The sequence below is a fragment of the Pan paniscus genome, chromosome 13, assembly GCF_029289425.2.
Source record: "Pan paniscus chromosome 13, NHGRI_mPanPan1-v2.0_pri, whole genome shotgun sequence".
Lineage (NCBI taxonomy): Eukaryota > Metazoa > Chordata > Mammalia > Primates > Hominidae > Pan > Pan paniscus.
In genome coordinates, this window is record NC_073262.2 from 124,707,265 (window position 1) to 124,951,057 (window position 243,793).

A 243,793-nucleotide genomic window follows, 5' to 3' on the forward strand; every position below is an offset into this window, starting at 1 on the left:
GATGTGGATCCTGCAGACCCTCCAGCCCCAGCCATTATTAGATGGAGCAGAGAGAGACTACCAAGTGAGCCCTCTATGAATTTCTGCCCCACAAAAGCATGAACAAAATAAGTGGCTGTTTTAAACCTCTAAGTGTTGGTGTAGTTTATTACACAACCGTACGAATGGAAATGAAGAATATTAAAGCAATAACTGAAAATTAAGAATTTGAAAATTCATAGAATGTTGTTTCCTAGGGTAAGACTGACTTCAGAAAAAAAAGGCATAGACATGATTTCAGAAAATGTGATGAAAGTCCTTTTGGGGAAATAGAAACAATGAAAGCAGAATCCTATTTGAAGTCTCACTTTTTTCATTAGCTGCAGTGTAATGGAAAACAGCCACCCTGAATATCCAATTTCCCCCAATACTTTAATTCTTTTCTTAGACTGGAAGTTTTAACAATCCACTGCTTACTAAAAGTTAAAAAAATACATAATGATTTTTAAAGCTTTTCTTATTTCTGGACAGCAGATTTTGAAGGTGAAGCTTTAATCACATGCTAGTCTTATAATCACTGCTGGTTTTCGACTGAAGTATTACAAATTGGGCTTTAGTTCAATTTAAGCTGCATGGGCCAAATCCTACCCTTGGTTATTATAAGCAATTCCCATTGAAATCATTAGTAGTTGTACATGTGTAACAAGGAGATAATTTGGCCACATGTGCTTTAGTCTCCATGTGTATCAAGCGTAGGCACAGAGGCTGGGCTACGCACGGAAAACATCTTGTGCTATTTGGAATAAGTTATCTATTTGCTATAATGAGTTCATGTCAACATGATGAAAAGAAAATGCAAATGTAAGAAGAAGCAGCACTTCCTCCCATAGCTTTCCATGTCCTGGTGGCTCCTGGCAGCGCTGACTCTATAAGCAGTTGCCCCTCCTATTGGTAACAATGGATAGGATCCTCCTCGCCGCCTCCCTGAAGCCCTCCTGGGAGACCTTGCTCCATTTACAACTGGCCGGAGGGGCACTGCCTCCTGGTCAGTTCTTGTTTCCAATTCTTCCAGGGTCAACTATCTTCCCTGGCAAAGGGTTCACTTTTGATCAAACAAATGTTCAATACACCTGCAGCCCAAACCACTGGCCGGAGAACCTTTTCACAGAAAGTCCTGGGGGATATTCACTTTGCTCATTCAATGGTTAGTAAACCTTTCTAAGCATCTTAAACAGTGGTTCTCAGTGTTTGGCCTACTTCAGAATCACTGGCAGTGCTTATTAAAAGACAGAGTGCTGGGCCCCAGCCCTAGAGTTTCTGATACAGTAGGATGGGAAAGATGGCCTGAGAATTTGCATATTTAACAAGTCCCCAAGTGATGCCACTGCTGCTGATTCAGAAACCACACTGTGAAAACCATGGATCTAGAATTCAGGTGACACCACAGACATAGTGTCAAGGAAGATATGGTCGTGAATGTACACAGCTTAGCCTTTAGTGGAGGGGGCATAAAGGCAAATCAACAATTGTGAGATGGTTGGATGAGTGCAATCACAGAGAAAAATATAGGCTTCCTGATGATCCAGGAGTTGATTTAGATAAAGGAGGGGACAGTGTGTAATATTTAGTGATTAAATAAACCAACTATAATCAGCATTTGTTGTTTCTGTGTCATTTTTTCCTCCTGGTATCAAAAGAATTGTTTTCCTTTTTGGAATTGACTGTCCCTGGTTTAATGTAGTCTTGTCAACATTTGTTGTCAATCACATGGTCCCACTGCTCTGTGACTGGGTGAGCATGTGACCCAGGCTGCCCAATTTGAGTTCTTTTCTTGGGATTGACAATAACACTGGGAAAGAGAGTCTTTCTCTTTCTGAGATCTCCAGCAATAAGGATGATGTATGCCTGGAGCTTCTGCTGACCATCTTTGCCATCATATGCATAGAGCCAGGCTGAGAATGAAAGAGTGGCTAATTGTATTTTGCAAATATGTCTCTCATCCCACATGCTCTTCTTTGATATGCCACCTATAAAGATATGAGGCCTATGTTCCCTTCCCTTGAATCTAGGAAATGAAGTAGTGACACTGTGTGATTCTGAGACTAGAACATAAATGGCAACTCAGGTTTACCTGGTTTTTTGGGGAATGCTTGCTCACGAAACCCAGCCACCATGCTGTGAGGAAGCTCAAGCAGCCACATAGAGCAGGAACAGGTTCTGTCCAACAGCTTCTGCTGAAGTCCAAGTGATCCACGAGCAGCAACCGTCATTCCTGTGAGCACATGAGCCTTCAGATTATTCCAGCCCCCAGTCACCATGTAGATTTCGAGCTTTTCCAGGTGAGGCTTCAGACATTGTGTAGCAAAGTAAAACTAACCACACTGTGCCATCTCTGAGTTCCCGACTCACAGAAAACCATGAATGTAGTGGAAAGTTTAGCATGGTTCCTTATGTTGCAACAGTAACTAGACATAAACCAGAAATAAGCAGAACTGAGAGATGGGAAAGAATGACAGTGACAGAGAAGGAGAGAGAGTGACAGCCATGACAGCTTCATTTGAATCCCCTCGTTTAAGCCTTGCCTGAAGATGGATCTATCTCACTTCAGGCATCCCAGTCACATGAACTAATAAATTCCTATTTTTGCCTAAATTATTTTGAATATGAATTTCTGTCACTTCCAGTCTAAACAATCGAAGTACAACAAACTTTAAATATCAGACAGACAAGGGACGTAAAGGAAGAGGAAAGAGACATAAAACAGTAAGACTACCTTAATACCCAATGCCTCTCAGGATGCTGTTAAGGAGACTGTAAATGTAATTAAAAATTTCTCAGAAATCACTCAAACAGAAGAAAAATAAATATTAGAATCAGGAAAACATCAGGTATGTGTGAACATCTAAACCGGCACATCTAGACATGTGCCTGGCCCCTGTACCAGAATGCCTGGTTTCTTATCTCAGACCCACTTTTCATGCCCAAGTCACATTACATACAGTATTTTGTACCTCAGTCAAACTGTTGAATAATCAATAATACAAAAGATAGAGGTGCTGAGAAAGAGCTACAGAAAATCTGGGAAAAAAATGTTTGCAAATTAAAAAGGAGTAGAACAAGAAAATTATTGATTGAATGGATTTAAAAGTAGGATTTTGACAAGTTTTAAACTATTTTATAAATTTTGAAGAGTAATTACTTCCCATTGAGTAATCTGTCTCACTTATTTCACTTTCTTCAAGGACTTTCTGAGCCTTACAAAAAAAAAATTGTAGACTTTTTTTCTGCTGAGTGCGATTATTCATCCTAAGCATATCAACTATGAAAAATTATTCCCAAATAAGAAAAAGGAAGCGTTTTAATTTATTGGAGGTTTCAGAGTATCATTATATCATTCTACAGGTGCCCTGAGAAACAGGCAAGGAAATGATTTTTAAAGTTTACAAATAAAGATAGAAGATTTACAATGATTCTTTTGTTTTATTGAAAACATAAAGTTAAGTCAATCTTCTTAAACATACTGTGTTAATTATCATGATTAGTCAAAGAAAAAATGCTCTGTTACACAGTGAATCAGGCTTAGGGGTGGACGTGGTTCTCTGCAAGTATGCGGTAATCGAAAAAATACTAAACTTGAAGCCATGGTACTTTCACTCAATATTGTTTTGGACAACATGTCAATAGATACATACTTGAAGCCATAGTGACTCCACTCAATAAATATATTGCTTTGCTTAACGTCTGAGGCAAAATGTCTTCATCAACAAAGTTCCTCATCCCATTCATACAGATGCTACGAGTCTCAAAACAACTAATGTGAATGTTCTTTTACTAAATTTTACACATTGTGAAGGGCTATTCAAGTTACACAAACAAACTCAAACATGTTTAGATTAGATGACCTTAATGTTTCCCTTGTCTGTGTAACTGCTAACCTTCATCAAAGGGAGAAGTGCTTTAAGGAAATATTACACAGCTTCACACACCCACAGATCACCCCTAACATAATCCTAACATAAGCACCTGGCAGCATTTGCTTCATGGAGTCCTAACAGCATGGGAAGCACCTGGCCTGGGGTTGGTAAGCGTTGGGACACCTCGTGGGAATATTATTACATGCTAAGAGAACCCAGCAATAGACAATGTAAGCCAGTCTCACCTGCAAACTGTAGATCTGATTGGAAATCTCTCTTTAAGACAAAATGCACACAAGTAGTTAGTACAAATGATGTGATGGAACAATTAGTGGAAGTTAATTAATTGGGCAAGCAGGATCAATATGGAGGGTTCTCCCACAGCAGGTTTGCCTTAGGTAGTTAATAAAGGGACATTCTTTTTTTTAAATTTTATTATTATTATGCTTTAAGTTTTAGGGTACATGTGCACAACGTGCAGGTTTGTTACATATGTATACATGTATCATGTTGGTGTGCTGCACCCATTAACTCGTCATTTAGTGTTAGGTATATCTCCTAATGCTATCCCTCCCCACTCCCCCCACCCCACAACAGTCCCCAGTGTGTGATGTTCCCCTTCCTGTGTCCATGTGTTCTGATTGTTCAATTCCCACCTATGAGTAAGAATATGCGGTGTTTGGTTTTTTGTCCTTGCAATAGTTTGCTGAGAATGAAGGTTTCCAGTTTCATCCATGTCCCTACAAAGGACATGAACTCATAATTTTTTATGGCTGCATAGCATTCCACGGTGTATATGTGCCACATTTTCTTAGTCTAGTCTATTGTTGTTGGACATTTAGGTTGGTTCCAAGTCTTTGCAATTGTGAATAGTGCCGCTATAAACATACGTGTGCATGTGTCTTTATAGCAGCATGATTTATAATCCTTTGGGTATATACCCAGTAATGGGATGGCTGGGTCAAATGGTATTTCTAGTTCCAGATCTCTGAGGAATCGCTACACTGACTTCCACAATGGTTGAACTAGTTTACAGTCAATAAAGGGACATTCTAAGTAGCATTACCGAAGAGCTGGTGTCTCAGCAGCTGGCTGCAGAAGAAAGAACAGGAAGTGAGCTGGGAGCACTGGCTACTTTCCCTTCTTTGAAACTCACAACCAAGAAGCAGTAAGATGTTTCCAAATCCTGACAATCACAACAAGACCCAACTCGCCATGATGGCAATGACATGTCTCATTCACTCTGCAGGTCTGTGACAGCTTTACTGTGCTGCTTTGCTCCTCTGGAGCCACCCAAGGACAGGGTGTATGTGACAAAAAACCTAGGGGACAAAAGTCAAAATGACTATTCCCCAAAAAGAGATTTCTAAAAATTAATTAAATCACTGCCTTAACTCCCCACTTACCTTTCTCAGAATAGCTACAGCACAGAGTACCATTATTTAAGCAACCCAAGACATTTCATAGTATTATTAGCCGCAATAAAACTTCCAAATCTCACACAACCCATCTGTTATGGGCTGAACTATGTCCCCAAAATATTCATTTGCCGAAGTCCTAATGCCCAGTATTTCAGAATGTGACAATATATGTAGATAGGGTTTCTAAAAAGGTAATTAAGCTAAAAGGAGGTCCTTCCTCAGGGTGGGATCTTATCCAATATACCTGGTGTCCTTACGAGGAGAATGGGGTTGGGGGGGAGTTATGCGAAGACACAGGAAGAAGACATCCATCTACACACCAAGGAGAGAGGCCTCAGAAGAAACCAACCCTGCCAACACCTGGACCTCAGACTTCCAGCCTCTGGATCTGTGAAATTTAAAAAAAAGAAAAAAAAATCCTGTTGTTTCAGCCACCCAGTCGATGGCATTTTATTGTGGCAGCCCTAGCAAACTATCCATTTGCATTTAGCCAAACCATGATCTAATGGTGCAGGTGTTTTACATTTCTAGAGTTAGAAATCCTGTGTTATCCCATAGCAAATATGTCTGAGAGCCTGACCCAGTTTCTGTGCCCACATAGACGTGAGTTAGGTGTTTTTTTATTATCATCAAGTTAATATGCTCAAGATAGAAACCAATTATGCTCTTCTACCCCACATCTCACTCCACCATCACCTTTCTTCTTGTTTTCAGCTTGAAAATTATTTTCTGGTGTCCTTTCCAAACAATTAAACTCTGTTTCCCTCTTCTAATTATTTCTTTGTGATCAAAGACTCAAGTAAATTCAAATAAACTCTAAGTACATCAGTATCCATTAAATTTTCTCTAACTGAAAAGATCTTTAAGATGAAGTTCAGTTCCATCTCTTTAGTCTAACACCTGCAAACTAAAACTTAGATTAAACATTGTGCATAAACTATCGAACTACGGAAACTAAGCACATTGCTTCCATTCTGATCTTCAACTTCTTGTTCTATTTGTCCTCAATAGTCAAAGAGTTGAGAAAAAAATGTCTTTCCTTCATTCCTCCAGAGGAGAGAAATTAATTTTCCAGTTATGTAAGTGGACACAAGTTTATGGCTTTCTGATTTATGAGTCACAGATCAGAAAACAGACTAAGGATGTTATAAAGTTATTATTATAGCTGTTGTTTAGATGTCTAGAAAATGGCGTTTAATTTTGTCATTCATCTACTTCCAGCAGGGAAAATCATAAATTATATTTATAATAAAATGATATTTACCTCAGTAGAGTTTATTAGACTGTCATTCAACAAATTTTGATCAGAAATTGCAATTAAATTACCTCCGATTGCAGTCAAGGGCAAGTAACATTTTCTCAGATTTCAGTATCCTGATGGCAGTTGTCTTCAACTCTTGACTATTCCATGGGTGTTAATGATGAACTAGATTAAATTATCGGTAACAGTTCTAAATTTGTTTTATCTTTCCTTGTTGAAGTAAAATCATCAACATATTTTTGTACTCAAATATGAAGCCCTGTGTTTCCTGGCTTACTTTATGGAATGTGGTATTTGTTATTAGCATGCTGTATTTTAAATACTTTGTTCAGCCTTTAGAATATTACAAAGAAAAGGGATGCCTATAACCCATTAAATAATCCATTTCTAAAAACATCACCATTGCATCAAAGAAATTTGCTACATTTGTTTGGATAAGTTCTAACTACAATGCAGTCATCTTTTCTGACAAGAAGTCAGAAAGCATTGATAGTTATAAGCATTGATAGTTATAAAACAAAAGCAGACAGTGAGAGGTCTATGGTGTACTAAGGGAATAATTTTTTCTTTGTGTGTTTTTGTTTATTACTGACCATGGAATAAACGATTCAGTCTTTCTCCACACTGTTGCAGAGTTAATACATACTTATTCTCAGAAAGATAAATCTGTACCTTGTTTAGCTCTAGGTTTAATATATCTGTTGAGAATTAAAAATGTGTTGGCACTCTTTGGGGAGAAACAAAGAAAGAGTGTTTACCGTGACATTTAGCTTCATATTTCCTTTTGCCAATTGCCAACCAGGTCATTCTCTTACTGCATCACCTGGCTAGGATTGAAAGCTTTGTATAAGTACCCCTTGCCTAAGTTAACAGCTCTTACCCTTCCTTTTTTCCCAGCATTTTTTTTAATGCGTATCAATCAAGATTCTTCTTGTCACTGGCTGCTTTCTGGCAGGAGCTACTGCCATATGGTTCCACTTCAATTTGTAAAGGGTAGTTTGAAAGTTCATAAAGTCCTGAAGTCTTCAGAAAGAAAAAGAAGTTGTTAGAATTTTTACTACTATCTTGCACAGCAGCTGCCTCAGTTGAGGAAATTTGTGACTGCAATAGCTTCTACTGTGTTGAAAGGAACCCATAAATGGGTCTTAACTTTACATGATGCCAGACATAGCAGCAATAAAAATTGTGGTAGTCTGTTATCAATACAGCAAGTGTATCACCAAAATTATATCTAAGTTGAAGATAAGCCATTATCTTCATGACCTTAGGAAAATCACTGTTCCTCCATAAACCTCTATGTTTTAATTTCTTTAAAGTTAATTTCCAGCACAGGATGCTAAAATTCTAAGACCTATAGGAGAATTTTAAATTTCTTTATATAAACATCAACGGTGGTATTTTAATTCTGGAATCTATCTTCTTTTTACTTGGAAGGTAGGAGGTGCAAGTAGATCTGATCAAAATTAGTCACTGCCTGGGAACAAAGAAAGAACCAGATGTGTAGCAGGGTCTGCCCTGCCAGAGCTCTTAAACTGAGAATTTATAACCAAAGGCAATCCTTAGAATGGCTCAATGCACATAGCATATGCATAAGGATATAACCAAACTTTACCAAGCATTCAAATTAAGCATATACAACTCATTACAAATCTCTTATACAACCATATGTACAAATAAACTATGTATACGTGAGTTTCATCTAGATTAACCATACTTCCCCCAACTCGGAACTAGAAACAGAGTTGATACAGGTCTTCGTTCAGTTCCCAGCTAAGCTCACAGGAGTCTAGTTCAGTTGAATGTCAGGTTCAGTCACCGCACACTTTATACTTAAGACACAAGCAAAATGTTTCTTTCATCAAGCCATATAACAAATATGTGAGTAAAAAGAATTACAAACAGCAATATAGTGAACATGACCTATCATTCATAAAAATGTTTGGCATTTGAGACATGCACAATACTTATATTTGGAAAACACGGAAAATTCTCATAAACCCAAATTACAGAATCATTTAGAACGGCCTGAACTTTGGTGGGCTACAGCTAAAGCTTTGCATTTTGTAACACCCTTTCTAACTCTGGCTTTCCTTTCAATGCTTTCTATATTCTTCAGTTCTCATCCACAATGGAAAATGCTATTTAATTCCTTTTCAGGAAACCAAGATGTTGCCATTGGTATAAAAAGCTTATCAAAAAAGATAATTTATCCAGGAAATAAATTTTTGGTTACAAGCATTTCCTAATTTTTGGCAACAGTGCCTTCTAATCAGTTATTATTAGAATATTACCAGTTATTATTGAATATTAGGAATTAGTATAACCTGTGCTGGGGGCACAGCTCACCTTGGAAGTCACCTGCAGCTTGCTAGGTACTTCCTGAACATACTAGTGGCTTCTTACCCCAAACACTTGTGTCCTTCTGGGAGAGAGCTTTATCTGATCAAAGGAGAGTACACAAAGCAGGCTAGATATGTCCAGTTAACACCTACTTAGTGCAAACCTCAAACCATGAAGAATGGTTGGTAGATAACTACCCCAACCTTCACATCTCATTACCTGAATGATCTGCAGTCTCTCAGAGGGACCCCCAGGGATTGAATCTCTTTCCCACAGTAGTACCCCAATCATGAACACACTCTTTTTTTTTAATTTCCTCTCTTCCCTGCCTCCCTTCCTAACTCCCTCCCTGTGCTTCCTGAAATCATCTTCCTAATTAACTTTTTGTGCCCAAATACTTGTTTCTGATCTGCTTTGGGGGTAACTCAAGATAAGCAAAGATAAACCTCTAATTGATTATGAACTTATTGAAAGTCAATCTGACAGACAGAAGGAAAAGAAAAGATCTGTTCTAGAAATCCAGCTGCTGAATCAAGACAGGTGAAACTGACCATTGGCGGTAAATGTTTAGGAATGAGCCTGGTCAAGAACACAGATGAGTGCACCAATAAGTGAAAGAGATGGACCTTCCTATCACTTAGTCAGGTGATTGAGGACCAAGACTGAGAGATTAGAAGTAACTGTGGGAGAAGATGGATCAACTAACTGTTAAGAGGGCCAGTTCTGAGCAGATGGCCCAGGCAGAACAATGCTGGAGGCAGGAGCTAATTGAGGCAGATGAATTAACAGACAGGCTTTAAGTCTACATGTCAGAAACTAAAGATACTTCCAAGTAATTACAGTGGAGACTCTGCTAAAAATGGAGCCATGAAACTGATTTCCCCCAGGAAGTCAAGTTGCACCAGAGAAACTTTGTGTCTCATTTTGCTTTTGTCAACAAGATGAAGCCCAGGTTCATGAGTATCTCCCTACTCAATAGGGCATGTTACTTTCAGGCCTGAGTAGACCAAGAATCTAGGTCTCCTGATTTACTGAGTCAAGCATGCTGTTAACTTACCTGAACACCTGGTGCTTTAAAATGAACACACACACACACACACACACACACACCAGTCATATCTTAGGTACCTAGGCACATATCAGATGATTGAATGAAATTAGATAAATTAAAATAATAAAATAAAATTAAAAAGTACAAGACCACAAGTCTGCTTTTTCAAATCTACTTGTTCACATTTTTAAAATTTAGTTTTTGCTGCTGAAAAACTATTTTTACGTTTCTGTTATTGTTCAGTTTAAAAGCTAATAAAATAAAGATCCTAATTCCACAAGGGTGGAATCAACACATCAACTCTGCCGATTACATCATGGGTTTATTCCATCTTCCCAAGGCTTGCATTCTTTCTATTGAGTTTGATGTGCCAGGTCCCAAAATTGGGAATTGCATCAAGACAAATGTTTTTAAAATAAAGTAAGTATTGTTGGTTTCAAATATGATTGTCTCAAATATAAACAACTACACAAATTTGAAACATGTTGGATGAAATGGTAGAAGGAAAACAGAGGAAGAGCCGAAGTAAAAATAGAAGTGATATACATGAGGGCATAATGTACGAAGCAGAGGGTTTATTCTAGAATTATATGAAGCCAGTGAAAAAGAGATCATTTGGAACATAGTATTGTGCAATTCTAGTCAATGTAAGAGGCAATCAAAATGTTTCAAGGGGGCCGAAATGTTTGAAACATGAGGACAAGTATTGGCCCATTCAATACCTTAGAGAAAAGAAAACTATGGGAAAATTTTTTTTTCTGAGAGTATATGCCTGAGCCAAATTCTTCACTCACATACTTATACATGGGACCTAATTCTGCACTTGGATATTTGTGGCAACTCTGCATTCTGCAGTCTTGGTGCTTGTGTGAAACAGGAGTTAAGCATATGGCAAACTTCAGCTTTCATGGAAATGTAGCTTCTGTTAGCATTAAACTGCTCATTAGTATGCAGTGGAACTTTTTAAAAGGAAAACAACAATAGCGACTATAAGCCATTTGTAAGCTATTTTAAAAGTTGGAATTCAAAATAAGATGAACAACATAAACCGAATATGGACAGGATTCCCCCAACAATCCATTTATCAAGTCTTTCTAGTAGAGCAGATAATATAGGCAGCCCAGTTTAACCTAAGAAAGTATAAATCCAGCTTAGCCTCCTGTGATACATTTCTGAGAGGCACACCAGAGACACATGGGAAGACCTAATGACTCATGACTTTATAACATCAGCCATCTTGCAGGGGGAGGGAGTTTCTGTCTGGGTAGGTGGTGTTCTCAGCCTCCCTGCACCTCCCAGGTAGCAAATGCTCTCCAACCATTAGGAAAAGAGCTTGCTCTTCTGCGGCAAATCATGGTTCTTCCTTATGTTTACATGACTGCATTCTTCAAACTACAGTACAGGAAAACAAGCTCTAGCTTTAATATTCAAAAGGCTTTGCAAAGAAAGGAAATCATTTCCATGAACAAAATAGCACTGTGTTTTCAATATTCCAACTTCTTAAATGGGTGGATGTGGTGTTTCAAGCTACTGCACACCCATAATCTCCTTCCTCTTCTTCATGTGTTTTGGTGTACTTGACATTAACCTATAAAAACACATGTATCTGCTTGTGGGAGTTCCTTGGATCTTCCAGGTCTGTTCTTCCTTGGCAAAAATTTGATTTGACAACTATGGAGTATGCACAAGTGCTGAGCGGAAAAGCTTAGAAGAGAAAAGCAATTAGCTTTAGCCCAAGTTCATTTGGGGTTGTATGGGACGTAGTTGTAAAAGACAAGATGGGAGGGAAACAACACTCACTGGAGCCTGTCGGGGGAGCTGGGAGGAGAGCATAGGAAAAAGAGTTAGGGCATGCTGGGTTTAATACCCAGGTGAAGGGTTGATAGGTGCAGCAAACCACCGTGGCACATCTTTACCTATGTAACAAACCTGCACATCCTGCACATGTACCCCGGGACTTAAAAGAAAAAAAAAATTAAATAATTGTTTTAAAAAAGACAAGATGTTAAAAAGGGAGAGATCCACTCCTGAACTTAAAATAAAAGTTAAAAAAAATTAAAAATATATAAATAAAAAAGGAGAGAGAAGCCAGTGGACTTACAATGAAAGCTAAGGAACAATTGAAATAGATTAAGGATCGGGGTCTTCACCTATCTTTGTTTTTTTATTTGTTTGTTGGTTTTTAACAACAAATCATAAGAACATGGGAAAAGATGTCATTTAACAGAAAAAAACCCCATACAGAGTGCAGCATAGGAATCACTTTATTTGGCTGAGACATTGCCTGACTGTACAAGGACAGAATTGCAATCAGAACAGAATTCCAGCTCACTTGAGATGCTTGCAGGAGAGTAGACAGGGAAAGATAATTGCCTGTTGGAGGACAGTAAATAGCACCCCCTTAATTTCAGAAACTAAAGAAGGAAAGCATATATACTAAGAATACGGTCAACACAGCCCCATAGCCAGGGGAAAAAAACTACTGAAGGAGTGCTAAGCTGCTACACAAGCCACAGCAAAGCTAGATTATTTACTCAAGAGAAAGAGCTGAAGAAGGTACACAGAAACAGCAGTGGGAACAAACAAACTCAGTCATTTAACATGCCAAGAGAAATAAGTGGTAGCAACAACATTTTAAAACTCTAATTTACGGGGAAAGAAGAAAATGATTAGTCTCAGCCAAGGAAAATAATAGCTTCCCATATCTTTAGCGAACGAGTTTTTGCATTCTTAAATACATGTCTGTGGTCTGTGATTCCCAAGTTGTTTTGTGAGCATGAAAACTGACCTCCTTAAACTTCTCACTAAGCCATTTTTCTCCTACTGAAATGTGGATGAGGTATTTACTATCCTGACCCAGCTGGTGCTCTCCATAACACAAGAACATCATCATTTACTGTGAGAATCTTAAAAGTCTCTGAGAGCTCAGTGGGCATTTTCCTTATTGCAAATAAGCCTCTCCTGTAGATTCCTAGGAGGGGAAAAAGCATAAGAAAGGGAGTGAATGTTTGTCTGTTCTTTGACCTTAATCATAGCAGATGAAAACCTGGAAATAAAATGAGAGCCCCAAAGGGTATATTTCAATATTGCCTGAAGAGTTTCATTTCAGCTACTAATATTTAAAAAGGACTCTGCAAATTTGATTAAATGTTAGCAAGTTTCAATACTGGATGGTGGAAACACAGATGTTTATGTAAATTATTATTTTTCGTATTTTTCTAAATACTTAAATTTCTTTAAAGAAAAATTTAAAAAATATAAAGTGAGATTAGTAAGAGATGGTATGGTGCTAAGTTTAACAAAAGCATGTTTGTGTTGCATATTATCTAGAATTACAAAATGTAGACAAGAAAGGCATCAAATTTCAGAATTACCTGTTGTGTAATACCAGAGTGTTCCAATCCTAGCTGCAAATTACCATCACGTCAGGCAGTTTTTACAAAATACTAGTCTTGTTTAAGGCTCACCCCTGGCCAATTAAAAGTGACAGTTGATAAGTACAGGTCCCAGGCATCAGTGTTTTGTAGAAGCTTCTCTGATGCTTCCAGTGTTTATGTCCAAAACATACCTCTTGAAATATTGTTCTCTGCTAACATGGCATGAAATCAGAGGACAGGTGTCAACAGAAAGAGCACTGGAGCATAAACCAGGAGACCCAAAGTTCTAGACCCAATTTTATTACAAACTGAGCAACTTTACACAATCTATTTAACTTTTTAGAATCCACTTTTCTTTTCTGGAAAATGAAAGCAATGTAGTAAACAAGTTTTTAAAAGTCGGTTGTTGTTTCCAAAATTTTATTAAAAATAAAAAGAAGGAAACAACTCAGCATGGGTGAATTAACAAGCAGTTTTTTCTACAAGTAGCATTTTCAGTAGAATAATAGAGTATGCACTCCTAATTGCAGTTAACTTATATTTGGCTTGCTTCATTTATCAAAGATTCCTACACGTGGCTAATGCAGGAGGTACTTTTAAACTCACTGTTGAAAGAGGGGATTCCATCTCTTTATTATCATGAACCAGTGGGTTACATCAGCCATGGATAAAGATGCCCAGCTGTGCTTAGCGGAATTGCTTGCCCTCTGTTAGATAAAGACGGATCTTGCATTTTCAAATGAAAATAGTAAAGGGAGAGCCATATAAAAGGGATACCTTTATAAAGTAGTTACTGTCCCAGCAAATGATCTTAGGGAAACACTAAGGCCTTTGGATTTAGCCTTTGACAAACCACCTCCTCCACCTCCCTCACCTCCCAACCTTCTTTCTCCACCCTAAATCTGCATGGAAATGACCAGCTCATCCATATGTGCCCCGTGTGTACCTTAAAATCATGCGGGTAAAGCAGCCTGTGGCAAATTGGTCAGCTGTATTGGATAAAAAGGAAAATGCTCTAATTCACTCATTTTTAAAAAGAAGACTTCAGATGTCATAAGAGGAGCTGTTCTGTGGGTGATTAACTCAAAGGAAAAATATCACCTGAAGATATAAATATATATATATATGTATATATAAATCAAATTATAGTGTCCTGTGACATAATTTGGACAAATGAATTGGCAGCAAGGGGTTGACAAAGAGCAAGAGGGGCCCTGAGAACCAGAACTAGACAATGGAGGTAGGAGAAGGCACACGGCCAGGCCAACAACATGGTTTCTGAAGTAGATGATTGTAGATAACCAGTCTACTACCAAACCCAGCTGGGATCGGAAATAATTATTCCTTCAGTTCTGCAAAATCAAAGAAAGACTCTTGTTCTCCTAGTCCTAGAGAACTGGGAAGAGCATCACAAACAAGATTTGGGCACAAGGAAATGTAACAGGAACTCAGATGCATGTCCCAGAACTACCTAGTAGGACTCAAGAATACAACAGAGAGCATCCCCACTACAAGCCCAGCATTGCAAAGGTAGAGCAGAACTGGCAGCAAGAATGACCACTTGCTGATTCACTTGGGTACAACCACAAAGTTGCCCTCTGACTAACACAAGTACTGGAGCCTAGGACTAAGCTGGCAGTTTTGGCTAAGAAGTCTTTCCCACAGAAATAGGAAAATAGCAGGGCAGCCAACCAACCAGGATAGTACAAAACCCTACTTACACCTTTAGTGATTTTTCCTGTTTTGAGAAGAAGGCAGAAAAATTTAAATTGAGTCAATATATGGCAGAAGTAACTATCATTTCATGCTGTAAGAGTGTGTCATTTAACGGATGTTGAACCAAAGCAATATATTTAGAGAACATAAAAAAGCCAAAGGATTAGAAGGAATGAAAGATATAGAAAGCCACAGGAAAAGAGACAATACTGGAGGAAAAGGAGAAAGAGCAGGAAAGAGAGGGGCCAACAAGTCCCATTTATGCAATTCACGTCCCTGAGACACGACTCTCCCACTTCACAATTTGCTCCTCTGACTTCTGTTTTAATGCCTTTCTTTCTACCTTCCTTGCTGAATGAATAAAACAAGATCTCTTTGGGATAGACCTACTGGAATTTCTCTCCTTGTTAAACTTTTCCACTACATTGCCAGTCAGGAATTCCCATCTATATCTCTAAAACTTGTTTCTACCCTTTAGGGCCACTGGTCCTTCTCCTTCACCCCTCCTCTGCTCCCTCCAGCCAGTTGTAACCCTTTAGTCTATTTGGCTACTGCAGGATTTTATGCATCCCCTGGGCTTTTTCCAGCTTTAGGGCTCCTAGAAGGTCTAAGCTCATCTTTGCAGCCCTGACAGTGGCCACTGCTCTATCACAGCCACCTTGGAAGATGTCTCTGCTGCTGACAATGCACCCCACTCTTTGGAGAAAGGGTTGTGGGAATGCCTGTAACTCAAACAAGATATAGGAAGGACACTTCCTCTACCTACCACTTAAAAACAGCCTGCTGCCAACTGTGCATTTCCATCACTCAGTTACACAGGACACATTTTGCAGTACATTTCTGCCTTTCACATTGGTAAGGACTGCAACCATTCTGGCTTTGAGAGAGCAAAGTCATGTTGTTTTCAACAATAAGATTTGTTGTGGAAACTCTGCTTAAGCTCTCAACGAAAGGTGAAAAAGAGACGGAGCAAGGACTCTTCCACCCCAACCAGATGCAACCTCTCCTCAGCTATCACTGTAAGGATGTATATGTAAACCTGATGGGAGTTGAGGGTGGATGGTTCTTCTGTGACACTTGGTCTTTATAATAGCTTACATAGCCTTCCTGTTTGTTTTTTTTTGTTTTTTTTATTATACTTTAAGTTTTAGGGTACATGTGCACATTGTGCAGGTTAGTTACATATGTATACATGTGCCATGCTGGTGCACTGCACCCACTAACTCGTCATCTAGCATTAGGTATATCTCCCAATGCTATCCCTCCCACCTCCCCCCACCCCACCACAGTCCCCAGAGTGTGATATTCCCCTTCCTGTGTCCATGTGATCTCATTGTTCAATTCCCACCTATGAGTGAGAATATGCGGTGTTTGGTATTTTGTTCTTGCGATAGTTTACTGAGAATGATGGTTTCCAATTTCATCCATGTCCCTACAAAGGACATGAACTCATCATTTTTTATGGCTGCATAGTATCCCATGGTGTATATGTGCCACATTTTCTTAATCCAGTCTATCATTGTTGGACATTTGGGTTGCTTCCAAGTCTTTGCTATTGTGAATAATGCCGCAATAAACATACGTGTGCATGTGTCTTTATAGCAGCATGATTTATAGTCCTTTGCGTATATACCCAGTAATGGGATGGCTGGGTCAAATGGTATTTCTAGTTCTAGATCCCTGAGGAATCGCCACACTGACTTCCACAATGGTTGAACTAGTTTATAGTCCCACCAACAGTGTAAAAGTCTTCCTATTTCTCCACATCCTCTCCAGCACCTGTTGTTTCCTGACTTTTTAATGATTGCCATTCTAACTGGTGTGAGATGATATCTCATAGTGGTTTTGATTTGCATTTCTCTGATGGCCAGTGATGATGAGCATTTTTTCATGTATTTTTTGGCTGCATAAATGTCTTCTTTTGAGAAGTGTCTGTTCATGTCCTTTGCCCACTTTTTGATGGGGTTGTTTGTTTTTTTCTTGTAAATTTGTTTGAGTTCATTGTAGATTCTGGATATTAGCCCTTTGTCAGATGAGTAGGTTGCGAAAATTTTCTCCCATGTTGTAGGTTGCCTGTTCACTCTGATGGTAGTTTCTTTTGCTGTGCAGAAGCTCTTTAGTTTAATTAGATCCCATTTGTCAATTTTGGCTTTTGTTGCCATTGCTTTTGGTGTTTTGGACATGAAGTCCTTGCCCACTCCTATGTCCTGAATGGTAATGCCTAGGTTTTCTTCTAGGGTTTTTATGGTTTTAGGTCTAACGTTTAAGTCTTTAATCCATCTTGAATTGATTTTTGTATAAGGTGTAAGGAAGGGATCCAGTTTCAGCTTTCTACATATGGCTAGCCAGTTTTCCCAGCACCATTTATTAAATAGGGAATCCTTTCCCCATTGCTTGTTTTTCTCAGGTTTGTCAAAGATCAGATAGTTGTAGGTATGCGGCGTTATTTCTGAGGGCTCTGTTCTGTTCCATTGATCTATATCTCTGTTTTGGTACCAGTACCATGCTGTTTTGGTTACTGTAGACTTGTAGTATAGTTTGAAGTCAGGTAGTGTGATGCCTCCAGCTTTGTTCTTTTGGCTTAGGATTGACTTGGCCATGCGGGCTCTTTTTTGGTTCCATATGAACTTTAAAGTAGTTTTTTCCAATTCTGTGAAGAAAGTCATTGGTAGCTTTATGGGGATGGCATTGAATCTGTAAATTACCTTGGGCAGTATGGCCATTTTCACGATATTGATTTTTCCTACCCATGAGCATGGAATGTTCTTCCATTTGTTTGTATCCTCTTTTATTTCCTTGAGCAGTGGTTTGTAGTTCTCCTTGAAGAGGTCCTTCACATCCCTTGTAAGTTGGATTCCTAGGTATTTTATTCTCTTTGAAGCAATTGTGAATGGGAGTTCACTCATGATTTGGCTCTCTGTTTGTCTGTTGTTGGTGTATAAGAATGCTTGTGATTTTTGTACATTGATTTTGTATCCTGAGACTTTGCTGAAGTTGCTTAACAGCTTAAGGAGATTTTGGGCTGAGACGATGGGGTTTTCTAGATAAACAATCATGTCGTCTGCAAACAGGGACAATTTGACTTCCTCTTTTCCTAATTGAATACCCTTTATTTCCTTCTCCTGCCTGATTGCCCTGGCCAGAACTTCCAACACTATGTTTAATAGGAGCGGTGAGAGAGGGCATCCCTGTCTTGTGCCAGTTTTCAAAGGGAATGCTTCCAGTTTTTGCCCATTCAGTATGATATTGGCTGTGGGTTTATCATAGATAGCTCTTATTATTTTGAAATACATCCCATCAATACCTAATTTATTGAGAGTTTTTAGCATGAAGGGTTGTTGAATTTTGTCAAAGGCTTTTTCTGCATCTATTGAGATAATCATGTGGTTTTTGTCTTTGGCTCTGTTTATATGCTGGATTACATTTATTGATTTGCGTATATTGAACCAGCCTTGCATCCCAGGGATGAAGCCCACTTGATCATGGTGGATAAGCTTTTTGATGTGCTGCTGGATTCGTTTTGCCAGTATTTTATTGAGGATTTTTGCATCAATGTTCATCAAGGATATTGGTCTAAAATTCTCTTTTTTGGTTGTGTCTCTGCCCGGCTTTGGTATCAGAATGATGCTGGCCTCATAAAATGAGTTAGGGAGGATTCCCTCTTTTTCTATTGATTGGAATAGTTTCAGAAGGAATGGTACCAGTTCCTCCTTGTACCTCTAGTAGAATTCGGCTGTGAATCCATCTGGTCCTGGACTCTTTTTGGTTGGTAAACTATTGATTATTGCCACAATTTCAGCTCCTGTTATTTGTCTATTCAGAGATTCAACTTCTTCCTGGTTTAGTCTTGGGAGAGTGTATGTGTCGAGGAATTTATCCATTTCTTCTAGATTTTCTAGTTTATTTGTGTAGAGGTGTTTGTAGTATTCTCTGATGGTAGTTTGTATTTCTGTGGGATCAGTGGTGATATCCCCTTTATCATTTTTTACTGTGTCTATTTGATTCTTCTCTCTTTTTTTCTTTATTAGTCTTGCTAGCAGTCTATCAATTTTGTTGATCCTTTCAAAAAACCGGCTCCTGTATTCATTGATTTTTTGAAGGGTTTTTTGTGTCTCTATTTCCTTCAGTTCTGCTCTGATCTTGATTATTTCTTGCCTTCTGCTAGCTTTTGAATGTGTTTGCTCTTGCTTTTCTAGTTCTTTTAATTGTGATGTTAGGGTGTCAATTTTGGATCTTTCCTGCTTTCTCTTGTGGGCATTTAGTGCTATAAATTTCCCTCTACACACTGCTTTGAATGCGTCCCAGAGATTCTGGTATGTTGTGTCCTTGTTCTCGTTGGTTTCAAAGAACATCTTTATTTCTGCCTTCATTTCGTTATGTATCCAGTAGTCATTCAGGAGCAGGTTGTTCAGTTTCCATGTAGTTGAGCGGCTTTGAGTGAGATTCTTAATCCTGAGCTCTAGTTTGATTGCACTGTGGTCTGAGAGATAGTTTCTTATAATTTCTTTTCTTTTACATTTGCTGAGGAGAGCTTTACTTCCAAGTATGTGGTCAATTTTGGAATAGGTGTAGTGTGGTGCTGAAAAAAATGTATATTCTGTTGATTTGGGGTGGAGAGTTCTGTAGATGTGTATTAGGTCCACTTGGTGCAGAGCTGAGTTCAATTCCTGGGTATCCTTGTTGACTTTCTGTCTCGTTGATCTGTCTAATGTTGACAGTGGGGTGTTAAAGTCTCCCATTATTAATGTGTGGGAGTCTAAGTCTCTATGTAGGTCGCTCAGGACTTGCTTTATGAATCTGGGTGCTCCTGTATTGGGTGCATATATATTTAGGATAGTTAGCTCCTCTTGTTGAATTGATCCCTTTACCATTATGTAATGGCCTTCTTTGTCTCTTTTGATCTTTGTTGGTTTAAAGTCTGTTTTATCGGAGACTAGGATTGCAACCCCTGCCTTTTTTTGTTTTCCATTTGCTTGGTAGATCTTCCTCCATCCTTTTATTTTGAGCCTATGTGTGTCTCTGCACGTGAGATGGGTTTCCTGAATACAGCACACTGATTGGTCTTGACTTTTGATCCAACTTGCCAGTCTGTGTCTTTTAATTGGAGAATTTAGTCCATTTACATTTAAAGTTAATATGGTTATGTGTGAATTTGATCCTGTCATTATGATGTTAGCTGGTGATTTTGCTCGTTAGTTGATGCAGTTTCTTCCTAGTCTTGATGGTCTTTACATTTTGGCATGATTTTGCAGTGGCTGGTACCGGTTGTTCCTTTCCATGTTTAGCGCTTCCTTCAGGAGCTCTTTTAGGGCAGGCCTGGTGGTGACAAAATCTCTCAGCATTTGCTTGTCTGTAAAGTATTTTATTTCTCCTTCACTTATGAAGCTTAGTTTGGCTGGATATGAAATTCTGGGTTGAAAATTCTTTTCTTTAAGAATGTTGAATATTGGCCCCCACTCTCTTCTGGCTTGTAGGGTTTCTGCCGAGAGATCCGCTGTTAGTCTGATGGGCTTCCCTTTGAGGGTAACCCGACCTTTCTCTCTGGCTGCCCTTAACATTTTTTACTTCATTTCAACTTTGGTGAATCTGACAATTATGTGTCTTGGAGTTGCTCTTCTCGAGGAGTATCTTTGTGGCGTTCTCTGTATTTCCTGAATCTGAACGTTGGCCTGCCTTGCTAGATTGGGGAAGTTCTCCTGGATAATAGCCTGCAGAGTGTTTTCCAACTTGGTTCCATTCTCCGCATCACTTTCAGGTACACCAATCAGACGTAGATTTGGTCTTTTCACATAGTCCCATATTTCTTGGAGGCTTTGCTCATTTCTTTTTATTCTTTTTTCTCTAAACTTCCCTTCTCGCTTCATTTCATTCATTTCATCTTCCATTGCTGATACCCTTTCTTCTAGTTGATCGCATCAGCTCCTGAGGCTTCTGCATTCTTCACGTAGTTCTCGAGCCTTGGTTTTCAGCTCCATCAGCTCCTTTAAGCACTTCTCTGTATTGGTTATTCTAGTTATACATTCTTCTAAATTTTTTTCAAAGTTTTCAACTTCTTTGCCTTTGGTTTGAATGTCCTCCCGTAGCTCAGAGTAATTTGATCGTCTGAAGCCTTCTTCTCTCAGCTCGTCAAAATCATTCTCCATCCAGCTTTGTTCCGTTGCTGGTGAGGAACTGCGTTCCTTTGGAGGAGGAGAGGCGCTCTGCGTTTTAGAGTTTCCAGTTTTTCTGTTCTGTTTTTCCCCCATCTTTGTGGTTTTATCTACTTTTGGTCTTTGATGATGGTGATGTACAGATGGGTTTTCGGTGTGGATGTCCTTTCTGTTTGTTAGTTTTCCTTCTAACAGACAGGACCCTCAGCTGCAGGTCTGTTGGAATACCCTGCCGTGTGAGGTGTCAGTGTGCCCCTGCTGGGGGGTGCCTCCCAGTTAGGCTGCTTGGGGGTCAGGGGTCAGGGAGCCACTTGAGGAGGCAGTCTGCCCGTTTTCAGATCTCCAGCTGCGTGCTGGGAGAACCACTGCTCTCTTCAAAGCTGTCAGACAGGGACATTTAAGTCTGCAGAGGTTACTGCTGTCTTTTTGTTTGTCTGTGCCCTGCCCCCAGAGGTGGAGCCTACAGAGGCAGGCAGGCCTCCTTGAGCTGTGGTGGGCTCCACCCAGTTCGAGCTTCCCGGCTGCTTTGTTTACCTAAGCAAGCCTGGGCAATGGGGGGCGCCCCTCCCCCAGCCTCGCTGCCGCCTTGCAGTTTGATCTCAGACTGCTGTGCTAGCAATCAGCGGGACTCCGTGGGCGTAGGACCCTCGGAGCCAGGTGTGGGATATAGTCTCGTGGTGCGCCGTTTTTTAAGCCGGTCTGAAAAGCACAATATTCGGGTGGGAGTGACCCGATTTTCCAGGTGCGTCCGTCACCCCTTTCTTTGACTCGGAAAGGGAACTCCCTGACCCCTTGCGCTTCCCAGGTGAGGCAATGCCTCGCCCTGCTTCGGCTCGCGCACGGTGCACGCACCCACTGACCTGCGCCCACTGTCTGGCACTCCCTAGTGAGATGAACCCAGTACCTCAGATGGAAATGCAGAAATCTCCGGTCTTCTGTGTCGCTCACGCTGGGAGCTGTAGACCGGAGCTGTTCCTATTCGGCCATCTTGGCTCCTCCCTCGGAATTTGTGTTTTTTAAATGAAGTCTAATTAGGCAATGGAGCACGTGCTGGTTTCTTGGAGCCTTAGTCCACAGGAGGGCCTATCTCCTGCCACTTCCCTGGGGAGGATCAGCCTTCCTCTTTGGTTCAGCACCCTAGCATGTCTCACCAATTCTTTCATCAACCCCAGAATCAATTACAGAAAGATAATTGAATCTCCATATTTCTTTATTATTTACATCGATGTTAACATAATGTAGTGACTTTTAGTAGTAAGAAATGTTGTATGATGGTAGTTGGAACACGTTTAAACTTTGTACATTAATTCCTTTTTTTTTTTTTTTTTTTTTGTGGTGGAGTCTCTGTTGCCCAGGCTGGAGTGCAGTGGTGCAATCTCAGCTCACTGCAACCTCTGCCTCCCAGATTCAAGCAATTCTCCTGCCTCAGCCTCCCGAGTAGCTGGGATTACAGGCACTCACCACCATGGCCAGGTAATTTTTGTATTTTTAGTAGAAACAGAGTTTCACCATGTTGGCCAGGCTGGTCTCAAACTCCTGACCTCAGGTGATCTGCTCGCCTTGGCCTCCCAAAGTGCTGGGATTACATGCGTGAGCCACCAAGTCTGGTCTATATTAATTCTTATGGGAGGAAAATCCAAGTGCATAAGTCTACTCACTATAAGCTATATTTTCCTGGAATGTGAACTGGGGGTATGACAAAGACCCCTTCACCCTGAATAATGGTGCTGTCCTTCCTTTCTGCTTCTCTGTGAACAAGCCATTCTTCCTCAAGAGAACGCTGTGAAAATTTCCTCAACTCTAGATGGCATCTTTCCTGACCGCTCCTTAGTAAAGATTAAGCATGTTAACCTTTAAGCTCAAGTCTTTTCTCCCCAGAACGGAGGAGTACTCTTTCATAGAAGACAAGAAGCATCCCTTCCTTACCAAAGGAAGTCTTGGGCATCAGCATGCCCAAGAGCAGGTGAGTATTTTCATTGTGCATCTCCCTGGTTGTTTACCTCTAGAACTTTATCTTACAAAAATGAAATAAAATTGGCATTTCCAAGGACACTTCATTTTAGAAAAAATGAAGAGTCCAGATAGAATTGAACTGCCTTCAAATTCAGTTTTAAATTTCTTAGCTCTAAAAACTTTCTAGCATTTCATAAGATTCAGAAGACATACAGAAAAAAATTAAAACATCAGAAAAATAAATATGTATGTGTTTGTAGGTATGTACATAAATAGAGAGTACAAAAGACAAATGATAAACAGAGAAAGACAAGATTTCTAATCATATACATAGGCCTTTAACGAATCAATAAGAAAAGAATGAATAGCCTAATAGAAAAATGAGCAAATACTATCAGTGGGTAGTTCACAGAAAACGAAATACAAAGAGCTAATAAATAAATGAAAAGATGCTCAATTTTACACATAATTAAATGCATGCAAATCAGAACAATGAGATTATTTTGCTTTTTCAATTATATAATAATTTGTTTTAAATATTGAAAAGTTTCATTAAAATGTGATGTGTCTAAATGGTGTTGCAGAAGCAGGTTTTTTCATTGACTGTTGAACATGTAAAATGGAAGCAACATTTTTGGAAGCTAATTTGGCAAAATCATTCAAAATTTTAAATATACAATTATTTTGCCCAACAAATACAATGGATATGGTCTTCTAAATAAGCAGATGTATATACAACAAAAACTAGAAACATTATTAATTCATATCAAGAAATTATGATACCTCCATATAGTAGACTATTGTACAGCTGTTAAAGAGACGAACTAAATTTTATATGTTGTTTTGGAACAATCTTCTAGATTAGGGGAGAGAAAAGCAAGGCATGAGAGATATTTATTTTATAATCCCATTTGTGGAAATGAAGAAAAGAATAAGTATAGAGAAAAATATAGATACATACATAGATATAATTATAGATATTCACATGTGTTTTCATAAGCCTTTTCTGCAAGGATAGGCAAGAAACAGTTAAAGTTACAGGGCTCTTTCCACTTAAGCCACTGGATTTTCCTTTTGCATCTGGCAAGTTTTGAGTAAAGGAAGTTTTCCCTGGCTTTTCTAGTTGAGTTTGTCATTCCGTGAGCCCAGAGATGCTTAGAGGTTTGCTAGAAATTCTCCCCACACTTTTGTCATTTCTGCTCATTGCCCAGAAAAAAACCACTGTAGTTTACTCAAGGTGATTTCTGATGGTCCCTTTATGAGGCTCATTTACATTGATTGTGACCAACTCTTCATAGGCCACAAAAAGCCCATATATCAGTGTCATCCACTAAGCCTCAGACACTGCAGCAGCTACTGTTGTAGTGAGGGTGGGGGAAAATGTCTCCGGTGACTTAGAATTTGACAGCACAGAAGAGGTAGCGGTATGACCAGCCATCACGGAAATGACCTTGTCAGGCCTGTACAGGGGCACAGAAGCATAAGAAGGGCCTGTCACTAGATGTGATTACTCTCTAGCATAAATCACTTTTAAATCCCAGCCTCTGAGAGTAGGGGCTAAAGGCAGACAGGCCAGAGAAGCTCCATTTCATGAACATTTCAAAACTCTTTCTACAAATGTGAGTTATTTCCTTTGTCCTAACTGGTTAGCCATTTTTCATTCATTGCTTTCTGCCCCATTCCACTTTCCTCACCTCACGATCCTACTTTTTATTGTAGGATGAGTGCTCTTTCTTTGTCTGTATCAGTAGATGAAGGCTCACTGGTATGTGGATGACTTTAATGAATTTCCAGTTATAGTACTTGATGCAATTGCTGTGGTCGTTTTCTTGGAAAAGTAGGTTTATATTGTATTACGTCATTTTTTCAACCCTGGACTCTGTTAATTTTCCATTCAGTGGTGTGGGAAAACAAATGAGTTGTAATATGCATTTTAATTTATGCCATATATAAATACTCATAGATAAAAGATTCTCCAAACTGGAATGGTGATGACTAAGTCAGATGTTTTTAAAGGAGGATTGTTTTCCAAAGAGTTTACAGGGAAACATTCCTGAAAAGACTGAGGATTTTGCACAGCATTAATTTCATTGCACAAAGTTATTTTGGGTACACATTGTCAACAGATCCCAGTGGCTAGTTTATTTCAAATGCAGAGTTAGCATACTTCACATACTAGGAAATAATGCCAAGAGAAATCATAACCAAGCTCATGGCCTCCAGTCTTGGTACCCAGGACTTGAAGAAGTCAAATTAGAATGCAAATGCAGCATGGTAGGGTTGAACACACATGATTTTAAAAGTCTGGAATTCCAGGCTATAGTCTCAACTTTTCCTGTAACTACTGGTGAGACCATGCACGACCCAGTTAAACACTCCAGGCCTCATCTAGACAATAAAAGAAATGGGCTTGATGACCTTGGAGTTGCCTCCCAGCCATCCAGTTTTGTGAAGGTGGGCAGGGATGTGCTTACTAAAACACCACTTTCCAATCAGAAAGCTGTCATTTCCTCCTCAGGCAGTTAAATTCATTTTACCTGAAAGTCAGTTTCAAGGTTAGTTTTTGTGCATAGAAACAGTACACCTAACTGTTTCAAACATCTCCTACTACAGCAGGATCTCAGACTGATCTCCACCTTAAATGTGCAGAGAATAACATTCCCGTTTTTCTCTGATTGGTTTTCATTATGAATTTTCATCAATCTGGTTTGTGAAGACATTTTATTTTAGTTTGATCCAATAAGTTCAGTCTGATTCAGTCATTTAAACATTCTCTTCAGGTAACTCTTCAGCCTCCTTCAGGTATAGCATGAATCCTGGTGTGATTTTGCCCCCTTCCCAGAATCTCTCTAAAAGAATTGTTGCAGAATGACTGAGCAGAGCTGTTTTCTGAAGTTGTGGATGCTGAGATGCAACTGGTACTACTGGCTTTTTAGTTGGCACACTGGCACACACCATGGGATCCACAGTCCTGACCACTTCCCCAAGGTGTCATAGTCCAGGGACAGTCCCACTTAGCTGATGCCAGGGCTCTGGCCATCCTCTGGCTACTCAGCACTTTGCATCCCCTTACCACACACCCTCTGGTCCTTCCCATGGATTCTACCGGCCAACACCCTGGGACTGTGAAAGTGGATCTTTCAAGAAAGATGCGCTAGACCCATTAGTCTCAGGCTCTTTCCATATGTAACTGGGTACTTCCAAAGTCCATCTCATTTAAGGGTAAGCCCCAAGTGGGGGTCTTTGAGGAAAAGCATGTGATTGGCTGAGACCTTTGGGATCTGTCCTACTCATCTACCTCTGCGTTCCTTCTCACTATAATTCTCAAGGTCCAGAGAGGTGGGCTTCCAGTTTTCCACTTCCTCTAAGCCTCCCTCAGGTGCGGACACCATAGGCAGGGCAGAAAAGGCGGTATTTGCCCTGAACTATGGAAAAACCTCAGTACTGGGTCTATGATCCATCTGAGTCCTCCAAGCTTGTTCCTGGTATATTAACAGCAGTTAAAATAATCTAGACAATCCTTTCTCTCCAGACTAAGTCTTGGATTTCGAGATTATTGGCCTGCTGAAAAATCTAATTTGTGTCTTTGTCTTCACATTCCTCTGTAGCAATCCTAATCCTTCCCAAGGCAAATAAATGTGCATGTCCAGAATAGTAGGGAAAGTGCAAGAAAAGGAAATGCAAAGGAGAGAAGCACATTAACATATTTCATAAAATGTATTCTCTATTATATTAACAATATGTTGTGTGGTAGTAAAGAGAGAGACGAGAGAAAAAGGAAATAAGAAAAGCAAGGAAAGATCAAATAACATAGTTTACTTTTAACATATTGGGGTAAAGTCAACCCAGCCTTCACTGATAGATCTGGGAGTATCTCTCACTCTCCCATTTGTCTTCTCTTGTGGTCTGGCAGTAATATACATACATGTGAAACCATTAACTTGTTTCAACAGCAAGAAAACAAACAACCCAATAAGAAAATGGACCAAACGCCTTAATGGAAGCCTCACCAAAGAAGATAGAGTTGGCAAATAAGCATATGAAGATATGCTCCACATCATACGCCATCAGGGAAATGCAAATTAAAACAACGAGACGCCACTATGTCTCTGGGAGAATGGTTAAAATCTGGAACGTTGAAAACACTGAATGCTGGCAAGAACATGGAGCAACAACAACTCTCATTCATTGCTGGTGGGAAAGCAAAATGATACATCCACTTTGAAAGTTTGATAGTGTCATATACAACGAAACATACTTTTAACATATGATCCAGCACCATGCTCCTAAGCCAAGAGGGTTGAAAATACGTCCACAAAAATACTTGCACATGAATTTTTATAGCAATTTTACTCACGATTGCCAAAACTTGGAAGCAACGAACATGTCCTTCAGGAGGTAATGGATACTTAAACTGTGGTACATCCAGACAATGGAACATGATTCAGTGCTAAAAAGAAATGAGCTATCAAGCTACGAGAAGACATGGAGGAAACTTAAATGCATATTACTAAGTGAAAGAAGCCCATCTGTAAAGGCTCCATACTGTATAATTTCAATGATATGACATTCTGGAAAAGGCAGAACTATTGAGACAGTAAAAAGATGAAGTGGTTCCCAGGGGTTGGAGGAAGGGATGGATGAATAGACAGGGCACAAATTATTTTTAGGGCAGTGAAAACACTCTGTATCATACTACAGTATCATGATGGATAACTGTCATTCTACATTTGTCCTAACCCATAGAACGTGCAACACCAAGAGTGAACCCCGGGGTAAATTATGAACTTTGAATGATAATGATGTGTCCTTGTAACAAATGTACAACTCTGGTGGAGGATGTTGATAATGGGGGAGGCTATGCATGTGTCAGGGCAGGGGACGTATGGGAAATCTCCATATCTTATGCTCAATTTTTCTGTTAACCTAAAACTGTTCTAAAAATATAAAGTCTTTAAAAAATTTTTAAGTATAAACGTTAATTTGTGACAAAAGATCACACCGCACTTTACCGGTCTAAACAACATCCATTTTTTGAAACTCTGCCTATCATCATCTTGGCCTAGTTTCAGGGGAGCTAATAATTTTAATGTAATTGATTGAAATATGCATACAGAAAAGTGCCCAAAGAAGTGTACAAGTCAATCAATTTTCACAAAGTGGACACACTTATGTAAGAAGCAACCACATCAAGAAGCAGAATCTTAACAGCACCCTTAGAAGTCTCCAATGCTGTCTTTCACTCACTACATGTCCCCCCAACCCACCATCGTAACTTCCAGCTTGACTTTTACCACCACCAGTTATTTTATTTTTACTTGTTTGTAAGCTTTATATACACATAGTCATATGCCCTATGTACTCATGTGTCTGTTCTTCTATTAGACATTGAGAGAGTCATCTGTGTTATTTCATATAGTTATAGTTCATTAATTCTCATTGCTATAAATTATCCCATTGTATGAATTTATTTATTCATTCCACTGTAGGTGGACACTTGTTTTTTTTTTCCATTTTGCTGCTATAGAAATCTTGGTACATGTCTTTTGATAAACCTATGTTGAGTTTATGCCTAGAAGCAGAATTGCAAGGACGCAGGTGACATATATTTAGCTTAAACAGATTCTGCAAATAGTTTTCTGAAGTGATTATGCAAATATGCACACTTACCAGCAGTACATGAAAGTTCCAGATAATCCATATTCTCAGCCACACTGGATAGTGTCTGCCTTTTTTGTTTTAGCCATTCTAGTAGGTATGTAGTGGTATTCCACTGTGATTTTAATTTGCATTCAGGGAAATACTGTGTATACCTGTTTGCACACATACATGCATGTGTGTTTGCATCAAGTGCTTTGGAACAAAAACAAATGAATGTTTAGTTCCCAGCTCTGGGTCTTATTGTGTGAAGTTCATCAGGTTTCATTTTTCTTATTTATTAAATGAGATAGTGCTTGAAAATACAATGCCCAGCATAGCTAGCCATCTTAATTTATATCAAGTTATCCATATACATAACTCATACGTAGATAGAGAGCTAGCTGAAGGATGAATAGGTAGATAGATAGATAGGTAGGCAGATAGATAGATAGATAGATAGATAGATAGATAGATAGATAGATAGATAGATTCAGTTTGCTTGGGCTGCTGTAACAAAAATACTATAGACCCATTGCCTATAAACAACAGAAATTTATTTCCCCCAGTTCTGGAAGCTGGGAAGTCCAAGATCAAGGTGTTAGCAGACTTAGTGTTTGGCGAGGGTCCATTTCCTGGTTCATAGATGCCACCTCTCTGCTGCATCATCACATGGTGGAAGTTACTAGCTAGCTCTCTGGAGTCTTTTTTGTAAGGGAACTAATCCCATTCATGAGGGGTCTGCCCTCATGACCTAATCATGAACGAATATCTTGGTACCCTCCTCAGGGAACAGGATCATCTGAAACAGCACCCATGTTAGGATAGAGTGCAAAGTGACCCCCAAGGAACCATGAGAAGTGACAGCATAGAAGAGCCTGAGGACATATTGTGTCCTCAAACTCAATATCATTCTTGGCAAGCACTGAACAGGCATCTGAAGATCTGGGAGTGACCAGTTCTGCTGTTTACCACCAGCTGATGAAAATGGGGAACTCAGGTGACTCTTTTTTTATTTTTCTTGAAAGCGAGTCTCTCTCTATTGTCCAGGCTGACAACTGCAGGGGTGCAATCTCAGCTCACCACAACATCCAGCTGCTAGGTTCAAGCGATACTCCTGCCTCAGCCTCCTGAGCAGCTGGGACTACAGGCATGCACCATCATGCCTGGGTAATTTTTGTATTTTTAGTAGAGACAGGGTTTTACTATGTTGGCTAGACTGGTCTCGAACTCCTGACCTCATGATCTGCCTGCCTCGGCCTCCCAAAGTGCTGGGATCACAGGCGTGAGCCACTGCGCCCGGCTCTCATGTGACTCTTATCAGTTCATCTGCTCAGTTGAAAATGAGGATCTAATGGCTGCTGTACTCATTTTTGAGGATCAAATCAGAAAATAATCTTGAAACTACCTGCCATTATGCCTTACTCAGTATTTATAGGGATTGAATGAAGAAGTGAATGACATGAATCAGGAAATCAAATATAAAAATTCCAAGTGATACAAAAATATAGGTCTTTTGATATATTTGTGTGAAAGAAAACTTTATTAATAGCTAGTGCCCTTTCTTGGCTCCCAGTTCCTACTGCCAAAGTTTTCTCCACCATCTGTTCTTGAAAGGAAAAGAAGCCGCCATGTTTCCTCCTCAAGGATGTGGGTCGGACGCTAGCTACATCTCACCATATCAAACATCCCAACCAAGAGCAGTATTTACTGCTGCCTTTTTGTTCCAAAAATTCATGTATTTGACATCTTATAGACAAACCGCTTGACTATTTGTCTGAAGTTATTGGTTTGAGGTTTTTGCTTTTGTTTTTGTTTTCTGTTTTGTTTTTTTTTTAGACAGGGCCTCGTGCTGTTGCCCAGACTGGAGTGCAGTGGCACAATCTTGGCTCACTGCACCCTCCACCTCCCGAGTTCAAGTAATTCTCCCACATCAGCCTCCCAGGTAGCTGGGATTACAGGCATGTGCCACTACGCTCGGCAAATTTTTGCATTTATACCAGAGACAGGGTTTCACCATGTTGGCCAGGCTGGTCTCGAACTCCTGACCGAAAGTTATCTGCCTGCCTCGGCCTCTCAAGTGCTGAGATTACAGGCGTGAGCCACAGAGCCCGGCCGAAGTTATTGGTTTTCACGTGGCTACTCAGCATTCTGAAATAGGCAGTAAGTACAGATTTGTTCCCTAACATTCAGGTGTAACCACGTTGCAACTTTTTGTGATTTGTGAGAGAGTAGAGATTCCATGGACTGCACTCGTCTCTCTGGGTCAAATTTAGCTGCAGTGACATTTTCTGGGTTTGCCAAGGCTAAGGCACTTGGTGTTCTGTCCCTCAGCATTTATGAGGCCTCACCAAAGATGAGGGCTCTGTGGCTCATGCCTGTAATCTCAGCACTTTGGGAGGCCGAGGCAGGCAGATAACTTGTGGTCAGGAGTTCGAGACCACCAAAGATGCTGCTACTTCCCAGATCACACTGTTGAACCATGACTCAGCTCCCTACCTTTAGGGTACGCACCCTCTTCTTCTCTGCCCTTTGGGTCCTGCCCCCTCATTGGAACATTCCCAAATGGAAATCTTCATTCTCTCTTGGAGCCAAAAAATTCCTTCCATCTGACTAAGCCCTGACTCTTTTCTTGATGTCAAAAAGGGGGGAAAATACCTCTCTTATATTAAAAATAAGCCGATAGCAAAAAACAAGAGTGCTCATTTTTCCATCAGATAATCCTTTTCCATGTGCATAGCTTTGCTTATTACATCACAGCTCTGCTTCTTCCCTAATGGTGATAGTGAACTGGGTGGGACAGATGCTGATGTTTGCAGAAAAGAACTAAGTCATGGAAAGCAAAATGAACTGAGAGGCAGTTTGTATTTATCCAACTTATTTACCCAATTTACTTAGTCATGAAGTACAAAATATGGCTCTCGGTTGCAACAGACTGTGGTCATCTTAAGCAAAAAATACCATCACTGAAAGGACATTAGGCAGGGCACGGTGGCTCATGCCTGTAATCCCAGTACTTTGGGAGGTTGAGGTGGGCAGATCACCTAAGATCAGGTGTTCAAGACCCACCTGGCCAACATGGTGAAACCCTGTTTCTACTAAGAATACAAAAACTAGCTGGGCGTGGTGGTATATGTCTGTAATCCCAGATACTTGGGAGGCTGAGGCAGGAGAATCACTTGAACCCGGGAAGCAGAGGTTGCGGTGAGCTGAGGTTGCACCACTACACTCCAGCCTGGGTGATACAGTGAGACCCTGTCTCAAAAACAGACAGGAAGAAAGAAAGAAAGAAGGAAAGAGAGAAAGGAAGAAAGAAAGAAAGAAGGAGAGAGAGAAAGAAAGAGAAAAGAAAGGAAGGAAGGAAGGAAGGAAATCAAAGATGCAAAATCATCAAAAGGCCAGAAGACCCAACTTAGACAATTGAATAAACAAACACACAAAAAACAAGGATATAGATAGATAGATAGATAGATAGTTAGATAGATAGATATAGATATAGATATCTATATCTCCATAGGGAAAGATTTTTCCCAAATGGTGATGAGGGGGTCAATGTAAAAGAAAAGGTTAAGTAATGAGCAAAAGTCTATTATAGATACTCACCAATTTTTGATCTTTAGTGGGTCTTTTCTTGGTCTCAGTTCATCATCTGCAAATAAGAGGATTGAACTAAATCATATATAAGATCCTCTCCATCCCTAAAAGACTCTATTACCTGCTGTCTCACTTCTTCCTCTGACAGTTGTATCTCTAAGCCAACATTAGAGAGCTTATAAATGGGTAGCATCTAACCAGAGGTGAAAACACAAATGTTGAATGGGATAAGCTCATCATAAGGAAAAAAGGTCTGACATTTCATTGTTGTGTCTCTCTGTTTATCTGTATATTCTCAAGAACCACCATTTATTTTATTTAATCACAAGGGAAAATGCCCCATTTCCTACCTCTTTTCTGCTGGGTTTCTTTCATTTATTTTTTAAATTTATATTTGCTTATTTATTCTTAGAGATGGGATCTCACTCTGCTGCCCGGGCTGGTCTCAAACACTTGGGCCCAAGTGATCCTCCTGCCTCAGCCTCCTGAGTAGCTGGGACTACAGATGTGTGTCACTGCTCTCAGCTCAGATGGGTTTCTTGAAACTACTTTTGCTCCTGTCTCTCCTTGAGACTCAAAACATGTGTTTCTCTGGAACTAAGAAATCTTACTGAAAACCTTGCTCTAAATCCTCCTCTTTGTGGCCTATGCACTTGAATCATCCGTCTAACCAAATGCAGAAAGCTCACGATTCATTTATTAAACTAAAATTTAGTTGTTCCCAGTTGTCCACGTACTTTCCCCTTTAAAGAGCTAAATTGTTTAAAATCAATCATTTTAGCTATTTTAGATTTTTATTCTCTTAAGCATGCCTTGTTGTGTTTTGTTTTTAATTCTTGTTTTATTCTGGGTAGAAATTGCTTCCTCACCACTCTCCTAACAACTACCAATAATTAAAAATTACCAATTTTGATCGTTTCTGTCCGTTCTTTTAGCAAGAGCATCAGATAATTCTCCGTATTTATCTTTTTCCTGCATAGCCCTCTTCAGCTTCCCTATCATTTTGATTTAGAAAACAGGACAATAGCTCTGTAATGACGGTGTTCCCTCTCTCAGATCTTTACACAGCTCTCCTTGTTTTGTCCACTATGTTATGCACTTACTATTTTTGTTAAGTCCTACATTCTTTTTCAGGATGACAGCAGTTCTTTGAGCTTTAATTATGGTGTCTTAAAAAATTCTTCTGCTGCTTTCATGCTTGTAAATTTTATACTTCCTCTTATTGCATCTTATTCACCAGATTTCCTAATTCCCCAAAATTTACTTTCTTGAAATCTGATGCCTTTGTATAGCTGTATTGTTCAAACGTACATCTTATGATTTTCACTGTGAGTCATCTGTGGACATGGAAACCCTTTTGCCTACCTGTCTGCTATTTTCAATGATGATGTTTTCATTTCCCCTCCACCCCACTGCAGAAAAAAAATTGTGTTATTATCTCTTTCCTGCGATTTAGAATTTGTAAAGGTAATCAAAATTATAACATATCATTAAATCAAAATTTTTTATTTATAATCAAAATGCTATAATAATTCTCATCCTTCCATTAATCCCTCAATAGAATAAATACCTTTATTAGAAGGATCAAGCCATCACTACCTAGCACAACGCCAAACTTTGTTTTTGACAATCAGGAATCCATTTCTTAGTGAGACACATCTGGTCTAGAAAGAAGAAAATATTGTCTGTGATCTCAGCATGAGAATCAATAGAAAAGAATTAGGGAGAAGGTTAGAGTTCCAGACAAGTTGAAAATATGCACATTAAATGCACAAGGATCTATCTTTTTAAAATAATAAGTTACAAAAAAATACAGATTTTGAACATGGAAGAATAAAGGTTGAAACCACTTCCTGGAACAAACTTAGTTCTTGGAATTCTTTTGGCTCAAATGTACAGTTATTATTGTAAAAGTCATCATGTGCTGCAACCCTGTACGAACTTCAAAGTAAAGTTTCAACAAAGACGATTGCTCTTAGACATGAGAAAGAATATCTTGATGGAGACAAAGCAAATAACATGAATTCTGGTTGATTTGAGTAGAAAGAGAACTAGTAATTGAGAAAAAGGGTTTAACCAAAAAGATTTGAGTTCATTTGATTAAAAGTATTTTTTAAAGTCTCATGTAAGCATCCTTGAATATTAGAGTTTCTGAGGTTTATCCATCACTAGTCATTTTCCAATTAACTGTACATCCTAATACCCCCTGATCCTAGTTCAATAGCTTCAGGAACTGATAATTTTGCTTCTTTTCAGAAGACATTTAAAGCTGAAGCCTTAGGATTGTGATTATTATCATTTTGTGGGTTTGAGTTTGCAATCCTAATACTTCAGATACCTTTTATTTCTTCTGGGGCATCACTTTGGCATCAGGTAGTTTCCATCAGGTAGATTTGGGTGCAACACTGCAGATCTACTAGCTGAGGTTTTCTTTTTTTTTTTTTTAATTTTTTTATTTTACTTTAAGCTCCTGGATACACGTGCAGAATGTGCAGGTTTGCTACATAAGTATACATGTGCCATGGTAGTTTGCTGCACCTATTAACCCATCATCTAGGTTTTAAGCCCCGTATGCATTAGCTATCTGTCCTAATGCTTTCCATCCCCTTGCACCCATCCCCTGACAGTCTCCAGTGTGTGATATTCCCCTCCATGTTCCATGTGTTCTCATTGTTCAACTCCCACTTCTGAGTGAGAACATGCAGTGTTTGGTTTTCTGTTCCTGTGTTAGTTTGCTGAGAATGATGGTTTCCAGCTTCATGCATGTCCCTGCAAAGGACATGAACTCATTTTTTTTATTGCTGCATAGTATTCCATGGTATATATGTGCCACATTTTCTTTATCCAGTCTATCATTGACGGGCATTTGGGTTGGTTCCAAGTCTTTGTACTAGCTGAGTTTTTCTTAAAAACTGATCATTCAATCTCGTAATAGTTCAGTTAATTTATCCCTTTACTAAAAGTTATAAGCATACATGTGAAATAACTGCTGCATTTGCATACACATGTTTAAAATGTTATATATACTATTTATCAATGAAAATGAAAAAACTACGAAAGATACAACGTGAATAAATCTTAAAAAAATAATGTTCAATCAGATGAACAAGAAATGAGGAATGTTCTATTTAAAAGAGAGGGGAATGTATTCATTACAGAAGTCAATATCATATAAAAAAGCAGGAATGGATGAGGAAATATTCCAGATTAAAATAAGCTAAAGAAACATGACAACTAAATCCGACTGACCCTGAATTGGATCCTATATCAGAGGGGAGCCCTTCACTTGAAGAGGGGAAATTTTATAAAGGGTTATTAGGTTAATTAACAAAATTAACAAAATTAAATTATGGACATAGATTGAATTGGATCAAAGTAAATTGATGAGATTGATAACCATACCGTGGTTATAAAAAAGAATACCCCTATTCCTAAGAAATACACACTAAAGTATTTATGGATGAAGTGCTATGCTGTATGCAACTTATTTTCATTTAGTTCTGAAAAACTATGTACATATGGGGAGAGAAAGCACACACATGATAAAAACAGTGGGGTAATATGTTAATAATGGGTAAATCTGGGTGAAAGAAGAAGGGGTGTTCTTTGTGTATGTTTATTTTTGTAATATTTTTGCTTTAATAAATATTAAATATTTAAAAGGTATGCTACTCATACACTTATTACAGCATTCATTTCCTTGCTTTTCTTTACAGTTTTATGACCTAATTATGTATGCTCAAAGAATATAGTTTAATTGCCTGGTTTTGAACTTTTTGTATAAATGGAATCACACAGAGTGTGTTCTGTTGAGTATGGCTTATTTTGATCAGTCTTTTATTATTTAAAAACTACTTAGAAACAAAATTTTTAAAATTTGTATATGTTTATTTGTAATATTTATTTTAATAAGTATTAAATATTTAATAAGTATAAAGTAAAAATATTACAAATAAACATATACAAATTTTTAAAAATTCATTTCTAAATAATTTTTAAATAATAAAAGATTGATCAAAATAAGCCAGACTCAACAGAACACATTCTGTGTGATTCCATTTATACAAAGTTCAAAACCAGGCAAAATTAAATGATATTCTTTGAGAATACATAATTAGGTAGTAAAACTGTAAAGAAAAGCAAGGAAATGAATGCTGTAATAGGTGTGTGAGTAGTGTAGTCTTATAATAGGATATCATAATATGACAGTGGTTACCTCTAGCAGGGAGGGGAGATTACAAAAGGGAGGGGCATGCTTAGAAATTTGGAGTGCGAGCAACATTCTATTTTGCATTCTAGGTAAAGATTACACAGATACTTGTTTTACAGTTATTAAGCTAAACATTAATATTTTATGAGCTTCTTAGTATGTGTGTTTCTAAAGACAGAATAGAAGAAAGAGGGAAGAAGGAATGGATGGAGGAAGGAAGGAAGGAAGGAAGGAAGGAAGGAAGGAAGGAAGAGAGGAAGGGAGGCAGGGAGGGAGGGAGGGAGGGAAGGAAGATGCCAACCTACAATATACAACCTGCCTTTATAGTCTTACAGACAAGTGTAGTAGTAGCAGTAGTCCTTGTCAAGATAAGAAACTGCCAGTGAATCTTATTTTAGAGCAGAAGCCCATTGTTGCTCCCAGCTTTTTGACTTAGTGCAAGCCAGAACTTTAGAGCTGTCATACATCAATTATCACTGGAGATGGTCCAGTTGACTATGGAAACAGGTAACTGACAGGAGCAAAATCAGTAAGGTCCAACTACAGACCTGAAGAAAGTCCAGGGTAAGAAGTAGCCAATGATATCAAAAGGATGAGACAAGAAACCAATAATAACCAAAGCCTCTTCTCCTGAGGCGTGCAGCTTGACATCAACTTGAAGGAGTGTTGTGTGGTTGGATGAGGCTGTCAACACATCCAGGAGGCTGTGTCCACCTCTCCAGCTGCAGCTCCACTGCCTCTCCCTGATCTGCAGGCCCTGACCAGGTGACATGCTGCCAAACCGGGAGAGGGCGGTCCTCTTTCCTGATGTGTTTAATGTGTGCTGTCCTCCCCGACTAAGCCTCCTGAACTACTGTGCATCTTCGAGGTCTCAGCTCAAAGTTCGGTCCTTGTAGAAGCCTCCTCTAACACCTTAATCTAAATCAAATCCTCTTATGATGCCCTCTTATGGCAGTCCATCTTTTCCTTCACAGTATTTATCATAGTTTGTAACTGTATAATTATTTGTGGGACTATTTACTTTTCCACCATCCTGGAGTTCCTGACTGCCATATAATACCTATTTGATGACAGTTTTCCCAGTTTCTAACACAGTATCTGAAACACCATACTCATGTATATTTGTAGGCTCCTGAATGAACAAATGAATGACTCATTTGTCAATCAGCCTCTCTTACATATTTCTACTCTCTCCCAAAATAGTAGCAAGATGACCAAGTAATTGCTTAAATAACATCATTACAAACCCCTTCACTAGCCATAGTGGATTTTCAATAGCATTGGTAGATTCAAGTGAGATCATGTTTGCAAAAGCACTTCATATATGAATGTCAGGTTTTTTTTTTCCGATTGTTTCGAGTTCCATACTGGAGACAGACTCATTTTTTCCTTCACTTGGTAATGCCTCCCATGGGGTCGAACACATGCTGGGTGTACAATTCATCTTTGTAGGATAAATGAAAATTTAGTTTCTTAAAATAACTACTTTTCTAAGGAATGTTTTAACACATATGTGAACAAAAAAAAAGAAATTATATAGAGAAAGTGAGGTAGGGAAAATATCTGAGCAAAACTTAACTTGCTGTTTCCCCTTAAGAGTCACCAAAGAAAACCCATCTTTAGCTCTTAAATGCTGAAAGGATTTAAGAGGAAAGGATTTAGAGGAAATAGAAAGGACAGTAGGAGATAAATGGTCTAGAGTTTAGAGACCTAGGTTTTACCGATGACTGGGTTAACTTTCACCTAGCCTCCCAAGCCTTGATTAATTGCGGTCACCAGAGTTTATTTCTCCAGTTCATATTTTGCTCTTGGAAAGTTCTACTGTAAGCTCAATAACTTCTTTAAAAGTTGTTGAAATTTGAGATTAAAATAGTGTAACCAATAACTTGTTTTACTTTTTTAAAAAGTTTAAAGGTCTGAGCCGCTCCTACCTGTAATCCCAGCACTTTGGGAGGCCGAGGCAGGCGGATCACCTGAGGTCAGGAGTTCAAGACCAGCCTGGCCAACATGGTAAAATCTTGTCTCTACTGAAAATACAAAAATTAGCTGGGCGTGGTGGCGGGCACCTGTAGTCCCAGCTACTCGAGAGGCTGAGGCAGGAGAATAGCTTGAACTCGGGAGGTGGAGGTTGCAGTAAGCCGAGATCCCGCCATTGCACTCCAGCCTTGGTGACAGAGTGAGACTCTGTCTCAAAAAAAAAAAAAAAAAAAGTTTAAAGGTAAGAACTGTTGATTTACTGTTTGAAGGGGAGATCTTTCTCCACAGGAAGTCTGGGCTTGTTCTTCAATATAAAAGATTTTTTTCCTGTGGAAAGATTTCTCACGATTTTACAGATTTGAATATAGATTTGTCACTGGCGCAAACCGATGAGTGTAGTTAACTTATAATTTAGGCATGAGTCCTGTCACATTGATAGGTGCAATATAAAGGGATTCAACAGTAAAATAACAGCACATAGAATAAACTGGACAGTTTCTGAAAACCACCATCTGAGCAGCTCTGCATACAGAGCTAATTGAAGAAGGGAGTTCCAACGCATCAAGTGAAGACTTATATTTTAATTTGTGCAAATGCATATAGAAACCATGAAATTAATCTGTTCTGCATTGGGTGGTACCCAAATCCATAAATTCTAAGTAATACATGGCTAATATTTCTTTAAATTATACACACACAACAGTTGGATGACAGGTGTTCTGCTTACTGACTAGTTTTGGAAATATTTCGTCTTCCATTTAAAGTAATAATTATGGACTTTTCTCAAGATACAAACTTTCCTACAAGGAAGAAAGACATATTTGTTCTGGTCCTAAAAACACCCCCATGTGCAGGCAAAGCAAACAGCAGAGTGCTGGTTAACACGGACATTCAATCTTACTGCACTGCTGTCCTCAGTTTCCTTGATGCACATTGATTAGGGCTCTAGAAACCCACACATTTTACACTGGAATGGTGCTCATGAGTACGCTTAATGAAATCTTGAAAAGCAGTTTAGAAACACACCCCATTCATGTTTCTATCTGTTACTTGCGTATTTTCAATGTGGAGCACTCAGGAGGTTGATAAGGAAACTTTGGCTAAAAAGATGTGATTCAGAATCTAAAGTGAGAAAGGAAAAAGTAAAGGTTTTGCCAAGAAATCATGTGTCTACAATTGCTTGTCTGTCCTAGGCAGGGTTTGGGCTATTCTTCCTCACTGACACCATCACCCTACCACACCCATTTCAAACTTCAGAATACAGGGGACCGAATCCCATTACTACCTTAAAGGAATTGAGCCCCAGAAAGTTTGCAGGTATAAAGGTTTGGTCCAAGTGTCCTCCTTCTGCAAGCCTAATTATTTTAACAGACGTCCCTTTAACATCTATTATTTGTAAAGCTTTGGGCTATACCTGAGGCTTGAAAAATAGGCACCATGTGGTTGTGTAGTTAGGTCCTTGACCACTGCTGGTTCACAAACCTAATTTAAAGCCTGTTTTTAGAAATGAAAGAAGTTATCTGATTTGAATTATTTAAGAGATATTAGCAAGATGCAATGTGAACGATCAAAAATGTGGATTTAAAAGGTCATACTTAGAGAATAGAAATCATAGCTTCCTAAGGGACTTTGGAAATGCAGTAGCCTCTCATTAAAAACATCTAGGGGCCGGGTGCGGTGGCTCATGCCTATAATCCCAACACTTTGGGAGGCCGAGGCAGGTAGATCACTTGAGGTTGGGAGTTTGAGACCAGCCTGACCAACATGGAGAAACCCCATCTCTACTAAAAATACAAAAATTAGCCAGGCGTGGTGGCACATGCCTGTAATCTCAGCTACTCAGGAGGCTGAGGCAGGAGAATCGCTTGAACTTGGGAGGTGGAGGTTACGGTGAACCGAGATCGTGCCATTGCCCTCCAGCCTAGGCAAAAAGAGCAAAACTCCATCTCAAAAAAAAAAAAAAATCTTGGGATATCAAAGATTCAGGTGCACTGTGGATCCAACTTTGCCCCTGAGGATACCATCTTTATATGGTGATTGCCTCCAACTAACACAGGGCCATTAATCTTGCCTCCCAACTCCACTGTTTTAAAGGTGGTTCCTAAGGAGCATAGTACTTTAAAGAAGCAGTATGTCTAATTGACATCAACACCCTGGAATGGCATTTTCAGCTCCACGCCTAATATTCTGCATTATCATAAAAACTTGCTTAATTTCTCACTGTCTCAGTTTTCCAGTGGATAAACTGAATATATTAATAACCACTTTTTTCTCTCCAGTATCTGTAAAGCCAGTTGTAAACTCTTTTAGCAAGACTCCTTAATAAATCAATTGAGGCAACTTCTGATTTTAGTCATATTTTTAAAACATATAGGCCAGGCATGGTGGCTCACACCTGTAATCTCAGCACTTTGGGAGACTGAGATAGGAGGATCACTTGAGGCCAAGAGTTCAAGACCAGCCTGGGCAATGTAGTGAGACTCCAACTCTGTAAAAAATGTAAAATGACCAGATGTGCTGGCATGCACCTGGAGTTCCAGCTACTCAGGAGGCTAAGGCTGAGGACTGCTTGAGCCCGAGAGTCTGAGGCTGCAGTCAGCTATGATCATGCCACAGAGCAATCATCTATTGCCTGGGTGACAGAGCAAGGCCCTGTCTCAAAAATAATAATAATAATAATAAATAAATAAACACATGATCCATTTATCAGGTAATAGTAACAATAGCTTAATATTAATCCTTTAATAAGGTAAGCAGTAAACTAGGTGCTTTTAAAGCACCTATTATCTAATTTAATCCTCACAATTGTTGTTGTTAAAAGTAGGTTAATTACTATCAACTTTTAACATATGAGGAACATGACATTCTTAAGTTACTTTCCTAAGACCATGCAACTAATTGCAGTGTAGACTGAATCCAAACCCAAGCCTATAGGACTCAAATGATAGAGTTATTTCTACTATACAATTATTATTAAGAGATTCTAATAAAATTATAGTTTACAAAACACTTCCATAAAATTTCTGAAGGATAAAATTACTGGTTTATCTATCTGGCTTAACCATGTAAAATCAACAATTGAAAATAATAAAGTTGGTAGTATAATTGGCACAGCAGCTAAGGCCATATAGTCAGTATTTACAAAACACAAAAAAAATTGTTAAAGCTGACTAAGCTTATCAAAGAAGTCAATTCATTAAGGCAAATTAGACAGTTCCATTAAAAAAGTCAAATTTTATGCTTTTTGTTTTAAATGTTGCAAATCAAAAACAGAAGTTTAATTTTTCATTTCATTTCTATATGGATAGAGATAGAATACACTCACAATCAGAGATCAGATCTTTTGTTTTTCTTAAAGGTAGTGTTGTAATGTAATGTGGGGGAGGGGCAAAGGTCTGAAGACTATTTTTAGCATTTCAAAGACTATAACATATCAGATATGTCTCACAGATAAGGCAGTACAGTCTAACTAAATAATCATATTCCTATGATCTCATCCTGATTAGAAAGACTGATTGAGAGAGCTGCATGTGTCTTTGATTAATAAAAGTGTTTTTAAAAATATAATGATTGCTGTATTAGTCTGTTTTCACACTGCTGATAAAGACATACCTAAGACTGGGCAATTTACAAAAGAAAGAGGTTTATTAGACTTATAGCTCCACATGGCTGGGGAGGCCTCACTGTCATGTGGAAGACAAGGGGGAGCGTGTCACATCTTACATGGATAGCAGCAGGCAAAGAGAGGCCTTGTGCAGAGAAACTCCCATTTTTAAAACCATCAGGTCTTGAGAGACCCATTCACTATCATGAGAACAGCACTGGAAAGACCTGCCCCCATAATTCAATCATCTCCCTCCAGGCCCCTCCCATAACATGTGGGAATTATGGGAGCTACAAGATGAGATTTCAGTGGGGACACAGAGCCAAACCATATCAATTGTTTAATGTCATAAATGTATCTGTGCCAGGATGTTTATGCTTATTGCAGTATTGCTCTTATGGTACAAAAGCAGGAAGAAAAGAAACTAAATGCTCATCAATAAAGGAATAACTATGTAAATTACAGTTAATTCTTACAAGAGAATACCATACAACTATTAAAAGGACAGGATGGATGTACTTCGAGATGTCTAACAAACAGGCCACAGAACAACATGTACTACATGGATACTGCGTGTTTTATGCACACAGTAGGATAAGATAATATGGATACAGACACGTATGTACATGAATGAAGACATTCATTTCTGCTATGTAACTTTTAAGTACACCAATAGAAAAAGAAATGGAAACAGAAAAAGTGAAATGATAACGGCAGTTACTGCCAGGCAGGAGAAGAGAATGGGGACAGGTAAATAGGGTCTTTTACTTTTTCTCTAAACTTTTCTGTGGTTTGAATTTAGACAATGAGCATTGATTGTTTTGCAACTTTTAAAATTCCTTAATAAGTGTAAGGGAGATTTTGTCTGCCAAACTTTTTCAAACGTGGACTCAATATGGAAACAAAAAGAAAACTGGTCCTTGATGATGGCCTCGGTAACCTGCTTGTGTAGATACAACCTTCCAGTGTACATAGAAAACACACACATCCTCTCTACCTGGGAGTAATCAGCTCTTGAAGACTTTATAAGGAGAGCTCTGTTTCTCATTGCCAGAATTCTGCACCACGCAATGACTCTCTTCTGCAGTCTTGAAAATACTGCAAGCTGGTAGCAACACAGTGTAAACAACTTGGAGGACCAACATGAAGACGCTTCAGAACCCTGGCACCTTCCTGAGACTTGGAAGGAGTCCTGCTCCTAATTGGAAACAGGCCGTGCCTGGAAGGGAAGCTGCTGTGTAAGTCTACCCCGTGAGGAACTGAACCAGCCATGCCATTCCCACTAAAGGAACACGGACCAGGGCCTGCTCCGTCAGCTGTGGCACCAAGCAGCTTGTTGTCTGTCCAGCTCCACTCTCTGGCACAGCAGCCCAGCCCATAGTATGAACAGAGAAACCCATAATCTATGATTTGGTGTGTGCCGGGAGTACCCAAAAAGCTCTACTAAACATTGACGGTCTCCTAAAAGATGAAACCTGGTCTTGATAAGGCCTTGTAAAAATACACTTCGTGGGATATTCCAACATGACTATTTCAGACTGAGTTCAATGTAAGGCTCAACTGCATATTCAGTATCAGGAGTGAAGAGAGAGGCTTGGAAGAGCCTCTTCTCTCACCTGCTGCACACTCAATCCAAGTCTTTTATTCCAAGTCTTAGTTTCATGGAATTACCTGACCAGCCACGTATTTTTATGTGCTCTTTCAGCCTAAGCTTTGCCAAGAACTAGACAAGCACAGATCTATGCCAGTGTCAAAGCAGTCAGTGGGAGGGGTAAAAACACATCAAGTAAAGGACATGGACAAGGAGAAATTGAGGCAAAATGCCTTGGCAGTTTTGCTGAGCTCTTCCTTCACTTCTGGTGAGGATGCTATGGGATAAGATGTGCCTTGGGTCTATCTTTCCCTTCTCTGATAAATCAGGGATGTTGAGACCAAAAGAGGTAGGTATTGGAAGGAGCAGGTGAGTGTGTGTGCGTGTGTTGTGGGGGGCGGTTAAAGAAGCCAAACATGCCAAGATCAACCCAACCCTATGTGATGAGAGCAGGAAAAGATACCAGGTAAGGGGATGTCTTCTGGGTGACAGGGAGAAAACTGAGAAACAAAATGACACAAGAAAGAAACTAATAAGGAGGGACTGAACATCTCAAAAGGCACAAACAAACGGACATACCTGTTTCTTCTTTGCTCTCAGATAGTGGGGTCTTTTCAGCATCTTAAATTTTATATACAATGAAAGAGCCTTTTGAAAAGCTTTGATCAAAAATGGAAGGCACAAATTTAAGCAGCCTTTGCTTTTTCTTTGGAAAGCACTAAGCTGAGATCATGAACAGCCAGCATCTGTCCACTGAGAGCAGGTGCTTTGGCGTTGGAGGGTGGGGAGTGGTGGAGCAGAGAACAGGCTTCTGGGTGCTCCATGGAAGCGTCCATCCCCGGTGGCTTTTTCCTCCCTGGCTCTGACACCTGAGGCTCTGAACATCAGACTTGGTTGCCCCCACCAAATGTAGCTTACAGCAGCACGTGCTCCCCATAAGGATCCATCCTCGTTTACTGTCACCTGTCACCTACCTAGAGTTCAGACTTGATCACCCTCTCACTGAACCCAAAGCCCACTCTCATCCATGCCTGGGATCCCCTTTCTGCTCACCTAGGGTTTCACTACCAGGGACTCTGTAGCTGGCTTCCAAAGCATAGCTCTCGTTCTGAATGTGTCTGAAAACTCACATAATACAATCGAGTGTCCTGAAAAAAGAAAAACATGCATATCATCTTGAGTCAGAAAACATAGGTTTAGTTCTACCACTTACAGATTATCATCGCACTGAAAGATAAGTTTGGTGTCAACAGAGGGTTTGTCTTGAACACTTCCACATCCTGGATGCCTAGAGACGTGCTACCTAAAACTGTGACCAATGTGCAGCTGTACTCAACACTTGAATAGTGGCTCCTCTCAGTTGGGGTGTGCTGTAACCTTTGAAACTGGATTCCAAACATGTAGAAAGAAAAGAATCTGATAGATCTCACTGATAATTTTTATCTTGACAACTTGTTGAAATCATATTTTCAATATACCAGAAAAAATAAAATATTGTTTAAATTAATTTTACCTGTTTCTCTTTCTTTTTAAAATACGGCCACTAGAAAATTTAAAACAACCGAGGATGGTGACACACTCCTATAGTTCCAGCAACTTGGGAGGCTGAGGCGGGAGGCCAGGAGTTTGAGGCAATAGTGTGCTATGCTCACACTGTAAATAGCCACTGCCCTCCAGCCAAGGCAATATAGGGACACCCTGTCTCTAAGATAAATTAAATTAATTAAAAATTTAAAATCATTTATGTGCCTGCATGCTATTTCTATTGGGCAGTGTTAGCCTAGACTTTTGCCAGGTACACTATTGGAGACCAATACTTATTACATGAATAAATGTATACACACAATATAAATACTGTAGCTCCTTGGACCCAGTGTTTAAACTTGCTAAATCTCTTTGTATTTTTACTCTTGGATATGAGAATAAAAATATTGATCCCACCAGATTTGTTGTGAGGACTAATTGAGATAATGCTGCCCAAAGGTTAAAATATTACCCAATGATAGGTTATTTTTATATTTTTATTTAAAGCTTGTTGAATGCTTAAAGAATGAGAATACAGTGTAATTGAATAGTTCCCTAATTATTGACATTCTTATCATCAGAACATGTAAGCATTGAGTACAACTACTTTAAAAAGAGACAAGATTAATGCTCTAAAAGCACATTCATTATTAATCTCATACACTCAGAAAGCAGACTTTAGCAGAAAATAAAATATATGCCAAAATTACAGTGGAATAGATTTATTTGACAGCTTAGTGAAAATGTAAATACACAATTGTTTTGCATTTTAGATTTAGGCCTTGGTAGGCTGTTTCTCATTTGGGGTAATTAACCGTTTGGTTTACTAAAGTATATTTTGCATTTTCCAAGTAGGAAAATGGCTTCAAATAGAATAATAAGGTGGGATAGTGAATGAAAAAATTGTCAAATTAGGAAGATGCAAACCAACATAAGAAAATCACGGTGTTTCTGACTTACACATCCCTGAACATCTGCCGGCAGTAACCATATTCTCAACTCTAATACAATTGAAATACACAACTTAAAGGGGAAAGCAGAACAAAAATCCTGGGTTTCTTCCTTATCACAGATCAGGTTACTCAACTATTAGTGCTTACGCTGGATAAAAATTCACCTACTTTGAAATGCAGTGACTATCATATAAATTTAAGGGGAAGGTGGCTATTGATGTTTTATGCTCCAAATTCAATCAAATGAAATGCATTCTTAAGCACTCACACATTCATGCTTTCTTAAAATGTGCCTTTTCATAGGAAGTCTGGGTTTTGTTATTGAGATAGAAATCTTCATTCTTTTTCCACTCTCAGTCTTTACCTATTTATAATATACTAAAGCAGTGGTTCTCCACCCGGGCTGATTTTGTGCCCCAGAGGACTTTTGGCAATGTCTGGAGACATTTTTTGTTGTTGTTGTCACATGGAGGAAGGGATCTATGGAGTCCTGTGGGTAGAGACTAGGCATGCTACTAAACATTCTGCAAGGTACAGGACAGCCCCCAGTAACAAAGAATTATTCATCCCAAAAGGTCAATACTACCACTTTTGAGAAACACTTTCCTAAAAGAAATGCCTATAAGATGTTTCAGGAGGGTTTTTTTTAAGTGCTTTGTGCTATACACAGCAGATGGAAGAAAGTTGGACATACACTTAATGACCTAAGATGTCCATAAATGTATGATTACAGGGATAGGGCAGCATAAATATTTCCCTTGCAGTGAATAAGATAGCTCATTATAGAAAAACTTAGGGATAAGCCATGAAATCAGTCTCTAAGAATTGATCAGGGGAAAGAACAATGCTGGCCACCTGCTTAATATAACTGAAACAAAGTTTATACCAACAAAGCACTCCTTGGCACACTTTATCCAACATTTATCAACTCATTGAGCCCCTGGTATCTAAGAGGGCTGACTAGAAATTTTGGAGGATGTAAAAGTAGGAAATTCCATTGTTACCCACCAGCAAACTTACTATAGACTTAAGATAGCCCTTCAAAAAATATCTCTGGAATTAAAATCTAGGGGGCATTACACCACAGAAAATAAGAATCCCAGCTTTGGAATCATCAAAAGACAAACCTAGATTTGAATTAAGGCCTGCCCTGGGAAGAGTCTCTTAATTTGAGTCTCAGATTTCTCATCTGTAAAATGGGGATGAAAATACCCACTCAGTGGGGTACTTGTGAAGATTATGTGCGATGATGTATGTAAATTGTCTAGCAAGGTGCTTACGCCACAGCAGTTACTCAATAAATGCCAATTCCCTTGCTTCTTAAAGTCCCTAATGGTGTTTTCTTCTTTACACCTAAGTAATCATGGTGAGGTGAAATGAAATGGAAGACGTTTTGGGAGATATTATGGAAACGTCAACTTTTTAAGGAAAAGCTAACTCAAAGCAAGTGAACAAACAAACCCTTAACTCCAAAGGACTACTATGAAATAAAAAAGTGATAGAAATATTTGGAAACCTGGTTACAATACTGCTGACAAATGTTAGAAGATGCCAAAGTCTGTTAATGATGGAATATTCCCAGTTGAAAAGGACACTACTCAAGAACACAGTATGACTTATACTATTCCAATAAAATAAGACAGGACCTAGAATTTGAAAAAGAACTTGATATCTATACCTAAATAGAAATCAAGAGCTGTTTGTGAATGTCCTCAGATCAAAATTCATTTATAAAAATCTTAATTTTTTGTATTGCACATATTTAAAAATTTTCCACAGAAATCCTATTGATTTCTTTGGTGCTGTCGTCAACAACAAATGTCTGTAGTTCTCAACATTTTTCAAGTATTTTCATATCTCTATTTTAAGTTTTTGTCACCATTCTATAAGACAAATAGAGCAGGTCTTAATATTTCTATTTTGTTGAGGAGCATATGGAGACTGTGAGATTAAGTAATTTGGGGCACTTTCCCACAAATTCATGGCAAAATTGGCTCTAAGTCCCTAACACTCTCTCCAGTCTTCCTTCCATATAATAGCTCTTTCTTGTCACATACGTAATTCTATTTAACAAGTAATTTTGAGCATTTAGTCAAGAAAGATAAGTAATCCACAGCCTGCCTCAAACACTTACAACCCAGTATGCACATAATTATAACATGGGAGTGTTACATGATATAAAAAGTGTAAAAAAATGCTCTGTGAATGGAAAGAAAGGGGAGACATCTCAGGCAGGCAGGAAAGTAGAAGGTAGTATTCCAAGTAGACGCTGATGTGTAAATGGTATTTTGACAGAAGATACAGAGAAGAGGGATCTGCAGGAGAAAAAGAGAACAGAATACTTGGCGGCACTTGCAGGAATCAGAGAGGAAGAATTTGGCTGGAGTACGGGGTGCCATATATCCATTGGAAGTGGGAGATTAATTTGGAAAGTTAAATTGATGCCACATTGTAGAAGCAAGTGCATGCTTGGGTGAGGAGTGTGTATTTAATTCTGTAAATACTGTGGAAACTTCATAGAATGAGGGAGATCAGTTTGGATTTCTACAACACCTCCCAGTGGGACAGCCCTGCCTCTGTCTCCCATTGAGTTCTGAGTACAGCTCTTTATATACTGGTCATGCATGCCAGTTCCTAAGATACTCAAGAATAAAAGTTGTATCTTAATTATCTTTAAATTTCTGTGGCAAAATTACTCTGCAAATCACACGCTAAGCACCCCACAAAGGCTTTCAGAAAAAAACAAGTAAATATGAATGAATGAATGAATGAATGATCAAGCTAAAGAAGTGAGCATGGAAAGGAAGGGAATAAATATATAAAATAATGTGGAAAGAAACCAGCACTGATTGGTCCACATCGACTCAATAGGAAGCAGTGGAAATGAAAAGAGTAGACATGACTTTGAGCCCTGGTTTTGGGGCAACTGAGAGAATGGTGGATACCAAAAACAGGGAAGTTAGAAGATAAAGCTGATTTAGGGAAGGAGATGATGAAGGTAGAGAGAACATCAACAGAGACTTTCATACAGTGAGTTGAGAATCCCCACCTGCGTATCTGTATTTTGGTGTAAATGTAACCTGGATTGAATGCTTTAGCAAGGTGTGTTGAATATTCTCTCAGTGAAGGAAATGTGTGGTCATTTTAAAATTGTACTTTGGTAAAAACCGGAGGTTTTAAAAATCTTGATAATTAACTACTTGTGAAAATAGTGGCACCTTGAGAAGAACACTAGAGGTCAGGAAGACAGCTCAGAAAATGAGCATAATTCATGTTTGCACAATCCCAGCACAACACTTAAACAGTGCAGAGACTGGCAGAAGGAACCTGCCCGTAAATAGCCGTGCTGTATGCAATGAGTGCCATACAAGAGGCATAACCACACGGCAGTCAGCACAGCACCTGAAACACACTCAGAGACATTTTTGAGTGCTTGAATGAATGAGGGAATAAATTAGTATATGAGTGGCCAGACGCGGTAGCTCACATGTGTAATCCCAGTACTTTGGGAGACCGAGGCAGGTGGATCACTTGAGGTCAGGAGTTCGAGACCAGTCTGGCCAGCATGGTGAAACTCCATCTCTACTAAAAAATACAAAAAAAAAAAAAAAGAAAAAAAAAAGCCAGGTGTGGTCGTGGACACCTGTAATCCCAGCTACTCGGGAGGCTGAGGCAAGAGAATCGCTTGAACCCAGGAGGCAGAGGTTGCAGTGAGCCAAGATCGCACCATTGCACTCTAGCCTGAGGGACAAGAGAAAAACTCTGTCTCAATAAATAAATAAATAAATATTGACTCAACAAAACATATAGGATGCAAAATTATCTGTTTTGTGCATTTGATGTATTCCATATTAATCATATTTCTTAAAATATGTCTAGACAATTGAGATGGGTATAGGAGAAGTGTTCCTTCCCAAGTATTTTGAGATATCTTACATTAATATGACAGAATTGAGCAACCTCCTTTTCCTCTTAAAGAACTAGGTAATAGGCGAACTTGGCAAAAACAAAGTAAAGAATGGGTAGGTAATTTCTTACACAACATCACTGTACCTAGAGCAAACAAGCCCCACAACCATCACTTGTACACACACACACACATTTAAACAAAAGTCAAGTGCTTTGAGCCCAAGGTTGCTAAGCAGAAGGCAGAGCCAAGGCTGAAGCCAACACAAGAAACCATGGCAGTCCTTAATGAGGAGTAGCAAAGCAGAGAGAAAGGATGTGATGCTAGAGGAATTCCCAAGCCACTGGGGACACCCATCACAATTGCTAATGGGGCTCCTAGCCACTTGGATGGGCCTACCAGGTACATGCAAATGAACCAAAGGAGAATAAATAGAATTTTCCTGATACAAAGTAAGACATTCGTAGAGGACATTACAGGCAAATGCATAGCGTTTTCATCTTTGTAAAAGACCATCTGCAGTTTTACACCAAAATTTCTTTTCTTAATTTGTCTTCTATTATAGAAACATGTACTTAGAGATTTTTGAACTTTTCATCATATAATACACTCCAACATGCTTTCATGATGATGCATTGGTTTAAAAAGGTTCCAGTAAGAGTCAAAACAATCAAAACATATAGAATGCAATTTAGCATTAATGTTTCTGATTTTGTAGAAATTTTAATTTCATTGGATGAGGTGCATATAAATGGTGCTTCTATAATTAAGGATTCAAATAACAGAACATATACTTGTAAGTTCGTATATTATTATATATATATAACTAGGATCTCAACTCAATTTTCCTTGAATTGTATGCCATTAGACATGAAACATAGCTCTATTGCATTCTGTTTTTATTTTTTAATTTTTATGAATACATAGTAGGTATATATATATACATATATTTCTGAGGTACATGAGACATTTTGACATAGGCATTCAATGTGTAATAATCACATCAGTGTAATTTGTTGGGGGGGGTATCCTCTGCAGCATTCTTGCCTGATGGCCAATCTTAGTATGGTTAAGAAGCTGACACTTCAACTGCCTAGCAGATATACAGCCTCAACAGAAACTATGAAACAAGAAAACTAAGGAAGACATGAGCTGTTTAATGTTAAGATGATATTTTCACATTACAGGAAATTTGTGTATGTCATTTGGGCTTTATGAATACAGATATTGAAGAAGTGTAGGAACAAGGGGAGGAGACAAAAAGGTACATTATGGAGGAATATTTAAAAATGGGAATTGGGGATTTTTAAAAAGTACTTTGGACTTCAGATGATAATGGTCTAATACTAAAATGTCCACCCTGGCAATAACATTTGGAGCAAGCTCTATTGCAACCAGTTTGAAGGAAATGATCGAATTAGAATTTCATTAAATCAGAATATCTAGAAGTCACTGATTTCTAATCTGGAAATTAAAATCTAATCTAACCTGGATATAAAATCTAGAGTCAGAAAATTAATCTAACCAGATACCCCTGGGGCTTCTGTTCTTCTTTTTATTGTGAAAGAGAAGACAGCTGATTCCTAAGCTCCATTCCATGAGTCCACAGTGCTGCCCATGTCAACCATAGGGGGAAATGTCTGCCCTAGGGCTAAGTGGTTGTCTGACCTAAAGAAAGGTCTTTTGTTCCATGAAAGAGGCGGCTTATCCTCACCATTTTATTTCTTAACACTTAGAATGTTCATTACGGGTCTAATCAAGGATGCACTAGCTGTCATAACATCTTAATTGCTGTAGATAATCATCAAGAGCTTAAAGGCACGGATGTGCATGTGAAACATTTGCTGGGGTCCTGGTTCCCAGGCAAGAACAAGGCCACAGCTGTCTCACTGGAGTTTAAGTTTTATATTTAAGGGAATATGCTATTACCAAATCAGATCTGATGAATTAACTTTCATAATAAAAGTTGTCCTTTTGTGGTAACACAGAGCAAATGCTTAATCAAACCAAATGCTGGAGACAGAGAGAATCTTACTCAAATTAAAGTCAGAGAGAGAGAGAGAGAGAGAGTGTGTGTGTGTGTGTGTGTGTGTGATGGAGGGAGGGGTGGAGAGAGGCAAATGTGCTTATGCCTTTATGGTATAAGATGAGGAAACAAAAAATTTTCAAGACCAATCATTACTTTTACTATCTTTCTCGTTATTACTGGTTTTCAGCAATTTTATTGATATGTGCTTTTTCTTCATGTTTCTTGTGCTTGGAATTTGTTGATCGTTTTATATCTGTGAATTTATAGTTTTCATTACATTTGAAAACTTTCCAGCCATTGTTTCTTCAAATAAAATTGCTTGCCGCTCTCATCCAGTATCTTTTCACATGGGCACTGCAATTAGATATACGTTTATCCATTTGAAATTGTCCCAAAGTTCTGCCTTTCTTTTTTTGCCTTTTTTTCTTTCTGCATTTCATTGTAAATCATTTCTATTGCTATGTTTTCAATTCATTAATTTCTTTTTCCTCTAATGTTAATTTATGGTTAATCCCATCCAGTATATTTTTCATCTCAGACACTGTGGTTTTTATCTCTAGCCATTTGATTTGGGTTATTTGTATTTTTTCCACTTCTCTACGTGTTCAATATTTCTTCCATTTTCTTGAACATCTGGAATACAATAATAATATCTGTTTTAATGTCCTTATTTAATAATTCCATCATTGGTGTCATTTCTGAGTCAGCTTTTATTGATTGATTCTTTCCTCTTCATTACTGTATTTGCCTGCTTTTTTGCATGCCTGATAATTTTTTACTGGATGCCAGAAATTTTAGACTTGACCTTGCATGTTGGATATTTTTAATTCCTATAAATATTATTGACTTTCATTCTGTTGAACTACTTGAAAATGGTTTATGTCTTTCAAATCTTGCTTTTAAGCTTAGTGAGGCAGGATCAGAGCAGGTTTATCGTAGCTTTTACTCTCTCTGGTGCTGAGGCAAGACCCTTCTTGGTTCTCCAACTGATAGTCCATTAATTATAATAAAACTTTCCACCCTGGCTATTGGGAACAGCCATTATTCCTGGTCTTGTGTGACCTTCGGGCACTGTTCCCTCTAATCCTGTTGCGTGGTTCTTTCCCCAGCCTGGAGTAATTTCCTCATATGTATGTGCCGATTACTGCTCAACTGAATATTCAGGGAGACATTCTGCAGACTTCTGGTGTTCTCTCTCCATACAGCTCTCTGCTTTTTGGTATTCCACCTTGCCGACTCTAGCTGCCTTGTCTTGCCCAGACTGTCTCCTCAACTCAAAAACCGTGTGCATCTTTCTGTGTTTCCTTCTTTGTGCTGTAGTCACAAAACTTCCTTTTAAGTACGATCACTTCATTTTCCAGTTTTTCTATTGTTTCAGGTGGGAGAATAAACACCACCCCATCTTGACTGGAAGTAGAAGTCCTCAAGTCCAATCATTACTAACACTACTGATAATTTATACAGCAACAGATATGAAGGCATAATACAAAATTTGGGGGTGACATTTATAAGAAAAAAGAGAAATAAAAATAAATTTTTAAAGCCTACTGAAAAACTTAAATCTCCCAAGAGGAATTTCATTATCAAAAACTGACAACACTTTATGGTTAAAAAAAAAATCTTATTATGTGAGTTAACAAATCTGTCTATTGTTTGAGCTATTTTGACTTGGTTCCATATGTTACGTGAAGCTGAGAGCATTCCTACTAATATGCTAAGTGGTGAACTGGTGTTTTTCATGCATTCTTTACCTTTCATCAGGAATTCTATGAGACAGATATTATTGCCATTTTTCAGAAAGGACATACAGCTTTAAAAAAGGTCAGTAACTTGTACAAGTTCATGAAATTAGAAGTACTGGTTTTAGGATTCAAACTCATTATGTTGGACTACAGAGCCCAGACATGTCCATATGATAAACCATGTAATAGAATCTTTTTCGAATGATGACTCTGTCATCATGGGATCATTAAAAGTTATTTTATTGCCTCCATTTTATCTGTGGCTTCAGTGAGAATCAATGTATTTTTCTTTTCTCTCCAGTCCTCAGACAGAGTCCTTCGAGGCAAAATTCCTGCCTCCTGGTACTCAGCAATGTGTTTTATCATAAACATTACCTAAACACTAAGGTGGGACACACATTTCCTACTCTGAGGGAGTGCTTTCTAACAATAAGATGATCACAAAGAAATGAAGGGACTGTCTTAGGAAGTAATTTCCTGTCATAGACATTTTTTGCTTCTTATTTCTTGAGACAGAGTTTTGCTCTTGTCGCCCAGGCTGGAGTGCAGTGTCGCAATCTCGGCTCACTGTGACTTCTGCCTCCTGGGTTCAAGCGATTCTCCTGCCTCAGCCTCCTGAGTGACTGGGATTACAGGCTCCCACCAACCACACCCAGCTAATTTTTGTATTTTTAGTGGAGATGGGGTTTCACCATGTTGGCCAGGCTGACCAGTCTCAAACTCCTGACCTCAGGTGATCCACCCACCTCGGCCTCCTAAAGTACTGGGATTACAGGCGTGAGCCAATGCTCCCAGCCCATAGAGGTTTTAACATAGACTGAGGATGGCTGTATAGTGAAGATGTGGCATTAATTTAACAGGTAGCTCGGCAAAATAATCCATTCTTAGTCAACAATAATAAGGTTTCATGGAACTCGCAGGCTTTCTATGGAATAATTTATCTGTATCCATTCTATTTGTCAACTTTCCATTTCACTTCATCTCTCAAAAGATTGAAAGGATAAATGAGGAAAAAACCCAAATAACTTCTAGCTTCTCTAGGGAAAGATTTCACAGGGTGCAGTGTAAATATTGGCATTTTATAGCCTGTCGTTTATTTCAATCTGCAAATACTAAGTTTCTGCTCTGTGTAAACCACTTTGCTAGGCATTTTCTAAACAAAAAGAAAAGGATAATACATATCCCTTTCCCCTGAAGAATTTTCAACAACTTACTTGATCAAACACATGCACATAGGATGTTAAGCAAAATATAAGGCAAATCAAGTCATGATATTTGACAAAATAAAATTATGGGTAAAACTTAACGGGGGTAAATGTTAGTGGGGCTGGGTCTTTAAAAAGGAGATACAACCTTCTTGTACTTTTAAAGAAATAACCTCAAGTCAAACAAATAAACCATTTGCCAGTTGTTGTTTTTTGTTGTTGTTGCTGTTTTGTTTTTAACCTCTTTGTAGTGAAAACCCATGTGGTAAATACTACTCACTGGCTAAAATAACCAAGATATTAGACAAAATCTTGACCAAAGGCAAATATGTGAAACGATACATTTATGGCCATGACCTTGCATTGTACATTTACATCAGGGCTTTCTAACCTACGTTCTTCAGATTCCATGAAGTTGAATAGAAAAAAATTATATCTCCAATTTCACTAATCTTATCTGAAATGTAGCATTCCTTTCAACAAACCACAGTATTACTAGCAGTTTCTATCACATTGCCAGGAATAAAAATTACAGACACTTTCATATCACATTATAACTTTGCAGATATTTCAATGTATCATTTATGCTCATCCTACTTCAAAAAGGAGTCAATATCAAGCCTCCTGTTCATTCTTGCCTTTTATAGCATTAATAAAGACACAAATATTACTACATCACAAACTTGGTATTTCTTTAAATATTGTGATCAACATTCATTTCCATATGATTGATTTTCTTTATAAGCCTGTGTTTTGTTTTATTAGAAATGTTAGCCAGACTACCAAAGGGTCCATGGCATGAAAAAGCTTAAGGACCTCTCATTCAGTCACATTCACCTTCTGCTTGAATTTTGGTGAATATTTTGCTATTGGCAGCAGATATTCATTACTGCTCTATGTTTCAAGTTTTGCTCCACATTTGACTTTTGGATTTTCAATAATTGAAAGATTGGATACATTAGAGATTATTAGTGTTAAACAGAACAGAATTTTTAAATTAATTTTTAAAATTTGTCCCTCACATATGCTTTGGGCATTTTTATCTCTATTCAGTAAATGAAAGGAAACCACTCACAAGTCTCTCTCTGTGACAGCAGTGTCCAGGTATGATGCATGAAGTCTTGGATCTGGAATGTATTTTATGGATTTCAGAAGTCTCTACCCTGGAAATGAGCCTCTTCCTGCCATAGGAGAAGTACAATCTTTTTCTTTCTTTTTTACCTTAAACTTCCTGAGCACAATTTAACCTCAATGAACTCAGTTCTTAACATTCAGATGCTTGCTCTTTGAAAAATCTGTATCTCTTTTGTACACAAGTTAATTCATATTACATAAACACCTTTTAAATCATGTATGTAAAACTTTTTGTCAAAACATACAAATTCACGTTACTTCTGATGACTGTTTGCTCCAAAATAAAATGTAGGGTGCATTTTGTTTCAAAGAAATAAACATCAAAAGATGACTGTTGGCCATTTAAACTGAGATGGCCAGTTTATTTTGCTCTCTTCATGATGTTATCTAGTATTTAGGTGAAGATTAATAAAAATTAAATATAAGAGAGCATATTACAAAGAGATGGCTGTTATGCTGTTTTATTTTATGTCACTTTGAGAAAATAATTTTAACATGTCACATTTCAGAAAGAGTTTTGTATGTGTGGAGTGTTTTAAATTCATGAATTTCTTAAAACACTCCCATTACAAATAGCTTCTGGGCATATGTACGCATTGGATAAATAAAAACAAGAAACTGGCCACAAACAGCAGCCCCATAGGAAGTCTTGGTCCAACCATGACATTCTCGGCCAGAACCTCGTCTACAGCCTGCTAATTCCCATGGAATTCCAAGTCAGAATTTAACCATTTCTGCGTATGTTGATTTGCTCCCATAGCCATCTGAAAACATGTTTCTTAGGGAATAATTAGGACAATGGGGGTTACCCAACAAAACTTATCTCTATCTTTTTTTATTTCCATGTGACAAGTTCATATGAATCTCAACAGAGACAAACTGCTATTTCGAGTACTTAACTCTAAAATTAATGAGGGTGGTTTAGGCCCCAAGGAAATTTCACAGATGATGTGTTCTTGAAACAGTTGTTCCCATGAGACTCATTTTCGTCACTCACACAGTTTTCTATCTATAATTAGATGACATTATTTTGTTTTCAAAGTCTCATGTTGTAACTCTATTTACAGGTTTTTTGGTCACATGTCTCTTCATAGGAGATCCAGTATGAAAATTAGGATGAGTCAGATGATGTGAGTTTTCAAGATGCATTCATAATACCACTTTGGGTATCTTCTTCAAGCTTTCAAACACAAATATACCAAAAAAAAAAAAAAAAGAGTCAATTTCCATTTTAAAGCCCTACAGAATCTACTAGAGAGATTATGATTATGAGATTGATTTTCGGATTTGGTGCTCCATCTGAAAATGAAAAACAAGGTTTGTCTTGAAATCAGTTTGCCTTGAAATCACTTGGGCCTGCATAAAGGTGTGTCTCACATTGGATTAAGGAAGATGGTGACACCTGATATGCTAATGACTCACAAGCAGTAATGGAAGGTGCAGAGTGAGTGGAGCTTCAAGGCTGCAGTAATTCACGCTCACTTAATTTATCTGGAATGTGGCTATGGTTATTACCATGAAATTCTCCAAAGATGAGTAATTTCCACAATAAGATTCTTAAAGCTTACTGACAATTCCACATTTTGTGTAGGTAAGGAAAACAGACTTAAGAATCTTTTTTTTTTTTTTTTCAAAACAAGAACTTAACTATTTATATTTGGGAAAATTGGAATGAATGGCAGATTTTTGAGAGAGAAAAAGGAAAATCTTTTTCATGGGACTCTTATAGCATTAAAAATGATCCTCATAAAAGGTCCTGCTCAGAAATTGGAAACAATTCTTCACATTTGAATTTGGAATATCCAACTAAACATGTTCTGAGGTAGAGATTCTCAGATAAAATACATCTTTCATAATGCCCTTCTGAACACTATCATCCAGCTTGATTATTGCTTCCCTCCAGGTTGATGAAACCACCATTTGGGGCCGGGCACGGTGGCCGACACCTGTAATCCCAGCACTTTGGGAGGCTGAGGCAGGCAGATCATCTGAAATCAGGAGTTTGACACCAGCCTGGCCAACATGGTGAAACCCCATCTCTATTAAAAATACAAAATTAGTCCAGGGGCAGTGGCTCACGCCTGTAATCCCAGTACTTTGGGAGGCCGAGGCGGACTGATCATTTCAGGTGAGGAGTTCGAGACCAGCCTAGCCAACATAGTGAAACACTGTCTCTACTAAAAATACAAAAACTAGCTGGGCGTTGTGGCAGGCACCAGTAATCCCAGCTACTAGCGAGACTAAGTCAGGAGAATTGCTTGAACCAAGGAGGCGGAGATTGCAGTGAGCTGAGATCGCGCCATTGCGCTCCAGCCTGGGTGACAAGAGTGAAACTTTGTCAAAACAAACAAACAAACAAACAAACACCATTTGATTCACACAATAAATTAAGAGTGAATTTTAGTTTTCCTGTGTAATGAAGATACTAACTATATAACCAAGGCTAATTTTGAAATACTTTCTAAGAAAAATTAAATGATTTGGTTTTATAAATATATAAAAATTCAAGTTAAAACATCAGCCCTAATATGATCTGTGTACTCTGTGTAAGATGTGGCATATGCAACTTGGCCCAAATGCAGGAAAAATCCTGAAGGACGATTCAAAACAATGGCTTCAAGAAGACATACTGTTAGAAAAACATGAATTTGCAAATCAACTTTAAAAATTGCTGTATTATCCCCTCAAATTTTTAAAGTAATCTCATAAATCAATTGTAAACATTCCAAAAGAACAAGCCCTGGAAAGAAATAGATCAGAATTAACATTTCAGTATGACTTTGAACAAATTACTTAACTTTTCCAAGCTTCATTTGGCTGCAAAATAGAACTAGTTAAATACCTATCTCATGGGGTTGTGTGAGAATTAAATAAGCAAATGTCTATAAAGTACTTAGCAAGACTCCTAGCACTCAATAGCACATAAGCACTCAGTAAAGGATACCTGTAATTATAACAGTACGTGACACTTTACTACTATTTGATTCAAGGTAGCTTACAAATATACATGAAATACAACACAATAAAATAAAGACACAAGTAAATTGGCAGAGAGGAAAAACAAGGGTAGGAAAAATAACATGAGGCCAGTAAAGAGGTAAATACACAAAATATGTACTGCTCCTGCAGTCCTCCAACAAATATTTACTGAGTGCCTACTATGTGCTCATTTCTGTACTGTGGAACCCTGCAGTGAACAAGATACATGATCCTGCATTTGTGGAATATCTGTCCTGTATCTGGTAAAGATGAGAGACATAACTATAATTGGTATTAAGGCATTTTCACATTTTTAGCCCATTTCTTAATATTTCTTTTCTTTTTCTTTTTCTTTTTTTTTTTTTTTTTTAGATGGAGTCTCACTGTGTCACCCAGGCTGGAGGATTACAGGTACACATCACCATACGCGGCTAATTTTTGTATTTTTTTGTAGAGATGGGGTTTCACCACGTTGGCCAGGCTGGCCTCAAACTGCTGGCCTCAAGTGATGCACCTGCCTTGGCCTCCGAAAGTGCTGGGATTATAGGCAGGAGTACCGCACTCGGCCAATATTTATTTTCAGATCACACGTATATCAATATAAATTATTAGGACAGATTTTCTTCCTTGGGCAATTTATTAAAAATCTGCAACACTGTAAGAAATGTAGAAGACAGTTCTTCCTCTATCAACATGCTTAGGATGATGGGAGTACAGATACACACAGAACTCACGCAGAGTGAGTGTAGAATGCTTTGTACTATGTATCTCAGCCTGGCCTCATGGCCCCCGGTATGGACCCAGAGGGTGAGGGTTGGATGTCCTGCATCTGTCTGTCCTGACACTGTGAGCACTGTCACCAGTTATCCACTGAAGGTCCCATCTAGATAGCGGTGATACATGAGGATGTTTCAAGTGATTACCAGGATAGAGGAAGACAATTTTGGACATTCTACTTATATTTTATAATAATAATAAAATAAATTATGCTTTACTAATATTTAATGTGTGGGTGGATGCTAGTGACCTCACTAAGCCTGCATGTCACATCAAGTGTGACCTGGCATCTGGGGTAACCTGAGAGAGGAACAGAAGCTCCTACCAGTGGGCTCAACAGCAGCCCCTGCCCTCCTCTACTTACTGCATTCATGCAGAGTATATTAGGAAATTCTGCAGTTTACATATGCCAGACTGAAAAGTTGTCGAGTTTGTATTAGTCCTTTCTTGCACTGCTATAAACAAATATCTGAGACTGGGTAATTTATAAAGAAAAGAGGATTAGTTGGCTGACGGTTTCACAGGCTCTGCAGAAAGCATGATGCTGGTATTTGCTCAGCTTCTTGGGAGACCTCAGGGAACTTGTACTCATGGATAAAGGCATTGCCTTAAGCAACCACATCTTGTGAGAACTCACTATACAGTACCAAGGGAGGATGGTGTTAACCATGAGAACCTCGCCCCCATGATCCAACCACGTCCCACCATGCCCTTCCTCCAACACTTGGGATTACAATTCAACATGAGATTTGGGTGAGGACACAGATTCAAGCCAAATCAGAGTTTATATTATCTGGTTTTAACTGAATGTGTAACAAAATGGACTAGTGACTTAAAAAGAGTCTGGCAAGGAAAACATGCATGAAAGATAATAAAAATAACAAAAGTACAAGTTAACAATTTTTCTAAAAAAATTGTCAGGGAAATCCAAATTAAAACCACGATGAGATACCACCTTACTCCTGCAAAAAAATGGCCATTATTAAACATCAAACACAATAGACATTGCTGTGGATGTGGGGAAAAGAGAACGCTTTTACTCTGCTGGTGGGAATGTAAATTAGTACAACCTCTATAGAAAACAGTATGGAGATATTTTAAAGAGCTAAATATAGAACCCCCATGTGATCCAGCAATTCCACTCCTGGGTATCTACCCAAATGAAAAGAAGTCACTACATGAAGAAGACACTTGCACACGTATGTTTATAGCAGCATAATTTGCAATTGCAAAGATGTGGAACCAACCTAAGTGCCCATCGATTAACGAGTGTATAACAAAAATGTGGTATATGTACACCATGGAATATTACTCAGCCATTAAAAGGAAGGAAATAATGCCTCTTGCAGCAACTCGGATGGAGCTGGAGGCCATTATTCTAAGTGAAGTAACTTATGACTCAAAAACCAAAAACCATATGTTCTCACTTATAAGTGGAGGTAAGCTATGAGTACACAAAGGCATACAGAGTAATATAATGAACTTTAGAGACTCAGAAGGGGGAGGTTGGGAGGGGTCTAGGGATATATAACTACATATTAGGTATAATGTATGCTACTCAGGTGATGGGTGCACTAAAATCTCAGAATTCACCGCTATATAATTCATCCATGTAACGAAAAGCTCCTTGTACCCCCAAATGCCATTGAAATAAAAATTTAAACAAAAATAAAAATAAAATTCATTCAGACCCAACCAAAAAATAAATTAAGAGGCAGAGCTGAGACTTCTTTTGTCCCCAAAACAAGCTTATATTATTACAAAATAGAAGTAGAATGTCCAAAATTGTTACATCAGTAAAAACAACGACAATACAATCAGATCTGACAAAAGGATGACCAACCAAATTAAACATTATCAAAACTCTCTGACATTTGGGTTTTTGTCCACTTTAACAAATAATGACCTCACCCAAAGCATGTGGTGTACTTTAAGATATTATTTAATGGTAGAGTTCAGTCATCATGATTAGCAAGACATTTAAAACCTAAGCCTCAAGAACATAAAATCAAAGCTGTGATTTTTTTTTTCAAGCAATGTCTAAAGTCATGTAATAGGGCTTTACAAAATTTTTCTGAAACGGAGTGGAAATTGTCTTGAAGTCATTTTGGAGATCCCTTGCATAATAACGAAACAAAAAAATCTTTGGCACAATTTCAAGCTAAGATTACAGAGATATAATCACACTTGAAACTCATACCCCACCTCTCTTAGAGCTATTGCAATAAAGAAGTGAAAGCCAGAAGTGCACAAAGTTCAAGATGCCATTGAATTGTTTGCTTTTCCAAAAAAAAAAAAAAAAAAAACAGCAGTTTTGTAGAGAAAATGGCATCATTCTTTGTCATCAGATGAGAGTAGTCACGAAGAGCAGAGGTTCCCTGGTTGTCCCTTGATTAAGTTACTAAGGTAACTTACTTAATTTAAAAAATCAAGTACTTTTTAAAGTATCTCCACTTAATAATGAGTTGCATGTTTTTCTTTTATTACAGCACGTGTTCTAAATTTGCCATCATTTTTTGTCATAAGTATCTCTCAATTGCATGCTGTCTAGCAGATCTAAATCTATATATCTGTATCTATTTAAATTTCCCCTGTTCCTTCAAAGTAAAGGTGATAATTCAACAATAACTTAGAAAAGATACTGCTTTTAGAGAGTAATACAAGATATAAATCGCAAGCATTAGAAAACAAGATTAGACAGGCAAGATAAAGAAATAAAGGATATTCAATTAGGGAAAGAGGAAGTCAAATTGTCCCTGTTTGCAGATGACATGATTGTATATTTAGAAAACCCCATTGTCTCAGCCCAAAATCTCCTTAAGCTGATAAGCAACTTCAGCAAAGTCTAGGATATAAAATCAATGTGCAAAAATCACAAGCATTCCTTCACACCAATAACAGACAAACAGAGAGCCAAATCATGAGTGAACTCCCATTCACAATTGCTTCAAAGAGAATAAAATACCTAGGAATCCAACTTACAAGGGATGTGAAGGACCTCTTCAAGGAGAACTACAAACCACTGCTCAAAGAAATAAAAGAGGATACAAACAAATGGAAGAACATTCCATGCTCATGGATAGGAAGAATCAATATTGTGAAAATGGCCATACTGCCCAAGGTAATTTATAGATTCAGTGCCATCCCCATCAAGCTACCAATGCATTTCTTCACAGAATTGGAAAAAAACTACTTTAGAGTTCATATGGAACCAAACAAGAGCCTGCATTGCCAAGACAATCCTAAGCAAAAAGAACAAAGCTGGAGGCATCACGCTACCTGACTTCAAGCTATACTACAAGCCTACGGTAACCAAAACAGCATGGTACTGGTACCAAAACAGAGATATAGAACAATGGAACAGAATAGAGCCCTTGGAAATAATACCACACATCTACAGCCATCTGATCTTTGACAAACCTGACAAAAACATGAAATGGGGAAAGGATTCCCTATTTAATAAATGGTGCTGGGAAAACTGGCTAGCTATATTTAGAAAGCTGAAACTGGATCCCTTCCTTACACCTTATACTAAAATTAATTCAAGATGGATTAAAGACTTAAATGTTAGACCTAAAACCATAAAAACCCTAGAAGAAAACCTAGGCAATACCATTCAGGACATAGGCATGAGCAAGAACTTCATGACTAAAACACCAAAAGCAATGGCAACAAAAGCCAAAATTGACAAATGGGATCTAAATAAACTAAAGAGCTTCTGCACAGCAAAAGAAACTACCATCAGAGTGAATAGGCAACCTACAGAATGGGAGAAAATTTTTACAATCTACCCATCTGACAAACAGCTAATATCCAGAATCTACAAAGAACTTAAACAAATTTACAAGAAAAAATCAAGGCCGGGCGCGGTGGCTCACGCCTGTAATCCCAGCACTTTGGGAGGCCGAGGCGGGCGGATCACGAGGTCAGGAGATCGAGACCATCCTGGCTAACACGGTGAAACCCCGTCTCTACTAAAAATACAAAAAATTAGCCGGGCGTGGTAGCGGGCGCCTGTAGTCCCAGCTACTCGGGAGGCTGAGGCAGGAGAATGGCGTGAACCCGGGAGGCGGAGCTTGCAGTGAGCCGAGATCGCGCCATTGCACTCCAGCCTGGGCGACAGAGCGAGACTCCGTCTCAAAAAAAAAAAAAAAAAAAAAAAAAAATCAAACAACCCCATCAAAAAGTGGGCCAAGGATATGAACAGACACTTCTCAAAAGAAGACATTTATGCAGCCAACAGACCAACGAAAAAATGTTCACCATCACTGGCCATCAGAGAAATGCAAATCAAAACCACAGTGAGATACCATCTCACACCAGTTAGAATGGCAATCATTAAAAAGTCAGGAAACAACAGATGCTGGAGAGGATGTGGAGAAATAGGAACACTTTTACACTGTTGGTGGAACTCTAAACTAGTTCAACCATTGTGGAAGTCAGTGTGGCGATTCCTCAGGGATCTAGAACTGGAAATACCATTTGACCCAGCCATCCCATTACTGGGCATATACCCAAAGAATTATAAATCATGCTGCTATAAAGACACATGCACATGTATGTTTATTGCAGCACTATTCACAATAGCAAAGACTTGGAACCAACCCAAATGTCAATCAGTGATAGACTGGATTAAGAAAATGTGGCACATATACACCATGGAATACTATGCAGCCATAAAAAAGGATGAGTTCATGTCCTTTGTAGGGTCATGGATGAAGCTGGAAACCATCATTCTCAGCAAACTATCACAAGGACAGAAAACCAAACACTGCATGTTCTCACTCATAGGTGGGAATTGAACAATGAGAACACTTGGACACAGGAAGGGGAAATCATACGCTGGGGCCTGTTGTGGGGTTGGGGGAGGGTGGAGGGATAGCATTAGGAGATATACCTAATGTAAATGAAGAGTTAATGGGTGCAGCACACCAACATGACACGTATATACATATGTAACAAACCTGCACATTGTGCACATGTACCATAGAACTTAAAGTATAATAATAATAAAACATAAAATAAAAACAAAAAAGACAACAAGATTAGAAATATTTTCATTGCTACATGACTTACAGAAGGAAAAGCTGTATGTCACTACAGAAATTCAGATTTATGCAGTCAAATCTAGAAAAAACTTTCTAATCTGTTTTGAAATCTTCCAAATGAAGAGTTTCAATTTTTTTTAACCAATCAGTTAAAAATATTTAAAAATCAGCATATTCTGATTAATTAAAAATAAAACTAAATGACCTCCAAGAATATGAAAACTTACCAGCCAAATTCTGGCAAAAAATATTACATGATTGATGGATGACATTTAAAAATGAGTACTATAGCTTAGAAAGCACAGTCTTAGATACATGTCTTTCATTTGAATCTACGCATCTTTGAAAGGTACCTCTTTCATCTATGAAACCCATTATAACCAAGTATCAAAATAAACTGAACTATGAGACAGACCTTCAAATAATGGCTTCATGATATATTTAACCCATATTTTTGAAATAATAGAATGTGTCTGATCACACTACTCTTATCCAAATATAATTAGTAATAACTATACAAATAATATTTTAGTAAGAGAAAAATAGTGTGTGTAATTAATGAATAAAATAGATTGTTAATATTTATAAAATATTACTTCTTGTTCTTGAGAGCATCTTAAAATGTTGAACTCCCATTCTTACATGTATTTTACAATACACAGAATGTTTGTATATATTTAAAAATTAGATCAGATAGGCCGGGCGAGGTGGCTCACGCTTGTAATCCCAGCACTTTGGGAGGCCGAGGAGGGCAAATCATGAGGTCAGTAGATCGGAACCATCCTGGCTAACACAGTGAAACCCCATCTCTCCTAAAAATACAAAAAATTAGTCGGGCGTGGTGGCGGGCACCTGCAGTCCCAGCTACTCGGGAGGCTGAGGCAGGAGAATGGCGTGAACCTGGGAGGTGGAGCTTGCAGTGAGCCGAGATCGTGCCACTCACTCCAGCCTGGGCGACAGAGCGAGACTCCGTCTCAAAATAAATAAATAAATAAATAAATAAATAAATAAATAAATAATTTAGATCAGATCTATAATTTAAAAATAAATAAGTGTTAGAGATAAGTTCACAAACATGTACTAATGGGAGTTTCAGGTTAAAAAGAAACATGGGGTGGTGTGCATAACACTGCTTCACATGACTGTTTCTTAAAATGTGGTCCACGAATCACCTGCCTCTGGGTTACTGAGGGTGCTTGTTAAAAAATAGAAATTCCTGAATTTCACCCCGGAACTACTAACTCAGAATCTCTCGAGGTGCCATTCAAGGTTTTGCATTTTTAATAAGCTCTCCTGGTGATTTTGTTTGTTTGTTTGTTTGTTTTTTGGAGTCTCGCTCTGTCGCCCAGGCTGGAGTGCAGTGGTGCGATCTCGGCTCACTGCAAGCTCCGCCTCCTGGGTTCACGCCATTCTCCTGCCTCAGCCTCCCGAGTAGCTGGGACTACAGGCGCCGGCCACCACGCCCAGCTACTTTTTGTATTTTTAGGAGAGACGGGGTTTCACTGTGTTAGCCAGGATGGTCTCAACTCCTGACTTCATGATCCGCCCACCTCAGCCTCCCAAAGTGCTGGGACTACAGGCGCGAGCCACGGTTCCCGGTCCTCTCCTGGTGATTCTTAAGCATGCTGCGGTTTGCAAACCAAGGCCTCTACTCCAGAAAATTATGCCAGAATCAAAGCCATGATACACTCCATGCTCCCAGAGACTATATATTGAGTGTAAAGGATCCATTCCCTCCTGGGTTGACAATGATAAGCCTATTAACCCATTCTCAGACTTCATAAGCAAAATAATTATTGGGGAAACTGGCATCTTTGTGGCAAGGAAAAAGAGAACACATTACCTTTTAGTGTTTGTTAGAGGAAAGAATTGAGTTTCTTAGGAATTTTTAACTGTTCTAGGACTTTTCATCCTTAAAGTTCAGTGATGTATAGATATTAACTTCTTTTACCGCACAAATCCCTATGGCATGGTCAGGGGGCAAGATTACGAAATTCTGAATATAAAACTAAATAAAGAATAAAACGGGAAATAAAGGTCCGTGTTTAAATAGGCATTTTAAAAATAAGTGCTAGTCTATCTCCAAGTCAAATTACATGGGGAAAAAGTGTCTTTTATATCAAAATTTCTGAGAACTTGTAAATACTTGTTTTTACCCATTTTAACGATAAATAATACTTTGCTTCAATAATACAAAGCCAAGCATAGCAACTCCAGTGCTTCCTGAGTCCCTCCCTGGCCTTTTAACCACAAAGTCATACACTCTTTGGATCTTACCTTACAACTTGAAGGACCATCTCAACTTTCCTCAAGTAAAGGCTTTCTACATTTTCTTAGTCCTGTTCTGTGTCATCTGCCTGTCAAGAAAGCAGTTGCTTGTTTGATTGTTAATTGCCCCTGTTTTTTTATTATAGAATGCATTCAAATTTTGGTAAGCAACATGTTCTTTTTGTAATTAGATATAGTGGTTAAAATATCTTCCAATTCACCATGCCATTTTCCTTTAATCAGCATACCGTAAGCCAGGCTTTAAGATGATGTTGGAACCATATCTATATTGTTACCACAGCAGGACTGCTCAAAGAAAATTGTGTTACAAATACACTTTGCAATTGAAATGAAATTCGGAGGTAGGAGTGCTTTTATTTTACAGTCCTGAAATGTGTAAATGAAATGAAAGTAAAATGTGGATATTTCAATCATTTGTATCATCAAGATTCAAAGATTTTCTGTGGATCTTAGGGTATCTATGGCTACAGTTACCTAGTGATGCCTATAAGAGGATGTATCAGTCAGAGTTCTCCACGACTTTCTCTGTAAGGCAGACAGGCTGAAAACTGAGGCAGGAGCTGATGCAATGGCCTGGAGGCAGAATTTCTTCTCCAGGAAACCTCAATTTTTGTTCTTAGGCCTTGAATTGATGAGGCAAAGTCCACCCACATTATCAAGTGTGATTGCCTTTACTTAAAGTCAACTGATCGTAGATGTTTACCACATCTAGAAAATACCTTTGTACTAATTCCAAGGTTAATGTTTGATTAAATTATGGGTATTGTAGCCTAGTCAAGTTGACACCAAAATCTAAGCATCACAGAAGACAAGAATGTTTTAAACACTTCCTCTTTAAATCCTCTTGGAGGGAAGTTGTATTAGCTCCATTTTATAGACAAGGAAATTGATGATTAGAAAGGTTAAATGATTTGCCCAAGATCAACCAGGAAATAAGGTCAGCCAAGCCCCTCCAAATCCAAAGCACAGGCCATTTCCTGGAGCATAACACAACCTGTGCAACCCTCCCTCTCCTCTACCAATTCGGAAGCTATGTAGAAACAGGGCTCGATCATCCTGCCTCCTGCATTTATCTTCTGGTGAGCTTGCCCCATGTGACCCTCTTTACCTTCTCTTAGAACCAACTCATTTATGACTGATGGATCAACTCCAGACAAGCCAGAATATAAGGGATCATTGGTGGCAGGGAATAAAAGAGGTCTGCATCCAGACCCCAGAAGTTCAAAGCCAGGTTTTGCCATTGACTTTGTGTGTGTTCTTGGGCAAGTAACATAATCTTTCTAAAAAAAAAAAAAGCATAATGTTAAGCACCTGACTGCTGGAGCACAGACTGCCTGGGTTAAATCCCAGCTCTGCCTCTTACCAGCTGTACAACTCTGGACAGCTCCTTATCTCTCTGTGCCTCATCTGTAAAATAAGGACAATAGCACCAACCATAGTAGGGAAGTAGTTAAATGAGACAATTCATGTAGTCACTTACAGACAAGTTTTGCACAAAATAAGTGCTCAATTATTATTATTTATGATTCTATCTTCATTTCCTGTCTGTGAAATAAGGATAAAAACAGGATGTGAAGGATTTACTGTGGAAACAAGTTATGATGCTTAGTGCAGAGTGCTTTGCCTAGTGTGCGGTGCACTGGTAGACATCCAGTGTATGTCAACTGTCAAAGGCGAGTTCATCAATGTGGGAGTTGTCACCCTTCCTCTTCATTTTATCTCAGCACCTGGAATGTGGTAGGCAATTTAAATATTGAGAAAAGCACTTCATATTACCTGCAACCAAAGCCATGCCTAGCAGAATGGCATGTCAGGACTGGTCCACTCACTGAAAAAGAAAGGACACTGGAATCTATTGCCATGGGCATATGCAGAGAGCTCCACATTTCCTAATTTAAAAAAAATGAAATTGAAGATTGACTACTACTTTACTTCATACATACACATTTTTGAATGTATACATTTCTCTACTGTTGTTAGCCTCGGGCAGTAGAAATAAATCCAGACCTAGCACTCAATGAGTGGTATCCAGGATGGGCTCTTTTAGTATATAGTCCATGGGCCAACCTGTTTGTGTATGGTCTGTCCACTAAGAATGACCTTTAGCAGATGAACATTTACAATTGATTTAATGATGTGGAATGCTGACGTTGAACCCCAATTAAGTAAAACATCACAGCCCCCTACAAAGAAAATTCCACTCTTCTCATTAGTAGACCTGCATTACAAATATTGTACACAATGATGTACCAATTTTGTCAATAATTCTAATTATATTGTCAATAATTTCTAATTTTGTCAATAAAATGTGGAAAATATTTTTCTCTTTTGTTATATAAGTACCTACATAATATTCTCAGTATTGCCTCTTGTCAGCAAAACCTAAAATATATTCACTTTCGAGATCTTTACAGAGCAAAAGTGTGCTGTTCCCTGTCTTAAGAGTATCTAGCTTGTGACTTTTCATTTCCAGCAGCTGAATACTATGAACTAACTACTAGCTCTTCACTGCTGAACACATTTGCTTTGCAGAGGGAGAGTATATTGTATCTCAGAACACTTCCTAAACCACAGGAGAAAACACCGTTCTGTGTCTTGGCAGTTTTAAACTAAGAAAATTTTGTGCATCCAGTTCCTGTCCCACACTTAGCCGTGAAATAGAGTTATAAAACCATGTGATCAGAAACATTACATAGTGTTTTCTGGTCATAAAAACAGGGTCATCTTGTTGCCTAAATGGACCCATTCTTTGGGAGGAAGTTACCTCATATCACATGATTAAAACTTGACTTCTAAAAACCACTGCTAAAGCTCTGGAGGCTACAATCTAATTTATTTCATTTCTTCATTTTTTAAAATGCCATCTTCCCCCCAAGAGCTCTTAAAAGTACACACTACCTTAGTTTCCTGTTCGAGTAGGACATTTTTGGCTCTTGACATCTTACAATTTCAACTAGATTCAAACATTAAAAGTCTATTAAAGAAAATATGAACTGATTTTCTATTAGGTAAGACAGTTCTTGCCCAACAGCAGGGAAGTCAAAACTGTGGATTTATGAAGGCTATAGGGAAATAAATTACAGAAACAATGCCCTTTATCCAGATCTTTATGATTCAAACAAGGTTCTCGCTCAACATTTGAAAATTAAGATCTGGATCAAAAGGAAACAAACCCCCAAAAAAATAGAAAAGCACAACTAAAATAAGATAGAAATTTTCAGCAATCTTCAGTGAAAAGGTATATAAGTATGTGTGTATATATATGTATATATATACGTATATATGTGTATATATAGTATATATACGTATATATGTATATATATACGTATATATGTATATATGTATATATGTATATATATGTGTATGTATATATGTATATATATATGTGTATGTATATATATATATGAAACAAGAATGCAGAAATGCACAAAGAGAAAGACAAGACCATATAGACTTTGCTTGTGTATTATCTCAAGAAACCCGGTAGGAAAATGGGGTCAGATGCTTACTGAAACACCCTGTGCTGTCAGATCCACAGAACATCAGAGAACATCACAAACACTGTCGTCCCAAAATAGAAGCTCTTCACTTACAGAAGTCATAGGTCGTGACCTCCTGGGTTTTGGCCTCCTTCTATATCACCCATTTCTAAAATTACCCTCAGCCGTCTGCCTGCAGGCTCCATGCTGGGAAAGGACACAAAGGGGTTTTGACAATTCTTTAAAAGTAGAAAAACGAAAGAAGCAATGCATTTGCCTGTTTCTTTCTTTTTTGCCAATTTGGATAGGAAACATTAGATTCCTTACATAGCAAGTCATAAATATGTTATTAATATATCTAAGTATTAAAACGGTTTTGGGGACTGAGATTGTTTCAAGCATTCCATACAATATTTCTTTAAAAAGGCAAATATGTATCATTTCTCATCACACAACTTTAAAATACATGTTTGAACTAATAATAGAAACTATCAAAAGATGTTCGACAGTGCTTTTTTCTTCAGAAGTCATTCTGAAGATCCATCTAGCTCCATCACTTCTATAACAGGTTTTAATAAAGAGGGGGAAAAAAAAACAAAAGAAGCCACAGAACCAGAAATATTAAAAAGTGAAATCGACTTTGAGAAATTAATTAGTTCCTCACTCAGCTGCACCTGCTGCCTCCACACTTACCCCATTCCACAACCCAAAGAATATCTTCAATTTTAAGCTTCATCGTACGAGACACCACAAATTTCCAAAACAAGCAATTGTCTCTTTAAGAAAATTTGACTTTCAAATGACCTTCACATATAAATAGCCACTTCCTGCCCCTTTTAATTTTGCACCCATAGGTACCAGGGTTAGTCCTCTTATGCCTTCTTAAGGAAGCCCTCTGTCCCCCAACTCCCCCACCTCCCACTCTTATAAGACTCAGATCCCAAACCCCACCTCCAGCCACAAATTTACCAATTCTCATAGGAGTATTTTTCTAGTAGGAGCCACTGGAATCTATAAACTCTATTTTTGGTGGCCAAACCTCTGCCCCACCCCTTCCCCAAACCTGTACCTAACTACTCATCCATCCCTCAATCTGTCTAAAAAGACCCTAAATGCAATGGGAAAAACACTGAAATTAAAAGTCATGTATTTATAAATACACAAATATATAAATATGCAATATATACACATTGCAAATGTACATGTACATACAGGTATACCTGCATGTCTGTGTGTGTATTACATGCACATGGAATGTATAGATATGTGTGAGTAGGGAAGGAAAATAACTGACACACGGATCCAGATAGGGAGAGTGGCAGGCATGGCTGGTGGCTGTATTAGTCCGTTCTCAAATTACTATAAAGAAATATCTGAGACTGGGTAATTTATAAAGAAAAGAGATTTAAGTGGCTCATAGTTCCATAGGCTATATTGGAAGCATGATGCTGGCATCTGGAGAGACCTCAGGAAACTTTCAGTCATGGTGGAAGGCAAAGGGGAAGCAGGCACGTCTTCCATGGTGGGAGCAGAAGGAGTACGGTTGAGGGGAAGGTGCTGCACACTGTTAAACAACCAGATCTCATGAGAACTCACTATCACAAGAACAGTGCCAATGAGGATGGTGTTAAACCATTCATGAGAACTCCGTCCCCATGATCCAATCACCTCCCACCAGACCCCACCTCCAACATGGGATTACAAGTCTACATGAGATTTGGGTGGGGACACAGATCCAACTATATCAGTGGTCCACGTAGGTTTCTGTCACTGAACTGGTGCTCCCATCCCCTAGTTTAAGTGGTTGCTAATAGCTGAAAGTTGTATCCTCCTGGTAATTATCCCTGGCCAGAGGAGATGCACTATACAAAATATGCCTGGTCATTAGCGTCTTGAACAAAAGGCCTGCTCCCTTTCCTCAAGGTGGGACAGCACTTCGTATTTTTCACACTATGGAGTTTTGTATTGGACCAGATGGAGCCCAGACTTCAGTGAAAGCCACATTTTCCTGGCTTCTGTCTTACTCTGCTGCTCTCACTCCCTTATGGTTTTTGCTTGAGAACAAGCATTACCTCAATAAATCACTTGCTCAAGAATTTCTGTCTCAGGCTTGGTATATAAGGAACCCAGTCTAAGCCAGGCAGCAACAGAGGAAGTAATCAAATACAAAAGCAGAAGAAAGAATTTAAGAGCTCAAGCATGCCAAGTCTTCTGTTTTGTTGAGCGTTTGTTGAAAAACATTTCAACTAGAGAAGAATCACACAATGAAATGTATTCCTGCTGTTGTTCCCAAGAGGGAATAGGACCTAGGGTAGAATTGTAGAGGAAACACAAGCAACAGATTGGGGACAAGGCTGGTGTCATGTCATGCTTGGTTTCAAAAAACAGAAACCTACCCAGGCTGGCTCAAGTTCATAGAAAGAGGGTAGGGGCAATGAAAATACAGATTTTATGGAATTCATGGAAAGACTGAATAACCAGCCTGAAGAAGAATATAGAAGAGAAGAGCACCAGGACCTCAGCAGGACTTTCTGGCTCTGTCCTCTCATACGCCACCAGATTCTTTTCTTTTCTCCTGAAATAATAGCTGACTCACATGTTTGAAGTCTCAAGTAAAATTTCTCAGACACAATACTGGAAAAATGACCAAAGCAGTAGCAGCAGGTTTTGGGTCTTCCTGAGTCCCTACACAAAAACTAAGCAACTAGTGAACAAAACCAAAAGCCCATGGACAAAATTTACAATAAAACTAAGTGACAAGAATGAATGACTAAACAAATTGTGGTGCATTCATAAAATGGAATATTACCCAGTGATAAGAAGAAATGATGTACAAATACATGCTACAAAGTGGATGAAAATTGAAAACACTAGGTTAAGTGAAAGAAGCCAGACCCAAAATGTTGAATAATTTATGATTTCTTGTATATGAAGTGTGCAAAATAGATAAATCCATAGACGCAGAAGGCCAATTGGTGGTTGCCAGAGGCTGGGGTCAAAGGGAAAAAGGGAAGAACTTCTTTAACGAGTACAGAGGTTTTTTTTGGAGTGATGAAATATCCAGAAGCAGATACAGGGGGTAGTTGTACAATACTGTGAGTGGCTAAATGACACTGAGTTGTGATTAATTTTATGTTATGTAAATTTCACCTCAACTAAAAGAAAAACTAAGTTCACAGGTAGTCCTATAAACCCCAAAATATAAGTAGAAATGGGCTAAATCTCCAACAGCACCTAGAACTGTGTGTTATTGGCATCTGCATGGATGAAAGCAAAATGCAGCAAGAGGACATTTGATGAAGCTGAGAAGAGGAAAATCCCAGAAGGGTAGATAAATACTTCCTGGAAAGGATAGATGGTCCATTTGAAATCAATAGCTGGACAGTCATGCTTCCTCCAGCAATCAGTACGGGCAAGGGGTTGCCCAAGAATTTCTGAAGAGCTAGCTGGGCAGTGTAGACCCCTGTGAAATCTCAGAAATGATCTACCACGCTATCTTCAAAAACAGAGCCCCACATTGAAGAGAAACTGCTAGGAGAATAACCATTATTAGACAGAACAGGGAGAACAGAAATAAGGAAAAGAGAAGGTGCAGATAAAAGCGCAGGGTGGGGCGGGGGGTGGGGATAGCCCGGCAATCTCAGAAACGAGCTGCCATTTTATGTAACATGAAAAAGTAAAGGAGAGGCAGTTTTGTGAAGCTGAAAGATTCTCAGAACCCAGTTTTTCTCTAAAATGTCAGGAAAACTAAATTTACACAAAAAATGAGTAACTGAAAGCAGTAAGGTCAAATCCCATTCAAAAGTGCAAAAAAAGAACGAAGAGCAATGACATCCAGCAGGATGGAAAGTCATGCCCAAAAAACAGATCAAAACAAAACAAGACAAGAAAGGCCGGCATAAATCAGCATTAGGAAAACTCAAAAGGTACGTGACGGAATTGAAGAAAGAGTTAAAAATAAAGGGGAAAAATTGTTTGAGAAATGAAGACTGAATTAGACAAACACAAGAGTCAGTAAATACAACGAATAATGTTTTAAGAGAAATAGAAAGTTAAAAAAAGAGAATTTTTTTAAATCAGATAAATGAAGTAAGAGATAAAAATAGTTTGAGAGAATATGACAAATATTGAAGATAGACAAAGAAAATTCAACTGACAAATAAGGAAAGTCCCTGAAGAAGAAAACCAAAATAAGAGAATAAAACAAATAAATATTTAAAAGTATAATTATAGAAAACTTTCCTGAAATAAAAAAAAAGTGTGTATAATTCTCAGCAGCATGAGAATATTGAACCAGAACAACCAACACCGAAATATATTCTAGTAAAATTACTGGACTTTTAAGAGAAAGAAGAAATTTGAGGGACACCTAGGCAAACGAACACATACCTTAGAAAGAAAATTAAATTGGCTTCAGAGTTTTTCACAGTGACATTTACGGAAGGAGAAAATTGACCCACATATTTAATGTTCCCAAAGAAAGAAACTGTGAGCTGAGGATTTTACATCCTACAGAGCTTATTTTCCAAGAATAAAGGGTACAGAAAAGTCATTACCAACAACTGAGGAAATATTGTTCCCATAAACCCCACCCCCCCTCCACAAGGACTCTGCTAAAATCAAGCTTGAGACAATGAAAATGACGAGAAAGACATCAACATAAGGACTGCTGGTGAGCACTAAGCATGTGATAACTCACAGCAGGCATACTAAGTGAGCATTAGAAAGGAGAAAATCTAATATGCAAATGGCTCTATGACCAGACAATTACGATATAGTACAACCAGAAAAATGTGGGAGAGTGAGGACTGCATTACTAAACAACAATAATAATAAATAATAATAAACAATAAATAACAATAGCAGTAACTGTTTTTAGTAATCGGAAGTGGTGAAAGTATTATTAGTCTTGTTATTCTGAGATCATTGCACGAGTAATGTGGAATAAAGTAAATGAGTTTTTTTTGGGATTTTAATTCTATCATTCCCTGTGGCCTTGAGAAATAGGATTCTTAGTGAAAAAGACAGGAAATATAGTCTTGAGAAATAGGATTCTTAGTGAAAAAGACAGGAAATAAAGATTTAATATAGGAGAGGTTAAGTGAAAAGCAATTCCTAAATTTGAATTGGATATTTCTGTATGAATTCACAAGATTGTTGATATACATATGTGTGCACGTGCAAGTATATATTATTATATATCATATTTTTGAATACATATATATTTATTTCATACATTTATTTACATGTATATTGTATATATGGATTATATATAGTATTTTTAAATACATGCATATATATATTTATTTCAAATATTTATTTTATGTATGTATGTGTATATATGCAATTTGTGTATGTATGTTAAAAAAAAAACACACATATGTATCTATTTCACATACTTATTTCTCTTCTTTGGCTCTCACCACTTAAAAGATCTAGAAACAATGACCCAACCCAAGATCAATGAGGGTCCCTAAAACCCAGATTATGGTCTTGAAATACCATTTTACACTAAAAGAAACCTTTTAGTTTCTTTATGAAACTGTGGGAAGTTCCATAAAGAAAAGAGAAATGGCTTATTCCTGGCCCTAGGCAAGAAACATATAAAATAAACCAAGGACCTCTTGATGTACCAGAGAGTGGGGGAGCTATAAGAGACTGTTAGGACCACAGCAAAAAAATGAAAAATAAAAAATCAGGAGCCCATCCAAAGAGTATCTCACTTGCAAAGACAAGCCAACTTGAACTCCAATAAAAATAAGAATTGTGATACATGAAAATCTATCAAATATGTCTAAATCACGAGATTATAATGTTTAAAAATCATATTAAAAACTGCTCATCTGAGGAGGACAGCAATCCAATTCATTGTCTCAAAAAACTGAGTAAATAAAAGGATAGAATCATATATTTTTCTTGTGTTTTCTACATGAACTACACCACTAGGTAAATGAGGACAAGCATCTCTTTATAAAATTATCCCAGCTAATAAGTAAAAACAAAATAATAAAATTAGAATAGCATCACTTTTTAACCCCCAGTGAATTAATACAACTGGGCACTGAGTATCAATATCTCTGATCAATATCAAAAAGTATCAATATCAAAAAGCAAAATAAACATTATAGGCCATCTTATCCATGAAACGTCACTACCTGTGGTCTTTTCAAGGGAACGGAACTGGAGTCTCATCCATTCCCTGTATCCGGCTGCTAATTTGCAGGAAAGACAGAGGGCAGAGAAGCATGCTGACATGCACCAGGAGTTTGCAATCAGTAAAATCCAGATAGAGAGAAACTCTACAGGTCAAATCGGCTAGAATCTTCAAAAGATAAGTTGTAAGGAAAGGAAATGGTTGGGGGGTTTCCTAAAAACAGATTCTGAGACAGAGATTTGTGCGCAGAAGGTTTATTGGGGAATAAACTATAGAACGACATTTGTAAGGAAGTGAGTGGAGCAAGATTGGGCAGAGGGAGGCTGACCTACCATGTAGGTGTAACAAAGACACAGCACTGGAAGGGTGGCTCTTCACAGTTACTCGAATTGACAGAAGAGAGACAAACCAAGTTAGGCTTTGCCTAGACTAGTCAGCAGATGCAGGCTATCCCCAGGAAACCGGCCTAGAGGCCCCTCGTTTTTTGCCATCATTCCTCAGCATGTCCACTTACTTCATCAAAGCAGCAAGGACAGTTTCCAGAGGAACTCTGCTGGCAAGGCAGGGTCTTATAGAATGTAACGTAATCATGGATGACGTTCCCCTGCCTTTGCTATGTTCTATTAGTGAGAAGCAAGTCATAAGTCCTGCCCACACTCAAAAGGAGAGCATTATATGAAGGCATGAATACGAGGAGGCAGGGCTCATAGAGGACATCCTAAGAGTGTCCCCACGGTCCCCCTGACAGATGGTGATGGGCACTGGAGGGCGCACCACAGTATCATCTATAAAGCGCCACCTGTAGATTACAAGATACTCCTAGGTCTAAGAGACTTCTATGATTTTTTTTAAGTGGGTACGACTAAACCATAGGGCCTACGGGTGCACAGTTTAATGATAAGAAAGAAGCTTGAGGAAGTGATCAATATAAAAGTTGGGATAATTATTGGGACGGGGTACCTGAAGGGGCTTCAGAGTTGGTGGGAAAAGTTATACTTCTTATCCAAGGGAATGGTTATAAAGGTGTTTGCCTTATAATAATTCATGAAGCAAAGCCTTTGTTTTGTGTTCCTTTTGATATCTGTATTTTATTTTAAAGCAAAAAAAAAAAAAAACCAGAATAAGAATACAATTGGTTCAGTTGAGACAATTGTCCAGCCTCTTTTTTTAAATTTTCAATTTTTATGACTATATAGTAGGTGAACACATTTATGGGATACATGAGATACTTTGATACAAGCATGAAATGCGTAATAATCACATCCTGGTAAATGGGGTATCCATCATCTCAAGCATTTACTTTGTATTAAAAACAATCCTATCATACTCTTAGTTATTTTTAAATGGGTCCTATTCATTCTAACTACTTTTTGCACACATTTATCATCCCTACTTTCCCTCCACCTCCCTCACTACCCTTCCCAGGCTCTGGTAACCATGCTTCTACTCTCTGTCTCCGTGAGTTCAATTGTTTTAATTTTTAGCTCCCACAAATAAGTGAGAACATGCAACATTTATCTTTCTGTGCCTGGCTTATTTCACTTAACATGATGACCTCCAATGCTATCCATGTTGTTGCAAATGACGGGATCTAATTCTCTTTCTGGCTGAATAGTACTCCATTGTGTATACACACCACACTTTATTCATTCATCTGTTGATAGACACGTTGCTTCTAAATCTTGACTGTTGTGAACAGCGCTGCAACAGATGTGGGAATGCAGATATGCTGTCCAGACTCTTAAATCACCTGGTTGCTAGAGATCATAACAACATTCTTTGTTAAAAACATGGCCTCTCTTTTTAGCAGGGCTACACCAGGTGAGCAGTTTCAATAAAGGATGAGGGAGCAGGATAGAATGAGAGTTGGAAACAGTGCTGGCTAATGCTAGGACTTCCAATTTAGAAACTTTGTTCATTTATGGTAATCTAGGTCAAAAAGCATGAATTTCTGGAGCTGGGGCCAAGTTGGGGGCCCAGGTGGCAGTGAGTGACAGGGGAGAAAATGTGCAGTCACCTCATGTCAGTGCCCACTGGGGAGGGGTCTGGGAAGGATGGGTGCCTGGTGGGTACTTTTCCACCTTTTATTTACAGATTTTGTTTTTAGTCTAAACTTGCAGGTTTGTATTATACAAGGACAGCCAATAAAGGAAGACTATAACGGTGAAAAAACAAAACAAAACAAAACAAAAAAACCATGCATTTCCTCTTACCCAAGCAGCCACGTGGGTACAGAATAAAGCTGTGTCAAAATTTTTTGGCACCATGGAAATAATAGCAGATAACATCAGTGTGAATGTTTTTTGGCAACAAAACCAAATTCAAACTGGCTTAAGCAAAAAGGAATTTTAATCTCTTACATAACAGAAAGTCCAAAGCTGAATCAAACTTCAGGGTTGGTTAATTCAGCAGACCACGGGGTCAAGAGGAACCAAGTTCTTTCTTTTCTCTTCTGCCCACATCAGATGCCTGATAAAGTTGGGTGGAAATGGCTGAATTAGCACCGAACACCATATCATGAGACAAGGGCAGGGGGAAGAAGATAAAGAGTCTGTCTCTTCTTTTGCCTTTTTTCTGAGGGGACAGGCAAAACTTTTCCCAGAAACAGTTTGCAGATTCCTCCTCAAGTCACGTGCTTATTTTTAAACAAATCGCCATTTAGGGAAATGTGATTCCTCTTAGTGAATTACACCCACTCCTAGAGCAGGAGGGAGGGGAATTCAACCTCTATTAAGTCACACAGCTGGCTGCACAGGGTTGACTAAATACCTGAGTAATATCAAAGTTCTATTAGAATGGAAAAAGAAGGGAATGGACACTGAGGAAGCCATTGAGGATTATTATTATTATTTTTTTTTGTTTGTTTGTTTGAGCAGCAGCAAGATTTAGTGTGAAGAGCAAAAGAGAACAAAGCTTCCACAGCGTGGAAGGGGACCCGAGTGGTTTGCCCAAGGCCATCGAGGATTTAACTAACAATGCAACCAGCACCATACACCACATAGATTATAGTCCATTAGGGGACTTTTCTCCTCAAAATTTCAATTATTGAATATAGAATTTTGTGGTTTTCTTACATACAGAAACTAGAAGTCTAAAAGGAAAAAGAAGATAGGAAAATGTATTAGTCCGTTTTCATGCTGCTGATAAAGACATACCCAAGAGTGGGCACTTTACAAAAGAAGGAGGTTCAATTGGACTTACAATTCCACAAGGTGGGGAAGCCTCACAATCATGGCAGAAGGCAATGAGGAGCAGGTCACCTCTTACGTGGATGGCAGCAAGCAAAGAGAGAGCTTGTGCAAAAAAAACTCCCATTTTTTAAAACCATCAGATCTCATGATACTCATTCACTATCACAAGAACGGCGCAGGAAAGACCTGCCCCCATAAGTTAATCACCTCCGACTGGGATCCTCCCATAACACGTGGGAGTTGTGGGAGTTACAATTCAAAATGAGATTTGGGTGAGGACACAGCCAAACCATATCAGAAAGTATAGTGCAGCAAATGTGCTGATATTCTTCTTGTTTGTTTATTCCCAATAGACTCCTAATATGGTTGAATGTTAAGCATAGCAGACATTTAAAAAATTAAAGTTTGCTAGTTCTCTGTAAGGCCCCTGCTCACATAGACTTCCTTCATGCACAGTTGGGTCAGTTGATCCCTAACCCCTCTCACTCCCATCTTCTTCTATAAATGCATTCCTGTCTCAGCCCCTGGGAGATATCAGCCCCAGGAAGTCAGGGAGAATTTAAAAACCATAATACAAAAGCCCAAGTTACATTAAAATTAAACAAAACCGAATCTTTAATTGTGGACAGAATTGACCCACAGAGGAATGGCTGAGCAGAACTGCACTTGATTGTTCTCAGGCTGCACACAATCTGCAGCCCTTGGTCTAAGACACTATCATTTCTCCTCTGGACCATTTCAGTGGCTCCCTAACTGACCTCCCTGACTTCACTCTTGCTTTCCTAAGTGATATGGCTTGTCTGTGTCCCCACCCAAATCTCATCTTGAATTGTAGTTCCCATAATCCCGATGTGTCATGGGAGGGACCTGGTGGGAGGTAACTGAATCATGGGGGCAGTTACCCTCATGCTGTTCTCATGATAGTGAGTGAGCTCTCAAGATATCTGATGGTTTTTTATAAGAGGCTTTTCCCCTCTTTGCTTATTCTTCTCCTTCCTGCCATCATGTGAAGAAGGATGTGTTTGCTTCCCTTTCTGCCATGATTGTAAGTTTCCTGAGGCCTCCCAAGCCATGCTGAACTGAGTCCACTGAACCTCTTTTCTTGATAAGTTACCTGGTATGTCTTTATTAGCAGCATGAGAATGGACTAATACACTAAGTGTTTATTCTTCACACAACAGCCAGAGCAATTTTTTAAAAAATAAAAATAAAAATATTCTAGTTCCTTCATGCTTAGAATAAAAGACAATATTTGGACTGGCCAAGAAAGCTTTGCATCATCTGGACCCGTCCAGTTCTCTCAGACTCATATCCTGTGGTTTTCTCCTCCTTCTCTCCTCCTCAGCTGCCCTTATTCTCCAATATGCCAAACTCTTCCCTTTTGCATTCATTGCCTTCATGCTTTCCGGTCCCTTTGCCTAGGATCTTCTCTTCCCAGATCATTGCATAGCTAACTTTTTGTCATTTGGGTCTACTCAAATATCACCCAGACACATGGAATCTAACCACCTTACCTAAAACAGCACTCCCAACCCTAACCTCTTGTCCTACTTTACTTTTCTTATCATGACAACTTGACCTGGCATTTATTTCTTGTCTGTCCCCTTCACTAGAATTTAAGCTCCTTGAGGGTAAATGTGGTGTATTTTTAGCACATATCTAGATCTCCAGCTTCTAGAATAGTGTCTGTCACATAGTAAACAATTAATGAATGTATAGGACAGTAGTGAAAGCTGACCATAAAATAATAACTTATTTATTATTTATTAATAATGTTTGCAGTACAATGTTCATTAATATTGATAATGTTGTTATCATCTTATTACCCCTCAGGAGTGCCACTAAAACATTTGATATTCAAAACAAGCACAAAGGGTGTCTAAATTGGTCTACAATCTCAAAAATATTGAGATTAGTCTGTTTTGGCTGTTACAACAAAACCATAGTTATGGCTGTCATAACAAAATACCATGGGTGGCTTACAAACAACAAACATTTATTTCTCAAAGTTCAGGAGTCTGGAAAGCCCAAGATCAAGGCATTGGTAGATTCTGTGTCTGGTGAGAGCTCACTACCTGGATCTTAGACAGCCATCTTCTTGTGTCCTTGAGAGGGATCTCTCTGAGGTATCTTTTCCCATTCATGAGAGCTCTGCCCTTATGGCCTAAACACCTCCTAAAGGCCCCACTTACTAATATCATCACTTTAGGGATTTAGATTTCAATGTATTAATTTAGAGGGGACATAAACAGTCAGTCCATTGCAATCATTGACCAAAAAAGTTAGACAGTCCGACATATTGTAAATAAATTCACATTAAATATACTATGCATTCGCATTAGCTTAATAGGTATTTAAAATGCACTATTTTTACATTCATGAAAATCACCAATGGAATTACATGACTATTAATAACCACTGATGAAAATCAGAGAAACACTTCTGTTGTAAGATTTACAAATGTTTCCAAATCATAGAAAGAAAAAAATGTTAGCCTTCAATTCATAGTTTTCCTGTCAAAGGATATAAAACAGCACGGTAATTATATTCTGCAGATGTTATGCTAATAATTTTTCCATTGCATATAAATTCAATCTGGGGGGGAGAGAAAGTAGGGAATTGATATATTTTTCCATATTTAGTGGGATTAATACACAAAGAAGTTTAAAATGTGTTCTGCTATACTGCAGATACTCTCAGAGTTAATTCCCAAAGAAAGTAAAAACTGATGGCCTTTGTAGCCTGATAATATCATAAGTGACAAATTCCTGTGAACGATTTACATTCTTGATTTTAACTTCTTTTCTTCTTTTCCTGCCTATAACTTAAAAGAGCACAATCAAAAAAAATCCATTACTGATGCTGCAGGATAAATTAGTTGCATGTTAATACTAACTCAGTCTTCTCCAACTTATAAAATAAAGGAAGAGAAGTTATTATAAGTCATGCTGGTCCTTATGAGGTCTCTTGCAAATAAATCAGTTTTCTAGAAAGTTCATCTTTTTTCTTTTGCTTCAGACATCACCTACGTTTAGGCAATAATTTTGCCTTTTCAAGCTGTACATAGCTGAATAAGGTGTCTTCATATCCCTGAGATAAGTGCTTTCTATAAGTATTCAGCACAGTATCCTTGTTTAAGTGTTCAAAGAATACTTTTGTCTTGAAAGTAATACTTCTCCGCCATGGACAGGTCACATTCTTGTTTCAGTACTTACTCTCATTTAATTCCCTTTAAAGATCTTTCTTTGAAATGGCTTTCTTGGAGCAAAAATAACCCTAAAAGACAGTTAATGCCAGGAAAACAACATGACAAAGAAAATGAAGAAATAGGCATTGTCATATGGTTTGGATTTTGGATTTTTTCTCTTCTGTAGCATTTTTTACTTCTTTTTCCAGTTTTCTTTCCAGCAGTTTTCAAACTCAGAGATGAATCTAGTTTTCTTGATTTATGCTGTAGCTTTTCTCAAGAATAAAAAAGGGTGACTTTATCTTGAGACCCTTCTTTGTAAGGCAGAGTCTTTCCTACTTATGGAATTCTAACTACTTGATAATGAACAAGGGTTGGCCCTAAAACCCTAAGTACCCCAAGAAGAAAATTCATTTCTAAAACTGAAACTAACATACAACTGAAGACTGAATACAGCTTTAAACGTTCTTTGCAACTTTAAGTAAATCAAGTGCTAATATTGGGGAGACATGCAGGCTTGACTTCACATGTTTTTCCAGGAAAAACTAAGAAGTTTAAAAGGACGGATTGGTATATATTTTCACACAAATCTAAATCATAACTCTCATTTCATACATTTGCTCTTAGAAAAATAAGAGATAGAAAAAGTATATTTTAGAATCTTCAGGAGAGATTCAAAATTTAATATTTTCATATTAATTCTCAAACAAGACCATGTTCTAACCTTACCCCCAAGAAAAGAAAACCCTTTCATAAATTTCTCAGAAAATAAAATCCTTAACTCTCCCAGGCAAGTGGACAGCATGAATTTTTGTTGTTGTTGCTGTTGTTGTTGTTTTTTAGTTTGTTCTAAATCAGGTTCCCTTGTTTGATATCAGGCACCTGGGCTCCTGTGGCTTCTAACTTCCTATTGGGTTTTACCAGTAAAGTCATTCTAAGGTAAATTGTTGTTTTACAAAGTAGTGAAACCCTATCTCAGCTACAAACATGCTCAAATACACACAAACTCTCCATCTCTGAGCAAACGACAATCCCAGCTGTTTCTGCCTGTGATCCCAATCCTAGTGGCCAAGCATGCCTCCTTTGAAGTGGAGAGCACCTCTGCCGACCTGCATTTTGCTAACTTTGCACTGTTTCTCTAAGCCTGACCCCTGAACTGATTGTCTGATGACTAATTCACATGCTAAGAGCAAGGTATATCAGTATCACTGACCTGCCTGCATTTGTCATTAAGGGTTTGTAGTAAAAAGAAAGATGAAAGAGAAAGGTGTAATATTAGACCATCAGCCAAACATATTATGAGTGTGTTTTGAAAATGTGACTTATAAGAGAAATGGGCAACTCATTTTAAATAAGTCTTTCAAGTAGTTATGTAGAAGGCATATATATAGCGCTATATCAAAGAAATATATATATTTTTATTTATAACTTCCTTAAGTTTTATTTTTCTTTTTCAAACTAGTAGCTAATGTTAGAAGTCTACCTTATACATGAACAACATGACTGCTATATGTTTCAAAATAATATAAAAATAATATAAAGATTAATTCTTAAGCAGTGCTTGCATCTGAAACTAACCTGTCCTTCCACCACTATGACCATCACCAAAGTTGCCTAACAGAAATTGTAAAAAAGCTGGTATAGAGATGCTTCTGATTGAAAAAGCCAAGTAGCTTGTTAACTCAATTGCCACATTTTGTAAGTTGCTAAGATAACATTTTATCTTAAATGTATATGATATGCAGAAGACAAAAAAAATCTTTTTTTACTTCTCATTACAGGAAATAATTTCATTGTGTCATTTTGTCCACAAAATTTGTGTTCTATTAATACTGTGAAAGATAGTCTGTGGAAACATCTTGGCAAATGCTGCAATGAAATTCTTTAAAGAAATTATGAGGGGTCTAAATGTGGATAATGGGTCTTTGAACAGACTCTAAAGACCCATTTCCATAGACTGGACCAATTCTTTTAGAGTGATACATAATAAGAAGTCAAATAAAAGGGGTGGGGCAAAATGAGAAGATTAAAAAGAGTAAAAGATTAAAAGAGGGAAAGAATATAAGGAAAATTCAAAAGGGGAAAAGATCAAAAAGGGGATTAACCATGTTACTTGTTGTTTTTCAGAAATTAAAAAAGTATGGTGGATAAGGAATTTGTTTCCTTTTGGCCCAAGAAAAATGCCAATTATGGTAGCTAAACTGCCCGGATCACATATCAGCATGCTTTGGAAATGTGAGAAATGGATGGGAAATATAAACACAAAGCAATAGCGTACAGTTATGTTATGAATTAAGCCAGAAAAATATCAAGATTTAGTCACTGAATAAGCTGCCAAGGTTAATTTTCCCTGATAAACTTGAGCAAGATCAGAAAAGAAGCGATAGCACTATAGTCTCATGTTTTATATAACACCCCCACCGCTTTCTAGAATCAAATTCTTCATTTTCTCAGGGAAAAAGAAAACACAACAGGCTAAGAGAACATAGTCAACAATAATAAATTCGTGACATTCCCTTTCATTTCTTGATTTTTATTTGATCAGTGCCCTGGGTTCTGAATTTAGATCTCTGGCATAGTAAAATCAGAGCCAACTCTGCCATGTAGAGTCATTTAATGATGTTCTTTCTTTTTTAATTATACCATTTGGATACCAGAAATAATCACTTAAATTCACTTTGGGTTATAGAAAGTGTTTCAGGTTGTATATATTAATCAACTTGATAAAACTAATTTTATACATCTTAAGGTAGAATATATACTTTACCAGTAAATATGTGAGTTTGTCAATCTGTTTTGTCTATTTTATCCTTGGTTGATTTATAGCATTTTGTCTTCATATTTTTTTCCGGTCCACATGTTTTCTTCTGGGTTTGGCTTTTTGTTGCCACTGTTGTTGCCTTCACTCCAGTTAATCTAAAACTAAACTCTTTTTAAATCATAGGTTTCTTTTAATTTTCAAATATTTGTGGCTTGAAAAATAATAAAATCAATGAATTTGGAAACTGTAAAAAATAAGGCAGAGAAGCAGTCAATCATGAAAGAGGAGATAGAAAGAAAAATTGAAAAGTTGTTAATTACATTAATGTCAAATAAATTCTGGTAGAAATTAGATTCAAATTCTAAATTTGAGTGAGATTATATTTAAAAATTGTCTACACCATTTAGGTACTCTAGTAATATATTTAATATACTCTTTGTCAAACATCCAGGGGTATGTAGACCACCAATGCCATTTAATGGGACTTTGAATAGCATTTAATAGCATCTCATTCTGCCACTTCTTTTATGAACTATGTAACATTTTTTCTAAATCCAGGTGCTTTTAGTTTCATTCAGATTTCTCTTAAAGGAACATAGTACACAACAGAATCCAGAAAAGCACATGAATTTTATCTTAATTGCCTCCTTTGTCAGCAGTCAAAAAAAGCAGGCTGTCAGCTTCTGAGGTTGGGTCACTATAAACAAACAACTTAGGTCAGGAGCCACAATAGATACTTCCCCTCCTGCTGTCTCCATCCTGTGTGCACTTTGGTGGAATGGGTAGCGGTGGGAGCCAACATGGCTCAACGCTAAGGGGAAAAGGATGGTAAGCTACTGACGAGGGCGGGGAGTCAACTGAAAAAAGAGTTACTTGCCCCAGCAACCCCACTTCTGGGAATCTATCCTATGGAACTAAAAGCACCAAGGTGGAAGGAGATATTTTATATATATATATAGTTTATTGCAGTATATTTACATTTACTCACTAGCAAATGGTGTAATGAATTATGACAGACCCACCCTCTGCAATATTGTTAAGCAGGCTATTTATGATCTACTGATAGCAAAAAAATTAAGTTTTTATGAGCATAAGGAGTAAGTGGAAGGATACAATTAACACTGGGAGACTAGAGAGAGATAGGCAGACTCATAACTTTCTTTATATGCCTCTTTTCGATTTAGTCACAAGTAGTATAGAATCAATTTATACACGTACACATATATATGTGTGTGTGTGTGTATATATATATATATAATATGTAAAGTATATTATATATGTAAAAAAGGACTGTAAGGAGATAATATATAAGTTTTGCCCCCTATCCGTTTTTTCTTTTTTTGGAATCCTTTGTTCTAGAATGTAATTTTTTGAACCAACCCTTAGGGTATCTGAAAATGATGAAGAGGAATAGGGAGAGGGTTTCCAAGTTGGCAAAGGAAACTGAAGTTGCAGAATATCTAGAGAATTAATGTTTCGGGAAGAAAAAACTCAGAATGCAAAAGCACTGAGGTAGAGGGTGCCTGGAGTGTTCAGAAATAGCAAGGAAGTCAGTGAGGTTAGAGCTGGGTGAAAGGAACGATTAGAACAAAACAGGTTATAAAAGGACCCAGGGGCCAAATCATCCAAAATATTTTCAATTTTTTTTAACTGCAATTCAAAGTAAGAAAAATACTTTAGCATAATAAACAAGTCATCCCTACATACACATGTACACACACACACACACACACACACACAGATCATAAACCACAGTTTGAGAAACAATAAATTTTATTCTAAGTTTGAGAAAACATCACCGGAAGCAGAAGAGTTATAAGATTTGACTGGCGTTTAGAAGAATCACTCTGGCTGCTGTGTGGAAATAGACTAAAAGTAGGGTGGCAAGAGAGAAAACAAAGATTCCGTTTGGGGGATATTGAGACAGCGGGCTAGCTAAGAGAGTGGTGGCTAGACTAGAATGTCAGCAGTGGAAACAATGAAAGGTGATTGGATTTAGCATGTATTTTTCATACAAAGCCACCAGAGCATACTGATAATTTAGATGTGTCATGTGAGAGAACAAGTATCAGTAATGTCTCCTACAGGGGCATGATCAACTGGGCGAATGGTGATGCCATTTACTTAAAAGAACAGCAACATAGTAACAGCAAATTGTAGCAAAGAGGGAATAAAGAGGTCTACTTGCCTTTCAGACACCCACTTGGAGAAGTTGAATGGGTCCGTTTGAAGTTAGAATGGCCATGTGGCTTGCTTTGGTCAACGAAGTATGAGCAAAAGTAAAGTGTGTCACTCTGGTGGAGATATAAATTTGGATGATGTCACTATCTATGTGGCCAGCAAGTAAAGTCACAGAACAAACAGAAAGCTTTTAGGGCAGGAGTTTTAAACTGTGAATCTTGGCCCTTTTAATCAGTCCTGAAACGCATGTACGGGTCATGGCCGGCATTCTTTGAATGAAATGAAATGGATAGGATAGGAAGGGATGGAATAGAATAGAATAGAATAGAATAGAATAGAATAGAATAGAATAGAATAGAATAGAATAGAATAGAATAGAACAGAACAGAACAAGAATAGATCAAAGGACACCACATGCACACTTAGCAAGAACTACACACTTGTCCAAAAAAAAAACCATGCAACCAATTATTTGATCTTCTATTCACCTGCATCTCATTTGACTTTCCAGTAGGTGATGGTTTACCATAACAGGATGGTTCATGTTGTATACATTTTCAGTTAAGACATAGGAATTGAATATAAATAGATAGAGAAAAATCCCTGTGTCACAACCTAAAGCTAGTCCTCCCTTCACTGTCCCTTTTCTACCTTGTTCTCTTTCTTTAGATGAGTTTATAAGCCATCTGGGATACATAATACTACAAGGACCAAAAGGCCCATCCATGACCACTTACCCCATGGTTATTTTCGCATGTACTCAAGAATCTTGATGACGGTGTCATTTTTGTGTGTTTACATCCATACCTCCAGTCATATTTGTGTGCCTCCATTATTTGAAATCATAAAATTAATAAACCCAAATTTTCTTTCCCTTCTTTAAAATTCAGGTTTTATATATGAGATAGGAAAAAGAATGAAAGAATCTCCATGACTTCCATACATTTGAGTGGTTGCTAACTGTTATCTCCTATTATAATAAGATTCATATGAACAAGCACTTACATTCAAGTTAAATGACTTGAAATACTCAATCGACAACAAATATTTATGGAACAGCCATTAGGCTGCAGGAAAATTATCTCAGTTGTTTCTCATGACAACTTTTGGTGGGATAAATTAATGTCTCTATTTTATAGTTGAGAAAACCAAGACTCATGCAGTTTAATGAGTTGCCTATTCAGCTAATCAGTGGGACTTGGGATTGCAAACCAGATCTTTTTGGAGTCAAGCCAAGCTGGTTCTTGTTACACTATTATCACAACAGCTTCCTCTAAGTGTGCTGTTGGCATTGTTTGTCAAAGGAAGAGATTGTAAGCAGCCTACTTCATTGTCAAAAAGGGAGTGGTTAAGTCAATTATGGTACATTTAATCAATTAAACACTAATGCAAGAACAAGAACTATTTGATATGATATAGAAAGGTCTCCAACATATGCTATGCAGAAATAAAATGACAAAATAATCCAACGATCAAAAAAGACAGAATAGTGTTTATTGAACGTTCTTATTTCAGTAGCAAAAAAAGGTTATATACATATATCCACATACACACCACATATGCTTATACATGAAGAGAACATTTTAAGCATGATATATGAGAGCCTGCTAACAGTGGCTGCCAATGGTGAGAAGGATTGAGGGTCTAAGGTAAGGAATAACATTACTGGCCAGGCATGGTGGCTCACACCTGTAATCCCAGCACTGAGAGGCCAAGGCAGGCGCATCATTTGAGGCCAGGAGTCCAAGACCAGCTTGGCCTACATGGTGAAACCCCATCTCTACTAAAAATACACAAAAAAAAAATTAGCCTGGCATAGTGGTGTGTACTTGTAGTCCCAGCTACTCGGGAGGCTGAGGCAGAAGAATCAATTAAGCCCAGGAGGCGGTGTAGTGAGCCGAGATCACGTCATTGCACTCCAGCCTGGGTGACAGAGTGAGACTCTGTCTCAAAAAAAAAAAAAAAAAAGAAAGAAAGAGAGAGAGAGAAGAAAAAGAAAGAAGAAAGAAAGAAAGAAAGGAAGGAAAAAGAAAGAAAAGAAAAAGGAAAAGAAAAGAAAAGAAAAGTACTTATTACTTTTCATTGTTTCCTGTGTGTGCTTCTAACCTGTGTGGTAGTCATGAGTGGCAGTTCAAATAATTTCAAATCTCTTCCCTGGCACATGGCAAGAATGCACTCCTCCCACCCTTTCTGAGGTTAGTCTGTGTGGCTTGTTTTGGTCAATAAAATGTGAGCAGATGTGAAATGTGTCATGTGTGGGTCAAAGTTTTAGGTATCAATGTCCAACTCACCACATTCCCTTCTTTTGTCCCAACCACAGTGAAAGCATGTGTAGCGATAAAGCTTTCATCAGCTGGGGTCCCTGAGTGACTATGATGAGCAAAGCTCCGCTGCCAACTCATATCAGACACATAGAATGAGAAATAATTCATGTTGTAAATAATCCTTAGTGAAGCCACTAACATTTGGAGTTGTTTGTTTTGGCAGCATCACCCAGCCTATCCTGCCTGATAGAACATTACAAACCCAAGCCTGTAGTTCCAGTGCTTTTGGAGGTGAAGTGGGAGGATCATTTGAGGCCAGGAGTTAAAGACCAGCCTGGGCAACACAGCAAGATCCCATATCTACAAAACATTTAAGAAATTAGCGAGCATGGTGGCACGTGCCTGTAGTCCTAGCTACTTGGGAGGCTGAAGTAGAAGGATTGCTTGAGCCTGGGAATTTGAGGCTGCACTGAACCAAGATTGTGCCACTGTCCTTCAACTTGGTGACAGAGAGAGAACTTGCTTCTCTCTCTCTCTCTCTCTCTCTCTCTCTATATATATATATATATATGTATATATATATACATGTTAGCTGGGCATGGTGGCACACATCTGTAGCCCTAGGTACTCGGGAGGCTGAGGCAGGAGGATCGCTTGAGCCCAAGAGTTCAAGGCTCCAGTGAGCCATGATCCTGCCACTGCATTCCAGCCTGGACAACAAAGTGAGACCCTGTCTCCAAAAAGATTTTTAAACAAAGAAATGCTAGGGAGTGCAAAGGAAATACAAATCTACAATTACATTGTAACATTTTCATACTTTTAAATGTTAAGGAAAAACATATGTTTTAAAATAGTATATCAGTTTATTTACTTATTAAGCAAATATTTATTGAGGACCAAATATGTCCCAGGCACTACAGGCACAGGGGAAATACCATTAAAAAAACAAACATGCCGGGTGCGGTGGCTCACGCCTGTAATCCCAGCACTTTGGGATGCCGAGGCGGGTGGATCACGAGGTCAGGAGATTGAGACCATCCTGGCTGACACGGTGAAACCCCGTCTCTACTAAAAATACAAAAAATTTGCCGGGCGTGGTGGCGGGCGCCTGTAGTCCCAGCTACTCTGTAGAGCCGAGATTGCGCCACTGCACTCCAGCCTGGGTGACAGAGCGAGACTCCGTCTCAAAAAAAAAAAAAAAAGATAAACAAGAGCCCCACTCTCACAGTTAACACAAATTAATACGTAAGATGATATCAGGTAACGATGCAAGCTCTGATGGAAATAAAGTTCCATGATATTATCAGAAAGGACTGGGTGGGTAGTTGGTCAGAGAGGTTTCTGGGAATAAATGGCTTAAGCTGATGGTTGCAATTACAATACAGTGGACCCTTGAACAACATGGGTTTGAACTGCATGGGTCCACTTATCTGTGGATTTTTTTCAACCACATGCAAATCAAAAATACAGTATTGCAGGATGGGAAGCCCACATATAGGAAAGGCCAACTTTTCAAATGCATGGGCTTGAGTTTGCATGGATATACTTGGGGGTTGAGGGGAGCGTATACCGAGGGACAACTGTGGTTATAAAACCACAAAGAAGTTTGTTTAAACTTTTCCATAGTCTCCAAATTTTCTCAAGTAGGTCTATGTTTCATTTTAAATCAGAATAACACCATAAAATAAATAAATAAGAGTGAGTAAAATGGTGGGAGTAATAAAGTCCTCAGCTAGAAAACCCAGGCGGCCCAGCCTTCATCTGGAAAGTGAAGGACCATATTCAGTTACACCTGCAGATGGAACCGATAGAGTCATAAGTGGATACAGAAACAAACGTTGGCACCTCTCTAAGTGGAGGAGGACACAAATGGGAAATTTATCCCATAAAACATCAATCAGGATGGCAGTAAAAGGGGTGAAATGTGTACACACGTAAAAACAATTGAAAACATATTTGCCTAATTATACAGACAAGGATATCAAGATGAGTGCTGAAAGGGGATGAAAAACTAGGAGATATGGAATCTCTGTTCTAATGGAACCCAACTCCAAGGCTCGCAATATGGCCCCAGGGACAAACACCGCCAATTACAAAAACATTAAAGAGTTAATAAAGCTTGTGAAGTGTTCCCAAAGAAGGGAGAATCTGAAAGAAGCCACAATTCTGCTTTTATCAGCAATTACTCTCATATTTTTGTATCAAGCTAACTTTGTTAAATCATTCTGCAAAGGTCAAGTGGGATGTGTCTTTTCTGGACTATTTTCATATTTCATGACACAGACTAAATAACTGCATAGTATACACTGTATTTCCAAAGACTGGAAGACATTTACACCCAAATGCTGATTTCCTTTGGTGTGATATTAGTCACTTAGACAATGGGGTTTTATATGACGCTGTGTACGTACCGTCTCTCAGCCAGTTTCTTCTTTGGTGCCTGAAAATTTTCCAGTTACCAGCTGTCAGAAGTCCATTTTAACTGTTTCTCATTAAAATAAGACACCAGTTTCAATTCATCTTGAAAGCAACAGGGCATGATATCCTCAGGTTGCCATAGTCAACATGTTTCTTGAGCGAAATAATTTATTCAAAAGGCATGAAATCCATTTAGCTCCTAGGATAGTAACTTTTGAGCTGTCAAAGTTCTGTTAGTCAATATGCCTTCTTTTTCCTCATATTAGGGCAAAGTTGGAGACACTGAATAGTTGACCAATGCAAAAGAGGACCCCAATAGTTAAATTATTATATCACTCTTATAATTTTGAAAGTGGCAATGAAACAACAGAGCACCGTATTTATGCAGTATCTTTTACTCAGAAATTATGAAACTTTCTGCAAACACTATCTCATTTTCCTTTCAGCATCCCTAATGAGTGGGCACTATCAGATGTTATTATCCCCAGTGCAAAGAGGCAAAGAAAACAAAACATTTTTGGTGGATGTGTTTGGACTGTGGCTCTTTAATTTTTTTTAATCTTTCTACTCTTCTGTATTTTTCAGTTTTCTTTAATTAGTTATTATTTTTACAATGAAAATAGAATTTTAACATTTTGAAGCAAATACTAACAGATACATCTCACCCCATCGCATACTACCTAAAACATGGATTTAATGTCTTTTCTCTGCCTTATTGTCAGCAACCCATTGGCCTCTATGCCACACATGCTTCCTCATTAAGGAGCAGAGTGTCATACCCTTTATACCCACGAAGGAAGAAAAGACAATAACATCTTAGAAAGGTCACTATATGTGCCAGAACTGTTCTAAGACACATAAACTTAATCCAGTTAATCTCACCAACCTATGAGCTAAATATTCCTTAACTTTCACTTGGTAGATCTGAAAATGGAAGCTCAGAGAAGCTACAACTCAATGGTATAAGTCAGCCAATAATAAGAGATCCAATCAGGATCCAAACTCATGCCTGACTGAGTCTAAAACCAACATGCTTTCCAGTCCTAAACACGCAGCTCAAGTCTCTTCTTGCTACTTTCTTAGTGTTTCCAATTCTGCCTCCCTTCAATGCGTCTTCCATCAAGGATGGAAATGAGATAATATCCCTCTTCTGCTTGAAAGCCTTCAGACAAGCTCCCACTGCATATAGAATCAAATCTAAGCTCATTACTGTGGCCAGCCTCATCATATGCCACATTGCACCACCCCACCCCATTCAACCCCTGCACACCTGACGCAAGCACCTAATTTCAGTACCTCAAACAGGCAAAGCTCTTTCTCAAATCTGGGCCATCACACACACTCTTCCCTCTGTCTAGAAAACCTCTCTATTTTCTTCCCAGGGCTTAATTTCAGGACCTTCACTGACCAGTCGGCCTAAGTAGGTCCTGCTATTTTCTCCTCATCCTATTCTTTTCCTTTTAACACTAAGCATAATTTCAAATTAGATGTTCATGTTTTTATTAATTTATATCTATCTTCCCCACATGAGCTTCAGAAGCTGAGAATCAAGTCCGTTTGTTGACCAAAACAACAAAGACACTAAAACAATTCCTGGCTGGTAGAAGATTTTCAAGAAGTATTTACCACATAAATGAATGAAAGAGTTAAATTTCAAGTCTCACTGACTCCCAGTTCACATTCTCATTGTTAACATGACTTTTTAGTGTTCATTCAAAAGGTCATTTGTCCTGCCTGGGTCCAACTCTGCCATCAATTAGTATTTGCCTTGCTTTCATCTTCAAGAGTGAGTTAATAGTATTACTGAAACACCATTCTTCTTTCTTTCTCCATCATTTTCATGAATTCCACGAGGTTCATCTGAGCTAAGCATATGGCTGCCATGTACCTTCTTTTCTTTTAGCAAAGAAGATAAGAATGGCCACTTGGGTGGTCAAAAAAACAAACCACTTCTTGCTGTGGACCATAGACCTGTGCCTGCAAAAATCCACTCACAGTTTCTCCCTAAAACTACAGATTTCTGGCTGGGCGCCGTGGCTCATGCCTGTAATCCCAGCACTTTGGGAGGCCGAGATGGGCAGATCACGAGGTCAGGAGATCGAGACCTTCCTGGCTAACATGGTGAAATCCCATCTCTACTAAAAATACAAAAAAAAATTAGCCGGGCGTGGTGGCAGATGCCTGTAGTCCCAGCTACTCAGGGAGACTGAGGCAGGAGAATGGTGTGAACCCAGGAGGCGGAGCTTGCAGTGAGCCAAGATCGCCCCACTGCACTCCAGCCTGGGCAACAGAGCAAGACGCAAGACTCTGTCTCAAAAAAAAAAAAAAAAAACAGATTTCTGTAAAATTCAAACAAACAAAACTAGAAAAGTCTTTCTACCAGAGATTTTGATACTCCTAGTAACTGCTCCTCCAGAACTCTTATGTCACTCTTAAGAATCAGTCTTGCTATGGAGATATTCCTCAGTGTACAAATGCAAGGGAGGTGGGGAGGCTGGAAACCACTGCCTTGAACTGACTCTTACTGCACTTTCTCTGAGCCTTAGATACATACCTGTTTTCATGACTTAAGTTGCAGTGATAAATAAGCTACCATCAGTAAACACTCTTTGGAGTAGAGATAAGCTTATTTTTTTCCTTGTTTGTAGCTTTAGTCCCATTATTTTTGTAACTCTCTGTGATAAAAGAGAGTTATTTAAAAACCATGACCACCTGTGGTGTAAAAAAGAAACTATGGATATATCTTCTCAATAAATTATGTTCATATGAAATAGATATTTTGTGGCTCACACCTGTAATCCCAGCACTTTGGGAGGCCGAGGCAGGCAGATTAGTTGAGGTCAGGAGTTCGAGACCAGCCTGGCCAACATGGCGAAACTCCGTCTCTACTAAAAATGCAAAAATTAACCGGGCATGGTGGCAGGAGCCTGTAACCCCAGCTACTTGGAGGGCTGAGGCAGGAGAATCATTTGAACCTGGGAGGCGGAGGTTGCAGTGAGCTGAAATCATGCTATTGCACTCCATCCTGGGTGACAGAGGGAGACTCCATCTCAAAATAAATAAATAAATAAAGCTATTTTGTGACTTCTTCACTCATGGTCATTAAAAATAATCCCTTCATTATTTTTGTAAACTGGATAGATTAATGTGTAAGTTTAAAAGCTCAGGAACACATTTTATAATCTGCATTTTATGATTAAGGTGATCAAATAATAATATTAATAGCTAACATTTATTGATTGTTCACCATAGTCCAAACAAATGCAAGATTTCATTTAACCTTCACTAGTGTATGATAAAGAAATCATCACCATTTTTCTTTCTTTACAGAACTGGAAATTAGACAATTTAGATAACTTATTCAAACTCACACAGCTAGCAAAACATTTTAAAATTGCTAATCCAGAATTTTAAAAACTAATCCTATCATTCCCTCAAAGTTTTGCTCTTTAGCACTAGGCTGCACAGCCTTGAGAATATCACGTTCAAAGCAATATGACATTGTTAAAGACATGGAAGGTAGAGAGGGGAGGAGTTGTCTCAGAAGAATGTCTCTTGTACATGGCATCCTATCAAGCCGAGCAGCTTGGGGTTCATTAATGGATCTGTGGAATCCTTAGGCAGAGATGAGGCCATCTCTTCTCTGGCCATTCAGTAGTTTCCATCTCATGTATTGTCACAAGCACCAAAATGCATCTCTCCAAAATGATGTTTTCAACAACATATTTTAGATTGTTTAGATTGTGTTTCCGTCTGCTTCAAAAGCCTTGTCTAGCAGCTTTACATGGACTTAGGAGGAATCCCTTATAATATCCCACAAGGTCCTACAAGACCCAGTTTCTGCCATTCTCTCCAGTGGCATTTCAATCATTTACTCCTTGCTTGCTGCGCTGGACATTGCCCAGAAATAATCAATCTAGTCTTCAGTCTCAGTCCTTAAGCCTGAGCCATGAAGTTCAACTGCAGAAAATCACTCCCTCCACACCTGGGTGTTCAAGGCTGTGCCACCATCCTTCCCTGTGTCCCAAGACAATGCCTTCAAGCAATGATTTTATTTATTTAGTGATTTATTTATTTATACTTTTATTTTAGATACAGGGAGTACATTTGTAGGTTTGTTACATGGGTATTGCACACCTAGGCAGTGAGCATAGTACCAAATAGGTAGTGTTTCAACCCACACCCATCTCCCTCTCTCTCCGCTCTAGTAGTCCACAGTGTCTATTTCCCCTGTTTATGTCCATATGTACTCCGTGTTTAGTTCTCACTTGTAAATGAGAACATGAGGCATTTGGTTTTCTGTTCCTGTGTTAACTCACTTAGGATTATGGCCCCCAGCACCATCAATGTTACTGCAAAAGACACAATTTCATTTTTTAGAGCTGTGTAGTATTCCATGGTATATATCTACCACATTTTCTTTATCCAGTTCACCATTGATGAACACCTAGGTTGACTCCATGTCCTTGCTATTGTGAATAGTGCTATGATGAACATATGAGTGAATGTGTGTTTTTAGTATAATGATCAATTTTGGGGGTTGGGGTATATATACTTAGTAATGAGATTGATGGGTCAAATGGTAGTTCTTTTTTAAGTTCTTTGAGAAATCTCCAAATTGCTTTCCACAGTGACTGAACTAATTTTCATTCCCACCAAAAGTGCACAAGTATTCCCTTTTCTCCACAGCCTCACCAGCATCTGTTGGTTTTTTTTTTTACTTTTTAATAACAGCCATTCTGACTCTTGTGAGATAGTATTTCATTGTGTTTTTGATTTACATTTTGATGTAAATGATGCTGAGAATTTTTTCACATGTTTGTTGCCTGCTTGTGTGTCTTCTTTTGAGATGCCTGTTTATGGTCTTTGTCATTTTTTAATGTTTTTTTGTTTGTTTGTTTGTTTTTGCTTGTTGATCTAAATTCCTTACAGATTCTGGATATTAGACTTTCATCAGATGTATAGTTTGCAAGTATTTCTCTCCCGTTCTGTAGGTTGTCTGTTTACTCTGTTAATAGTTTCTTTTACAGTGCAGAACCTCTTTAGTTTAATTAGGCTCCACTGTCAATTTTTGTTTTTGTTGCAATTACACTTAGCCAAAAATTATTTGTCAAAGTTGATGTTGAGAAGGATATTTCCTAGGTTTTCTTCTAGGATTTTTATAGTTTGAGGTCTTTCATTTAAATCTTTAATCCATCTTGAGTTAATTTGTGCATATGGTGAAAGGTAAGGATCTAGTTTTATTCTCCTGTCTATAAGCAGCCATCTTAAATGCTACTCCACCCCCACCCCATCACCATTACCCCCATAAACATCTGCTCTCAACTTTAGAAAAAATAGAGGCAGCAGAAATGAACTCCCTCAACTTCAAGCTTTCCTCTTCCACCTGCAAATGTGTCTGCATTCTTTCCCACTTCCTTTGTTTAAGTAGAAAATATTTAAAAGACTCATGTATTCCTGGATAAAGCCAGTCCTTCTGTATGTGCACTGCATCCTATTCATTTCCTTCCTGCTTTGCAAGGACTTGCTTGCTTCCATCCTTCGGCCCCCTTTCTTATAACACCTCTGTTAGTCCTCTGGGGCTGCCATAACAAAAGTACCACAAACTGGGTAGTTTATGAAAACAGAAATCTTACTCTCACAGATCTGGAGGCTGGAAGCCTGAAATCAAGTGTCTGCAGCGTTGATTTCTTCTGGGTGCTCTGGAAGAATCTGCTCCATGCCTCTCTCCCATCCTCTGGTGGTGGCTGACAGTCCTCTCCATCCCTTGGCTTGCAGCTGCAGCCCTTCACTCTCACCCTCTGTCCTCGCATGACATTTTCCCCTCATGTGTCTGTGTCACTTCTCTTTTTATAAAGACACTAGTCATATTGGATTAAGGGCCTGTCATACTCCACTATGACCTCTTCCTCATTTACATTTTAATTATAGCATATCCACAAAGACCTAATTACCAAATAAAGTCACATTCACTGGTATCAAGGATTAAGACCTGAACATACATTTTTTGGGGTTGCAAAATACAAAACACAATAATTTCCCATGCTATCAACCTATTCCCCTCAGCCCACGAACATGGTTAAAGCTCTCCAATCTTATGAAAAAAAATACCCTGTTTCCCGAGCCATCTATGACTTTTAAACAAATATCTTTGGCCAGACATCACTTCATAACTTCAGGTTTATGTATCCAGCCACCTATTAGACAACTCCCCTTGGAGGTCTTAGGGTCACTTTACCACCTGTAGGTCATGCACAAAAAGAAGGCATTACCTTCTTCATGCCTACTCCTCCTCCTGTATTCCCTGTCTTGAGGAGTAGAATCACTGCCAGCCCATCACCCAGGAGAGAATCCTGGAAATTACCCTAGATTCCTCTCTGTGCTAACCTTGCACAAACATCTGTCAACAAGACCTATCAGCAGTTTACCTCTAAATACCTCCCAAATCCCTTCCCCTGCTCCACGGTGCTGCTCTGAGCCCTTTTCATCTTTCCTTAAACTACTGCAATAGTTTCTTAAATTAGAATCCCTGCCTTCAGTCAATCCTATTCAAACTGTTCTCCACAATGATTTTAGATACCACATCAAAGACAACTGTGTCCTGTAGACCAGTAAGAACAATGCTCACTTAGAAGCTTTGACACTTACTCTATGATTGTTGTTTTTGTAAACTACTGTAAGGTTCAGGAGGAAAAAATCCAAGAAGAGTATGAAGGTCTGCCTTTGGGGCAGCAGGACAGGAAAAGAGCTAGTCAGATTTCATCTTACCGGGCATCAAAGCTTGCCTGTTGTTTTAGGAGAGTACTTAAACTCTCTGAGCATGAGATGATATCACCACATTGTTGAGTTGCTGTGAGTATTTTTGGATAATATATAAAGTCCCTTTCATAATGCTGGAGAGGCCATACTTGTAAAAGCTCAGTAAAATACAACTATTATAATTATAGAGTTATTTTTAAATTGGCAATCTAAGTTGTCGGTCTTCTACTTAGAGCTCTTCAGTGGAATGTTTTCTTCTTTAGAATAAGATACAAATGTGTCAACACAATACAGCACAAGGCATTGTGTCACTGGGTCCTGGCTACCTTTACTGGTAAGCTTTCTCTAAAACTGGACTGTTGTCTTTATTTTTTAATTGGAATGAAATTGAATTGATAGAACTTTTTTTAAGAAAAGAAAGGTTACTACTATCAAACATATATAGTAACTTCAGCTGCCAACTAAAGAAGTGTTGCCAAACACAAATTTCTATGTCCTTTTAAAAAAAATACATGCCCTCTGAATTATAATTGCCATATAACTTTGTTCATTCATAGGTAGTTCTTCTTGTGATCTTGAAGACTTGACTTTATAAAGTACTCTTATTATTTTCAGAATAATCATATTGACATCATAATTTTCTTGGCAAGTTCTTTATTTCTAGTATAAAAATTAACTAAACTTTAGCTTTTATCATATAATCATACAAACTATATTTTAAGTTTATCCATAGATTAGAGCTTCTTGAATGTAGGAATCATGATTTGTTTTGTCTTTCTATCTCCCAAACACCTGGGATGTAGAGTAAACGCAGTGAATTCTATAACATCCTAAATGCCTTCTGTATTTTCTTCTCAAATTGTAATGGATCATCTCTTTTACATTATCAGAAAACCACAAAGACTAAAACACTCAATTACAGAATTTTAGTATTTAAATCAATTGCAGCTGAAAACAAGTAAATCTGTTATGTTTAAGGTGTAAAGAACTATTCATGTGCTGCATAATAATCAAGCATACATGGTAAGCAACAATTTAATTCCATTCAATAAGCATGTCAGACAGGTTGACAGTGAAGAACACAAAGTTGGAAATGCAAGAATGACCAAGACACTGTCCTTATCTTCCAAAAACTTAAACTATGGAGGAAATAGACAAATCTAAAACAGTTATGAAACTGTTCCTATGGGTAAGTCTGGTGTTCCAGATCTCCTGGTATGGTGACTAAAAAGGACCATTCTCACTTTCCTTTTCATATCCAGCTTCTTGTAGTGCAAAGAGCCATACTGCTTACTGATAAGAAGTACAGCGTTTGAACAGGTTCCTCTCCTCCAAACACTTCTGGGAATTCCTGAGAAAAGATTGTATCTTTCCTAAATCTCACTCTGTCATCTCAGTCAACCAGCTGACTTTGAATGGCTGCTGCACACAATGCTGCTTGCCCTCTGGAGATTAGCCTTCCTCCAGCAGCGTCCGTATGCATTGCATCATCTCTCCCCAACTTGGGCATGGATCCTTCCCTGAATTCCTTAGGATGATGGCTAAGGCTGTCTAAGCCTTTTTAAAGGGTTGGGTATAACTGAAAGGGACTGTGTTATAGTTCATTCAGGCTGATAAAACAGACTACCACAAACTGGGAGGCTTATGAACCACAGAAGTTTATTTATCACAGTTCTGGAGGCTGGGAAGTCTCAGATCAAGGCGCTGGCAGATTTAGTGTCTAAGGAGAGCCTGTTTCCTGTTTCATAGATGGCACCTTCTCACTGTGTCCTCAGATGGCAGAGAAGAGGAAGCTAACTCTCTTGGGACTCTTATTGGTAAGGACACTAATCCCATGCATGAGGGCTTCACCTTACCGACCTCATCTAATCCTAATTATCTTCCAAAAACCCCACCTTATAATACCATTACCCTGGGGATTAGGATTTCAACATAAAACTTTGGGGGCAGGGTGGGTAGGGGACGCAAACATTCAGGCCATAGCAGACTGCAAAACAGAAAACTCAAGCCTAGGCATAAGCTGCAGACTCTCCCAGATCCTTCTCTGTCTTTCTCTACCTGGCTCTCTCTCTGCAGGGGATTGGTGTATGGAGCACACGCTTGACTCCTGTGCCCTCTGGTTCTAACTGGGTTCAGTCAATGGAAGCCCCAGCAGGAGTTGGGAGACGAGAGGAAAATTAGACCAGGACATTTGTCCCCTGGATCCCTCCCTTTGAGGTTTCCTCTGGATGTCTGCATCCCTTCCTCAGAGGTCACTGTCAGAACCACTTGTGCTACACGGCTCTTTATTTCCAGGTTTCAGTAAGCTCACCCTCCCCACTCCTTAGCTGTCCAACTATCCTCAGGTTTCTACATCATCCTTTGTGATTTCCCTCCACCACTTCACATTTGTAAATAGTCTTATTAGAAATGCTTCTCTAAATTCCCAATTCAAGTGTGGCGGCTGTTTTCTGTTGGGATACTGACTCAGCCGTGATTGCCAGAGAGGACAGCAGCTCTCCCAGACCCACATTCCTCTGCTCGAGTCCTCAGCCTGCCCCTGTGTTTCTGGGAGTAGTTTCCTTCCCTTGAGCAGGCCTCTACTCTTCCAAGCCAGAAAGAAGGAGTTGGTTTCCTACAACTAAATATAATCTGCAAACATAAAACTCTACCTACGAGCTTTGACATGCTCGTACAAAGCTGCTTAGCTTCTCATCATCTCTATGTGCATCTACATGTAGTCCACCCTCCATCTCAGAGTCAGATATTTGCTTTCCCTTTACACAATCAAGAGACCCACTAGCATGCTTGCAAAGGGGAAAAGTGCCCCAAAGAAGAATTTAAACTTGGAGCTCAAAATAGAAGAGAAAAAAAACCGCAGTTTTTCTTATTTTGACCCAACAAAGTTGAGCAAAGAGATCTTGGGGCCTGTCCTCGGCAAAGCGCCAGTTATACACAAATGGATAATTAGTAAGAATGGATCATCCCAGTAAGCCTGGAACAATCTGTAGAAGTATTGAGGAACATTGCAGCTTCCCAGGCAAATGCCAGGGACAAGCATGGAGCAGCTTCGAGACCTCCAATAAAGAGCTGTCCACCTATAAAAATGCAGCTGGGCCACTAACAGTGAGCATTACCCCCCTACCAAATTTTGGGGGTCAGCTTAGGAAGAGGATAATGATAGCAGACATATGTTCCTTCACCCATGAGTTAGTTTCTTTCTTTCTTTTTTTTTTTTTTTTTTTTTTGGAGATGGATTCTCACTCTGTCACCCAGGCTGGAGTGCAGTGGTGAGATCTCGGCTCACCGCAACCTCTGCCTCCTGGGTTCAAGCGATTCTCCTGCCTCAGGCTCCCGAGTAGTTGGGATTACAGTGCCCGCCACCATGTCCAGCTACTTTTTGTACTTTTTTAGTAGAAACAAGGTTTCACCATGTTGGCCAGGCTGGTCTTGATTTCCTGACCTCAAGTGATCTGCCTGCCTCAGCCTCCCAAAGTGCTGGGATTACAGGCTCACCCATGAGTTTCTTAACTGGCCCTTGAGATTGAGACTCTCTCAATCTGTTTTTAGGAAAGAAAAAATTGCCCCACTGCGCCTCATCTCAGACCTTCTGGACCCTATCAACCAGGATTTCCCAGAAGGCTCTGCCTGCGGACCCTTCTGATTAGAGAATCAGTGGGGGCCAGCCCCTGACTGATCTCCTGGCTCCTTTAATCCTATAACCTAAGAGCTGGCATCATGTAAAAGTGAATTGGCATGCCCTTTGCCACTGCATCTACCCAATAAATTTCCACTTATCCTTAGAGATTCAGCCCCAGGGCCACTTCCTCTGAAAAGTGCTCCTACGTCAGGCACGTTGGTTCTTATACTAACTTTTGCTTACATGTTATTTGTGTTCCAACTCTTTCCTGAGTTATCCAGCTCATTCCTCTGCCCTGGGGTCTTTCAACAGCAGGAACTGTGTTTTATTCACCGTTAGAGTTCCACTGCTCCTACTTGCACAATAGGAGCTTGGTTAGTATCCAATGCATTAAGCAATTAATTAGGAAATAACAATCATTGCCCATTTCCCTCAACTCTGCAAGCAGTGAAAAGAGTCAGGGTTTGTGGGGATTATTTTTGAGAGTCGGGAGCTCTATGTATGTTCAGCGGCATGGAGTGGGGGATGCCAGACAAGCAGAATGGAAAGGCAGTTAGGTTTTCAGCTCCATGCTTTACACTCTCCCAAACGCCACAGAAGCACATGAGCCTGGGGAAAAAGATGTCGCCACGCCTCTTGGGGAAGAGCTCAAGCATTCCTCATTTTTGCATAGTGGGGCTTTGTAGGCCTCCAGCTGGGAAAACGATGGGATCATAACACAACAGCAACCAACTTGGCATGACTCTTCCTCCTAACTCCACCCCTCTTCCTCATGCACCATGGCCAGAACTCCTGCCTTTCTATGTCTCACCGTCTGGCTTGAGAGGGGGTAGTGAGGTTTGTTGGGAGATAAGGCTAAGCTGTGTCCATATTTCTTATCTCAGGTGTGCTGTGGTAAACAGCCCTGACTACTTCTTCAAGCCCCAGAAAACTTACCTAGTCAGGTGTGGCCACGGTTGCAATGCAGCCAGAGGCTTCTCCCGGAGCTCCTGCTTTGCCAACTTTCCTGGCATTTGTCTTTGTGGATTCTGAGTTCAGTAGTCTCAATGGTCTCTCTCTCTCTCTCTCTCTTTGTTTTTAATGTGTAGATTACTAAACAGCCAGGGCTAATAGTCACTTTTCTAAGCAATAAACCAACTGGCTATTTCCCTTTTCTGTTCTAATCCTCCCAGTGGTGAATCCCACACATCACCACCTTGTATCCTCTGCTACAGTCAAAATCATCAGAAATATGGCTTTTGAGTGACTTGTTAGGCCAGCTGCCTCTCACTCCTTCCCTAAGACTTCATACCAATCTAACCTGGTGGCAATCTGTGCACCTTTGGTCATGCAAATGTCTCCCTGCTCAGAAGATCATGTAGGGACAGTATAAGAAAATCACTTTTCATCTATTTATTTATTCATTTATTCAACAGGCATGTATTGAGTACCTATAATGGATCAGACATGGTGCTAGGCACTTGGGACACCATGGTCAGCAATTCCAAACGGGGATGTATGGAATAAAGAGAACTAACTCACATCACAGGCATCTGGTGAGAAGTCCTATACACAGCTCTGCTTTCTTCCTTTTCTCTCATACGTCATCTACCACTGACTTCCAGCTCCATGAGCACTTTTCTGAGGCTGAGGCTTGCCATGTGGAACTTTTTGCACAAATACTGCCACTCGTCACTTACTGTGCCCACCATGTTTGACACCGGCTTTCCTTATCCATGAATGACTTAACACCAAGACTCATTCACTCAGAATGGTTGAGGCTCAGGTAAATAGATTTCCTTTTTATAGATACTTTGGTTCTGGTCCTGTGTATTAATTTTAACTCTTAATTATGTAGTTTTCAGATAGATTCTTCCATGCCATATTCAGATAAAAGGCATTAATGAATCCATCTCCTTCTCCATTTAAGACTTCCTAAACTTATAGCCATGAGCCAGTGATCTTGTCTCTTACTCAGGTTCTATATGCCAGCACTAATGAAGATCCCTTCTAACCTAGGATGTTTCCCAAGCATCCAAGTGTGTATGAAAACACATTTCCAGACTGGGCTAAATCAAAAGCATAAAACAGTATGCTTGTTTCTGTCACAGATGTGAAATGTATGATATCTATTCCTAGAAAAATTGCTGCCAAGGAATGGCTCAGCAGCTGACAATGGTACATCCACAATTTAATAATTTGGGTTTTAATTTTCAGCTCTTACTTTTAATTTTTCAAATGAAATCAAATAACTACATGGACAAGGGGGAACCCCCCACATACAATCAGGTTCAAGTTCTGTTGAATGTCAAAGGGTCAAAGTTCTTAGGGCTGCTTGTCCCAGCAAATGAGGGTAGGAACTCTGACTGAAAGAAATCAGGTCACATTTCCCCAGAAATTGATTAGATATTTTAAGAGTCTGGAGAAAAAAGATCTACAGGGACTTTCAACATGAGAAGTAACAGCACAGAAATAGATTTCAAAGACATGCAGAAATAAGAAAAGGACACAAAGAAGTATATCAAAATAAGATATAAGCCATTCATGGCAAGTTCTGATATCAGGAGACAGAAAGGAAAACTGATCATGTAAAATGAGTTTCTCTTGTGTAATCTGAATCCTGGCAGCATTCCTCTCATGTATTGGGAGTGAATGATTTTTTTAAATGCCTGTTTGCAACTTGAGTTTGGCATGAGGATAGACTGATATAATTAAGTGGGTATTGCAAGCAGCATTTGGAAAGGCAAATAAAACAAACAGGTTCTGCCACATGGTTGCATAGAAGTCAAAGCCTTCTTTTGCCATTTCTGGCTATATGTAATGTTGGCCCAACTGCTTAACAGCTTTGGCCTCAGTCCATTCATCTATAAGTTTGGGTTAATAACACCCATCTTACGGGACATTGTGAGGTTTAAACAAGACAATAAAAGTAAATGTGCTGTAAAGATTAACTTCCTTTCCTCTTAAATTATTTTTGGAATAATTGTCAGAAGAAGAGCAACACATTTGATCAGAAAGATGAGTGTGTGAGCTAAAAAAAAAAATAAAGCATTTTACAACTTTGGAAAATGTTACCCACTGCATTTCAAGTTTTTGATATTGTTAAACTATGAACTCACGTGCATTCAATCAGCTGACCAGTCAACTTTCCTGTGATGTGGAATGTTCCACAGCAACAATCCCCAGTATGGCAGCTTCTGGCCCCATGTAACTATCGCACACTTGAAATGTGGCTAGTGCAACTTAGGAACTAATTTTGTCATTTTATGTACTTTTGTTTCTTTAAATTTAAATAGGGATACATGGCTAGTAGCTTCTGAATTGGACAGCACCCTTTTAGATCTTCCTGACTGTAAGGTTCTCTCACACCAGTCTTGAGGAAGCAGAAGAGCATGAGTTTAAACACCTTGGGCACTGAGATTGTACTAGGTTCAAATCCTAGCTCTGCCACTGAGTGATTCATGTAAGTTCCTTGAGCCTCAGTTTTCTCATCTGTACAAAAGGAATGGTAGTGACATCACTTGCTGCATGTGACATGTGGAGAGTAATAAGTTAATACAAGTAAGAGCTTCAAAAGGTATTATGATTATTCCTTCTAAAATAACAGTCCTCACACTTTATTGAAACTATGAATTTACTTCTCTGCCTTCTCTACTAGGCTACAAGCACCGCTATAACACAAGTGCCAATCACCATGCCTGGCACATTTGGACTCTCATTAAATACATTCAGGAATAAGGGAAGGAGGGAGGGAGAGGAGAAAGGATCAGGAGAGGGAGGGAAGGAGAAGGAAGAAAGGAAGAATGAATGAAGTACGCAGTAATACCTTTCATGAAGAATAAAGTAGGCTGCTAAAATAAAATACATAAAATATGAGAGTTTTAAATAAAAATTTCCGTGGAGATGACTTAGAGATGAAGATGGAACCGGGTACTCCAGGGAAAACATATCTCTAAGTGACAGTAAAGGGACTGGATAACTCTGAGAGAACCAAAGAAAGATGAAGGAAGCTAAACTGAAGGGTTTTTCTAGATGCTACACTGATAAAAACATAAACTTCAATCCTTAAAAGTGTGTTCAACCAAGCTTCTTCAAGAGAATACAACTGTGGGTTGTGTGACCTTATTTGTCGACAGAATACTCTCATAGAAAGGGTCCACCAGAAGTGAAGTTCATGTACATTGGGCTCCCCATTGCCAAGTTTTCGTTTATACTACATTCACCAGTTCCCCCAAAAAAGCAGTAGTGGGCAAGTTTTCATAACTGTTTATTCATTATAAATAGTAAATATTTACTGCACTTTTTACATGAAAGACATTTTTACAACACATTGTTGTTGGTTGAGGCTGCAACACAAAGATAGTACTTCTCTTGTTCCATCACCCTCTAAGACCAATGCATGAACTAAATTCGGTACTATGTCTAGTCTCACTAACTCGCTACGTCATAGTTCTTAACTCTAAAAGGAATGTATTTGTGCCTACCTCATTCGTGGTTCCAAGAATAGAAAGAAATAAATAACACTGCCTTCCACCTTCTTGTTCCTCTCAACATCTCAAAAAGCAAATTTATTGACATTCTAAAATGTCACCACACAAACGTATGTAAACCTCAGTTCCTATAATCTTTTAATATTGGATATCATTGTATAATTTAAAAGTACATGAGAGCCATGTGAACATTTCTGTTCTTGCCCTGCCTTTCATAGAAAAGAGAAGAATGTAAACGTAATCAGTTTAAAAGCATAATTATCTGATCTGGTCTCTAATCAAAGGAGCAACCCGGGTGTTGGTTGTCCAGCAAATGGCAAACATCACTGCACTCTATCACTATGAATTATGGGCTGTGAAAATAAAAGCACCTGCAAAAATATACTTCTGATTTTGTTTATATCGCCTTGGGCATTGCCAAAGCATCCATGAGGTACACAGTATTGCACACTGATAAGCAGATATGTGAATGCATGTCACTTTCTCTCCACTGTGCCCTTCCTCCAACCCAGATGGGCTACCAGATAAATGTGAACTGGAAAAACATCACACACCTCTCCCCACACAGGAAAGGGAAACAAGTCCTTCTTCCTGGTAGCCCATATCCTGTTAGCAAGACATGTCCGGGCCATTTATTGACAACTAGATTACAAATGAGGATACAGTAACAAATAATTTATTTAGGAGGTCCTTTACAGCTAGTCTAACTTCCTAAAAATGGTTGCATTTATCTTTATTTCAATTTCCAGTGTGTAAGAGTCAAGGATTCCTCCATTCTTGCTTCATGAAGTGAGCAGTTTTAAAGTTGTAGAAGTATCAGCATCGAACATCGACATGTTCTACTTTAGGGTATTCTATTATATTTTAGAACAGTCTGCTTGCCCAAACCAGTCTGGGTAAATCTCAATACACACACACACACACACACACACACACACACACACACACGCACGCATGCACGCACACAAGCAAATGGAATGTTCTAGCTCCTCGATGATCAGCACTAAAGAATTGGGATGTTTTGATATGTAACCATGTGAAACTATTGCCTTAAAATGTTGCATTTGTCTTTTATTGCTCCAGGTCTTCCTCTTCTCCACTGCTTTTGTCGAACGTGTTCAAAAGGATTTGAAACCAACTATTGGAGGAAGAAAATCAATCACTCTCCTTTGTCTCCTATTGGGACCACCGCCCCACCCCCCCCAACAAAAGGGTAATTTTTTTTGTTTTCAGAGCAGATTCTTCATATCTAGGCTGTGAAGACCAGAAACAGGGCCAGTTTTAGCTCCAAGTGGACAGTTCACTTATGCGATATCTGGCTTGAGATAATGAAAGGCACCTGTAAGGAAACACACGCAGCTTTTTAGGTCATGCTGGGACAATTCACAGTCAGGGGCAAGATCAGCTACAGGCTGACAATGTCATATTTAATACCGTGCTATCAAAGGCTTGAGACTAATATTTTTATTCCTGAGACAAGTTTGACACAACTTTGTGTCCCTGGGATTATCCCCCATATGATCCTGGAGCTGACCTCATTAAGAACATGTGTTTCTAATGTCAGGGATTATTTCATTTTGGCCAACCCTTGTGTTTTACCTAGTGGCAATCAGGTTTCACGTCTCAACAATTAATAACCGCAAGATGTTGTTGACATCAGTTAAGAAAATAATTACACAAGGAAGCCCCTGCTGGAACAGTCAGCTGGCTTTGCAAAAAAAAAAAAAAAAATTGATACCGATATGTGTGGCTTAATCTTGCCTCTAATTCACCTTTCTTAAGGAAGAGTTGAGTTTATCTCCCTTCCAGGAGAAATTGCCCCCTAAAAAGTCCAAGGCTTACTTTGTCCATACTGCCCATATTGGTAGCCTGTGACAGGGTCCATACTGTAGCCTGTGGTGCTATAGGTTGGTGGACAGTAGGACTGAGACGTTGGCAGACTGTCCAAGCTCTTCATATGGTCTAGTCTCTGACTGCAGCTGGCCGACACCGTGGTGGTAGGTTCCAGACCCCCGGTGAGAGGGGAGAGCGCGTAATCAGTCTGGGGCTGATGAGGTACCCCACCGTGGTTGGTCAGGAGTCCCATTACCTAAAAAAACAGCCAGATTGGGAAGAGGTTAAAATGCAGAGAGATCCAGATTGCAGCCTACAGCTGAAAGAATAACTTGACAGTCCAGTTTTTATTTCTTTGGAAATCTGTTAAAGAGCTGTCCAGGAGACTATGACCCCAATTCTAAGTGGCAGAGATATTACATCATGCCCGACGATAACATCTGACTGCAGTTTCAGAAGAAGGAAATGGGGAGGGAGAAGAGGGGAGAAGAGGGGGAAGAGGAAAAGAAGGAAGGATAAGAGGAAAGAGAGAGATTACACCACGTCCCTAGTGATAAAATCAGACTGGAATTTCAAAGAAGGGGAAAAAAAGGTTGAAAAGAGGGAGAAATTGTATCTGTTCATATAGAAAAATGTCTATTCATACATTATATCTGGAAGTTTCACATGTGATTTTTAAACAGTCATTTGCTTATATTTTTAAAAGATAAATGAATCCAAATCAAGTTATTTTTCATGTACTTTGAGATCTCTGTGCCTTTTTTTTTTTTAAATAGTGTTCCCTCTCAAGAAAGCCCCTTTCCTTATCTTGGCCATCCTTTGGTAATTAGAAATATTTACTTATTTCCTGATGGTCTCTGGTACTTTACTTACCCCTCCCACTGTATATTCATTAGTTCAGTCACCTGCTTTGACTGGTGAGAGCTTTGAGAGGAGCAATCTATTCATCTTTATATCCCAGCACCTAAAGCAGTGAGTGCTTGATACATATTAAGTGCCGAATGAATGAAATGTAAATGATTCTCCAAGTAAAAGCCTCCATTACCTATTATTTTATTTCTTCTCTAAACCACCATTTCATATATATATATATATATGAAGTGTTAAAAGGAAAGGCAAGCCTGAAATGCAAACATGGTCTTAAAAAGTTCAGTTTGTAAATAACCTGGAGAGTAAGACAACTTGGAAAAAAGAAAAATATCCTGTGACAGAATAACTTTCAGATCAACATGGTGAAGTGTTTCACCAACTCAAGATCCCTGACCCTTACAGCACCTTGTGGTGAAAGTAAGTGGATAATTAATTTTGCAGCTGGAAAACTGCCACACGAGAGAGGAAGCGATTTTTCTAAACTGTGTACCCTTCTGTGGCAGGGTTCAAAAGCAATTGCAAAAGAAATCTAACGCCAGGTCAAGAGCCCCCCCGAAGACACATCTACTTACAAAGTATTTAAATGCAGTATCCAACAATTCCACAACATTTCCATAACAGTCCTGTCTTATTTTAGGAAGTGTGAAGCCTATAGAGATTAAAGTGTGCAAATAAGAGAAAGAGGAGAGGGCAGAAATGACAACCAAGCCCTGACTATAAGCCCTCATGCTAACTGCAAAATAACTCTCATAATTCAGGCAATAGAACCCCGGATCTAGGAGTTCCAGTAAGGCAGGAATCTGAGAGGCAGGTCAGGCGGGGGGCGGGTCTAGTTTTGCTTCCCAGAAAGCATCTCAACTCAGATTCCAAAAACAAGGATCCCATAATTCCCTTTGGGAAGGGTTTGTGTAATCCTTATGATTAAGTAAAATCTTCTTGAACTAAAGCTCTGAGCTGATCCATCTTCAGCTGGCCCCAAAAGACAGAGAAAAAGAGATCCACCTTCTGTGGATTATCAATTATCCTCTCTTCCTCCATTTTAACAGAAAATTTGAACGGATGTCCCTGCCTTCCCCAGAAATCCTGTTTTTCATTTTGTTGTCTCTCTTTCATTTGAGTTATTGTCTATGCACACATATGGGAAGGTGGGCCCGTGTGGGCAAAGCAACACAGCAATGCCCACATTTTGAAAGACATCCCAGGAATCTAAAATTTTTTGAGATATGTGGTAAAACATCCTTTTTTACAATTTTTAAAAATTAGTTATATTTAAAAAAAAAACACACAAAACACCATTTGTGGCAGAGCCTAGTTTTGTTTTATTGGGGATTTGGAGAAAGTGAAAGTCACAAAATAAGCATCAATAGGATTGACAATTCCAGGAAGATGGAAAATCACTAGAATGTGGGTTCTTTTAGGGCCCTACCCAGTATTGTTTATAGCAATTTCTTCATTTCACTACTTAAAAAAACTTGAACATAACTAAGAATGCATTTAAATTAGTTCCTGGATATGTTTTCCATCTACATGGGTTCTTTTTGCTTTTATTTCAGCTTATATAGATGATTTCTATATAAGTGTATACTTGGAAAATTCATGAACTTCAATTGATACACTAGTTTATTATTTATGAAATTTCAGCCCAAATTAGACATTTCTTTTAGAAGAAAAGAGTCTTTAAGTTAGAGGTTGTTTGGTGCCAAACACACTCCTTTCAAATCAGGAGTACATTTTCGTGTGCGATCCTGATGGGTGAGATTGGACATGAACATAAAAACACTTAAAAATGTGATTTTTTTAATAAAAGGAAGTAATCGCACAGGGCAAATATTTTACCATGAATAAGTTGTGTTAAGCAAAATTCAAAAACTTAGAAAAAGCAATTTTGTAACTATATCAGTCCAGAGAGGAAAGATATCCAGTGGCACTAAATAAAAGGAAAATAAACTCTAAATTAATATTGTCCTTCATGAAGATACTTACTTGAAATTCAGTCAATGGTATGTCACTTTAAGGGAGAAATGGAGTGCTCTATGTACAGTTATAATTGATGAGCTCAGAGCAGAATTTTATTCAAAACATGCACACTTTCCCATGAGCTATATGTACATTTTTGTGATAAACTTTTTAAAAAATCCCCTGCCACACATTTTTTGTTTGCATAACTTTGAAGGCAGCAATAACTAATTATAGGGGATGGGGGAACCCAAGAAGGTCCTAGAAGAGAAGAAACATGTCCTTCCTATAAGCAAAAATCAGCTTATGATGTTGTTCATGAAGCAACTTTTGGCAGTCGCTGCGTTAGAAAATTCTTTAGGAAAGGATTTAACTCTTAAGACCTTGAAGTATATCTATTGAAGGGTGGAGAAGATACCCTGTTTGCAGAGCCGTATTAGGGCAATAGAAAGATAGTTCCTCAAAGGTTCCAGGGCTGAGTAGCTTTAAGACTTCCCAAAACATGATCAAATAGGAAGGACACCTGCAGGGTCTTCCTGTGTGTCACTATTATCACACACAGAAAGCTAGTGAGGGCATCTCCTTTAGCCACAGCGCTCAGCACAGCAGCCCAATACTTGGAGGGGCTGATGTGAGAGCATAGAGGGGACCAGAGACCAGTTATCTTTTGTTCCTCTGACTTCCCTGATAGAACCCCCAAGACAGACATTCACAAGTTCTTATTTCCACTGTGATGGTCACATATTATAATCATAATCTCAAGAATCTTAAAAGGATGGGGAATACAGCACTAACATGTTCCTACATTTGGCCTGAAACTGCGATTAATAAATAATTATAATGTGATTTATTTCAATATTTCACACTGAGAAAACTTGAGAAATATACACCATTTTAAAAACCTACTGTTTTACAGTTTTTAAAAATGAGTGTTGGTGGGGGGAGTGAGGACATCAATAGAAAATGCATTACTCTCCCCTCACATAATTTAAAACCTCAAATCTCTGTAGAAGGGTTCCATTACACTTTCATGTATGTTTCTTTAAAAGCTATTTTGCGTTTCATATGGTTCAAGGGAAGCTATGGAAATTTCTTTCTGTGAACAAAGAAGTTGGTAAATGAACTTCTTAGAACTTATCCAATATGGTTATGGAATGTCTTCCAGTCACATTTTCTTTTTAAGAATAATGTCAGAATTTCTTTTATGCACGCTTTTCTACACATTCCTTCAAATTTGTAATTCAAAGCCTAAAATCAAATCTTCATTTGTTGTAAAGTGGATTTTTTTGCCCTCCCCTTAAACCATTAGTAAGATATTTCTACTACAGGGCTGGCATTTTGTACCAATTTCTTTTTTTTAATTTGGGGTATGAGAGAAGCTTGATTGCCTAGTTTTGACAGACAATTTCAAAGAAAAAGAAACAAATTCAAGGCTACCCAGTTCTGTCTCCTGAACACTGATCACACTCATTAAATGCCAGGTAAATCCAGGAGATGCAATGACCAGAAAGAGTTTTTCTTTAATAAAGATCTCTTCTCTGTCTCATTAGAAAAGGAAGCAAGGAGAACTCTTTCTTTTTACTTTTACTTGTGAACCATCTAAAAAAAAAAAAAATCTGTTGAGCAGATTTCTAAATTGTTACCTCCGAAATGTGTTCCACATACTGTTTCTAAATTGTTCTTTGAACAGCCTTTAAAAACAAATTCAAAGCTTCCGAATTTATGTCCACGTTTCTTCTAGCAGCTCCTCCATCTTTTGCATTATTAGAGAGACATTTTCTGAAGATCTCTTTAAACTCATTCTCAAGTTTCAGAATTCCAAATAGGTTGTTTATATCTTGATTGGAAGATTATATGGTTCAGGAAAAACTAAGTCTTACAATTGCTTCATGCCATATTTCTCTTGAATTAATTTTCCTATTGCAAGATTAAATAAAAAAGATAAAAACTACGGGCCAAATTAAGATTTACCTTTAAAATGATATGTCTGGAAAATATTTGTCTTGGCACAAGCATTATGGTTTTCCCATCAGTTGAAAGTGCCTGAAGCTTATCAGAAATCTAAAATGATTCAGTAAATTATGGTGCACATCCAGGCGCTTCTTTTTTCTTTAGTAGGAATTCTTGGTTCACGTCTTTATTTTCTTTCTTGTTGTTAAGTAGTCAGATGTTCTGATTTAACATTTAACATACACATTTAGTTTGTTCTTTTTAAAAAAGAAATGTGAATTACAGCTTTGTATGACATAAAGAGTTTTTTTATTCTTCCATCCTTTCCTCCAAAAATCTACTGACTATATTTTTTTATTTAGATATAATTTATTTTCGGAACCAATCAAAAATGTTCAAATGTTTATCCAAATGTTTTTTGCCAATATGGGTGTTACTGGAGTCATCTAATGGTTAAATTTCAGTAACTGTATCTTTGAGGTTAAAAACCTAAATTTAAGGAGCAGAGACTTTCCTGAAAATGTCCTCAGATTCAAATGCCTTAGGAATTATCCTGCAGTTGATTAGCATCTAAATAATTAGATTTTGGGTCCTGTCTGTTTGAAAGCTGTAAGAGGGAAGTTGCCTGAAGGCAGAAGTTTCTCTTAAGGTATGTGTGGTGACCTTCTCACCCATCCTGAGAGTTAGGGAAAGGCCAAGACTGACCTTTACCTAACCAGATAGAAAACCTGTGCATGTTTTATTTTAATCCTTAGCCTACATTTTACAAGTAGCTGTGCTTAATGCATGATGAAAAAGTATGAGTGCCAGACAAGTGTGCTTCATATGCAGCATACATTTCCATGTTTTCATTGTAAAGAGTACAGTAAGTATCGTCTCAGTTAAACTCTAAGGGATTATGTATGTTTCATCTCCAGCCCTGTGACCAATCACAGAAATAGCTTATTTTTATCAACTATTTTGAATACCTATTGCTCAATAGAGCTAAGTGTTAAGTTTAATAGCAATATTCTTTAGGGACTGATGACTAAAATATAAATCTAGACAGAGAATTAGCGCAGAAATGAGTTGCATAACCATAGATACTTGTTCTTAACTAGGCAGATGTTCTTCTAATTTAACATTTAATATGCACATTTAGTTGTTTTTTTAAAAAACCATTGTGAATTATGATTTTGTATGATATAAGTGGTTTTTCAGGCTTCTAGCCTTCCCTCTAAAGTGTGTGTATATGTATATGTATATATATACATATATATGTGTGTATATATATATATATATAACTTCTAGTTTACTTCTAGCCAGTGATGAATAACCATATCACGTCCATCTATTATCAGTAAAGCCCATTAAGAAAAAGTTCATTCCACCTAAATGAAAAAGCATGCCAGTTAATACCACTGGTATTTGACTATGTTAGACCCACCATGGGCATAATAAAATTCTCATATGTTTTAATTCATTTACGCATGCCTGCATTTAATATGCTTTGTGACCATGTCTACAATTAATATGATTTATGGGAAAAGAACATGTGCAATATTGGGGGACTATAGCAAATATTTTTTTTCTATGAATGAAAAATATAACAAAACGGCTCAGGAAAATTGTTGGCCCTTAGCATATTAAGAGGGACTGACAGAGCCCTGAGTAAACTTGGGGGAGTTAATGATATCCTCTTATCTGACCCTGACACATTTGCAGCATGTAATTTACAGAAGCTCTGTCCAGGGAATCTTGACAAATGCTCCTGAGGATGTCAGGGCAATGTTCCATTCTAATGTAAAACAGATGTGGGTCAGATACCCTCATTCATCACTTAACACACAGAGCCTCAAACTCTTTCTGGGAGGAATGACATTACCTGCTGTTAACTCTTCTCATTTCAGGAAATTTCTCACAACCACTGTAGCCCTCTAAAGCGCGTGTGCTCAAACCTATCACTGTTTCAAAATCCAGTCTGAGAACATGACTGTGGAAAATCAAACGTGTATCTTGGTTTCATTTCATGACTACTCTAGGATACTTTTGCTAAATATTACTTGACCCTTTGAGACTTGGGATTCTAAATATAGAAAGAGAAAAGCTCTATGTTTGGGCATCTCACAATACTTCAGTGATATGGCATTCAAAATTTTCTCTCTAATTGCCTGTAAACCAAACTTCCATGTAAGGAAATGCAAGGCTGATTCACCCTAATAACCATTCATAAATGCAAATCTTAGTGACCTTTAACTTCACAGTCCCATTTGAGACTCACAAATCACTTATAATAAACTAGAAATACTGCCTTTTAGTGAAAAGAGCTTCAACTCTGCCTCTCCCAAGCAGAGGAATGTTGGTCTATATATACTATATTCCCATTTCCCTAAAAGTTTTCCCTCTACCTACCACTCTAACAACATGTAGGGAAGACATTCTGATCTGCTAAAGGAAGAAAATGGTTGTCCAGCTCAACAAGGAAATTTCTTCTTTCTTTCACACTATGTATGATGTAAGCAAATATTTCTGTGGCTGCCTAAAGTCAATAGCATAAGATTGCATCTATGAAATGTCTGAAGACTACAGAAAAGACGCTTCCTTGCCCTTTTCTTGTGAAGGAAGGTACATCCTTAAGATAAAGAAAAGAACCAACTGAAAAGACCTGGTGATACTGATTTACCTGTGATACTGATGAGTAAATGTCAGGAAAGGTATTTCTGGTAATCATGGGGAAATGGAGAACAGGCTTGCAAAAGTCTAAGAATGAACATACTCTTTAGAAAACACTTGCTGGTCTGTTTCATAGGCTCTGTGGTAAGGCAGAATAAGCATTCATTTAAAATTCATGGAATTTGGCCAGATGCGGTGGCTCATGCCTGTAATCTCAGCACTTTGGGAGGCTGAGGCCAGAGAATGGCTTGAGCCCAGGAGTTCAAGACTAACCTAGTCAATACAGCAAAACTCCGTCTCTACAAAAAAAAAAAAAAAAAAAAAAAAAAAATTAGCTGGGCATGGTGGCATGCACCTTTAGCCCCAGCTACTGGGGGGCTAAGGTAAGAGAATCACCTGAGCCCAGGAAGTCAAGGCTGCAATGAGCCATGATTGCACCGCTGTACTCCAGCCTGGGTGGCAGAGTGACTCTCTGTCTCAAAAAAAAATTAAATTTAATCAAATTAATGGAATTTCTACCAACTCTACAAATGTGAGACAACATCTGAGAACACAGTCTCCCAAAAGCTAGAAACTACTACACCATTAAGCTAAAATCATATGTACCTTAATTCTCTCCCATACCTAACTCCAGGGACACTGAACCAATAAAGATGCCGTGTTCTCTTTTCCACCTGATGACTTGTGCTTATGGTCATAATTTGGGCAGTGGTTATGTCTCCTACTGCACAGGCAACTTGATGTAGGCTGGCAACATACAGAACCTACTTTGATCTTCAGAAACTAATTCTGTTCCTGCAGATCCTAGCAAAATAAAATCTTTGTAATCTAGTGATTTTGAAAAATGCTCCTCAATTGATAAACTCAAAATCACTTAGATTGTCCCTTATGTTCCAAAACTTTTTGATGGTACATGATGTTTTAGCTACCCTTATCCTTGGCTGGTGAGAGAGAAGCACCACTGCATATCAGATTCCCCTGCCTTTGAGGCGAGTATCTTGCTTCTAATTTACCCAGTATCTATTGTTATAGAAGATGGACTGTATATTTTCAAAAATACATTCATTCATGTCAATATTATATTTCAATAAGTCAAAACTAGAATACAAAAAGAAAAACAACAGGATGACCCTCTCCCCTCCCTGCTCCTAGCCCCATGGAATAAAGGGTTGACTTTAGTTTTCATTATAGTGGGTTCTCATGCTATTGTAACCTGAATTTCTCAAATAAATTGATCTTAGTACATTATATTTCTGGAGACTATCTTATCCAGCCACCTTAGAGTTACTGCATTCTAAATGGACATCAATATGAATCCTTAGATCTTTGAAATGTCTAAGTAGAATACTTGAAAATACTCCAATTTACCAACATACCGCCTTTCCTTTGATGTCACTCAGTTTCCGTGTTTGCTTTATTTTTCATGGACAAGCAAAAGTATATTTTTGTCAGAGATTCACATAATTTTTTTTTCTGAGACAGAATCTCACTCTGTCACCTAGGCTGAGTGCAATGGTGCAATCACGGCTCACTGCAACCTCACCCTCCTGGGCTTAAGCTGTCCTCTCACCTCAGCCTCCTGAGTAGTTGGGAGTACAGGTGCAGGCCACCATTCCCAGCTAATTTTTGTATCTTTTGTAGAGACCAGGTCTCACTATGTTGCCTAGGTTGGTCTCAAACTCCTAGACACAAGCGATCCCACCTCAGCCTGCCAAAGTCCTGAGATTATAGGTGTGAGCCACCACACTTGGCCATACATGATATTTTTAAGACAACAATAATGAAACCCTGTTGCAATAGCATTAGTACTTTATCAAAAATCACTTAATGTTCCTCAGCCTAAGTCTACAAGACAATTTTTTTAGTATCATCTAAGTTGAACAAGAAGGTACAGAAGAAGCTGAGATAGTTTAAACAGTTTATGTGAAAATGCACAGCTAGTAAGTGGCTAAGTTTGAACTCTATTGGTGCTGTCTTTAGATTAATGAGTTATACCCACACTGCAATCGGTTCATTAGATAGGAATTCTTTCTTTTCCTTTACCCCCTTATCTGCCTCATCCTAAATATTATTAGGTAGTTTATAGCCTCTTCTTTAAAATTAGTCTCCCCCTACTCTAAGTTCTTACACAAAGGGCTGACAGTGTGTTGAGACAGAAGACACCATCAGACATTAATTAGAAAAAAAAAATTCACCTGTGGAAAAAATCAAGAAGCCATTTTAGAAACAAATGGATCAAGAGTTAGGTCTCCACGTGGGTTTTCCATTATTAGGTACATCCCAGGAAATGTTCCTTAAAACTTGATAGTTTGGTATTCAACAAAAGGGCTCCATAATCAGATTAGAATACACTGAATTAAACAAAATTAAACATGTTTTCATACCGCAAGACTTGTCAGGGCCTTTAGTAGGCTAATGTGCACTCGTACACTGAAAGGTAAAGGGATATAATTTCTGACTTTTACCAAATTTTACCTTCAGAATACTTTTCTCTCACACCACTGTTCTACAGAGCCTGCTTTGGGGAACAAGTCTTTATCATGAGGCTTGGTTTGGTTTCAGGGTATTCAAATAGCATCATTCCTCTAGAAGCTTATAATCAAAGGCAGTGGGGGTGTGGATACACTATAATAGAATAGAGTCTGGTATGTGTTTCAACAAGGTATAAATATAATAATGTGGCATCAATAGAGGCTAAAAAAGAAATTTTGCCTGGAAGAGTCATGGAAGGGTTGACATTGAGCTAGAAGCATAGAGTGACACAAATAGAGGATCATCTCTACAGCAGGTATTTTGAAATCTCAGGACAGATGCAATAGTTTAACTAGATTTTTTTAACGCAATCTGCCCAGAATGAGACATCAGTATTTTTGTGAGAAAAAAGAAGAGTTACTTCTTTAAGTAATGCTTGCTTCTTTCATTAGTTCGGTGCTAAAGGTTACCCGAACAGTCATCTCACAGCTAAGAAATATTCCCTTCAATGTAGACACGCTACCCCGTTATTCTGCAAAATGCACTGTCCCCAAATGTCTCCCAATTTGCCATCTGTTCCATTGATCAGCAGAGGTGCAATCGCTAATCTCAGAAACTCTAGTTTACTGAATTCGAGCTAAATGTCAAGAGCAATTTTTAAATATTATACTATACATTGAAAAAATACACCTCTGATGAAACCCAGACTGTTTTACAGAGACAGATTCTTTGGAAAAACAAACACACACACACACACACACAAATAGTATACAACTAATGACTAAATCAAGTCTTCTGTGTCTGTAGTACAAAGCACACATTCATCCCCTAATTGAATAAATATGCAAGTATTCAGATTTCTGAAGATATTGCCATTTTGCAAATGCAATAATAAATTAAAAGCTTTACATCGCATTCCACCCACATATAAAAGGTTGATTCAGGCCATTGGCCCCACATAATATCTAGCACGGCTATGTATTGCTGACTACAAAGAAAAACTTTTTATCCTAGTTGCTTAGTTATAGACTAAGCAATAATGCTCATTTTTTTCGACTCAAAAGCTGGAGGAATTGAAATGGGACTAAAAAAGAAAACACGAGGTTGTTGCATTTGATTTGTCCAATGTACAGGAGAACATAGCTGACAGAATTTCTATTTAAATCAACTCGGCAGACACAAAAATAATTAATTCAGCAAGGAAGGTTTTCTTTTGGTTCATTTCAGTGACATGATGTAAGATTCAGTCACTGGGTGCTACATTCTCCCTTTCTTGTTGTCTCTTTCACAATTCGCCAAATTAAACTAACTCAAGAGGCTATGACTGGAGCTGACATAAACCAGGGCTCTCCTCATACTCTTAAGTGTAGCGACCACAGCCTTAGAGAAAAACCAAAAGTACCAGGTCAATTACAGCCTGCTCATTGATTCAACAAATGGATTAACAGCCATGTTTTCATCCATGAGCAGAACATCTCGAAAACCTAATATGGCAGAATGGAAACCTCCAAATGGCCAGTGGTTATTCTGGTGTAGCTGAAATGGGCTCGTTTATGATCATAAACATTCTTGAGCCTTCACAAACATCGAGGCTTCTGAAGCCCTGGCAATCAGCACACAAACTGCTTTAGAAAAGAAACAGAAAGAGGCTCAAGCCTTTGAGAGGCTGCCACTTTTGTAAAAAATATCTCTCTGCCCCCAGCTTTGTTTGACACCCAACAAATTTCTTTAATCAAAATCACTCCTTTCTCTTCTACAGATAAATTCCTGGAAAGTGTAAAGGGAAGAAAGCCCCTCCATTGGGAAATAGGTTGGTGTCAGGCTACTTGCTTGTCTGATTCTTCACAATGATAAAGGTAGGTCAAGGGCAGAGAATTTGCAACCAGTGTGTGAAACGAATGCCTTATCAACAAGACTAGCATCAGGTAGCTTCTGGATGCGTACCCAAAAACGTCCCAAAAAATTAGCTATCTTGAAATAGAAGCTGGCTGTACCACCAGGGTGAACCTTATTGCTTTGACCTATATCAACAGCACAAGAGAAAGGCAAGGAATTACCAAGCCATAGTAGGAAAGATTTTAACGGCAACAAATGAAACAGAGAAGTACCCAATGCAACAATTTTTAATGACTATATCCCATCCACATAACAAGTCCTTACCCCCTGGATGAGCAAACAACCATCATTTTGCCTTGGCAGCTAAAGAATTTGAGATTATTGTTAGCACTGTGGTCCCAAAAATGACAAGTGAAATCAAAAGCAGTCTTGAGTTTTGTGTACACATATTAACACTTAAATGCTTCTTCCTAATAAGTTTCAGGATTAACAAATGTTTGTCAAAAGGAACTGTGCTGAGCAATTGAAATCTAATTTGAAATGGAACCACGATAGTCTAATACATATATGCATGAAACGAAGAAGCTTCCTAATAGGCGTAGCTGACACCAAATATGCAATTTACATACATTACACACTAATAATCTCAATTTTAATATTATTCTTTAAAAGCAACTGGATGGGTGGTAGAGTTAAAGGTTTGCTTTTGTAAAATGTGAATAAGAACAAAAAGTCGATCCTGGCATTTTATGCCATTAACAACAGTCTTATTAGTGTAAAGAGCTATCTGCTCTTTCTGGGTCTATTTCAGAGATGGTATCTCATCAACACAAGTCTGTGATGATTCAGCCGAACTTACTAGATGAATGGTGGATAAACTTGATGAGATCTGCAGACCTCCTCTTTGTTCCTGAGTGGTGCTGAGTGGTGGGCAAACATTCAGGCTTTTGCAAGCCCAGTACACAAATCTTTATGAGAATTTTTTCTTTCCTCAGTAGATTATCCATGAAATAGGACAGGTGTACTGGTTATTCAATTACATCTTACCCAAGACCTGGACAAAATTTGAAACGAGGCCTCACAGCATAGTTCTTACCATGGGGATTTATTAATAACAGTTAAAGGTTCTCTAAAACAAAACTATTTTTTTGTAATTTAAGCCTATTTTCTTATTTTGTCATTGGTTTCACTCATAAACCAGAAACTAAAATCTGCCTATCTGTTCTAAACATAAAATGTGTTCATAATAATCCAGATTTATACCAAATGTATTTGTAAGTATTGCTGAATTGAGAGGAACTCAAAATTTATGGGCTCTGAGGTTGCAAACAGAACTTCCTGTTTTCAGGGAGGAAAATGCTTAAAATGAATGTAGGAAAGGCTCAGAAAGCTTCTTGGATATCAAACAACTTCATAGGGAAAAAAAATGTCAGTGATATAAGAGTAAATGAATCAAAACCATATGGATCAAATTTTCCTTAAAATATACAGTTTGAAAAATTAAGGAGGAAAAGTGCTTGGCAAAAATGTGTTTTAGGTTTTACCAAACCCAAAACATTTGAAGAATCATTTGCAATGGTTGATGAACCCTAAATGCAGCCAAGTTGGCCCATTTTGTATACTACAAAACAATAGAAAAGATTCCTAGAAACAGTGTAACCCACTGATACTGTATTTCACTCAGGAAATCTTTAGAAACTGTTACCAAAGAACTGTGGAGTTTGTAGAAGTCGGGTGGGGGGTGAGGCATGAAATGATAAAAGTTTGTTAATTTAATTGGTCTTGTTTTGGGGGTTTGGCTATGTGTGTCTTGGGGGTGGGGGAACAGTCAGGGTAGTATTTCTTGTAAAGAAAAGTTAATTAGAAGAACGTGGGCCAAATGTTAATTAGCCTCACATCTTGAGCATATGGTAGTATTTCCTCGGTACTCCGTATTCCAAGGCAGCATTCCTTTTTCCTCCTGCATGTGTAGGAAGGTGCTGGTAATGTACTCTCTGGGGATAGAGGGGAAATAAATGGTCTGTATTACCCCATGCACTATATTGTCCTCACATCAACAGAACAGAAACTTTCAGAAGGATGGTACTACAGAAGACAGCCCGTGTTGCAGTGAGTTAAATGCTTTCCTTCCCAGAGCGTATTTTGTCATTCATTATAAGCCCCATCTCCAAAAAGGTTATGCAGTTCAAACAGCTATCCAGAGATGGTAGAAAATTTTGAGGTCATTAGCCTGTCTCCACCCTCTCACGCATCACTGAGAATCTCACCTTAAATTCCCTGACACATGCAGCCTTCGATAGAATGAAAAGCCAAGCCCACCATTTGTGAAGCCATTCAACCATGGCTGCAAGAAAATTCAGCCGAATATCACTGGGGCAGCCCTTGGGAAATTTCTTAGGACATTATGCTTCCTCTGGTGGTGACCAGCCACTAAAATGTGTAATTTGTGTTCGTAGAAGAACTAGTAAGAACTAGACAAGACATACAGTTGGCTCTTAACCCTGCCACTAGCTCACTCCATCAATTAAATGATTGTGTTGCCTTGGCCTCAGTTTTCCAATAAGCAAAATGAAAATATTCCCCAGATATTGTTGCTGATTCCCTCAGAACAAGAAAAACTTGCCAATGATTAAATAATGCACAGACCCTTTCAGCAACTTGAGGAGGAACGACATCAGAGTTTCTAAAGGTTGCTGTTGGTATTCTGAGATTTAGGCTGTCACAAATACAGATCAGTCCATTGCCAAGCTCTGACCATCTGGACAGGTGTGACCTCCCTGAGACACTGCTTCACACCAGCCCCTCATGAAGCTGAGACCTTCTCTGAGGAAAGGACTGAGGGCATCTATGATGCGCCATTTGGCAAATGGCTGTAATTCCCAGCCTTTGCTCAAGGGAAAAGATACATTAGAGACACAAAACAAAAACCAACTATTGTACACATACACAAACACACACACACACACACACACACAAACACACACACAGAGAGAGAGAAATGCTTTGGCTATCCTTATAGTGTCTATTAATTCCTTGATGAGAAACTAGAAAGCCCACTCTACAATCATTCACACATACTCTAGCTCACAATTTCCAAGTGTGGATGGCAAACAATACATCAATTTCAATGGCTCTAGGGAAAAAGTTGAATAAAATGCAGAAATATTTTTAACATGTCAAATAGCTCCACCAGAGAGATCTACAGTGAACTGATCACAGTGACTCAAAAAACTATAACCAATTCGGTGTAAATTGACAGATGGCAGAAGGCCTATGATGACACGTAAAGACAGAGAAAAGGCAAGATACAAAGTTGTATGCACTACTTTCTACTTTCTCAATTATGTTTCTAAAGGAGGCATAAGAACCTAAAAAGCTAGAAGGCAATATGCAAAGATACTCATGGTAGTTGCCTTGGGGGTTGTTTTTTCTACTTTACAGACACTTTTTAAGCAATTTTTTTTATTCCTCTACAATGAACATCCAATGCTTTTAATATGGGGAGAAGATAGAAGATCAATGGAAATTAAACTTAGCAAAAAGAGCATAAATTGACTTGAACAGAAAAGTTTTAAAAAACTAGTCTCTACTAAATTATTTTATAATATGACTAAAACCTCCTGCATCTGTTTTTTTATGAAACCTGTTTTCTCTTCATTCAACTCTGGACTATAATGGACAAGATCCTAGACCAGGAACCAGGAATCCTAGATTCTAGTCTTAATTACCTCCCTATCAATCCTTTGGCTGGCAGAAGGTGACAATCATTTTGGGCCTCAGTTGGTTTTTCTGCATATTAGATAACCAGACAGAGGTAGAGGAAGTAGAAGAGTAAGTAGTGAGGAAAAGGAGAAATGGTAATCATAACGCTATTAGTTATTCTCAGTTAGCATAACACTGTCCGTGTTATATGATCCAATATATTCATAATTACTCTATGATAAGCAGTGACTTATAGGTCACAAGCCTTTCTCTAGTCTCTTCTTTAGTTAACAAGTAAACCAGGGTGTTAGACATGAGCTCTTTGCTTCACATTTTTCTTTAAAATATTTTTAAGAAAGCCAGACAAGCAAAAGTAGTGTAGGCACCTCTTGTTTAAATAGTGTCATTACAGAGAAGTGATATAGCCCAAAGTTTACAGAAATCTAAGTTTGAATCCAATTTTCCTACTCCACTGTTGCATAAATATGTTTGGCAAGATACTGATTTACTCATTGTCCTTTGCTCTTTAACTTTGCCTGAGGAAATAAGGAGGAATTTCATATTATTTGTCTCTTTTCTAACTCAGTGGGGTTGCTACAAAAACCAAGAGAACATAAATTCCTAGTGGTGGTTTGAGGTGGAAATATATGGCAGAAATGCAAAATACCCTGCATATTGCAATGTAATAAGGAATTACCATAATATGTAAGATATAGTAAAGAAATACAGGAAAAATGCCTATGGAATTTTCCGTTGCTTAGTATTAGAATGATTTTGCTCTACCATCAACTCCAGAATCATAGCCAGGCTTCTTGAAGTCAAGGATTAATAGTTGAGATCACATTCTAGCAATTCTACTTATGTGATACTTATATAATACAAAAGAATACACATCATAACATACAAGATAATACACTTATACAAGAAAGTACCAGTTTCACTTATAGAATACAGGTTCTTATTAGTTTTATTGCTATTGAATAAAATAAGGTACTAAGAAATGCCAATGGAATCTGGGATCTCACCTTGCAGAAGCAGCTAGGGCAGGAGTTTACTTTTATTAAAACTTTCAACCAAATCATGTTCATGAAAAGCTTTTCTACAGCCCCCAAAACTACAAATCTTAAAAAATCGTGGAGATAAGCACTTCTGATGTTACTTCTAAGTTGTGGAAGAAGCTCATGTACCATGAATCTGGGTATTTTAAGGATGACTCTATCAATATAAGTCCATGATTTTCATGCAGAAATCACATTCACAAATGCCAGTACTTGGAAATAAAATGTATTAAAGTCCTGTAGGAAGCACTTTCATTGTTTTCATGTTGTTATTTTTCAGCTGAGGTTTAAAGCCACCTCATAATTTTTTTTTAATCCCAGGATGTGCTATAGGAATCTATGAAACTTAATTACATTTACTGTTACAAAAAAGGATTTATGAACTTTTGCCTTTAGGCGGAAATGTTTATTTCATTGCCTTTGCTATCCATTCTTTTCAACTCCTCCGGCTTTGAACTTTTCAGCTGCTCACAGTTATCACTGTCTTGCAGAGCCCAGGAATTCCACTCCCAAGACACACACCACAAGTTGAAGAAAACGAAGAGGCAAAGATATACGAGTCGTTATTTTGGCCACCCTTTGTGCCATTAAAATCTCATTTTCTGCCTATTAGAATGCCCTCTTGGTGCTTAGGCAGCGGTGATAGTCAGTGATTAGTGTGTAATTGAGTATAATTGTCTTTTCACTTTTCATTTGTGTCATTCTGAGCTTCTCTCTGTTTTTCTAACCACCAAGAGGAAAAAGGGGGTTGAGAACAGATAAAGCTGTTCAAACTCTCTGAAGAGATTCTCGATTGCAATTATAGATTGCAACCCCTTGTGACATTTCTCCAAATTTAGTGGGCAGCTATCCTTGCCACCTGGGCCAAGCACTCTCTAATAAAATCAAGGGATCTGTATTTAAACAACTGCTAATAATGTCAACCTCAGACAGATGCCACATGTAGGAAATGTAACCAACCCTCTCACATGCAATTATCAAGGCAATTTATTAATGTGATCTCCTAAGAAAAGCTCATAGTCCAATGCAAATTAGAAAAACAATTACAACATTCAAATATTTATATAGTCCCAAAGAGCAGTAATTCCCCTAATTTGTGCATTTATAACTCATTTATTCCAGAGTTCGTAGTCATCAGCTGGGTCTCTCTCCACAGGACTTGTTTGCTTCCTCTCTGATTGTTTTGTCAAAGCTTTAGTGTTTTCTTATGAGGTGCTTTTGATTGAAACCTCATCAATTTAAAACCTTATCAATTGATTGAAACCTTATCAATTTTAAATACAATTTAAAACAAAAAACCTGCCACTGTTTGCAAGCTTCTTAACCAAAGCCCAGAACTAGGATGGAGAAGACAAAACATGGCAAACACCTTCACAGCTAAATATGAACACAAAGTCTCCAAGATTATATCAAAAATCACTTGAATTTTAAGTCTAAGCTACAACTTTTGATGAAGCCGGTAGGAAGGGTGGAGAGAAAGGAAACCAGAAAACTGAAATCATGTGGCTTCTATAAAGAATACATTATGGTTTAAATTTGGCAATTCATTACACTACTGCCTCAGGGAATTGAGTATTTGGTTCTGGTATACAGCAAATCGTCTGTCTAGAAACACGGGACTGACCTGAGGTGAGAGGCCATTGCCAATGGTGGGGTTCATGGGGTTGGAGGGCCCCGACGGAGGCACAAAGCTGTCTGTATAGCTGGAAAATCCATGCCTGGTGCTGGGGAGGCAGTAGGCAGAGCTGCTGTCTGGGTTGGAAGGAATCGTGCTTTGGTGTACAGTGCTTGGAGGAAGCGGTTGAGGTCTGTGAACGGTGCTGCTGGGATCTGACACGGCTGAAATGAAAAAGATTGTCAACCATCGTGTTTTCTTTTAGGCCAGCAGAGAAAGTTCAGTGCAAAAGTTCACCAGCCACCAGGCCATCAGGAGCATCTATTGATCAAATCAAATGTTCACTTCAAACTGCGTTTCTTAACCTGCAGGTGTAGAATCACCCATAACAGATACAGTCACACCTATCTCTGCACATACTTGTAAGTAACATATATACTCTCACCGCAGGCTCACCCAGAATACTAATGCAGAAATCATATTAGCAATGCTAACAAGCATATTTTGGTAGTGAATGTTATTCACCAATATGAGAATTAACCAATATAAGGACTGCAAGTCTCAAATTTCTTATTAAATATACTTTTAAAGCACCTAAATATTTGTGTAATAATATAGTTTCAAATGCCTGGAATGCTCTTTCATAATCCAAAATAATCGGATCTTGCAATTTAACGTTATCCCATTCACCTCTGTGTGCTAACAAATAATGACTTTGTCAAAGCTTACCTTCTCTCTATTATTCCTACAGTTAGTAAGCATCATCGAATTCCAGTTAGTTGCAAACTGGAGTAAAACGTAGAGATAAAATTTTAACAAAAGAAAAGCAAATCCCATGGTTATTTGGGAAGGTTAATTTGTTTTAAAATACTGCAATTGAATTATATTACAGCACAGTTTATCTAGAGATATGCTGATACATCATAGAACAAACTATGTTTCTGAAATGTGATAGGTACGTTCAGGACAACCTGATGTATTACAATTAACAACATGGTGTCAGTACTGCAGAAGAATTCACTTGTATAAAATATCCACCAGAGAAATCGCCTGGAAGTTACTTTCTAATCTCCTTGACTCTTCCTCGGTACCTTGTGGAATAGATGTGGGCTGGTAAGAGGTCTCCGACAGCTGGTACGTTGGCAAGGTCGGCATGGCAGTGGGAGGGAACCCCCCGGGAATGAGATGGTTGAAAGCCATCAGTTGATTGGCCCCAGCTTGCTTCCTCCATCTTGCACGGCGGTTGCTAAACCAGACCTATGGATTTAATTTAAAATTTAAGGATTTCACTGATGAAATAATAGTACATTCTTAATGAATTTTTTATGCTAAAACAGATTAGAGGCTTCTTACTGAAAGGGCAAATAGATGCAAGAGTTCTCTGCCTTCTGTGTTGTTTGGGCGAATTGTCAGGAGTAAAAGAAGAGTTTAGTGTCAAAGGTCAGTAGAGGGGCTTCAGGGACCCACCATGGTCTTGCAACAACAGCCCCCATGAACCTTATGAGGACCATGGGCAGGAATCACTGAGCAGGAGTAGGAACAACAGGAACTCCCCTCCCTACCCTCAACATCCACCCACCTACGTGTAGACAGCCTTCTGGGGAGGATACGTGAGCCTCTGTGACCCCTGCATGACGCATGTCCTAAATGTGGCCTTGCCTTTTACACCAAGCCTTGTATTTTATATTCTTATTAGTCTGTCTCTGTATTTCTGTGGTCACTGTGGGTATAGCTTCTGGATGGTCATATAAATTGAACAGAGGATAAGTGGAGCCATTTTTTCATCTCTTTCAAAATATGAAACATTGCACTGATCTCGGTGGAAATAAATGCCAAAGAGGTAAGTGTTTCAAGAAATGAAAGCCTTTTTTTATCTAAAATAATTCATTTGTGTCTTATTTATTTCAACAACAGCTTTAAGCTCCTAGAACACGCTGTGTCAAGCACTATGCTAACCAGGTACATTCAGAAAAGCCTGATACAATATAATAAAATACCCTCAAATAATTCAAAGCCCAAGTATTTTGTATGAGTCAATGGAGAGAAAGGGCAATTATGGCAGCAAGAAATGTAACTGAATATCTAAACTATTGAGAAATTGTGATATAAGGCCTTTCATGGGTCCTGTGCTCCTGCCCAACTCTTACATCTGCAAAGTTTAAATGTAGAACTTGGGGTGATTTTTCCACGGAGCGCACATGATGTTTCCCCTAAAATGAGAGAGGATTTCTACCAACTAAAGATATTCTAATTCCTACATCAAAAGGTCATTGAAACTTTTTTTTTTTTTTTTTTTTTTTTTGAGACAGTCTTGCTCTGTCGCCCAGTCTGGAGTGCAATGGCGGGATCTCAGTTCAACCCAACCTCCGCCTCCCAGGTTCAAGGGATTCTCTTGCCTCAGCCTCCCCAGTAGCTGTGATTACAGGCACCCGCCACCATGCCCAGCTAATTTTTGTATTCTTAGTAGAGACGGGGTTTCACCATGTGGGTCTTGAACTCCTAACCTCAGGTGATCCACCCGCCTCGACCTCCCAAAGTGCTGGGATTACAGGCGTGAGCCACCCATTGAAACTTAATATGGAGGAAAGCACTGTGTTTGGGGTTGGAAGGATATAAAGGGAATCAAGTAGGATCTCTGCACTCTGGTAGTTTGATGCCTTGTCCTCATGGGATTCACAGAGCAGTCAAGGAGACCAAAATAATTGCTCGCTAGAGGTAGAAACTCCACATTTGGAAGCACAGAGAATCAGGAAAACTCTAAAGTGGAAGCAAAAAGTTTCAGCTCATTTTAAGGTTTGATTCTAATTTCGACGAGCGATCGCTTGAGATGGAAGTGACATCCATCCTGTCCTACAGGGCAGGCAGATGCAGCTTGTTACAGGAGGCCAGCTTAAGAGAAGATGAGAATTGATTTCCTTACAGAGCAATGTTAACAATTTTGCAACTTAATTGTAATTCTTAAAGTCAGATCATTTAAGAGGGGAGGAAAAGATTTTTCTGGAGCAGGAGAGCTCAATTTAATAAATCCTTTGCCGAGGGATTTGCTCAAACTTTTGGTACTCACCCAAGCATTTGTCTGAAAAGAGTTTTGTCTTGTCTCGCCATTGTTGCAAGATACTGGTAAGGAAAGCTGTTTGAACTTCCTCAAAACATCAACATTTAATACTCCTTAAATTTCCAACAGGAAAACGAGGTAAGTTAATATTTTCCCATGTTGATACATAATTGAATTAGAGTTTTACTTAACTTAATAAATTGCCACCTGGGGTAATAGAACCATGAACAGCACTTAATTTCAGGTCTGCATTAACTGTGCTTTCTCACTGCAAGTCTGAGTGCCTGTTACCACGGCTCCCAAAGGCATCAGGGTAAGAAAATCATTTTCAAGAAAGTTCTGGGAACAAACTGTGTTAGCTTGGGGAGGCTGAGGGTGGGAAATTAGGGTCATGTTCATGCCTGAGTGCACTGTACCATACCACACACTGTGGTTGTAGTTTATATTATAATACGTCAAGACTAAGGAGGTACTCCCGGCTCAGATCAGGTAGTCCTCTGCAACTATCTAGACCAGCGATGTACAGTGCATCTCCAGCTTTATATTGCTGGGAGGAGAACTGGACTTCCAAAAGTTTTGACGTAACTTCACTCATGAAGATTTACTATGCTCAATTCCACTGGTGAAACCCTTTATGAAGAACTCAGAAAGGTACGCTTCGGTTTTTGTCAGATTTGTTGGCAATCTCTCTGTGCCACCTGCCTTCTGTAACCTTTAGATAAGTAAACCCAGGGGTGGTGAAGCCTGATCTCTCCATCAATCTCAAGTTACTATTGACTCAAGGTTCATTCTAACTCCACCATAACCCAATTTTTAAAAACAAAAATGTCTTTGCTGAAATAATAAAGAAGAAACATCATGAGTTCCTACAAATACCTTCAAAAGACAGAATCCAAACAGAGTAAGAGTATAAGGGTTTGGGGGTTTGTTTTCATATTTTCTAAAATGATATAAATAGGTAACAAAGACATTGAGTAAACCCACCAGGAGTTGGAGTAAAAAGTCCTTATATTTATAATACAGTATCTATTATATCCACAATAAAAAATGAAGAGAAATTGTTGTGAAGCAAATCTTTACTGAAAAAAACAAACCTTCAGCAAGAGGTTCAAGAGATTCCCAAAGGAAGGAATTTAAATGTTGTTTAAATTTAGGCTAAATAAATCCAGAGGGCTATTCCTGAGAGAACCAGGGCTTAGTGAGGACTCGCCTGCCTGTCTCTGGCCATTTAACCTGATTTTTTGTCATCTTACCATTGCCAGCCTTCTGCATTTCCTAGAACCAGCTGAATTTGCCAAAAGAAGTATTAAAGGAAAAACACACTAACTGCAAATTAAGAACTGGTCTTTGCCTTCTTTATGTTTTGAAACTCAAAACAGACAAATTTTCTATTTTTAGTAGACTAAAAAGAGTACCCTAGAAATGACCTTCACTTTCAATACCTGAACGAACCAAGCATAGTGATCCTAGGAGGCTGTTATCAGCCCACATTTAACTGAAATTTTTTTTGATACTCCTAAGTCTTATATAACTCTTTCAATATTGTATCACTAATTCCTAACATACAATCAATGAATAATCTACAGAATGGCATGTGTGAGTGTATAACACTGAATAAATTCATCTAAAATATATATATTTATAACTCAGTAGTTACACTTTCTAGAAATTTCCCCTTGTTTTAAAAAGAATAGCAGTAGCAACAGAGGCAAACTGGCCTATGACTGATGTTCTAGGAGAGAACAGAAATTTACCACCCAATGTCTTTGCCATAGGGTGGAAAGAACAAGATTTACAAAGTTGGCTATACACCTTTAAATGAAATTCTATGATCTACAATTCAATGTAATTTTACTATCCCCACACAAGATTACCTGGCCTTCCACATCACACTTGGCATGTTAAGGAAGTGGGGGCAGGAGGCACAAATTTGTCAGTAATCTACTATACTATTAGACACAGTTAATTGTCTATCATTGCATGTATAATATTACATCAAAAGTCTCCCTCAAAGCAAGTTGTTATTTCATTTGATTAACTGCAGCCCAGTTCATTTTTATCTGCCGCCTGTACTTCCCAACTTGTATGTCTCTCTACTGAGTCCTTCCATAAAGCCGTATTTCATGTCTTTGAAAAATGATCTTTACATGCATTTCTCTAGTAGTATAATGTCCAATGATTTTTTGAAACAAAATTTAAATTGGTTGAAAGAGCCCCATAACATCATGATAACTAGGAAAAAAAGATAATAATTAGAAAAGAAATTTTCATACTTTTTCTCTTGAGTAAGCAAACCAGTTTGTTCAGACTCTCAACATTACAAGTTGGCAGGTGGCGGGGAAACTAGTACATTGTACAGTAAAGATACAACAATACATCTTATTCACATGTGTGCAATGCAGACCAGGCAAAAGTTGAATCTCAGCTCCTCACTTATATTAATACTTCTGTGACCATGAACAATTTGCTTAATATCTGGGGGTCTCTGTTTTCCCATGTGCTAAATGGGGAATACAAAAACTACTTCACAAGATTGTTGTGACTATTAAAAATACGATGCAATCTAAGCTTCTAAAAGAATACCAAGGAGATATTAAATGTTCAATAAATGCTAGCTATTAAATAAAAAGTCTCACACTGACACTTCTATCTGAGAAAACCAAGAATTGAAGCTCTGTTTTGCTTCCTTCACTCTGTGGTGTCCAGCCAAAGCCTTTTGTGTCTGTGAGTAAACAGGAAAGTGCCCAGAGAACACCTCAAATAATTGAAAGCCGGTTTGACTTGAATGGAGGCTTAGGTCAAATTTGCTTCCAAGTTTCATGGATTAGTGCTAATTGTCCCATGGTGTCAGCCTAATTTTGCCCATCAATAAATTACTGGTTCACATTTTTGGTGGTGTTCTCAAAGGCAATTCAGCCTACATTATTCAAGACGGATTACTTCAAATGCAATTTGAAAAATGGGGAGAGAACATAATAGTTAATCCTTAGAAAGAGAATTCGCAACAAGATTGTAAAACGTTTGGTTAAATACTAGACTCAGGATGTCGAATGCTGACATGCCAAGTACAGTACTTTCCAAGTAGGGAAATTCAGGGCAAGCTGCTCATTTCCCTGGACCTTCTCCTTCACTCTCACCTCCTGTCTCTTTCTATAAAAGGTTCTCCCAGCCTTCCAATCACTGCTGCTATCCAACTTTGGCCTCTATTTGGAGAGCAGGTTGGAAACAGGATGGGCAAGATTGAACAGGAGGAAGGCCATGCTCCCATGCATGTGAAAAGACCATGGACACACACAAAAGCACACTCAACTGCATCTTGATACATCCCAAAAGCAAACTCCTGCAGAGAACTTCAGGATGAACATATGTTTGCTTCATTACGGAGCTTAGGATATTCTATACCTATCTGAACTTCTGAACTATACAGATCAGTTAGACGGCTTCAAATCACCATGGTGCTTTTTTAGGAATTCCAAATTACTGATGCTATAAGGATTCTGCCATATTCTCATTCCCTTTCTCATTCCCAAGGGTCCTGAGAAATCATGCATTTGGGTCATTCCCAAAATGCATGATTTCTCAGGACCCTTGGGAATCACCATTGTTATTTTTTGGGAATCCTAAATTACTGATGCTATAAGGGTCCTGAGAAATCATGCGTTCCACTAGTTTTTAATTTGGGCATGGGAGAAAGGTATTTGAGCACATAATGAAAGCCGGAGGCCCTTTCTCTAGTTAACAGTTGTATATACACATACACAAGCAAAGGAGCAAAACTTTGTGTACGAATCTCAAATCTCCCAGATCTCCTGAAGTCCACCCATGATTATCCTGGTGGGGCATGAACCCCAGCTGAGATCATGTGATCTAACCAACCCCATATTTTTTTAAATTAAAAAAATTAAAAACCTGAAGTCCAAAGGATTCCAGCAAGATTAAGTAACTTGCTCAACAAAACACATTTGTCAACTGGGAACGAAACCCATATCATCTGACTCCTAGTTAAATTCTATTTCCCCTAGTAACTTGTTTTTTTGTCTTCCATTGTCTTCGTGGTAAAACAGGATGTTACTTGCCTACTTCATGGGATTCTTAGATGGAATATTTACTAAAACTTTTGCACATCATAAATATTTGGGCCAGGCATAGTGGCTCACACCTGTAATCTCAGCACTTTGGGAGGCCAAAAAATAGGAGAATTACTTGATTCCAGGAGTTTGAGACCAGCCTTGGCAACATGGTGAAACCGCATCTCTACAATACAAAAATTAGCTGGGTGTGGTGGCACAAGCCTGTAGTCTCGGCTACCCAGGAGACTGAGGCGGGAGGATCATCTGAGCCCAGGAGGCAGAGGTTGCAGTGAGCAGAGATCGCACCACTGTACTCCAGTGCACTCCAGCTCAGGCAACAGAGTGAGACCCTGTCTCAAAAAATAATTAATTAATTAATATTTGCAAGTAATTCCTCCCCACAAAACTTGGATGTTTGTCATTATTTGCATGATATTAATAACAGCTACCCTCATTACAGATGAATTAGGCAAATCATCTTTTTTAAAAAAAAAAAAACCTTGTAGTGTTATTATTACTAGGCAAATAGTCATTAGTATACAACAGTTCTTACATTGTGTACTCAGATTTGGTTATGATAAACTCAACACAGCTACAGCCTAAATGAATTTATATAAAACACTGGCAGAGGCTAAAGTTATTATAGCTTTAGTCCCATCTCTATTTAGAAGAGTGTAGCAATATTTTTCCTCAGGAGAAAAAAAATGAAATGTAGACATGATTTGGGGTTTGGGGGGTGTTTCGTGTTTGGTTTTCCCAGGTGCCCCAAATTAAACTAACTCACACTTTCTGGCTATCACTCAAACTGAGTTGACTTGGCTACTGCTTTCCCAGATCCTCTAAAAACTAAAGGATTTTCTTCTGGCATTTTAATCAGTGATTAACTACTCCCTTCTTTTTCCTGCTGGGTTAAGTAAAAGATCCATATGCTGGGTGTTCTAGGGAATTTGTTAGGCTATAGATCACAGCCGTGGTGCCAGCCATGATGTGTCTCAAGGGAACTAAAGAAGCCATAAGGAATGTCAAGAGTCACCGGGTTAAAGCCACATTAAGACAGCTGTTACGTTAATGAAGGCCCTGCTTCGAAGAGGAGGTCACTATATGGAAAAGTATGAACTACTGTTTATTGGTTTGATCCCATGTCCTCTGAAAGTTAATGGGCCATTATTATTATCCTTTGACATTCATTGAGCCAGATGAGAATGCTGGGTGCTGTACAAGCTACATGGGTTTGAAATATATTCTGTCTCCATCCTTAGTTTTGACAAAGGCAGGAATGAAAGAGAGCAACACCGAACACTCCTCAGTTTTCCATCACACTCCTTGTCTGATCTCTTTACAATAAATGTTTATTTTTCCTTACTCACATTGAGTTCAGAGCTGATACTCGGCCTATTTTAAAAATAGATCTAGTGCCAGTGGCTCACACCTGTAATCTCAACACTTTGAGACGCCAAGGAGGGAGGATCACTTGAGTCCAGGAGCTCAAGACCAACCTGAGCAACATAGCAAGACCCCAGCTCTACAAAAAAATAGAAAAATAATTAGCCAGACATGGTGGCACACATCTGTAGACCCAGCTACTCTGGAAGCTGAGGTGGAAGAATCACTTGAGCTTGGAAGATCGAGGCTACACAGTGAGCCATGATTAAGCCACTGTACTCCAGGCTGGGCAACAAAGTGAGACTCTGTCTCAAAAAACAAACAAACAAACAAACAAACAAAAAAGCAGATCTAGTAGGTGGGCTTGGCCAGTTACAGAGGACAGGTACCAAATCCTGGAATATAGTGGCCACTCAAAAGAGGCATGATTGGACCTCACCTAACATTTGCAGGTAATTGCAGAACTATAATAAAAGCAAAGTAGATTTGAAACATATTATTTATAACATTGTGATATATAATATTATACTATTATAATATGATTTAATTTGTCTGCCCATTTGATTGTGATACAGATTTTTTCTCTGCACTGTTATATTAATATGCATGTTAATATCATAACATTGATATAGTAATATTAATGTTATGTTAATATAATATTTATATAGTATATTATATAATATTACTATATCAATACTGTATTAAAATATTTTTCTATTGAAATATTATGACATAGTTAATAAAGGTTATTTCTACACTGTGTGGTGGGGAGAAACACTCTGTTTCCCAATGATAATAGGTTTCCCAACTTTAAAACACCAGCCCTGTGAACCTTGGTCTATCTACAACTCTTCCTTTCACTCACCTTACTCCCCACTTCTAGATTACACAATCGGTTGCCCATTCTACCTCTGAATACCTTCACCACCGTCTCTTCCTTGCCATTCCCACTGCCACTACCTATCTCATGCCATAGCCCCCACTCCCTGTCACATCAAATGTGAGCTCACTGGCCTGAAACCCAAGACCTCCACAGGATATCCTCAGCCTACCTACCAAACCCTATTTCTTCCACCACCCTACCACTCCTTACATTCTAATCAAACTAACTATTCTCCCAATATGACTAGAGTGAAAAAGAAAGGTTATCTTACATGTGGCCCACCACTTCTACCTCTCTGTGCCTCTGCTCATATAATTCCCTATTATTAATATACTCTCCTTATGCACCTGGTCCAGTGAATATCTATCTAGCCTGGAAAGTTCATCTTAAATCTGCCCTCTGGGCCCAGCACAATGGCTCATGCCTATAATCCCAGCACTTTGCGAAGCCAAGGCAAGTGGATCGCTTGAACCTGGGAGTTCAAGAACAGCCTGGGCAACATGGCAAAATCCCATCTCTTCAAAAAATTATCCAGGCATAGTGGCATGCACCTGTAGCCCCAACTATCTGGGAGGCTGAGGTGGGAGGATCACCTGAGCTCAGGAGCTGTAGGCTGCAGTGAGCTGTGATTGTACCACTGTACTCCAACCTGGGCTATAGAATGAGACCCTGTCTCCAAAAAAAAAAAAAAAAAAATTAAATCTGCCTTCTTCATGTACCTCTCTTCATTCCTTCAAGATCTCATCCCTTGAGTTCATGTCCTTTGCAGGGACATGGATGAACCTGGAAACCATCATTCTCAGTAAACTAACACAGGAACAGAAAACCAAACACTGCATGTTCTCACTCATGAGTGAGAGTTGAACAATGAGAACACATGGACACAGGGAGGGGAAAATCACACACCAGGGCCTGTTGGGGGGTGGGGAGCTAGGGGAGGGATAGCATTAGGAGAAATACCTAATGTAGATGACGGGTTGATGGGTGCAGCAAACCACGACGGCACGTGTTATACCTATGTAACAAACCTGCCCCTTCTGCACATATATCCCAGAACTTAAAGTATAATTAAAAAAAAAAAAGGTTGGGCATGGTGGCTCATGCCTGTAATCCCAGCACTTTGGGAGGCCAAGGCGGCCAGATCATGAAGTCAGGAGTTCGAGACCAGCCTGACCAACATGGTGAAACCCCATCTCTACTAAAAATACAAAAATGAGCCGGGCCTGGTGGCAAGCACCTGTAATCCCAGCTACTCGGGAGACTGAGGCAGGAGAATCGCTTGAACCCAGGAGGCAGAGGTTGCAGTGAGCTGAGGTTGTACCACTGCACTCCAGCCTGGGTGACAGAGTGAGACTCCACCTCAAAAAAAAAAATCTCATCCTTTCCTCTTCTCAACTCCCATTGCACTTTTTCTCTTTCTGCACTTATCATGTCTGTGTTATTTTTAAATTATTTGTATGTTTATTTTTTTACCTTTCTTAGATTGCAACTCCTTGAGAGAACTGTCTTAATTGATCTTAGCATTCCTTGACTTTCCTAGCACTATGATGATCATATGGAAGTCTGAAGAAAACACTCTCTCTGACTGAGCTCTGCAGCCTGGAAGAGGCTATTTCTGTAAAATTCTGTAATAGGAGAGTTAATTAGCTGCATCTATGAACGTGTTGATCAATCTAGGGACCATGTCAACTGACTAGTCCACCGCTGAGTCCCCAGCCTGCAAGTTAAGAATCTGGAAATAACACACAATATTTGCAGACAAGGTGACTTAACTTCTAGGGTGGTGAGGAGTTCCAGGATACCCTAAGATATCTGCCATCTTTCAAACACTGTTTTACTAGCTCCAGGAAGAACTTCTTCATTAATGATGAAAACATTATTCTATACTCGATAGAAACATATTACATCTAAGTAGCCTTTCCAGAAGGTTCAGAGCACCTCTAAGAGTTCAAAAGATAATTCAACATGTTCTTTAAGTAATATAATTACTTGAAATGCTTCTTAATTATAAAATCCTTACATGAAGGAATTTCATGTTATGCACCTTTGCACATTTTCATAATTGAAAGGTCACAGAGATGAAGCGTATGGGATCCAATTATCTCTAGACTCACTTTGCAGCTATGCCACCTTGGGTAGTTACTTATATAGTCCAAGTCTCAGTTTCCTTATTTGTAAATGGAGAGTAGCAATCATGGTACCCACCTAGGATTTTAATAATGATTCAATGGGTTAATTCATGTGAAGCACTTAAAATAGTGGCTGGGACAGAGTAACCACTCAAAATTTATTTGCTCTTACTTTGTATCACCCCCAAAGTCCATATAGTGCTGGTGTACAATAAGGATTCCTGAAATGTTGAGTTAGTCACATGAAGTGGTGGACTTCTGTGTGTCGTAAATGATATAGTTGTATTCTGTCAGTAAATAATCAAAGTCCTAACAATATGCATCCCTAGTAAAGGGCCATTCCTAATACATTTTTGGCGGGGATTGACATATGTTTTAGATGAGAAGATGCTTGTTTGTTTCCTGTCTGGACTGAAGTAGGACACGGAGGTTTGGGCAACAGTACCTGCACTCGGGCCTCGGTGAGCTTCGCCCTCTGGGCCAGTTCCTCCCTAGTATAAATGTCAGGGTAATGAGTTCTCTCAAAAGCACGCTCCAGTTCCTCCAGCTGTTCTGCTGTGAAGGTGGTTCGGCTTCTGCGCTGTTTCCTCTTTAGTGGTAAATCTGGTTCAGAGTCAATATCAGAGCCTTCATCTGATTGGGGTGCTGAGGCTAAAAGCACAGAAGAACAAAACATCATAAAATGTGAATCAAAAAAATAAAACTGAGATTGAATCCAAGTTCTCTCTCCGACTGCAAGACCCCATTACAGTGGTCCCTATACCTAAAGTAAAATAAATGTGGATCAAAAAACAAGTCTAACCAATCCACAATAATTCAAATCCTGGTCTACAGTGCATTCCCAATGTCTTCCACGGACACCAAGCACCCTGCCCCCATGCAGTCCTGCATCATTAAATAATATTTAATCTCTTCTCCTACTCTATCTTTCTGCCCCCTAGGCAGAAATAATTGCTCATAGCATCTGTCATTCTAGGCCAATTATGAGCTCTGAGAAAACAGGGACAGGCCTTATTCCATTTGTATGGCCCTATGCTTACTACTTAATGGGTGCTTCCTTCGTGTCTAATGAATGGATCACACTGAGTTTTGTTTCTGATAAATTTTCACCATCATTTACACTAGGAAATCTGTTAAATGTGATTTTTAAAAATATTCCAAACTTGACTTAGTACCTAAGAAGCCAGTAATAGTTAACTATTCCCAGATTCCTATATATTTATAGACTCTACTGCTCTTATAAAAAATTATATTTAAATCAGTATCTCATCACCAGATATGGGGAAATGCTTTAAAGAAAATGTATGTACTATTAAAATGTAAATCTCTAGAACTGACCTGAGAAGAAGCAGGCAGGCATTGTCTTGTGAACTGTCCCTAACTAGAGTCTGGGTCTCTGCTGAGTGGGCATCTGTCCAGGACAGCTGCTTTATTTAAGAAAGCCAATGCAAAAAAAAAAAAAAAAAAGTATGATCCCTTTTGTAAAAAAATATTATGAGTTTCAAGAAGGCAACAACAGATCATTAACCCAATCCCAGGGCCTTCTGAGTGTGTGGCCCTGAGCAACTGCATAAGACAAAAATGTCCCTGAAGCCACCGTGTGGTGGCCTAACACACACAAAACTTGTGTGTATTTGCCTGTACTCACATGTGTAAGGGAATTTCAAAATTGAGTGGGCAGGTACAGGGGCAAGAGAAGCGGGAAGTGGGAAATTTGATACAAATTACGTTAATGATACAAAATGATTAGTACTCCTGTAAGAACAGGGTCTGAATCTGTGGCTGCAACTAGCAAAACTTGGGCACAAGTGGTTCCATTTCCAGGCCAGAATTTGATGAGGGCAGGGGTGGAGCAGGCATTTTCCCTGTTTCTGCTAGGAATGCATTAGGGATCCCATAGCAAAGTGAACCCTTACAGTAATAGAGCAACGCTGGCTATAGAGGGTTCTGCAGTGTGAGAGAGAATGCATCAGACCAGGGCTGCGGGCAGGAAGAGCAGCCCTCTCCCGAGACCCCAGATACTGGGGTAGTGGGCAAAGATCTATCAAAGGGTTATCAGGCCATAGACCCTGAGCCTAGAGGGGGAACCAGAGCAGCCTGGCTCTTGAACACATCAAAATGTGCTCTGAAAATTCCCCAAATAACTAAGGGATCCTGTAAAGAAGGGGCCGAGGTTACTGTCAGCAAATGCAACAGTAAGCCAGAAAATTGTAGATTATTAATGTCAATGTCACACTAACTCATTTGCACCCTCAGGCTGATAGGACCTGGGGAAATGAAGGTGGTGCTAGAAGCAATGTGAATATGTGTAAGTCCTTTACTTCTAATTCTCTTTTATCTTAAACTCCAACTTAACTCTGCCCTACAGAAATCTAAAATTTCATTCTATTTCAGTAGAAATTTTAAACTGCCCCAAATGGTACACATCCAAAATGAACCCATAAATGTGATTTTCAGTTTTCTAACATTTTACTACTTCCATACTTTATTCACATCTAAATATTATGAAACTAAGAGGCAATAGAGTAAATTAATAATGCATGTGATAAAATTTTTAAATATACCTGAAAACAAATACATGTGCATAAAACAAAAGAGAAGTATTACATATTATTTTTGATTTTTCAATTATCTAATTTAATATAAAATTATTTCATTTAACATAAATCTTACATTAGGATATTTTACTACTAACTTAAAGAAAGAAAACTAGACTTTCTCTAGCTATGGCAATATTTTAAAGGACAATTAACATGCTAAAAAATATGCCATGCATTGCATTATAAACTCCAAAAGCTCCCAATGCAACTTATATACATGTATGATTGATAAATGTAAGCTAAACTAAATGAGCAATAATTTGTACCGAGTCATAGAACAGTGTTTCATAAGCTTTTGGAGCATTAGGATGACCTGGAGGGCTTGGTAAAACATAGACTGGTGGATCCCCTTCCATGGTTTCAATTCAGTAGATCTGAGGTGGGCTCCAAGAGTTTGCATGTCTAACACATTCCCAGGTGATTGATGCTGATTCTACCGACCCCAGACAACATTGCCCACCTCTATAGAATATTCTAGATTAATTCTTGTCACTCTCAAAATTTTCAACTCTATAAAATATATCTGCCACAATTAACTGAAAGTCACTCCCACATGTATATTTTTAAATTGTGAACAATATGCTCCCTAAGAAACAAATTACGTATTCCCCTAAGAAGACAAATTTCCGTAAAATATTTTCCTTCAGTGCTTCCAGTTTCTAACCTTTCTTTCCAAAGTGAATTCAGGTGAAACACTCAACAGCATTTAAAGACTGACCAAAAACTTCCTCTGCCCAAGAGAACCCTAAATCTTTCCTTGCACATTCTCTTACTATGATCCCATTAGGATAATAGTATGTGGAAATTTTCATGTTTCCTTTGGGAGTCTCTGGGGTTATTAAATTCTTTCAAGTAAATATGATGTGCCATGCACTGTCAGATCAATTAATCAAAATCATCTCTGGTTTCTGAAGAAAAAGACTGGTTAGATTTACAAGCACCAGCGAGAATTAATCCTGAGGGTCAAGACCATGGTGTTTCACCTTAAAAATCAACATCCCCCAGAATATAAACTGGGTGAGCTCAAAGCCCTTCTCTGCCTTGTTCACTGCTGGAACCCTTAGAACACAGTAGGCATTCAATAAGGACACGTTGAATGAATGCCAAGTGTGGGGCAAATTTCAGATTTGCTCCAACACTGATTTATTTGCCACTGTTTTACATCTTTATTCTTAAAATGGAAATTCTCTTATGACATCTCCCAACATCTATTCAGATGGGCTTTGGAAGTCTGTGAGGCCTGAACAATCATGTTGAATGTTTAGCAGGTATTTATATACCTGCATTGTTTGGAAGAATGATTACCAATTTTTTCAGAGGATTGTGGGCTTTTTTAAAGATGAAAACTAGCATAGCTAGTAATGAAAAGCCTCAGAATTTGGGACAGTCCACCTGTCAAACAGGAATGCAGGTATCCTAAGGTGAGTTCAGGGAGGACAGAAACTTCCAGTGGAGGAGAAGGGCAAAAGCTCCCTTGATCCTGACTTTGAGTATAAATATAGGCCATGAAAGCAGGGCCTGGTGATTCTTTAAAAGAAAAAAAAGAGTCCCAGAATTTAAGAGTTCAATAGGACAGCCGTTACCACCAAAAATAAAACTCTCTTTAACAAGCTTACAAATCACTACTCTTACTTCTAGACTGTTTATTCAAAAGCAATGGAAAGGTTGCATCTAACTGGGAAAACCGCCATATAGCATAATTTCAGAAGATGTTGAGGAAATGATTTGCCTGATTTTTCGGCTGGAAACTTATTTGAGAAACCAGATAATTTTTGGCAATATGAAGCCACAATCTTACAAGATAATTCTAACTTTTCCCCATCTGTAAACCCCAAAGGGATGTGGGCTTTAAAATATGTAAAGTCAGCAACCCAAGATTAATCTGCCAGCTAGGAAAAACTAGCTATTTCTAAACATGGAAATACTACTATTTCTTATATCATTCAATAGAAATAAAATTTATTTGTACAGCACTTGATTCACAATGATCACCTCAATTTGAATCATTTCATTTTTGTTTGTTTGTTTGTTTGTTTGTTTTAGAGACAGGGTCTTGCTTTGTTGCCCAGGCTGGTCTTAAACTCCTGGGCTCAAGCAATCTTCCCACCCCAGCCTCCCAAATAGCTGGGACTACAGACTCACACCACCTGGCAGAATCATCCAGTTTTTACCAAGAACAAAACTAAAACTTAAATCCCATTTTAAAAGCACATAGGAGGGCCATTTTTTTGGATTTCATCTATTTTACATACTCAGTTTTACTTAAGCTACTAGAATCAATTGGATAGTAGATACAAAGAATCTAATTCTAAATATTACACAGAAAGTAAAAACAAGGGTTTCTTTCAGGAAGCTTAATAGAAAGAAATTATATCTTTTTTCTCTATAGAATATCTAATGCTATGATTTGGAAACCACAAATGTGTTAGCAGGACAGTTGAGTAAATGAGTTAATAAATTGCCAGGATACAACAATTAGATTAAATATAAACTCTTTGGAGTATTACTACTGTACAACTTTAATATTAAGGGAAGATTCTAAATTACACTTAAGTTGCTCAATCATATTTTACAGATGCCTTCACAAAGAAAATTTCCTTCATTATTAGAGATACTCTTCCTAAATATGAAATTCCAGAATAGATCTCATAAGAAAATCCGTATCAATACATCATGCACAGCATTCTAAATGGAAATTTCATTGCTTTAAATTGCAAAAAAGATATAGATTTTATCCCAATCTATATTGCTATCAGATTTAGAAATTTTTGACTCTATTATTAAAACCCCTTTACAATCCATTATCTGGCTTACTCATTAGTTTAACTCAATGTCACCAATGACCCTAGAGCAACGCTTTCCAGGAGGATGAAGATTTCTCTTCCTTCCCCCCCTAACTTCACAGCAACCCTAGGAATTAGATACTTATCCCACTGTACAGAAAAAGGAAACTGAGACTCCAAAAGATTGTTCAGTTCATACAGCTAAGGAAGCTAGAATTTGACCCAGATCTATGGGACTTCAGAGGACATGCTTGCTGGCTTGCTTCTAGCTTAGAGTATCTTAAATGAGTGTTGAGTCTTTTATCACATGCACATACACACACACACACACACACACATAGTTCTTTTGAAGAGGAATAACAGAAATGAACAAAAACAGAAATTCAAATATCAATCACTTAGCTAATCACCACTATAGCTACCATTTATCCCAAATTTTGAAAAACTGCCCTGCATAAAATGAAATCTACAGAACTACTAGAGTTGGATCAATATTATACACCAATCCAAACGGTCTTCCAGTGGATTCAATTCAACAAACACTTATTTAAATCTTTGTATGTTTCCAAGGTATAGTTTTTAAACAACAATAAGGCACTAAGAAATAAATCAACTTTGCCAAGATATTAAATGGATTTAAGAAATCAAAGTGGTTCATCTGACCATTTGCAGTCTTTACTAAGAACCGTCACAGAGCATTGATATCTAGGGTCAGTCTGGAACCTGCCAATAATCATAAGCTGGTGAACTGATTATTCATTTTATATCTTTATTAAAGTTTTAATTTTGGTATTTTGTATTACAATGAATGTAATAAAAATATAACAAGAGCTAAAATGGTCTTCTGAAGCAAAAGTGCAGGAAGGAATAACTGGAAACATATCAGGATATTCTCAGGTTATTCAGCAGAAACTCCAGTGTGATCACTGAAAGCATCACCTCTCACCGAAGTATTTAAACTCTGTGCTTTATAAGAAAGTTCGATCTCAAGCTAATTTTAGATACAGGAGCCAAATTTTTAGTTATCCTGATGATCTCACATTAACTCCCAAGATTACACTTGGGAAAATGGACATTGTCAGTAAAAAGAAAGAAAGGATCAAGCACAGGGCAACTGTCATACCCCCACAGGATTACAAACTCTTCCTTCAGAGACAAATCAAACTGGGAGGAGAAGGCAAAAGTATTACCACCAGCGGGCTAACCATGAAGTTTAATTAAAGAAGGAATTACAGAATTAGAGAGTATGTCTTTGTCCGTTAGCCCCTTGTGACCTCCTCTGTAGCCTCGGGAAATATTTCATCCTAGTTAACACTATTATACATGAAATCTTGCCTCAATTTTATAGGGATTTAGTCATGTGGAATTCTGTAATTATTGGTGTTCAGACAAATATAATTCAGAGATGGGAGACAAGCAAAAAATGGAGAAACAAAATAATTCACAAGCACGAATTTTGTACATTGTCTTTCTTCTCAGCAAGACGTTTCATTTGAATAATTAAAGAATCAAAACATGACAACCATTTAAACTCTATGTTTGCCCTAGATATAATACAACGTGATTTACAGACATGGGAGGAGGTGGAGGGATCTCTGGAGGCTGAATTTCCTAGTCATAATTTATTTACTATAAGATGGCCTCATACCAAACCCGATGGTCTTTTTGTCGGTTTTAATCTTTCTGAGCTAGATTTGTGAGCACTTTTACTCCCAGCTGTGTTTCACTGAAAAAAGAACAAGATAAAAATAAGAATCCTTCCTGAGAGCTCCATGAAGCCTTTTTATACTGCGAGTCTGATCACTTAAGGGTATTTCACAAGTATATTCCAGAAGGTCTTTAACAGGTCAACTCGAAGTTTGATGCACCTACTTGGCTAATTGCAGAAGGTCTCCTGCGCTTGTGAGTTTTGCCATTCAACGTGAAGGGTACAATGGGACAACTAACTGTTTTCTGATCTGAAGTAGCCCTTTTACGCTGAGAAAGATGTGAATGACCTCTCCCGTGTTTACTCGGGTGAAAGTCAGGAGGAGTGAAGCAAGACTGATATTCCTTTGCAGACCCAGAGTAAATGACAAATGACATTTTCCCTTTGTGATCTCTGGGATTTTTGTTGACTTATTTGGAGGCTTTTGTTGGATCCCAAGAAATGGCCTGTGGCTGAGGCCTATTCTACCGATTTCCACGCTCCATCTGTGGAATCCATCAGCAGGGCATTTACCCTCATTCAGGGTTCTGACACCTGCCTGGCAGGGCGCAGGAGACACAAAGAAAGCTGGAGTGGATGAGAAAGGGGAGGTTGGGGTGGGTTTTTTTTTCAGAGAGGGAAGGAGGGGGGAGGTTGAAATGGATACACAGTAGGGGTTAATCCAAGTCAGTTGAGAGACTTCAGCACCTGGAAGCTTCTCTTCCACATTAATTCACAAGCTAAGAAGTAATCAGCGATGTTATTTTTAAATTATTTTAAAATTGTATATATGTTGAGAAAAGAAAACAGATATGCAGGTGGAAAAAAAACAGAGATTTAAAATAAAATTTTAACGTGTAGCTAGAACTGTACATTGTGTAACTATCAAGCCATACATTGAACTTTCCGGAATTCTTAACCCAGAACTAGGGTCCGAGTAATTGTTATTTTGATAAACAATTGTTAGTTGATAAACTGGGAGGGATGGTTTATAACCTGTTCAATGGTCTATTTGGTGGTGGGGGTGAGGGGTAGGTAAAGGGGTCTCATTTTGTTTTTATTCCCTCTATCATTTCTCCCTGAAATGTGCCAGCAAAAGACTCTTTAGCAAGTGCAAAAAAAAAAAAAAAAATAGAAATTTTGGCAAGGATATGCTGAGCTTTCTTGAGCAAAGGTTCTTTCAAGAACACTAAATCTAATTAAGACCCTCCAGCCATTTACCTACTCTTGTTCCTGCGCAGCAGTCCCCTATTTTTTGGCTGGAGAAAAGTAACGCTATTCCCCTCCCTTCTGACCCAAGCCCTTCCCTCGGAAGCTGCCGTCTCACAGCACGAGGTCATTAGAAGGAAAATAAGCTCCTGCCAGGTTGGGGCTAATCAAAATAGCACAAATAAACCCTGACACTCAACAACTCCCCGAGTGCCTGCTGCCCTGGGAGGAGAGTACAGATTGGTTATGAATATGGCCGGCCACGGGGGCAGTACAGGAGGGCCTGGCCGTGTGCTCCGTTGCTCCGGAGTTATTTTTAATGCACAACATGGACTATTGGGTGTTTGTTTAAGATAAGGGCTGACAAGCAAAGGTTGGCGGCACGGCAAGCTGCCTCTGAAGTGCTGAGCTGCGCAGCCCCAAAGCCCCCCAATATCCTAAGCTTCCCAGAATTTTGAGTTTCAGGTGTGTGCAGGATTTCTATCCACATTTCCTTGAGGAAACTTTCTCTGGATGGAGTTCTGTCTCAAGCCACCACCTGACCATTGGTCATCGAAAAGTCCTCCTTTCTAACAGCAGCAAACAAGAAAGGCTTATTTCTCCTTCATTCATTCATGCAGCCCTGCTAGTGATTATTTTTAGTAGCTGTATTCACTGGTATGTTTATGTAAAACCATGCTGTGTCTTTTTCAACCACTCATACAAGCAACATTTTGCTTAAAGGAGCCACAAAATACCCACCAACCCGTACCTGTTTAAGCAACTCCTTTCAAAGGCTTAAAGTGAAGGAGGAATTTGTTATTGGCTTGAGAACCCTAACACTGACCCAAATTAGCCCAGTGGCTTCTTATGTGTGTATATGTGTGTAACAAGAATTCCTTTTACGACACGAATGAGATCGCCCTTTCCTACAGTCTCCTGCAAAAGATTTCTATTTGCAATTGTTTTTAACGGCTTTTTAAAACGCCATGGTAACTACCACCAAAGCATTTCAAAGAGAAAAAGAGAGGAAAGTCCACAAGAAAATGTGTCCCTATTCAATTAGGAAAACTGATTAACTAATTAATCAGCTAACAGCATTGTAAGAATAGTCTCCCATGATAACCACTTTCTCCCCACCTAAGAGCTTAAAAATCAGTCATAATTAAAATTAAGAGCCAGGGCTGCTATCTACAGTAAGGCTCCATGTCTCTAAAAGCAGTAAGCTAAGTTCTAGTTTACTGGGATTGGATTGCAAGGGGCGCAGAAAGGTAATTTGCACACTGAAGGGGAACAGGAAAACAGTAGTTCTCGTGAAAGGAAAAGGGCCAAGTGACTTTTATTTACAATTGCCAAGAGAGAGGCCATTATTGACCATATGTGCCACAATTGCCCTCTTATCGCGGGCTGGCCATCATGTCCTTTGGGAGCTGTTAATGAACTGGGTAATTGAGCTGCTGACATGTGTTACCAAAACAAAACAATAGGAAGAAGAGACAAATGAACATTTTATTTGCCAATCAGAGTAGGTTCAGCTTTTCATGGAGCTGCCGCTAAGTAACTGACTGAATACATAAAACAGTGCGTTGAAAGCAAGCAGATGCAGACACAATAATAGTTAACTGACAGCTTATGGCCCATCTGTGCTTAACATTTTGTTAAAGAAATTACTTGACTTGCTAAAGAGACAAATCATACAGCTGCCCCGAGTGCTGCATTATAAGAGATAAATCATTAGCTAAACTGTTTCATGCTTAAAATGACAATGCTTATTAACAGTTATGTTGGGACATTTTGTCAGCACAGCTTGACACAGTTATTACTTACTAAAAATGTGACAACTCGTAGATATTCAATGGAATTGAGTCAGAATGAAAGAACACTTCAAACAATTTGAAAGAACAATGGGCGTTTTTAATCTCTCACAATTAAATATGCATTTCTAAGATGTTATAAATGAAAATAATTAACTCTATGAAATAGGACATAAGATCATGTTCCCTGTAGTAATGATATACCTTTCTGTCATTTACATCTTACTTATTCAAAACTGCAGAATTTTAGAAATGCTGTCATTCTGGGTTGATTACTATGACAGAATAAAATCAGTGATCGAACAAAAAATAAGCAGATTAAAGTCATTGTTTCTAGCCATTTCATTTTTTCAACATATCTTCTTCCGTTGGAAACAAATATTTCTTTAATAGGGAAAGAAAAACCATGTTGTAAAAGACTAGTTTTATGAGGGGATTTCGCTTATGTTTTTGTTACTGCAACTGAATTGAAACCACGTTTTTTTTTGATCCAAGTGTGTTTCGTCCATTGAACAACTTACTTCTGAAATCATAGCTATGTAAACTGGTTAACTAGAGGCAGAACACAGATCTCTCAAAGCCCTTCTTGTGATGGATTTTTTACCATTATGGACAAAATTAACTTAATAATAGTAATTATTATATAAGAAAAGCAGCTACTTACTGACCTAACAGCTTCTCCGCCCAATCCCTGTTCCCTGCGAAGTCCTTGCTGTGCATTTTCTTTCACCTTTAACAAAACCCTCTTTGGAGGGATACTGTCATCCCCATCTTACAGATGGGCAAAAATGAGGTCTAGAGTGATGTTACCTACCTGATTCATGAGAACTCAGAGAGGTTACCCTAATATAAAATCATATCAGCATTGTCATTTGAGAAATAGGATTGATGAGGGTTGAAGGAAAAACTGTGGCCAATATCTTCACTTCTTCTTTCTTCTTGATCCACTGAGCTAGGACTCAGATATCACAACCCTGTAAATCAGTTGTGAAAACATAAGCATAAAAGGTGAGTAATACTTTCAGTGGTGGTTGGTGTAAGTGGAAATTATGTTCTGTACAGTTACCAAGAAAGAACTTTGCTTATGAAATCTAAACCTTAGCTATATTTACAGAACTTTGAATAAGACATGAGTGTTCAATAAGTCTCATGACATAATTGACCAAGACAAAGTACTTTGCCTTCATCCTTATTTTCCACTATCAAATATTTTTGCTGTTGTGTGCATATGTTGTTTAAAAGTCAACAAATAAACAAAGGTTCAATATGTAAAGGAGATAACAAGTTAGTTACACAGAGAGCCTCTTGGAGCAGGTAGAAAACAAAAGAATTCTCCTGTCACCCTTATTAGGACAAAACTACCCAAAGATACACAAAACCTAAACAGCTTTATCCACAATGAAACTTTGCCAAGATTAGCATGACACGAGATGTTTGGAAAATAAAAGAAAGGCAGGTTTTAGAAGAAAGTTAAATACTACACTTTTTGTGCCAAAAGCCTATGCAAAGAAGTAAGAAGACAAATGAGTAGAGAATTGAAAATGCCAAGACAAAGCATTTACAAAATTGCAGAATCCTTGAAAGGAGCCCTGAACCAATCCCTTCATTATACAGATGAAGCCCAGAGAGAGCAAGTGAGGTTATCTCAAATGACACATCATGAAAGAAACATTTATTAAATGCCTGAGATGTGGCTGATACTGTCCTTTGCACTAGGGATGCAAATATGAATAATATATGGAGCCTAAACTCAAAAAGTAAAACTCTCATTCCAGTACTCTTTCCACTAAGGCAAAAGAAAGTGTCAGTGTACATAGGAGTTAATCTAGTCATGCCTTGTGGCAACAGAAAGATTAAATAGCCCGTCAAAGCTGAAAAACCTAGATATGTTATTTACTAAGAAACAGAGGCATAGATTCTGTGATCTTTAGTATAAAGATCAAAATAATACATAAATGCTTTTAACGACACTTCCCATATGGCATTTCAAGATTGTTTCTTTGCTTCCCATCTTCTCTTGGGTTCTATAAAAAAGAAAAAGGGTAGCACAGGAAGCTTGTTTTGAAAATCCAAATCTTATCTGGGTCAATTATTGCTTGTTGGAAGATTGAAAGAGGTAATAACTGAACATAGGAGAAAACTCTTTTCCTGGAGGCAACAGAGAAGGCTGAGCTTAATCCTTGCTGGCAAAGGAATTAGCAGCAACATCAAGGTCATCATCAGAAATCATGCTTGGGATACCTACTGTGCAAGAAGTACTTCCCTAGAGGCCGTGAAGAGGGGATAATGAATGAGAAGAGAGTGTGATTCCTCCCCTTCATCGTGCAAAAGTATAAGTCTCCTGTCTACAAGGTGGTCCTTCAGATTAGTGTCACATCCAACCAATGGACCTAGGGGAGGAATTGGCAAACCAGTCAAAATGACTAAATAGATGATGTAAGTGATTTATCACCAGCCTTAGGTAGGGACAGCTGCTTTTTGAAATTTTGTCTTTTTGTGTCTAAGCAACAGTTGCCATTGAACTTAGAAGAGGTGATATCAAAGGTTTGGGCAAAGGAAGTTTCATGTCATGGTGATGTGTCCTACAGCTTAGGAGAGAGGCCAAACTACTTCAAATACCCCGATGGCCCCTTCCTCTCTGATTTGGGACAAGCTTATTAACCCTCTGAATCCATTTTCTCATCAGCAAAGTAGGGTTTAAAACATCTGCTCCAAAGACTGGTTTTTAAGGAAAGGAGATAGTTTGCAAAACATAACACAATTCCTGACACACAATTTATCCTCAGCAAATGTTATCCCCTCTGCACCTATTCCCCTTCTTGTTAACCAGTCCTACCAGGCATAAGGGAATAGCATGTGAAGAATGTTCCCTACATCCTAAGACTGAGAGAGAAAAATCACCACCAAAGCTTTGCAGGTATTTGTAGAAGTCCCCGAATGTGTACAACAAGCATGATCCAATCTCCCATCTGCTTCCTCTTCAGAAGAACCCGCCCATAGTCAGACAGTATATTGTTCACCAAAAAAAAAAAAAAAAAAAAAAGATATTCAGCTCTTGCTCATTCCCAATTCCCTTAAAAATCCAAAACAAAGATCAAAGTTACTCAACTTCACCTAACCCAGGACCTGTATCTGTACTGTGAGATCAAAAATTAGGCCGAGTGTGGTGGTGCATGCCTGTAATCCCAGCACTTTGAGAGGTTGAAGTGGGCAGGTAACTTGAGGCCAGAGGTATGAAACCAGCCTGGCCAATGAGGCAAAATCCTGTCTCTAATGAAAATACAAAAATTAGCTGGATATGGTGGCGCACGCCTGTAATCCCAGCTATTCAGGAGGCTGAGGCACAAGAATCACTTGAAACTGGGAGGCAGAGTTTGCAGTGAGCTGAGATCATGCCACTGCACTCCAACCTGGACAACAGAACGAGACTGTCTCAAAAAAAGAAAAAGAAAAGAAATAGAATAAAATTAAGGTAGCTATGAAAGTAAATAAATTCAGTGCTCCCAAATACCTCAGGGCCTAAACAGGAAGGCCAAGCTTAACAAAAGTCAGGCAACCAGCCTAAAAGAAATTAAGCACATGCCAACATTTAGTTTGATTTTCACGGGGAAAACCTGAATATGTTTGCTTGGAGGCAAATTCTTGTCTTCTCTATGTCTACTGATATGGATCTGCACAGGCAAAACAAAGTATAATTGTGAGCAATTCACCATCTGATCATTTTTATTAGTGTCCACAACCAATGTGAATAGGTCAGGTACCCAACACCAGAAAAAAACAAGAATTTCTTCAGTAGCAGGTTTCTGCATGAATTATTGGACAACTGCCTTTCTTTTCCACATTGCCTTTTCAGGGACAATCTTGCAGAACTGGAGGGAAATGAATAAGGAAGTGATATGTGGGAGAGAGTAAAGGAGGGGAGGAGAGAAGAGAAAATAACTGAAGAGAATAAAAGAGGGGAGAAAGAAGAGAAGAGAGGCCGGGCACTGTGGCTCACGCCTGTAAACCCAGCAGTTTGGGAGGCCAAGGCAAGTGGATCACCTGAGGTCAGGAGTTTGAGAACAGCCTGGCCAACATGGTGAAACCCCATCTCTACTAAAAATACAAAAAAAAAAAAAAAAAAAAAAATTAGCCGGGCGTAGTGGGGCACACCTGTAATCCCACTTACTCCGGAGGCTAAAGCAGGAGAATCATTTGCACTCTGGAGGCAGAGGTTGCAGTGAGTTGAAATCATGCCACTGCATTCCAGCCTGGGTGATAGAGCGAGACTCTGTCTCAAAAAGAGACAGAGAGAGAGAGAGAAGGATCAACTTTCCTTTCTAGCAAAGAAGGAAAGAAAATAAAGCAATAGGTGGTTTCAGAGTCAATGGGTTCACCATGACCACTTTTTCCCCAAAATTCTCCTCTGACAAGCCTTTCTGAGTTAGGAAAGCCTGCTCTGAGGGACTGAAGTTGAGGCTGAGGATCTGACAATGTGTCCTAATCCCTGGCAACTTTAAATAAATTAAAGCTTTTCCTGGGTAAAAACCAAAAGTAGCCCCACCCGTTCTTCCCACCCACACCAGCCCATGGTTTTAACTGGAAATCATCCCATCACTATGTCAAGACAGATGCCAACATTTAAAGAGACTACTGCCAATTCAGTTCAAACTCAAGCACATTCTTCACCCAATTTACATGTTCGTTCCTAAGAAAAGCTTTTTGAGCAAAATATGTTTCTTATTTCATTGTGCGTTTTTGTTTTCATACTACAAAAGCACATTACATTATAAAATAAAATTTGAGCAATGTCTAAAAATAAAAAATAATGATAGTCCCAGAACCAAAAAGAATTGCTATTGATTTTAAATTACAGAATTAGATTATACAGATGGATGGGTGGATGGATGGATGGATGGATCAATAGATCAATAGACAGATATAGACAGATCCAACTCCTTTGCTGTGTTTCTTGGCATTCTTTTTTTCTGTGTATATTATTAACAAAATATGTTTTTAAAAACTTTCTTAATTACACATTTAAAAGGTAAATAAAACTCTTTCCTCCAGCAAGTTTTCAAGTGAATTTATCCTTGTTATTTTAGCAATAGCACAAGTTGCTTGGTTATAGTATTGTTTATATTTGAAAATTTAACTTTCTTAAAGTTGTTTTCTGAGATTATAAAGCACTACTCCTTCTGATTTGTTCATATTTACCTGTGAATGCATTTGGATGTCCAGATATGAAAATTTGCCAATTTCTCTATATGAGGGCTGAGACAAATGCACATATATTCTCATTGTCGTTGTATAACTCAGGTGTCTAATTCATCCAAACAAACATTGAACCCACTTATACATCTCTCCTTCTATTCTCACAATAAGTTAGCCACAAGTTTAAGAAAGCTTGTCCAGGGCTGGGTCATCAGAGATTGTTGTCCTTACAGCATCCCTCCCAAGTCCATGTCTTTATTCCTATTCAGGCCTCAATGAAGTAGGAGGCGGCTTTTCAAATATTTTCTTCTTTCTGATAGAAGAAGCTAGAGCAGGATGAGAGTGTGAATGGCTGAGTTTAAGCCTCTGCACAGAGAGAGTGACAAGAGAAGAAAACCAGTGGAAGCACAGGAAGACAAATCCCAGGTAACTAACAACGTAACTAAACTGCAGGGAGAAAATTAGAAATAGATAGTTTTAAAAAATTTTTTCCCACTATTTGTCAGAGATGTTCATGTTTTGTGCTAAATGTGCTGCTTAGCATAGAATTTTAAAACCTAGAAATCACTTTAAATATCAGCAGAAAACTCTTTACTCTAGATTTGAAAAATTCAAGAAACAAAAACTGAGTTTCAGAGGAATGAAATGATACCTCCATCATCAACTGGCTTGGTGGCAAGTTAAATTTCAAACCTATATCTCTTGAGTTCTAAATTCTGGCTTTTTTCACTTTATCACATGATCAACTCATTTTTTTCTGTGGATCTATAGGTGAATTTACTCCTATTTTCTAATGGTAGCTAGAGTCCTCCTACCACCAACAAACCCACTGAATCTGAAAATTAATGGAATGAGGTGGACTCATAATTGGGCCCAGAGAGGAAAAAAAAAATTTTTTTTAGCATCTTAACCATTCTATTTACATCTAACCATTATATAACGCTGTTTTGTTTCTGATTTTTAAACTCTCACTATATCTCATTATATCTACCTCATTACATCTTTATAACTACTCTGTGAGTTGGATATTATCTTTGTTTTAAAAATGACATTGATAAAAGAACCTGCCCAAAGTCTCAGCGGGTCAATTACATGTCAGAGCTTCAAAGATAATCATCAGTCTTCACTCTAAATATGCATAAAAATGTCCTCTGGATCATCTATTGCTTAGTATTATTCACAAATTTTTTTCACTCAAATAACATGTATATTCAATTACTGATTAATAACCAATTTTATAAGAAATAATAATAAATTCCAAAGTAAATTAGCTATAAAATATAGAAAACTAGTAATTAATGTGAAACTGAACACGTACACAAAAATCTGCTAGGAATTCACTTTATGGCATTTAAAGTTTTCATTAGAGTGGAACAAAACGACTTCCCAGAATTTCATGTGCTTGCCAAAATGGACCAACTGTTTGTCGTAACTTGGCTCCCTCATTGTCTGTGCTACCTTGAATACCTTTCTGCACATCTTCACACAATGCCACATGCAGGTCTCAAAGCCCAGTTTCACAAAGCATTCACTGAACCTCACAGCCATCAATGCCCCTCCCTTCTCTGTACTGCAAAAGCATTTTGTACTTTCCATACACACCGTGCCTTTCCTTGGTAATTAAACTATTGACTACAACTTGCAGGTCAACTCTTGTTGCAACCGCACTTATTTCTCTGATTGACCACTTCCTTGAATTCGTATCCATTTAGCTGTGTGTCCCAGCAGTACTTTTTCATTTTAAAGGGTCAAATAGTCAGAGGTCAGCAAAGCAACTAGTAAGTTTATACAGACAAATCTAAAAAATGCAAACATTGCCTTACTAAAAGCAGGTTTTGAGGGAGCTTGGTTCTTTGCTTGCCTGTTGAGTAGTTTTGTAAACAAAAAATTAGAGGTCATTTTAAGAGAAATGTCTTTGTGTGTTAAAGTTTAGTGGTTATTTTGACTGTCACAATGCTACAAAAAATCTGAGGAAAGGAGGAAAAACTGGCTGATGGTATGATACAGCATTATCCCAAAATAAGGAAAGTGACTGAGGACCATGTGATCAATTCTACTTCAGTCTTTCATAGGCTTGCCGTTAATTTTGGAGGCATTCACAGACAGTAGACAGGGAGGCTCTTTCTTGGTTTCAGTATTTACCAATGGAGAAAAAAACTGTGAACGTGTTTAGTAAACTGTAACATTCATGTAACTTACATGTTTTCAGCAGCAGCAGCACCCCCACCAGACTGTTATTATTACAGTAGATAATAAAGCACCAATTAAATAAACTTTATTAGCAAGAATTAAATTGAAGAGGCATTATATTAAGACTTTCAGTTTCTACAAAAAATAAAAACATAAGAGTATGAAGTCATTTTCTCTGATCAACTAAATACACTTGCCCCTTTTTTTCTCAAATGTCGTGATTCTTCTCTTTGAATACAAGAAGACATCAACAATACCATTCCTCTCTCAGCTCAGACCCTTTCCTTGAGTAAATCTTTCCTTTTCCCATTTTCATCTTCAGTCTTAGGCCTTAGGAAGGGTTTACTCTTCAACTTCCAGAGTCCTACATATTTGTCAACAAAGAGGTTTTTTTCTTCTCCCCTTTCAAAAAAGGTTTGAGTAAATCCTAGCCCAAAAGTGCAGTGTTAGAAGTAGGTCCATGTTTTGCAGAGGTCTGAAGCTTTTCCGATTTGGGAAGATCCACTTTAAGAACACAAAACTAGCTTTCTTCTGCATAGTCTACAAAAATCACATGACCACGTGACACATTGCAAGGGCCCTTTGCAGAGATTCAGAAGAAGCCCTTGCCCCCGGGGTCCCGCAGTTCTCTCCACTGTAAATTCACTTCTGCCCATGAACCTCTGGTGAAGCCAGTCTTCAAGTGAAAGACACTTTCCTTCTATGTCTGCCCTTCCTGCTAATGACACAGTATAAAATATCCCTAAATAACAGTAACGACAGCCCTCCCCGATCCCCAAATAGCAGGAACAATCAAGTCAATCAATATTCATGCTTATAAGCTACCTAGAGTCTTTGATAGGAGAATAGGGTTTCTTTCCCAATTCCACTTGAAATCAACCTACCTTGACTTATGAGTAAATGGAGACATATAGGTCATGGATAGTTCAGAGAACCTCATGAATAAAACTGTGGTTTTATTTTTTGCTTTATGTCCTACCCTTAAAGAAATGTCTTGAGAATCTGGACTTTATCACAGGTAGGGGGATCTTATGAGCGTGATTGCACCCTTCCCATCACTCTGTTTCCTCCATGTGCATGTCTTTACACTCACTAAGCCTCAGAACACAGCTGAAATAGTTTGTGAAATTCTATTACGAATGTATCTTCTGTAGTGAATATGTATTACTTTTGTGCAATGGAAGTAGTTCCATTATTGGGAAGTAACCCCCAAAAAGCTTTGGTATTTTCATGAGAATTTGCAAACAACCTTGAGTCAATTCAAGATTTTAGCCAGCATGTATAATCTTTTTGTCCCTAAAAAATGATACGGCTAATACCCTCCCAAACTTGAAAAAAATCAAATACCACTAAAAATTCTATGCATGTCAATTCACTTTGTAACATCTTGCAGAGGAAATACCTTCACCACAGAAACTTCGAAAAAGGTATTATGAAAAACGGAACATGGGCCAGACATAGGCCAGACTTAATACTCTAGAAACTGAAGTGGAAGAATTGGGGCAATTAGAAATTTACAAGAAAAAAGAATGTTTTTGGTTAGATTGGTTGGTTATTTCAAGGACAAGGGCTTTAGAATTTCACTTACCTAAATACTATCTTATATTTCTCCTTTATTTGCATCCAAAGATGTGGCTTTATTCTCTTCTGAGATTTCTTAAATTCTAAATATGACACAGGACCTCATGCAGTTCTGCCCCAAATGATTCATTAGAAACTAAATTTCTCTACATTTCTTCACACTTCCAAATAAATAAAACACAAATTTTCACTTATCTCAGCAGTTTCAACACATGATCATTTGAGGGAGATTTATTTAACATAGAAGTTTTGGGCTGACTGCCACTGCTCCTGGATTATAAACAAAATTGAAAATGCACATTTGCATTTAAAGAATTATCTCCCCCAACACTTCCACTGTCCTCTAGTGGTAACCACTTTGTGGTCATAACCTCCCTCACGTGAAGGGGGAACACTGTCAATACCCATCACAATACATTTTTATTTATTTATTTATTTATTTATTTATTTATTTATTTATTTTTATTATACTTTAAGTTTTAGGGTACATGTGCACAACGTGCAGGTTTGTTACATATGTATACATGTGCCATGTTGGTGTGCTGCACCCATTAACTCTTCATTTAACATTAGATATATCTCCTAATGCTGTCCCTCCACCCTCCCCCCACCCCACCACAGGCCCTGGTGTGTGATGTTCCCCTTCCTGTGTCCAAGTGTTCTCATTGTTCAATTCCCACCTATAAGTGAGAACATGCGGTATTTGGTTTTTTGTCCTTGTGATAGTTTGCTGAGAATGATGGTTTCCACCTTCATCCATGTCCCTACAAAGACATGAACTCATCCTTTTTTATAGCTGCATAGTATTCCATGGTGTATATGTGCCACATTTTCTTAATCCAGTCTATCATTGTTGGACATTTGGCTTGGTTCCAAGTCTTTGCTATTGTAAATAGTGCCACAATAAACATACATGTGCATGTGTCTTTATAGCAGCATGTTTTATAATCCTTTGGGTATATACTCAGTAATGGGATGGCTGTGTCAAATGGTATTTCTACTTCTAGATCCCTGAGGAATCGCCACACTGACTTCCACAATGGTTGAACTAGTTTACGGTCCCACCAACAGTGTAAAAGTGTTCCTATTTCTCCACATCCTCTCCAGCACCTGTTGTTTCCTGACTTTTTAATGATCACCATTCTAACTGGTGTGAGAGGGTATCTCATTGTGGTTTTGATTTTCATTTCTCTTACCCATCACAATTTCACCATGGCTTTCTGAGATTGCCTTGCTACATAACCAGAATTTACCAACAGAACTCTAAGAAAAATCATCACAAACATAAATGGAGTGCTACGAGACAAAACAATACCTCCAAATCGAAGATGTAACAGACTGTTCCAAAGGTCAGCCAAATGTGATCCATTGCCTCTTTTTACCTCTGAGCTAAGGATGGTTACTACATTACTTAATGGTTGAAAAAGAAGAGTAACATTGACACATGAAAATTACACACAATTTTAGTGTTGATAAAGTCTATTAGAATACAGCCGTGCTCATCCATTCCTATATTTTCTATGGCCACATGCTGCAACAGCAGAGCTGAGTAGTGGTAACAGAGGCCAGTGGCCCCAAAAAGCCAAAAATATTCACTATATGGACCTTGACAGAAGATATTTGCCTAGTCTATATGATAGCCAACATTTTATAGGTGCTTGCTATGCACCAGGTGCCATGCCAAGCATCTTTACTTGCTTTCCCTCATCCAATTTTCAAATCAACGTTATTATTATCCCCCATTTTACAGATTGAAAAAACGAGGCTCAGAGAGGTTATATACTAATAGCTAGTCTGTAGTGAAGGTAGAATTAACATTCAATCTCTCTCATGCAGAAGCTTGTGTTTATGAATTTTGTGCCAAACTTCATCCCCACATTCCGTTACCACCAAAGGCCATCATCACTATCACCATCTAAGACTCAAAACTCCCATTATCCACAGCATAATGCAAGTCCCAATCCCTCTGCCATGTGGATGGAGGGATGCCTTGCCCTATCTCGTGTTATTCTCCTATGTTCAGACATTAATGAATCCAGAGTTGTGTGGAACTTTTTTCCCATGAGGGCCCAGGTCTCTGTGATGTTACTCAACCTTATAGGGCAGGTGTCCAACTTAATTTATGAATTAATTATACCCCAAAACTGAGCTATTGCTCAGTTCATAAAAAGGGTGAGAACCAGGAAACTCTTTTTAACAGGACAGTAGTTTTCTAAGTGGCCTGGAGTCTTGGTGCTATGGTTAGTTTAGCTTACTGATGATCATTGCTTTGACTTCAGACTCAGTGACCTCTGACATGAACCACCAACTACTCTCCCAGAAATGCTAGAACCAAAGTTGTCACCTTGCTCCCCAATCCTATGCCCTGGTGACCCATAGGCTACTTCTATCATCTCCATCTAAATGGCCACCACCAGAGCAGCAAGCTTACCTCCTTAGTAAACAAAGAAGCTAGAAGCAGCATGAAAGAAAGAACTGTTGTTCTATTCCGAGGATTCTGTTCTCAATCCAGATGATCAGTTGAGTGAGCTGCCTAAATGGTATGGCTCTCAGATTCCCTGTCTGTGAAGGAGTACTAACACTCCACAGGTAGCTCTGAGGAACAAATTTACAGGGGTATCAACAGACTTTGGAAAACACAGAGTGCTTGTAGAATGTAAAATACAGGTAAATTATAGTGTTGAGGTATGAAATGCATATCCTGGTTTGACATTAGTCTGTTGACTTTCTCAAACCCTAAAGACATTTTAGGCATTTTAGAGTGTGACTTAGCATCCAAAACTTCATGCAAACTAAGACTCTGAATAAACCTAGGTGATGCACCACAGAAATAACAGTAAAACAAGTTGTCAAAGACATAACCAGAGTCCAGAGAATAGGACACAACCTACAACATACATACATTTAGACATATGTTTTCTTTCCCAAGAAAAAAATAAGTCAAAGTTTTAACAACCTCACTACAAAATTTTTCTTTTTTTTTTTTCTTTCTTTTTCTTTTCTTTTAGAGATAGAAGAAAAGAGCCTGTTGCCCAGTCTGGAGTGCAGTGTCATGATCCTAGCTCACTGCAGCCTCAAACTTCTAGGCTCAAGTGATCCTCCCAACTCAGCCCCCTGAGTAGTTGAGTAGCTAGGACTGCAGAAGCATGCCACCACATCCCACTAATTTTTTTTTAAGAGATGGGGCTCTCACTATGTTGCCCAGGCTGTTCCCAAACTCCTGGGCACAAGCAATCCTCCTGCCTTGGCCTCCCAAAGTGGCTGGGAATATAGACATGAGCCACCACACCTGGCCTTTTTTTTCTCCAAAATGTTTCTTTAAATTTACATTCATTTATTCACCAAATACTTACGCAGTGCCTACATTATTTCCAGTTATCTGCAAAGCAGCGCATATAAAAAGCTGAGCAGAACAGAGCTCACAGTACAGCAAATGACAAGGTTTTTTTTTTAATATGACATCCAATCTCCAGGAAATGCCTATTGCAAATTTTTTTTTAAACAGAAAGTTTCACTTTAAGTATTCAATCAGACATGTTAGATGGTTAACCAGATAATATTTGGACTTCTAATCCCATTTTGTGTTCAGTTGATATGTTATTTGCCTGGGGAATGGAGGGTAGCTGTTACAGTGTTTTTTCATCTTACGTTTTGTCAGTCTTTTCTCACCTTATATTTAGATTGGTCTCATTGTATGAAATATGCTCGTCTGTTCGGACATGCTTCCTCTTGCAATAAGCGTTGTCCAGTGCATCGCACATATAAGGTTACCCTAAGGGTCTGAAATTCAGAGTTTCTTAGATGACCAGGAAGACCTTTGGAAATTTGGGTTTCCCACAGTCACTAAGTATTATTTTATCAAAAGCATCTGGCAGACCCATCTCTGGATCTGCCCTAAACTGATGTCTCCATCAGTGTCATAATTACTTAGGATGCAAGAGAACATTGTGGCTAGCTAGAACTACCAAAAGATCCCTTAGAGAGAGTTAATGAGTGATTATTTCATATTGTTTAATGTTTCTGATGATACTCTACAGTATAAGCATATCAAAAACTCAACATCAACATGGCATTTATCATAAACTCTCATATATTTAAGGCTCACTATTAAGCTTTACATTTTCTATTCTTTTCTTTTTTCTGAGACTTAGTCTTGCTCTATTGGCCAGGCTAGAGTGCAGTGGCATGATCTCATCTCACTGCAACGTCCGCCTCCTGGGTTCAAGCAACTCTCCTGCCTCAGCCTCCCAAGTAGCTGGTATTACAGGCATGCACCACCACGCCTGGCTAATTTTTGTATTTTTAGAAGAGATGGGGTTTCGCCATGTTAGCCAGGCTGGTCTCAAACTCCTGACCTCAAGCGATCCACCTGCCTCTGCCTCCCAAATTACTGGGATTACAGGCTTGAGCCACCGCACCTGGCAAGCTTTACATTTTTAACTCAGGAAGTTGGCAGGGCAAGTTGCAGCATTAATACAAAACTGAGATTTTGTTTTGTTCAGGCCACATTCATTTACAGATTTCACTAGTGGGGAAGAGAATGTGCAGCCTTCAAAAATGTGAGTCATGGGATCTGATTTTGATGCTGAATGAGGTCATTCCACTATGGAGGCATGTGATAGAAAATGCCTGCCCTGTCTAAATATGGTGAAGGCTTCAATGAGATAGGCTGAGCAGTATAGAGACCTCCCGGCTGGAGAATGCCCACTAGGTGATCTCATGCAAATCATCTACCAGCACCTGCATCAGAATCACCTGAGCTGTTTGTTAAAAAGGAAGACTTGGGGGACCCACCTCAGTCTGCAACATCAAAATCACTTAAGTGGTCCCAGAAATGTTCTTTTTAAATAAGGGCCTCAAAAATTAATTGTAATAATACTGACACCTATCTAGCATCTACCATGTCAGCCGGTCAGTGTTCTTGGCATTTTTCATATAGGAACTCAGGTTCTCTTGCAGGCAACTCAGATACCTTGATGTTAGGAAAGTACTGACCTACCTAGATTTTGAAGGAAGATGCACATAGAGTGAATTCCGTGATCTGTCATATTTAGCAGTGTGGCCATAGCACATGCTATTTCACACGTCTGTAATAGAATAGTAACCGTATGCCCAATTATATTCTTTTTTTTTTTTTTTTTGAGACAGAGTCTCACTCTGTCGCCCAGGCTGGAGTGCAGTGGCACAATATTGGCCATTCTCCTGCCTCAGCCTCCCAAGTAGCTGGCACTACAGGTGGACGCCACTACACCCGGCTAATTTTTTTTTTTTTTTTTTTGTATTTTTAGTAGAGATGGGGTTTCAGCATGTGTTAGCCAGGATGGTCTCGATTTCCTGACCTCGTGATCTGCCCGCTTTGCCCTCCCATGGTGCTGGGATTATAGGCGTGAGCCACCACGCCCAGCCCCGATTATATTATTTACTCAAAGTTGTTAGCACCTACCTTGAGGATGAGCTTTGTTTTGTACCAAACCCTGATCTTCGAAACCTTAGAGTCATGGGCTCCTTTCTTCCTCTGCTATTTGGAACGTGCCAGAATCAATTACATTCCAAGGAGGTAAACTGGCCGTAAGGCAGATCCTTGTAAGGGTTTTCAGAATTTGCAGGAAGATTTTCTCTGTTTACAAAAAACCATTCTTCCCTCCAGCCAGCCCTGCAGACAGTGCTCACCATCCTCTGGACGACGCCTTGATAGGAGCAGGGTGTCCTCTCATCCCAATAATGCCATCCCTCCCTCTCAGAGACCCCTGCCGTCCTTCCTTGATCCCTTGGGCTCACACTGAGGCAGGCACTTCCTGATCCTTCCCTCTCCCTCTCCACTCCCACTGAGACAATCCCTCAGGCACAAAGACCCCCTAACCTCCTCCAAGTCCCTCGGCCCCAGAGACTCGGAAACTGCTCTTTGATTTCTCTACTGCAAGGAATTAACTTTTCATTACTAGCAGTCTGGAAGTCTCATTTTCTCATGAATGCAAAATTAAATACTGTATATAACAGCATTTTTAAAACTAATACTCTTTTATTTTCTCTTCCTAAACATCATAAAGTGAATAATAATGCAGTATTTTTCATGTTATGCTTCAATGACACAATTTGTTTTAGAGAAAGTAACCTGACATCATCTCAGAAAGCAGTCATTGCATTTGAAGAACTCGCTTTCCATTTTGAAATTCGACAGACTGGCCCAAAACTTATTCTACCTCTAAAAAGACAGATAGGGCCACCTACCACTAAACTCTAAACTTTGCTTCCATTGTATCATTGAAATGGACCCTGTACTTGTGAGATAGTTTTGTATAATAAAGCTAATTTGAGACAATAAATATAATCAATACGTAGGTAAAATCTGGGAAATCGTCACAGAATGGGCACACACAGACACACCACACCATGGGCTCTTTTATGGTAAGGGAAAATAGTAGTTGGGGACAAAATAATTTCAACACAGATATATATTTTACAATGTCTATGCTTTGCTTAAATGTCTCCAGGTGCCTTGCTCTTAGCAGGGACACAGTAAACATCCGCTGCATAAATGGCTCAGCATTTTTTTTTTTTTTTGACCTTTAGATAAGTTTCTGTTCCTTCACACTCACTTACTATTGAAATTTACTATTATGTTTTTATGCTGTAATAATTCAAGATGTATGTTGTTTTCATGTCTTTTAACTCATAGAGCCAAATATGAAGGGCCAATTAATAATGTACTTTTATGTTTTAAGCATAGTACTATGCTAGAATGATTATTTTTCTACCCCAGCAGCTACAAAAAATTTGAAACTCCATAGCTAGTGAATGCTCAAAAAATAATTATTTGCTGTTTTGCCATGCTAATTATTGAGACTTGTTCTCAGGGACTTTCACTGAGATAGTGCCTGTTTTCCAGACGTTATTTTAAACACAACCTTCATTTTGTGTTGAAAAAGTCATCTAAATTGACTACCTGTCTCAATTCATCTTTTCAAATGCCAGTAAGAATGCATGTACCGGTCACTGTATGATATGTTCTCCCAGGGAATTATGCTTAAGAAAATAAAACAATAAAGAGTGATAAAGACTAGAGGGCCCTTCGCATCTGACAGCAGGGCAGAAGTCAGAAGTTGGGGCCTCCTGAGGCTCAAGGCAGCGCATGGCTGGGCAGGAAATGGGGCTGTTTTGTGCCCACCAGGGCCTCCCCACGGTCACCCCCACGCTGCTGACTGCATCGTCCCGGCTCAGGGAGTTCCCACACCACCTCTGTGAGAACATCCAGGCAGGGCACAGAGGAGCTTTGTAATAGGGATGGATGGCAAACCCTTCTGGGGAAAAAGGAAGGAAAAAAGAACTGCTCCAAGAAAAGAGGAATATTCTATTCAAGAGATACCCTTCCATTCTAAAACTTAGTTTTCTAGAGTGCTTTCAAGTGTGTCTGTATTTTAAGTTAAATCCAATTAAGATGAATCCTCCAACCCTAGTGGAAACAAGTAAAAATAAAAGCAAACCCGAAAAAGATGAATCCATATTACATCATCCAGCTTTTTCAGAGGGAACTATAGTGGTGGAAAAAACAATATATTTGTCTGCGTAAAGGAAGCAGTCATGTTTTTAAGCCTCAATTATTTCATCTGCAAAGTGGGAATAATAATATTTACCTCATAGCATTGCTGTGAGGATTAAGTTAGGTAATGTGTGTGAAACTTTATTATTATTACCCATTATTAGATTATTATCAGTAAGAACAATTTTCTGATTTCATTATTAAATAATACTTAGTAAACCTAATAGGGTAATTTGAAAAAAAATCTGAATACATTACCACAAATTTATTTAAATATGGAGCTTATATTCACAGCCAGAATGATGACACCATCACCACCACCACCACCCTGCCCCTGCCTTTTTGTTGACCTAGAGATAAACTTTGACCTGTTGTTTGATAATCACACTTTTTCTGAAGATGCCTTGTTCCTTTTAAGAACAACAGCCTCACCCCAGAGTCTGGAAACTGACATGCATCTATATGCTTCTCCCCTTCCTCTGCAGCTCCCCAGGAAGAACCTTTAAGCTTGGGACTTGATTTCCCAACCTCGCATACTGTTTGCAATTACAGAATATATGGCATACATGGAGGACTTTCTTAATCTGAGTTTTATGGAGTATGGATTATACCTTTCTAATGTTCTAATGTGTGGATCTGAAATTCAGTTCTTAACAACAACAAAAAGTCTCTTATTGGTGATGCTGAGATTTCTTTTTTTCCTGAGTCTTGTTCTCTAGAACCAAATCTGCGGTTGACTGTGTGGCACTGATTTAAAACACTTTATACAAATCCCAAACCCTGAAGCATACTGTGGAGTGAGCTACTAAGCCAGTGTCAACAAGAAGACTAGAATTAAGAAACTCCTTCCTGAAGACTTTTTTTTTCAAAAAAATAATCTTAACATTTCAAGTTTCCTCAACTAAATTTATTCTGTATTTTGCCACATCTGCAGCAGCTGAGATCTACTTTCCAAGAGTGGTTTCTTGCGAAAGGAAAAACCTACTTTTACTACCTCGAAATGAACACCTACCACAAAATGAGCACACACACGGAAGCAACTAACACAACTTATCCAACAGAACATCATTGTTTGAATAAGCCCATTCTCCACTTCCTGATACATTCTGAGATGGAAATTCTTAATTCCTGGAATCATATGACATTAAAGGCAGGAATCACATTGCTTCTGCCTGTTTTATATCTGGATCAAAAGGTAAGGCCAACAGATTGTACAAAACAAATAAGCACTTTACAGGTAATACATGATATATATCAAATATAAAGACTAGGCATAGCATTCTACCAATCAACATCTATTAAGAACATCAAAATCAAAGGGGTTTATAACTAAACAGAGAAGTGACATTGGGAAATAACACTGGTTGTGTCTAAAGAAAGAAAAATTCAAGTGTCCATATTCTTTAAAAATTTCAAAGCCAGAGTTGATGATACAAAATTTAGCATTCTTACCTTTTTTTCATCTTGTCATAAAGGAAAAAAAATTAAAACTTAATAACTTTTGCCTCAGGATCAGAAATTCAGGACTTTGAAGTCATACTTTCCCTTTTCTAACAGACATAGATAAGAATTTGCTTTACCTAAAAGTAAAATGCCATTTCAGATTGTTGTGAGAATGAGGTTATCATCTTGATTCTGCTACTTACCAGCAGTTACTTACTAGTGAAGTTAGCTTCATTTAACTTTTCTGATTCTCACTTTCTTTTTTTTTTTTTTTTTTTTTTTAAGAGATAGGATGTCTCTCTGTCACCCAGGCTGGAGTGCAGTGGCACAAACTTGGCTCACTGCATCCTCAAACTCCTGGGCTCAAGTGATCCTCCAGAGTAGCTGGGACTATAGGCACACACCACCAGGCCTGGATAATTTTTTAAAAAATAAAATTTGTAGAGATGAGGTCTAGCTTTGTTGCCCAGGCTGGCCTGGAACTCCTGGCCTCAGGCAATTCTCCTGCCTCAGTCTCCCAAAGTGCTGGTATTATAGGCATGAGCCACCATGCCTGGTCTGTTTATCTTTAAGATGGGGAACTGAATGCTCTTCTGTTGCATATCACAAGATTGAAGTGGCAAATTAAGACTACATGTGAAAAAGAAAACTATAGAAAAATAAGAATTGCTTGAGCCTGGGAGGTCGAGGCTACAGTGAGCCATGATCATGCCAATGCACTCCAGCCTGGGCAACAGAGCAAGACCTTTCTCAAAAAGAAAACAACAGGAAAAGAAAGCTTCATAATGATCACTGCTGGATGATCATAGTTTTACTGTGCTATTTTTCTATTTGTTCTTTAACTAAGAAATCAAACTCCCTTTCATTTACACATGTCTCTATTTCAATACCATAAGGTCATGGTTGAGGAATGAAAAAACAATTTCAAGCAACACAAGTTTTTTTTTTTTGTTTTTTTTTTGAGGCAAAGTCTCTCTCTGTTGCCCAGGTTGGAGTACAGTGACATGATCTCAGCTCACTGCAACCTCCACTCCCCAGGTTCAAGCAATTCTCCTCCTCAGCTTCCTGAGTAGCTGGAATTACAGGTGTGGACCCCCATGCCTGGCTAATTTTTCTATTTTTAGTAGAGACGGGGTTTCGCCATGTTGGACAGGCTGGTCTGGAACTCCTGACCTCAAGTGATCTGCCCCGGCCTCCCAAAGTGCTGGAATTACAGGCGTGAGCCACTGCACCATGCCGCAACACAAGATTTTAAAATAATGCTTTCCTTAGAACCACTGAATAATCACCTAGAGTCACTTAGACTTTTTACAAATAGTTAAAATGGACTCAGGCTGTGGCCAGAAGCACTCAGCACCACATCCTTCAATGCAGTGAGTGCAGTCTCAATGGAGAATTCCTAAAATTACTATACTGATAAACTTTATCCTTAGATATTCATCTCAATATACAGTTTTTTCAAAGTAACCTGAAATGCAGACTTCATCTAACCCAAAGTTCCAAAATTATATCAGCAAACAACGATTTTGTCAGAGCTGCCATGCACGCAGTGGGCTGCCAGGATATCCATAGCCACCGACTGCTAACAGCCTCCCTCAAAAAGCCAAGGGTTTCACAGGCAGCCTCAGCCAAATTTGAGGCTCACTTGCTGAATCCTTAATTATATTTTAAGCTCATTTTCATAATGCTCACATTGACTTTTTAAGTATTAAATTTTAATCCTATTTGAAATGTTAGCAAACGGCTAAGAAAAAAAATCTAAATACCTAGCACACATGTCAATTTGTATGGAACATTACAACACAGCGTTCAAAGTTCACTGGAACTATGCAATGAAATTCTACATTAGGAGGAAAAGATACGAAGAAGATTGTAATATTTCTCTAATTGTCCTCTTCTGAGGCAGAACAGAGGGTGGGTTTCTGTCTTCACTCAAGCAGAAACAAGAACAACAAAAAAAAAGAAAAAGAAAAAGAAAAAGAAACACCAACTTCTTACCTTCTACTTCCCTTCCCAAGTTCCTGATATTGCAGTTTTTAATGCATGAGTCAGAACATTGGCCTGCAGACCTTATAACATTGCACATTTGCAAATGCTTTTGAGAGGACCCAAATGCTTACAACTATATAAATTAAATAAATGATATAAAAGCCATGAGGAGATTGACCTTTTCTTTATGAATGTACGTTAAATGTTTCATGTTTGCCTTCCTGTTCTCTGAAAATAATTTTGAGTGTTGCTTGACAAATTAGTAAAGCAGTTTAAACAAGCATGACAGGCAACCAGTATCCCAATGGGTTCCCAAAGTAGAACTTTCCCAGCACCCCAAATAGCTTCTTTGTGCCTCTTTGGTCAGTTCATCTAAGAGGCAGTTACTGTTCTAATTTCTACCACAATCCATTGGTTTTGCATGTGTTGGAATGCCAGATAAGTAGAATCAGACAGTATATGTAGACTCATATGTTTGGCTTCTTTTGCTCAACATAACATTTTTAAGATTCATCCATGTTGTTGCATATGTGAGTAGTTCATTCTTATTTTATTACTGAACAAGACTCCAATGTAGTGTATATAGCACAATTTATTTATCCATTTTATCAATTCTTATGTTGGTGGACTTAGGGATTATTCCCTATTTGCACTATAACAAATAAAGCTACCATGACCATTCTTTTTAAAAACAACAAAACAAATAAACAAAAAAAAGCATGACAATTCCATTTTTTTCTGGTGTAGTTATCATACTTTACTCAACCCCCCTCACCATTTTACTAAAACTGAGCACTTGCATAGAGGAAAAATTTATAATAAAATGACATCCTCAGTTTGGCAGATAATTTTATTAATTGGGTATGTAATATAAATAGATTCATTTTTTTCATCACTCTTTGATTTCCAAAACTCTTTAAAACCAATATAAAACAACTTTTGAAAGTAAATTGTTCTCAGAAGGTTTTTTTTTTTGTAGATACAGACAAATTAATTAACAAATTTATGTGGACAAACAGAGGACTAGAGTAGCTAAAAACAATTTTAAAAAGAAGAATAAAGTTAGAGGAATCACATTTTTTGATTTTAAGAATTATTCTGAAGCCACAGTAATCAAGACATTGTGGTATAAGGAAAGACACAGATATATATATGGAACAGAACAGACAATTCAGAAACAACCACGAAAATATGGACAGTCAATTTTTGACAAAGGTGCAAATGCAACTGAATGGAGAAAGGAACGACTTTTCAACCAACAGTGTTGAAACAGTTAGACATACAGATGCAAAAAATACATTAATAAACCTTGCCCTAAACCTAACACCACCACATACAAAAATTAACTGAAAATGGGTCATAGAACTAAATGTAAAGTCTATATTTTCAGAACATTTTCAGGACCAAGGCTAGTCAAATAGTTTTTAGATGTGATGCTTAAAAGCACAACTGATAAAATAAAAAATTGACAAATTGGACTTCATCAAAATAAAACTTTCATTCTGCAAAAGCCATGGTTAAAAGAATGAAAAGGCAATGTAGAGATTGAGAGAAAATATTTGCAAATCACATATCTGACAAAAGACCTGCATTGAGAATATAAGAAGAACTTTCAAAACTCAACAATATGAAAACAAAATATTTAACAATTTTTAAAAATGAGCAAAAGAGTTGAATAGACATTTCACCAAAGAGGATACATGGTTGGCAAATAAGGACATGAAAAGTTGTCCAACATCATTAGCCATTAGAGAAAAATGAATTAAAACTGTTGTTAAATGTCACTAAGAATATATTAGAATGGCAAAATAAAAAAATATTGACAATACCAAGGGTTGGCACAGATGCAGAGCACCTGGGAATTTTGTGTATTGCTGGTGGAATGCAGAAGGATAGAGTCATTCTGTAAAACTGTCTGGCAGTTTCATATAAAGTTAAGCATACAGTTAACATATCACCCAGAAATCACACTTCTAGGTATTTAGAGAAATGAAAACTTGTGTTCACACAAAACCTCTAGACAAATGTTTATGGCAATTCTATTCATAATGACCAAAACAAGGAAATAGCCAAAACCCTCAACTGGTTGTTTTTCCTCAACAGGTGAACGGATAAACAAACTGTGGCAAACCCATTCAGTAGAATACTACTCAGCAATACAAAGGGGTGAAATATTGACACATGCAATGACTTGGGTGAATCTCAAAGTAATTACACTGATTGAAAGAAGCCAATCTCAAAACGTTACATACTGTATGATTCCACTTATAAGATATTCTTAAAGAATAAAACTACATTGATAGAGAACAGATCAGCAGCTTCCAGGGACTAAGAGCGGTAGAGAATACAATTTCAAAGCGAGGTTTTTGGGGTGATGGAACTGTGCTCTATCCTGGTAGTGATGATGATTGCATAAATTAGCATGCGTTAAGCCTCCAAAAAAAGATCAAATACAAGTTCATAGCAGCACTATTGATAATAGTCAAAAGGTAGATGCCCAACTGTCCATCGTAGAAGAATGGATAACCAAATTAGGATATATAATACAATGGAATATTATTCAGCCATAAAAAGTAATGAAATACTGATGCATGCTATAATATGTATGAACCTCTAAGACATAATGCTAAGTGAAAGAAGCCAGACACAAAAGATCACATACTGTAGGTGTCTATTTTTGTGAAATAACCAGAATAGTTAAATCCATAAAGATAAAATGCAGATTGATGATTGCCAGGAGACGGATGGGGGATTGGGAAGCAATTGCTTAATGGGTCCCAGGTTTTCTTTTTGGGTGATTAAAATGTTTTAGAACTAGATAGATCTGGTGACTGCAATATGTTGTGAAAATACCAAATGCCACTGAATTGTTCACTTTAAAATAGTTAATTTTGTGTTATGCAAGTTTCACCCCCACACAAAGTAATCCAAAAAAGTCTATTTTACCATGATAAATTCAAAAAATAAATTTAAAATCATAAAAAGAAAGAAACCAGAAAAAAAATAATAATTTGTAACTCCATGCTTAGATTACCTCCTTTAACAAAGCACAAAGGAAGAGTTAAGTTGTTAAATTCCAAAGGACTTTCCACTTCAGTGCATCAGGCTCTGTTCTTTCCCAAAATGCTCCTACAAAATGGTCACTCGCAGCTTTTGCCTTTGAAGACTGAGGCATTCTGGTGACAGGACCTCTTGTCTTCAACTTCCTGCCATTCTCACATGCACCATGTGACCATTCCATACCTTTGCCCATGCTGTTCACTCTGCCAGTAATACCATTTATTTTTTGCTTCTTCAGCTCATTAGTCATCCTCTAACACTCAGCTCTGAGATCTTCTCTTCAAGGAAGCATTTCCTGAACTTGGGGATGGCCAGACGACCATCCCCCGCATTCCCACAGTGCCCTGGACTCTAAAAAGTACTTAAACACATGAGATTGTTGTGATCTGCTCATGTGACCATCTTCCCCTCCAGGCTATAGGTTCTGGAAAAGAGAGAATATATCTTATTAATCGCTATTCTCTCCAGTATCTAGCATAGAGTAGGCATTCAAGAGTGGCTTGTTTGTGTGGATTTTGCTGTACATGTCTCATAAAAGGCTCTAACTTGGTTTCTGGGCAACGCCTAGTTTCTCCTGTTACCCTTACTTTAAAATAAACTATTATTCCCTAGGTTCTACGCTTTCCCAGTAGTTCTGTTAGCCTCTCGTGTATCCTTAATACTTGCAGAAAGATTTTTCTTCTCAGCCAGGCCTGTAATCCCAGCACTTTGGGAGGCCAAGGCGGGTGGATCATGAGGTCAGGAGATCCAGACCATCCTGGCTAACACGGTGAAACCCCATCTCTACTAAAAATACAAAAAATTAGTCGGGCGTGGTCGTGGGCGCCTGTAGTCCTAGCTACTCGGGAGGCTGAGGCAGGAGAACAGCGTGAAGCCTGGAGGCGGAGCTTGCAGTGAGCCGAGATCACGCCACTGGGCGACAGAGTGAGACTCCATCAAAAAAAAGAAAGAAGGAAGGAAGGAAGGAAGGAAGGAAGGAAGGAAGGAAGGAAGGAAGGAAGGAAGGAAGGAAGGAAGGAAGGAAGGAAGAGAGAAAGATTGATTTTGATTTTTCCTCTAACCTTTTCAGGACACTGAGAGTTAGAATATGTAGCAAGTCAGACTTCTAACAATTCCAGAATACGATGATGATTTTGACTTCTTTAGTTTATGCATATACACACAGAATCTGACAGAACGGCTAGAATTCTTGTTCATACCTGTGGGTGAATCAAACTCTTAATCAACCAATCAGCAAAATGACCAAACTCCTACATCCTGCCAGAATCTGGCTCAGGGGCCCCTGTAGAAGGGTTTGAAGGCAAGGTTAATCCAATAGTGTGGGGACAGCCAGTAGTTGGTTGATCCAGGTTTTGCAGAGCTTGAGGCTTGTAAAATTTGGGAGACTTTCTTTTGAAAAGAATATAGATTTACAAGTACAAAATCTGGCTTGAAAAGTGAATATTTGTTTAGAACGGGAAAAAAAATCACAACAAATTGCTGGAGCCTACACGGAAACATATCCTGATTGCATCCTGGTTTCCCCTCCTCACTTAGAACACTACAGCACTCAACAAACCCTCAGCACACTCAGGAATTCATATGTGCAAGAGTCCCAAAGTTTAGGCTCTGTTAGCTTCCTGGGAAAGCCCCCTCTGGGCCAGGCCCTACAAATAAGATTAACAAGAACAATACCTGATGCTTATTGAGAAGAACTTGGCACCCCTGTATATTCATATAGTCTTTATCACAATTTTATAAGGCAAATACTATTATTGGCCCCACTTTATAGAGCTACCAGCTGCAGAGGCACTAGACCCACTCCCTGAAAGTAGCCCCCTCCTCAGTTATTTCTTAATACCACTTGTCTTCCCAGAAGGCACAAGCCAATCACATAGTGTGGCAGTTAAAATTGCATGTTCTAGATTTGCGCAAACCTGGATTCTGAGCCCAGCTCTGCCCCTTAACAGCTGCTACACAATCTCTCTAAACTTCTGCTTCCTTAGCTTTACAATTAGTACATTATTATTTCTGCTTTGTGGCTATCTGCCTGGCCCTTGAAGGGGAATGCCTGTCAGATCCAAGAAGAAATGTATGTCCAAAGGAGGTGGGAGAGAAAATTCTCTTCCCCTATGATTTCAGAGAGCCACTGAAACCATGAGATCCCAAAGATCATACAGATCCCAGGAATTCCTTATGTACTTCTAGGAAGCAGCTTAGGAAATAACAGAATCAGTTTGTTGCATTTGCAACCTATGAAATCACGTGGCATTGAACCTGTATACAGCAGGTGCTACAAGTGCAATAACTGTAAGTCTGCTCTGTAAGCTAGATAGAGCCACTTCAATCCAAATTCACCAAAGCATAAGTAGAACAAGTGACCAGTTTTATCTTGATAAATTTATTCACAGCCACACTCTTACCCGGAGATTGCACAAGATTCTAACTTATAGTTCAAGAAGGTGAGAAAAGTTAAAATGGGAGACAAAAAGTAACTCAAAGTGTTCTCTCTCACCACTGTCCCCCAGCCTTCACTCCTCATAGCACACATTTTTGAGTTGCATGGAAAAGGAGTAAGAAAAAAGAGACTAGAAGGACAAAAGTTGATGAAAATGTGCAAGTCACCCAGGAGGTGTGAGGAGGAATACAATTAAAAAGTACTCCATATTTCCCTTCGCACGTCACTGATTGTGAGCTACAAGGTACACCAATATTTTCAGTATTATAAGATGATGGACATTTCCTAATCTTTCCAGATATATGACTTTTAGTCACCCTTTCAAAAGACATCAAAATATGCTATGTATTTTTTTAAATAAAACACTTTTTCAAAATTATTGCAAAAAAAGAAATCTATTCTTTCTGTAAGTGGAAGAGTTACTGCTTACTATTGGTAAAAGTATCCTAGTGTATTCTATTACTTGAGTTTCCCCTTATTTTATAATTTACTTTAAATTACATTTTTATTATTATTTGGGACATTTTGTGGTACTTTTTTCCCAAGACACCTAAGGAAATTTGCAATGCCACCAACTTGATTCCTGTTTAGTTAAGCAGCTACTGCTCTATTGACTGTCTCTGAGATAGTGACACCCCCTAACCATTCAAACATTGTTCTGTTGTACCATTAAACGAGACAGAAGGCATAATTTATTGGTTGATCCTACTGAGTAGCTGAAGTTGCTAATATGTTTTTTAAAAATCATATAATTTGTGATTCATCGTATTATATACGACTTACCCTGGGTGACTGGCAAATTGGAATTTTTTAAGAAAAGGAAAGTTTTCAAGCATCAGTATATGACTGTTTTGCTAAAATGCAGAGCAACTGAGTACTTAGTTCAATAATGGACTTTTTACAAAGGCCATAACTTTTATATTAATAGCTACATTCTGTAACAGTATGTCAAAAAGCTGCATATCAGATCCTTTAGATCTATTACTGTCCCTCCAAACAAAACCTGTTATGCACAAATGCAACATCAAACAACAATCTGTAGCAGCCCATATTGCAAATAATCTGAGCAGAGTCCTGGGGGCCTCTTTAAAGGCTGGTCATGTTTTGCAATTACAAACACATATTCGACCTATCTGCAGACATTTATGTGCGTGCCTGGGTTCCTCCTCCCTTACCCATACACCCTTGGGGGAATCTGGAAATAGTTTTTCAACCGGTTTGCTCACACTTTCAAACAAGTGCTTGGCTTCTGTTGTTTTTTTGCTTTTTATCATGACCAATAAAAGTGGAATCCAAAAATATCCATCCTAACCACACTAATAGAAAGCAATTAAATATCCAATCAACCCCCCCAGCCCTACCTACTATCCGCCTGCTCTCTAGGTAACATATGCAACTCGCTGCGGCTATGCGGTTACCACGGAGGGCTTTCCGGCTGCCTCTCCCCAAGGGTGTTTCAATAACCAGGCACAATGGGGAAAGCTAAGAGCTGAGTTTCCTACCTCACTCTGAATCTCCTCGTTTCCACGGGGGGGTTAGGGGGCAGAGGGGAGTGTTCGCCAAATCCTTCATATTATTTGAGCACAGCTCTTGCAGGCTATTTTATTTTTTCTCAACGAGAACTTTCCTAGATGAGTAAACGTGTTTGTCTTTAAGAGTTGTTCCAGGAGAGATCATACATATTTCAGCCAGCTCCAGATGAAACGAGTTAAGCGATTCTCCAGCATGCTAATGTTTGAAAATACCATATTTGTGCCATATTCAGACGTTTTACTAGGAACCCGACTTCAAGGCAGTCTCCGAGCCCCCAGCCCCCTTCCACCCCCTCCTACTCCTTTATGTATGTATGTTGCATAATTATGGAGCAGTGAGTATTTATCACCTTTTCTGGGCAGTAGGCAGAAAGAAATACAATACCATTACTTCCAGTTACTGCTTTTCCCAAGATAATTAGGTAACACGGTGGAGGAGCCTTGGTAAGCCTAACGCTGTTCAAGTTAAGTGATTGACATGGCTCTGTCTGGCTGCTCTATTAACTGTTTCATTTTGTTGCTATTTGCAGTTTTCTTGGCTAATACTCCGAACAAATACAGACTGTTTCTTTAGCCCCTTTTTTCTCTTTGACCTTCTCCTGCCCATTTTCTTTGACTCACTTCAAACTGCCTTGAAAAGGCCTGTTGAATGCGCACAGTCCATCAGAGGCCCAGGTTCATCCCTACCCTTGCCCTGAATGCCTTACTTCAAAGATGGCCCGCATTCTTTAATTGCCCTTTGAATTAATATCAAAGGGTCACAATGCGAGTGCCAAAAGAGAAAGGGGCTTTAATGAAGCAAAGAGCTGCCATTCATTTGCAGATAAGCACGTTTTTATGCCTGAACGGTCACCATGGCTAAAGGCTTCGTGAAGAGGAGGCTGGCCTGTGACTTACTTTTCCTTAAGTAGTGATTAGTGCAAACAAACAAGAGTAAACAAATTTTTTTTTAAAGTCTACAAACAACGACAACATAAAATAAATAATAAGGCTAAATTCTCAAGCTGCACATTTCTCTCCCACCTTTCCATAAAAAAAAAAAAAGTCGTACTTAATCAGCAAATCCCTTCACCATTTTTAATACCATATTTCAACATTTAAATTCCAAGGGCAAAGTTCAACAATATGCCGAGATAAAGTATTTTCAGTTTGAAATTGTGTGCCATGGGTAGCACAGAGGGAAAATGTGATGACTTTAACATAGAAGGAAAAAATGCCACTTTCACAAAAAATGTCCTAGTGAGCTCAAGACATAATTACTTTTGAAATGAACATTTGTGGTTAAACACTTAATTCTTTTAGTAGAAAGAATTTAGTTCGAGCCTAAAATAGTAAAACTGTATCTATCTATCTACACATTTAGACAATATTTTTCCATTTCTTACAGAGAAATCACCATGCAGTGGCCACTGTCTGCATTGTCCCCTTGCAACACTGTAGCTGAGGCTATAGAATGAGCAAACCAACAGCACCAGAGGTCAACACAAGGTAAAATACAGCTCAAATCATAAATGATTACAGAGTGAAATAGTAAGCCCTGTTTCCCCTCTTCATCATTCTCCTTGCAGAGAGGTTGATGATTAAAGAAGGATTTCAGTCCTGGTGAATTATCATCTTAGCTCAAGCTCCGACTAGCATCCTTGGTGCTCAGCTACAAACTGAACCGTTGGCCTCCTGGTAGACATAACATTCAGACCATTGTCAGGGCTTCTCTCCCCTCACTGGATGCTTTGGTAAACAGAGTTTATGTTACCCTCAATGACGTACAAGGGAGGTCCTTGTTCAGATGTTTCCATCAGTCTCCAAAAGTGAGTTGCCAATTTTGCATTCATGCAATAAAATTGTCGCTGCTATGTTAAAAGAAAGAGAAAAAGAGAGAGGTTTCCCTTATCTTCAGGGAAATCAAAAGCATCTTCTCCTCACTGGCCTTATTTTCCATGAGCTTATCCATCTGGTTCAGAGTTGCCAAAATAGAGTGAAAAAGGGCAGCAAATAAATGTCAGAGAGTCAGCCAATCTGCATAAATCTCCAACTCCTTCCAGAGAAACTCCTTCCTGGCCTGCTGGGCCTTCCAATCTTGTGACATGAGCCAACAGACATCAGAACAATGTGAAAATCAAAAGACTTATTTTGCCCAAATCCAAACCCTTAAAAGCAGTTTCTCCCATACTAGTCTTTCACTAGATATGCAGCGGTGTGCTGCTTTGCAATAAAGCAATGTTATCCCAGCAACTAGGTCCCTTATGTCCTAGATATAGAATTAGTTCTGTCTATTTTAGACTGACCACAGGAAGATCCACTTAATCCTTGTTAAACTGCACTCTGAGACAGCAAGAAGGCAAATCAATCAGCTACCAAACCTTGTTTCAATGAGTACAAAAGCAATCAACAGATTCTAAGTAAATAATACTTTATATTTGCTCAGGACTTCTGATGTGTTCGCGGTCACTAACACAACAATCCTTTGAGGTAGTGGAGCAAATATTATCGCCTACATTGAAAAGGACTCCAGCTCAGAACAGATAGTGACTTTTCCATGATCACAACTATTCAGAGAGTGAACCAGGACAAATCTCTTAACCCCAAAGCCTTTCATAAAGCCATGGTTATATCTGGTGCAGAACTAGACCTGGGCAGCCTGATGTCCTGTGGATTCTTTACCAAAATCCGTAAGTGGAATAAACTTCAAGACCTCTGCAAATCCAGCTCAACAAGACACAAGAAAAATGTTTGGAACACATATTGCAATGCTTCCTCAGGATGCTATGGTCATGTAAATATAACTGTGACAAGTTGCATCCCCAACATAGTAATAATGGTGATGCTGATGATGATGGTGCTGGTGACAGTAACGATTATATCTTGCAGTTGTCTAGGGCTTTGCACTTCCTAAAGTATTTTTACACTCACTATTTGGTGTACCCATATAATTCTTTGAGTTGAGGGAAAAACCTTTTTTTCACTTTAAGTGTCAAGGAATAAGGCAATGTGCCTTGATGCCAAAGGAAGTAAAGCATTTTGAAGTTTTTAAACCTAGATAACCTAGTCATTGAAGCTACCTAAGTAATAGGTTTCTTATTTCCTATGTAATTCTCAATAAAGCTGAGGGGTATTTGATACCCAAGTAAAATTTATATTCCCAAGGGACAAATCATTCATGACAGCATCCTCCTCCTAGCTACCTTCCCATTGGCAGTTTGAAAAAGATGCTTCTGAAATTCAGTTCCACATGAAAGAAGCCTTCTAAAGCTTAACCTGCAAGCTGCAAAAATGCAACAAGAAAGGTGTTCCAACTTCACAAGGAGCTGTTTTATCAAAGAATTTTCCTAGACTTAAATGAAAGCCTTGTCCAGATGCCTGCTGGACCTCTCTCCTGAAGGTTTCACTTTCTTCGCGTCACCAAGTCATGACCACAAAGCTGATCGTGTTGCATGAAACCGTCCTACCAGACAACATTGACCTGGGATCTGATGAATGTTTAGTTCAGGAAACACTGCATAGTAGCCGCCACTGTTTATCCCAGTTAGGAATCAGAGGCACACTTAGAGGAAACTCTCATCTTCAATGGAAAAAAGAAAAAAAGTGCAGCAAGCCGTTCTGAAATGTGTAGAGTTACAAAAGTTGCATTAGCTTTAGTTCTTTAAAAATGTCATTATACCTCTTCTAATCTTGCTGCCCCTTCTCCCAAGCACCAGCATGTTTCCCAAGCATGGAGTAAGTGTTATGTCAACTAAAGAGGCTTAAAGGGGAAGAAAATGTGATCTAAACAAATCTCTAGGAACAGACATCCTGCTGTAGGCTTCAATGGGTAACATTTGTTATGAAGTAATAAGAATTTGCATAATTTTGGGGAAGACTTTGTTTTCAAAGTAATTCTCTTTTTCACCTGCTTAGGCCTTTACCGTGTATGGCTTTGGTTAAGTTTTGTTGATGGAGGCTCATGTTTAACCAACTGTTTTTAATTTACAAATTAAACTTGTCAGAAGTAGAAATCCTTCCCTTGGAACTCTTCCAATATGTCAAGAATTAATTCTAATGAAAACGGCATTGCCTAAATGCGGGATGGCCAGTCACTTATTTTATTTACACAAAGTCCTTCTCAGTTTCTTTGATAAAAGCAGCTAAATCTTTTTCCTCTTTCATGTTTTGTCAGCACTTGATTCCTTTTGTCCCTTGGCTATTTGCCTAGCTGTGGACAATAAGGCAGGAAGAATAGAAGCAGATTGTTGGAATGGCCCTCAATAAACCTAATTATGACATGTTGACTGCCCTCACCATGACACAGTCAGGGGACCCAGGCTTATTCAATTACCCTTGCCAGGTTTCTCTTTCAGACCTAAAGTTATCCTTTGACTGTTTGTATTTCTGAACCGTATTCATGTTCATTGTGAAAGAAAATCCCCTGGACTTTGAGGGGTTTTTAAGTTGATGCTGTTATTGTAGCTAATTTTTATTAACTGAATGATAACATGATAAAGAAATAGACTTTTGTTATGTAATAAGAACAAATCAGTGTGTGCTTAAAGTTACACCTTTCTTTCCTTTCTCTTCCAGCCAGCCTGGCAGGACATGTAACCTGAATTAACAAACAAAATAATTTCTTCAACCAGCATGTTCCTTACAACATGATACTGAATCTAGCAGTATGGAACAGGGTTGTGGCTTCATTGTGACTCTTCTTAACTAAAAAAATATAACCACATGATTTTCGGGCTTGTGTGTGTGTGCACACGCGTGTGTGTCCATGTGTGTTTAAACACCAGGAAGGTTCTTTGCTCTATTAACACGAGGAAACATAAGTTCATTGGTACCTTTATGCCAACAGCTATTTCTTCTACTGTTTAAGGTAGACAGGATGGGCAGTATTTTATTAAAACTCTGGCTGCTTGTTGGAAGGACCCTTTCCTCCTCAAACAGATTGTTCGGAGATCATGCCAGTGATTCCTGCAAAGCCAATGTATAAAAGCTGTGTGTCAAGTGAACAAAAGAGTGGAAAAATGAAGGAATGCCAAAAATCAGCTCCTGATCCATCCTAGCTTTTAAGTCAACTAGGTCTGAAAGAATTAATATTCAATTGTATTTAAAGCTGCACAAAGCTTAGCAGAAACGATTGTTATTTAGTTGCAGCATTTTTGGATCATTTCCCTTTCTTTTTCTTTTTTTTCCTATTGAGAAACTCATTGCTTCCTTTAGGTAATTTGATAGCTCTTAGAACTATAATCAAATAAAAATTCAACTAAAACATGGCAAATTCGGTGCTATGATTTTTTAAATTTGCTCCTCAATTCATTCTCTCCATTAGAAAATGGCCATCATTTGAATAAAAGCAGGTATAAATTGTAATCTGTTCTGCAAGTAAATTCGGAGTTTGGTACTTATTTGGTTCCTAGAAAAATTAGTGTTTTAATCCTAATGTGAGAAATTCACTTTACAAAGGACTTGTGCAATAAAATATACAGAATCCTTAATATGCTCTCTCCACTGTGCTCTGTTCTGCAGCTCCCTCTCCTCTCAAATGCAACAATTTCATTTTCTCCAAATTCTAAAAGGATATTTTTAATCTCAAACATCCAAAATGAATTGTACAACAGAGTCTTTAAGCCCTGTTATACATTATTAATATAAGTAATTTTGACAAACTATATATTTGTCTTCTTTTGTAGAAGTCATTGTATAGTTTCATTTTAGCATTTGTTGATTTCAGTTCCCTTAAGGAATACAAATTTATATTTATATTTATATTAAAATCCCTCTGACCAACTGTAAAAATAATCATCTTCGTACTTTAAATTTTTTAAAATCTCTTTTAATAGAGAATGGAAAATAGTAAATGTCTCAATGCTGTAGAGTTAGCGTTCTTCCTAAATGTTCAAATTATTTTAACCAGCAAACGTAACCACCTCTATAAAGGAAGTTTTTTGTTTTTTTTTTAAAGTCTGCTTTTGCTACTTTAGAGTGGAAATGTTTTTAAAATATCCAAGATGTCTCAATATTTTAACTTGAAGCATATGTATTTTCGCATTCCCTAAAATGTTTTAATGTTTTTATATAGTTAAACAGAATAACAACTCTTCTTCGAATCTCAACTAGCACTTCCCTAAGAAAACATGGAAAAAAAATAAGTAGAGGAAATCAATACTCAGATGGAGTACTGCTCACCACCCCAAGCTTGGCAAAGCATCATGAATGCCTGCCATTTTAAAAGCTATACAGTTATCTTGTTATTCAAACTATATTAAACAAATTCACGCCATATCTCTCACAAATTCAACTTTTTCAAACCTGCTAGGACCCAATTCATGTGGCAGAATCAGTCAGTTTTGTCTGTGGATATGGAAAAAGGAGTCAATAATTTGAACTGTTTTGATTTGTATGGAATTACTCAACAAAAATCCTAATGTTAGCTAGAAGTGAAGTGGCTAAGATCAGATTTCTTCTTTAATCTAAAGGTCAAGTAGTGACTTTCTCTCTTATTAAATAAAAATTTTAATTTCGATTCAAAGTTCAAAATTGCAATATATTTGATCTGAGTACAGGATAATCACTAAGAAAAATAGAGACAAACTCATATGGTAAATAGCAGGGCTTATTATTCTGAATGTACAAAGGGTATAGTTCCTCTTCCTAACATTCTCGTTTTATAATGTTTGGCTTCTATTTTAAAAGATTAGTAAATATTTTATGGCAATATTTGCTTACATGTGTTTCCACAAACCTATTTAAGATAAACTACAATAAAGCTTGAGCCATAGATATCAGGTACATACAAAAAATTATGCATGCAAATATTAGTTTGGATATTTTATATGCTCTAAAATTGTCTAGAACAAAAAAAAAAACCCACCGCATTTTCAAAGTGCATTTTATGTTGTTAATTTTACCATTCAGTCTTTGCAATTAAAAAGTGTAATATTTGAATGAATCATTGTCTACCTTCAGAATATATAGCTGAAAAGTCAATATGTTGTGTAGATGATTTTTGAAATAATTTTCCTCCACAAAAATAAAATAGTAAAAAAATGGGAGGATGAAACTTAGTAAAATCTCCTCTTGATAGGCTATGACATTTTGCTTTGGATTGTCTTCAATATAACAAAAAAAATATTTCTTACATTCTTTCCAAGTTTTTAAATGCTTCAATGTTCTTACAAAAACAACAAAAGTTTTCAGATTTGAAATGCTCTCCTGTTTAATCTTCATGAGTTTTCTCTGAAACTCTGTTTGGCATTGAAAATTTTGATTTATTCAAATAAGATTTTTAAATATGTGAGTGTATATGTGTGTGTTTTAGTTAAGAGCAAACTCTTGTTTGCCCCAATCAGTTGGGACAACCGCTAAGTGTGAGCCATTAGGGCGTTAATTTAAGATACGACTTAGAATCATCTGAAGTGAATGCACTATTGTCTGAGTCTCCTTCTCTTCAAGACCAGACAGCTTCTAGCTTTGTGGTCAGTAGCCAGAAATCCTGTGTGTCCCTTTCTGGACACAGGAAGAAATCGTCCAGGCATAGACGAAAGAGGGAATGTCACCCTCCTGTGTAGCAATTCTAACTTCCCAGCAGAATCATGTGCAACCCATTGAAAGTGAAGCTCTCAAAACAATACCCAGAGGCCTTTCCAGCCTCTTCTGGAAGCCACAGCTTTGACAAGAGGTGCAAGAAAGCACGCATCTCCCTGCATGGATGGAGAAGAGCCGGTGTGTTCACCTGTGATACTGCACAGAAATGCTTCTTCCCAGCAGGCTTCATTTCCCACCTCCTTCCAGCACCTAAAGGCATCTTTCCCCTCAAAGACAAGGCAAGGTAGGAGTTGCTCACCTTCTAAGATATGAAGGGTCCCGGTCCTCTCCATCCTTGCCCTGATTCCCTGGCTGCCTGGGGGCCCCACGATTTCCTCAAGCGGCTGCCTGTACCTTCTACAAGTCTGCTGAGAGGTGGATGGGGCCACAGCTGCCACAGCCTGCTAGAGCTGGGAGAGACCGTGGCCTTCACCTCGCCCAGAGCTTCCATTTGTCAGAGGAGGGGAGAATGAGGTCCAGAAAGGAAAGCAACCAGGTCGCAGTAATAGTTTCAGAGACCTACAAGAAACATCTAGAAACTGCCTAACACAACCTTTACAGCTAAGGGAACTAAGCCTCCCTGCATCCTCCAATTAAGGGTTTTGCCCACCTGCCCTTATGCAGTGAGTGGATATTTCTCATCTTCTTGTGAGAAGTCGGTCCAAGATCCCCCCTAAGGGGCTCCCTACAAAGACAGAGGATGCTGTGTAGAGTAAGAACCATATGGGTAAATTGTTAGTCAAACCCAGACTTTGACTTCTTGAAGCAAACAAGATAAGGCACAGGAAATGAAGAAGCACCCTGCGTATTCTAAAGTGCAAGACACAAGTTGGCACTGTTAGTATGTGGCTGTTACATGGTTGTGCTGACTCACACTTTACACACAGAAGCGTACCATCTCTCCCCACCTCTGCTGAACAAGGACAAGGGCAGATGCGGTTTTGTGGGACCTGAAGCTTTTACAATTTAGGGGGCTCCTCTTGAAAAAAAAATACAATAGGTCTTAATTTTGCAATATTTACAAAAATCTAATGACACAGAGATGTTTTTAGGTGATCTGTCATAGATCCACTAGCTGTGGCTGGGGGTTGGGGAGGCTTCTGGCCAGGGAGGGCCAGAGGCTTAAATCTCCAGAGACTCCTAGACTCTCAGTCTTGAGACTCTTGAGATCCTCAGAAACAAATCACAGAAACAAACCTCAAAGGTGAGATTCCCATAGGTTCATTAGCTCCTTGCTGAGCCCACCTTTTACAGGAACCCCTCCTGGGGAGACGTGGACCGTTTTTCTAGACGCTCATACTCCCTGTCATTATCTAATATTTCTAAAACACAAATTAAGCCTGAGTGCCCACTTTGACAGTCCAATAGGAACACAAGATCATTTAAATCAAGCTTGTTCAACCCGTGGCTCACGGGCCACATGCAGCCCTGGATGCTTTTGAAAACAGCCCAAAGCAAATTCATAAACTTTCTTAAAACATGAGTTTTGGCTGGTCACAGTGGCTCACACCTGTAATCCCAGCACTTTGGGAGGCTGAGGCAGGCGGATCACGAGGTCAAGAGACCGAGACCAGCCTGGCCAACATGGTGAAACCCCGTCTCTACCAAAAATAGAAAAATTAGCCTGGCATAGTGGCACGTGCCTGTAGTCCCAGCTACTCGGGAGGCTGAGGCAGGAGAATCGCTTGAACCCAGGAGGCGGAGGTTGCAGTGAGCTGAGATCGTGCCACTGCACTCCAGCCTGGCAACAGAGCAAGACTCCATCTCAAAAAAAAAAAAATTGAGTTTTTGTGTGATTTCTTTTTTTTTTTTTTAGCTCATCAGCTATCGTGTTAGTGTTAGTGTATTTTATGTGTGACCAAAGACAATTAGTCTTCTTCCAGTGTGGCCCAAGGAGCCCAAAAGATTGGACACCCTGATTAAAATGGTCCATGAATACACTGGCAATTTCTGAATCCCAGATGTCATTGGTGAACTCAATCCCAGTTGTTCCACTGAGACCCTTTTGGCTTACATGCTCCAAAGTGATTTGTTTCTAAGGATCTCAAGAGTCCGAAGACTGAGAGTCTAGGAATCTCTGGAGATTTAAGCCTCTGGCCCTCCCTGGCCAGAAGCCTCCCCCACCCCCAGCCAAAGCTAGTAGATCCATGACAGTCATCCTTTGTACCCCAGTCCTCTAGAGGAGGGGAGTCTCATTTCTTCAGACCTCTGACAACTGTCCAGGAGCCACTAGGGATTTAAGAGCTCAGCCCAGACTTCTGCTCCTTGGGGAAGGCTGTGAGTTCTAAGGTGAGATGAGCCCCACAGTTCCTTCCTAGTCTATGGCTCTTGGCCAAAGAGACCCTTCTTGTCCTTCTGCTTTTTGCCAGGGAGCCCAAGGGACAAAAGCCAAGGCCCTTCCCTGGCACTGAGGAAGTGAGGGAAATCCACTTGTGGTGGAGGGATGCTCTTGGTCCAACCTGGCTATGTCTCCTCCTAGACAGCTCAATGGGGAATTGTGCCCTAGCAGGTCCTGCCCACCGGGAAGGAGCTCCTTCATAGCAGAACTAATCCTGTCCTTTCACAGTGAAGACAGGATCTGCTGAGGTGTGATTTTAGGGGCATCAGGAACCTATCTTCTGCCCCCACCAAACACGGACACCTGAAATTCTACCTTTAGGGATTCATTCCTTCATGCTAAGTTGTCAGCTCTCAGCGTCCTTTAGAAAAGAGCAAATACTTTCCATTTAACCAGTTAAAGGCCTAACCAGTTGAGTTTCTTTTGTTTTTGTTGTTGTTGTTGTTTGTTTGTTTGTTTTTGAGATGGAGTCTCACTCTGTTGCCCAGGCTGGAGTGCAGTGGTGCGATCTTGGCTCACTGCAACCTCTGCTTCCCAGGTTCAAACAATTCTCCTGCCTCAGTTTCCCAAGTAGCTGGGACTACAGGCACCTGCCACCAAGCCTGGCTAATTTTTGTGTTTTTAGTAGAGACGGGGCGGTTTCACCGTGCTGGCCAGGCTGGTCTCGACCTCCTGATCTCAAGTGATCCGACCGCCTGGGCCTCCCAAAGTGCTGGGATTACAGGCATGAGCCACCACGCCCAGCCAACCAGTTGAGTATCTATGTGAATGAGGTAGAGCTGAGTGCAAGCCTGTGCGTGCGTGCGTGCGTGCGTGCATGCGTGTGTGTGTGTGTGGTGTAGTAGTAGTAGTAGTAGGAATGTACAAGGCAAATGGCAGGGACAGGGATTCAGGAAAGGAGAGGGAACAGCACCCAAGACTGACTTCACTCTTTTCACCTAAGGTCAGCCCACAGGGCCCTTTATGGAAGGAAAGTGGGGAAAAACATTTTCAAAGGGTTTGGTAGAGGAGGGTTAGGTGGTAGGAGAATTTTCAAGCATGCCTGTGAAAAGCCTACACTTGTTCTGGTAACATCTTTTCCTATAAATTGTAGTCTGAGTAACAGTTCTTTTTATTTTTCCTGAAGTTTTTCCATAAGAATTTTCCAAGCACCAGAAATTTCAATGTGAAAGATAGTCATTGTCTTACTTAATGAATTTAACTTGGGTTTTCATGTTACAAAAAAATAGAAAGGATTCATTTCAGGGGAAAAAATGTTAGTTTAAACTAGTAACATTAAATTATAGTAATTCAATAAAATTATGAAAGTTAGCCAACAAAGATTCAGAAAAAAAATTGGCTCTCTGTGTCATTTGTATTTTATAATAAAGAAATGGTTGGTCTCCTTATCTGACCAAGGTATATACTGGCACCCCATTAGAAATAGAGTCCAAGGCCGGACATGGTGGCTCACACCTGTAATCCCAGCATTTTGGGAGGCTGAGGTGGGTGGATCACCTGATGTCAGGAGTTTGAGCCCAGCCTGGCCAACATGGTAAAACCCCATCTCTACTAAAAATACAAAAATTAGCCAGACGAGGTGGTGCACGCCTGTAATCCCAGCTACTCAGGAGGCTGAGACAGGAGAATTGCTTGAACGTGGGAGGTGGAGGTTGCAATGAGCTGAGATTGTGCTGTTGCACTGCAGCCTGGGCAACAAGAGCGAAACTCTGTCAGGAAGGAAGAAAGAAAGAAAGAGAGAGAGGGAGAAAGAAAGAAAGAGAAAGAAAAGGAAAGAAAGAAAGAAGGAGAGAAAGAGAGAGAGAGAGGGAGGGAAGGAGGGAGGAGGGGGAGGGGAGGGAGGAAGGAAAGAAAAAGAAAGAAAGAGAGAGAGAAAGAAAGAGGAAGGAAGGAAGGAAAAAGAAAGAAAGAAAAAAGAAAGAAAGGAAGGAAGGGAGGAAGAAAGAGTCCTGTGCAATGGCTTAGTTTCAATTTTCCTAAAAAGGACAAATAATATAAGACAAAGGTATGCCGGGAAATGAGTGAGTACTTGCTTTGACCTCCACAAGAGTTGTATTTCCCTACTTTTAACTGACAACTCATTGAGCCTCTTACAAAAGCAAGATGAGATGGTCATCCCACTTATCCATTGGTTTTATGTTCAGGAATGCCCCAAGAAAGACCAGCTGATACTTTCCATAGACAAGGAGAAGACCCAGAGGAGCCAAGGCCCAAAAAGTTTACTGAGAAGCCCAGAAACTGAATCCAAAGTAGAACAGGCCTTGAGTTCCCATCCTGGCCTCCTACTTGGAGCGAATTGCTTGTATAATGGGGACTTGCCCAGTACCCAGGCATTCCTCTAACCCCTGCACTCTTAAGCCTGGCTCTTTGTAGTTTCTGACATGATGCTAAATCCCCAGTCTTCCATTCGACTTCTGCTCTCAGACAAAAATTCAGCAAGTATTTAGAGCTTGGCAGGGCCAGTGACCACAAACAGACACTGGCTTCTAGTAAGAAACTGTAAAAGTTGCCTTTCTGTTGCCCTCTGATAAATGTGTGTCATGTACACACGTGCCCCAGATGTGCCCTGTCTGCATAAAAGCCAAGCACATCTACCACCTGGAAAGTTTCCACGCTGGATCAATTCCCAAATGATATTCTGCTCTGGCATACTGCTAGTCCACCGGGGGCACCATGAGGAAACCACCATTTATTTGCTCAACTTGAAATGGACTTTCAGCTTTCTTTAGAAATGGTCTCAGAGGGTATTTTAGATGACCCAGAACTTCCCAAAATGTAACTAACAATTCCAGATCCCATCTACTTGGGAATCACGAAATGGAAAATTGAAACATTTTCCCCAGATGAATTTATGTTCCACTTCCTATTTTTAAAAACTTGCACGTTTATAAATCAGAAGCAAAGGGGCTGCTCTCCCCAGAAAACACCTGCTCTCTGACATTAAGCCTGGAGGTTTAAGTTCCCTGGAGGATGGCTCTGCCTGCCACTTCCCTTCACCTGTATGGATAAAAGCAGTGTGATGATCTGTCAGTAACCTAAAGCTTGGCCACTATGGGCCTAGAAGCAAATTATTTTATATGGTCTAAGTGTTTGTTGAGAACATCACAGCAACTTGAGGAGCAAATGAAAATTTTCCATGTTGATATTAATCCTCTGTAGACTTTCCTTCCTGTGTGGAGAGCTGCATACTTTTACAGGTAGTAATCAGATACCACAAACTATGAGCCTGATTCAACCCAAATTATGCAGAGCAGGGAATTTTTAAAAAGCTGCTTTTGATTTTTCTTAGCTCTTTGTAGACACTCTTAACGCAGGCCTGTTTCCATCCTCTAACTGACCCCTTTAGATTTCCATAGGCAAGTCAGAGAGAAAGCAAGAAGGGAATTGAGGGCACCTTGCTAGCCGTCTTCCATCTAAGCACAAACGAAAGTTCTAGAATTAAGAAAATGCATCCTCCTGCCTTACTGGCACACTACATCCTGCACATTCTGGGCCTGGCAGCAAGAACAGTCAAGAAAGAAGACGTGTTTTTGGTTTTTTGTTATTTTTTTAAAACCAAATCAAGATTTTGATTTCCAGAAATAAATCCTTCGCCCCTAACTTGTTCTCCTATTTCTGAAAGGCCCATTCCTAAGAAGAAATGACTTGAAACATTTGCTCTATAATATTCGTTGGCAATCATAGCTCCAGTTTTCTCAGGAGGGTTTTGAGGGGGTTGTATTTCTCGTATACTTGGAGCAGAGTCCTTTCTGGCTTATTTCACAGGCTGAAACGTCTAGCTTAGGTAGACCAGGTTTTCAGCAGGACAACAACTGAATTCCATAGCATCAGATTTAAGGGAAAATAGACTGAAATGATTTGGGGGAAGCAAGGTTTTTGAAAAAACATAAAAAGTCTTTTGTGCAGAGATGGGCATGGATATATACTCTCTAAAAATTTACAAATTAAAAGTCAGCCATTCCCAAACTCAAGAAACCGCTAGAGCATCCGGCAGCACTTCTGAAAAATAAATACAAGACCATATTTTCTTATTCATAAACCACTCTCTTACTAGTTCAACCCTAATTTGGTGACCTTGGAGACAATTTTTCTTTTGTAAGTAAATAATTATAATAAGTTGCCTCTAAGTTGTTATAAAACTACCCACAATTTTTCTGGCTTACAAAGAAAAATAAAAATGCTTAACATAAAGAGACTACTTTTGATGGTGCCAAACTTAAATAAATAATAATTAGGGAAAAAGTAGAATTTTTAAAAAGGAACCAATAAGTCAAAGAAAAAATTTTTCCTTGTATTTAGAGACTGTTCCATTTGAAGAAGCAATAGAATATTGGAGGAATGTCCAGTAGGTAGTCATTGTTAGCAGAACAACTCTAAGCAGTAATTTTGAAACCTATGTTCCTACTCAGATATAGTGATAGGAGAAAACGTATCATTTTTCTTGTGCCAGTGCCCAAAGGCAAACACACTCCTGCACCATGATTTCTAAGAACTTCCCCACCATTTGGTCTCAATGCAGAAGCTAAATTCCACCAAAGCTACCAGAATTACAAATGTCATTCCTTTTGTCCTTACCAGGGAGGAATTATTTTACAAATAAACTCACATATGTGCCAAATGGTGCTGTCAGATTGAAAACAATCTACATGTTGTTAAATAAGTCATCCTTTGCCAATATGATGGAGTACTATGCAGCTATACAAACAAGACATTATGCAGAATAATTCCTGAGATATATTCTAAAGTGGAAAAAAAAATCAAGGTGCAGAAAAGTTTGTATTGTAGGTAGGCTACCATTTCTGCCAAAGGGGGAAGATAATATTTTTAAAAAGAGAGAGAAATGTAATTGCTTGGTTGGCATAGAGTGTCTGGAAAAATAGACAAGATACTGGCCACTAGCAGGCAGAGGTGGGAGGAAAACTAGTCACCGTACATCCATTTATATCTTTTGAATTTTGTGCAAAGTGAGTGTTTTACCCAGTCAAAAATAAATACGATAATTTTTTTTTAATCTGACAAAGTATATATTTCACTTGAATGTTTGGGTCAACAAGAGTGCAATCCTCAGAATAAAAGAACATTTCCCTTTGGTGGCTGAGAGTTGGCCCCCATAATCCAGGAGTCTTCTTGCATCTAAAAGCCTTCAGGGGGCCAGGACTGTCCAGAAGGAAGGCCCCATGGCTCACCAGCGAATTTTTATCAGTTCACTGGGGGCCCGGCTGGCCAAGGAGCTTCGGCTGCCTGCTGCGAAGCCTAAGCCGCAACAGCTGCATAAACTGGCTGTGCCCCAGCCTGACCTATTTTGGAGACAGGTCAGACCAGTGCATGCGGGGATAAGAAAACAACCTTCCTTGCAGCCAGTGGCTGCACTGCCAAGCTGCGCCAGAGGGAGAAACATGGGGGCAGGAGCTCTCCAGCTCCTAGGAGCCTTACTAGCCAGGCTATTTTCTTTTTCACTCTCACACTGCACCCCAATAACACAGGAGCCCCCAACCTTTTGGGACGTAATGGAGGCAAATGGAACAGAAAGGTCATTAAAATGTATCCTTCAGCTTGAAGAATGCTACTTTGGAAGGTGTCCTTAAAACTTCTTAGCTCCAGTTTTAAAGGAGAGGGAATTAAGAAGAATCATGCACAAAGAAAAAAGAATGCACACAACCTCACGTGCAGAGCTATAAAGACCTTTAAGAACAATGAAGCAGGCTGAAGAGCGGATATAATGAGAAACTGTGCAAAAACAGTTCCCCAAAATGAAAGACTATAACAGCATTTTAGGAATAAGAATGGATGTATGAGACTCGTTTTCAAAAAAGCAACGTATGTGTCAATTCCTGATCTGCTGAAAAAACTTGTGCCAAATACAAAGAAAAGTTTGAGTAGGAGTTTCAAAAAAAGCCAAGTTAATCTAAAAGAGAAAAGTAACCTTTTAAGCTGGGAGGAAAAGTAATTAAGAAGCATGTTTTGACATCTCAGCTAATGGTTTTAGAATTTTATTTTTTATACCCATTATATCGAAGTTTTTTACATTTAATAGTTGCTCATAAACTCAATTTTTTGACTTGGTGAAAGCAGACTTAGTGGTGTGGGGTGTGTGTCTGTGTGCGTGTGTGTGTGTGTGTGTGTGTGTTTGGTCTTCATTGTTGCTTCTAAGCCCTGAATTAGGCTTTATCTGCCCTTCGGCAGAGCCCATCTGCTAGTTTGTAGGCTGGTCACTTTCTGAGTGTTCAGAGATTTTTCCCCCCGACCAAGACTTTTGAGTTTTGCTGCTAGGTGTAATTTGCACATAATATGCACCTTCTCATTTCATTCTCACAGAATCCTGGAAAGCTGGTATGCAGTTCCCTATCTTAGAGATGTCAAAACTGAAGTTCAAAAGGTCACAACTAAAATGTGCTTGGTCTCAATTTTAGAGCAAAATTGGTGATGCAAGAACAGACCACTTTCACCTTGGGTACTGTGTTTTTATAAGGCAAGAAAGATCTGAAAAGGTACTTTGGAGGTTGTTTAAATCAAACAAGACAAAAAGCATTCAATTGCTTTAGTGAACCTCAATTGGGAAACTGGCCAAGTGGGGATTCATAAAGAAGAAACCTATTGCTTTTCTTATAATAAAATGAATTGGACCAATTAATTTTCTTTAGTTCAGGTTAAGCTCAACCGTGATGATTGAGACACACACATGCACACATGCTTTGGCCAAGATTTTCTTAATCATCATATTACATTTGAATATTGGAAGAATTTAAATATATGTTTGAAGACAGATTCTATGAATCTATATTCATTTAAAAATAAAATGCCTTTGAAAGAAAGAGGTAGTATGAAGGAAACTAGGAAGTTAGTACTCAAAGGCAAGGGCCAATGAACTGGGTAAGAACCAAGAGCCTGTGAACTGGGTAAGTTATGCCGACACTAGAGTTTGCCACTAAAAGGGTAGGGGGCGAAGACGGATATGTTTAAAAGTCATTTTTATTTTCTGTATATATGCACATTTAGCATATCTGTGTGCCTGTAAAAATCACAAAATAAAAATGTAGACTTTCTATTTAAAATGCAAATGTGTATGTGACCGTATCAGCATTTACTATGAGAGTACACAATAATTCCATGTTGCAATACAAATTTCATAGCAATTAACTTTTCTTTCTTAATATTCTACCCTAACTTACTTATTATTTCCAACCATTAACACAAGACCAAATACATTTAATTCTACAGTTGTTTCCATAAATTTGCCTACTTTTCAATTATAAAAATTTTGAAAATCTACATTTAAGTTTTGATAAAACTATACTACTTGAATTATCCATATGATCCTGTAAATTTTTAAATGCTGAAAATCAGTGGTATTTCCTCTCCCTCAATCCTATGTTGGTCAACCAAGAAAAGTCTCCCATCCCTGTCACAAAGCATTTTGATCAGCTATTTTTTTTTTCCTGAAACGGAGTCTCGCTCTGTCATCCAGGCTGAAGTGCAGTAGCACGATCTCGGCTCACTGCAACCTCCGTCTCCCAGGTTTGAGCAATTCTCCTGCCTCAGCCCCCCAAGTAGCTGGGGTTACAGGCATGTGCCATCACACCCAGCTAATTTTTATATTTTTAGTAGAGACAAGGTTTCATCATGTTGGCCAGGCTGGTCTCAAACTCCTAACCTCAGGTGATCCACCTCCCTCGGCCTCCCAAAGTGCTGGGATTACAGGCGTAAGCCACCGCGCCAGGCGGCTTGATCAGCTATTTTTAAACAGAATATGTTGGATTAGGTCCAAGATGCGTGGGGAATTGGCTTCCAGAATTCAGTTGATATTCACATACTATTACAGATACAGTAAATATGGCCAAATAAAAGTACATAAGAAAGTATAGTCAAGGAATTACTGAATGAGTTTAAGGAGCCAAACACACAGCTAGTTTAATAGTTGCCTATCTTGAGTTCTAATCTGTTTTGCTAGGGAAGGTAATTTATCAATCACCTCAGTAAGAGGTGGACATAAAAACTCAGACTACTTCGATCAACTTACATTACCACAAAGTGGAGGTGTTTTGTTTTGTTTTGTTTCACTTAAAAAATCCTGCAGCAAAATGTAAAATGGTACGAACTTTGCTGTATGCAATGTGCAAGGCAAAATGCTTTCTCAAGATTTTCCTTTCCCCTAGAAGAAATGTGCATCAAATCAAATTCTTAACACTGTTGCCCTTATTCAATACAACTTCATTTTCAAAGACAAGTGGCCACTTCAACAACAGAAATTACCTGTTGGTGGTTTTTAAAAAGATTTATCAGGAAGGAAAGAAGGAAAAGAAGAAGATAAGAATTTATAACACCTATTATTCCTCAACTGTCTTCAATAACTATATTTCATGATTTTCATATCTCCCTTTGACAATGGTGAACTTTCTAATTCTTCTCTCGTGAATTGATGTTTTATGATGTTAAACAGGCATTTTGATAACTGTGCATATTCCAACTAAAACTTGGAAATATACATATTCTCTTCATTTTGGAGCATGATCTCAGCTTAGATAATTTGAAGAAAGCCTTCCTAAAGGAGAGGTGTTCTGCTTCCAGCAAAAGCTCACAAAGCTATTGGAGCTCAGTATTTCCCAACACTGTAGGGTAGAGCTAAAAGCTGAGTTGTGTCTTGCTCTACCGAAGACTGGTGTGAATGGGACAAAACTATCTTTCCCAATAGGGCAGAGGATGGCCATTAGGGGATTAGTCTTTTCAATAACCTTTATTAGGAAGGAAAGAAAGAAAATAGGTATTGAAGGTAAGAATTTATAACACCTTTTATTCACCTATTATAGAATTATAATACCTATTGCTGCTTTGGTGTTTATCTTCCAGAAAGATGACAATACCTGAATTTTCTTCAGAAATATCTGAAATTCCTTTTCACAATTCCCCAGCTAAAGGCAGCCGGTTCTTGGGTCAGCAATTTTGAGTTGGTACTAAGATCAGACCCAACTTGGAGCTGGAAGCTGCTGTCCCTGGGGCAGTGTGTGAATACACGGCCTAATATCCAAGGAAGAAAAGTTACTTGAACTCTGTATGTATACGAAATATACATTTGAAATATATGACAAAGAACTATCTAATGCTATATCTGGACCCAGGACATGGGAACCATAACAAATCTGAGCTAACTGTAACTTCTAGCTTAATCTATTTCAGGCAGTTGTTCTACACTGCAATGTTTGGTAGTAAATATTTTACATCAGAGAGCATTTGAGCACAGATGGATTATTAATTAATAGGAGGATTATAATAGAAAATATTAGATAATACCCACCAAAATTCTGCTCTGTATGTCAAGATTCATCTTGCTCAAGAGTGAACAAGAGTAAAAAATAAAACAATAGAGCCTCATGCACAACTTTTTAGTACTGAAATGAGCACAAAGAAAGAGATTCGAAAACCCCACACACAGGCAGATCCATGATGCACAGTTACATATCCAAGGCCTAAATCTGGCATGAATTTTACAACCTCAGTTAGTGCTATTTGTTGGAATTTGCAAATTAAGCACAGAGATAGTATTTCCAAAAGATTCCTTTGCAGGATTTTTGCTTTCATAATAAAAGAAAAACCTATGCAAATATATTGAGTTCTTAAACAAACAAACAAAAGTCGAATAGTTCATCTCAAAATCAACAGTTTAAAAGAGTCATAAAATGATTCAAGGAAATATTTCTCCTGGCATTCAACAACTGGGAGGCTGTGCTGTTACCTCAGTTTCTGACGACTTTAGAAAGTGCAATCGATAGGACAAACATATCTTCATTTTGTGCAACTAAATATAGTTTAGTGCCAGCATAATTCTTAGTGTAATAAATAAACTCTAACAATGCACATACATACACGTAAACACATATCTATTCCTAAATTATAGAGGATTAGAAATATACATGAGAGTCGTCTAACCATCTATAAACACAGAAATTATGGAAACACGTGTAGAGAGATGTAGTCAATATAACTCTCAGATTCCTGTGTATTTAATTATTCCCCACCTACTTTTACATAAAAATCTGCTATGTTTTCATTAAATAATTCCAGCTTGGAAGACAATTTTAGGGAAACTTTTGTATTTAGAAATTTTAGCAACAGGCAGATAGTAGCTGCCATGCTTTCTGCCACACACCCCCAAAATGAGAATCTATTTGATGATAAATTCACCATCATAGCCTCAGTTCTAAGTAAGAAATCACGATAGGATAATTAAAAACACCCTATGAGTCTTCTCTACAAACCTACAACATGTAACTGGTTTCAGTTCCTATTTCTTAAAGAGAATTTGGTCAATTCCTCCTTAGAGATTTCAGAGGAAAAGAAGGATTTTCCAGGACAGATAAATTGAAATGATCCTGCTTTGATCTCTATGGTTAAGAACCCCTCACAATGGAAGATGACCACTGAGGGGCCGCGCTCCAGGCCTTTTAATGTGTAACAATGGTATCAACAAACAGCTACTTAATCAATATTTGGCCAGAGCTGCTGAAAACTTCCTTTTCAGATTTTAATTCCTACTTGTAAAACAACCCCAGAGCAGCCAGTGAGATAAGACATTAAACTGACTGCTTAATTGCCTTTTAGTGTCTTGTTAGTTATATATGTACATTCTAAATGGTTCTTTAATCTTTATTTACTCTCATAGATAAGTTACCTGTCATACAGAATCCAATCGAACGTAAAACATTTTCTGTTCCAGCCCAAGCCAAACTCTCATTTCTCACCGTTTGTTTGTTGTTACTGTTGCAGCTTTTCATTTTCATTGGCCATCTACTTATGTACAACTTAAACATTCAGTCTCATAGGAAGAATTTTTTGTTGTTGTGCTCAAAATATATGCATTCATGGATGCTGAAGCCATTCGGATTTAGCGGCCACACTCCTATTCACGTGATCGATTTCTGCATATTCCACTCGCCTAAACCGCCGCGCGCTGACTGGTTCCGCCTCACCGCCCGGGTGGGTTTTATTGCTCAGCCCTGGGGACTTTTAAATGACCCTTCAGTAATTATTACTCAGTGGAAGCCCCTACGTCCTGGTTCCGGTGCTATCAACAATCAAATCAAACCCCAAAATAAACATACGATTTCAAGCATTAATTAGAAAATCTGCATGTTTTCAATAAAGCTCTAGAAGGTAAGCACACAGCAGTCAACCAAACCAAACAAGCGAAAAAGAAAAAGCTAGGAGCTGAACTCTGGTGTTTCCTTTCAAATCGTTCCAGCAAGAAAATTGTTACCGCGACATTAATAAATAGAACACGGCGTGGTGTTCTAATAGAATTCAAGTTCTGATACTTCCAATATTTTTTAAATGGATGATATTTCTTTGCTGAGTTTTGCAAGGACTTCAGAAAATATGAAGTTTTCTCTAAAGAATCGAAACGACATTGAGGTCAAATTCGTGATCTTAACAAATGGACTTGGAAAGTGGGCTGGTCTGTCCACTTGAATAAAGGATCCGATGCCATAAACCTATGATCTTATACCCAATGATTTTAATCTATGGGAAAGTTCGTCCCCCGCCTTCCCCTCCTCCCAACCTTGGACCAAAATGGCCCTTCCTGCTCACTAACTGGGAAAGAAACGGCCCTTCGTTTTCCTTGATTTCAGCAGTCCCTTAATGATAAGAGTGCTCTTTTCATGATTTCACTGGAAATAAAATACTCCAAATACCTTTAATGCTTTTCTGCGTTTTAAACTGATTAATCTTCTCCTACCTCCCCCCAAAAAAGCTGAAGTCGTCCTCGTTAACTTTACAAAAGCTGACAAGCTTACAAATAAAATGGAAACTTGAGCAAAGCTTTCGTCACTTTTACTTTCTCCAATTTTTTAAGAAAGCACTCTTTTTTGTAAACGTCAAATAGGAGGGAACAGATAGGAAAGGAATATAAGCCCCCAACCGACCTATGCTTGAGATCTCTTAGGGGGATCTTTTAAATTGTTGCAAACCTCCCACGCTCACTTGTGATTTTAAAAGGGAGGAAAGTCTTATGAGAGTGTATCGCCAGTCCCCAATCAAAACATCAATTTGGCAATCTGGCCTCTCTCACCCTGCACTCCGGAGCTGCCACTTCAAAGCTGCTACAACAAGTCAGTAATTGTAACTTTGCATCTAAATATTTAAGCGAGAGTCTTGCAGTCGCGTGTCCATTTACAGTCCTCAACTGTCCTCTAATTCCATTACTGCACAAAGCAAAAATGTTTCCCAAAACTCACAAACAGGAAAAGCGTCACCCTGCTGGAGGGGGAGAAGGAGGGGTGGAGGAGGAGGAGGAGATGATGAAGGGGCAGTTTCTATTGATTAGTCACCGCTTTTGTGTTAAGGGCTTTCTTTAAAATAAGAAAAAAAATGGGGGGAGGTTGCAGAAATTTCACTAATGTGAGCCTCAGGCAAGGGAGGAAAAAAAAAAGAGGAGAAGAAGGGGGGAGGCGGGCTGTGTCTAGATGAAAGTGAGAAGGACATAAAGGAGGCAATTGAGTCGGCTGCAGCCCGGCGAGCTAAGCTTCGAGCCGGCCAGAGAGTAGGGGAGGGGGCGGCGCGGCGCGGCGCTTTGGCGCAGAGCACAGGAGTGGGGGCCCAGCCCATTGTGGCGGCGCCCGCGGGCTCGCTAGGCCGAGCCGGGGGAGGAACAGAGGCGCCCATTGAGCGGCCGCTGCGCAGGGCCGTGCCCACAGCCCCGGATGCCTCGGCCAGGACGTGGCTCCCCCGGCTGCCTCTGCTCCAGTCTCAGCGCGGGCCAGGGGCTAGGGGAATTGGGGATAGCGGGCGGGGCTTGTGTTAGTGAACCGCCCAGCCCTCTCCTTTCTCCTGGGCTACGGAGCTGGAAGGATGGATCCAGCAAGGGTGCATCATGCTTAGCGCGCGCCCGTTAGGGAGCGCGGGCCTGAGCGCACCAGCACCGCAAGTGGCTCAGCTCTTGAATTGAGCGAGGGAAAAGGGAAAGTTGGGAAAGTTAAGAGGACCATCTGGGAGAAAGCCACTGGAGAGAAGAATGAGGTGATTCTGACCTCATTCAAGGTGGCTCAACCCTTTTGTCCTAGTGTCTGCCAAGCAGACCTCAGGCCAAAGATTCCCCTGAAAAGCCAGGCTCAGCAGCACCCACCAGACCCACTAACTGGAAAAGGGCAAGACTACACCACACTGGTCAGGGGACCCCAAAGTCCCTCCTCCCTCAGCTTTCTCCTCCCCCTCTGCCAGGGCGCTAAGAGCGCTTTATCAACATTCATTCTATTTTACAAGCGGGCAGCCTGGGATTTTTGATGCCCGAACAACAGAAAGGAGTTTTTGAAGTTTCTAGACTTCAAACTGCACCTCACTCTGTCCTTTCTCTGGGCCCCTCTTGTCCTCCGAGGCTCATCTAAAAAGGAGCTAGAGATGCTGAAGAGACAGACACTGCATCTTCCTTGACAACCCCAAATTAAATCAGGCTTCAGCCTCCAAGGTGTGTGTGTGTGTGTGTGTGTGTGTGTGTGTGTGTGTGTGTGTGTGTGTGTTTCCAACAGCACAGCCCCCACTGGGGAGAATACTCTGATTTTAAAAAATGTAGCAATTGCCCTTGAATAGCAGCCGGCCCAGCTAGACAGCCCAAAAGACTAGAAACATTTTGTAGGTGAAATGGCCACTTTTTCCACGCTGAAGAGTCCATAAAACTTCCCGGCGCAGCAGCTATTGGGGCTCATTGAATAATTCATCCCTCATTGCAAGCCCATAATGTCTATTCTCAGCCTTTTGTGGTGCTGTTTTCTCTTCTTTTCTCCTTGAATTATAAAAAGGTTGCCTTCCTTTGTTCACATCAAGCTGCTCCGAGCTGGAGCTTTGTCTGGGCTGAGCTAAAGTGTGAGTTTCAATGGACTCTCCAGGCTTTGTCTCCCAAGTTCATCTCCAAGTGTAGATTGTGTAGAGAAGGCCTTCTTTGTAAAAGCTGGAAAAGTTGTACAAATGTTTGACCAGCTCATTTGGGACGTTTTGTCTACTGGGCCTCAGTCGCCTGTACTGCGAGAGAGCAGCCAGTCTGCCAGCGCCGGAGCCTCCAGCAACAAGTAGCAAAGCCGTGAGTCCCCAGCCTCTGTGACTGCTCTGGGCTCTTCTCCCCACTGCCCACAGGAGCACATTTGGTTTGGGGTTGTCTGACTCCCTGCCTTCCTCCCTTCTCAGCACCTCTATTCTGCAGTTAGGCCTGGGATAAAAGCCAAGGTGTCTTCTCAGAGACCAAGGCAGAAAAATGCACCTCTCCAAAAAGAGGATTTAGACTGAGTCCATAGGAGGCCTCTGTCATAAAGCAAAGGAAGCATCTCCCTGCCCAACCTGCTGTGGTTTGACATGTCTTTGATTTCTTGTGTGCATCAGAGTATCTATACTTGTTTTTCCCTCAAATCAGCCATTTGGATCTGTAACTTCCAAATCTAAATGTTCCTTCCAGGTTGTGTGCAGATTTTGCATTGCTTTGTGAAGCAGCTGCTCAGGAGAGCCACTGGCTGCCACAGAGTTGGGCAATGAAGATAAAAGAAGTCCCACTTGGATGCCACTCTGATAAGGGCTCGGACCCAGCTAGTCACAGTTGGCAACGGCTGTGAGCCCACCTGGAAAGCCTCCTGTCCCTCTGGCAACTCCAAAAGTAACTTTGCCCAATGAACTCCAAGTCCCAGGTGAGGAAACTTCAGGCACAAGTGGGGCCCCTGGCCACTCTTGACCATTTGTGCATTTGAAGAGGGGCAACCACCCCCAAGGCCAAAGCCACTGAGACACAATCCTCCCCTCCCCCCCCGCCGTCTCCTGCTGCAATGATCCTTTCCTGGTTCAGCATTTCTTTTCCTTTTTTCTTTCTTTCTTTTTGCGTTTGTACCCTTAAAGTTTGAGGATGGCTTGCGGCAGGTGAAGGGGAAGCAAGCTGCACTTCTGTCTCCCATGGGGGAGATTTTTTTTCTTAGTGCCGACAGTGCACAGCCGAAAAGGAATGGGGATCTGTACCCCTAGAAGACAGAGGGTGCCAGCACTCTAAGAACCCAGATCCCTTCAATTTGTAACCCAGAGCTTGGGTTCCTTTCAATTCCCAGGCACACACAGGTTAAACCCCCTCACATTTGAAAATCAACTTCAAACAAATCAAACCAGTCAACACACACACACATTTATAAGGCAGCCAATGTGGGGGCAATTTTGGAGGGCCGTTGCCCAAAAGAGTACTCTCTCTCTCCTTTAATGCGAGGAAACTCCGGAGACCAGGGCCTTTCCTGAGGGCATAAAAGCTACTTCAACTTCTGAAGATTCAAGTACCCTCTATCCCCAGCCCTACAATTGCTCAGAGATGCCCAGTCTCATACATTTAATGGCAAGAGAGTGACAGCTTCCCCTGCCCCCTACAACGGAGCACAATTCACAGTTCTAGAATCCCAGGGGCTGAAAGTGGTAAGAAAGAAAGATTTACAAAACAGAAAAACTAAGCAGAATAGAAATGTTTGTTTTGATTCCTAGTGTCTCTCTGGTCTTTCACTTCCATGACGTTACTCAGGCGCAGAGACACCGCGCATGAAGGGACCTTGATCCGAGCTGGGCTTGGCTGCCGTCAGATCACCAATGTCAGGTAGCCGATGCCCTCCAAGTCCCCCAGCAAGTGCGCCGCCCAAGGCGCCACCGCTTACCTCGCTCGCTCAGGATGCCGTCGATGCTGTGTTTGGCCTTCTTCTCGCTTTCCTCTGCCTCCTTCCTCTCCAAGTCGGCCTCCTCCTCTTCACCTTTCCCGAATTTACTTCTCAGGATGCGGCTGATGGAACTCACTGGGGGCGGGAGGAGGAAGGAAGCAAGGGAGTGCACATGGTTGAGACAAGCGGGGCTGTGCGGGAAGGACCCCCCACCCCCAAACACCAGCCAGGGCCCTAGAGCTGCTGCCCTGCACTGCTCGCGGGTGTCTCCTCCTGCATCTCTGGACATCCTCATCCTTCTCCAGCCCTCTCATCCTGCCACTCAAACCCCCCTCCCTATTATCTGTATCTCGGTACTGAAAGACGGAGGCTGGGAAAACCGTGCCTCCAAGTTAGGGCCGGATGCCATCTTTGTCCCTCGATTCTGGGCAGGAAGCATTTCCCTTCTTGGACTCCGAAGACCGGGCTCTAGGTCTGCAATCTAAGAGAATTCTCCCACCAGCCCACCGGGTACCCTCCTTCCTCCCCACCTGAATGCATGGATCCTGCGGTTCGCCTTAAGGGAGGAAGAACCAAAGCCGACTTGTCCGCGCCCCCCCCAACCCCCCGAAAATTAAGTTTCTTTTTTTTCCTTTCTTCCCTTTTTTTTTTTTTAAGGCTATAAAGGGTTTAAATTTCAACTGCAGAATCGTTTCCTATTGTAAAAATCAAAAGAAAATGCACTCTCTCCCACTTATTTTTTCCAGATTCCAGTCTGGTAAACAAATCCATGCTCTGAAATATGTTTCTCACAGAGGGAAAAAGGGAGTTTCCTTTTAATTAAAAACAAACCCTCCCGTGCGCCCTCTCGCTGGCCCCGTGCTCGCCCCTCTTCTCCCTCCGCCTCCCCCAGGCTGCCGTGGCGGGGGGCTCCGGACCGTCCCTGAGACTCTCGGAGGAAATCGGGGCCGTTGTGGAAGCCTCCACGGCTTTGCGCACACGGCAAAGTCCCTCCCGGCGCGGGCCCCATCTCCCTTCGGTTGGGGTTACCAAAACATTTGTTTCTCTTTAAAAGGGAACATCAATATTAATAAACGCTCTGCCTCCGCCTCACGTTTCCTGCCCTGCCTCCTCGACAGAAATCTTCTTTGGGGTGTCCTCAGCGGTGGTCTCGCCACCCTCCGCCCCCAGGACAAGCAGCTCACCCCTCCCTCCATAAAGTGCCAAGAACACCGGGTTGGCAAATATTTCAGGGCCTCGGGAGAGACCACCTCCCAATAGCTGAGATCGATAATTGGGGTGATTACGTCTGGGTCGACGTGCCGGGGTAATAGCGACTGACTGTCGCGCCTCGGGGAGAGGTTAATGGGCCTAGTACCTGACGGCACGGTGTTTCGATCACAGACCGCGTCCTTGAGTAATTTGTCTCGGATTTCCCAGCTGAACATGCCCGGGTTCTCTCTTTTGTATTCCTCAATTTTCTTCTCCACGTCAGGCGTTGTCACCTGCTTTAAGAGAACAGGCGGGCAGGCGTTGGTACCCGGTACCCTGGGCCAGGTGGCGGCGGCCCCACCGCCTCTGGGCCTGTCGGGATGCTCCTCGCTGAATCCTCTGGGACGGTCTCCCTTTGTGAGCAAAAAGACCTGAACTCTCTGAGGCACTTTAAAAAGGGGCAGACCAGAACACATCCCATCCCAGCCCGGAGCAGCCTGGGAAGCCTCTAACTTCCCCAGACAAGCACCAGACAACCGGGATAAATTCAGAAGAATTATAACATCTTGATGGGGGTAGGGTGGGGTTATACTTTCTCATCCCTGGAAATAAGGCAACTGCTTACACAGAACCAACATGAAAACGAAACTAAAAAAGCGATGTTTGAAAAAGGAGCTGAAAAATCAAGTTAAATCTGCAACTTGTGCTTTTCCAAAGGGATATTTATGCTAAAGTGAAGACTGAAATGTAAAGGTATGTATTTGGGTTTTTAAAACTTCGAGTCGATAACAAATATTAATTAAGAGAGACTCACTCTTCTCTCTACCCCCAATATATATTTTTTAAAAAGAAGAAGAAGGTTCCAAAGATTCTTAGAAAGGCTGTGAAAGGGTTTCAGTAGGTGGGAAGGAAGAGGAGGGTGTTTGGAGATCTTCGGTTTACCATAACCCTCTTGATTTTGCCCGGCGGCAACTAGAAGAAAAGACAGACCTTGTGTAATTCCCTCCCACTCAGCCCTAGCTGGTGTGACTCTTTCTTTTTAAAAACAGAACCAAAAATAATTTAAGGATAGCACCAAACTGCTTATTTTTTTTAATGGAGTCATTGGCTTATTACAAAGAAAACTGATCACCCTAGTATTTGACTCATTGAAAACAATTTGCACTGGGGGAGACTGAGGGCGGGGTTTGGGAGACAAACCATTATAAAACCTAAAGAAGTTCCTTACATTCGTTTTGGAAAGGACGGTGCCATGGGTGGGAGCCGGGAAGACACTTAGGGAAGAAATCGGCAACAGGTGGGCACATAGAGCTTGCCTGCTTTAGGTGTTTATCCATTAAAATAATTTGATGAGGATTGCAAGGCTTATGGGCTTTAAAAAACAGATGTTATTTTTCCTTTGCAAAAAGGCAAGAGCTTTCCCTAAGTGTTCATCAAGAAGTGTCCAGGGCGCGTGCACACGTACACACACACACACGCCTTTACGCACCTTCACAAACCTCAGAAATAACTCATTGGAGAGCCCCAGATGTCAGCCGTTGCCCCCCGCCCGGTCTTCCCCAACACAGGGGACCACAGTCTGGGAGCCAGGAGGGCAAGGCCCGCCCGCTCACCTTGGGCTTGCTGCCGCCGATGGCACCAGGACGTATGGAGCCAGTCTCCTGGTACCTGCACAGGATCTTGGAGACGCAGCCGTGGGACACGCGCAGCTGGCGCGAGATGACGCAGGGCCGGATGCCGTGGTGGGCCATCTCCACGATCTTGTGGCGGATGTGGTTGGGCAGCGGCCTGCCGTTGATAAAAACGCCGCCGAGCTGGTTGACGCGGCCCTGGCCGAGGGGAGTGGACACTGTGGGAAGTTGAAAAAGAGAAGCAAGGGAAAAGTCACTGGAGGAAAATAAAAAGCAAAGAACAGCAGCACGTAATTTCGCAGTCTTCTGGCCTATCCTCATGTTACAGCACCGACGCTGAAACTGCTCGACATCGGACTCCCAGACCCAGACCTCCTTTCAATCACATTTGTTCAAATTATTCAGCAATATAGCGCATGTAATCTTGTGTAAAGACAGCAAGTGGGGCAAAATAATTCTCCCCGGAGAAAGCGTCTTCCCCTTCGGGCCCGGGGAGTGGCAACTTAGGAGACCCTGCAGCTGGTAGAGAGTCTAGCTTGCTCTAGAAACAGCCTCCTGGCGAAGAGAAGTTCACCCAGGAGCTGGCCTTGATGAACTCTGCTCCCACCGATCCCTGTCCAATTGGGATCTCTCCCTTTCTAAGGGACTTGGGCCAGCTGATAGCCCTTGGGGTTTCTAGCCAAAAGTGCAGCAGCCAAGGGTCAAAGAGGGTCCAGAAAGGAGGCCCAAGCAGCAGTGCCTGTGTCACCTGTTACATCTTGGGACAGAGACCACAGCAGCGGCAGGGCTGCTCCTGGGCCCCCAGCCCCCATTCTTGCTCTGGGTGTTACATTCTACTCTAGGCTGGGTGTGAAGGGAGTGGGTGGGGGGGCGATGAGCATCTCTGCTGGGGCGCCCTAACCTGGAAAACCATTGAAAACGGCTCAGGCTTGCAAGACTTCCTGCCTCCCCGGGATTCCCAGAATCTTCAAGTGGACGGAAAGGCGATTCCTAAACAAGTTATAGAAACTTCTAGATGCTATTTGAGATACATAGAATTCTAATTTATTTAATTATTCTAAAAATTCCAATCACAATGGCGCGGCGTTAGCCACCACAACTTTGCAGGGCAAAAAAAAAAAAAAAAAAAAAAAAAAAAAACTTCCTGAACTAACATATGTTTCACAAGTGTGGGCGCAGCCGGGACAATTTCGAGACAACTTCAAGACAATTTCGAATGGACAAATTGCGGAGAAGTTGCTTCTGCCGCTCAGAAGCCGGTTCACCTCCTTCTCCACCGCGGCATTTCCAAAACAACAGGAACAAGTCTCCCCGGCTTGCTGCAGGCCTGGCCGCCCAGCTCCGCCAGGATTTGCAGAGAGCAGCGCGCTCCATTTGCAGAAAGGAAATCGAGTAGGTCCTCGCCCCCGACTGGTGCTTCTTGGGGTGTGGGGTGCCCAGGGAATGGGCTTCCTGGAAGCACCAAAGGAGCCTGCGGAGCCTGGGGATGGGGTGAGGCAGCCGGTCCCAGGCCCTGGGATCCAGGCGGCGCGCTGAGGCCCTCCCTTACCTTCCAGCGGGAACCCGCTGCGCGGGTAGTTCTGCCCCGGGCCCGGCCGCATCATCCTGGGCACAGCGCCGGCCAGCGTGGTCATCCTGGGGGCAGCTTCGCTCGGAAATTATATCCAGGTGAAGGCGAAACGGAAAGGCGAGTGAGGCGCGGATGACCCTCGGGAACTATCCGGAGCGTGGAGAGCCCCTCCCCAAAACGGCTGGAGAGAGAGGGAGGGAGGCGGGGAGGGGGGCTGTCGGTTCCTAGTCCAGAGGCCGGAGCTGGAACCCGGGAAAGGGGAGGACGGGGAGGCCCCGGAGTCCAGGATCCCGAGCCCAGGGCGGAAAAGTTTGGTACGAGTCTGGGCAAATGTTCCAGCGACTGATGTCCCTGAAAAGGGGGCTCAGAGAGCCACGGCGAGCCGGGGAGCCTGGTGAGGCGGGAGCGCGGCCTGCCTGAGTCTCCTCCTGTGGTGACACCGAGTGCGGGGATCCGGGCTCGGGAGCATTTATTAGTTCTTTTACCCAAAGCTTGGTCAGGAGCCCTGAGCTGCGATTGGCCGACGGGTAGACCGTCCCGGGTGGCGGAGACACGCGCTGATTGGGCAACAGCGACCACTTTCTCTTCCCATCTCTGGTGGTGCCCAGGCCTCTGCTGGCCCCGAGGGGGACCCGCGCTGCGCCCCTTGCCCAGGAGAGAAGGTTGGCCCGGTGGAAACTGAGAGAGACAGCCCCAGGGAGATGGCAGTTGCTGAGGGCGGAGAAGTTCCTGTCTCTCTGTCTCTCTGTCTCTGTCACTCTGTGTGTGTGTGTGTCTTTCTCTGATCACTCTTTCCTTGACTTTCTATTTCCCTCTCTGTCTCTTTCTGTGCCTCTGTGTGTGTGTCTCGCTCAGCCTCTATTCCTCTTGTGATTTCCTGTGTCTCTCTCTATGTCTCATTTTTTCTACCTGTAGGTCTCGCTCTCATTTCTCTTGGCTTACTGCCACTGGATGGGGCACAATTCCAATAAGAAGGCATCTGGGGCCCCAGACATATTTAGCTTTCCTTCCTGTGGTCAGTGCCCCTTGGCCTAGGCTTGTTAAGGGGTCCTCCCGATGGGGTTCCTCCCGGGAGGAGTCCAGGGTGCGCTGATGTTCTTTTGTCTTCTCCGTCCGCAAGCGGGGCTAATGTGAAGCACAGGCAGCCGTCGCTAGGCCCAAGCACTCGTTAGTTGAAGGCTGGGGGTATGGGGGAGGGTGCAGAAAAAAACCTGGCTCCTCTTCTTGGTGTAAAAACCGCTCTGGCAAGCTGCTGTTCTAAATCTCTACGTATAGATCCCCGATGCGTCGACAGAGATGTGTCTGTATGTTAAAGTTTTGCCCGGGTTCAGCGTTTGTTCTCAGGAATTTATTATGGCATTCAGACTAAACTGCTGGAAAAATAAAAGGAACGAAGTCTTGGCTAGGAGCTGAAGTGTCCCCAGCAGGATATGACGCCAGGAGTGTTGTAAAGACTGTCTGTCCTTAGAGAAGGTACCATTGTGCATAGCCTTTTATTTATAACTTGGTAAGTGCCAGCGAACTCGCCTCCTTTACACCCCCGAGTGCCAGCCCCGCGCTCTGCACTGCGCTTTATTCGCTCGAGTCTATTCAGGGACTGTCACTCCGGGGCCGCGAGGTATTCAGGGCCTTAATCAATCAAAAGGATGAGAATCGGGCAGGTTTTTCCCTTTGAAATAAAGGAAACAATGCCTTCTGGGCTTCAAGTTCCCCCTTTTCCTTTTACGATTTTTGAATTTTTCCTGCCCCTGGAGGGAGTTCTCCACTCCTCTCTCTCTGTCCCCCTCCCCCACCTCCTTTGACAGTTTTGACGTGAACTCGGGCCCCCAACCCTACTTCCCCATTCCCTAATTAAGGCAAACTCAGAAGGCAAGATGTAGGGGGGTGTGGGGTATAGCTGCTCAGCAGTCCACAAGTTGGCCCTTTAAAAACCCACTCACCATTAGGGAAACCAGGCAAGCTTTCAGCCTGCCTGATGCCAGAAGGCTTGGTTGACCCTCAGAGCCACGGAGACAGGTCTCAGGAGACTCCCAAAAATGTCTGGACCCATGAAGGAGGCATGTGCCTTGTTTAACCTGGTTTTACATTAAATGATTCAATTTTTCAAGGGGAAAATTTTCTCATTTTCTTTTTAAGGCGTTGGGGCCACCAAAGCCTGTGTCCGTATGTTTTAAGCCACTTCTCAGCGATAGTATTTTGAGAGCTAGACTTTTTCCAAGTTTTCTTCTTCCCAAAGGTTGAGCAGAGTCGACAGAGCACTTTCCGGGGTCAGCGGTAATTGCTGGGTGAAGGAGGTACCCGAAGTGTAATTTCAAGAAGGCAAAAGTAGGCTCAACTCTCAGCTAAAATAAACTATTGGACCCCGCGAGCAGTTAAAGAACATCTAGAGCTGAGTCTCATTTGTTTTTGAGCCGGAGGCTTGGTCTCCAAGCCCTCCCAGCGTCCACCCGTCTCTCTCCTGCCGGGAGTTTTCTCTCCTAAGAGCCGGCAGATGCTGGAGGGAGGCGCTTGCTGCAAGATTCCTTCTCCCGGTCCCGTAGATTGCAGAGTCCGCGGGACCGTTGAACGGAGGTACTGCCGGCTGAGCTGGGTCTTAAGTGCCCATGGGGGCTGGTTCATAAACTAGCTGTCACTTGCTATAAACATGTACAAATGGAGGCCACAAGGATGTGGGGGTGCTGGGGGCCTAAAGCTCCGGAATCAGGAGGCGACTCATTTTCTCTCCTTTCCGGCCTCTTTCTTTTCTGCCGAGCGCTCTGAGATTCATATGTACCCAGATGATCAGCCCGGCCCTTCTCCACCGGCCAGTGGCCAGAGGTCCCTGGAGACCCGGAGAGGGGTGGGAGGGCACCCTTAGGCTCTGGACAGCTGGGCCACATCCAAAGACTTAATGAATCTAAATTTCTTGTGGCCTGTGTCCCCGAAGTCCGACCTGGGATGGCCAGGACAGCAAAGTTGGCTGAGGCTGCCTGGCCTAGGGCGCCCGCACGCCGCCAAACCTAACCCGGCTCAGAGCCGTGACTCCGCAGAACAGGGCGCAACAGGTCTCAGGAATGCCGGGTGATTCCAGCCACTCTTTCTCTGTCTCCGAGTCTTGGGCCTCCCCTTTATTTCTTTCTGAAGTCTCTCCGGAGCCCAAGCCACCCCACACCCAAACCCCGCAGCTGGATGGGAGTCCAGGCCACTTCCCTATCCGCAGCCGGTGGGCCAAGGAGTCCTGGTGCCAAATTTGGCCGCGGTACAGGCGCTAATTGGTAAAGGGATGACCCAGCGGTGGAGCTTGGAAGGCGAGGGCCCGCGCCCTGCATCCTTGAACCCTGGTTTGGGAGGCAGTGACTTTTCCCTGGGCTAACAAATTACCCAGAAAGCATCAGTGGGACTCTCCACAACGGTGTTGTGAACGAGTGTAGCGTCCACTCACGCTCTGTGCACGTTCGAAATGAAACGGGAGCCTTGAAGACGATATTTGGATAATTTGACCAAAAAAAAAAAAAAAAAGTGGGCGGGAGAGATAGCTTCTGTTGTCCCCTCTGCGCCTCTGCCCCCAGTTTCAGAGACACTACAGGTGAAAATAACAGCGGGCTGGCTGTCCAGGCCTGAGTGGAGCGTGCCCTTGTTAGCTTGAAGGTTCTCCCTCGCAGCCCGTTTGGATGCGTGCGTCTACAGCCCAGTCGCACTTTGGTGACCGGCCTGGGCTGTGAAGCACCCTTTAGCGAACAGCCTCCGCACTTGGGGACACTGGCACAAGGGTTTCATGGCCCGTGGACTTCTCAGGGCCTCTGAGGGTTGACTTCATACTCAGCCAGACACAGGTCTTAAGAGGAAATTATGATCTATGCAAAATAATGTCCCTGACCTAGTGGGGAGCGGGGGTGGCGTCTGCCACTCAGACCTTTTTCCTGCCGTCTGAAGGGCCGAGCTCTGGCAGGCTGACATGGTCGAGCAGAGAAGCTCCTGGCCACCCGCCCGGCCCCAGGCGTGACTCTCAGGATGCAGTAAAAGTTGGGCAAACGCCGAGAAACCCTCAATCCCACAGAAAGGCTGCCGGGGGCTCACGGGGAGGACATCAAAACGCCAGGTTCGTGATCATGAGCTTCCGGTCCGGATGTGATGATACAGGATTGGTGAATGCCCGGGTTAAACCCGTGGTCCTTCGCAGCCGCTGCCTCAGTGACCGTCATTAGGCCCCCCGCAGTTATTTGTCAAAAGCATTGGCGCCGCTCTTCTCCCCATCGAAAAATCAGTCGGGATGAGTTCGGATTAAGGGACTAGATGAGGATGTGGACATCTCATTGAAACATGGTGTAGGCCAGCCGAAGTGGGTTTGCTCCTTCAGCTGCGGGAGCCCCAGGGAACGTGTGAGCGGGTTTACGATAAGGAACATATGGTTTGTGGGAAGATAGGAAGGGAGAAGGAAAATAGGAAAGGAAAAAGAAAAGAGGAAAAGAAGAGAGAGGTACTTTTTTTTAAAAGGCAGTGAGGGAGGGAGAGAACTAGTTCATTTGGGTCTGAGAAAATTATTTTTAGGCAAACAAGGAAGACAAGATTCCGCCGCCCGATTCTCCAGGGCGGGAAGAATAGGATGTCTTGTAAAAAATAAGTGAGTCCTGTCTAATCTTCCAAAAAATGTTCTGCTCAATTCGGTAAAAGTTCATGGTGGGGTGGGGGTGATGTTTAGAAGAGAGATTCTTCGGTAACTGCTCTTTGGTGTGTGTATTCGGGGAGTGTGTGTATTCGGGGTGTGTGTGTATGTGTGTGTGAAAGAATCTGGTGTGTGTGAAAGGGGTAAGGGTTGAAGGGCCTTATTTAGCTGGGGGACCGTCTTGTATAGGGAGCGGGCAGCCTAGGCCTTGGAAAGACCAGAAAATCTGATCTGTGCGGAGGCAGGTGAAGGCTGTGAGTGAGGTGGGGGCGGGAACAGAGCTGGAGGAAGTGAATAAAAGAAACCTTGGGGTCCGTTGGTTTCCTTGACTCGTGGAGCAAAAAAGTAGGCGAGTGACCACTCCAGAAACTCCTGCCTCCGGGCGCCGGTACATAAAGAGCTGGGGCTGTGTGTCCTGCTCTTGGGGGAGGAGGGTACTGGGAAGGGGGAACTAACAGGTCTTTCTTTCGCTCGGATCAGGACTGGACTCCTTCTGACTCCACGCGGCCCCAGCTCCTGAACCAGCGCAGTGAGCCTCAGCCGCTTCTCAAACTGGGTCTCAGAAAATTTCTCCTCGAGATGGATTTCAGCGGCAGGAAAGAGGGGCCAGTGACGCGAGGAGCAAGAAAAGAGTAACATGGGAGATGAATGTTCAAACCCAGATCTCCTCGCTGAGCCTGGAAGCTCGCCACCGTGGGATCACGGGAACCAGAGGCAAGAGGCTGCGAATGAGTCCAACACCCGCGTTCCTCGAGTTTTAAAAGCACACCTGGGGCCAGAGACTGCACAGCCAACTAAACGGAGTAAACGCAACAGGTGGAGGAGGCAGAGTTGTCAGGGGCCAAGCCCGGCGCGATCTGGCCAGTTCTTGGGGAGCGCGGACCTGGGACTGCAGAGAGGCGTTTTGAAGAGTGCTGCGCGCACCTGCCTCTCGGAGATATCCAACTCCACCCGGGCGTCTCCTGAGAGCGCACAGTCCACAGACCCCGGGAGGGCTGCCCGCCCTAGGACACGAACTCTCCCGACCCCTCACTCTTTCAAAATTGGGGAAGAGGCGGAGGAGATGAAAAAGAAGAAAGAGAGAGAAGAAAAGAGAGAAAGAAGGAAGGAAATTTTAAAAAATAATAAAAGGAGGGAAGAATGGAGGTAAAACGCGGGGGAGAGAAGAGGGGAGAAACTCTCATCACCACAACCAAAGCAGGAGGCCTAAGCTTTCTGAATTTCTACACATGACTTGCATTAAGTTCCTTCCTAGACCTTAAACTTTTTCATCTCCCGTCACCCAAGAAAACACCCATTTCCTCTTTTAAATAGTTTCTTTTTCTGGAGATGAACCTTTAAACAAGTCGTACGTTTGGGAGCGAGGGACAGGAGAATAATTTTGATCCAGAACCTTGGAGATTGGAGAAGCAGGTGTAAAAATTCTAAAAAGATGAAAACTGACCATCTCCGACACAGAAACCCATCGAAAGGGGCCACCGAGACCAGTTGATTAGCTGGAGGGAGCATGCGGCAGAAGTGCAGACCCCTCGCTAACCCGCCAACCTCCAAGAGCCCTCTTGCAGAAAGCTGCCCGGCTCCCCACGGTGGCCCTGCGCGCGCACCATCCTCGCGGTCTCGCTTCTTCGCCCCGGAAAACTCTATGAGGGGCACCCCAGCCTCAGCCGGGCCAAGAGTTAAGACAAGTAGCCCCAAGAGGAAGGAGCCTCAGAGAGCCTTTCTTCCTGTTCTTCTTCGTCTTCTTTTTTTTCTAAACGAAATCTAATACTATCTGGCTGCAAAAATATATTATCACCGGCTCTCAGCCTAAGAGACTAACATTTGGATATGTAGGAAATGTAATCTGCATGGCTAATTGATTCTCAGCGTATCAGTTTAAAGGATAAAGATCGATATCTACATGATGGATATTGTATTAATAGGGGCATAAATAAAGGCCGAAGAGTCGTTACCAAAACCTTTGAAGCCGCTTTTCGGCTCTCGGGCCCTCCACGCGGCCAGTGGGTCTCTCCCACCTCCCCGCCCCCAGCTGCTGCTGGGCAGGGAGCATTTGCTTCCCCCTCCAACCCGGGACCAGGGTGGAGGAGTCTATGGTTAAAGCCAAAGTGTTTCACTGCGGCAACGCTGGGGAAAGGAGGTTCTTTTTTCCTGGGCTGCAGCAGGTGGACAGTAAGGCCCGAGAAAATGTAGTATTTTAACAAAACGCACCACTCCCCGAAACACACGTATACGACCCACACAGGGACACAAACAACCACACATGTACACACACACACACACACTCACACACACACAATCACGCAGGGCGGGGAGGGTTCTCAGCGTTCCCTGAGCGCCCTTTGGCCTTAGAGACACGGAATAAATTCTTCTTTCCATCCCTCGGCCCCCTCCCAGAGGGCAGCGACGAAAGCCCTGGCCGAGCACAAGGATCGGTGATCTGGGCTCCTGGAGGTACCCTCTAGATGGGGTAAGGACGGGGAAGGATCAAGAGGTTCTGCGGGAAGTGTGCGGGGCTGGGGGGCGGGGGTGCCCGCCAATGTCCGCAGAAGGCAAGGAGGCCCACTCGAGGAGGGCTGGGTGGAGACAGACTTGAGTCGGGCCCTGAGCCCCAGGGAGTGCGGCCCGGTAGATCTCGGGGCGAGGGGAACAGGATCGGGTACACTTGATCCGGAACAAGAACGCCTCGGCCTGGCGGTTGCCCGTTAGTCCCGGATCCCAGCGGCCGCTTCACCACTGAGCCCGAGCCGCCGAGGGAATTTTCCAAATGCAAATCAAACACCCTTGGCGCCCCCCTTCTTCATTAATTAAGAGGAACGTTTCGACAAAACCGGCGTAATCTTTATTAATTACGCAGCCCTTAGCGCGCCGTTCGCATCAATCACGCCCAAAGCGAAAGTGCAGGGGGCGCCTAATCCCTTCCCAGAGCGCGTTTGGAGAAGGAGCCGCGTGGCCGGCGTTTCCACCGTGACTTCCACCTTTCTGGGCTCGCCTGGCGCTGGCTGCTCAGCCGGCTCGCAGGGAGGCCTTTCCGGAAACACCGGCTGGCTGCGCGCTAGCAGGACCGCTCTAGATCCCCTGACAGGCCGGAAAATAACCCCCACTCACTATTTGGGCACGCGCTCGTACGCAGAAACTCGCACAGGGACTCGCGTGGACACTTTATGGCCCATTTCCTCCGTCCCCTCACCCTCAGGCTCAGTGGGGACCACGCGGTTCTCAGTCCTCCTCTTCCCTAGGACCCTCTAAAAAGGAGCCTGGGGCGAAGTGACAGAGGGAGGCAGAAAACCTCCTGTTGCCCAGGACGCCCCGAAAAACTGCTCTGGGGGATGGGGCGGGGAAGACCTTAGAAGTTGTCAGGGCGACCAACTCCTCCCAGGTGACCAGGTTGCCATAGGACCAGCACACTGCTCAGGAGTGAGTTTTGGGGAGAGAGAGGGATCCTCCAGTTATTGCCATAGAGAACCAGGAAAGTTCGCAGCCTCCGGGTCGCAAGTGGGAAAGTTGACTGGAGATTGCGGTTAGAGGGGGTGGGTGCAAACTCAGGTTATTTCCGGGTAGCCCCGCAGCAGTCTTGTCCGCTGAAGGCAGGTTACCCTGGGCTTTCAAGGGAAAACGCCTTGGGGCGGGGTGTCCTGTGCGACCACCTCTCTCAGCAAAGCAGGGTTTGACCTCTTGGCCTGACCTTGCTCCCTAGTCCCACTCTATACTAGTAGGTCCTAACCTTTCTGCGCTTTGAGCCTGGACCATCGTCCCTTCAAGAGATTCTACTGGATAAAAAAAAAAATTATAAAAGCTGGATCAAGCTTGGCGTCGGAGGTCTGGCCCTCAGCTGGTTCCCACCCTAAAGGACTGGCCTGCCCACCCTCACGTCCCCGGGCGCCCTTGGCTCGAGGGCCTTTCGGAGCCTCCACGGGAAGCAGAAAGTCGCACCTCACACTGAGCCTTTCCTTCGAGCGCTCTGCCGGGAGCTACTGAGCCCCAGCACGCAGCCTTGGGCACCCGGTGGCGGGCGAAGGAACCTGCCCCATTGTGCTGCTTGGGCTGCACTAGCGGAGACGAGAGTGCGTGTGGGAGTGGCCCACTAGCACCACCCGCCAGGGTTTAGCAGCGCCTGGAGCACCTCCCTCTTCCCTGCTGTTTCCTTAGTGCTGGAGCTGGGCACACTCCGGTGTCCGGCATTCTCACATTCAATCATTCATTCTCCCTCTGAAAGTTCTCAGGCTCCTTTGCTCACGGGTCATCTCTGGACCTGAGACACCTGCGAACCTTGCGGATCACCAGATTATTTTATTGTTCCTCTCTTCCCCCACTGAATCGTCGGCCGGGCTAGTCTTCCAGTTTCACCTGGAGTCGATCTCACTCTGGCGCACGTGGCCTTTCACTTATTCCACATATACTTATTGAGCTTCTACTACGTGCCATTCCGAGTGCTGGCGCCACAGCAACGAAACAGACCAAAGTCTTTGCCCTGGCAGAGCTGATGGTCTAGAAAATAGCAAAAAATAATATAGAAATGCACCCTGCCAGGAGATTGGTTGTAAGACTGAGGCTCAGCTCTGGAGAAGCTTGAAAGACCAAGGGTGGGGTAGTGAGTGGGCGGGTAAGAAAGGCTGGGGTGCAGTTGATATTTCAGCAGGAGTGGTCTGGGCAGGCTCTACGGAGCTGTAGCTCCTTGCAGAGAAGGGAGAGAAGGAAGGCGTGTTGGCTGAAGGAAAGGCAAGGACAAAGGAAAGTGATGAAACCATGTGGTCCACAACACTTTAGTGAATGCCTACTGTGCTGTGGCAGTCTGAGGTCCTGGAAAACTCCTGGCAGGGCCTGGGCAGCCAAATCTGCAGATATGCTTCCCTCCAAAAGAGGTAGTGCTTGCCTCCTCTGTGGGCCCAGCATCTCTCTAGATATTTCCCATTGTCTTCTTTGGGAAGATATTTCAAAATGGCTATGGGAGGGGTGACGGGGGACTGAACCTTCTGATGGACCGGCTGAGGCTCCCTTGAGCTCTGTTCCTCTCACCACCTCCAGGGGTAGGGTAGCTGTCACTGTTGACATGACAGACGTATGAGCCTCCTCCCTTCCAGTGATCGTGGCTCAAAAATCCAGGATGGTCCTGGGCCTCTTCATCTAGCCCCCATCGGCTGAAAAGTGCATTTTTATTTGACAGAAAATGACAGCGCGCCTTCTTGGTGTCCAGATCCCCACTCTACAGGACCTGTCACTCCCATTTCCCATACGAGAGGAAACTCCCTCCAAGGCAGGGGAGATGTTGGGAAAGCTAGGAGTGCCCTGCTCCACATTGTGGCGGCAAGTCTGTGTTTTCCTCCTGGGTGATTTGGAGGAGCTACTACCACTTTGGCAGTGGGAGGGGTGTGGAAGACTCCTCTTTCCAGATAATCCAGAGGAGCCCAAGGCCCTAAAGAACTAGTCATCATTCCTTGGCTGGTATTTCTGTGAGATAAATGGAAAATAAACCAGCAGGAAGAATTCAGGAGGAAATATTTTCACAAGGTTTCATAAGTTATTACAAAGTCTTTGAACACATCTTTGAAAGTCTAAGAAGTCTGGGACCAAGGAATGCAACAGATGAAGTGGAGGCAACAGTGTGTTGCCCTGCAGTAGAGGCTTGAAAAAAGTAGAGGCTTGAAAAAAGACAATGGATTTTCTTTCTTTTTTCTTCCTTTCTTTCTTTCTTTTTTTCTTTCCTTCTTTCTTTTGTTTTCTTGTTCTTATTCTTATTCTACTACTTCTTCTTCCTCTCTCTCTTGTCTCTCTCTCTCTCTCTTCCCCCCCCCCCCCCCCCCCGCTTTACTTCTTGAGATGGAGTCTCAAAACTGGTCTTGAACTCTTGGTCTCAAGCCATTCTCCCACCTTGGACTCCCAAAGCCACTGTGATTATAAGAATGGGCCACCGTGCGCACCTGACTACACTACAGGTTTCTCAGATCAATATGCAGAAGTGCTTCACAGTCAAAGAGAGCGGTACTTACTTATCACAAGAACCACTGATAAAGTAAAACCTACGAATAAATAACTTAGAGCTGCTCATCAAGGAAGTAAACAGAAACCTACACCGGTGGAAGAGGTGAGAAGGCCCATGTTGAAAGGGAATCTTCATGGCATCTCCAAACCTAATCTTCGTATCTCCAAAAGAATCCAAAGAGGTTCTCAGAAAGACCAGGTACCTCTGTCATAATGGGGACATGAGAACCGTGCCTGTAATAGAAGATAATCTCTGGTCCCTCAGTACAAGGTCACATGATAGGGGCTTTGCTCCACTCTTCTGCTTGGTGAAGCAGTTTGACTTTCAGAAGAGCAAACTGTGTGGGTTTCACTGGAGGAGGATGACTCAGGAAGGCAGGAGCCAGACCACGGGACATTCAAAAGCAGGGTGGCAGGAAAATTCAGAGAAGCTTTCCAAGCTCAAAAAGCAGGAAAGTCCTAGGAATGGATAATCTTAGAGACAGAAAAAAGGAAAAACTCCTGGAAAAAAGAGAAGATTGCTCCAAATTGAAAAGAACGATGGAGGAAGAGAGAGAGAAATAGAGGGAGGCATCAAATATCAGAATATAATTACTAAGATATTTCTGATAAAATGAATCCTAACTGATGTTCTACATGGAATCCAGGTGGTATATTACACTAGGCAACAATGATCATTGTCAATTGGAAGGACACAGTTGCACTGGGAGAACTGATCTGCATCCCCAATTCACTCTTCCATAATAGGGGAAAAAGATATTAGAAAGGAAAATGCAATATTTATGATCCTATCATGGGCTAGACAAATTACATATACCCTTACTTTGTACTGACTTAAGAAAAAACCTATTTGTTTTGCTCCCAAGGTTTTAAAATAAATCGAGTTTGCACTTTGCCTGCTCAAACCTTGCAAAAGTGCAGAAAAATAGGAGAAAAGGTGAAGGTAAATATATCAAATACTTGGAATAAACCCTTTTAAAGTAGAAGTCACCGAAGTGCCAGGATGGGAGAATCAGGGAAGAGGATGCCACTATGCCCTGCTTAGCATTACAAACTGCTAAGCCATCTCACCTTTCACCTGTCTCAGTCTCTGTCTTGGGGACGACACTCTTCATGAGATTTCTCGGAGGACATTTTGGTGTCTTGGGGCTGGCAACACGAGAGCTTGGAGGGCCTGCTGTTTCTTGGTCCTGCTGCGGGGGGTCCCCATCCAAATAAGCTGAATAAGGTATCTCAGGAGAACTAAGGAAATCCACATGTGGTGACGATAGTACTTGATAATGGTGAATCATAAAAGTATGTGTTTATTGAGTGCTTAGTATGTAATGGTATTGTTCTCACTATGTTACAAAGATTCATCTACTTACTGCTCAAATCAATTAGGTTATATCTAGTTAAAATGAGAAAAGGAGGTAGAGATAGGTTAATTAACTGGCCCAAGGTCATACAGCTAAGAAGCCGCTGTGTTAGGGTTTAAATCAGGACAAGGTTATGTTACCAGTCCTGGTCCGTTAGAAAGTACTAGTTTTCTACTACTTTGATCAGCCCCGGAAAGCACGAGGTCTGGAAGCTACCTAAATACTTCAGCTTTCATTGTTTGCCTTGTTGTGGCAGTAAGTAAATGTCAACAAAAGTTACCTTTAATACCTTCAGGAGACACCACACTAACTTATCTCGATTGGAAATAATTTAGAAATTTACTTCACCTCATTTCCCTTTTAAAATACATCAAATAATCCCACTTTAAAGTGCTTCCTTATTTGATTGATTGATTGATTGAGACAGGGTCTTGCTCTGTCACCCACGCTGGAGTGCAGTGGCCGGATCATAGCTCACTGCAGCCTCGAACTCCTGGGCTCAAACGATCCTCCCGCCTCAGCCTTCCAGGTAGCTGGGACTACAGGGGTGTGACACCATGTCCGGCTAATTTTTGTATTTTTTGTTAGAGACGGGGATCTCGCTGTGTTACCTAGGCTGGTCTGGAACTCCTGGCCTCAAGTAATCCTCCGGCCTCGGCCTCCTAAAGTGTTGGGATTACAGATGTGAGCCACTGTGCCCTGCCTAAAGTGTTTGCTTATTTTAAACAACTTTTTTTTTCTTCCCGGGGAACATTTATTAGCCTATATTGCCATGAGAAAACAACTTGAGACACTTCAGCCTCAACCCTCCGCCTCTAAGTCGGTCGGGACAATGGCAGGCGGAAGATGAAGATATAAAGTAAGAATTCTAAGCTTCTCGCCTTCCTGTTACAGCCGATCTGCTCTGCATTTGGAATGCGGCGTCTTTGCGGGCGTTCTGAGTCACTCCTACTCCGCTGCAAGCCCCGCAGAGAACCTCGCCTTCTTCCCGACCGCCAAGTCTGATTGTGCAGACTTCGTAGAAGGTCTGGGATAAGGACTGTGTTGCTGCAGAGGCCGAGTCTTGGGCCCCTGGGCGTGAGGACGCAGGCTCGGCCCCTGGGAAGAAATTTACTAACGCACCTCAAGACTCCTAAGGTGTTTCCAAGTCCCCCCTCCAACTTTCGTGTCCAGGTCACGCTGCCCCGCCCTCGGACAATGAGAGGGTGTGTCAAGATGCTCTTTGCGTCTTTGGAAGCCGAGGAGGAAATAGGAGACTTTCGACGGGGAGCAGGTTTTCCGGAGTCGTTTGGGGCTGAGATTCTCGAGCCCCTGCTGGGGGCCGAAAGCGCCGGAGAAACCTGGGACTAAACGAAGGCGACTCCCCGCAGGGCGCAGACACCGCACCCGGCGTTTGTTTTATTCTTAATTTACTTTTTTGGGCACCTCTGCTATTGTTACAAATAAATGCGAACGCGGAGCTTTCGGGCGGGCTCTGGGAGCGGCCCGTGGGCATCTTGGAATATTAAAAACGTCATCCGATTGTAAATAACCTACTCCCCAGCCCCTGAAATCCGGGACGTCACAGGTGAGGCTGAATACCAGGTTCGCACAAAGGCAAACCAAACTCAGCCGGGATGCCGAGTGATGGGGTTGGCAAGATAGTGTGGCCTCTGGTTCCCTCCACGCGTGATAAGTGGGATCATGACAGCGTCCTTGTGCCTTCGATTTGTCCCCGAGCCCTCCTCTGCCTTTCCGATCTCAAACTAACCCGTAATGGAGCTGGCAAGTGGGACGAACGGGACAGCCTAAAGCGTCGTTGGCCCGGCCGAGAGGGGCTCAACGCCTGTCACCCCGGGCGGCCTTGGGTCCTTTGCAGTCGGAGAGGCTGCAGGGGAGGAGGAAGACCCAGCCAGCTCCAGGGTGCAGGATTCTGCCCTTCCACCCGAGAGCCTCCCCCGGTGTCCCAGTGGCAGTGGCTGCCCTGGGCCGCGGTCGCAGAGTAAGCAGGGGCTCCAGTCCTCGGTCCGCGCGCCCTGCCCCTTGGGCTCAGCTGCGAGCCACCGCCGGCGTGCGCACCCACAAGGAGAGAAGTGGAAGTAATCCCCCGCTTCCCACCGAATGCCGGAAGCTCGGCCTCTGTGCAAACCGAAGTATACCTGCACCCAAGAGCGTGGAATTAATTTACACGCTGAATGGCTACTATTAAAAAGGATCTTTTTAACAGCTCTCCTGGCGAGTATTTTAAAACAGGACTCTGCGCTAGATCAGCTCGCCCGTCGGCAGCTGTCAGCGACCAGCCGACAAGCTGAGATTCCCCTTTCAGCTGTCACTGGCGATGACACCCACATCTATCACTGGCGATGTTTTGTTAATTTAACCTCGAGACTTCCCTGATTATCCGCATAATCCGTCCTCAAATCCCCTCGTTGTCACTGCATTTTGATGACACGGGGGACTTGGAAAGCACCTATTTTGTGGGGGATGGGGAAGCCCACAGAAAAGCCCCCTGATGGGGGAAGGAGCAACCGCCACCCCGCCCATGTGAGAAAAGAGCCCAGCAGCCAAATGCCGATGCAAGTATTTACTTAACCTTCCTGAGAACGCAAAGGTAACAGGAGTGTGTGTGTGTGTGTGTGTGTGTGTGTGTGTGTGTGTGTATGTGTGTCAGAGAGAGAGAGAGAGAAGCAACGTTTAAATAACCCTCCTTTGGTGATCCAAGACCACTTCCAAAACTCAAAATCTAAGCATTGCCTCAGCATCTCCCAATCGGTTTCTAAGATAGGGCACCTGGTGGCGTTTAGTTCATTAAAGTGAGATTAGGAAGACAGTCGCCTTTCAGTAAATACGTTAAATATAATGGCTTTCAAATTTGGCTGCACAATAATCTCACATGGGGTGCCTTTAAAAAATACCGATGCATCTCCTTCTCCGCTGCCCCAATTAAATATATGTCTCTGGGGGCAGGAAGGGTGCTTCTGTAATTTCTTTTTAAGGATCTCCAGGTAATTCTAACGTGCTAATAGGGTTGAGAACCTCCATAAAGCTCACGTCAGTGGATAAATTTGCTATGTGTGAATTTAATAGGAAATGAGCTTCTAGGGACAAATCATTTGCCTTGCGGAACTTGGCCCTCCAATTTTTTTCCGAGCAAAGACTGTCTAATTCTCACTGGAAGGTAATTCTTCCCCAAACTTTGCATCAGATCAACCTGCTCTCTACCTCTCAAATTTGACTACAAAATATTTTTAAAGTCATACAGTAGTGACACAAATGTGTTATTTATATATGATGGAGAATACTTGTTTATGTGCTATGAGATAGCTGAGTGGACCACATATTACCACAGTTCTTGAAATCATAGTTGTTGAAATAAAATTGTTCTATTCTTGCAGTGATTAAACATGCTCTCTTCTGTTTATTTTGTGGTATGTTTTGTAAGATTAAAAGCTAAAGGAACTTTTTGCATATTTTCTCCACTCTCTTCCTACTTCAATATCCCCCACTCAACCCCATGGAGATGTGGTATTTCTAAACCAAAGATAATCCAATTTTACATGCAAAGGCAGCTTAAAAAAAAAAAAAAAAGGAAGTGTGCACATTCTTCCTCAGCTCCTAGGAATATTCTTGGAAATTAGGCATTGAATATTCTTACTTCTCCAACTATATTTTATAATCAGAAATTATTGTGAATTCATCACAGAAACAAACTTGTTTTTCTTTGGCATATTTCAGTCTGCTTAAGAGTACAGAAGGCTTAGAATCAAAACTGATTGGATGAAACAATGCCAATATATATTACAAAGCTTATCTTATATGGAAAATCAAAAGAGATCTCTAGCAGAGGATAAATTCAATTTCTTACACTTTCTTCATTCACATAACTTCAAACTAAGATCTGGCTGCAGTCATTTCTAACATTCATTTCAGAAATAGATACTACTGTAAATATTAGCTGCTCCTCAAACAAACTTGCACTATAACAAATACAATAAAAAACATATGATTTCAAAGGAAGAAGTGTAATGCATATTTAGCAAGCATGCAGTTCATTGTCCATAAAGTGAATTTCATCATCTTTGTATAATAGCAGAAATGTGAAATACAAATATAGCTAACAGGAATTAAATGATTAAAGAGGGTACGAGTTGAATCACAGAATAACTGGGGGATTACTTACTTATTAAGATCATAATAACTGGGAAATTGCTTAGTTATTAAGATCATAAAATTAGCAATTCTATAAATAACGATTTATTAAAATGGCAAAGATCGAATACTTAAGAAAACAGGGAGTAACAAATAGTAAGAAATTTAATAGATCTTTTTCTCATGTTGGAAATTCCACTGCAATGTGCTTTTCTCCCAGTTACGCAGGTGCTGCTAGCCTTGGAGGCGACAGTGTAGACATGTTCACAAAGATACCTTAAAATGTCACACAATGCAGAACTGATTAAAAATGGAGGCTAAATGTCCTTTAGTCTCTCTAGCAGTTCCTATCACTGAATATAAATCAGTAAGAGTTCCACTATTATAGTGCTAATTTTTCTCAAAACTCAAAGTGCTTGCCATAAGTTTTTTTTTTTTTTTTTTGCCTTTCAAAAATTCTTATGAAGTAGAGAAGGAAACTATTTACCTAAGCCTCCCAGGATCTCAGGAGTTATGGTCAGTGTGAGTCTGGAAAGCCAAGTCACTTAAGATTAATTCCAGAGTGTCCCTTCAGCAGACTCAACAGAACATTTATCAGCCACTCACTATGTGCCCAGAACTGGTTAAGGCTTTGCAGATCAAATGGATGACCAGATAGACAAAGTTCCTGTTTATGTCTTTACATTCTGCAGGAGAGTGATGAAAAATGCAACTGATAACTAAGACTACTGCAAACAGTATAACACATATTATACAAAGTAAATCTCATTAAGAAAGTAAAACTGGGATAGATACCCACTGGGAATAGAGTGGCCAGGGCAGACCTCTCTGGGGAGGTAATATTAGACACTTGGAGACCTAAATAAAAGCAAGGTCCATATAGGGCTTTAGTTTCCAAAGAATTTTCATGAATTTACCCTCTTATGTGTACAAATCTTCACACCAACTCCATGAGGTAGGGGGCGCTGATACTCCCCACCCCTAATTTTATAGATGGGGAGCCTGAGACTCAAAGGAGGTTAAATGATTTTTAACGGTCTTTCCGACTAAAGAGAGAACCAATGTTCAGGCTTACACCTCCTGCCTGCAGATACTGACCCCAAATCCAATGTGCTTTCTAGATGTGCCTGTTGTTCACTAAATCATATTGTATTCAGAGACTGAATGTTTAATTCACCACCTGCATCATGAGTTTCTTTCACCTGAAATGTAGATCCTATGAAAGCATGATGATGAGTCTAACCTGTAGCCCTAGAACCTAGGCAGAATGTGGCCCATGGGGACCAGGAGTTTCCAAGCAGGTACAGAGACCAGACCAGGCCTGGCTTTTTGTAGTGACTCTACTGGTAGTAGAGGTGTCCAGGATTGAATCAAGCTTTTCCGAGATGAAGAGTTGCCATGGGAAGGGAAAAAAATACCACTTTCACCAGGAATCCTCCAGACAACTTACTTGCTATTTCAACAATTACTTCTTAAACTCCTGCTTTGTCTAAGGTGCTGGTGTATAGGTGTTTCCACGTAAATATAAATGATTAAACCCAATCTGCTGAATGGAGAGAGGGGAGAGAGACCTGAATGCCAGATAACCACTAGAAACCAGACAGATATTTTCCATGACCACATCCTGCCACTCAGTTCCTGATGGCAAAATCAGAAATTAGCAATAAAGCATGGTAAGCCACAGAAAATCTCTCTCCATGTTTAGATACTGATCTGCTAAGTGTGTCTCTTTGACTTAAAAGTATTCTAACTCAAATTTCAATTACATGAAATTTACACGTGCAATCTATAATAGAAGCAAAATGTGGCTTTTGTTGCCATCGAGGTGATTCAAGAATGTATCTCTCAGTTATGAGGAATCTTTTAGGTTACATTATTGGCATACTTCTCTGGAGCACAAATAAACTCTAAAAAGAAACCTGGTGCCCAAAGTAACCTTAGACAGACTTCTAGGTTGCCAGTTTAGCACACATAAAAAACTCATGTGTGTGTACACATGTACAATGGTTACAGCCACAAAGCCAAGTTGTTACCAGTATGCATATATTTTATACATAATATATCTTTAAACATAAACCTAATACATACATATATACATGTGTAGCTGCACTTGTGCAACTCAACAGTTTTTAGAGCAAACAGAATCTTAGTAATGGAGGTAAATAAAGAATGAATAAGAGGTAAAAATGGATATAGAAGTAAAACACAAGACATGGGGGTATAAATAAATTAAAACTAAGTTCTGAAAAGTGATTTTTAGTAATAGAAACCTAAAAACATTTCATAGAAGGCAAGAACAAAGTCTGACAACAGAGTTTAGTTTTAGTGGACGTTGTGGTAGTAAATATGTAAGTTGCTTCTCTCTTCAGAATACAACAGATCTCACTGGGCCTTCCAGGGTCATTATTCCTAGAAATAATCCCACTAAATGCCCATCTTAGCAACGCACATTTCCATGTGTGAGTTATTTCTCTCTCAGCCCCATTTAAAAATGTGAAATTTGGATTTAGATGGGGACATGTATTTAAGGAAGAGAAGTGCCACACAAATAATGGAGCAATTTTACCATGAAATTAATGTCATGAAAATAGATATTTCTATAAATACCTCTTGTTTTTATTATTAAGACAATGCAGACATAAAACACTTCATACTGTAGTTTCTACATTGCAGCCAAACCACTTATCAATGGCCAATAAATTGCTTCACTCCTATGATAGATACAAATGCTCGATTCAAGTTCAATTAATAGAATAGTGTCAGGATATCATGCAGACAGCTTGCATAAATACTCGAGGAATAATAGCATACCTTCAGTAGATTCTGTGATTTTTAAGCATGAAAACTTTGTCTTATTCCAAATTTCAAAAGATGGAATAAAGAATGTTTTCATATAAAATACATTTGGAACAGTTTTCCTTCTTAAAAAAAAAAAGGCATCTAACCCACTTGCAACATATACTGGCAATTCATCTTTGTAGCTACAAAATCAGATAGATATATATTCTTTTTCATCTCATGTGACTGTATGTGAACATTTCAGTAATTCCAACAATATCAAACAGCTAAATTCAAAATCATATAATACTTTCTAATAAGTGTATACGATATATATCTTTGTAGCCAAAGGCAGAAAGACCTTCAGTTAGTTGATTTCAACTTTGGGCACTAGTTTATATTTTATCAGATAATTAAAAGTCATTAGTTATTTCACAGTATAAAATATTGAATCAATTACCAACAGGCTTTTATTTTCTGCTCCTAATTTCGAAATGTATTTGGACTCGAGGTATGGGAATAATGTCACTGCTTATCAAACAATTTTCTGGAAATCTTAATGCACAAAAATTTCCAGATTTATATATTCAAAAATAAATTATATGTTAAATGAAATTAAGAAAAAAAGGCGAAGGGAAGGAGAAAATCCAGTTTATATTCTGTGTGAATAGCTTTCAATATCTTCCAGGTGGGGGCAACCGTAAGCCACTTTTGAGAGAAGGGAGAACAGGCTCTTTAAGCTCCCTGAGTCTAGTTACAGAAGATGAAATGACTTCCTGGCAGTAACACCGTGAATAAAACAACCACAAGCTTCCAGGAGATGAGACTTCTGGGCTCTGCTCCAGACAACACCCGGCCATGGGCAACAGGGCCCACCGCCCTGGGCGCGCCGCCGCCTCGGCCACTCTGAGTCGGCTCCGAGCGCGCACGCGCGCCGTGCACCTGCCCCATCGCGCCCAGCTGCTGCCTGCCTGTTCTTCCAGCAGCTCAGGGCACGCCCGCGCTGTGCCGGCGGGGGAGTGTCCGTCACTCTCAGCGCTCAGGATCTCTCCCTTTCCAGGACCGCTAGGAAGCAGGAAACCCTTTTCCTCTCACGTTTACATCCCATTCATTCTTCCTCCGGGCAATTCAAGTCCATTCACAGCCGCCACAGATGCACGTGTGCACGCGCGCAGCTGCACCTTTAAAGAAACTCTCAAGTCCTGGCGGCCAGAAAACCAGCTTTCAGGCGGGGCGGTGGGGCTCCCCCTCCCCTTGCTTCGTCTCTGCAGATCTTTGTGCTCTAGGGAGGGATGGCCGCACATTCTGACGAGCTCGAGGGTGGTGCATAACGCGGAGGTCAATTTTGCACAGTCCAGGCAAAAGAGACCCCCCCCCCCCGACCAACATCCCTTCCTGTTCAGTTTCCCTCTCTGGCCCAGCGCGAAGGGCGAGGGGCGACAGAAGCCCGAGGGACAGAAAACCGAGGCTCCTCAGTGGCCGAGTTGGGAGAGGGTGTGAGTCCAGGAGAGCCCGGGGGCAGCAGGGAGAGGGTGCAGAAGCTCGAGCGCACCGAGCCAGAGGCCCCCTCTTCTCCCGCCGCGCGGGGCTGGAGGTGCAGGCGCCAGTTCCGCGGCGCGGCCCGGCTATGTGTCGCTCCTCCGCGCGCCGCCCGCCGCAGCCCTTGCCCTCGGGCCGCCGCCGCTGCCCCCCGTCGAGCCCGCGGCCGCACCCTCGGGCCGATACTTGAGCCAGCAGATGACCCAGGTGACAACGACCGAGAAGAGTGCCAGGATGCTGGCCACCGACAGGCAGATGGGCCCCACGGGCGAGGGCGAGGGCGACCCGGTGGCCGGTGCCTCGCCAGGGGGCGCCCCGCCTCCGGGGGTTCCCCCGCCGCCGTAGTGGTTGACGAAGATGAGGCCGGTGAAGAGCAGCACCACCATGGAGAGGAAGGAGAAGACCACGCACACGCAGCCGGCGGTGAGCGCCGCGCGCTTGCAGTTCTGGCAGCTGTCGTAGGCGCCCGGGGCGCGCAGGCCGGGGCGGGCTCGAGGCCCGGGGGCCGCGTCCTCGGCAGGCGGCGGCGGCGGCGGCGGCTGCGGTGGGGCGGGGGAGGGCGGCGGTGGCGGGGCCGGGGTGGGCGGCGGGGCAGCAGCGGGCGCTGGCAGGCACGCGGGCAGCGGCGGGAGGCGGTCCTGGGGCAGCGGGTCGTGCGCTGCGCGCAAAGCCAGCGGGAAGGCCTCGGCTAGCTTGGTGTTGTTGGGCAGGCCGTGCACGCGGCTGTCGGGCAGCGGCGTGCGGTGGCGGCACACCGGGCACGCGATGGCGCCGGGCGGGCAGAGCCAGGGCGGCGGGCGCGGCGGGCGCTCAGGCGCGGCGGCAGCGGCGGCGGCGGCGGCGGCGCGGAGCTGCAGCTGGCTCAGGCACTCCTGGCAGAAGGTGTGCAAGCACGCCAGCAGCTTGGGCGCGCGCCGGTCCGCGTCGAAGTAGTTGTAGCAGATTTTGCACTCGTAGTCCTCAAGCGGAGGGAGGCCGGAGACCGTCTCCGCTGCGTCCCGGGCTCCTGCGTCTCCGCAGTCCGGGGCTCCCTTCGCGGCGACCCCAGCTCCCTCCCGGCTCCCGGGGCTGCTGCTTGGGCTCTGCTGGCTGCCGCCGCTGTCGCTCGCCGGCGCTGCCATGGCATGATCCGCCCCTCATCGGGGGCAAGGTGAGGTGCCTTCCTCCCCCTGCACCGCCGCCTGGGCTCCGGGCGGGGAGGAGGCGCTTCTGCCTCCCCCCTCTGACTGCTGTCGCCTGGCGGGGGAGGCACCGCTGGCTGGGCCAGGCGGGGGCGCAGCAGCGACCGCCTCCCCCTCCCGCCTCCCCGCCCCCCGCCCCCGGCGCGTGAACCACGGTCCCTCCCCGTCCCTGGGCTCCTCTGCAGTCCCCCTCGGCCTCCTCAACGCAGCTTTCCCAGCAGCTTAGGATATCGGTTTTTGTTGGACTTGAAATTGGGAGTTGAGGGCGGCCTGGAGGCGCGCGGGAAGGAGATTTGGGGTGCGGCTGCTTCATAAAGATGTTGCCTTTTACCCCAGCAGTCCCCCGCCCCCTACGCGGGGTGGTGGCAGGAAACCGGTTCCTGAGTTTTCCTTCTTTCTCTTCCTCGACACGACCTCCCCACCAGTGTGTTTCTGTTTATCCTCCTCGCCCGGGGGCTGGGTCCCTGGCGAAGCCTCGTTTTCACCCACCCACCCCCAAGCCAGAGCTCACCAGTGATGTAATGCGGGACCCGCGCGGGGAGGGGAAACGGCAGCCTCAACCGCCTGGCAGAGGCGGTTTCTTCTCTTCGTGAAAATCGTGATCTCATCTCTCCGTCCAAGGGCGAAAAAACAGCCATCACCAGGCCATTCACGCTTTGTGCTTTTGTTAGCAGAGCCCAGGCAGCCCTGCAGCCCACATCTAGGGTACAAACGGAACGGCGGCGTTTTCCTTGTATCATTTAGAGGAAATTTTTGAGCTGAACAGTATTTTTTTTCTCCCTCTCTCTCTCTCTGAAATATTGCTGAGATTTAAAGGAGGACGAAGACAACAGATTCATAGCTGGGTCTTGCTGTTTTGCTGACGCTGACCACAGCGGATCTAGGTGGCTATTTCGTTGGTGCACAGGCGTTCACAGAGGCAGAGAGGGGAGAAAGTTGTCAAACAGGTTCACAGACTGTCAAAGTGCGGCTTAAACCGAGTTCCTGGGCTCCCTCACTGGCTTCGTCCACTTAAACTTTTAACGTACACATGTAGAGAGCTGAAACTCCAGGGGTAACATGGGACAGGTCCTCTTGATTTAATGAAAACAGAAGATCAACTGGACCGGGTAGCAAGAAATAGGGCTTAAGAAGCACTGGGTAGGTGACAGGAGTGGTGGGCTTGAGGACCAACTGAGGGGTGGTGTTCAGATACTCCTAACCAAAAAGTCTGTCCCCCGATTTCTCCAGGTTGGGCCTCACCCTATGAGCAGGGAACCCACCTTCCCCCTCAACAAAAGAAAAGATGACTTTGGAATGTTCTGGATTCCCACAGCTGGGAATGTTCCTACTTTTTTTTCAGATTCTCTGCAGAAGACAGCAAGATGCCCCCAGGGAATGTTTGTGAAAAAGGATGACTGGATGGGAAGCAAGCTGAAGAAAAAGAGGGAAAGAAAGAGAGAAATCAGTAAATCACCACACAAGAGGTGGAGAAGAGGACTTATAAATATTGTTTCTATGACATTTGAAAATAAATGTTTTACTCCATGCTAATAGTGAATGTGGTGTCTTCAGTTTGAAGGGCTTTAAGTGAAGCTCATTAAAACCCACTATTTTCTATTTCCTAGTTTTTAATTTTGTAATTATTACTTGGGGTAATAACATTCTTTCAATTTTTTAAGCATTTCACTTAGTGATGGGGTGGTGATCAGAGAGGGTGGCTTGAGGGGACATCCTGAGAAGGCCTTAGTCTGGCCTTGGAATATTACAAAGTGACACTAACCTAACTATAGGAAGTGGCTTTCTGTCCTCTTTCCCTCATTTAGTTGTATGATTGGGAAAAGCCTGAAAATGCTCATTTATGCAGTGTTAAACTGGGTTCTTGTGCTTTAAGCCTTGAGTAGCTGTGTGCTGAGAAGAGACGTAATGCTGATGTAGGACATATTTAAAACAGAGTATCTGGGAGAAGAGAAGCACATGAACAGGAGGGCTAGTGTGGCCTCCATACCAAGTGACTAAAAATAGTTCTGAAGGTCTATATGTTTGAATATGGTGTGCATATGGGCAAAACTCTTAAGATTTTGAAGCTTCACTTTATTATGCATTCTCACCATTGAATGACAGACTTGAGGAACAGAGTGTAGGATGACACTGGGCTTTCTCAATCTCAGCATAATTGACATTTGGAGCTGGATAAGTCTTTGATGTGGGGCTGTTCTGGGCACTGTTCAATGTTTAGCAGCATCTGTGGCCTCTACGCACTTGATGTCAGTAACACCTCTCCCCAGTTGTGACAACCAAAAATGTCTCTGGTTGAGGACCATGGAGCTAACCACAAAGTCACAGATTTGGTTAAAGTGAAACCAAAACCAGTAATATCTTACAGCTCCTAACTAGTGTAAGATAGCATTCTCAAAGAATTTAATGACTACAGGCATTTCTTCCCTAGCTCATGGTCATTTAGATAATACTGAACTCTCTTTGAGAGGTCCAGTACAGCTTTTGTCAATAACACATCCTGTTGATGGAGTCATAAACAATTGCGAGAATTTGGTTAACCATGGTAAAATTTACTGTCTGAGTTTGGATAGGTTTTTCAGAGGAGCCCAAATCTTCAATTATTTTATATCCTAGAGTCAATCATTCATTTTTAGGACTCAAAAATGCCATGTGGGGCTTCTGTAGGTACAGGGAGGAGGCGTGATATTGCTAAAGAGTTTGTGTGACACAGGCCATAGACACCTGCCTTAATAGACTGTCAGGCCAGTGCCAGTGTCACCTGAAGGTTTAAGTAGTAAAGCCTGGTCATTCATGTAGGAATTAGAGTTCCACTTTAGAGAAAGATGTATTGAAAGGGATCAGAAACAAGGAACTCGGCATAAGTTGAGCATCCTTAATTTAAACATCTAAAATCCAAAACTTTTTGAGCACCAACATGATGCCACAAGTGAAAAAATTCTACACGTGACCTCATGCGATGCATACATAAATTAATATAATATTAAAAATATTATATAGGCTGGGTACAGTGGCACAAATCCATAATCCCAGCACTTTAGGAGGCTGAGGCGGGTGGATCACTTGAGATCGGGAGTTCGAGACCAGCCTGGCCAATGTGGTGAAACTCCGTCTCTAAGAAAAAATACAAAAATTAGCCAGGCGTGGCGATGGGCGCCTGTAATCCCAGCTACTTGGGAAACTGAGGCAGGAGAATCCCTTGAACCCGGGAGGGGGAGGTTGCAGTGAGCCAAGATTGCACCATTGCACTCCAGCCTCGGCAACAGAGATTCTGTCTCAAAAAAAAAAAAAAAAAAAAAAAAATATATATATATATATATATATATACACACAACACACACATATATACAGAGCGAGACTCTGTCTCAAAATATGTATCTATGTAATGTATACATATACCATTTTTATATATACATATGTGTATATATAGAGAGGGAGAGAGTATAAAATTACCTTCAGGCTATAGGTATAAGGTGTATATGAAACATAAATGAATTTCATGTTTAGGGTCCCATCCCCCAGCTCTCTCATTATGTATATGCAAATATTCCAAAATCCGACATCTGAAACAGTTTTGATCCCAAGCATTTCAGATAAGGGATATTCATCCTGTATTTATGTCAGTATTTGAACTCGCTTTGCAAGAATCTTGTTCATGCTTGAACATATTAGACATCCACTATTTGCTGAATTGTTTTATTTTTGAAGATTTGTGTATAAATGGGAGACAGCCATGGTCTCAGGCAATCTCTTACATAGATTTCCTCTACTGACCACCTAAAGAGAGAGAATGCTTTAGTTTTGGGGTTACTGTCTCACAAAGGACTTAGTGGGGAAAAAGCATTAACACAGGGTGTGAGTTGACAGTCCTGAGTCCACATCCTAGTTCTGCTGCTCATCATTTGTGTAGTATTAGATGTGCTATTTAGCTTCTCTGTGCTTTAGTTTCCCAAACTGTAAAATGAGGATAAGGGTGGTTACTGCATAAGTCTGTTGTGAAGATTGAATATGCTGTACACATAACACACAAAGACTCCTGGGCTGCTGTTAACACTCAGTATTATCTATGTCAGTGGTTCCTATACCTGATCTCAGTAATTCTTATGAAACCCTGTGAGAGAGGCTCAGAAAGTTTATGTAATCAGTGCAAGGTGACACAGCCAACAGAAGCAAAGTAGTTCTCATGCATCTCTTCTGTTATTTCAGAGATAGAGATACAGGTAGTAGCTCAGTCAAGAAGACCAGGCAGAGGCCTGACCTATGAATTTAATCACACATTATTGATCTACTACTTGCAATAAATAAAGCCCTGCATAAAACATCAGGACAAAGTGAAATCTCACTGTAGATATTGGAGGAATATATATACATAGGCAGATCATGCCACTCAGAAGCAGGTACTAGATGGTTCAATCAAAGCCTTGACATTTTAAAATAGAAACCAGGTCGATTCAATCAACATTTATTGAGGTCCTATTCCAGAAGCCATTGGTGCTGGTGATAATATACCTGGCCTCCTGGACCCAATAATTTAATAGACGAGCCAAGAGGAGCCTGAGGAGGCAGGATGACTACATGTGATGTAGTAACATCCTGGAGGGAATCCTAGAGCAGAAAAAGAGCATTAGGGAAAAGCTAAGGAAATCCAACTAAAGCATGGACTTTAGTAAATAGTAGTGAGTCAACAATCAGACTGTCATAATGTATGAAAATGGATAAAGCTAGATGATAGGGATACAGATGCTCATTACACTACTATCTTCCGTGATATTTAAAAATGTTCATAACAGTCATCAATCTTAGAGACACACTCAAAATTGGGATCATCTGTATAAAAATAGCACAAATAATGCCTACATTTTTGAAGACCTCACTAAGCACATTAGTTTTGAGGGACTGGAGAAAATAATCTGGAATCCAGCTCTTTTGTTCATTTTTTTTCCTTTGGCCTTTTTTTTTTGTTCTCTGCCGTCTTTAAGAAATCTACGGCTGGGTGCAGTGTCTCACACCTGTAATCCCAGCACTTTGGGAGGTAGAGATAGGAGGACCACTTGAGGACAGAAGTTCAAGACTAGCCTGGGCAATACAGAGAGACTGTCTCTACAAAAAACTAAAATATTAGCCTGTAGTCCTGGCTACTCAGAAGGCTGAGGCAGCAGGATCCCTTGAGCTATAGAGTTTGAGGCTGCAGTGAGTCACACTCCTGCACTCTAGCCTGGGCAGCCGAGAAGACACTGTAAAAAAAAAAAGAAAAAGGAAAAAAGAAAGGAAAGGAAAGGAAAGGAAAGGAAGGAAGGAAGGAAGGAAGGAAGGAAGGAAGGAAGGAAGGCAGGCAGGCAGGCAGGCAGGCAGGCAGGCAGGCAGAGAGAGACAGAAAGAAAGAGAGAGAGAGAGAGAAAGAAAGAGAGAAAAAAGAAATCAAGGAAGGCTAATGGTGGTGGTTCACACCTTTAATTCCAGGACTTTGGGAGGCAGAGGTGGGAGAATCACTTGAGGCCAGGAGTTCGAGACCAGCCTGGGAAATATGGCCAGCTCCTATCTCTACAAAATATAAAAATAGATAAAAATTAGCCAAGTGTGGTGGTGTGCACATTTGGTCCCAGCTACGAAGGGAGGCTGAGGAGGGAGGATCCCTTGGGTATAGGAGTTCAAGGCTACAGTGAGCCACGATTGCGCCATTGTACCTAGCCTGGGTGACAGAGCAAGATTCTATCTCAAAACAAAAACAAAACAGAAAGAATTCAAGGAAGCGCTGAAGCGGGGGGGGAGCCCAGATGTCCCCTTTTTGAAACAGGGAGGAAAATCAAGGCTGAGCTCCCTGCCCAGCACTAGTCCTAGGAGTCCTTCTCTTCCTCTCTCCACTCTTCACAGGCGCTGCTCAGACCTCAGACCACTGCCCTTATCACTCAAGGCATTGGTGATATCATTGCTCCAAAACCCAGACTGCATGGGCCAAAGCAGATGAAGAAGAAATATGGGAGCTTATCAATGTTATATAATAAATAGAACAATGGTAAAATGGCAGAATGGAAAAATAGGAGCTTCTTCCACGGTGGATTTTGTAAGAATTACTAAATCCACCGTGGAAGAAATACTTGTTTAAATACCTGTTTCTAATCTATACATGGTCTCTGAAGCTTTTTGCTCTTCAGATCTTTTCAAAGTTTTAAAAGATGCAGGTCTAGGAGGCTGGGCCATCTCCTCACCTGGGAAAATGATTGCCCTACCTTAATCTCTGGAAGCCATTCATGAACTTATGCTTTCTATGCCAACCAGCTACAGGCTCAATTCTAAAATAGCTTTTTCCCTTCTAATATTTCCTACACTTTGTATGCCAAACACAAGATCAAATGGAAATACATGCAATGTACTTTATTTCTGAAAGGTCATTCTGTAGCCTGGACTCTTTCAATCAAGTCTGCATTGTTGCCAGAAAATTTCCCTCTTATAATTCTACCCTTTTATTTGATGCTATTAATATAAACACACTTTATCAGGTCAAAAATGTGTGTTGAAGTTGCAAAAGCTCTTTCTCTTTGAGCTATGAATATTCTCTTTGAGAAATAAAAGTAAAATACAGCACTTTTAATATAAAGAAATACACCTTCTTGGGTGCCACAAATAGGAGTAAATGAAGCTGCAATTGTATTGCATTTCTTACCTTTATTTGTCCTGGCACTTCTATCAAAGCGATGATTCTCAAAACTCAAAAGGCTGCCCTAGTGCTGTGAAATACTAAAGGCACTCAAGTTCCCAACCTGACACCAGGGATGGTCTTGACCTTGAGGGAGAATAAAAGCCAAAGATGGTGTTAAGTCTAATCAAGTCTTTGACTGAAAGAAGAGGTATTGTAGGTTCCCATGGACTGTAGGAGGTGAGGAGATGGCCCAGCTTCTGAGACTCTAGTCTCCTTGATACTTCGCAAAGATCTAAGTAGTAAAAGGCATCACAGACTGTATGGCCAAGCAGTCCTTGATGTGTTTGATCACCAGTTGCAAAATTTGAAAGGAAAGGAAACATCAAATGAAAACATTTCAGACTTGGTGTCAATTTCTCACTTTTAACACCCATTATACACATATGCCATCTATTTATAATCTCTTTAGTATCCTGGCTCCAAGGGGAATTTATTAAAAGAACTCATTTGATTAGAACAAAAGTGAACAAAGGTACACAGAAAGAGAAGTACAGTTGAACAACATGAGTTTGAACTGCGTGGGTCCATTTATACATGGATTTTCTTCCTCCTTTGCCACACCTGAGTCAGCAAGACCAACCCCTCTTCCTCCTCCTCCTCAGCCTACTCAACATGGAGACGACAAGGATGAAGTCCTTTATGATGATTTACTTCCACTTAATCAATAGTAAATATATTTTCTCTTCCTTATGATTTTCTTAATAATATTCTTTTCTCTGGCTTGCTTTATTGTAAGAATACAGCTTATAAAACATATACAAAATATGTGTGAATCAAGTATTTATATTGTCTATAAGTCTGCTGGTCAATGGTAGGCTTTTAGTAGTTAAGTTTTTGGGGAGTCAAGAGTTACATGCAGATTTTTGACTGAACAGGGGGCTGGTTCCCCTAACCTCTGAATTGTTCAAGAGTTAACTGTAGGCCAAGCACAGTTAACAGTGTGCTTGGCCTACAGTTTACAGTGGCTACACAGTTCTACACAGATTACAGTGGCTCACGCCTGTAATCCCAGCACTTTGGGAGGCCAAAGTGGGTGGATCACTTGAGGCCAGGAGTTTGAGACCAGCCTTACCAACATGACAAAATCCCATCTCTACTAAAAATACAAAACTTTGCCAGGTATGGTGGTGGGCACTTGTAATCCCACCTACTTGGAAGACTGAGGAAGGAGAATCTGTTGAACCTGGAAAGCGAAAGTTGCAGTGAACCAAGATTGTGCCACTGCACTCCAGCCTAGGTGATGGAGTGAGACTCTGTCACAAAAAAAAAAAAAAAGTCAATTGTTCTAGAAAGTCTAGTTATAAATGGCCTTCATTCATCTTTGAGGAGCTCCCAGACAGTCACTGTTTTATTTATGGTTGTGTGTGTGTGTGTGTGTGTGTGAAAAACACATAACATAAAATTGATCATCGTAACCATTTTTAAGTGTATAGTCCAGTAATGCTAAGTATATTCACATTGCTATGAAACAGATATCCAGAGCTTTTTATCTTTCAAATCAGAAACTCGATACCCACTAAAGAACAAATTCCTTTTCCCAGCTCCCCCCAGCCCCTGGTAACCATCATTTTACTTTCTGTTTGTATTAGGTTGGTGCAAAAGTAATTGCAGTTCTTGCCATTAAAAGTAAACTTCACCACTTAGATACCTCATATAAGTGGAATTATATGTTTTTTGTCTTTTTGTTACTGGCTTATTTTACTTAGAATAATCTCCTCAAGGCTTATTCTTGTTGTAGCAAGTGTTAGCATTTCCTTCCTTTTTAAGGCAGAATGATATTCCATTGTATGTGTATATCACATTTTGTTTATCCATTCAACCATCAGTGGACACTTTGGGTTTCTTCCAGCTCTTGGCTATTGTGAATAATGCTGCTCTGAACATGGGAGTGCTGATATCTCTTTGATGTACTGATTTCAGTTCTTTTGGACATATACCCAGAAGTGAGATTGCTGGATCATAGGGCAGTTCTATTTTTAATTTTTTGAGAAAGTTTCATACTGTTTTCCATAGCAGTTGCATCATTTTACAATTCCACCAGTAGTATGTAAGTATTCCAATTTTTCCACACCCTTGCCAACACTTATTATTTTGTTTTTTGGGTTTTGTTGTTGTTGCTGTTGTTTTTGATAGCCATGCTAATGGGTCTCAGGTGAAATCTCATTGTGGTTTTGACTTGCATTTCTCTGATGATTAGTGATATTGAGCAACTTTTCGTATGCCCGTTAGCCATTTGTATATCATCTTTGGAGAAATGTCTGTTCAATGCCTTGGCCCATTTTCTAATTAGGTTATTAAATTTTTTTGTCATTGAGTCATTGTAGAAATTCCTGACATATTCTGGATATTAGCCTCCATAAATATATGATTTGCAAATACTTTCTCCCATCCCATAGGTTGCCTTTTCATTATGTTGATTGTGTCCTTCAACGTGGAGAAGTTTTTAGGTTTGATGCAGTCCCATTTGTCTTTTTTGCTTTTGTTGCCAGTGCTTTTGGTATTGTATCCAAGAAATCATTGCCAAGTCTAGTGTCATGAAGCTTCACTTCTATATTTTCTTCTATGAGTTTTATAATTTTAGGTCTTACTTTTAGGTCTTTAATTCATTTTGATTTAATTTTTGTATATGGTATAAAATAAAAGTCAGCTTCATCCTTTTGCACATGTATATCCAGTTTTCTCAGTACCATTTCTCCACTTCTCTGTCCTTTCCCCCTTAAGTGACCTTGGCACCCCTGTCAAAGATCATTTGATTATACACATGGGTTTATTTCTGGGCTCTCTATTATTATTATTATTATTTTTTGATACAAAGTCTCACTCTGTCACCCAGGCTGCAGTGTGCTGGCGCAATCTTGGCTCACTGTAACCTTCACCTCCTGGGTTCAAGCAATTCTCCTGCTTCAGCCTCCTGAGTAGCTAGGATTACAGGTGTGTGCCACCACACCTGGCTAATTTTTGTATTTTTAGTAGAGATGGGGTTTCACCATGTTGGCCATGCTGCTCTGGAACTCCTGACCTCAGGTGATCCGCCCTTCTCAGCCTCCCAAAGTGCTGAGATTACAGGCATGAGCCACTATGCCCAGCTGGGGCTCTCTATTTCATTTCATTGGTCTATTTGTCTGTGTTTGTGACAGTGCCACATTGTTTTGATTTCTGTAGCTCTGAAATATGTTTTGAAATCAGGAAGTGTGAATGCTCCAACTTTGTTCTTCTTTTCCAAATTTGTTTTGGCTATTCAGGGCCCCTTGAGATTCCACATGAATCTTAGAATGAATTTTTCTACATTTGCAAAAAAAGTATTGGAATTCTGATAGGGGTTGCATTGATAGTCACTGTTCTTTGATAAATCCAGTGAAGAATCTTAAAAACATAGTGAAAACTACTGAGGCCACAGGAAAAATTTCAATAGCTAGAAGCTTGTATAATTTTTCTCAATCTCTTTGTAAAACAAAACTATTACAGCAGAAAATTATGCAAGCAAATATGTTTGTCTTAGTGCATCTTCTTTTCAGATCTATACATACAGTTTAAATGACACCTATTAGAAAAGAATGAGAGAAACAATTGATTCCTTTGAACATGGTAGTCTTAATAATAATAATAGTTATTATCAAAGTACCATATAATTTTTTGGTTTTTATGTTAAACAAAGCATTTAAATTCCATTGTCTCATTTCATTATAGTCTGAAGCAGAATTTCCTGAAATTATGGTCTCTAAAATATTAGTTCCTCAAAAAAAAGTTTTTCTCATCAAATAATTTGGGAAGCATTCCAAACTACATTCTATATTTTCTACTCATTAAAGGCTCTGAGAAGTACTGTTACAAAGATGTAAAGAAATCAGTTCGATGTGGTATAAACAAGTGTTTATCAAATTTTTACAGCCTCAAAATTTTTTTTTTTAGTAAACCTGTATCTAAGGTATGACTAAAAGCCTTAAGAGAAGAAAATTTTAAAGGAACAGATTCAGATGCTGCATTATAAATATTGAGTGGTGCAGGAGAGAAAGTGCATAAGACAAAGGGGCACATCTACCAACATAGGAATCGACTTCTCCCTTTATACCTATAAAGGGCTAAAGCTGGGAGTGAGATTCGACATGTATGGAGAACTGGATGTGTTAACAATAAAGAAACAGGCTAATTTCTTCCATATGCCATTCGCATCATCTATTTAAAGCCATGTACCATCCTACGTGCAGCAATACCTTTGCTGAAAAGAAACAAACAGATTCTAAGGGCATATTGAGCCAAGATAGACTGCCTCTGTTAGATGGTATCTGCTTAATTGACTCTTCACATGATGATGTTTTTGTAATATTTCCCATAGATGGAAATAAGAGACAAATCACCTTTCATCTAGCATGGTTAATCATAATTGGTTGTTTATGTATTTTTGTCTCTGACCATGATACATCCTCCCTCTTAATTTCTTTTGTATTTTAAAGAATGTCTTCTTCCAAAACATTATAAGAATTCAAAAACCTTTAAACAATGTATTATTTATCTTTCTGGCCACACAGATTCCTTCAGAGTCATTACAATCCATCAACTGTGCATTTGCTGACTTAATAATAAGCAGATTTGGTTTTCAGGAGACTGAGGCAGTTGTAAAGCGCAGATCCATTAGGTTCTTTCCCATCCACTATCAGAGTATGTGGGTGAGGTACTCACTTCAACCAGGGGCAAGCCCATGGACCTGAAGCTTATACCATTTTGGAGGTCCTTTTTAAGAAAAATAATTAAAACTGCTTGGTAAGAAGTTAAGTATTCATTTAGAATTATAAAATAAACCACCACAACAAAACATTTAAAGTTGATAAATTCAGGAACGATCTCAAAATCCAGAAACAAATTTTTTTCAACTAATTAGCTGACATACCCCTCAATAAAATTATTTGTCTGCATACTATTTGATTGTCTATTCATGCCACAAGAATTTTGTCATACTTTCTGGGAGAGACTAGAAGAAGAAATCAGTATTTCTTCTAGCATGGTGGATCAAACAACATATTTTTAAAAAATTAATAGTATGGAAAGGTTCCTTTTGGCTTCACAATTTGTTGGTATTGGCGCATACATTTTTAGGATTATTATTAATTTTGGAAACACTTCTCTCAAGTGAATTTCATATATGAGCTGTAAAATTTCAAGGCATTTTAGGGATTTGTTTGTTGCAGGGAGTAATTTTAAGTACTCTGAATTGACGACACTCACTGACTAGCTTGTCTTTGGTGTCCCTAATAATGTGGCATATTATGAGGGTTATATAGGGCCCTTCACCTTCCTTTTATAAAGTTAGATGCACAGATATAGGGAGTGGTAAGATTAGGACTGAAAATTGTTTTCTGCACTGGGACAGCTAACCTCTACACGGAAGAATCTGTGAACTGCATAAATATTTCACTAAACCAAAACCAAAGATCAACTTCCTTAAACACGGTCCAAAAATGCCCGTGGCTTCTTCGATGCTACCTAACCCTAACAAGGGGAAGTTGAAGTGGAAAGAAACAATGGTCTTAAAGATTTGCAGTTAAAATATATTCCTGTGAATTTTATGAGAACATATGGACATGGGAACACTTCAAGTTCAAATAAGGGGCCTTGAAACAAGCTTCATTGGTTTCATGGTAAACCCACTTCTGGTTTAAACTCAAATTTTCTTCACCAGAGTTGCTATTGTTTCTTTTAAAAGAATGCACATTTGCCTATTGAACTAAAGGGACAGAGTATATAGAAACTATTCAAATACGTGAAAGACAGGTACATGACTGTATCCCAGCTGGCCAGATTATTAATCTAATCAACCAAGGAGGGCCTTCAAAATGGCTGACCAGAGGCATCCGGAGCTGCCTTCTCCACAAAGAACCAAGATAGTGACTGCATAATCACACTTCAAATAGATCACCGAGAGAGAGAGAGAGAGACAGAGAGAGAGAGAGAGAGACAGAGAGAGAGAGAGAGAGAGAATGCTGGAATTTAAGAGAGAAGTGACAGGAAACATGTAAGACAAGGAAGGAGGGGGAAGGGAGGCAGCCTGCTCAGCAGGCATCTGCTGGGAGCCTAGAGAAGTTCTCCAATGTGGGAAAAGGGTGAATGAGAAACCCCCGGCAGGTCCACCTTCTTACCATGGACTCCTGAAATCCTAGCCCGGACCCTGAGCCATTCAACTCAAGCAGCCCCTGAGACTAACATAGGGAGCTGCCTGGAGACTATCCCACAGTATTCCTTCTGAGAGGAAGCTCACACAGGGTCCTACACAGCTCCTAAATCCTAAGCAGCTACAGGAAGGCACCATTTTGAGAACACAGCCCCTATCATACTGTATTCTGCTGGAGGGCCCAATAGCCCCTGTATCTTCACATCCCTGGAGCCCCATTGACATTCTCCACCTTTATTCACCACCGCAGCTGGCTCTGCTGCCAAGGCCAAAATGCAAGCCATTGTCAGTAACCCAGCTGCCTCCAGTAGCAGGGCCACTGTGCATTTAAAGGCATCCCAAAAAAAGGCTATCTCACTTATAGCAGCCACCTGAGGCCAAAATGTGTGCTCCCCAGCCACCTTACTGTTGCCACTGAAAGCAACCCTGCCCTCCCTAGCAGCAGGGTCCTGGCACAGCTGCTGCTGCTCCCACCCAGGCATTCTGCCAATGGCCTGGGACCACTACATTCTGGCCTACCACAGCCAGCACCTACATGTACCACCAAGAGGGCCTGAAGATAGGCCCACCTGACCCGGCTCCATCCCCCTTCCCCTAGTGCCTGAGCATGACATCTGGGTGCTTTGGGATTGCCCAACTTCATCTACCATTATTGGCACCTAAGCACCCCTCCCAGGGGCCTGAGGACAGCCCCACCAACCTGCCACTACCACCACAGCTGCCACCCACTTGTATGCCCCAGCTGCAGGCCTAGGGACAAGCCCACCCTGCCCAACACAGTCAGCACCAAGCACCAACACCAGGATAGCCAGAGATTGTCCTGCCACTGCTACTGCCATCACCCAGGCCATACTTGATGCCCAGGGGTCCAAGGACCCTCCCACCCACTTGGCTCACTGCTGTGACTGCCAACACCCAAGGAATCCTCCTGGTGGCCCAATAATCAGCTGACCTGAACCCACTAACACCAGTGCCAGTGTATACTACCATGGGGCCCAAGGACAGGGATGCTTGGACTGCTGCTGTCACCACTGGAACCCAAGGATTGGCTTGCTTGACATGCCTGTTCACAGCAAAACTTTACCACAGCCCCCACTAATAACAGCCCCCTAAGCCACTAAAGAAATCATAGGCACTACTGACACTGTTTGTATCCAAAGAAATCATATGGAGACCACACTACTGCACACACCTAGAATCAAGGCCAAAGTGTCCTACCCAACCAATAGCATAGATGTGTCTTCAGAAAAAATTTCTCCCCAATGAAAGCAAATTTTAAAAATTGGAAGAAGTGACTATTATGCCAGCTGCACAGCTATCAATATAAGGACACAAGAAACATGAAAAAAAAAAAAACGAGGAAATATGACACCTCCAAAGGAACAAATTAACTTTCCACGAACAGATTCCAATGAAAAAGAAATTTATGAAAAACAATCATATTATGATATTAAAGAAGCTCAGTGAAATTTAAGAGAAGTCAGAAAAACAATATAAAGAAATCAGAAAAACAATTCAGGATATGAATGAGAAATTTACCAAAGGGACAGATATCATAAAAAACCAAACAGAAATTCTGGAACTGAAGAATTCATTAAACGAAACACAAAATACATTCAAATGTTTCAACAATAGACTAGACCAAAAAGAAAAACAAATTTCAGAACTTGAAGATTGGTCTTTTGAAAAAACCCAGTCGGACAAAAACAAAGAAAAATTAATAAAAACAAATGAACAAAGCCTACATGACATATGAGACAACATAAAGCAACCATATATTTGCATTTTCAGTGTCTCAGAAGGCAAAGAGAAAACTAGAGAAATATAAAACCTATTTAATGAAATAATAGCTGAAATTGTTTTAATCTAGCAAGAGATTTAGACATCCAGATTCTGGAAGCTGAGAGATCCCCAAATAGATACAATTCAAAAAGGTCTTCTTCATGGTATATTATAGTCAAACTGTCGAAAGCCAAAGACAAAGAGATAATTCTAGAAACAGCAAGAGTAATGTGTCTAGTCACTTATAAGGGAACCCCCATCAGACTAACAGCAGATTTCTCAGCAGAAATCTTAAGACCCAGAGAAAATGGAATGATATATTCAAAGTGCTGAAAGAAAAATAAAATGCCAAACAAAGTTACTATACCTAGCAAAGTTATCCTTCATAAATGAAGGATATATAAAGTCTTTCCCAGAAAAGCAAAAGCTGAGGAAATTCATTACCACTAGACTGGCCTTAAAAAATATGCTTAAGGGAGTCCTACATGTGGAAGCAAAGGGACAGTATCTACCATCACAAAAAAACACAGAAGTATAAAGCCCACTGGTAGAGCAAATGCACAAATGAAGAGTAAGGACTCAAATGTTACCACTACAGAAAGTCACCATATCATAATGATAAACAATAAGAGAGAAAGAAAAGAACAAAGGATACACAAAACAACCAGAAACCAATTAATAAAATTACAGGAATGAGCCCTCACATATCAAGAATTACCATGAGTGTAAACAGATTAAACTTTTCATTAAGAAGATGCAGACTAACTAGATAAAAATAACATGACCCAGTTATATGCTACCTATGAGAAACTCATCTCTCCTATGAAACTCCTATAGCAGTTACCCCAGCTATTTTTTTTAAACTATCATCTTCTATATGCTGTTGTCTTCCAAAAATTTATTGAACTCTCATCTGTGAAGGTCCCCTTCTGAATAGCTTAGCTTTTATTCCCTTTTTATTCCTATGCTATAATTTTAATGGGATTTCTGAAGGGAAAGGGGTGAAAAATCTATGCTCCATATGTGGATGCCATATTGAATTTTTTAAAAGTAAGGATTTTCTACCTGCCCTTGATTTAAAAACTTACAAAGACTCGTTATAAAAGATCTGGAAAGTTTTATGACACATTTTTCCCAAAATACCACACAAGAATAAACTTCTGTCTCCTTTAAACATAACATAATCCAGTCAGATGTGGTGGCTCATGCCTGTAATCCCAGCTACTCAAGAGGCTTGAAGCAAGAGGATCACTTGAGCCCAGGAGTTTGAGGCT

General features: G+C 40.2%; 3 protein-coding genes and 1 long non-coding RNA gene across 6 annotated transcripts; 2 read left to right on the forward strand and 2 right to left on the reverse strand.

Annotated features, from left to right (window-relative positions):
- Positions 1–107,607: 107,607 nt before the first annotated feature.
- PAX3 (paired box 3) lies at positions 107,608–207,056 on the reverse strand. 3 transcript variants are annotated; one of them, XM_008972032.3, is made up of 10 exons: positions 206,258–207,056; positions 204,691–204,926; positions 203,244–203,373; positions 201,887–202,021; positions 139,753–139,958; positions 128,879–129,044; positions 127,797–128,011; positions 109,686–109,932; positions 109,152–109,182; positions 107,611–108,981 (listed from the first exon to the last, which is right to left on the reverse strand). In XM_008972032.3, the coding sequence occupies exons 1-10, from the start codon at positions 206,340–206,342 to the stop codon at positions 108,915–108,917; spliced, it is 1,518 nt and encodes a 505-aa protein (XP_008970280.1). In that variant the 5' UTR covers positions 206,343–207,056; the 3' UTR covers positions 107,611–108,914. The 3 variants fall into 3 exon arrangements, with proteins under 3 accessions (XP_003818718.1, XP_063451359.1, XP_008970280.1); XM_003818670.6 differs by having other exon boundaries at positions 107,608–109,182; positions 203,244–203,370; XM_063595289.1 differs by having other exon boundaries at positions 107,608–109,182.
- Positions 207,057–211,557: 4,501 nt separating this feature from the next.
- On the forward strand, positions 211,558–212,115 carry LOC117979474 (coiled-coil domain-containing protein 140). Its single transcript, XM_034955261.2, has one exon. It carries the CDS (start codon positions 211,558–211,560, stop codon positions 212,068–212,070), a length of 513 nt encoding a protein of 170 aa, XP_034811152.1. The 3' UTR covers positions 212,071–212,115.
- A 14,285-nt stretch (positions 212,116–226,400) lies between these two features.
- On the reverse strand, positions 226,401–228,585 carry RNF228 (ring finger protein 228). The gene is made up of 2 exons (XM_055109140.3): positions 228,392–228,585; positions 226,401–227,935 (listed from the first exon to the last, which is right to left on the reverse strand). The coding sequence occupies exon 2, from the start codon at positions 227,818–227,820 to the stop codon at positions 226,786–226,788; it is 1,035 nt and encodes a 344-aa protein (XP_054965115.1). The 5' UTR covers positions 227,821–227,935; positions 228,392–228,585; the 3' UTR covers positions 226,401–226,785.
- LOC100992197 (uncharacterized) lies at positions 227,480–229,413 on the forward strand. Its single transcript, XR_008624599.1, has 2 exons — positions 227,480–227,581; positions 229,223–229,413. It is a non-coding gene; the product is annotated as an uncharacterized LOC100992197 (long non-coding RNA).
- The last annotated feature ends 14,380 nt before the right edge of the window (positions 229,414–243,793 follow it).

Bases quoted from the DNA above. Each gene is read 5' to 3' on its own strand.
- PAX3 (XM_008972032.3), bottom strand. From the start codon at position 206,342: ATGACCACGCTGGCCGGCGCTGTGCCCAGGATGATGCGGCCGGGCCCG. The intron at 204,927-206,257 runs GTAAGGGAGGGC...AACTTCCCACAG, and splicing joins CAGCGGGTTCCCGCTGGAAG to TGTCCACTCCCCTCGGCCAG. The intron at 128,012-128,878 runs GTACCGAGGAAG...TTTTCATTTCAG, and splicing joins GCCCACATCTATTCCACAAG to CCGTGTCAGATCCCAGCAGC.
- RNF228 (XM_055109140.3), bottom strand. From the start codon at position 227,820: ATGGCAGCGCCGGCGAGCGACAGCGGCGGCAGCCAGCAGAGCCCAAGC.
- LOC117979474 (XM_034955261.2), top strand. From the start codon at position 211,558: ATGGGAGATGAATGTTCAAACCCAGATCTCCTCGCTGAGCCTGGAAGC.